The following is a 253,764-nucleotide window of genomic DNA, read 5'->3' on the forward strand; positions in this document are numbered from 1 at the left end:
TAACAGGATATTATTTACTTAAAAATGAAATAAGCTATCAATCAATATAACACTATCAACATTAATGAGATTTTAATGTTTTTTTTTTTTTTTCTGGAATGAAAGCGCAAAGGGAGATTCCACTGTGCACACAATGAAAGACCTCATAAAAATTTGTTTTTAACACTTGATTATAACAACCCACAAGAACATTCTCTCTCCTTAACAATTTTGGCACTCCCTTTTAAAAATTTAATTGTTCAAGACATCAAGTTATTTTAAACATTGACCTGTGCATAGATTGGTCATAGGTTGGAGGCTGTTCTTAGGGCTCTTTTCATCCCACAAGAGCTCAGAGAAAACTAAAGTACAGAGATTTTAAGCAACTTGCCTAACACTACACAGCCCATGAGCGGCAGGATTACTCTGGAGTCTGTATCTTTAACCTCCTTCCAGTGTTGCAGATGGAAGCCTGACAGGAAATGAGGCCAGGAGTAGTTAGAGACCATATTATACCAGGAGGCTGTGGAAGTGGGGTGGGGGTTTTGCAGAGGCTTCTAAATAGAATGGGAAGTCCCCAGAGGGTGTTGAGCTGAGGGTGATAGGATTGGATTCAAGTTTTAAGAAGACTGCTTTGGCTGTCAGGTGGGGAATAAAGGGTGGGGCAAGTGTGAGACAGATATGAAGTTGTGACTGTGGAGGAATTAAGGGATGAGAAGGCATGGACTAGGGGGAGGGTGGGGGGAGGCAGGAAGGGGCCAGACTGCTGGCAGATTGCCTGTGGTATGATAGGGGAGTCAAGCAGCTGGATTTTCTCTGAGGAGTCTCTCTGGTGCTTATTTCTTCCATTACTCTGTCCTTTTCTCCCTGCCCTGCATCTTTCTGGTTTCCAGACACTGCCTTGCACAGGGAGCACTATCAATAATCCAACCTGCTGCCAGGCCAATGAGCAAGACTAGAGACTCTCCTTCGTCCAGGCATGGGTCCTTTTACTTCCTCTTTTCGTTTTCATTATTTTACTCTTTAATGTCATGTCACCTTTATATATATATATATTCCTATGCCCTTTATATATATATTTTTCCCAGTTCATTTCTTATATCATCTTCTCCTTATTTTCCCCTTTAAACAAATCATGTATGATCACAATGAAATTGCACTGGAAATTAATGATAAAAAGATAAACAAAGGATATACTACCATGGGTAAGTTTTAAAATAAGATTCCTAATTCGTTAGGCTCAAGAAAGGAATAAAAAGAGAAAATATAAAATATAGAAAATAAAAGACAATACTATGTATATATCAAAGAAATCTATGAGATGCAACTAAAACTATATTTGGGGTGAAATTTCATAGCTCTAAATGTTTTGACTAAACTAGAATGATTTAAAATAAAAGCCCCCCAAAAAGGTAGTAGGAGAAAAACAAATCAAGAAAAATTAGAATATGTACAAAACAAAGTCAAAAGTAGAAAAAAATTAAGAAAATGGGGAAAAGAGTAGTATTGAAAAACAAAACAAAAATTTCTTTGAAAATCTAATAATAAAAATAACAAATGTGATTAAGCAAAAATAAAATTAGAATAAGAACTAAGATGTCACTATAACGTTCTACTTTATGCCTATAAAAATAATTTCACATATACTACCAACTTTGTAATAGGATAAATGGGCTTCAACAGAAAAAAAATAATTGAATGTCATATATAGGTATCATGGGAAGCAAGTTTGCCCCTAAGGTAATGAGGACTTCCTCATAATATGTCTCTAAGGGCTCTGGCTCTGGAGGCATCCTTCCTAGGGGCATCCCTCATCTCCCTTCCTAGGGGCATCCCTCATCTCCCTGTCCAGACATCTTCCTTTGACCCATCCACCTTGGACTTTTTCCAGTCCTCTCTGTCAGTGTCATTGGTCTCCTTTCAGTCTTAATATTTTTTTTTCCATCATCAAATCCAGGGTTCTTCTATTGAAAGCTCTTGACCACTTGGCAGTCAGTTTAAGAAGGTTAATTTCTAGATGGTTTACATATGTGCATATGTTCATGAAATATAAGACACAGTTCCTGCCTTCAAGAAACTGACAAGTGTGTTTGATGATTCAATTAAAAAAATGCAAAGCAAGATTAAATGCACAGACACAAAGCTGAAGTGCTACTGTGAGGCTCCAAGGGAGCCAGAGGATGTGGAAATGGAAACTGGAAAGTGACATGCAAATATTGACTATTATTATGTACTATTTTTATTGCTGTAGTTCCAACAGAACGTGCTGAGAGCCTGGATGGTATAAAAATTACCTCCCTGATTTCCTATTCCTGCTTAGCATAACATCCTTTATTCTCTTCACTTGTCACACAAGTTGTTCCTACACTGAAATGTCAGGGATGAGAGGGAGAGACACCCCAAAAGGGAAAGGTGAAAGGGAACAAGTGGGAATCCAAAAAGGATTTACTGAAGTGAGTGGACTTGTGCTGCCATGTGCAAAAGCAGCTTGTTGACATTCATGGCCCCTAAAAAGTTTATATATTTAACAATTGGACAAAAAGAAGTCTCTAGCGTGCATCATTCAGTATTTAAACATTTATATTAGAATACTCCAGACCAGATAAGTAGGTTTTGAACACTGAAAATATTGAGTGTTTATGTCTTTAGAACCTAATCGGTAGGCATATTGAGTACAGTTACTTGGCCATTTTTACCTGGGCAGATTTATTTGGGTCATTAAAGACAATCCTCATTTTGAATATTGTCATAGAGGAAAAAAAAATCAATGAAGAGGAAGAGGCTAAACATTGCTTTGTTAGAATTACAGTGGCAAATCTTTCCATACTGAAGAAAACTAAGTTTTAGGAATAACATCTTAAATAAGTCACTTCACAAACTGCAAGCAAGAACCACAAAATCATTTCTGTTTTCCCAGTTTTCCTCAGAATAGGAATATTGTGGTGTAGGTATTCATTTTGTCTATAAAGTCAGCACAAATTGAAAGGTGCTGTATTGATTGATTTAAACACCATATTTTTGTTGATGCTTCAGAAGCATCACTGCTTATGTGTACAATTTGAGATTATAAAACATTTTGTAAATATGCAAATTTAAGATTTGCCTCTAACTTGCTATATATTTTAGATAAGATGTTCATAGTGTGACTTCCTGAGCCTTTAAATCCATCAGAAAATTAATTTCTGTTCTTGAACCCCAAACATTAGGGAATGGGGATGGACCAGGGTTTGCTGCAATTAGAATCAGTCTGTGAAACCTAAAAGAAAACTTCAGAAAAAGATTAAGAAAGAAGGTTTAAAAATATTTTAAACTACTTGAATAATTAGCAACAAAATAGTTTATTTTTAATAAGACATTTAATCTATTCTTCAATGATTATTTCACTTGTATAAATGACTTCTCTTTCTAAACAGGAATTTATTAATTTTTGGATAAATAAAAAAGAATTTCTAATTCTTTAACAAACTAAATTTCCACAACAGTCTGGAAAAAAATTAAATATGTAATAAAAAAAGAAAAGCTAAATACACCAAGTAAAATAGAATTTATATTTAGACTGTCAAAATTTTCTTTTAACAATCTTTCATTTAATAAATTGAAAAGAAACAAGAAGATTTTTTTAAAAAAAATTAAATCATATTCAAATCATGAAAAATATTCTGATTTGAAAATATTTCTTGATGTTTAATCTTCCATTTTAGATCTTCTGTTTTCTGTGTGGTCTTATTAGCATGCATAAACTGCAACCAGCTCAGAAGTAAAAGTTCTTGAGCATAACTGGGAAGTGAACTTTAATCAAAATTGAAACAAAGAATGGTTGGAGGGGAAGTTAGGGGACATGGGGTAATTAATGATGGTGAAATGTGATGATCATTACAATCCGAAGTACATGTATAAAGACACACAAAAAAATTGAAACAAAGAAATAATTAGGGGCATAAAATAATCTTCAGGTGCATCATATTTATGCATAATGATTATTCAAAAATTTGTAGAATCTGTTTAAAAATGGTATATAAAACCACAAGGAAATAACTCATAAAAATCAATGTGAGGGTTTTTTTTTTTTTTAAGCTCAAAATTGAGTTTTTGCTGCTAAGGAAAGCTAAAACAAAGTTAAATTATCATAAAGTCATAGTAAGTTTAAAATGAGTCTTTTTTGTTTGTTTGTTTTAAAGAAACAAAAGGTATGTTATCATTGAAATAGGCACCCATTGGCATATGGAAACTGGAAAAAAAATTAAATATGTAATAAAAAAAGAAAAGCTAAATACTCCAAGTAAAATAGAATTTATATTTAGACTATCAAAATTTTCTTTTAACAATCTTTCATTTAATAAGAGAAAATTTAAAGATGGATAATTTTATTTCACTAATATTCAGGAGGGTAAAAATTTATCTAAGAAGTAAATTCATATTTATTGCATAAAATAGATTTTCCCATTTTTTTCTCAGTATGTAGTCAGTTCTGACAAACCAAAAAGCATGACACATTCATAGCATAATTAGTTTAAAAGACATTTTCTTTCTTTAAATGTTTTTCTTACACATGTAAAGAAACATGAGAAGAATCATTCAGAGGGTGTTTTGCATTACTAGTCATCTCAGTTTAGTTGATTTAGTTGCGGGGGGGGGGGGGGGGGGTCATTTAATTTAAAGCAAGCATAATAAGTTTGCAAAATTCCAGTAATGAAATACTGTCTTCTGTATTTTATGGCTGAGAATCACAGGTAGTTTTCTTTTTTGGTGATACATACAAGCAGTTACACACAAAGATCACAATTTTGCTACCCAAAACCATCACTGCTTATAACACAGCTTGCTTTTGATACTTTTCGGAGTGAGGATTTGATTTCTAATTTTCTAAATTCATTTTCGGCTGCTAGGGAAAGAGGGTGAATATAATCTGAACACCGATTATTCTGTGTGGCAAACATACAGATGAGTCACTGGGCTCATTCAGTTTCTTGCACTAGAAAAAGAATTCTAACAATGTGTCAAATTAACTCGATCCACATTGGCACCACTCACCACCCTGAGCAGCTCGGCTCCTTATGCCATATACTCTTTAAGTTCTTTATTGATTTCCTAGATCCAGCCCTGCTGCTTTGTTCTATCCAGAGCAGAACTTTAAAACACAGGATACCCTTGTGCAGTAATGAAATACTGCACCCAATATTCTCAGAGAGGTTAGGCTGCTGGTGATACAGTCCTCAAATGAACCCTGGCACATTTTTGTCTCTGCGTTAGTTTCAAGGGCAAAAATATCATATTGTTCCCACACTTGAGAAACCAGGTGTCTGCTTCAATGAAACTCTTTCACCTGCATTCAGCAGGCATTAAAGGAGGATGTGTCCATTTCTTAAAATCACAATATACATCCCTTTGTACTTGCATCATGTCAAGACAGTTGACTTATATAATGAGATTTACTGAGGTTTTGGAAAAAGTTTGACAGGTGGGTGAAACCCATCAAGTTCTTTGAAGCCATTTTTATAAAGGGCACTTTCCAGAATGGATTCCTTAACTTTCCATCTTTCTTTACCAGTTTTCTACTGGAGCTACTGGAGAAAACAGCCAGAATGACCTGAACATATTTTGTTTAAATTCTTCTGTTTGTCCCGAGAACCTAAAAATAAACGCCATCACTTTCGCCTTGCAAGGATCCCCTGCAGGGAGAAATTCACGCTGCTGGGCTTTGTCGGTCACTGCCACCAGCGTCCCTGGATTGCAGGGTAGCTGCGCTGGGACATGGATATTGCAGGCCCGTGGTGCCCTCAACCACCGCCGTGTCCCCGCGAGTCCCTTTGGGCCACCCTGTGCTGAGGGGCCGCGTTGACTTCCGCGAGAGCCGCGACCTGAGCGCAGGACCCTTCCCACTTGCGGTTTCCCCCAAACTCAGTTTGGGGCTGATAGTGGCGGCAGGGGTGGTTACAGTCTGTCTTTGTGAAAGCGAAACTTCTGAATCTCCCGAGTCTCGAGTCTCGCACTGTGAGCAGCGCGCTGTGGCTTGCGGGAGTCGCTATTAAAGTTCAGGGCAAACCCGACTCTGCGACTCTCAGTTGGTGGCGAAATGCAGGGTGCGCGACGCTCTGAAGGGCTTGCAGTTCTTGGCTGGGGTTTGGCGGGCAGCTTCTGAGTGGCTGAGTGAAAAAGGCCATTTGCATCAGGCCAGAGCTGTTATTTGGTTTGGGCACAGTGGTCTCTCAGGCAGGCAAACAATTTTAATCTGTGCACATTTTTTCTTGAAGGTCATCAAGATGTATCCACCGCCCACTCATCCATGTCTTGTGACCTCCGTTTCCTTATGTTTAGAAAACCTTCTATCCCTGCTGTACCGTCCAGGATGTGGAAGCCAGCAAGGGAGGGGGCGGGGGAAGGGGCTTCTGGGCACCAGGCGGCCCCTGAGCACTGCTGGATCTGGGGGTAGAGTAACTAGAGGCCTCTTATTTGCTGTGTCTTCGCACCCATCAGGGTGATAATGGTGTGATTTTCAGGCCAGTTCATTTTTAAGTAGGTGTGCAGGGGATTGAGGTGGGGGTGGGGTTCAGGACCTTTAAAATCGCTGACCAAAGGGAACCTCCTTGCAATACAGGTGGCTTGCTCTGTCTGAAGGTACCCAGAGTGCACGGAGTCCGGGGACCCCTAACTCACTTTCAAGGTTTTTCTGTGCCTGATGCCTCCCACTCGGCTCAGATCTTTCTTCCCATTTCATGTTCCCCACCCTCCTGGCCTTGCCTCACTCCTTCCTCTCTTTCTGCCCTTCATTTTTTCTTTCTTCTCTCTCTCCCTTTCTATCATCCCCTGCTACATTTTCCTCTTTCTTTCCTCTGTGTAATTTCACCCTCTGGTGAGTTTTATCCAGTTTCATGTCTCTAATTACCAATTTGCATTCATGACTCATAATCTGCAGTGCAGACCTCTTGCCAATCTGGAATTAACTCCTTGCTGGATAAATTCCTTGGCTGACTACCAGGCTAAAGTGAATTTGCCACCTTCCCTCAGAAACAGCTCCACCTTTTTGGTAGCCTTTTTCTGTTGCCACCATCCTCCTGCTCTGCCTGAGCACAACCTTGGGTTTATCTTGACTCTTTGTCCTCACCCCATCTTCTCCAGCCCATCCAATCAGGTAGCACATGCTGTGGCTTAAATCTGTCTTTCCTCTTCATTGCTACTAGCATGGTCTTGCTCAATCCTTTGCCACCTCTTGACTATTACAGAGGCTTCCCAACTCTTCTGACTCAAGCTAATTCACCTTATGCAATCTGCCAGATTAAGCTTCCTGATTATGCCATTTCTATGATCAAATTACCTCCAAAGACCTGCCCGGTGTGCAGAATAAAACCTGAAGGCTTTAATATACGTTTGTGTCTAATAAGTTCTAGTCCAGGCTAGTTTCCTAGTTTAATCCCCAGATTTTCCTCTTTGGTTTGCTTTGTAGACGAACCAAATTATCTGTGTTCCAAGATGCACCCCGTGATTCTTTGATACCCACCTTTGCATTAGCTTTTTCCTATCTCTGGCATTCCTTCTCCCTCATGTCCACTTGTCTACGTCTCAACCATCAACTAGAGGTCATCTTCTCTCCTCCTCACCTTCTGTAGGCCTGCATTTGTGCTATATCCACTACAATACTTTATACTTGTGTTGCTCTAATTAATAGTCATTGCTAACATTTATTCAGCTGTTCCCATGTGCCAGCACTGTTAAATAGTTTTAGAGCTAAGCTTATTTAGCATTCACAAAGACACAACTGGATAGGTGTTATCACTATTTTAAAGGCATACAATAATGGGTCAAAACTTGCCCAAGGTCACACTTAGAGCTAGTTAAGTGGCAGTGCTGGGACTGATTCAAACCTAACCATCTGATTTCAAAGCTAGCACATCACTCTGACCTTTTCTAATTGGTTAGCATTTTGTGAGTGTTCAAAGATGAAGCAGAAATATAACATGCTAACTGTTCTAAAGAAGTCAGCCACCCAGCTGGGGAAACACTTTGGATGTGTAAACAGCTCTCCGTTCTTGGTGCTGTCTCAGTGTGCTGGTCCCTGCACTGGGTGGTTTGTATAGTAACCACCTATTTCCATTGTCTGTCTCTGCACCAGACTTTGAACTCCTTGGGGCAGGAACTGGTGTTGTTTACTGTGTTTCTGCCTCAGCCCAATATAATGCCTTGCACATACCAGGTACATAAAACCTACTTAAACTGAGCTAAACAAATAAACAGATGGGGGTGGCCAGAAGACAAATATAACAATAGCAGGGCAGATGTGGGCTACTCAGTTGGACTGGGGACATTAAAAGGGTTCAGGGAGGAAGAGCGACTTGAAGGATGAATCAAGTTCAGGAGTACTTCCTCTTCCCCCTCCTCCCCTTCCTCATCTCTCCTCATCCTCTCCTCTTCATTTCTCCCCTGGTATGGACTTTTAATTCTCAAGCTTGTGAAAGCTTATTTTTTAAGCAATGAGAGGATTGATCACCTGCCCTGGTTCCCCACAGCCCCTAAATCACTTCCAACTGCCAATACCTCTAAGTCTAGTCATTTTGTTCTCAGGTCAAGATACAAAAGGGATTGTCCATAGTTGCAGTAGTCTAATAGAAATGCAATGCAAGGCACAGATAAAAGTCACACATAAGTTTTAAAATTTTCTGGTAGCCACTTGAAAGAAGTAAAATATGTTGCCATGGTTTTGTAGTGGTTTGCCCCCTAAAGTTTCAAACTGTGTTTGAAGCTTGATGCCCAGTGTAGAAGTGGAAGATGGTGTAGAACTTTCAAAAGGAGGGGCTTAGTTGGGGGTCCTTAGGTCATTAGAGGCACTGATTCTGAAGGAAATACTGGCCTCCTGGAGTGAGTTCTTACCAGAGCTAGATGTTAGAAAAGCCTGAGTCTGAACCCTGGGTTTCTTTTTGGCTTCCTGTTTCCCGCTGTAATCTTTCCTCCTGTAAGCTCTATTACCATCTGTCATAGGGTCCCTGCCAGAGCTGGCACAATGCTGTTTGAATTTTCAGTCTCTGAAACTGTAAACCGAATAAATGTCTATTCTCTATAAAGTTAGCCTGTGTCAGGAATTTCATTGTAGTGATAAAAACCATCAATACACATATAAAATTAATTTATAATGAGTTAACTTTAACTCAATATATCAAAATATTATTTCACCATATTATCAATATGAAATCATTAAGGAGGAATATTATATTCTTTCTCTTTGGTAATGCAGCTTCAAAGTGAAGTGTGAATTTAGCACTTAGCACTATGACACATCTCAGTGTGAATTAGACTTTTTTCCAGTGCTCAGTGGTCACATGTGGCTTGTGGCTATGGTACTGGACAGCACAGTTATGGAGCCACAGGTGGGGCTGCCCAACCTTCTCCAGGTCATGCCACATGTAGGAAATGACAGTATTGTGCAGCACACCTGGGGCAATGGAGGAGGTTGGGTTGTGGCTGAAGGTTGGTAGCAGCAGAAAAGATCAATAGTTGGTTTACTACAACCCTTTCAGGCCCCAGATGGGAAGGAACATTACACAACCCTTAAAATCCATATACCCTTTGATAAACATAAAAAATCCTATAGCTTTCTATTTGCAAATTCAAAATAGGTAACTTTCATTTTCTAAGTGAAAATGTTATTCTTGGACTATGAATTTACTTTCAAGTTGACATATGCTCTCTGCCCCACATGTACCAAGAAGCACTGATGGGTTCCAGAGATTTGCAGACAAGGTGGAGGGTCCCATTCTGTGTCTGTAAACTGATCCACAACTCGGGTGTGGTTGGGCTGTTCATCCCAAAATTGGGGCTAAGCCTGTATCCCTGTGAGCTACAGCCACAGCATCAATTCTGGTGAAGAACACTGAAGACCCCAGGAACATTCAGGATTCCCCTGAACCCTGGTGGGAGGGGGAGGAGACAAAATTAAAAGAGAGATTTTTAGTAAACCTAGCCTAGGACATCTGGCCCATGTGGTGTTGGGCAGGGGTGGGCACAGTGGCCAATGGACTAAGCTAATGTAGAAGAGCATCTAGAGGGTCTGGGTCATGCAGGGGATGATGAATGTTGAACAAACCCACTGATGGTTGAGCATGTGTGGGCTCTGCCTGACAGTCCCTTGTCTCTTCCAAATCAGTACCTACCTGGGCTCATTCTCTTTTCAAGATGATGGTTTTCCCAACTGTCCCTCAGGACCAGTTCCAGGACAGCTCTGAGCTCTGCTACAGGACTTGGTTTCCATTTGTATAGGCAACTGGCTGGTCCCTGAAGGAGCTCTGGTTTGGAGGCAGGTAGGCCATGTGGTTACTCCCAAAGTTGGTGAAGCTTGCCAAATGGTGAGAGACTGGCAGAGGCCTGGTGTGCTTATGCTTTAGGGAGCCACGTGGGTGCAGACAGGGAGGCTGGCCATAGTTTCAGGTAATACCCACAGTTCCACCTGAGTTTCTAAAGGATGAGGAGGACAAAGAAATGTCTTGCTTTTTGGCTGACATTCCTAACCGGGCCTTTGCCAAGGGTCTATCTTTCCTAGTATGAATTTTTTAAAAATTACAGGTCTTATAAAGCTTTCCCAAGTTATAAACTGAGAGTACCATATTAGGTCAAAGCTTTTTTAAAGACACTCATGCCCCTTCCAGGAGATTCATGTCCTCTTGGTGTGCAATGCCTGCCATTGAGTGTCTCTGGGTTAAATGCCCCCTAGAGTAAAATCTAAGTTTCCCACCACCCAAGTCCTGCACCACTGTGTTAAGGGCACATTCATACATCCTGTCCTGCATGAAAAGTGTTATGTCACACACTGGCACTCTTCTGACGGGTTGTACAGGCTGACTCCTGCACACGAGCTGTCAGACCATGAGGTGACATTTAGACCACTTGCTACTTACCAGGTTCTGATCTGTGAGGTGCTCATCCACGTGGAGGGAGGAAGTCTTTCTCTTCTTTGCCTCAAGATGCTCTCTAGGCCAGAGAAGCCCTGAAGTGGTGACCAGAGCCTATGTAGTCCTGCTCTGATGAAGTGAGGTCGAGTAGGAGGGGAATGCCAAGAGGAAATGAGCTGAGTCACAGAGGAAAAATCAAAGTGCTATGAGACAGGACAGCCAGGGACATCTACATGACCTGAGGGGCAGAGGAGGTGACATTTACACTGATATCTCAGGGGTGAGAACTGACAGTCAGGTGAGGGTTAATCTCAGGCAGAAGGGCAGGTGGTTGTGTGTCAGCTTGATGAGGCTAAGGAACCCCGATGTTTGATCAAACAGCAGTGTAGGTGTTGCTGTAAAGCTGTTCTGTAGATGTGATTAACATTGACCATCAGTTGACTTTAAGGAAAGTTACCCTTGAGCCTGTGGGTGAAGCTCATCCAATCAGCTGGAGGCCTTAAGAGCAAAACCTGAGGTTTCCCTGAGAAGAAGGAATTATTCTGCCTCAAGGCTTTAACCCAGAAATGTACCTGAATTTTCAGCCCGCTTGTCTGGCCCCACAGCTTTTGAACTTGTCACCCCCATAATTGAAAGAAAATAAATCTGTGTTGTATATACTCACACACATATGCATATATATATAGGTATGTATTCACATATGTATGTATCATGCATACATGTACACACAAACATACATGTGTAACTCATTCACATATGTACAGGCATATACACAGGTAGTCCCATTGGTTCTGTTTCTCTCGAGAACTCTGACAGATGCAGGTGACATGGGCAAAGGTTTCATGAAAGAGAAAGGCTGGGCCCATGCAGGGACTGAAGAAGGCCATGTGGCTTGAGTGCAGAAATCATGGCACCAGGAGTCCTGGGAAAGGTCAGTGGGTAGACTATGCAGGATTTAGAAGCCTTGTTGAGGACTCTGTGTGTATCATAAGCTCACGGGGAACCGGCAAAGGGCTCTTACTGTGAATGACTTAACTTTCTTCCTCCTTATGTACTTCTTAGCTAATCCATTGCCTTAACTGATCAATCATGTCTTAACTCACATAATTTGCTTATGAAACCCCTCAGACAGTGACTAACCCTGGAAATGAGCAGGAGCTGGTGGAGTTATTTTGGCCCAGAGAAGCTTCAAAGACCTTTGTTGACATTATCAGTGGCTCACTACCGCACCTATACTGGTTCAATCAGGTCCTGCAGCCCTGCCCTCCCCAGCAGCTGGACTCCTCTGAGGTTGGAGGCCTGGATTCACACCCCATGTCTCTGTCATCAACAGGTCAGAGTGCCAGAGACAGGAGAGAGGGAAGCCATGGCTATAGTTTTTGTATACAGTCATATGTTGCTTAATAACAGAGAACGTTGGAAAAAAGCGTTGTGAGGCAATTCCCATATTCTGCAACTACACAAACTAAGACAATAATAGGGGATCTAGGTGATATCATCTGATGGGTCCACCTTTGTATATATGGTCTGTCATTAACTGAAACAGCATGTGACTGTACCTGCCTTCTGCCTTCTGCTGCCAGCAATTTTCCACATACATTAGACTCTGAATCCTGTCAATGACCCTGGCAAGTGAGGTCCCTGCATTATGAGTGTCCCTACCCAGGATTAGGTGACTAGAGGTGGTAGAGTTGGGCTCTGACCCCTGCACCTCAGTTGCTTGCTCCTGAGAGTCCCCTGGGCAGCCTGGGCAGACCTGGGAGGTTTCACAAGGGAAGAGGAGCTGACGATCATTATAGTCTGAGTTTATTTCTTAACCCAGCAGAAACCTACCAGTATCAAGGCTCTGCAGTTGATTGGCCCTAGAAGACTACTCAAGCTCTCAAGAGAGTGATATATAAATTTGTTCCATTACATTAACTTACAAGCAGAAACCAGACTGTACAGATGGAGCTGGGCTGGTATCTTCCTGTGGGCAAATCTGAAGCGAAAGCAAGCTGCGATCAAAGGCTCCTGAATAGGCTTAGAATCCATCAGAAATATGAGTGATAGTCACTCTGTCCATGAGGAATGGCTTGATGAATGATGCCACCAGCTTGGCCTAAAACGGGGCCATGTCAGTCCTATCCGAGGCTGAACTGTCACATACAGGTGCTCAATGTAAATATTTATTGAATGAATAAGTGAATAAGTCAACACCCATTCAGAAGAGCTTGCTGAGCAGTTATAACAATAGCATAAGTAACATCAGCAGAAACCACAATCCTCAGTTGACTCTGCTGGGCTTTGTCAAGCCCTTCACATGGGTTGTGTCCTTCAGTTCTCACAATAATTCTGAGGGTTAGGCCTGGCTGTTGTCCCTTTTTTTGGTGTGGAAACTGGGACTCAGAGCAGTTAGGTAACTGCCCAAGGCTGCATAGCTAGGATTGGACCTAACCTGCTCGCATTCCTGAACCTTAAATCCACAGCTATTGTGATTCAGCATCACTCTTCTCTGCAGGGTGGTCACATTTGCCAACTGCTACAGCTTGAATGCATCTCCCAAAGTTCATGTGTTGGAAATTTAATCCCCAGTGCAACAGAGTTGGGAGATAGGACCTTGAAGAATTGAGTAGGTCATGGGAGCTCTGCTCCTGCCTCTCAACACTGATGCTTTGGGCATTGTGCCAAATGAGCTAAGGCCATTACTGTGGAAGTGAGTTCTTTATTGTGAGGGTGGATTTGTTATAAAAGTGACTTTGGCCCTCTCTTGCTGTCTCTTGCCATGCAATGCCTTCTGCTATGTTTTAATGCAACAAGAGGGCCCTTCAGTCTTGAACTTTCCAATCTCCAGAACTATGGGTCAAATAAACTTCTGTTCATTATAAATGTCCCAGTCTCAGGCATTCCAGTATAGCAGAATAAAAAAGAAGACACTGATACCTGTGACTTTCCTGCTGTCCCATCTCTTTTTCTGCCAATTGGCACTGAGCAGTATTATAGGTGTCAACCTGTCCTTATGTAGAGTTTCCTTATTTTACCTTAGAAGAAGTTTCCCCTTGGCATAGAGCAACTATATAACTATATAATTATATAGAACAACTATGAAATTGTACCTCTGAGTACAGTCATGTGCTGCATAACAATGTTTCGTTCAGTGACAGACAGAATATGTGATTATGATCCCTTGTGACTAAAATGGAGCTGAAAAATTCCTGTTTCCTAGTGATGTTATACAGTCTAACATCATAACGCAGTGCATTGCTCAGGTGTCTGTGGCGATTCTGGTGTAAACAAATGTACTATATGTCAGTTGTATAAAAGTATAGCAACACAACTAAGGACAGCACATAAAACTTGGTAATAATAATAAACAACTCTATGGTTAGTTTATGTATTTACTATTTTTAAAAATTATTTTAGAGTGTACTCCTACTCATTTAGAAGAAAGTTGACTGTAAAACAATATTCTGTCTTATGCTGGCAGTATCTCACATACCTCACTTTTCCTGGCCATGTTGAGTGACAGACATACACCTTTGAGGTTTCTGTAACTGCACACTGTGATGTTCACTCAACAATGAAATTGCCTAATGATGCATTTCTCAGAAAAGCAACACTTGGTTGGACTGGACTAGGGAAGAGGCACCCAAGACAAGTGATGAGTCCTGATCCAACTGTACATAGGAAGTCCCAAAATGCTGAGATATCTGAGAAGATCGAATGCTTCCAGGGTAGAGGACTATGTGACAACTTGATGATCCTAACTCCAGAGAGGTTGTTCCCACTCCCTTAGACATGTGGCCCAGATGGGTATAGTGTGGGGTGAGGAAAAGGGGGAAGCTGGGAGACCATGGCATAGTTTGTGCTAGGACAAGTCATTTCTTATCATCTGTGTTTTCATTGAAAATAAGCATCTTAAAAAGGCAACCCATTGAGGCAGACTGTGAGGCGTCATTATAGCCTTTCCCTGTGTGGTTCTGAAACTGCACAAGGTGACACTTTCCCAAGTAACCGTCAGCTAGATAAGTTGTCCCAGGGTTTCAAAACGCCACAATCATTGAGATGGAGATTATACCACCACACATATCCTTAATTCTAGGGTCTGGAATAGGTGCCTGACTGTCCCTTTCATCGTCCTCTGGAGGAGGTGGAGTGCAAGGAGCATGGGCTGTGTTCAGAGCCTGAGTAGTGCCTGTTGTTCATAGAATTCCATAGGATGGTATCTGTCTAGAGCTTCTGTGGCCCATTCCACAGAGAGCTATGCATTTCCTGAAATAGATTATTTGATGCTATGAAAATATATTCTGGAAAAATATATGGTGACCTGTCAGAGCATGAATCTCCAGGATATATAAAGAACTCAAAAACTTAACACCAAAAAAACAAACAAACAAAAAAAAAAAACAACAACAAACAATCCATCAATAAATTGGCTAAGGAGCTGAACAGACACTTCTCAGAATATATACATTTGATCAACAAATATATGAAAAAATGTTCAACATCTCTAATAATTAGAGAAGTGCAAATCAAAACTACTCTAAGATTTCATTTCACTCCAGTCAGAATGGTTATTATCAAGAATACAAGCAACAATAAATGTTGTTGAGGATGTGGGGAGAAAGGCACACTCATCCATTGCTGGTGGAACTGCAAATTGGTACAACCAATGTGAAAGCAGTATGGAAATTCCTTAGAAAACTTGGAATGGAACTACCATTTGACCCAGCGATCCCACTCCTCCTTCTATACCCTAAAGTCTTAAAATCGGCATACTACAATGACACAGCCACTTCAATATTTACAGCAGCAAAATTCACAATGGTTAAACTGTGGAAGCAACCTAGATGCCCTTCAATAGAAGAATGGATAAAGAAACTGGTACATATACACAAAGGAATATTACTCAGCATTAAAAGAGAATAAAATTTTCAGGTAAATGGATGGAATTGGAGAATATTATGTTAAGTGCAATAAGCCCATCTCAAAAAACCGAGGCTGAATGTTTTCTCTGATTAGTAGATTCTAATCCATATGGGGGGGGCATGGGATAAGTGAAGGAACTTATGTGGCAAAGGGGAGGGGCAGTGGGGACAAAGGGGTAGGAAAGATGGTGGAATGAGATGGACATCATTACCCTAGGTACATGTATGATTGAACAAATGGTATGACTTTACTTCATATGTAACCAGAAAAGTAAAAAATTCTGCTCCATTTATGTACAATGAATCGAAGAGCTTTCTACTGTTATCTATAACTGATTAGAGCTAATAACTAATTAAATTTTAAAAAAGAAAAAAAATATGGTGACCTACTTATTTTTTATTTTGACAACATCCTGTTAAAATAAGGAAATTTTGAGCTACAATATGAGTCCCACATTTTTGAGTAGCCCATCATTTTATGAAGTTTTATTAAAATGAAAAAAAATTATTCTGAACTTACTCTTAAATGGATTTAAATTCATGATGCTCATTAGGGCTAAGGAGGGCATTATTAACCTATATTGTTTATGAGACAAACTATTCCAGGATTATATTTGACCTGGATAGGACATGGACACTTCTAAGCAGTGTCTCTCAAACTTTTTGTTTTATTTTTTATCATAATCCACTGTAAGATCTACAAGTCACATTTTTCCCAATATACACATGTGGGCAACATGCACACACATGCAGACATCTAAGAAAAAATCTTTTTCCTTATTACATATAAAACACATTGAAATTTTACTGTTATTGTATTCTATGAAGCTTAATTAAAATGGTGGTTATGACCTCATAAATTAATTTTATGACCCTTTAATAAGCCATAAACTGCAAATTAGAAAATGCTATTTCAGGGCTTAACTGAGAAAGTATATACAGCAGGAGAAGGGCAAAAATGACCTCTCTTTCAGAAGTACAGTGTAGTGATCATCACTTTCTTTTAGGGGAAATATATGTGTTGATGGAGTGGGTCTGGGGATTAGCCACAGAGGGGACTAGATTAGAGATGGAAAAAAATCAATTCAACCTGTCAAATATTTTTAAGTATCCCCCAGGTTTATCTACTGTCTTATGTCTGAGGGAGGTTACGTAGGACTTGTCCTCAAAATGCTTACGGCTGTTTATTAGTGGATAAGATCATGTAGGGAACGTTTGTAGAATGAAAACCATTGGGGTCCAGGATGGAGTTCCGAGAACATCAACATTTAAGGACTGGGCAGAGAAATGGGAATCTGCAGTAACAAAAACCCAGAAATAAACAGAGAGGGAGGAGGAACATCAGGAGAGTGAAGCATTGCAGGAACCAAGGAGAGAGATTTGAGGAGGAAGCAATCAATGGTGGTGAATCTGCTAAGAGGTCAGGAAGGTTAAGGGCTAAAGAGGGCCCATTGTATCCGATAGTAGCACTGAGATCATGGAGACTTTGGGGACACTTGTTTTAGTGCCATGGTGAGAGCAGAGGGCAGATTACAGGGCTGAGAAGTGAAACAATAATATGAAATTGACTGTGGTTTGGAGAACTTTGGCTTATTACCATTTCTTATTTCTATATCCCCTCTCTAAACGTGCATCAAAGCTTTGCCATAGCATAAGCAGTGACCAATTCTGTAGATTAAAAGGGTGTTATTGTTGAACAATGTTGTTATTGAAAGGATAATGTTCAGTTCAGCCTCTTTTACCCACATATTCAGAGCCATATTTGGGGTCAAGATAATGATGTCCATATGGCCATCTTTAAAACTGGCTAATCATTAACACTTTAAAACTCTAAGTTCCACATATATTAAAAGGAAAGCTCAGGTCTCAATTCCCTCTTGCGACATTTAAGTGACTACATAAAACTTTCTGCTGCCCTTAATTGGAAAATGAATATCACAAAAATTTCTGAGAAATGGAAGTACAGTTGGCTTTAAGTGGGAGGAAATGGAGTGGGGTCCTGGAAAGTCAGATGAAGTAACAAATCAAATTATCCGCCCACAGGAAGTGTTTATTATTTTGTAGAGTGTGTGAAGATTCATGTATATGACATTGAAGAATTAGACTTGAGATAGTGTCCAGATACACATTGGAGGGGCCAAGGAAGTTCAGGGAATCTTCTTATGACTCTTTTTTTTTTTTTTGTAGTTGTTTTTGATATTTACTTTTTAGTTGTAGTTGGACACAATACCTTTATTTTATTTATTTATTCAAACCCAGGGTCTTGCATATGCTAGGCAAGCACTCTACCGCTGAGCCACAACCCCAGCCCTTCTTGTGTGTTTTATGGGTGTTGGGAGAGAATGGGAGGAAGAATTGACAAGGATGTTGGACCAGCTTTCTGCTTTAGCACCTGAGCGTGCCTGGCAAGGATGCCCCGCACTGCTTCTTTCTCATGTTTTGGAATGTTGGGGTAGCCCTCTCACTGATGAATGTGGGTTTGGGAGGGAAGGCTCATGGGAGCTGTGTAATGACTAGAACTTACCTGCTTGTGGGTTAGGGGTGGTGTAGTGATGGGGGTGTAGAAAGTTCCTCCATTTCTAACAATGTGAGCAAGTTTTACAGGAAACAAGGGCTGAAGGCACTCCTGAGGACTTCTCCTTGCTGCTGGTCTCAAGGTTAAAGGAATTCTTAGAACATCATCTGCTGGTTCACTGGTGTCCCTGTAGGAGACACACAGTCCTAGCTGTCCTGCTGTTAGATATTCTGGAATCTCCAGAATGAATCAATGCTGGGAGCCATTAGCCAAGTAGGTATGACAATTTCCTTGCCAGCGTACCCCATGTTGCTTAGTGGAAGGACTCGTGGAAATAGGACATTTTGCAGTGACATTGCATGTAGGTGACCTTGCTCAAGGACCAAGGCGGATCCGAGTTTAGGGCATTCCGGGTTTAGGACTATCCGGGTTTAGGGTGGTTCCAGGTTTAAGATTATTCCTGCTGGGAATAGGGAGTATGCTGCTGCCTGAGTTCCCCTTGAGTTCTCATGGGATTCAGACAGTATTTTTGGGGAGACAGAAGCCCAGTGGGGGTGGATTTGGGCAGAGAACGTGGATTTCCCCAGAACGTGATTGTAGACGGCTGGTGTGAGTTTGGGAATAAAGAGTTGCTGTTTGAATCTACAAGCTGTGTGGTGGCTCGTGATTGTGTGCCCAGCCAGACTGCGGCAAATCAAGACACAGTGACTGTGAAACAAATTCTTGAAGCCTTATTTTGAGATTTTTATCAGTTTTAGGTGACCTACTGAATCATATACATATATGGTTCAAGAGTGGAGTGGGATCTTTTAGCCTTTGAGGTATCCTTACAAGTAGGCTGTTAAAATAATAGAGTTTGGGAAATTTTATCTTAAAGGGATTCGACAACACTTAAAAGAAAGGGAGACTTAGCTAGGATGTGGAATGGGGAATGTTGGAGTCTTTGATGAGCATCTTTGCCTAACTTCTGGGGACAACTCTGCCCAATCAATGCTTTTCCGTCTCCAGAATTGGGTCCTGTCAGCCTTTGCTCTCCCAGTATTTCCTCACCTACTAGGCTGAACCATATAAAACTACCATATTTGTAAGTAAAAAATGGTCAAATATATCACCAGTTTTGTATGATTCAACCTAATATCAGCTAAGGACATCTACTGACAAAATCTACTCCAATGTCTAGTAATGTTGTGTCCTTTTTTTCTAGTAGATCATGGATTTATTTAATTTTGGCATTTGGTAACACCAGTTAGGTGATTTTTGATATTTGTCTCTAACACTTGAGGAAGGACCCATTTGATATCCTTGGGACCAAGGGGTTAAGTAAAGCTGGAATCATCTTGAATCCTGCTGGTTCTTATGGTTGGGCTGCTGTTAGCCACAAGAAGGGAGCAAAGGAGATGCAGATGGCATCAGCAGGCCCTCTCCCTTGCCTCTTCTGATCTCAGCTCTTCTCAGTCAAGGGATGGAACTGTGAGGGGCAATGAAGTGAGTCTGTTTTATCTTTTTAGTTTTTTTAAACTCTTGGCTCCAATGTAGCCCAGTGAGTCAGGCTTGAGAGGAGCATGGGCATGGCATGACATGCCAGACATACAGACACCATCCCCTTCCCCAGATTTTGCAAAGGATATTATATTTTATCAAAAGACCCTAAGGGGTTCCAGATATTGAGATAGGTGCTAGAAAACTCTCTGGGTGTCACAAGCCGTCTGTGGGCTGTGTGTATGAACTATTGCGCATAGTAGCCAAGTGAAGGGATAGGCTTGGCACTGTGAAGGGATTGATCCCATGATGCAGGTGCACCTCCCACTATAGTTCTGCCTAAGATCCCACACAGCATCTGAGATGGGTGTGACTCTCCAAGATGTCAATCAATCTGCTGACCACAACATCACAAAGCATGACTCCACCCTTGAAACCTTATTCCTCTCTGAGCTCCCTGCTATTAAATAAAGAAACGAGGGCTCATACTCTCTTTCCAGAGCTCTCCTTCTAGCGTGGAAGCTGACCCTTAAGGTCACAAAGCCAACCCTCCCTCGGTTTAAAAACTACTCTCTGTGTTATGTGATTTTTCGCGGCTTTCTTAGCTTAATGTTGCAGCCAGCTGTTTTCAACCCAGTTCATCTCGTCTGCAGGGGTAGTGGTGGAGATCTGGGGACTAATTATAGCAGAGAGCAGCTCTGAGCCACCCTTCCACCCTGGCATTATCTTAGTGCCATCTCTCCTTTGTTCTCACTCATGCTTTTCTGCATACCTCTCTGGGCTATATTCTCAGCAAATCCCTCAGTGTGATTTTTAAAAATCCTAATAGATCACAGATTGGGCCACTCATCCATCCACTCATTTGTTAAAAGGAAAAAGGAGCATGTACAGGGGTCAAATTAAATAAAGACTGTAGATGCTTACCTTGGAGGAGTAGCTTGCTTTTAGATTTTGTTTTGATGTCAACAGGGACATGTGGAACTCCTCAGGGATGTAAGTAGCTGAAGGAATGTTGTACTTTGGACCACGTGTGTATGGGACTCCTTCAGGAGAATATTTCAGTTCCTCTAAGGCATAAAATCCAAGACCTTGAGTAAATGTCCCCTCGATCTGTGACAAAGAAAGAAATGAATCTCACTTTTTCATGCTGTTTATGAATTTCCAGCTTGATCATCTAAAGCTCTCACTCACTTAAAGTGACTGATTCCTTCTGGAGTCCAGGTCTCTATAGTTCTCCATATTCTACTTACAGATACAAGCAATGACTTCTGAAATTCTTGGTTAGGTTTTAGAAAAATGCCCAGACTTTCTTGAAAACACAATAATACTTATTTTCAATGCTTAGCAGTGAATTTTAGAAACAGATGCCTCATTCTCCTGGAACAAGATCTCTTCACCCCAAAGACATTTTACCAATGAAAGGATGACTTATAATTTTTTCAAAAAAGTTCTTCAGCCCCTTTTCCAGTTATCAAAGGGTCTTTCCAAAATCTGAGGATGGTGTTCAAGGTCTTGTGTTTGTTCTTTCTCAGGAATGTCCCAGAAAATTTCTAAAGCAGTAGACCCATATCCCAGCATCTTCCCCATTCTTTCTTTCATTCCAAGGGCTAAATTTTGACATAAGCTGATTATATTTTAAATTTAGCAGCTGTTTAAATAGAATTTAGGCCTACAGAAATGTGATCCAAAAGAAATCAATGGTAGGCTAAAAGAAATGTTAGGCTAAAAGAAACTTTTGTTTTCTTTGTTCATATTTGTAATGTGCTAAAATATTTGGGTTACATAAAAATGTTAACAAATACAATTGTGTGACTTTTCACTGTGGAGTTAAAGCCTCCAAGCTCATATTCTCTCTTTCTCTCTACCCCTCCCTCCCTCTCTGTCATGACCCTAATTCTCATGTGATTTCAACTAATACTTCTACTTGGATCACTCCCAAATACACACCTTCTGCTCTGAGGTTTGGACTTGGACTTTCAATCTTTTCCTTGACACTTCTACCTGGATCTCTCACAGGCTACTTGAGGTTAACAAAGCCAAGCTGAGTTCATATTTGTAAGTGTACCCCTCTATGCCTCTTTGTATTTTCCATCCTTGGAACTACCATCAACATTGGATCTCCATGCTGGAAATTTGGGATTCCGCCCCCCACACACACACCGTTGTCTTTTTTTTCTTCTAGTCCTGGACAATTGATAATTTTATCTCCTACGTCTTTGTGAACATCTGTTTCCTCTTCCTTATTCTTCCCATTGCTGAGGACATTTTTTGTCTCATCCCTGTAATGAATTCCTAAATGATTCTTAGGCATTGGTCTGTGGTTCCATTATCCATCATGGGTGTCACAGTCTCTTGGAAATTGTAGAAACATAAGATTCCTAGGACCCTCTTGATTCCCTGGGTCTAGCAGGGCCTGTATCTATGCAATCCATAGATGTTCATTGAATAAAAAAAACAGAATTCAAGAACTCTATTCCTATGTTGTTACATGTAAATGAATAGGAGGATGAGAAAGAGGAAATAATTTTAGCCAACAGAACAAACTATTTAATGATACCCCAAAAATAGAAGAAAGAGATTTGCTTCTTTCAACCTGTAGTTAGAACAGGTAAAATATTGATTAGTATGTAAAAAATTCATATATTAACTCACTGACAATTTAGATATAAGGTATAAACATATACTTGTCTATATCCACAGCAGGATTTATACTAAAGGAAGCATTCATGACAACGTCAGTTCTAATGTTCTTTAGGGAGTAAAAACCAAACAAATGGTTATAGTACATATTCCACTTTTAAACAGTAAGATTATTTTCTCTTACCAAGGGTTTAAAAGGTGATCATAGAATGCCATGGCAAAGTTCTACTTTTGATAAAGATCATAAAAAATACCAAATATTGCCAGTTAAAATGTTTCTTGGAATAAAAAAAATTAGAGGTTATTAATCCCAAGAAGTATTTTGACTGGCAATAGTTGGTATTTTTGTATGGTTTTATTTTTTTTATTTGGTATATAATATGTATATGCTATCTACTAGAACTTTAAAAGTTTATTAACATCAAGTACTGCCGCAGTCTGGGGGCACAATTCAGGAGCCACTTATCAAGCAGAAACGAACGTTATGTTTAGAACACACAGGCTGCACCACATGAGCTCTTCAGGAATTCCCTCAGAGCCCAACTGCCACCACCGGCTTCCCACAAGCCTCTCAACACCCCACTCCTCCTGCTCTTGAGGCCGATTGGCTGGGTCGGGTGGGCGGAGCCAAAAGAGTCCCCCAATGAGCAGCTCCCTGATCTGAAAGGGCAGAGAAACAGCCCAATGAGCATCACTGCAGAGGAGCCAATCAGCTGGCAGCAGAAGTTTGCTGGGGCCATGGTGAGCCAATCAGCTGGAAGTTTGCTGGGGCCCCTTCAGCTGTGGCTCTCAACAAAGTACTAGTCTCTCTTCCTATAAAATCAGCATCACAATTTTTACCTTAATAAGTCCCAATATTATATAGCCATTTAAAATAATGGTTGTGGAGAGAAATAATAATGTACCAAATGAGTATAATGGTATATAAAGTAAGAAAAATCAGGCTATAAAATTAAATACATAGATGAGAATATGTATGTAAATTTTGTAGAAAAATACTAGAAGTCAATATGTCTATTTTAAGTTATATGCTACTTTAAGATAATAATATTGTGAAAGAGTTTTAGAAGCTATAACTTTATAATGAAAATATGTAGCAGGGTTGTCTTGACTCAGTTTAATGAATAGGCATCACTTATTATTTACTTTGCATAAAGCATGTTGCTAATAAACAGAAGGATATTGAATTTACAAATATGTCAACGTTACAAAGCTTTTAATGCATTTTTTGCTTTCAGAAGTTTGCTTAATTATCTCATTCCTTCTATCTGTTTATTTTCCCCCCATGAAGATTGGTGATTGACAAACCCTTTCAGTTTCTGTCAGATAGATATTTATATATCTATCCCAAGTTCACTGAAACACTAGGTTGATAGTTATCTCCTCTTAGTCTTTTGAAGATAATAATCCATTGTTTTTTGGAGTCTGAAAAGCTGAAAAGAAGTCTTGTGTCAACCTCTTAAAAATAGTATGTCTTTACACTTTTAGCTTTTTAATATTTTCCTCATCTTTTATCCATTACATAATGTGTCTATATTTGGATTTATTTTTAACTATCTTGCTGGGTATTCTTTGAATTTTGTATATCTTTTGATTCTAAATAATACTTAGCTACCATTTCTTTGCTATTCTCTGTATTTTATACTTTTTATTCTCACTCTTATTAGAAATATACTAAGGCATTTTAGTTTGTCCTTCATGTCTCCTATTGGAACCGCTGTTGACCCGTGACGAGTCCTTGCTTCCCCAATGTTGAAGTATAACACCAGAGAAGCACGCCAAGGCAAGGTCAGAGTGGAAAATAGAAGTTTATTAAAGGACAGCAGAACAGACTTCTCCCGGAGGAAGAAGGGGACCCAAGAGATGGAATCCATGGAAGTGTGGTTGTTTCCCCTTTTTATAGTTCTTTCAGTGATGGAATGTAGGTGGGAAGGCCTGAGGGGTGGGACACAGGTGGGCCAAAGAAGTAATCTGGTCAGGAAGGACTTCTGAGTTAGCACCTTCAAGTTTGCTGGGGGTGTTCATTAACATTTCTTTGGGATGGGCTATCTTTAAGTTTGCTGGGGGCTGTTCATTAACACTTCTTTGGGATGGGCTATCTTCATGTTTGCTGGGGCTGTTCATTAACACTTCTTTGGGATGGGCTCTGGCCTTGGGCTTTTTTCTGGACTTCATTAACATTCCATGAGTTGTCCTGCGTTTCCTGGAATTCATTCTCAACATGGCCTCCATTTTAGATCTTACTCGATATTAGACCTGATTTACCTAACTACACTGACTACCTAACTTTAAATCTGGCTTCACTATTTCTCATTCATATTTTTTATCTCTGTATCTTGCTAGGCTATCTTCTCAATAAATCCCTCAATGTGATTTTTCAATTCACTAATTCTCTTTTTGACTAGTTCTTATCTCAAAACTTCTAGGTTTAATAACTGTATTTTTAATTGTCAGGATATTTTATTGGTTCTTTTCATATATACTTATTCTTGATAGTCATCAACTTTTTTCATATCCTTCTGTTTTTGAAAACAACAAAAACAAAACCCAGACATTTCTTTGAGGATCTTAAACATGTTTATCTTAAAGTAATTTCAATTTGTTATATTCATTCCATAGCAATAAATTATCTTATCACATTTCATGGTGTTAGTTTTTCCTTGTGTGCTTTCAAATTTTTAGTTTTGAAGCTCATTCTCTGTGAAGTTTCTTTTATTTTCTCTCCCCAACCATTCATCCCTGGGTTGTGTGATTGCTCCCACCTGGTTCCTTGGTTTAGAATCAGATCTCTGTCAGTAATTCTGGGTTCTTTGCTCATTGGGATAGTGCTTCTGGTTGGACAATTTCCTAGTTTCCAGGCAGCAATTGCAGTTTTCCTCAAACTCAGGATTGATTGGTCAGGAATCTCTGCCTTAGCTGTTATTTTTTTCATAGTGAACCAAGCTGCTCTCCCATTGTGGTGAGGATGGATTTCAGTCCCCATTTCACAGAAAGAGTTGAACTCCTGGCTGCTTTTGTTTGTTTTCATCTGGAACCTGGTGGACCTAAGCTTGGCCTTCACTATCTAGGAATTACCATTCCACAGATGAGGGAATTAAGGCTTAGAACCTTCATATATCTATCCCAAGTTCACTTGGCTAGTACACAGCACCTGAGAGAAGACCTCTTACTGGATTTCATAGCTTGGGAGAGGGTGTTACCAGTATACAGAGGTGGCAGGGATCTGAGCTAGTAAGACTTGGGTCAAGTTCCAAATTTCCATCAAGACACTGACTTACCAGCGGGCTTCTTTCCCTCAGATACAGTCTCACTTGTTCCTACTGTGAGCCACAGTTATAAACTTTTCTAGGGGGTTTCCAAGTATCTGAGTCTAATGCCAGAAGAAATAAGAATAAGAGGTCTGTGGCTTTCTCTCTAGCTGGGATAGAGTGACAAGGAGATTTGTTATATCCAGCTCTTTGGTAACTTGTTCTAATGTACATTAGTATATCAGGGATGAACTGAACAATGATTTGTCATTTGGGATGGTTTATTTTTTTCATTTATTTTGTAAAACCTTTATTTCGAAAAGAGTATGAAATTTAAGAGTCAGAAATTTTGCCTGATGTGGTGGCACACACTTGTAATCCCAGTGGCTTGGGAGGCTGAGGCAAGAGGATATCAAGTTTAAAGACATCCTCAGCAACTTAGCAAGACCCTGTCTCAAAATAAAAAATAAAAAATGGGCTGGGATGTGGCTCAGTGGTTGAATGCCTCTGAGTTCAATTACTGGTATCCAACCCCCCCCCCCCCCCAAAAAAAAAAAAGAGTCAGAAATTCTGATTTTTGAATTTTCACAATGCTATTTAGTCACTGAAACTTTGATCAGATTTCTTAATCTTAGGGCTGGGGATATGGCTCAGTTGGTAGAGTACCTGCCTAGCATACACAAGTTCCTGGGTTCAATTCCCAGCACCACCAAAAAAAAAAAAAAAAAAAAAAAATCTTAATCTGAGTCTCAGATTTCTCATCTGTAAAATGAAAATATCAATAATAATACCTAGCTCATGGAGTTGTTATGGAATTAACTAACTAATTTCCCAGAAAGATCTTTACTAATTGCAAAGGGGTATACAAACACTAGTGGTGTACAAAACAAATTTTTTGATATAAAATTAAAATAATAATATAATATTATTATTCTACAAATAAAACTTAAAAATTCACAACTCAATGACCACTGATTGAGCACCTATTATGTGCCAGGCTCTGGGCTAGACTCTGAGAAAAAGAAAACTGAATGAAACAGGGATCCAATCACCTAAGGTTGGCCATTGCTTTTTCCTTTTCCCTTCCTCAACATTCCATCACCAAGTGCCATCCACCTTCCATGCCATATGTCTTAGATCTACCCCCTTCTTCTCATTCCTATTGCTTCTGATTCAGGCCCTCATCCTCTTTTGTTTAGGTCATTGCAGAAGCCTCCCTGCCTTCTGGTTCTGTGCTAGTCATTTGTTTTCATCTACCCAGTCACCAGACTGACCTATCTAAATTCCAGATTTAACCATGACATTTTTTTTCCCCCTGCTAAAAACCCTTGGTTGGATCCGATTCCTGAAAGACACTGGAAGTGTCAGTGGGTTGGCACATGGCCATGGCCTGACTAGCTCCCCAGCTTCATCTCTTAGAATCACTTGCTGTGGCCCTTCTGAGTGGTACCACCTGTGTTGCCCAGACACAGTTTGCCAGTCCTGCTGCTTTCTTTGTATAAAACCCACAATTGTTACCTCGTCTGCCTTTTTCTGTAGGTAAGACTTATCTTCCTGGTTTCTTGCTTTCCCTGACCACCTTGGTACCACTTTCCCCATCTGAGGATGAGTCAGGAAGAATGCCTAATAGTAGTATTACTGACTCAGATTATACACACAGTGTGAGGATGTTTGATGTATCTTTCAAGAAAGGCTAACCCATTTGAATAAATTGGGACCAACACTGGATGAGAGTACTCATTTTTTTTTCTATATACTTGCTGGCACCCAAATTGTTATTTATTAAATATTTGCTAGGCAATGGGCACAAAAGGTCAGTCTCAGCACTTTCATTAAAAATTTACCACGGAGTGATAAGGTATCTGCCACTTGCCTTGTGAGCACCTGTAAGACAGTCAATTTTAATCTCAGAACAGGCAGCTCCACAAACAAAATAAGGATAAATGTCAATTTCTCCCTTCTCCCAGTCTATGTGAACTTCATAGCCCCGACAAGACAAAATACACTCTGTAGTCAGAACAAGGGATTAGCAGTGGAGCTTTCTCTAAGAAATGAAAATGAGAGAAATCAGACCGTCTTCAGAGTTAACCTACATCACAAACAAGAGTACGGTGCTTCTTGAGGATTCACCAAGTGCCTAGAGCAGACAACAAGAGACAGGATCCTACTGTGAGGCATATGGTCCACCTCACATGCAGGATTTCAACAAGAGGCTCGACTTTTAACTTTAAGCAAGAGTAAAATTTTGAAGCATCTACTCCATGATATATCCATATTTTTAAAATACTCCCAAAACATTTAAAACGTTTGCAACTTGGAAAAGAAGGAAAATCCAGAATAGTTTTCTTTTTTACACAATCTTTTTGGTTAGTGGTAAGGTACAGTGGCACTGAGTATGCATTTGTCGGAAGTAAGGCTAAATAAACTCAGATGACACATTTCATGAGATCCAGCACTTAGATGACAGTGATCGCTCCTCTTCCACTTCTTGCTGTGGTACTTTGAGACCCCAGACCCACACACACTTGTGATACAAGTGGCATTTTGCTTGACAAGCCATGTTGTGCAGATGTGGAGCTGAAAGGTTCATAATTAAATGATGCTGTCATTTGATTAGAGGGACTCTCTTTTTAGCAACATCTTTATACTGTACATCACCAAAATTTCCCTTCGATGTGAGTTTCACCTTCCTACGTGATTTTAAAATTGCTCTCAATTTTGAAGTGTTTTCTTTCATTTTCTTCTCCTAGTCAAAATTTCCACTAGTCATAAACACTTTGGTGATTTTTTTTCTTTTAAATTGCAAGCCGGGATCACTTGGACAATAGTTTTGAGGAATTGACTTCTTATTTCCAATTTGATCAGCTAATGAGTGAGACATCTTTTTTTCCCATAAACTCTCCATGAACTTCCTTCTTTTTTTCCTCCCTTCTTTCCTGTTTCCCTTCTTAATGCCTTCTTTCTTCCCAGACACTCCAACTCCTCTTCTTCCAACCCACATTATTCATTCATTCTACAATGTTATTATATTTGTATGAATTGTATATATTCTATGATATTAGTGTTATATGTGGATAGTACAGATTATATTTTCTGAGTACGACAAGTCCTCTTTTATCATTTTTCTTGTAGAGAAATTAGTTTTGACCTATATGATTAAAAAGTTGCACACTATTTGTATACCTGTCAGACAGGTATTTCTGTTAACATATTAATCAGAAGAGGAGTTCTGATTAATACATTAAAACATTAATTATGAGATTCATATCTATGTTAACCTATTAATCAGAAGAAAAATTTGGAAAGCCTTATGAGGTTGAGAGTCAGAAAGAAACAGAGGCCAGTGTTACATGCACAGGGAACTCCTGTGAAACTCAGGTATTTTCCAGTGTGGTTGGTAGGAGATGGATGTGAGCCTAGCTGGAATATTGCATTGAAGAGCCAGCTCATCAAATCGCCCTTCTGAATTCTGTGCCCTTAGGAAAACTTCTGGTTCTGAGTTGACTTCTTGTGTAGACCTGTCATGGAGAGAATGTGTTGGCCATGGAGACTCTGGGTCATCTGTTCCCTCTGCAGTTGTTATGATTTTTCTTCTGCAACTAGGGACAGTGTAAAAGTAGGAAGGGCTTTTTGCTGATATCCTGGCTTCACATCTCAGTTGAATTTCAGAGAAAAAGCAAAACAGGCCATAGATCAACAGCAGAGTAGAGTGAATTTGAGAAATAGGATGCTGTGAGTTCACGAGAGGACTGGAAGAAGCAAAGATCAGGAAGCAGTCTCCTGCTGGTGGTATCTTGGGACTCCTGCTGGAGGGCTTTACAAGTGTGTAAGTTTGGAGAAGTGCAGCAAAAGAGTGTCCAGAGAAGAGTAATAAAAATGACTGCTCTACAAGAGAATTGGTCTTTTAAACAAAAAGCAAAAATTCCTGATCAGTTTGGCCAGTTGGAGCCCCCTGTACCCATTCTGTATCCTTTTGACATGTCCTTGTCCTTCTCAGGATTCTTCCTTGTAGGGCACAATTCACTATTCTAGGCTCACCTTTTACTTTTCCTGTCCTAGTCCTGGAGTCATCCATTGTGATGACTCAAGCATAAAAATAAATGATAGTAAATAATAGTAAATGAATAATGTGAGCTGGGGATGTGGACCAGTAATACAGCATTTGCCTAGAATACACAAGGCCCTGAGTTCAATCATCTGCACCAAAAAAAGTAAGTAAATAAATTATCACTCACTGAATAATATAGGAAACCATGAGTCCATACTATTCTAAATAAATAGGAAGTTTTATGAGAGACACATATTTACATAGTTCCAAAGTGTCTCTCCATGCAATAGGTATTAATTACAAAAGGAGAGAAACATCCTTTCAGCAGGGAAGCCTAGTAGACACCATCTTAATCAGGTGGGACACACTGTAATCATGTGTCACCCAATTGGATGCAATGAAAGGAGCATGAAGTCACTTTTGTAATGTGCTGACAGAAATGCATAACCTTGATTTAATCATGAAGAGACATCAGACAAACTGAAATTAGGAGACATTCACAAGATACCTGGCCATGATCTTCACAAGTTGTAGTCCAAGTTGTAGATGTCTAGGAGAGATGGAAGACCTGATCCCAACTGAAATATACCTCAGAGACAGGACAATTAAATGCAAAGTAAGATTCTGTGTTGGATCTTTTTGCTATATAAGACTTGACTGGGACAACTGGCAAGTCACACATAGGGTCTGATGGTTAGACATTCGTAACATACCATGGATTTTTATGGTTATATTGTGTATTGAGTGATACTAAGCACTAATGTGCTCAGGGGCAATAGGGCAATTCATTCTCAAATGATTCCGCAGAAATAAAATTCTCTGTATTGTGCTTCCAACTTTTTAAAAATAAATTTGTGGTTGCTTCAAAATCTAAAAAGGAGTTAAAATTTTGGTGATCAATTATTCTTGAGAAAAGGAAATGAACTGGCCAAGTAATTGTATTCAAATGCATGGTCACTTGCTGTGTAAAGGGTCTTTTTCATCTGCTGAGAAATTTAACTCATGAGAGATTCATTTAAATACAAACATTTAATTTAGTTTCACTTATAAGGAGCCTCAAATGAGCCTGTTTACAAAATGATTCCCAACAGATACAGATGCAAAAATCAAGACATTAAAATAAGAGTAACCGATGAGAACCAAGAAATGAAATAGAGTGAATCATAAAAGACTAAGGATTTATGCATAATAAAACTAAATTAAGCATAAAATTAACTTCAAGCTTCCTGGTGGCCAAGGCAAAGAAATAAAAAGAAAGTACTTAATATTTATTAAACAACAAAATATAAAGAATAGCAGATCACTAGGAAAAGAAATTTTTCATAGCTTGGCTCTCTAAAAAGTAATTTATAATGCAGAAATTTATTTTTTTAAATTTTTTTTGACATGAAGAGTTTTTATTATGTAAAAATGGCTATAAAATCACATTATATACCATTATATACACATATGAAATGTCACAATGAAACACACTAATTTTCACAATTAATATGTGTTAATAGTTATAATTTTTAAAGTCACAGAACTTGCTGTATATTTCAGGAGAAATCCTAGCACAGAGGGGAGAAAAGTTACTTTTCTGAGGACATCTTGTGAGTCCTGCTCACTCAAAATACCATTCCCACTAATATTGTATTTAGGAATTTTTCATGTTTATTCAAGTGTAAATTCCCATGGTTTTCTTTTCTCTTTTTTTTTTCAATTTATTTTTTTTATTGGTTGTTCAAAACATTATAAAGCTCTTGACATATCATATTTCATACATTAGATTCAAGTTGGTTATGAACTCCCAATTTTACCCCAAATACAGATTGCAGAATCACATCGGTTACACATCCACATTTTTACATAATGCCCTATTAGTAACTGTTGTATTCTGCTACCTTTCCTATCCTCTACTATCCCCCCTCCCTCCCCTCCCATCTTCTCTCTCTACCCCATCCACTGTAATTCATTTCTCTCCTTGTTTATTTTCCCATTCCCCTCACAACCTCTTATATGTAATTTTGTATAACAATGAGGGTCTCCCTCCATTACCATGCAATTTCCCTTTTCTCTCCCTTTCCCTCCCACCTCATGTATCTGTTTAATGTTAATCTTTTCTTCCTGCTCTTCCTCCTTGCTCTGTTCTTAGTTGCTCTCATTATATCAAAGAAGACATTTGGTATTTGTTTTTTAGGGATTGGCTAGCTTCACTAAGCATAATCTGCTCTAGTGCCATCCATTTCCCTGCAAATTCTATGATTTTGTCATTTTTTAGTGCTGCGTAATACTCCATGGTGTATAAATGCCACATTTTTTTTATCCATTCATCTATTGAAGGGCATATGGGTTGGTTCCACAGTCTAGCAATTGTGAATTGTGCTGCTATGAACATCGATGTAGCAGTGTCCCTGTAGCACGCTCTTTTAAGGTCTTCAGGGAATAGTCCAAGAAGGGCAATAGCTGGGTCAAATGGTGGTTCCATTCCCAGCTTTCCCAGGAATCTCCATACTGCTTTCCAGATTGGCCGCACCAGTTTGCAGTCCCACCAGCAATGTGCAAGTGTACCCTTTTCCCCACATCCTCTCCAGCACTTGTTGTTGTTTGACTTCATAATGGCTGCCAATCTTACTGGAGTGAGATGGTATCTTAGGGTGGTTTTGATTTGCATTTCTCTGACTGCTAGAGATGGTGAGCATTTTTTCATGTACTTGTTGATTGATTGTATGTCCTCCTCTGAGAAGTGTCTGTTTAGGTCTTTGGCCCATTTGTTGATTGGGTTATTTGTTTTCTTATTGTTTAATTTTTTGAGTTCTTTGTATACTCTGGATATTAGGGCTCTATCTGAAGTGTGAGGAGTAAAAATTTGTTCCCATGATGTAGGCTCCCTATTATAATGCAGAAATTTAAATGGACATTGTCAAATAAGTAAATTGAAATATGCATTTTATAAAAAAAAAAATTCTGGGACTCTTTAAATAAACCAAGTTTTTATATCTCAGTAAAAGTTAAGAGAAGAGCATGGAATTATAGTTCTGTGTATGTATTTCTAATGAGAATGACAGTAATATAATCCAGGCATAAAGTTTGGATATTTGATTTGATAGCTGCGTAAAGCTTAGAAAATTAAACTAGTTTGAAATTATGCTAAGTATAAGAGCTTAGGCTAGTTTAAAATATTGTCTACTGTTTAGTCACTGGAAAGAGGGAGCTCGGTGCAATGATGAAGGTGTTGGGTCCCTTAGAGGGGCTTGGCTCTCCCACTCAGAATCCTGGCTTTCTTCTTTTTATCTGTGGACCTCAGGCAAGTATTTGGCTGCACTAAGACTCAGGTTCCTTGCTTCTTATTCCATGCTTTTGTGATTATGTCAAAATGTATCTTAATGTTTCATATATATAAAACTAAAAAGAATCAATGAAAACAACAAGAATAAAAAACAATTAAATAAAGTGGGAAAGTCATAATGTCTCCTTGTAGAATTTTGAGACATAATTAGGGGTAGTTAGATGATGTCTGGCATATTAAAAGAGCTTGATAAATGTCCTATTTATCGCAGTTAGCTCTTAGTATTATCACTTTATTATTAGTTATTATTATTTCTGTATTTTGGTAAAAGATCATTAACTTCCATTGGCCACAAAAAGAAGGGTTACACAGTGTAATGAGGACATGGGGAAAAAAAAAGTTAACTAGGAGCAATAATCCTGATTGTCAAGTTCTGCTGCTTCTCTTGAGTGCACCACCTCTATTTTGAAAGCAGTTAGAAGGGTGGTGGAATGAAAAAGGCAAGCACATTTGGGTCAGACACATGGGTCCAGGCTTTGCTTCCTGCCAGCTGCATGACTTCAGGGAACCACATGACCTATTTGAGTCTCAGTTTCCTCAGTTATGAAAAAGGTCGAGAATCTTCCCCTTGCAGGGTTTGAGGAAAATTAAATGAGATAATATAAGTAAAACCCTGTCCCCAGCTGCCTCCCAACTCTCTCCCTTGACACTCATTCACCCAACACAAACATCACTATCTACCTCATGATTCTTTCTGTATGTCTCAGATCTGGCTCCAAAATGCTTGGCAAGAGTCCTGCAGGCAGTCTTTATCCCAGCTAATCAGAAATGAAATCCATTTGGCGCCCTGTGAATTAACTATACTACATATACAATAGGTTTAACTGCTTACATAATAAGAAAGAGCTTAGTGGAGATCATTTTACTTCTTTAACAAGAGCAATGCGGTAGAGTACTGTGGAGAGGCAGCCATTTGGGATGGATTAAGAAATCAGGGTGCTGAGTGCCCAAGTCAGATTCACCTTGCAAAGTGAGGTGGGGAGAGGAAGCCGAAAGACAAAAATGAAACTATAGCTCAGCGCAAGGGTGGGTATAGCATGGGTGAGAGCAGGCTTCTGTTCTTTGTTGTTCTTTAATTTTGAAAAATAGGTTAGGGCAAATTGAGCATATTGATAAAAGGATGTTAATGAACTAAGGGAAAGATGCAGAGGGAGGGGATGATTGATGGGGCGGTTTCAGGGGAGACAGGAGAGGACAGGACTGAAAGACAGTTAAAAGGTGTATCTTGGAAGGAAGAGGAGGAAAGGATGGGAAATGAGGTGGCAATGCAAAATAACTGCAAGTGGAGGGAAGCAAAACATGTGGGCTGGATTCTTGGCTTACTGCTGTTTCTCCAGCAAGAACAACGTCTAGCACATAAAAAGCACTCAATAAATAATCATCCAATTGCCACATCAATGATCATAGCGGCACAATTCACAATAGCTAGACTGTGGAACCAACCTAGATGCCCTTCAATAGATGAATGGATAAAAAAATGTGGCATCTATACACAATGGAGTACTACGCAGCAATAAAAAATGACAAAATCATAGAATTTGCAGGGAAATGGATGGCATTAGAGCAGATTATGCTAAGCGAAGCTAGCCAATCCTTAAAAAACAAATGCCAGATGTCTTCTTTGATATAAAGAGAGCAACTAAGAACAGAACAGGGAGGAAGAGCATGAGGAAAAGATTAACATTAAACAAAGACGAGTGGGGGGAGAGAAAGGGAGAGAGAAGGGAAAGCATATGGAAATGGTAGGAGACCCTCAATGTTACACAAAATTACATAGAAGAGGATGTGAGGGGAAAGGGGGGGGAAACAAGGTAGAGAATTGAACAACAGCAGATGAGGTAGAGAGGGATGATGGGAGGGAAGGGGAGGGGGGATAGTAGGGGAAAGGTAGCAGAATACAACAGTCACTAATATGCCATTATGTAAAAATGTGAGTGTGTAACCGATGTGATTCTGCAATTTGTATTTGGGGTAAAAATGGGAGTTCATAACCCAATTGAGTCAAATGTATGAAAAATTTTAAAAAAATAAAAAGGGAAAAAAATATTCATCCAAAGAATAAAGCATGGAAATGAGCATTTTTGAGTTAGTGAGAGGAGTTGTCAAAAATATGGATTTTAATGCTTTCTCATGATTTTACTTTTGGATTCAATATTTTGGGAAATTGCTATTGGAGTCTTGGTTCTATTGACTTTGATATTTTCTGCAGTAGAATGAAGAGAGTCAACATGAAGAAAAGGAGAAAGCGGAATGAATTCCAACAGCACTGGAGTGAGCTGTCCTAACTCCCTCTCCTGAATTTTCCCATCTTCTCTAGGTGGGAACCTTCAACTTCAACTCCCTGCTTTCTGCTTTGGAACCACCCTGTTCCCTGGCAGGGGAAATACTAGCAGCCCTACTCAACATGTTCCTTATTTGCTCCATGCGATCAGCTTGAATTGTGGTACAAATGTGTATGAAGAATTGTAATGCAAGAAAAATATGTCTTATTAAAAATTAGCATTTAATAATGTCTTATTAAATACTAGGACTGAAAAGCATAAATGCTAAATCCATGCTGGCTGGCACTTCAAATTTTACAAAAATCTTTCTATTCTGAGCTGTCTACCCTATGCACAGGACTATTAACATGGCAGGTGGGAACTTGTGACTGATTTATATATAATAAGGCATTGTATGTAGGAAATTTGGGGACTCATCTCAATATTACCTACATTCCTGTCACGATAAACATTTTTTTTTCCTAGTGAAAACCTTTCAATGAAAATGAAGTAAAATAAACAAGAATAGACAAAATAAAAAATGTAAACAACCGAGTACCACTTTCCAAAGATCCTTTTATGTTCTAAAAGAAACTAATTTCAGGGCAGCATTAGATATCTCTTACGTAAAATATCCAGTGGCAGAGAGACTAATGCTTTGACAAAAAGCTTCACTGACAGCAGAAGAGCAATATTTTTAAAGGAAAAGTAAATAACTGGACAAAAGAAGCAAAGCATGAGAAAACAGCCATTTTTTGACTGTCATACTCTTCCTTATTATTGGGATATTATTTTGCTGAATGAACAACAAGCATATTTCCCAAGCAGGTTCTGACATATGCTCAAGAAGTATGACTGCCTGGTCTGACTTCCCCTGAGGAGGGCAAGTCACTGCTTTGGTGGATCCTTTTAAAGGAAAAAAAAGGAAAAATGATTAAGGTAGATGTCTGTGGTGGAAGTTCAAATTCAGGACTGCCAAGCAAAGTCTGTCAAAGGATCTCCATGTCTTCCTGTTGCCATCCCTGGGGAATGGCTGAGGGTGGAGCTATGGCCATGGCATATATATGCACATATATATATTTAAGTTTCAGAGAACCCAAGTGAAAACTTTGATAGATCACGTGATCCAGTCACTCAAGCCTGTTCCATCCATTGCTGCATCATGAGGTTTTCTCATGGAACTTCAAAGTCACTTTCCAACAGCACTAATTAAGAGGCTTTGCAGAACCTCTGCTCCTTCACTTTCTGGAGCATGTTTCATTCTTAGAGAACAAAAACTACCATCCAGATAATACTTAGCCAGTTTTCCCCAAGAGTGCTTGAAATGACTATGTGGAAAGTGACAAGTATCTGTAGCCTTCACCAAAGATGCTTTTCAAGACTTGATCCAATATAACAGCTTCTCCTGCAAGAGCCCCCCTTAACTGCATTGCTATTTTCTTTTCCTGCAACTTTCTAAAAGTGAACTGGATGGCATAGGCTCTACTTTCCTTGGTTAATAACCAGCTACATATGAAGTTACATTCAAATAAGAATGACTTTTAGTGCCTCTGATCTACTTCTCCAGGTAAACCAGATATTTCTGTCCAATAGGATCTGGTTGCAAGGTACATTATTGATCTATATTTGTCCTTTACTCTCTTGCTGCTTAAAGCATGGTCAAGCAGCACAGGAGTTACCTGGGAACTTGATAGAAATGCAGACTCTGAGGCCTATCCAAGACCCACTGAGCAGAATCTGCATTTTAACAAGGTGCCCAGGTAATCTGTCTGCTCCTTGACAATTGGGAAGACCTGCTCTGTACTGAACGGTGCTTTAGCCAAGTGACCCCCAGGAGCTGTGTGGCTTTGGCCACACCTGGTATTCACCCACCCTTTCCAGGTGCCATTATAACTCTGGCTGATGATGGGTTCCAGGCATCCCATGAAGGTCTGTCAGGCATTCTATAGGTTGCAAAAGAAGAGCAACAGAGGATTGGAATGTGAGGACTTCCAAACACAGTACTTCCTACACCAGTCTCCGTAATCTCTGCCTCCCTCAGGTATCTCCCTTGTGGTACATCTCCAATCTGGAAAAGGGTCAGGGCCTGTTGTACGTTATGGAAATGCTGCTGAGATAGAACCTTGGGGCCACCTTTCATGGGGTGAAAGAGTAGGTCAGAGGGTGGCCAGACAAAATGCAAATCCCACCCACCTGGTTCAGCCAAAAAAGTTCTTCCTTTGTTCCATGTGTCAACATTTTATTTACAATTTCCCAAATATTTAGTAAATCTATGGAAACCACTGTCCAAGAAAGTGAACCCAAGAATTCAATGCAGTGTGTAAAGAAATGTGCACGTTGATGCTGTATGTCCCTGGGATTGAATAGCTCTGCTGCTTCTCAGCATTCAAGTGACTTTTATTCTTCAGGCATTATTGACTTCATCTGTGACATGAAGACCCCAGCACTAGATGGCCACACAGTCTGCTTTGCCCGGATCAATCCCCATTTATACTCATTGTCTTTGCATTTATGTCATGTTCTCCAAAGTGCTGTGGTTTGGATGATATCACCCTATCTAGTACCTACCTTGAATGGTTTTTGAAAATATTAACAAGACCAGGTAACCACAAAACTCACTATTATCTCAGTTAATTTACTCTAGAATCACTCATTAAAGCTGTGTGGAAGAAGAGCCTGGAGCCTGAGTGGCTACACAGTTGTTGGGATTGAGTAAGTTACTCTTGGCATTGGTATCAAGTTCAACTGACCAAACCAGGAAAGTCTGACCCCTCCCTCCCCCCTCCCCCCTCACTCACTTACCTCCTTTCTTCCTTCCTCCCTCCCTCCCTCTCTCCCTCTCTCCCTTCCTTCTTTCCTTCTTTTTTTCTGATACTAGGGATTAAATCCAGGGATTCTCTTCCACTGAGCTATATCTCCAGCCCTATTTATTTTTTATTTTGAGACAGGGTCTCTCTAAGTTGCACAGGCTGGCCTTGAACTTGCAATCCTCCTGCCTCAGACTCCTGAGTAGCTGGGATTAAAGTGTCTCCTTTCAAAGTAGCATACTTGCCTTTTTCCAGACACCAGAACCCTTAGCTCAGCAAAACTGCTCTCTATCTGCTGAGAAGGCATCTGAAACTATCTTTGATCTCATACAAGGAGGTCTTCAATGTAGGGGCTTGTTATAACTTTGTCCTGCTTGGGCATAGAGAGTGGAATGGCAAGGGCATAGGAGCGGTAACAACTACATTCAAAGCCTTCAAAGGGGTAACCTCCTTGCACTTTAATACAGAACTGAAGATACAGCGATCTCACCTAAGGATTCTCCCTGAGGCTCTGCCTTCTGTGGGTCCTATTATATTCTGTATTTCAGGTAATGCTTCAGGAAAAGAGGTGATGTTGCCTGCCTTTGTGAAGGTAGAGTCTTAGGGTGTTCTTAAAATATATTAAGGAAAATTAGAATTTATGTTGCTAAGCAATACTCTGGTGCCTGCTACTTCGGGTGGTACTAAGGCACATTAGGAGATGGCGTTTTACCCTCTTATCTCCAGGGCTCATGTGGAAAAGCACCAGGAGAAATTTGCCAGACTAGAGAAGGCTCCTCTGGTAAAGGGCTTTGAGATGGAGAAGGATGGGAGTCAGTGAAATTGTCACTGGCACAGTTTTTCCATTGACGTTGCACCAGGGGAAGCCACAGTGCTGACTGTGTTGGACACCATCATTTTGTTCTTCTTGCTAGGGTTCGGTATCTCTAACTCATGGCTGGCCACCTGCCCAGAAAAGCAAACAGAATGTACCAGTCCATGGTGAAACTACAACTAGTAAGTTATTTTTTCTGTTTTAAAAAGTTAATAAGGAGATTTCAAAACCTACAATTTGGATAAACATACAAATCAAAACTTCCAAGAATTTTTAAAATGGTAAGTGCTTCTTTCTACCCTAAACCCATCAAGTGACTGCAGACAGGAAAAACCCCTGATGTTATATGGCAGGATTTAAAGCAGGCTTTATTGGGGAAGGGGGACTTTGCAAGACATAGCACAGATCCTCCTCCTTTTCATCACCCACAGAGAGGCCTGCTGGACATGTGGCAAGGAGGCTACATTCTAGAAAAGAGACCCCTAGACTTAACCTCAACTCCCTATCTATAGGATGAGCATAAGAAAGTGGACTTGTTGGTAGGGAAATGAACAGGTTTTCTAGCATCAGGAGGTTTGAATTTGCTGTGCTAATTACATTCAGTTGTTGTCTGGGAAGCCTGGTTCCCTAGCACCTGAGTTCTGGGGCCCATGAGAAGTTCTAGCTGCTGCAGCCAAGGGTCAAAACCACTGATCCCTTGGGACACTGAGTTCTGGTGAAGTCCCTCCAACTAGAGAAGGAAGGTGAAGCCCTCTTTCCAAATTCCAGTGGATTCCTTTCCAGGCAGTCCAGAATGAGCTCCTAAGGGTACTGTGTACAGGTGGTCGCTGCATCATTAAGTCCAAAGTTCATATAATACAGAGTGTGGGAAAATTTTATAAGGTCTACTTTTGAATGATGGCAAAATTGAAACAATCTCTCTCACCTGTATCGTTTTGGTGTTAATAGTTTGTCCTGGTTCAACTTCACCATGAGCAAACCAAACAGATCTATCTGTGTAGATGTGAACCAGAGCAGCAGCCTGACAATAAAGGGAGAAATTTGCTCTTCCTGCCATCTCTCCTTGAATCTTGGACAGTGAGACAGTCACAAATCAAGTACCCAAAGCCAATTAAAATAAAGCCATGGTTTCATTGCTACCTGACCAATGGCTTCCTTAAAAGTGTTCCACCTGGGGTGGGGGCTGTACTTCAGTAGCAGAGCGCTTGCTTAGCATGTATGAGGTCCATGAAAACTGTGAAGTAAGGTGAAACCTAAAAGCGTATCTTGTTGTTAGAACATGTCAGGCGCTGTCACTGGGTCCTCTCACCATTTCCTGCAGCATTGACTAGTTACACTTTGCGTGCCTGATGGGCATTGTCCTCCCTTTTGCGTCTGTTCTATTGTGGAGTTGAATTCAACAAGAAGCTGCTCATCTGCAAAGTAATAACGAACTGACCCAAGTTGTTAACAATCAAAAGAATCTAGAATTCATTGTTCTTTGTTGGGTTACAGACTTTCTCAACCGTTAGTTGTCACTTGGGGATTGACATTCTATCCTAGTGGATACTTTCTCTTTGTTCCTCCTGGCATATTATTCTCAATTGCTCTTGGGGAGTCAAAAGTACATAGAGAATTGTAGAATAAGATACAGCAAAGTGTAAAATGTGTCTACAGTCTCACTCTCACATACTGTGTTGTTATAAGAAAAACTGATAAGTGCTAATTTAAGTTCACAATCCTTTACCTGCAATGCTAAATTCCAAAACCCCTGGTGGAGACATTTCACCAATCTCATCCAGTGGGGTGAGATTCAGAGTCTTTTTTAAAATATCACTTAGCGTGAATAATCAGATACTTTGCTGCAGAGATACATATCATCACGCCTAAATGGGATGTGTTGCCCAGACTCCACGAAGGATTTCACATTATACATGGAATTCATATCATAATCTTACATCTGGCCTCAAGGATTTCATAGGAGGGGTGACAAACATGTACATGTACCTAGTTAAAAATGCAAATATTTCAGAAAGGTACAAAATAAAGAATGAACACCTCCCTGCCCACTTGTTAGCCCTGTCCCTGTTCTTAAAGGAAACCAATTATCAGTTCCTTACAATTCTTGTTCAGAATTTTTTGTGTGTATGTGTGTGTGTGACTATACCATCATTTGGTGATGAGTTTTTACAAAAGGTTTAATAGCATAAACACCATTCGGCTCTTGATTTTGTTTACTAAATAATCTATCTTGGGTATTTTTCTCTATCAGCATATGTAGATCCATTTCATTTGCTTTAATATCTGCACAATATTCCATTATAACTTATTTAGGAGGTTGGAAAGAAGTTAAGAGTTCATCTGTTTCAAACTCTTCCATGGCAGGGCTTTCTGCAGGAGTTATACCTGTGTCCCAAACAGTTCCTAGAAATTCAGATGCAGGGTTTCTGGGTGAGGCACAGGGGTCTGCATTTTTACAAACATCTCCAAGGCTCTAACATATGTGCTATTTGGCCACCCTGACAGAAATCCACCTTGTTCAGTGCCTTTAAACCTATTTCATTAATAAGTAATGAAATCAATTGATTCAGTTGGAACTGGCATATTTAAAAGAATAAATGAAAGAGAAGGAGAGGGGAAGAAATAGGGGAATAGAGGAGAGGAGAAGAGAGAAAGATAGAAAGTATCAGTGCATCACATTTATTAATTGTGTGTGTGTGTGTGTGTACTGGGTTTCATCATAACATGTATTTTATGAGTCATGGTAAAACAGTTGAGAGGTGGCCTATAACATCCCTCCTGTTGGCCAACAGGAAGAGCATCAGGGAGATAGCTGGTCCAGTGCTAGCCAGCTCTCATAGGGGATGGAACTCTGTCTTCCTCTTGTGTCCACTTTTCTGGCTGTTCTTCCATCATAACAGAAAATGGTTCTACACCCTTCTTCCACAGGTCTTCAGAGGAGGGGTTGCATCCGGGTTGTCTGGGCTGTCTAATCAGGCATCAGGAGGTGGAAGAGGGGGCTGCAGTCCCAGTCAGTGTTGTGGAGCTCTGGTGTGTTTACAGCAGCTGTGGAAGGGAGAACCCAACACCCAGTGAACCCTAGCTCAGAGGCTGCAGGGAGTGGGCAGGAAGGGAGGGGGGTCTGTCCTAAGTTGACCAGTGATGTGTTTTCTTTTGGTCACCCACATGTCCAGCCCTCTTTCCCTGGGGTACTTTCTGTCTCTGGAGAGGGGCTCACCCTTGCTCCTTAGCTCTTTTCTTCTTCAGACTAAATATACAAATTTCTTCCATTACTTTTAGTGACAGTTGGCAATCCCTTCATTGTTTTGGCTGACTCAACTGATGCTCTCTGACAATCTTATTAAAGGACCCTGCACAGGGTATTTATCTATTGAAAGAATTATCCTTCCAAGGAAAGCAGCTTACTTGACCCTCATCCTGCCTGACTTCCAATTCCTTTAAAAGTGTCAGCTGTCACCTGCTTAATTTTGACATGTATTTCTAGAGCATCTTTTATATACTAATACTAGGAGAATGGAAATGCAAAGACAGAAACCTCTTTCCATAGAAGAAGACAGTAGTCTAATATGGAGACAGGCTTATCCCTGGTCATATGATTCAGAATGAGATGTCTAAGGCTAGAGGTCTGCGTCAGGTACCCAGGCAGGAATGAGCCAGATACAGTGGCACATGGGAAATGTGCTATAGTTTGTGGTGTGGATGGAATTGAATCTGTAAGGATTTGGGGCTTAGCTGCCGAGGGTGATATCTGAACAGGGGTTTGCTTCTAATCCACAGCAGAGTGAGAAATGACCCAAGCTTCAAGTTAGAGTTGATAAGACTGTGAGAACCAAAGGTCCTCTCTTATGGGCCGAAATCTCTAGGGCTTAGAGTTGGAGCCTTGTGATGTTTATTTTACTGCTTATTTCTTAGCAGTATTTTTTGTTCCCTTCTAAATAACAGGCTGATTGAAGCTGCTAGTATACTATCCTTCAAAGAGATGGAATCATGTCTATAATTAGATCAATGAATGCACAAGATGAACTAAGCTTGGACAAGTTCACCACAAATCCTAACATATTGGTATTCCAGAGGTCCCCAGAAATGAAGAGACCTGTAGCTGCCAGCTTCTGCTCACACTCTCGTCTTGCTTTTGGCCTTTCTCCCAGTCCCTATATTAGTATTCCTCTTTTATGCACAGTGACTCAGCTGTCACACTGCATGGTACCAAGGCCTGGTAAAAAGATCCATCAATCACATCAAATAGGTGGGCACAGGACTGCACGTATGTGAAGCTGCAAGTAAGTGGATTGCTGAATTTGCAAGTGTGTCCCATCCAGTGACCTTATATTTCCCCTTAGTGGGTAGTGTCCCCAGTTATCAACATGTCATCCTCACACTTTAGAATAGATTGGGCAGCCAGTCCTAGGAAGAGAGAAAGAGGGTCACAATTTTAAGTGATTTGAGACTTTGAGTTCAGGTTTGTGGAATGTTCCAGGAACCAATGTCACCCATTGGCCATACAAAAAAGACTCAGAGCACAGTCACTCCCAGAAAGAAAAGGAAGCGCCAAGTTTATTGCTGCTTTTTGATAAATGAGGCAGTTAGGAAGCTGTGTGTATGTTTCAGGGTTTCTTTTCTATTGATCTTTCTTAGGTGCCATGATTGAGCAATCTTTTGTGGTTGTTTGGGGACATGATTCATAGTTTTTAAGAGTAGTCAAGACCTATTCATGGGATTTTCCTCTTGGAGTAATTTGGGACTTTAAAAACCCTCTGAAGTTGGAGTTTCTGTGATTCCTTAATTAATTTTACTGACCAGATTCCTCATTTTATTAGTGGTATCAATAATTAGCATATCTGCAAGTTCAGTTTTAAGTCTTAATTTCTCACATTCTTCATCTAATACCAATTCATATTCAAATCCTGCCAATTATTTCTCCCGCTCCAGCATTTCTAGGATCTAATTCTCCTCTTGCAACAGCCACCCCCTGGGCTGAGCCTTTATTTCATTGCATCCAGATAACTGTAGTTACTGCAATTCCGGAGTCTTTTCTGGACCATTTCCACCTTCAAGAAGCCACCATCTAAGGAAACATTATTTTGTTTTTTTTTTGGAAACATTATTTTGATTATGACCTATACAGAAAAACCTGAGGTTGTCCATTCAACAGACTGACTCAACCTTCCCTTCTTTCAATATGTCAGTGACGATTACCTCATTTATGAAGCTCTCATGCTCACTATCAACCTGAATTTGGTTGGGACTACCAAAATTGAACACACACCTCATGTCTTTGCATTTGTATCCTTTTCCAGAACTGTGTGTGTGAGTGTGTGTGTGTGTGTGTGTGTGTGTGTGTGTTGGTCCATGATCTGGTCTGCTTCCGAGAGGCAGAATTTATCATCTGGTCCCTCCAGCATTATAACAGCACTCTTTACTAGCTGTGTGCATCAGTAATGTCTGTAAATAATTTATTTTTTGAATAGCTGATACATGCGCATGTCACACAGTTCAGAAAGTTCAAAGGGTGCTTAATGAGAACTGCAGCTCCTGCTCTGGTGGGCCAGTTACCTAGCTCTTCCAGGAAGCACAGCTGTCAGCAGTTTCTCAAGTGTTCTTCCAAATATACTAAATTTTTAATGTATGGTCAGGTGTCTTTGTCCTTAAGAAATAGTAAGCCACCCAAAGGCAAAATATTAATATCCTTTTTTTGTCTTACTTTCTATATTGATGAAGTTTTGCTCATATCTCAATAAATACTGTCAATGAATCAAATTATCTCTTTCATTTATTCTTATTTCCTTTGCTGAGAGATAGGAATGAATACAGGAAAATAATTAGTTCAGAATCCACCCAGCACTGTGGACTCAGCTGGAAGCACAGAGGGTGTCCAATTCTTCATGCTACAGTGGCCCTCCTTCATTAGTTCTGGAAGGGTAGCAGCCCATTGGCCTTTATCCTCATGTGTTGTTGAGAAAACTCTGGGATTTAATAGGAATGGAGGACTAAGAACTGGAATACAGAGGATCCAGGTTCATGTGAGCGTGGCTCGCAGATAACACTCACTTGTGTGCTCAACTTCCCTCCAAAGGATCCATCAGCCCTTTTCCCATGGCAGCTGATCCTGTTCTTTGGAATGCCCAAGGTACCAGCCACCGTTTCCTGTGGGTCTGGAGTTGTTATAGAATGTTACGCAGTACACACATGATGAGCAAGAAGTTCATTCACAGGAAAAGAAATTTTTCCTAACATTTTCCCGTTTCTCAGAATAAAAATATATTTATTTATTTGGGGAGATGACTTTAGAAAATGCTATAGATGCCTGCAAAGTCACAATTGAGAGAATAAATTAATATTTCTTTTCAAAATGTATTAGTGATAGATCACAAAAGTGATCATACTGGGCTCCTCATTGTCCTCGGCTCAGCAGCCCCCAGAGTCCCACAAAGGGTCGCTGAGATGCTTAGAGATGAGCATTAATATCTCATATAAATGAGCTGCCAGAAAAGACAGTCAGAGGGAACTCTGCATCATACAGAGAGAAATAATAAAGATGATCCTGAGTCAGTCAGGCAGAGCTGGCCAGCCATCCGTGTGACATGGAGATAAATCAAGGCCTGCCACTGACCCAGGGAGAGGCAGAAGTGGAAGCCAGTGGGTTGGAGGAAAGCTGGTAATGACCCCTACCAGCAGGTGAGAAGTGATGATATGAATCCTGCAGCAGCTGGGCAGAAAGAAGTTTACAGAAAGACACTTCGATTCTTTATGTTTATCTATGTTTCTGCTCCATAGAGGATTCATGTTTAACTCAGACATCAATCAGGAAATAATTCCTTCTGTCACACTGGGCAGAATGTGACCACCAGCACAGAATGCTATGGAGAGCTTGTACTTGGAACAGAATGGTGGAAAGTAGGGCTGGAGGGCGTCTGGGAGAGAGGTCATGGGCAAAGCTGGAGACACCCTTTGCAATGAGCAGCAGGGAAGTATCTCTGAGGAAACATGATGATACATAGACTCAGTGTCTGTGGACACTGAGAATAATCTGTGTGCTTGGAGAAGGGCCTGAAATCAAAGATGTGATGTCCACAGAGCTGTGTAGGAGTAAGAAAGATACTGGAAACACAGAAATACCATGGAATGGAGGCAGAGAAAGAAGAAAAAGACCTTAACTACAAAGGGCCAAAGATTCACCAATTCTTGGATGAGGAATGAATTGAAAATGAACATCAGTGCACCACCAAATATAATTTCTATTTTGTTCTCCATGAGTACCTTTAAGTTATATAAGATTTTAAATTATTTCTAATAGCTCATGAATGCATAACAAATTCTTGATACATTTCTGGGAGGAAATGTTCTTCCATAGATTTATATCAATAGCCATTTGAATTGGGAGGCAAGCTGAGAATCTTGTGCCCAGGATTTGCAAACCTGATAAATAAGCTTCTCCTAAAGCCGTACATACATACATACATATATATGTATGTATGTATGTGTGTGTGTGTGTGTGTGTGTGTGTTGGCCCACAGCCAGAATTTTGATCTCATTAGTCTATGAAGGGGAAATAAATATCAACATTTGAAGAGCTCCCAGGAGATGGATTGCATGTGCACCAGGATCAGGACCCCTGGTTCCTTTCCAAAATGGAATTAGCTGAGTCATTTCTGCCTGGAGCTGATGTGAATCACAGGAGCACCCCAAATACCATGGCCAGGGCTAAGGGGAATAGAAATGCAGATTTAAAATCCCTGGGTCCCAGCTTGTAGCTCATATTTGGTGTGTGTGGTGGGGGTGGTCACACCTAGATAATTCATGGCAGGTAGTGGGCAGGAGATGGTACATCAAATCTCCAGTGTGCAAGGATACTAGGGAAGAGCAAATTAGTAGTAATATTAGTGAAAACGATGGGATCCATGAAGAATTCCTTATAAAGTCTGAAGGTAAGCACAAATACTTTAGAAGTAAAATACCAATAACTGAAGCATTATATCCCACCATTAATATTTATGAAGGTGCTTTAGGTAATAAAAATATTGAACTACAATGGGAAAATCATCTCAAATTGAATATAAAGAGAAAAAATGAACTCAGCTGTGTGTAAAGTCGCCACGAAACATTAAGCCAAGTAAACTTTGAATTCAGTGCTTTGTGCACACTGTCTGTCCCTGGGAAAGGTTATAAGAATACAAAGAAAGCTTAAACGTGACTTACTAGTTTGTTGTTGGTAGTATTGAAAGTAGTGATTTTGAAACTATTTTGTGTGTATTATAAGATTGAGCAAATGAATAAATATAAAGTATATTGTTGGAAACCAGGGTTCTTGCTGTGGGTGAAGGGAGACACAAATATGGAAAGGATGAATAACAGAGAGAAACTTGGAGTGTTGGAATGGAATTATTGGATCAGTATGGTCTTCTCTTTAAAATTTTTTTGTTCTGTTTCTGAACACTGAGAGAGCCTAAGAGTACTGATACCCCATGAGTAGTGAACACACTTAGCACCAGATTTGGTTTCTAAATACCATTCTCCCTTAAAAGTAACAAGGAGAAAGTTCTGAAAAGCTGATAAATTCTAGGTCAAAATATTGAAGAAAGAAAGCGTGAAAGTGTTTCTACTGGCCAAATTCAGGGTAATTTGAGGATCAAAAATCATGATAACTGGAATGCACTGTAACATCAATTTAAAAAAAAGAATCGTCAAGTCCACATTGATACAAAAAACGTTTGAAGCTCTTTTTGGAAGAGTGCTGAGTAATAAATGTACATGTATAATGGAATTGGAATCTTCCGAGAAGAATCATCAGTGACACTAGAACCACTGGGGAAGATATATACACTCAGTCTTGAACTAGCAGTCCACAGGTTGCTTCATTACAAAGGGGAAAAGGTACCTGTACTCAAGAAAAACCTGACAGTACCACTTTCAACAAATGACCAAACTTAACATCCCCAGTAATGGACCACAGCAACATAGTGTGCCTGCCTCCTGATATGACAAGCTCAAAATACATTCCTATAATATTCATGCCAAAAATGTTCATCCTGAATCTAATCAGGAAGAAAACACTATCAAGTCCAAATTAAGGAATGTCCTTCTTGACTCTTCAAAAATATCTACACTGTGAAAGAAAACATAGTCTTAGAAATTATTTTAGAGTAAATGAGATTAAAGAAACAGCAATTCATGACCCTGGATTAGATCTTAGATCAGAAGAAGACAAAAACAAAAACCGAAATATAAAACCCAGGACATTAGTGAGTCAATTGTAGAAATTTGAACATCATCCATATAGGAAATAAATAGGGCTTGTCAATGTTAAATTTCCCAAGGATGATTATGAAGGAGACTATTAGAGGAATATATGTATTGTATATTTACACTATATGTTTAGCATGTTTTATTTCCTTTTTATGTTTTCCTATTTAAATTTTTATTTTGAAAAAATTCAATTATTCATCATGAAAAGAAACTCAGGAGAGAAGCATCTGAAAAGTCAGGAGCATGAAGAGTGTCAATGCCCAAGTGATCTTCAGTGTGGAAGGCAGCAGGGACATCCAGGAGGAAGAGAAGAACATCTTTTAGATTTGAGAAGTAATAGGCAACTGGTGACCTTGGCAGAAGCAGTGAATTGAAGCACAAATGAGAAGCAGAAAGTGTAGGCAACTGTTCTAAAAACTTGTTTCAGAAGGGGAAGAGAAAGAAGCAGTAGCCACCAGGTTCCTTGATCAGACTTGAGTTTATGGATTGATAGGGAGAAAGTGGGACCAAAGGTGCAGGTGTAAAGACTGGCCTGGAGGGGAAGGAGGACCTCTCACCTGCAGACTGTGCATGTAATGAAGATGGGGACAGATGGAGACTGGGACATTTCAGGACTGATGATTTTCCCTAATGAAGTAGGAGGCTGTCATCATCTTAGACAAAGTGGGGATGGGTAGAACTTTGCAGAACACTAAAGGAAACTAGTAAAAATTAGGGCTAGGCTTGGCCCCTGTCCTTATGTTCAGCCTTTAATTAAACATTACCTCATTATCTTGGTTATACAGCTATAAATCAGAAAAAAATGACAATGCCTCATTTAGAAGTTCTACAGCTGTGATGCCAGAAGTCGTGACTGGAAAGAAACCCACCTGTGTGAACATTGCATTCTGGTTTGACCCGTATATGTCCATTTCTTTGTCCTTTGTCTTTGGTGCCACACATACACTTTGAGTCTCCATATAAAAATGTTCCTGTTCACCAAAGTGCACTTTCCCTTTTAGACACAGCAAAGCACAGAGATGCTTATCTTTAGAGGAACTTAATTTATATATATTCAAAACAGAATGTAGTACGTTTCACTAAGTGTTAATATTATTTTCTTTCAGGTCATGGGGACAACATTTTGTTTCCTATCTTGATTTACAGTAACCCTTATAATTTGGCCAAGTGTTCATTGGTAATTTATTATATGCAAGATAATTGAGCAATTACATTCAATTTCAAAATCTCCTGTGCATCTGGCTCCATTTGCCTGCCTTCCCACATCAGTATTTTCTCAAGAACTAGAAACTCATTCTTATTGACTTGAACAACAAATCTTGATCATCAGGGAAGAGCAAAGAATGAGATGCTTTCACCTAAGGGTAAAGCCACCTCTGTAATGTAACTGCCTGGGGGCAGAATTGACTACACAACAAACAGAAACTTGTACAACAAGTGACATTCTACCAGACATAATTTTTTCATCTGTTTGCTGGAAAGACTAAAACCCCAAACCACAACTCTGCAGCCACTGAGTTGAAATCTCTTTCAACTTCATTAAAACCCACAGCGCAGCTGGGAGTATAGCTTAGCAATAGAGCTTGCCTAGCAAGTGTGAGGTCCTGGGTTCATCCCCAGCCCCACAAAACAAATAAACAACTCCATAGGACTTGATGTATGAAAAATAGGGTGCATGTGAGGGAGGAGAAGGAGAGAAGAAGTAGAGGAAAAGTCTCTCTCCCTCTTTTTAGATTTCTCCCAAGTGGAAAGTAACACTCAGAGTCTATGATTAATCATAGGGTTTTCAAAGATAACATTTGTCTCCATTCAAGAAGGAGGAGGTGGTTTAGAAAAGCATTGAGATAACTTAAAACATTGTTGAAGATTTAGTGAGCAATTCATAGATATAAATTTTGAAATCATTAGTATCAAAATATATATGGGCAGCCTTGATTCTAATCCCCTGTGTCCAGGAGGGACATCCTGGTCTTATTGGTTCATCCAATTTTAGTTCTCTAGGTAACAGAAATTTGCGATTTAATAATAACTCTAACTGCAACTGCCAGTAAAGATTCTGTCTTAAGGCATTCTCTATCTTTCTCAAACTGCTATGAGTTTGGTGGCTGTAATTTTCATTAACCAATCATAGCACTAGGTTACACCAAATTTGGTCTGAGGGTGTCTACATACCTTGAGTCTCTAGGTAATGAAATATAACCTAACTTAGTACATTAACTGAAAGACTAATTAGGAATATTTAAATTTGTTCTTGTTTTTGTTTTTTTTTTAACAGGTAAGTCTTAGACAATCACAGAAACTGAACTTCAGCCAATCGTAGGCTGCCAATGATCAGGCTGCATCCAAATAAAGACAGCCTGAGATATAACCAACTGAGCTGTTTCTGGACTGTTTCTGTTTCCTATCTATAAATATCTGCCCACATTGTGGAGCACAGCTTTCTGAACCTCTTCCAGTTCTGAGGGCTGCCCAATTGGAGGATCATTCTTTGCCCAATTAAAGTCTGGTAAATTTCATTCAATTAAATTTATTCTCTCAACAATAGCAATTTTCTCTTCTCTCCTCCCTCTTGATATCAGATTTCAGTATCAGCTTATTAGTCTTTTTATCTGAGAGCTATATATATATATATATATATAATATATAATAATATATATATAATATATATATATATAATATATATATATAATATATATATATATAATATATATATATATAATATATATATATATAATTTTTTTTCTTTTAAGTAGATTTTTGGACATTGTTCTCTTTTTTGATAACTTCATTCTTTTTCATGGGGTCTTCCAAACCCCCATCTCCAGCCCCAGTATTTCTCAAAACTGCCTGCGAATAACACCCATGAACACCTGCTGGCCCCTGGGACCCCTCATCTTCTGCTTGCCTTCAAATATGTTATAATGTCCCCAGATTGTTATTGATATCGTCTCTCCCCTGTTCATCAAATCTATAATTTCAGAGTCCTCTGAATTCTCCTTTTGCTCTTCATACCTAGTCAGTACCTGACTATCTCTTGCACCTACATTTCCTGCCCAACTCTATTGCAACAAGTATAATTTCTCATTTGGCATGCTATAATGACCTTTGACCCTGTTCTCTGATGGGCATTCTCTTCCCATTCAATCCAAAGTGCACTTCCAGGTGCATTCAAGGGCAATTTTGACCCTGTCACCTTCTTTTTCAAAATCTCAAATGGCTTCTACAATCTATAGAACCAGTACAAATTCTTTTGTAAAACTCCTTCCTTCTCTCTGAGTTTGATTCTGGATTGTTTTTCTTCTAATTTCCATGAGAAGAATTAAGATAAATAAGAAATAAATAAATAAATATAGAAGTAATATCATTAAAGTAGCATCAATATGTCCAAAACTCCCATGATAAAAAGGGGCTTTAGAATTCACCTTCAAAGATTTGACTGACACATTGAAATGTTTCCTTGTCATAGTTCCCCGCCCCCCCCCCCCCCCCCCGTTCCCTCTAGGTCCAATGAATGATTTATGTTGTATTGCATCCTGTGAAAGGTAATGAAGAATAGGTATTACCAATGTGGACAAGTTCAAGATTTCTGACTTTGGGCATCTTCACAACCCTCATGCTGAAAACTACATGTAATGTTAACAATTCCCTAGGACAGTGCAGATTTCAAACATGACTTCCTAGAGACTCCATAGGTTCAGCTGCACTTTTCAACTACATTTCCTGAGCTGGCACATTTCAGAACATAGGTTCACCATATAATGAAACCCAGTCATATTCATCCTTCATGGATTTGGACTTCTCTTTCACCTTTATTCTCACAAAAACACACCTATTATGGAGGCTTAATATTAGATTAGTCTAAACCCTATAGGCAAACTTCAGAATTCTCTACCTCTCATTCCTAGTTAGGATTTTGATAAATATGTTACAAAAGAATGATTTCAATACGTAGACCTGCACAGGAACATAACCTTTGTTCCTTAGTCAAGTTGATCTCAAACTCTAGTCTGTTTATGTTCTGCACCTTATGATTAAACGCAGGGTTTCATGTGCACTAGGCAAACGTTCTACCCCTGAACTACACACACCCTTAGCCCAGATTTATCATTTATTTAAGGGATTTTTCAAACTTACATTTAAAACTTCTTTTTTCAAAATTAGACAATGCATTCCAGTGGTTTAAAAATGAAACAGATTCTGAACGTATCTGTTGAAGAGTCTTGGTCCCTCCATCTGTTTTCCAAAGAGGACCACTATCATTAGTTTCCTGTGTATCTTTTCAGAACTTCTCTATACAAATGCAAGCAAATATAAATCTATATTACCACACTCCCTGCTTTGTACACCTTTCTGCATTTTTTCTTTTGCTTATCTGAATAACTTGGAGATCCTTCTATTCCCACAGAAGGTAATAAATAACAGATCTTACCAATGTGACCAAATTCAAGATTTCTGACTTTGGTCTCCTCCTCATCTCTCACACTGAAGTGTGAGAATGTCCTCAATTAAAAAAAATTACATATGCAGCCACATTGAATTCCCTTATATAAATAGATGGACACTCAATTTGTTTCTAGTATTTTCCTATTGCAAACAATGGTACAAAGAAAAACTTTAAAAATACGTTATTTGGCAGGTGAACAAGCTAAGCTGTAGGATAAATGCCCAGAGCAGGGTTGTTGGTTAAATGGCATATACATTTGGAATTTTCATAGATATTGCTAAATCTTTCTTCATAGAAGTTGTTCTAGTTTGCATTTCTATCAGGAAGATAAGAAGGCAACAGAATGTGGTTTCAACTTAATATACTTTGCCAATTTGTAGGCTAAAAATGGCTTAACATTGTAGCTTTTCATTTAGGAAGAGACTAAGCATCTCTTCCTACCTATAAGGGCCCTTTTTTAAAATTTACTCCTGTGATCTGTCTGCTGGCATTCTTTGCATGTTTTTCTAGTCTCTCCTTTTCATTTCTAGGAAATTTTTATGTAATTAAGAAATCAGGAACAATTAAGAAACTTGTGCCTATGGTATGGCAACTATTTTCCACTTGATATTTATTTTTTGACTGCTTATATTTTTCTTTTGCTGAAGTGTGCTACTTTATATAGTAGAACTGATAAATCTTTTATGAAAGTTAGAATTTGAGTCATACTCAGAAATACTATTGAGGAGTTCCCCCGTGCTTTTCTTGCTTGCTTTTTGGATTTATTTCACTTTTGACCTTTTAATTTTTAATCCTTTTATCTTGTTTTATGTTGGTGTCATGGGGTAGTATGTTAAAATTAATTCTGATCATTCCTTTTTTTTCACTTTGAACCTGACCTCCAGTGAGAGCAATTCCATGGCATTTATCTGTGGACAAATTTTCAGCTTCTCTCCTTAGAAGGAGCAGAGGCTGCCATGCCTTGGCCAATGTAATGCAAATGATTCCTCTCAATGTCCCACTTCTAGGCAATGTTGCTATGTCCCTCTGCAGTGGATCTATCGCAGAATGCACAGAAGGCATCACTGTAGATTTACCTTGGAACCTGGCGAAAAGTGAAGAAAAGCCCAGGCAACAAAGGCACATTCAATGAGGACTGAGCCAGTTAATGTGGGACAGGACAAAACTTAAGGGCAGTGAAGGACCTGAGGTGTTGGAACCTGGGACAGGAGCTAAGGGAAATAAATTTCAAATTTACAAGTGTTAAAATCTACCTAAAAAGCAAAGGTTTGAACTTTATAGGACTCAAATGTCAAGTTTGGAATTGAGACTTTCCCTTTAAGGAAAACCAGAAGCATTTCAGGAGTACTTAGACACACAGGGCATGATTAGAATCTGCTGTGGGCTAGGAGGACACATTTCCAAATGGAAGTACCTGGTGGTAAGAGGAAGGAAAATTGAAAATTTCAGGACAAAATAAGTTTTCCAGTTTGTGGTATCTCCATAGCAGATGGAAAACTCAAGATTAAGGGTTTTCAGGAGTAAAACAATATCCTTTGGAACTTTCTGGAAAGACATTTCCAAACTGACCAAAGGCCAAGCAGATGCTGACATTACATGAATACTCACAATCACAGGCTTCATGTCTTGATACACAAACTTCATCATTTTTGTGGCCTGCTTGTCATGGGCATATGAATCTGCAACCACAGCACAGACAATCTGATCCATGCAAATTACCTGCAGAAAAAAAAAAAAAACAGACCAAAGAACATGCCAAGAGGGAATGAAAATGTGCACTGGAAAGGCTCTTGCCAACTGGGGTTGGGGGAAGACATGCCTGGAATGGTATGTGGGTGACTTGTAGCATAGAGATAGGTCTGGGTTCTCACTCTGGCTCTGCCACTCAGAGCTATATGGCCTCAGACAGTTTGCTAAGACCATCTAAATTTCCATGTCTTCATCTTAAAATGGAACAGTGTCAACTTAACAGGGGTCTTAGCTGCTTTAAATCTGTTCCAAAACAAGGCTTAGTACAAATAAGAAACCTAACGTTACGAGTCGGATTGTATATGGTCATGTGTGCAAAGTCACCTGGAAAATAATCGGTTCCAAGGAAGAGCAGCTGCTGTGAGAATGCTAGGCACTGTTATGGTGCTACCTCGTCCTGGGCGTACAGTCTGTCTTCTTCACTGCCATTGTCACTGGGAACATCACTTCAAGGACACCAGGCCATGCCAGGGCCTTGGATGCATCAATGGAACTGGGGAAAAAACAAAGCCACTTGCATGCTGCAGGATCACATGGTCCTCTTCTGTGTAAATATGCAAATCCCAAGAACCACACTGTAATTCACATGGGCCAAGAAAGTCTATCACAAAAAGTGTGTTTACTTCATACTGACACTGTGGGAAGTGGGGCACATTGGTTTCACTGGGTGCAGAGGCAAAAAATAAAAGGGGGGATCCTCAGGAGAGCATTTGGTATTCTTCCCTTCCTGGGAAGATGTACCCTTGAGTTTCCATGACACAATGTTCAATTGGTGACACTTTTAGGAATCCAGGCTCCTCTTAAAACAATCTTTCAAAAAAAAAAGGGGGAGAGAATCATATCTCTTCGGGTTTTCATGAGCCAAGGAAATTGTTCTTGACACTTTTCATTCTTAGATAACAATGGCCAGCCCTACAGATACCAGCTCCCTCTCTTGACAGGAGCTTATTAATGTATTCACACAAAATCAGTTTCTTAACTTCTTTTTATTTTATCGAGGTATATCCTGAGATGTGTGTGTGTGTGTGTGTGTGTATGTGTGTGTGAAGTACTTCAGCGTGCAAAGTTGAGTTGATTGCTGATGGATAACTGTGCCCTTAAGTGCTTCCTAGGCATTACTGGGTTTGCAAGTCTGCCTTGTCACTTACAAACTCTAGCATGTGGCCTGATGCAGGTCACCACTGCCAGGAAGGGTTCCTCTGCCAAGGTAGGCATGTCATCACAAAACACTGCCTTCCCTGTGGTGGGATGAATGCCAGACTGATGAATGATGGGGCGTTCAACTGGATCTTGCAAGGGCTTCTGGAGATCTATGAACTGGGTTAAAAAAAAAAAACAACAAAGCACAAAGTAGATTGGTGTTATGAGTCAGAAGCAACCACAAAGAAATGGGTACATCTTTGTCTACTCTAAATGCTTCAAGCCCGTGTTCAGCTCTAACTGGAGTTTTCTTCAGCCTCATTGTTTATCCACATGACACTAAAGAGGGTACATATGATGAGGATGAGGCAAGGTGGGGACTGGACCAGCGGGAGGTTGATTGTGAGAGAACTGGCATATGGGATATTCTACTTTTATGAGAAAAACTACATAGTTTAAACAGTTCTTAGTAAGATACCACTTGAGGTACAATTTCCCATTGTTGGCATGTCCATTAGGGAGCCTGTGTGAGGTTCCCCTTAAGGCAGGGAGGCAGTTAGCACTGCATCAGGTGGGAAACTGGGAGACACAGTTCTGGACCCAGAACTGCCATAAATAACTTTGGGCAGAAGTTTTTGTTTGCTTGCTTATTTATTTTCAAACTCTTCGGGCTTTCGTTTCTGAACCTCAAAAATCATGCTTTTTAGCTAAACCAACTTTTGAACTTGTAAATTTAGAGGCTTTTTTTTGTACTAGATATTGAACTCAGGGGTTCTTAACCAAAGAGCCATAGCACCATCCCTTTTTAGTTTCTTTAATTTCAAGACAGGGTCTTGCTAAGTTGCTTAGGGCCTCACTAAGTTGCTGAGGCTAGCTTTGAACTTGTGATCCTCCAGCCTCAGCCTCCCAAGTCACTAGGATCACAGGCATATGATACCATGCCTGGCAGACTTTATTTTTTTTTTAACTAATCTGGGTCTATGAATTTAGAGCTGGGGTGAGGATGAAGTTTACTCTCCCTTCATTGAAGGCAAATTTTATAACACAAGAGTGAAGATCTTTAAGAAGTGTCAGTTCTCGAATTCTGTAATTTCATGTAATTGAAGTTACCCAGTGGATATTCCTGTCCCTTGAAGTTGTTGCATGGTGCCCCTGGGGATGAACACCAGGATGTTTTCCAAATAACAGTTTCTTTTCTTCATTTGGTAAACCTCCTCAGCCCAACAACCAACCCAACTTCAGAACATCAGTTGATGTGAGAGGGAGGGCCAGGCTCTTTATTTGGGGAAAAAATCTAGACAATTGTATTATTCAGGGTCCTCTAAAGGAACAGAAACAACAGGAAGTATAATTATAAGCAGGGGATTTATCAGGTTAGCTTATGCGACCAGAAGCTGGAATAGTCCACAATGGCCGTCTGTAGGCTGGAGAACTGAAAGAACCAATAGCTGCACAGTCCAAGAGGCTAAAGCTCCAGAACAAGAGGGATTAAGGGTGCTACCCTAGTCCCACACTGAAGGCTTCTGGAGAAACCACTTTGGAAGAGTGAAGAAGTGAGAGTCCCATATCCTCAGAAGACTGCATCTGCAGTCAAGAACCTATTGGAGAAGAATGGAGCTTGCATTTGCTTCCACTTCCTTGTTCTTCCAACTTTCATCCCATCCAAGCCATTATCCTATTGTTACGTGACGAGTCCTTGCTTCCCCAAATGCTGAGGTATAACACCAGAGAAGCACGCAGAGGCAAGTTTAGAGTGGAAAGTAGAAGCTTTATTAAAGGGCAGCAGAAAAGACTTCTCCCCGGAGGAAGAAGGGGACCCAAAAGGTGGAATCCGTGGAAGGGGGAGGTCTTCCCTTTTTTTTAGCTAAGGTCTTCTTTCAGCTTTCCCACACTCCTGTCCTTTGTTTTCCGCTATCTTGCAGTGATAGGAGGCAGGTGGGAAGGCCCAAAAGGTAGGTGATAGGTGGACTGAAGGAGTAATATGGGCAGAAAAGGCAGCTTTGATCAGCATTTCCCTGTTTGCTGGGAGCTGTGTCATTAACAGTTCCTTAGAATAGGTTCCAGGCCTTGGGGACATTAACATTTCAATTTCCCAAGTGTTGCTCTGGTTTCCTGGACTCCATTCTCAATAATGGCCTCTGTTTTATTTATCTTACTTGACATTAGACCCGATTTACCTAACTATACTAACTACCTATCTGTAAATCTGGCTTCACTATTGGACAGTGCTGCCCACACTTAGGGAGGGTCTCCATTTCAGTTGGCTATCCCACATGCCAATCATTCCTAGACACACTCTCATTGACACACCCATAAACTCCTTAATCTTGGGCATATCTTAATCCAATCAAGTTGAAAATTAAAATTGACCATTAGAACACTGCTCTGTCCTCTCCTGTGGCCCTCTGTGTATAGTGGTGGGTTAGCCTGGGGTGACGAGGGTTGGTGTACACTGGTGGGTTAGCCTGAGGTGATGAGGGTTATGTGCAGATGACCTTAAATCCTCTTTCTAGCTATAGGGCAAGTGAAAAACACTTTCCTCATATTTCCTTCAGGTTTCAGCAGCCCTTTGGGTATAATTTTGTCCTTCAAATCTATCTTTAGTGTTCATTTTTATGAGATTTAATCATATAAAAGCAAAATAGAACTATAAATGGCTAGTGACCATCTGAAAAAAAAAGAAATAATTTCACTAATAAAGTAATGCTAATCAAAATAACAAGATACAATTTTTCTCTAAATTGTGAAAGATCAGAACACATAATACCCAATGTTGGTAAGGTAAGGGTTGCTGAAATGGGAAACAATCTCTCTAGGCTCTTTTTAAGAACCTATGATATAGAAATTCTACAAGTAGGAATCAGTCTTAAGGATATAATTGGAAATGTGTGCAGATTCATGTACTAGAATACTTGCTAAAATGTTGTTTGCTCCCTCAAATGAGGATTGGTTGAGTAAATAAGAGCCTATGCATTTGAATAAAAAACCTGTTTCAGTTAAGAATCCCCTTTTGAAAAATATTTAGTGACATGAAGAAAAGTTCATGATAGTGCTATTTTGTAAAAACAGAGGGATGTCGGATTATAGATACAATATGATACTCATTTTATTTTTATTTACTTCTTTATTACACCCTAATAACTCTTAAGATTAGAAGGAAATCTATTAAAATGATAATAGCATGTTTAAAACATTATTCAAAACTTGGAGAAAGTCAAAAGAAGATTTCATGTGCTTTTAATGTCACACTGGAACACAGTCCAGCAAACCTGTCAATGGTTACCTTGTTCTTTAGGGGATCATTTTTTTTTTTAGGACTTTTTGTTTAATAATGATTAGGCTGAGATTCTGTTAAGTTACATAGTAACATGTAGTTTATTTTTTTAGTAAAGTATCAAATGATTCCTTTCCTCAGAAATGACAGCCTCAAAGATTACAGCTTTATTCCCTCTAAGATATTTACCACTTCTGTTATCTATATCTGCTACGTCTTTCATTATTCTTTCAGTGACTTTATACTCAATTTCAAGTTCATTTTCATTCAGTTGAATCATTTCTCTGGTCCCCTCATTAATAAGCTAAATAGGTCTCTGACAGAGAATAAAATTATGGCATTTGCCGGTAAATGGATGGAGTTAGAGAATACCATACTAAGTGAAGTAAGCCAATCCCAAAAAACCAAAGGCGGAATGTTCTCTTATAAGTGGATGCTGATCCATAAAATGGAGCGGACATGGGAAAAATGGAGGAGCTTTGATGGTGCAAAGGGGAGAAAGGGGTGGGAAGGTGACAGGGGGGCAGGAAAGGTGGTAGAATGAGATGGACATCATTACCCTAGGTACATGTATGACTGCACATATGGTGCAACGCTAAATTGTATACAACCAGAGAAATGAAAAGTTGTGCTGCAATTGTGTACAATGAATCAAAATGCATTCTGCTGTCATGTATACCTAATTAAAATTAATTAATTAATTTAAAAATAAAAAAATAAGTCTCTGACACATGTTTACTTTAGATTTGCCTGAGAATTAGGTTTTTAATATTTGTAATATACTTTAATAGTGATTGTATGTGTATGTATGAAAGGTTTCCAGTAGATTTGGGTTTTCTTTATATTTTTCTATATTTGTCAAGTGTTCATTACAGGGACTTTTACTTTTATCATAAGAAAGTGCAAACATGCATGTATATGTATGAATTCATACATTCTATATTGATTTCTCAATCCACATTTTCTGTAATCTTGTACCTGGTGAAGGGCACACTACACCCAGGATTCCTAAAGGTGTCTTTGCAGCTGACAGGACAGATTCTGACTGTGATATGGAAAAAAGTTTTCTCATGCTTCCTGCTCATGTGTTGAAGTCTTGGTTTTCAGCCTGTAGTGCTATTGGGAGGTGGTGGATTTTTTAGGGGGTAGAACATATTGGAAGGAAGTTAAGTCACTAGGAATGTGCCCTTTCAGTGGCTATTAGGACCTCTCTCTCTCTCTCTCTCTCTCTCTCTCTCTCTCTCTCTCTCTCATTCCTAGACACCATGAGGTAAGAAATTCTGTTCTACTGTATGCTCTTTGCCATGAGGTACTACTTTGTTACAGGCCCCCAAATAATGGAGCCAACAGACCATGGTCAAAACTTCTCAAACCATGAGCCAAAACAACCTTTCTTTCTTTTAAGTGGATTTCCCCGGGTGCTTTGCCACAATGATGGAAAGCTGACTAACATACTCCCTGAAACTTAATCTGCCCTGCTGGATAAGTTCAGAGGTGTCCATCTTCACAGCCATCTGAGTTGGACATAGGGCTCTCTTCTGCAGTGGAAGACTCCAGCCTGAATAGGCAGCTCCTTCACTGATGGAAACTAGAATCTGAGTCCTATTGAAGAGAATGGAAAGCACAGGAGGGTCTGAAATTCAAGGCCCAGTGAGGGCTGGAGAAGACCAGAGGAGGAAATGAACCCACATCATGGGAAAGAACCTGAAGGCAACAGATGGCCAGAGTAGTCTGTGATGACCCAAATGCCCCTCCTCCCAGGCAGGGAAGGGAACAGGGTCAACCTACTTCCTTCCTTCATACTCTGATTTTCTCTTTCATCTCTCTCTCTCAACCCCAAAGCCATGCAGCTAATATGACTATAGTCACTGGTGAAGTTTCCTTAGTCATGCAAATGAGAATAGTGACAGCGACAGTGTTTTCTTATTAGTTTCATTGTTCTCTCTTGTTTATTGATTGGAAAGGACTCTTAGTGAAATATTCAGATTTGAGTGTCAACTCTTCAAATACCAGCTTCCTCGGGAAACATAATTGTTCCACTCAGGACAAGCTAGGGACAGAGGTGCTGCAACCCACTTGCTGATGGTGGGTTTGACTAGATTCCTTGACTGGAGCACACACATCCTGGCATGGGCACATCCTGGCCTGGTGAGAAGGCCTTAAAGATAACATCGAGTCAGCTGCCACCTGATTACTCACTGTCACCAAGAACTGAAATACACCTCCCTTCTTGCTGAATTCTGCCACTTCAGAAACTGCGACAGTGAAAGTCACTGAACACAGAGACAGCAGGAGATCTCTGCTGCCCCCTGTTGCTAGGTCCTTGTAATACTGGCCATTTTAACCAATATGTTATCTAGCTTCAGTAATTTTATTATATAAGGGATAAGATTATAGGCAAAAATCCAAATTCAATCAGTCCTGGCTATTACCAACATTTTAAATTGTTGTCAGTCTTAGAGATGAAAGTTACATCTTGTTGCTTGAAATTTGTCTTTTAAAAATACCAAGTGAGGCTTTAGAAGTTTAATGGTTTTATTTTCCCTGTGATCTTCCAGTAGGAATGCTTTTCTTAGTTTTCCTTTATTCTTATTAACTTATAAAAGTTTTCGTTGCATATTTTTTTACTTATTTTTCCCTCTTCCATAGTCAAATTTGTCAGTCTTTTCCTTTATAGCTTCTGGGTTTCATGTTGTACTCAGAGAAGTCTTCCCCGAGCTATGGATTTAAAAAAATAATAATAATAATGCATATTTTTTCCTAGAAATTTCCTGCCTTTGTTTTTAATTTTTAAAACTTCAATCAATCTGGGATTTATTTTCATTGTAAGGTGAGAAATAAGACAGTTTTATGTTTCTTTCTTTGTCTTTAAAAGGGTTTGGTAATTGCATCAATTATCTCTGTTTAAATACTCCATCTTATTAATTAAAATGCATTTTTATTTCTCATGATACCCATTTTCTGATCTATTTCTGGACTCTGTGCTGTCCCATTGGTCTTTCAGTCTCTTCCTGTGACAGTATCTATAATGTTTAACATCTTGAGATGTATACTACATTTCAGAAGTGTGTAGGGTTAATTTCCCTTTGTTACTACTATTATTTTTCACAATGCCTATTTTTATGTTTTCATTTTATGTCTTCCTAGCTAAGGACTGCATCTTTCCCTGTATTCATGTCTTTTAAAATTATTATTAGACTGTTACAGTTATACATAGTACTTGGGTCCATTCTAACAAATCATGTCTCATTTTAAGTTTAATACTAGTTTAAAACTTCTCTTAATGTATAAGCCCTGCACATTTCTTATTGATTTTATTCTCAGAGATGTTTCTGTTTGCTGTTGTTAAGGGGAACTGTTATCCCACTGCACTTTCTGATTATTGCTTGTATGTAACATCCGATAGCTGAGCTTACAATAGTGATTTGAAATTCAAAAGGAAACCAAGGTTAAAGGACAGCTGTATCCTTATTTGTCAGTTCTGTTCATTCAAAAAATGTACTGACCTCAAATGACTGAGTCCCCAGAGGTATGGTTAAAGAAAGTCTTCTAGGATGCTGGTTTCTTGGAGATGTTGTGATATGCACAAGGGTCCTGAAATAAAGATGCTTTTATTATTTTAATGGAAAGTATTGATTGTGAAGATCTAGTTGACTGATATAAAAACCTTTTTTAAAAAACTGTGTGTTGCTGCATGGACTTCAGATTTTTATTTTCATCACTTTGGGGAAGTTTCTATAAATTAGAGGAGTTCTTTGGGTTTCATCCATCAAGGGACCTCAGAAACACAATTTGAAAAAGAGATCAAATAAATACGTGGTGCTTATTGAAACTTGAGAGAGGCTGGAAGCACCTGGAAAAAGCTCTCTTTCCTAGAGTGTCCTAAAGGCAAACTCATTTTTACCCTCATCTTTAATTGCTGCAAAACATCTGAGTGGAATTAAAGAGAAAGCTGATCATGAAAGTTCTTCAGTATTCCACCATTCCTCTGTGGGGAGATGCTGGGAGGATGATTTTAGCTAGAATCAGCCTGCAAGCTTCATTCAACCCCAACATCTAGATTAAAAGGAATAAGGAAGGAGTAGGAGGAAGAGGAGGAGGAGGAGGAGGAGGAGGAGGAGAAAAAGAAAGACAGAAAGAAAGAGAGAAATCTAACCAGTTTAGTAAGGAATACAAAGGTGTGTAATGTTTACCAGAAAATAAATTCTAAGAACACAAATGAAGGCTGCTAAAACTATTTTTCACATAGGAATATCATAACCTACACATGGGCCCCGGTGCACACTTGTTTATTTAAAGCATTGTTTTAAATAATCACATACATCTACTCTGAGATGCTATGATGCTACAGAGGGGGAACATGGGACCCCCTTTGAGAACCATGTCAATTGTCACTGTTTTAGAAGCAGCAGACTTTATTTGGTATGAGGTATAGGTTTAGAAATCACCTTCCAATAAACTGCTGACAGGACCTATTTGCACTGACTGTAGTAGGGCCCACTCCTCTATGGAAGATGCCAAAGTCCATAATGGTGATGATTATGCTATCTTTGAAAAGGACTCTCATTCCAGCATTCACAATCACAAGGGAATTTTGCTAATGTGGACCAGTCTGAAAGCTGACACAAACTCCCACTGGAAAATAATAAGAATCTTTTTTTACTCTGGAAAAATTTCAAATGTACAGACATATCAAGAGTAGCACAATAAACGCCTTTCACCTAGGTTTGCAGATTCACCAATGGCTAACATTGTACCACATATGCATGCTCTCACTGTACTGCACACACACACACACACACACACACACATATGCGCACATGCACACACATGTTCCATCTAAGAGTTAATCACAGACATCATGACATGCATCCCTAAGTATTTCCATATGTAAATTCTAAGTCATCAGGGTTGTCTCCTGTATAACCATTGACCAACACCACTGTCATAATAATAAGCCTTATTAATGAGAAAAGATTCAATACTGCTATTTAACGTACAGTTCATGCTCAGATTTCCTCAAATATACAAGAAGAAACTTTATGGTTACCCCATGAGAGCCACAAAGGTGTTGTCTCCATCTCTCTTAGCTTCTTTAGTCTAGAAGAATTTATTTATTTATTTATTTATTTATTTATTTACTTACTTACTTATTTACTTATGAGAGTCACAGTCAGTTGTTTTGCTGACAACCCTCAACTGGAGCTTATCTGATTATTTCTTCACGGATTGATTTAGGTCGAACTTTGGAGGTGACAAGAACACTATATAGGTGATGGGATGTAGAATCTGCTGCTTCATTTACTTCAAAATCACCCCACTCACTGCTCATGGAAAGTCATTAACCCCAGTTAGGTTCTATTCTCAGAACACCATCTCTCTTCTCATTTTGCAAAACTTTTCCTGAGTCCCAGCATCCTTAAAACGAACCAGTTGTGAATCTGCATATCGGGTTCTGAGGATCAGTGACAAGTTAGCAATAGCAAATCTTAATTTCATTTTCCCTATACTTTATTTTTCTATATTTATGAATTTTAAAGTTTTTTTCTGTAAGCCCTAGGACAGAGAAGACACCTATTAACATTTTTAGCAAAGGGTGGTGACCATCTGTCTTTGACGCTCATGTAGTGCCCAGCAGACTTTCAAACTCTATCAAGTGGGTGAATGATACCAGGCTAAAATGCCCACAAAATAGATGTTCTGCTCTTCGATGTTTTGGTGTTGGCAATTGATTTTTATTTACTGGTCAAGTGATCTGAAACACAAGAACTGAGATGCAATAAAAAAACATCCACTTTTGACCAAGTTTCCAATTGGCAAACAGATACGCCATCAAAGAAAAAGCAAGTCAAAGGTAGATTTTGCCCTCAATGAATATGGAATCCTCCTATACTGACAGTATCTTAGATGATCAGAGCTCAGTTGGTTGCTAGCTCGTATCCTTGCAGTCCTCATTAATTTGAAGAAAACATTAGTCTTGGACAATAAGACCTAAATGAAAGATTTTATAAATTATTTTTTACTTAACTGTCCTGAGGCTGATGGTGGACTTTAGTTCTGGTTTTGTTACTCATTCACTGTGAACCTTTGTTGAAAAGATTAAACTTCTTTGGACTGTAATTTCCACACCTATACCATAAGGATATTGGGTTATTGGTCCTTTTTAATTACATGAGTTGTGATTCCAAAGATCCTGGGCTTTTAGAGCATTTGAAGAAGGGTAAGAAAATAATGCAATGTCCTAGAGTTTGCTAATGAAACTGGTTAATGTTAAATCTGCCATTATTGCTTATACCTAGGCATGTGCAAAATATTTGCTACAAATTCTATTTTTTTATTATGCTGAGTTTAATTCAAAATAAAAATAAGGCAACTAAATTCCAACATAGAAGTGGATATGATAAACTTCATAACCCATACCTTTCTAGAGACAGAAATGAAAACAGAAGCTAGGATTTGTTCTGGTTTCAGGCTTGCATTTGCTGCTCCAGCAAGAAAATGATCATTTAAAGGAATTTGCTGGATTCCTTCTATGCAGGAGGAAAAAGCATTTATTCACAAGTATATAGTACTGAAACTTACTTTATTAAATCCAGTCATATTTCTATTCTGAAAACACATTGTAAAATTAAAATTAAATTGAAAAATTGCCACATGTAACATCATGACTATCCCAAGATTTGGTTTGTAACCAGATGTACTGGGGACTCTGTCTTGGAAAAACAACCTTCTACCTGTACTAACAGAGCAGGACTCCTGTGGTTTATGGGAAACACTCTGCTAAGCTTACAACGCGTGACTTACAGGGCAGAGCGATCCGGATCAGTGGACAGATGTGACAATGGCAGACAGATGGGTGGATGGGGGAGATCATGGGCATGTGTTGGAAGGGCTAGACTGTACAGGGAGGAATGGGAATAAGCATGGGCACATTACTCACGAGAACAGTGACATCCACAATTAAATACCAACGACAGTAACAATCAATACATGAAACAATCTTAAGCCTATGTGATTCTTTCAAACCCACATCAGAAAACATGGACACCCAAATCAATGTCACTCTCAATGAAACAACCTCCTTGGGAGAGAGGACAGATTTACCTAAATGGTGCTGTCCACCTGTGATGTTCTGGGAACTCTGGAGGAAGGTGCTTGGTGGTGATAAATCTTTAACCGATGAAGGTGAGTCTGTCTTTTGTTTCATTACACAGGGGCCACTTCCCTGGTTTGCTCCTACTGGAAATTTCCTTTCATATAAGTCTGCTTGACAAGGTTGGTATAAAATTTATAGCAGCATGATATATATATATATATATATATATATATATATATATATATATATATATATATATATATATATCATACTGCTACATATATATATGTGTATATATATATATATATATATATATATATATATATATATCCCTCATTCATAACATAGAGCTTCTAAAACCCTTGTAGGCAAGAGGATTAGGAAAATATTTTGCTCTAATATTGGTTTTTGATCTGGTTGCTCCTAAAACCTTTGTAATTTCCTGAGTGATAGGAGCATCTGAAACAGTTCCTAAGTTCCTTGGAATTGACTGGTAAATAGGAGCATCATTTGTTCTGATGAGGTGGCTTTTGGTGGACATCTGGACAAACTCAGGTTAGGGGCTGGTTTCCAGGGAAACCAACCAAGTGATTACAGGATTACTGCTTTTAGCAAAGGCCAAATGATGTCTTCAGTCATTCTTATATAATGAAAATTCCATAAAAATTCAAAAGGACTAGGGTCTGGGCCAGCTGGAGGTACCTGGAGATAAGGCTGGGAGAGGGCAGGGAAACTCTGCTCTTTCCTGCATACTTTGCCCTACTCATGTCTTCTACTCGGTGTTCTTCAGCATCCTTCCCAACATCCTTTATAATGAATGGGTAAAGTTCTGTGAGTTACCCTAGCAAATCAGTGGAACCCAAGGGAAGGGTCATAAGAGTCCCAATGTATAGCCTGTTAGTCAGAAGCTCCAGAAGACTAGAATTATTGTTGGCATCTAAAGTGGGGGCAGTCTTGTGGACTGAGCCCTCAGTGTGTGGGATCTGATGCTATCTCCAGGTAGGCAGTACCACAATTGAGTTAAACTCAGTTAATGTCTGATAGAGAACAGCTTGGTGGGTGAGGAAAATCTTCCCACTCTGATGTCAGAAACACTGTAGGTTAAGACACCCAAGTGCAGGACAAAGAGTAAGTCATAAAGCTCTTAAAACAAAATTGCTACTAAACTAAAACTCTATGCTCTGTTCCTTTATAGTCTTGCTCTAAAACATAAATCAATGGCAGGATTTTACTTTCTTGGTGTTTTCTTCACGGTTTTGTGGTGCTGGGGATTGAGACTAGGGTCATTCCCCACCAGGCAAGCACTTCACCACTGAGCCCCAACCCCATGGGCTCACTTTTAATAATGAATAGATAAGGAGAAAAACAAGTTGAGATGTGTTCAGTGGTGCTTCCTGATTGCTTGAAGTGCCATTTCCACCCACTGTTCTTGGATCTGTGTGCTTTCAGTTCTAGTCACAGCCAAATGAAAAGTCAGCACTGCACCCAACGATGTCAATGAGGAGTTCATATTATCTCACTACTGTGTGTTTGATGTTTGTAAAACGGACATCAGTACCTGTAAGGGAATTCAGTGGCTCACCTTTGGAAGCAACTTGGAGGATGCAATTACCCACACCCAAAATGGGGCTGACATCAGAAGTTGGTAATCTGCTCATTATGTAACTACTTAAGGACTAAAAGAAAGATGAATAAGCAACCTCAGGGCTTTTGTTAAATAAATTGTGAAAGGCCTGTATTAAACAAAGAATGACATTTCTTTTCAACCTAATTCAGCAATTAGAATTTTAAAAATGCCAGCATAGATGAAATTTTCTTGCAAACCCTAAAATGTTTTTCAGGAAACATTAATCTTTTACTTATTTACTAAATAGAAACCGTGAAGACAAATGAAAATGAAAGTGAAAATTCACTTTGATGCCACTGCTAGATTTTGGCATTGAGGTGAGAGATGGAGTAGAGGTGAGATGGCCTCTATGCAATACACAGTAACAACCTTTGGATATGGGGAAACAAGCTTCTGGGAAAGGCCATCCATAAGGATCCCATTGGTGAAGAATTTACTTCCAACAATGAACTACAGATAGCATGACTGAGATTACCATTGCTGGGTAAAGGCCCTCAAGGAAAGAAAGTACAACCATACCAACTCAGGCAGCCTAGAATATGAACACAGAATCCTGAAGAGACCAGCAGAGACAAAACCATCGTAATCAAAGAAGAGAATTAGGACTGGACTGAAGAGATAGTCTGATAATTCTTTCATGCAGAGGGATTAAAGGTTAACAGGCATAACACTGCTGGATATTATTTATAGTTTATACTTATTTACATGTATATTATATTTATTTTAGTATTTTATAGCTCTATATTATATATTATATTTTTAATATAGAATTACATTATGATGTTGAATAAATTGTGTGGTTTGCATTCATATTTGTTATCAAGTCAGTTCTTCTCAATAAATCTATCAGCTGTCTTTATAAAGTAACAAGTTGAAGCTCTCCTTTGGGAGCTGTTAATGATAGACCTTTTTGGACTGGGTAGATCCTCAAGAGACAGTTGTAGACAAGTTCCAAGTATGGGTGGGGGAACCAGGAAGACATCTCCCCCCTACCCCCACAACAAACCTGATCACTTAAATGGCTTTTGCAACAGGGTTTGAAATTGGCAATGCATAATTCAGTCATGTGAAATACACAGATGGACACAGCAGAACATGGTAGAAACAGAGGATGATACAAGCTCTCCTTCCTGCAGGACCCACACTCAGGTGTGGGGTGCAAGGAACCTACTGCCATGTTCCTGATCTGTTGTCCAGCCAGGGTTCTCAGATGCTTCAGGAGAGCACAATATATCTGTGACTTCTCTTTGGTGAACTTGGTAACCACATCAAGGATGTCCTTCACCTGAGTCAGGCTGAGGCCAGCACCCAGGGTCAGCTCTGAAAGTAAGACAGCTTCGTTAATATTCTGCAAGCCTGGAAAAGAAGAAAGCAAGTAAGGAGAGAAGACCATTGTGGGTATATGGTGCCACCTTTCTCAGAAATGCTCCATTTTGCTGATTATTAAAGTAACACATACTCACAGTAGAACAACTTATGAATACAGAAAAGTGTGGAAAAGCGAGCACAAATAATACAGGATCTCTGAGAAGTAATCACGATCCTTAGAACCAGAGAGCGATAGCTCTCTGCTGCATGGATAGAGTGCTCCCTCACCAGGCACTGCTTGGCCCGTCCCCATCTCTCCTCTCCCAGCAATAGGTGCTGTTTTCAGCCTCTGGCCCTTGGTACATGCTGCTCCCACTTTCTCTACCTAATCACTCCACTTGCCTTGTGACTTCAGCTTGGCAAAACCCTCCCTAACTCCCAGGGAGGTTGGGCTGACCTGTTATCTGCTTCTCTAACATCTTGCACCTCTCCTGTATAGCACAGGTTGCAATTGCAATTTTGCATTTTATTTGTATATTATTTGTGTGAAACAGATTATGAGTTTCATGAGGGCAAGGTCCAGACCGTTTTCTTTAGACCCTTTATCCTCAGTGCCTATCTCCGTGCTTCTTTCCCTATCTAACTTCAAGCCCTCCCCCTATGAAAGCTGAGTTTGAATTCCACACCTTTCACCATGCTTTCATGGTTCTCTCATTTCTCTATCTCCCTATTAAACTTGTTCTATGTGATTGATTGGTACTGAATTGTTCTCTAATTGAACCATGACCCTAGGTGCCACTGTGAGTAAATGCTCACTGGTCTCTTTCCCTCCATCCATGAAACCAACACCTACTGTATGCACCGTTCTAGGGACTCAGAGCACAGATAGTTCTCTTCTCTTATCAGGAAGTCAGCATTCAGCAGGGGAAGATGGTTATAACCAGGCAAATGAATAAATGATGTATTTCAAATATAAGAAGTGCTGTGAAGTACCAAAACCAAGTAATAGGGTAGGTATGAGAAGGGAGCTTGAAAACCCCTCCCGTAAACTCATTTCAGTGGTTATTAAGCAATGCCTTATCCACTTAGGAAATCTTGCCTTGAAACTGAGAAAAAGTTCAGCTAATGAATTTTTACCTTCAAAATTGCTTTTCCTTACCTTTCCATTCCACTCTGCACTATAGTCATGAGTTCTTAAAGAAGAAAAATATTATAATTCATAATTTCTTATGTTTCTAAGACCTGAATGGGCTGATAGGGAACCCAGGAATGTTCTGGATTTTGTTTCATCAACACAGACTAACTCAGCAGGGGGAGCTCACGCTTTAATTTTGGAAAGTTAGACAGAAAAGATTCTTGTAAAAAGAAACTGAAGTCAGCATTGGGACTCCTTTAAACAAGGTTTGCTGGCAGTGCTGCATGGAGCTGAGACCTTTGGTGAAGCAGGGCTTGACTTTCATTGGGGTAAATAGATGGAATGCTGAATTTGTCTCAGGGTGAAATTTCTTCCACAAGATTCTGTTATGCTTACCCAACTGGCTAACTGAACAGATATCCCAGCTCAGGAGTCTAAAGGTTTATCTAGAAGGTAACTGTGCACATGTCCACATCTCCATAGCTTTTCATATTACATTGTGAACTTAGGTCATGAACTTTTTTGACCTGTCTTAACATGGCTGTGATTTGTCATTGAACAAATAGCGATATGTGGCCTTTGAGATTATAAAACATATTTATTTAGACCTCAAAGGATGTTTAATTGCAGGTTCACTACAAGGTAATCCAAGTTTAGAGAAGAAAACTAAATAAAGATTGAAAGAATGAGTTAATTTCTTACAGAATCAGAACTGTGAGGGTGACTCAGCAATTTTGAAACCACAGGTGAAATCAACAACACTAGCAGTTCTTGTGCATGTGAGTGTGTACACTTGTGTGTGTGAGCCACATTTGTCCAGTTATTCAAAGGACTCTAAAATACCAGAGAAGGGTGTTTTAGGTGTGAGCTTCCCTAGCATTATACATCTTTTTGTTTACTAGACATTCTACAAGATAGAAAGCATTTTTAAAAATGTTCTCTTCTTTCTACTTATCCAAGACAAACAGATGTGTTCATACCGGGAAAGTATTAAGAAGAGCAAAAAAAAAAAAAAAATACACACAAAATATTTTACTTCATGTTTGCAAATTTATATCTGGCTTTAAAATCAATGTATGCAGCATTTTAAATGGGTATTTTTCACCTTTTCTTTCTTAAAAATCCCCAATTCTCCTTAATTAACATTTAAAAATCACTATAACTGAGATAAGCCAAACACAGCACCATCTTAAAAGCATCCATTACAGCGTGGAAGAAGATTTCACTATTGATAACAGAAAATATTAATGTCAACTATTGTTTATTCTACCATTGTAGACGCATAATCTCCTAATGCATCTAACATGCCCAAGATATGGTTAGTTCTTGCGAAGAAATCAAGGCTTTTTCAGGAGGTTGGTTTACCAGCAGGCAATCCAGTGAAAAGCCTAATAACCATTAAACTAATCAATAAATAATTGTTTAATAGTTTTATTCCACATGTACTTTTCACAGAATGATGTTAATTTAAGGAATCAACTCCACTGAGTCCTAAATGATGGAGGAAAACCAAATCATACCTTTCCTTATTGGGTAGTTTGGGGACAGCCACTGAAATTGGATCTGCTGAGCTGGAGAAGGAGGAACTGAGGGCATACCTAGGCCTGCCTCTGGCCTGTGAAAATGCCATGGGCTATTAACAGGGAGCGTGATAGCTGTTCTTTTCTGTTGCTAAAGGAAAGAAATAAGCTAAGCATTCCCTGAACAATGGAAATATCAGAGATAGCTGAATGAATTTCTGGATGAATCAACAAACATTTGTTGAACTCCAGCTTTGTGCAGAAAATTGAGTTTCAAGAGAGGATATGTAATCTTTACTGGGAGTTTCTGAATTTAGGAGATATTCTTTTCAAAAGATTAGCTGTGGTTCAGCATTATGATGCCAAAAATGATTTCCTCCAGCTGCATGGCCCCGTGATTTGGTTAGTGTCAAATAGTCTTTGCTTTCTTTAGCCAAACCATCTGCAATATAAGGGCGTTGTTATAATACATGAGAACACACCTTCTTTTGTGTTAGTCACTGTGAATGATTCCAAGAGCCTTGCAGGAGAGATGATAATTGGATAGAAAACTTCTTTAAACTTCATATCAGGCCCTAAAGGAAAAAGAATTATCATTAGTAGAGTAAGAAGCCAGATAGATTTCATTTTGCAAATAACACTACAACTTAGAAATGATTCTTATAGACCTAATGAATAATATGAAATAAAACTATGACAAAGGAGGCTTGTCTTCCTCCTTAGTCATTTTTCCCATATTTGAGCTGAATCTGGCCCAAATAGTAAGCCAGGATTTCATACTCTAGAATTTAGTAAGAGTAACATCTATTTTGCTATTGATCGATGCTTGAAAAAAAATGGAAATATTAATCCCAGAAAAATCTAATCATATTCTAGAGTTGGAATGAGAAACCAAATTGCTTTTTTAGGAGCCAAAGAAATTAGTCATATAACAAGATGAGCCAGGCAAAAGGGCAGTCCAATCACTAGGTATGTATTTTGATCTGTGAGTAGATGCCACACTTACACCTCCTTTCACGAATTTAGATTTTCAATATAGGAAGTCAGAATTGGGGTCTCCTTGCTACCCACAGAGGGAAGTGTTTCCCAATACAAAAGGAGTGTTGGGATACTTCATTGTCAGTTCCAGAGGTCTTTTAGGGCTCCTGAGGCAATCCAGGTAGTCCTCTCCCCATAGAAAGTCAGAACCTTCTGTTGGGGATCCTCTGCCATCCTCTGCAGTATTTACATTTATAGTCAGACTTAGTGCTAATGTCCATAACAACACACACAGACGTCTTTACAACACACAAGCTGAACAAGAATGAATGGAACCTCCATGGGTAACAAAACAAAGAAACTTGTAGAATGGTGGCCTAATCAATTCATAATTACATTCACTGCTTTGCATATTTATTTTTCCATCTGTTATAGTTTCAAAAAAACGAAGTGGATTTTAATTAAGTTTTAACTTATAAACATTTAAGAATCCTATGTACTGGGGATAAAACTTCAAACATCGAATTCTCAACTGAAGAATAATTATTGACTAAGTTACAAATGATAATGGAACATCCACAGAGAACTGACTACATGTAGACTGGGGACTGTGAGCTATTTATTATCAGGCAAGCATGGAGAATGGAAATACACTAAGTGAAACAGGAATCAGGGGAACCAGGTTCTTTCCCTATCTGGGCACTAAGTAGCCAGGCAAATTTAGGAAAACCTGGAAACTCTCTTGACCTGGCTTGCTTTCTCTGAAAATCAGGGATTTGACTAGATGATCTAGGAACGTCTTTTGGCTCTCAGAGGTCAACTGAAGTGTAGGGTAAGACTGGCTGTTTTATTGAACAGCAGAAATTCAATAAAAACATAGAATGTCAAACCTATTAAAGCCAGTGGGAACCTTTCTCTCACATATGATTATTGTTTCCTAAGCAAGATTCAAAGGTTTCACAGCTACATTTGAAAATTGGATTTTTCTCAATTAGCAGTAGTTCATGGGCAGAATTTCTTTATGGTTTCCTTCAGTCAATTTCTCTAAAACCAACTGCTGTGATAGGTAACAATAAGAAGAAATGAACAAGTATGAAATAAATATTTATGAGGATAATTTGCAAATATTGACCATGTTTAATCCAGCAGCCTTTTTCTCTTCTCTTCTTTTTAAATAGATTTCTGTGGTCTCAGTTTTGGTTCAGTACAGGAATCATTTAATACGTTCATATTTTCTCTGTCTAAAATTGTTCCTATTTCACTGAGTCTAATTAAATTTGTCACTATTTCCAGCAAAGAATATGACATTGAAAGAAAAGCCCTTGACTTCCAATTGCTCCTTCACTTGAGTAAATATGGGAATCACTGGTCTAGTTTAACAGAAGAAAAAATGGAGGCCCAAAGAGGAGAAGTGACCTGGTCAAGGTGACACAGATGGTTAATGTGAACAGGACCATGAACCCAGGGATACCAGGCTCCTTGCCCAGAGCTCTCTGAAACTGAAATAGTTCTATGCATCTGGAAGAAGCATTGTTTAAATAATTTGCCAGTTAATAATAAACAAGGGAAGCTTTTTTCAAGCAGGAATTGAATTGTTTAATTTGTTTTAAATTATGATGATACCCTTGCAAAAATATTTTATGAAAAACTATTTTGTTCTTTTTTGGGAGCGTCCAAAGGACAGATCTTTTGGTGGAATTTCCATGCTTTCATAGATCATTTCACTCTGAAAAATGTAAACAATGAACAACAATCATGGCAAAGCCTGCTGCATATAAGCAGTAATTGAAAGCAGACTGGCTAAGTGAACTTCTTTTTATCATGAAGAGTCTGTAAATGTTGCAGTAAGTTATTAGTGTTAGAAAGGGTGACAGAGATGGGAGTCCCTGGGAATGAATGAAAACTCTGATTAATGAGATAATTCACATGTCCTGATCAGGTGAGGCTTGCACCTCTGAAACTATAGTGCAAGGATTTCTGGGGGTCCTGAGCCCCTTTTAGGGGTCCCAAGGTCAAAATGATTTCATAGTGAAGGATATTACCTGCTTCCTTCCTTCTCATTCTCTCAGGAGTGTCCAGTGAGTTTTTACAAAGGCTGTGTGATGTTTGGTATTGAAACCAGCTGAAGGCAGGAGCCAGATCTGTGAGCCCAGCCGCCTCTTTTATTGGAGGGGGGATAGTAGGGGTTGAACTCAGGGGCACTCAACCACTGAGCCATATCTCCAGCCCTACTTTTGTATTTTATTTAGAGACAGAGCCTCACCATTGCTGAGGCTGGCTTTCTACTCACGACTGACTCAGCTTCCTGAGCTGCTGGGACCAGTTGCCTCTTTTTAGCTAGCACTAAATAGATTTACACATGTGTAAAACAATGCCATTCTTCTCGTTGATTTTCTTTTTTGGAAAAATATAGGTTTTTCTTCGTGAACAATGGATTTATGCTAATATGTTTTCTCTTATTATTTCTAAAGACATGAATGAGTGAATGAATAGTTAAATACTACAAATGCCAACAGATATAACACATATAAACAAAACCTCACTAGGGTTATTAGTGATTTTTTAAAGATGTGAGCAGCTCTGAGACCAGGATGCTGAGGAGCACTGCGTGAGACAGTGGTAAGGAACCTCAATACATCAGCTCCTTCTGCAAGGGCCGGATATGCACTCAGACCTGGTGAGCACACCCAGAGCTACTGGCATGAAAATACTGGATGGGTAAGGACAGAGCTCTCTGGGGCATAGGAAGCCCTCCTCAAATTTGGAAGGTTCATGAGCTCTTTGGAGCAGGAGGTTTGTCTTTTTTTTTTTTTTTTTTTTTTGTATCCCAAATGCCTAGTTCATTGCCTGACATTTGACTCCTAACAGAAGTTTTTGAAACAAATACAAGTGAGTCCAAGAGAGGTCAAGAGGAACAATTTTTTAAAATGGAAACAATTTTTTAAAATGAAAAATTTTTAAATTTAAAAAGGAGGCTGCTAAATTCTTTAAACTTATGTCAAGATGTTAGATAACATGAGACAGGAAGTTTGTACGAGTCTTTCATTATAGTTCATATCCTGAGTTTTTCTTTATTTTAATAAAGATACTTGAGTGCCATATGCGATGTCCTGCCCTAGACACAGGAGGGAGAGGAGATTTGCTACACGGACGATCAGGGACAAGTTGGGTTTGTCCAGGAGCAAAATCTGAAGAGAAAAATTCTTTTATAGGTCTCTGAAGAGGACAATGATACAAAATCACCCAAAGGGGCAAATGGTGGCAGAGACACAACTGGGGATGAGCTGATGGGAATGTTCTTTCTCTCAAAAGTGTCATAAACAAGAACAAGAATACACCATCAGTTCAGGGGGAAATATAAATTCCTGAGTTAGGTCCAAGGGCTGAAATTTTTCTTTTTCATATAGTTTGTACAAACCTTAAGAAAAAAATGTTTTAGTCTTTTTGGCAAAAACAAAGTCAAAAGTTGATCAGCCTCATGATCCCTAGCAGCCAAGTCCTGAGTGTCTCCTGTTTGATAGGTTTGGACTGTGGACTGGGGATACAAGGCAGTGAGACACACCAACCCTTCATTTCTGCTTTGGCTAGAGCAGGTTGGCAGGGGGACTAGGAGCAGAAAGAAACTGGCAGCTGTTAGTTAAGTGGTGACTGTGTGCAGGGGCTAGGCCCAGCTGGGGACAGCTAACTACACTGAAGGCAGCAGAAGACAAATGTCAATTCGTGGTATAAGGTGTAGGCTCCAGGGTGGGGATGGGGGGTGGGAGCAAGTGGTTGCTAGGGTTTCCTGGAAGAGGGGAGAGGGGACAATGGAGTTGGCAGATTCAGTTGGGAGGCTGTTCACAGGGTATAGAAAAAAATCACACAGTCAAGTGAATCCTCTTGACTTCAGGGGAGAGGTTAGTAAGTAGGGGGCAGAGTGAGAGGAGGGTCAGAAGGAGCTGCCAGGAGTCTTCAAAGCAGATTTCACATCTAAGACAGCATTCTGAGGCCAGAGGGAGCCACTGACGATTTCTGAGCCAATTTTCTGGGAGATTTCTTTGACTGTGGTCTATAGTGGTTCTCAACTCCAGACCTGCAGACAGATTGCATCTGTCCCCTGAGGAGGTTTGTAAAAGTTCAGAGCTATTTCTAAGCCATACCACAAGAGGGTCTAATCTGGAAAAACACTTTCATTTTTAAAAATCCTTCTAAGCAATTCTGGGAAATTTGGGAACCCTGCCATGAGTTGAGTTGAAGGGGACATGTTGGAAGGAAGGTGACCAGGTAGGGAATTTTCTGCAATAATCTCAGCATGGATGAAAATGGTCTGGGCCAAGTGAATACTGAGTGCAGGTGAAAAGGGATAGATGTGCTTGAGGGCCAGTGAGTGTGAGGATCATCAGGCCTTGGCTCTGGGGGAGGGAAAAAAAGTGATGGTATCATTAGCATAAATATGGAAGTCAGGGGAGAGGGGTTTATTGGAGTTAGTGGGGAACATGATAAACTCAGGATCAGGAGTGCAGGGAAGGATCAGGAAAGATAACAGAAGCAGAAATGGATTTGGGAGCCATTTATGGAGATGTCACGTGGAGTCTCAGGGATGAACAAAGAATTAAGTGAAATAAGTGCATGAAAAGTACTTACCTAGAAAGGAGAAAGGAAGGTGAGTAGGGAGAGGCGGGGATGTGAGTGGGCCACTTCTATAAGAAGGGCAGTCTCAAAGATGGGGGACAGGTTTCCCTAGGGCTATCCCATACATGGAAATTACAAGATAGCAGAACTCAGCTCAAAGCAAGATGTGGCTTTCTAACAGACCAGCCAGGGGCCACTGACTAGCTCTAGCTGTCAGCTAGCCCAGCTTCAAGAGGGTTCACTGGTCAGAAGCTTAGCAGTTCCAACAAGAACTCATAGTGATAGGGAAAATCACATGTGAAGAATTAGCAATGTAGTAGTAATAGCTTGAAAAATAAGTAATGTAATAATAATAGCTTGAGGGATTAAATAGGCACTCTATTAGATTTTATGTAATGTTATTTTTATGTATCTGAAAAATGAGGCCTGTCATCCTGGAGTATGTTCTTATTTATATTCTATTGATATTAGAAGCATCAAATTGGCTTCAAGGAGCACTTTCCCATATTGCTCTTTAGACTCCAGATCACTGGGTTTCTGCTCTGGCCGCAACTCATGCCCCTCCACAGGGACAAAGAGACCCTGGGGTCAAGAAATATTCCACTCATATCCTGCACCTTATCTTCTAGCCATAGGCTGTGAATACCCACGTGCTCAATTTTTTTTTTTTGCCCCAAAGGCCCCAAACCTATTCCAGGGCCCATGCGGTCTCTGCTCCAGTCCCTTCTCTCAGAGAGGTCAGGTGCTTGAGCCATGACCAAGAGACAGCTGACTAGAGAGTGGGAAGTGGATGGAGCTTGAATTGTGAGCGGGGTATCCAATCTGTGACACCAGAAGTGGGAAGAGAATAGAACTGGTATATTCCGCTTGTATTTTTGCTTTGGGTCTACAAATGTCAGGGTCTGGTCAGACCTTTCCTGTCACTCCAGGAAGTGGTATTTGCTGGCCACTTGATAAACAGCCTAAACTGGCCTAAACTTTCCTCTTCTTTCTTCCACACTAGACTAGAAATCACACCAAATTTGGCTTTTAAAGGGAATTGTGTTTTTGCTGTAAATACTATACCATCCTTAGGAATTTCTTTTTGTCCAAACATTTGTGTGTGTGTGTGTGTGTGTGTGTGTGTGATTATAAAATTAATGCTCATGTAGAAAAATCATGTAGAATTACTGAAAATTCTATAGAAGAAAAAATGACTTTGAAAGACAATTGTGAAAAGATAATTACCATTATGTTAAGTACATTTCCTTCTACTCATTTTTCTTGGCTTTGTATATTTATGCTTATGTTGTATTTATCAATAATAATTTTTCCTACAGATTGAGTGTCAAGAGTGCTCAGTTTTTAAATTTTTTCACTTCAAATGTAGCATTTTTATTTTCAAATGTTACAAAAACAAAGATTTTTCTAAGTTTCAATTATATAGTTATGCTTTGATGTATTGAAATGATCCCCTACTGTTGAACAGTTAAGTTATATCCAATGTTTTGTTATTGTAAACAACATTGTGACAAATACCTCTGTATATAATAAGTATTTGACCTATCTGTAATTGTTTTCCTGGGGCAGATTTCCAGCAGTGGAATTGTTGGATCAAAGAGTACACAGAAAATTTTAATTCCCTAGACACTCTAATTTCTTCTTTTTTTAAATTTTGTTTTAGTTGTTGATAGAACTGAGTTTTATTTATTTATTTACTTATTTATTTATAATAATTAAGGTATTATTTATTTATAATAATTAAGCTATTTATTTATTTATGTGCAGTGCTGAGAATTTTTCCCAGTGCTTCACACATGCTACACGAGTGTTCTACCACTGATCTACGACCCTAACCCAACACTCTAATTTCTATTGCCTCTATGAGCCATCTCATGCCAAGATTGGCTCTAAGGGTGATTCTGGACATCAGTTATTAGAGAAAGTGGGCATTTAATAAGAAATGTTGTGTGCTTGTTACTCTAATTGAGGTATAATATATGTCCTTTATGTCTACCATTTAGTCTTCCCAACAAATTCTTTGACATATGATACTATTATACTGAGGAAAAAATTAGACTTGATCTAAAAAGTTACAGACCTGGGACTTGAACTAGGCCCTCTCTTTCCTAAGCAGTCATCACCATGCTGGTGCCATCTTTGAATGATTACTATTCCTTTCAGGCCCAGTACAGGGAACCTTTTCTACAAGGTAGATTTGGGTTGGCAATGATTGAGAGTTTGGGAGAATGACAGTGGTGTTTAGAACTTCCCATGCCTGCTCCATCAGCACCCCAAGCCCTGTTAATCAGATTGATGAGACACACTCAGACCAAATATAAAAAGCTTCAGGAAATAGAAAGTCTTACATTGTCTTTCTTCTAAGTTTTGTTTTCTTCTTGACCCAAACAACATTTCCCTTCTTTATTCATTTGATGGCAAGAGGAACTCTATAGAAGAAAATAAAAATAGCAAAATTGGAAAATCATAAAATTGTCAAATATCAAAAGAGATGATGATGGTGGTTATGGTAGTGGTAGGCTGTGGTTTCAACATTTGTCCCCTCCAAAACTCATGCTGAAATTGAATCGTCATTGGGATGGTGCTGGGAGATGAGTTCTTTAAAAACGTAGAGCCCTCATGAATGGACTAACGCCATTATAGCAGGGGTGGGATCCTATTAGAAGGATGAGTTTGGTCCCCTTTTGCCTCTTTCTCACTTTCTTGCCCTTCCACCACTGTGATGCCTGCTGCCATATTATGATGCAGCAAAAAGACCCTTGCTAGACATGGATCCTGAATCTTGAATTTCCCAGTTTCTAGAACTGTGAACCAATAAATTTATGTTCCTTATAAATTTCCCAGTCTTCAGTATTCTGTTATAGTAGCACAAAATGAACTCAGATGTGGTGGTGGTGGTGGTGGTAGTAGTAGTAACCTTATTAGTTGTAGTCTAGGTTTTGTTGAGCACTCAGTGTGCTAGGCATGATGTTTTATGCTTTGCAGATATGATGTAATTTAATCCTTGTAATCATAATCCCATTGTACTGATAAGGAAACAAATACTTAGAAAGGTTTTGCAATTTATCAAATTATATAGCTATAATATAATTTAGAGAATAGTGCAATCAGAATTTGAAGCTGTACTAATCTGATAATAGGATTATTTCTTGCTTATACAACATAAATTTATATTCTCTCTAATTTTTAATAAATACCTATAGTTTCTTGGTTGTCTACCATAGTCTAGGTATTATGTTCAGTGCCAAGGTATTTAGGTCTTTAATCCTCAAACAACCTCTCCAGAGAGAAAGAAGCAGGGACCAGGTTTCCCAAAGAAGAGAGAAAAGCTGTTTTTGGAGCCTTCAAAGTTAGGACAATGTCCTCTGGGTTGCCACCAAAACTCAAGAATTGGGCTCCACTGAAGAATTTTTTCCTACTACTCAAACTATGACCACGCATTCTACCCTGGATATCAGGCATGGGTCTTTTCTCTATGCTTATCTGATCCCAGTGATCTAGCTAATTAAACTGATTCAAGTGATCTTTAAAAACACAAGGAAACTAAAAATGAAACACAGTTGATAATGAAAGGTACTAGAGTCTATAACATATGATTTCAAATAATGAATGAATGAATTGAATTGAATTGAAAAATGAATGAACAAATAAATAAATCTTATTGTAATTTGTCTTACTTCTCCAGCTCAGGTAGATAGTAAAAGTAATAATTATAACTGCCAGATATAACAATAAATATCTCACATGGCTCATTCATGTCAGTTTTGTTTATGTAGTCCTCTAGTCTCCCTTTAAACTTTCCTTTAGATATATTTCCTTGCATGCCCCTTTTGGTCATCATCCTAAATTTTTCTTACTTTTTCACATTTTTAAAATAATATAGACATCCAAATATCTCTGGATATATAATTTTGTGGTTTATAAGGTATATCTTTGCAAGAACAAGAATGCATTTTTTAAAATAAATGATTTCATATAGTCTTTCTTAGCCATTTACAATAGTGGGGGTGGCGGGGGGAAGATAGAGTATAATAAAAGCATATTTGATCTTTGTCCTTGGTTCCTGGCACAGAGCTCCTAAAAACCTTGGCTTTCCCAAGTGATAGGAATGTCTTTAGATACTCTGGTGAGGCCCTTTTGATCATACCTGAGTTTATGTTGAAGTGACTTAAGATGAAGACCCTAGATAGCCTCAGGATAGAGCTGGTCAATGGAAAGATCAAGTGATTAGAGGCTTGGAAGTTTTACCCCACCCACCCACCTCTGAAGAGAGAGGGGGCTAGAGAGGTCTGTAAAAACTCTTGAATAGGGGTGGGGCTGTGGCTCAGTGGTAGATTGCTCATCTAGCATGCATGAGGCACTGGGTTCGATATTCAGCACCACATAAAAATAAAATAATGATATTATGTCCACCTAAAACTAAAAAACAAATATTAAAAAAAAAAACTCTTGACTAGGAGACTTATAAGCTTCTGAGTTGATTACCGCATCCATGGGCCAGGAAGGCAGTGTATCTAAACCCCATGGAGACTCAGGACCCTTCTTGCCCTATGCACCTCTTCATCCAGCTATTCATCTACACACTTTAAAACAGCCTTTCTAATAAACCTGTGAGCAAAAGTAAGATGTTTCCCTGAGTTCTCTGGATCTTTCTAGCAAATTGTCAAACCCTAAGAATGGGATGTAGGAACTGCCAATTTATTGCCAGTGGATCAGAAATAGGCCCAGACTTGCCACTGGCAGGTGAGGTGGGAAGTGGTCTTGTGGGACCAACCCTTAACTTGTGGGCTGTGACACTAACTGTAGGAAAAGTGTCAGAACTGAATTAAACTGGTATCTAAAGAGTTGGAGAATTGCTTGGTGTGGAAAAACCTGCATATCTGGTGTCAGAAGCACTGTGTGTGAGAGTGGAAGAATAGTGTGTGTTTCTTTAGAAAGGGGGTTATGGAGGGGGTGGGCAGAGGAGAGTCTGAAGCTTAGTAGTTGGATGTTGTAGGATGTTGGTGGCAATTGATTCTATACAATGTGAAAAATGGAAATGGCCTCTCCTCTCTTCCCCTCTACCTTCAGTATTAATCAAAGATGGAATCACATACAGAGAGAACTCAGGCATTTATTTGGTGAAAATGTCTCACTTTGGCTATGACTCAACAAAAAGTGCTGCTGAAATGGCAGTATGAGAAATAGACTCTTTGCTTTTCCCTATCACAAAGCAAGATGTTAGGAGGATGGCCTAATCCATTTTCATTTAGAATATGCTATTTCATAAACTTTACCTTCAAAAAGTCTATTAAGGTGTCACTGTGTGCATTACAAGGAAAAAAAAATCTAGTTCCCCTTACTGAGATGGGTAAAATGGTAAAGCATCTTTTTCTGTATATAATATTGAGCTTTCCCTGAAAACCAATCCTATAGATGTGGGATATGAGGAGGGAGTAGGCAGGGAAGGGTATGATGCTTTGCTATAGCCCAGGACTGCTGGCTCAGCAGCCATCAGTTGTTGCATACTTACAGGACTAAACATTTTCCCACTCTCCACAATGGGTCTACATCCAGTACAGCAGCATAAATTACCTGGGTAGAAAGGAATACACAATGTTTCAACCCAAAGGCCATTTCTCTGCCCTTGATATGTCTCTTTCATTCATAACTTGGTCTCCTTTTATCTTCCCACCAAAAAGCATAAAAAATTCCAGTAGTTTTTCTAGACTGAGCTAGAGCTTTCAGAAGTCACTTAGGATACATTTCTGGGATGCAGTATTTGGGAGGATGCAGAACAGGAAATCAGTGAAGAGAAAGGACAGAAAGAACTCTAGAGGGGATACAAGTCACATGCCAGAGATGTGCATATCTTATAAGTAGAAGAACTAACTGCTTTTGGTCCAGATTATCTTTTCAAGGATGTTTCTATAGTGAAGAGCCTTGAAAGAAAAAGAGTGTCTCTGTAAAGGATTGAGCAGAAATACTTATTTCCAGAATACTAAAGATAATGAATGCCACTTTCTGGGAAACTTATCACCCATTTTCAAGACTTGAGTTCCTTATATTCAGGGTTTCTCTCCTGAATACCCAGGCACACTTGGGCATCACTGATCTTTTTCACATTAACTTGTGGAAACTGGTGCTAATGATACTATTGTAACTATTGCGAGTGCTGTGAGTAATGAAGTCCTTTGTCTCTGACCCAGGAGTCTCATGTCTTCTATCAGCATCCGTCAAACTGTGACAGTCTAACTTATCAACTTGTTAGTAGTGTAAAAAATCTCAGGCCTTCTGCAGTTCTTGGCAGTCACTAAATTATGTTAACATATAATATTGAAAGAAATGACCCTGACACAGAGAGAGTGTCTCTTACAACAACTAGGAAAGTATGTCTGGGAATGGGGCAGGGCAACTATTCTGTATCTTTTTATATTACTGACCTTCACTTTTATTGGAGGGGTCATAGAGTCTTTGAGAATCTGATGACATTTCTGTTCTGTGAATATACACACAATGTTTTGCACAAAATCTGTAGGCTTATGAACCCCTTATAGAATTGGCCCTGAATTAGAATCCCTGTTCAGGACTGCTTCTTCCTAAAGTTGAGAATTATAAGCATACAGTACATTACACAATAGGTGGTCATTAATGTTTATAGAGGGATGCATGACTAAATAAATCAGTAATTTAGAAGATTAAAACATAACATAGGTGATACTCTACAGCATGAAACCAAAGAGAAAAATAGTTCTACTGGAGGAAAGTAAAAATAAAGAAGATCTTGATAATTCCCTGGAGAAATAATTCCCTCTTTCTCTTCCTCTTACCCTCTCAAGAAAAAAATGGTTTGGGAAAAAATAAATAGATTCAGACAAGATAAATAAGAACATGGATCCTACAACCAAATTACCAGGGTTTAAGACCTGACTTTTCCACTTGCTAGCTATATGATCCTGGGCAGTAACTTCACCCTTCCATATCATTCTGCACATCAGTTTCCTCATCTGTACAATTGGCACATAATGCTTAGCTTAGAATAATGTTTTGTATATAGAAAGTACTCAAAAAAGTTGGCTGCCATGATGCTGGCAAAATATCAAAGTACAGCCATTCCAGGAGTAAGGAGATAAAGAAACAATGAAAGTCATGGGGCAAAACTGAAGATTAAGTTCCTTCTCTTCTCTGAAAAGATCCATTCTCTCCCATGAGAGTGTCTCCTTTCTCTTTTCTAATCCCTTCAATAAATTCATACCTGTTCCTCTGCACACAGGCCTGAAATCTTCCTGGCATGGTTGCAAGAATCAGAATTTGAAGAGGATCTTTTGCCTGACTCAGCCTTGTAGCTGATCTCTGACTTGTAACATCTGGAGTTTGCACCAAGTTATCATTGGTTATCCTAATTCTTTTCTGGTTACTTTCATTCTGCTTTTTCTGTATCTCTATTCTTCACTTCAAATTTTTGGTGACTAGAGGAAAAATCTTGAGATAATCCATGGTTCTTTAGTTAGAGCACATTCTAGTAAGAACCAAAAGGCCTCTTGATTGGAGCTCAGATACTGTAACCCTTGGGAGTAAAAGTTGGGGCTTTCACCCTCAGTCCATTTGAAGGGCAATGCTTACCTATGGCAAATGAAGGATTTGAGGTGAGGGTAACACCCTTGTAGAATCTGAAGTGATCATGAGATTTTGAACCCTGATGCCTGGGAGAGTAAAGTCACCTCTTTCTCTTCCTCTTACCCTCTCATTTTTATCTCCAGAACTTAATGGAATCTCACTCAAGCGTAAGATCAGTGAGAACTCTAATTCATGTTTAAGCATGATCCCTGCCTTAAGTATGCCTCATCCAGTCATCCATCAAATGTCACCATGGATCTCTGGACTATCCTGATGTTACTTACATTTAACTGTCCGTGTCTCACCTGATAGAAAACAAAGACTTTGGGCTATACCCCCCAACTTTGCCCTCTTTCAGAAGGAAGCATCCAGACTGAATAGATTTCCAAATACACTAAAAGAATTCAGGAACCCAAGTCCTTAAGTAGAGGGATGTTAGGTAGCTAATCAGCCATGAATCGATGAACAGGGAAAAGACAATGAAGGGTAACATAAAACTATAAGAAGCCTTATCTGACAGATAAGCACCTGGAAGATGGGAGGCTAGAATGTTAAAACCTCCCCCCAGCCATAATTACCTCCTCTTTAGAAAAATTATTGCTTCAAGATCATGTCACATCCCACCAGGTGACCTGGACCCTCCTTTATCATGAAACTATCACAACTCCCAATCACCCGATTACCTGGGCAACCAAAACATCAAGACCCTCACAAAGAAAGCTTGCTGGGGGCTATTCAAAGGATAACAAACAGATTAGTGGGGGGAGAAAATTGAGGCAAAAGCAGGGGGGACCCAGTTTCCTTAAAATCTCCAACTCTGTGAGCAACACACCATCCCCTCTTGGAGGCAGTGCATGAAGTTCCTATGCTGTCAGTCAAAAGTTAAAAGGTGGACCTGGGCAGGATTCTCTGGAAACTTCCCTAGGAATCCCAATAAAACTGGAGGGCAGAAGAGGCCTTCTCTCTGAGAGGACCCTCTTACCCTTGAAAAAGTTCCCTTTCTCTTTTCCTATATCTTCAATAAACTCATGCCTGTTACTCTGAAGGAAAAAAAAAAACTAAAGATGAAGGGAAAAGTGTGTACAGAGCAATATTAAGTTGGCTGAACACCAGACTGAGATAGATTTTGTGGAAAATACCATCAACAACAAAATGTATCAAAGTGAGAACAAACACATTGCTCAATGAAGATAGAATAATATCAACAGACTATTAGAGAGAAGGCAGAACTATTTCGTTCCTATTTTTACTTCCATATTTTTCACCAAAGGAATGTTTGGTGAACTAAATGCATCAGACAAGCACAAGAGGAAATTGGTCCCTAAAGGAAATTGGGTACTCAATACAGTTACCCTCCCCCCTTAGGGGATAAGATTCTAGACTGACCAACACCGTAGACCAAAGCACAAGAATTTCACAAGGCATTTGACACATCTGTGCTCCTCTGTGGAGAGGAGAGACAAATGTAAATCATTATACATGAAAACAATAGTACAGTGTTCACCGTGATCCCATAAACCTCTGCTTATCTTACCCTGTTCAATATTTTAGCCCACAACTTACATAAAGACAGAAGGTAATGTTTATCAGATTTTCAAATAACAGAATAAAACTTAAAAAGTATCTGGACAGAGTAGAATAAGTATATAAAATTTTAAAAGAATAAAAAAAAGTCTCCCAAAGGACAGAGGGGGAGAAATGCCATTTTTCAAGTCTTAAGGCATTCCAGTTGTATGCAAGTTCATGAGTCACAAGTGATTTCCCCCTTAATTCCTAAGAGTCGATGATTTCATAGGCATTAATTACACTTCAACCATGACTGCAGCAGCAACAGCCACAACAACAAATAAAAACAAACCACAAGGTTGCTGCTTCTTTCAGCTAGCTCTAAGAACATAATTAAAAGATTCAAAAGTCCTAATATTTCCAAACACCATTTCAATAACATTTCAATTGCATCAACGACACCCACACAAAGCATATGCCATCCAAATATATATTACACTAGCTTTACCAGAAACAATTGCTATGATGCCAAGAACGTAACAGTCATATGGAAAATTCACTTTACTTCCTGTCTGGCTACCTCAGTTTCTCCTCCCACTAAATCAGGATGAATGATAATTGCTACAACTTTAAAAGTATAGATTAAAAGATGAATAATTGTATAGATTATAGAGATTATAAAGATGAATAAGCCCTTTGGCCTACCTAATCCCTTAGATGAAGTCCCTTTAGTATCTGTGCTCCTCTTGAAAATAACAACTATCCCACAATTTAAGACATTAGTGACTTTACACTCAAGGTTTCCATTGTCTATTCTGTGGAGGGTATAGATGCTCATCACCATTCCTGGGGTGCAAAATCCACTCTGGGTACCATGCCTTTAGCAATCCTTTCCTAAAAGAAAAGAACACAGGAGCTTCAGTGTGAAAGTTTAGGGGTAGGAAACTCTTGGAAATGAGACAGAAACCTTTGATTGGTAGGTACAAGCCTGTCAGTTAATGACTGGAAGAGCTGTGAATTCTCACATTTACAGTGCCAAGGAAGCTTTCTGAGGTAGTTGGGAAAGGAGTCCTGAGTGTCAACCCAGCACATAACTTCAAGGGCCAGTTTGGAGTCAATCAAGACAATGGAAATAGAAATGGCTAATTTTCATTTTGTCTTCTCATTCCGCCACCACCTAGGTGATCCCCTCACCCTCACCCACATGAAAGAATTTAAATTGGAGCATTAGTATCAAGGCCTGTTCCCATAAGGAGAGATCCATCTTTACTATGTCTTACTTTTTGTTCTGACCTTGATGGGTACCTGGAATTTCGTTTGTGTTTGGACATTTTTAGTAAACTGAATCTTTAGTAGATGAGTTTAAAATCCTATAGAAACTTGGACTGGAGACTAACACCCAGATATGTGCCTCTGATGTTGTGAAGGACTTCCTCAGGACAAAAGGACAAACAAACCTGCTGGTGATGTTCCTCCCCTCTGACCTGTGGCTCACTGTCCGCCAATAATCGTAATGGAACACCAATTTCTCATGGTGTGGAAAGGTATTTTTGGAGTAAGACATAATCCTTGCCCCTAAAGCAGCTATAACTTAATTTGGGGGTATACTCATCATATGTAGTTTTGATCAAACTACTACATAGCAGCCAATGCCAAATTCATATATCTGGGTCACAAAATTATTTTTTTCTGGTTAGAATTAGCAGCATAACTCTTTACACAGACCATACATAGAATATGCATCTTTGTTTTTCTCACTTTATTACAGAAATGAAGATAAGTGTGATTTTTTCCCCCTGTTGTGTCTTTGTGGTAGAACCCAAAACATTCCTGGAAGGAAGATTCCTCCTTGTGGTCATGAGATGGTCTGAAAGGACTCAGGCTGGAGCCATGACCTCTTTACTAGCTTCTCTACACCTCTGTGGAGATATAATATAAATAAATAAGTAAATAAAGCTGCAGAAGGAAAAGAAAATTAAGAAAAGGGCAATATTTCTTTTTATAAAGGGGACAGAGGTTTTAGCCTACCATCTTGAAGTGGCACCCTTTCTCCACAGAAAAGTCTTACCTGGGCTTCTCCAGTTAATCGTCACCATGGCTGATTTTAGGACTGTCAGCAAGAGTCTCTGCAAAAGAGTTCAATGTAGATAAACTTCCTATTTCCGTGTTGCCCTATCTTGCTTGGCCACTGGCCAGGAAGAAATCAGCACTCCAGGGGCTGGAGACCCCCTTACTAGTCTTCACAAATGTATCCAGTATAGTAGTTTGTAGAAATGTGCAAACAAGGCCTCTGGCCTTGAGATGGGCTTCACAGAGATGTCTATATTTTTAAGATAAGTTATCAATTGGGCTCCATGGTAACAGTTGGAAGGGGGAGGAAAGAGAGGGGAGGAGAAGCTCTCCCCTTCTCAAGTATTGTCCTTGAAGGGTTAACTTGCCCAAAAACAGTTGGGGGGGGGAAGCTGCTTTTGTGTGAACTTCTGCAGACTGTGAACTTCTGAGCCCCTCCCCTTACATGCTGGGTATAAAACTCTGAAACTACCTGAATTCAGGGTTCAGAGAATTGATTGATTACAGCAAAAGCTGTGCCCTCTGAACCTGGCTGCAGCCAAATAAAACTGTTTCCTAGAATCTTTGATGCCTTGCCTCGTCTGTCCCTACAACAATCTGTGTCCTCTAAAACTATAAGCGAAAGTCTGGACAGTTAAAGAAGCTACCTAAACCAATGTTTATCCTAAATTTGTTAAAATATGCTCTTACCTGAACAGGATGAATCCTGCTTTTGGTGCTTCCTGTGCTTTCTACCATAGTGACAGCAGCCCCATAGAGAGAACAGATGGGCACCAGGCAGGCAGCGACAGAGAAGTGACTTCAGAGTTCCCACAGGGAAGCTGAAAAGAATTGGCAAAGACAACAGTGGCATTCGGAGGGAAAAGAAAGAAAAATATGTATTTAGATGATATATATTTAATTGCTTTGACACAAACATAACTGAGTACAAGTTAAAGCTGAGTCATAACAATGATTTTCAATTTAAGTATGGTCACTTAAAAATAAACTTCTATTACCTGGAATTAAGAAAGCCATTTATCTCCCAAAACTATATTGTTAACAAAATATCTCAGGAATAGAATTTTTATTTGTTCCTATGTCCATTTCAGTTTGTCAGTTGTGACGACTGGTCAAAGAATTAGCTTGTTCCCTTCAAACAATCTAGGTAATGTATGATTTTAGAAAGACTCTGGGAGGCATAGGGAAGAAGTTCAATGGGACCATCAGCAAAGCAAGTCATCCAACAATTGAGTGCAGGTAACATTGGTTCTCAGTACTTAGGGAAGGGGTACCTCAACAAATATTGGTTGGATGAATAATGAAGACAACAGGGCATTTCACCAAATTCTCAGAGGGTTCCATGCATATGAGATTCATTGTACCTATCAGGAGGAGAATGAGAGAAATTGAGTTTGGCCCTGAACTTGGTTATCTGTTTCCAGAAGGAATAGTAGGAAGGGTGGGGCAGTAGGCTTTCAAATCTGTCCTTGGCAGACCTTGCAAAGAGAAGAATCTGGGGTTTTCAGTCTAATGGTCTTGGGTTTTATGCTCTCTCACTAGTTCTATAACTTTGGTGAAAAATACAAATTCCCTTAGATCCTCAGTTTCCCTTATTTGTAAAAGGAGGATGCCAAGAACTAGTGTCAAGTTTGATAGCAGAAGTAAGTACAATCCTGTCCCTCTTTTCTCCAATTATCAACAAGTAAGATAGTTAATTTTGCTCTAGCTCATAAAAGATGAGATAGTTCAGCTTTCTTTGTTGAGTGTGACATGGGCCAAAGTGTGCCAGGAATAAAACTCCATGGAAAATCAACATAGGATTCAGTTGCATGGACTAGTCTTGGAGGAAGGATACCGGATCTTCTGGGAGATGTGGTTGCAATTTAAGATCATGGCTGTACAGGTGCCACTGCCCTCCACAGCCATACTTCATCCCTGTGAGTTGGACTGGAAGGGTTATGGTCAAGGAAAAAAGAGGAACTAACTCTGTCCATCATTAACCTTAAATTTTCACATAGGGGAAAAATGACTTCAGGACAGGCGCAATTTCAATGACTTCTTGAAATACCTTGCTTGCCCTACAAGCTTTGGTGCTCAAGTATAAATCAGTTAGAATGTGGGATCTCTTAAGAAACCACACCTTGACCTACCAACCAACGGATGCCAGCCACTTGCCATGGAGGAAAATCATCAGCCTCAGCCAATTCCAGGTCAGGGACACAGACCTCTTGGCAGTTTGAAGCAAGTCCTGTTTCTTTTCTTGGTTTAGAGAGCCTCCTGTTTTAGTCAGCTTTTTGCTGCTATTACTAAAAGACCCAACCAAAACAACTTTAGAGGAGGAAAAGTTTTATTTGAGGGCTCACGATTTCAGAGATCTCAGTCCTTAGAAGGCTGGCTCCATTCCTTGGGGGCTCTAAGTGACCATCATGGCAGAAGAGTGTGCCGAGGGAAGAGGCTCACATGACAATCAAAAGGCAGAGAGAGACTCCACTTGCCAGATACAAATGTATACCCCGAAGCCACGCCCCCAAAGCCCATCTCCCCCAGCCACACCTCATCTGCCTTCAGTTACCACTCAATTAATTCCATCACTGATCAATTCAGTGATTGGGTTGAGGTTCTCATAATCCAGTCATTTCTTCTCTGAACCTTCTTGCATTGTCTCACACATGAGCTCTTGGGGGACACCTCACATCCAAACCATAACAACTCCAATTTTGACTTTTATTCAGGGCTATCCTTTTTTTTTTTTCTTTCCACACAGAAGAGAAAAAAGTAATCTAAAAGCCATGGAAGTCATTGAGAACAGATGAGTCCCACTATAATTGGATCCTCTACAATACCACCTCTTTTAAACAAGATGCCTTGACTTTAAATTTATACTTGACTCGGTGATGGAAAGGACAGAAGGGATGCAGTGAATTAGAGATGGTTTTCTGGGTGGAGCTGGAAAGGCCCCAATGTTGTTTTGGTACATTTACCTCATTATATGAATGTGGAAAATGACAAAGTGGAAAGAATGAGTGACAGCACACTCAGGATGCTGCCCATTTAGCTTCTAAGGGCATATTTTTAAAACATTTTGGGTATTAAAATACACAAATACACAACAAACAAAAAACAAAGTCTGCCAGGGTCTTTCTCTGCCTTCTGGCTCTCATTTCTTGTGTGGGTGTAGATGTGGTTTAATTTGCCCCAGGGACCACCCTATAGCATATGCTCATCTTTATCCTGTGATTCAAGTTTGGGAATCAATCAGGATAACCACCAGGAGGCAGATTGGCAAGACATACACTGAGGCTCACCTTTGGGAAACTCAAACTGGTTTCGGCTCTCACAGCTCCTGTTTGTGAACCTTCAGTTGCATGGAAGGGCAGTCCAGGCAAGGAGCATGTGTTCACAGGTAGCCTGGCGTTGGCCCTGGAGACCAATGCTGGAGCCTCGGTTAAATATGATGCTGACCAAGAAGTTGAGGGTCCCCATCAAGGGACATTTCTCAGGGTGATTTAACATCCCTGGAAGCAGAGCTGGAAAAATCCATGTTTTAAACACTATCCACTGGTGACCATTATCCTCACTTAGACTGGGAACCACTGCCCACATGCCATTCCATTTGTAAGACAAGCCACTGACTTTACTCAATTACAACACACATAGAGATGTTTGTAAGGAAGCATACTAGAAGGAAAAAAGTTCAGTTACCAGAGTTTTTAATTTGCTTTGCTTTCCCAAACAAACAAAAAGATATGGTTTTCTCAGATAGAGTAATAAATGTATTCTGGGGTCTGCATTCCTCTCAATGACGTGCATACAGGAAATGATTTTACAGATTGAGGCAATTTTCCTTTGTCCTATTATTATTTATGAATAGTAAAAATCATTTAGAATATATTTGTTGATCTTATTTGCCTGACCTGATCAAACATCACTCTACAATTATAAAATTACATAATACTGTATTGCTTTCTGCTTTATTTTGGCAGGACAAGTGTTTGGCTTTGTTTCAGAGGATAACCAACAAGAATTTGCATTCTAAAACCACCTTGGTTTCAGGAAAACAATAAAAAGGTCTGAAATATTGAAGAGCTATACGCTTTTAAAACTCTTGCCTTCATACAGTTAGATGAAAGGAGTGGGGAACTGAGCTGATTTTTAGCTTTCATGGCCACCTGCAAAATACCCTCTTTGTTCTGTGTTCTTCACTCAAAGTTGACAAGCGAACAAGGAAGCAGTGGACAAACAGAATTATTTCAATACCCAGGAAATCCACAGGCACCTCCCTTTAGTGGGGGATTGTAGACCAGCCATCTCCTTAGGAGATAAGACATGGAGCAGGGGAGAGGACACAAACATTGCAAGCAGACAGATGAAAGCCAAGGTCCCCGCAGTGTTTGTTAGCTGAGTGACCTAGGGCACACTACATGGCCACGCCGAGCCTTCATTTCATTTCCTAGTCCGTGTTTGGTGTGCACAGCACACAGTACCATTAAGCTCAAGTTAAACTTTGACTGCCTTTTCCTCTTTGCCAATAGGGCTGAAAACAAAAATATTGGGTTGCACATCACATACAACGTCAAGGACGGTGGAAATCAAAGAACATTCCAGTCATAGATTACACCTTGGCTAAATCTCAAGAACTTAAAAAAAAAATTTGAGACCAGAAAATGATTTATCTTCTTCTCTTAAGGGAGTTAAGAATCTCTGCTTAAAGAAGCAAAGTGTTAAAATGTAACCTGTGAAGTTTATCTCTGCCCTTCGGGCACATCCCTTCCATTCTTGCTGGTCAAAACTTGCATCATTATTTGCAAGTGATCTGAAGGTTTAAACTCCTAATTTATGCATGGTCATGTGTCAGCAGTGGTAGAGGGGATGTAGAAGCTACAGTCAGAACTGGGGGAGGAGGTGGAAAGGAGGGGAAATAGGGTCCTAAAAAAGAAAAGCCATAACCTAACATGATTGCAAACACTCTTACAAAATGTGGTCTAAAGACATTAATATAACCAAGTGCTTTTCCTCTAGTAATCCTAACACATTTTATATGTATTATGAGATCCTCTCTTTCTGGCCCCAGCTTCTCCTTCTTCTTCCTTTTCTCAATTCCTCCCTTCCCCTTTCCCTCTCTCTCCGAGGAACTACAGATAAGGATTGGTTTGGATTTGTCACAGGTTGCCCACCTGAACCTAATACCGTCTTTGGCAACATTAAAAAAAAAAAAGATTATTTCTGTCACACTTCCTTTCTCTATGTAAATTTAGCAATAACAATGCAGAACACTTACTTTTCTTCCATTCACAAAGAAAATAAGCTCATCTGAGTCCTTGGAGCAAGACATGATGCCAACAGAGTTGGCTGAGTCTTGTGAGGTTTTCCACCTGCTTGTGTCCCTGTAACAGTCTTGCTGAGGGGCTCCCAGTGGAGGCTGAGGAGCCAGATGCAGAGTCTGCTATCTGAGTGGGCTCCTGCGATCCAGTCCTGTCTCTGCTCCCAACTTTATTTCACCACCTTCCTTGATACTCCCACTTTCCCCCTTCCTTGAGCCACTTTGGAACTTCAATCTCAATTTAGCTCTTACAGAACATGTACTTCTCCTTGTCCCAGGGGTAACCCACTGGAAAAACTTTCCAGCCACAAAAACCTACCATAGTCAGTGAAGTGAAAAGGAATCATGTAAACAAATCACATTCCGGCAAGTTACTTGGTATTGGAAATATTTGTCAGTTTCTTTTTAAATGATTTTTTAAAAATGCATTAAAAAATAGCCAGGAAAAGAGCATGTGCCTATAATCCCAGAAGTTTGGGAGGTTGAGACAGGAGGCTCTCAAGTTCAAGCCAGCCTCAGCAATTTAGCAATGCCCTAAGCAACTTAGTGAAACCTAGTTTCTAAATAATTTTTTTTAAGGGCTGGGGATGTGGCTCAGGTGTTAAGTGCCTTTGAGCCTTGGTATTTAAAAAAAAATATGTAAAGCAAAAAGTAAATTTTCTCCTTACTAATGTCTACTTTTCAGTCATCAATCACCGAACTCCTATGTATTCAGTTTTCCCACGAACATACGAATGTATATATGCATATATACATTATTAGTTTTTAAAAAGTGAAATTGAACTGTTCATACTAACTTAAAACTTGTGTTCTCTTCATTACTTAGGATATCTTACCTTACCTGTGAAAAGGACAAAATAATGGTATCTCTGTGAGGGTTGTTTTGAGGATTAAATTAACTTCTACATGTAAAGTGCTTAGAATAGTGCCTGGCACCGAGTAAGCTCTCCATAAATGTTAACAGCTTTCATTATTGCCTTACTTGTCATGGTATGTAAATCCTCTATTGATTTACAATATAAAGGGTTTTCAGTTTTTCACTATTACAAATACATTGCAATGAAAATCCTAGGACTTTTCCTTTGCATATTTGAGCAAGTGATTCTTTGGGATGAATTCTTAGAGATGGAATTCTAAGGCTTGAAGGGTATACACACTACTGGATCCACCTAATTTTCCTAAGAGACAAATCATGTGCGAGGGAGTGTGCCTCCCAGCCCTCCCCAGCTCTGAGTAGTATTCATACTGTCATTTTCCAGTATGTGGTGACAGTTTGTGGTTAGCGTTTCTCTTCTTTTGTGAGGTTATCCGTCTTGCTACATATTTAGTGAATATTTGTGCTTTTTTCCCTGGCTTTGATTATTTTCTCCTTTTTGACTTTCTTGTCTACTTGAAAATTGTATAAGATGGATACTGACCATAATCTGTTATAAATGCACATCTTCCTTCTGCTAGTCTGTTAACTGTCTACTGGGGCACAGCATCTTAGAGAGACCTTCAGTTTCAAGTATCTGCATCCCGTGGGGTGGAGCCCATGCTCACAGGCCTGGCTGCCATGCCAGCTGTGCCTCACTATGCCATTGCACTGCTCTCAGACCAGCTGCTTCTGAGAGGTACAGCGTGTGATGGGACAAGTGGGTTCCACGGTCGTGTGCTCATTCCCACTCTGCTGTAAAGTGGGTCCCTTCTGTTTGCTGTGATTTGGTCTGATTTTCATCAAATGGAGCTTTATGCCAGTGGGCTTCATGCCATGTGAGCCCTTGGAGAGGGGAAGGCAATGGTTATCACCATTGGAGGCAGGAAATGTAAACCTTTATCCAGAAAATGTATCATTTCTGTTCAAGCGAATCCTTGCTCCTCCCAGGATGGAAAAGGTTAATGTAGTCAGCCACTGGTCTCCTGGAGGGGTGGTGGCAGATGGAGGGAGCTTTGCCCTGTGTTGGGACAGACAGGATCTCCTGTAGCAGCAGAGCTTGGTAAGTAGGAGCTCCAGCTATTGGATCCCATGTAGCTTCCACCCTGACCTCGTGACTCCTCACACCCTTGGTCAGCACTGGGGTAACTTATGACAGAGGCTGCAAGTGGCCATGCCATTTTGTCTAGTTGGTTGTTTGGCACCTTTTTTTTTTTTTAATCAAAGTGAGATAAGGATTTAGGATAAGGAAAGAGAAACGAACAATCTTAAGGGGGAAAACCCTCAAACCATTAAAACGCAGAATCAAGACACTGAAATGCAGAAAGCACAGTTGCAAACCTTGGCAAGTATCCTTGGCCCACACCCTTGTAAAAATGAGGGAAATAAACAAGCACAGGAGAACTGGCACAAAATTGTGCAGCTCCAGCCTGGACCCACCTCCAGTCTGGCCCCTGATAAGTTTGTCTATAAATATTGGACCCCCAGCCCAAGTCAGACTGCTTCTCACTCTTGAGACAGCCGCATTCTTCTTGAATGTGTATCTACCTTCCTAGATAAACTTCTCTCTATGCCTTTGTCTGGCTTGTGCTGAAATTCTTTCCAGTCATGTATGCCAAGAATCTAGCTAGTCCTGACTTGAGTTTCCCCCCTCTTCTCTGACTCCTTCAAAAATGTCTCCAGAGACATCCCTTCTCCCTTGACAATGGGAGCTTCTGCTCAGTGTTAACCTGTAATATAAAAATCTTCACATATTGGGCTCACTCCCATGTGTCCATTTACATACTTTTTGTCCCGTCTCCCAGTCTTTCCCCTCCCAGGCCCCTGAGCAGCTGGCCAAACCATTTGCTACTCCATTAATATTTTTGACCTTGGGTGCTTCTATTTTCCACATAAAGTGGAGAACCAGCTGTGTTACCCAAAGCTCTGCCTGTTGGGAGACCTGCCTCTCACCTCTTCTTAAAGGGGCCAGAGTGCACATAACACATAGCTAGGTTATACCTACATTTGGAGCCAAACCACTTGAACCAAGGCCAGCTTCTCCTTCCCTGTAAGCCTGTCATGAGAGGCCCTCCAGCCCATCCTGTAGCTCTAGTTGCGAACTGAGGGAGAGAGGCTGATGCAACAGCAGTGAGGGATTGGGGACTGGGGACCTGCTCTTGGTATTTGCTTAATCCTTACATTCACATAGGAGCTGGATTCTGCATGCTCTGCTTCCACCTTACCTTACCTCATTGCTTCTGAGCTTTCCAAGACTTTAGGACTTGCATTCTAACAAGATCCTTCATTTGCATTTGCACATTTAACTATAGAGAAGTTAAAAGAGGGGTGAAAGTGAGAGCACCTTCCATGCAGAGGACACAGGCAGAGGTTCCAAAGTGAAAAATAGAACGGGAAATCCAAATGGCGAAAGAGAGGGGATCCTGAGACAAAGCTAAAGAGAAGGTCAAAGGCTGGAATACACAGAGCACACATGCCACCTTAGCGAATTGGGATGTTGTTCTGGTGGGATGAATAAGAAGTCATTGAAGGGTTTTAGGTCAGGGCTGAAAACATGATTGTGTGGGCGTGTTCACAAAACTTTAGCTTCAATGTAGAGAATATTTAGAAAGGGAAACAAAATATATGCAAGGAATTCAGAAAGAGACTATTACAATCATCAGTGGAAAGATTAAGGTAGCTTGGAATAACATGGTAGCCATGGAAATAAAGAAAGTGAGAGGCAGATTCAAGAACAGGTGTCTGAGTTGGGATTGGCAGGATGCCTGAATAGATTCATGCATCAAAAGAACAGAGCACCTTGAATCACTTTTCTATTTCTGGCTGAACACCCATGCATGGTTGTACTGACATGGAAATCTGTTTGGGACACATTAAGTCTGGTGAACTTTGAGACAACTAAGTGGCAGTAAAAAAACAAGAATTAGGTTTAGAGGGCCAGAGCTAGAATAAGAGAGTCATTCCTGGCCATAGGAGTAAAAGTCACTTATTAGGAAGAAGGTGGGAAATTCCAACATTTATACAGATGTGACAGAGGGGGAAGAGTTAGCAAAGGGACCAGAAAGAAGGCACTCACCAAAGATGGAAGAAAGCAGAGGAGAACTATATCTCCCGTCTACCCCAGCTCTCCTCTGGTCTATGTCAAATCAGCACTCGAGGTGATCCCATAAGACAGAAATAAGTTTATGCTGGTTCTCTGCTCTGTATCCACCTAAGTTAAAAGCCCAAGTCCTCATAATGACCTGCCCCCTCTTCACTCGTACAAGTCATGCACCATTGCTGTTCCACAAACAGGCCAGGCTGCTCCCTCTAAGGGACTCTGTTCCACTGCTCTCAGTTTCTGGAATGTTCTTCTTCTGGACACTTGCTTGGCTCACACCTCCACCATCTCCATTTCCTCAGCAAGGCCTTCTCTGACCTCATCCAGCTGCACGCTGCTTCCTGCCCCCATCCCACCCCACTGGCCTTCACCTGCTTTATTTTTACTTTTCCCCTTAGCGCTAATCAGCATCAATCCCACTCCAAACTTACTTGTTATGTTCTTTATTTTGTCTTTATTTTGTCTTTCTGAGCAGAATATGATTTTCCCAGGGACAGAGATCACTGTCTATTTATTTTTTTACTTATACACCCTGAGAGCCTGGAACAGGGCTTGGCATTGAGTCAATGCTCCATAAATCATTGTGAACAAGAGAATCCGCTCTTTAAAGGGAGATACTTATGGACCCTAACAAGATGACCTCAATCATTAGTCTGAGCAACCGATAAACTGCTATAATCTCAACCCGACCCTGAGACAATTCTGTAGTTGAAGATGTCAGAGAAGGAAGTTATGACAAGATGTCTCTAGCACTTTATATCTATATGGGGATTCCTCTCATGGCTATTAGTGGAAATGGGGTTTTTCGTAAATTATATCTTGCTGTTAGCCTCCCTTTGAGGTTTCCATATCTTTGACAACAGTGGAATAAATTTCTTATGATACTCATAACTTCTCAAACTTTTCCAAGTTTTCTTTTTTTTCTTCTACAGATGCATTTCTAAAAATTTGAGATATGATATAAGTACCATAAAACTCACCTTTTTGAAGTACACAATTTAGTGGGTTTGTTATATCAAACACTACCACTAATTGCAGAATGTGTTCAATACCACAAAAGGAATCTCATACCCAATACAGTAACAGTCACCTCCCCTATGCTTTCTCTCCTCAGTCCCAGGCCGCCACTAATCTATTCTCTGTCTTTCTGAGTTTGCCTATTCTGGACACTTTGTATAGATAGAATCATACAACATATGCCCCTTTGTGTCTGTTTTCTTTCACGTAGATAACATTTTCAAAGTTCCTGTGTGTTGTAGCATATATCTGTACTTTATTCCTTTGTATGATTGAATAAAATTCCCTTGTATGAACATAACATATTTCTTTTATCCATTTTTAGCACTGATGGAAATTTAGGTTGTTTCTACTTTTGCTATTATGAATAATGCTATGAACATTTGTGTGTAAGCTTTTGTGTGAACATATGTTTTCAATCTCAAGTAGTCATATGGCAATTATATGTTTAACTTTTTGAGGAATGGCCCAACTATTTTCCACAGCGTCTAAACCCCTTTTTATTCTCTCCAGCAATGGATAAGGGTTCCAATTTCTCTACATCCTTGCCAGCACTCACTATTGTCAATCATTGGTTATTTCCATCCTCGTGTGTGTGGGTGTAAAATGGTGCCACATTGTGGTTTTGATCTGCATTTCCTTAATGACTAATAAATTTGAGCATCTTTTCATGGGCTTATTGGCCATTTATGCATATTCTCTGAAAAAGTGTCTATTTGATTCCTTTGCTCATTCTTCTATGTTGAGTTATTCTCTTTTTACTGTTGAGTTGTAAGAGTTCTTTATATATTCTGGATATGAGGCCTTTATTAAATATGTAATTCACAAATATTTTATTCTGTGGGTTTCTTCTCAATTTTTGGTAGTATCCTTTGAAATACAAACTTTTAATTTTCATGAAGTTCAATTTATCTGGTATTTTCTCCCCTTTGGTCCCACAGACTCCTTAGATACAGTGTCTATATCCATTCTGACAAGAAAAGGGGGGACATACCAGATAGGAATAAATGAAAAAAAATGACAACTTCACAGTTCATATTAATAAAAAATTATTTAGAAAATTGCCTTTCACTAGACAGTATAATTGCTGTTGATGAATATAAGACAAATATGAATCACATACAAGTCATTATCTTTCCATTTAGCTGGATGGATCCAAGGACAGAGCAATGAAGACTATCACCATAGAGAAAGCCAATTAGTATTTATACTATTTCAAAATATGATTTATAAATGGCTTAAGCTTAGCTTTCAAAATCTGAATGGACCATTTCAAATCAGCTTTCTATAAAAGCAGTGGAATGATTAGAGCATAGAGAGTGGATTGATCATTAGGTGGGAAGAGTTGTCCCATCATCTCCAGAAGTCTGCATTTGATTCAGATGTGTACATTCCAAGGGACATAGGACCCAGGCTCATCTCTTGGAATCTAGAATAAAAGAATAAATTTGGGAAGTTCACAATTTAGAAAAAGTTTGTGATTTAGGAGAAAAAAAAACAGACCATAAAGTAAACTAAACCCACTGGGGGGCAACCAAGACAACAAGGGGCTAGGGAACAACTGGTATGTGATAATTTTAAGACTCACTTATTACACACCATAATGGACCATGGGCGGGAACAGCATGTGAAGTGAGGAGGGATCCAGGAGAGGACTCAGTGAGGAGGAGCTACAAGCCATCATCTCACACTCGAGGGACTGATGAAAAAGTCTGCCTCTCCAGTGTAAAAGAGGTGATTCATGGGGGCTTGGAAAGATCATAAGGGATGCCACCTAGAGCCAGCACAAGAGTGTAGGAAGGGTTTCCCCTCAATGTGAAAAAGAACTTTCTATAGTCAGAGGAATAACTGAATGGCATGACTTTCCTCCATAATTAAAAATCCTATCACTGACTATAACCAAGAAGACCCAAGCTGTATGCTCCACAGGGAGGTCATGGGAAGGACTCCTGTAGTCACCCTCTCCTGTGTGGGGCAAGAGTGGAAACAGATTATTGGAGCAGCTTACTCTTGGCCCAGGAGTCCTAGGTTCAGAGGACAGTACCTGAATTCTTGTTTCTGACACAGATGTCTTGGGAAGGACAGAGACAAAGAAGATACATAAAAATAAGGGTAATGAACCTCCATTTTTCAAGTGGCATAGAACTGGGCCCCAGAACAAGCCAAGCAGGGCCAGGCTGAGGGAAAAATGAAACCAAAGGGGTCCATGTTCAAGGGCCATTCTGCTCTTCTCCTGCTCTGATGCCCTCAGGATTCCAGTTCCCTTTTCTTCCAGGGAAAAACCACAGTGGTGGGTTAAAGAAATTTATGGTTACCAATATGAGCCCCAAATTTAGAATTTTATCATTTTTTTTCTACTAGGTAGAACATACCATTTTTGTGAACTTGTCCTCACAAGCCATTCTGATCCTCTCTGGAGTCAGTGGACTATTGAGCTTCAGTGGTCCAGACAGGCCCCTCTCCTGTCTTGCTGCACTCACTGCATCTCGGATGGCGAAAAACACCGAACACCCCAGAAACACCCCAGACTCTCCCAGACCCTTGGGACAAACAAACCAATTAGATGATGACTCTTTCTCTAACTCTGCACATAAATATATAGAACAAATGTGACTGTATATTTGTGAAGTATTATATATGTAATTTTTAACTTAAAAAGTAGATTAATCTTTTGACCCAACATTCCCATTCTTAGAATCCTAGCTTAAGAAAATTATCCCAAGTAGAGAAAGCAGATACAAGCATGAAGATGATCATTGCAAGATGGAGAATGAGACACAACCTAATGGCACTAACACTCATGTTAGGCTCCAAGATTTGCAATATTTAAAATGTTTCTTATTATGTTGCTAGATTACTTTATACTTAAAATGTTTAAGAGGGATGTTTTCTTCTGCAATCCTGGTGAAAACACCAAACAAGAAAGAAGTGACGGTAGGCCTCTCTCTGCTCAACAGATATCATATGAACGTGCATTTATTCACAGCTTACCTTAGATGAATACAGGGTGTTTGACTTTTCAGATGGAGGCAAAAAAGAGATGTGCAGCTCTGTAGGGATGTCACAGATGGCAGGAATTTTATATTGGTTTGGACCACGTGTGTGCAGAACACCCTGAGGAGAATATTTCAGTTCCTCTATTGTATAAAGTCCCATGCCTTGAATAAAGGCACCTTCAACCTGAGGCAAAAAAAAGAAGAAGAAAAAAAAAAGAAAAAAGAATTTCCACATATGAGAATACTTTCAACAGTAAACAGCATTTCAACCTCATGCTGTTTGTTTGAATTTTTAAATTATGGTTTAAGAGGGCTTTCAGGGTGTCTTAGAGCATGTTGCTGAAAGTCTACCTAAAGGAATTTCTATACATCTCATCTGGAGCTGTTTCAAAGTCAAATGACTTGGATTGTAATCTTGTCTAACAGTTAAAATTATAGCTCAAGGAGAGTCCTCACAGAGCCTGTCATCCAAATACCCTCATTTTTCCTGCTACTGAGGCGGGTAAAGACCTCCGACTGCCTGGTCTACAGTGAAAGACTCTCAGGGCTCCAGAATCCCATCAGGTTGCTCCACATCCCCACTCCCAAGGGAGCCTCACTTTTATGGACTCACTTTTCTCCCCTATAATGAAGAATTTGAACTATGTGCCCTCTAAGCTTCCTTTACAACTTTAAAATGCTCCAGTTCCTAGACATGGACTCATGGCCAAAAGCATCTTCTGACATTCTTCCTCATTTCTGGGTCTCTTCCTCATTTACTTCCTTCCTCTGACCATAGGGAGCCATCATGATGTTAGTTGAGACTTCCTAAAACTCCAGGATATTTCCTAAGCATATCACCTGCATTCACTAAGCTAACTGCCTGTCTTTGGAGACCCATCACCAATCAGTTCCTCTTTGACCATGGCTCGAGTCTCTTTGCCTGCTGCTCCCACAAAGGCACCACCATTCTCAGCCCTGGACCCATGCCAGCCAGGAACAGCATGTGCTTCATTCCATGTCCTTCTTTAGGTTGATTTCCTCTAGTCTTTTTCCACCTGGAAGGTCTTCTCTTGGTCTTTCCTTGACAACCTGGTCCAAGCTCACTTCTCCCCCTGAAGCCTCTTGTGACTCCTCCACCCCACAGATTCTTCTCATTCTCCAGGGCTGGAGAGATGCTACACTAGGCTCTATGTCACAGGTAGTGAGCTGAATTGGCCACAAGTTCAAGGCAGGTAAAGCAAGTGTGTGAAGATTCCAGGTGGGTTCTGTGTCATTGGTGAGTGTGTGACTTCCCAAAGATGCAATGAATCAAACCCCCTGCCTTATAGAAATGCAGGTCCAGTGTTGGCAAAAATTTTTGTTTTCAAGAGAAGCTAGATATTTGTGAGTTTTCAATCTTGTCAGTTATTTCAAATTTAAATGAAAAATGTCTGTGGCTAGAAATCAGCCCACAGGCTACCTGTCAATAGCTACTGTTATAATTATTTGAAGTGTGTTATTCTAACCCAACTTTAAACTCTTTCAAGCTAGAGCCATCATATGCCCAAAGCTGAGCACTCAGCACTGGATCTTCTTACATCTCAGAGGTTTGGGGCCCATTGGGCACCTGTAGGCTTGGTCTTGCTTCAATCAAGCTCCCCAGTCAGACCATATATGTCTTCAAAAACTATCTAAAACACCGTGTTTCCTTCCCCCTTTAAAAGTAAGAAATTTGCATTCTGCAGTTGAATGAATAGACTTTGACTAGATGGGTAAGAGAATAGGAAAAGCACACAAAGCCACATGGAACACTTTCCCTGCAGACCTTGAAGCAGCTTTGGCTTGTATGAGGAGGAAGCGGAGCAACTGAGTTACATACCTGGCCAATGTCAAGGGCTGGATTTATACTGTAGCCAACATCCATGACGATGTCTGTTCTGATGTTCTAGAAAAAACAAGTTCAACTGCTTATTTTTACTGCAGGTAATTTAGAAGAAGCTGAGGCAACTTCCTGCCTGGCTGGCTTTGGGATAAAACCTTTCTTTGGGTCATATTATTCCAGGAAAGAGAAGCCATGGCAATTTTATTATGTGACTAAGTTTTACTACGTAAAACTTTTAAAGTTATACAAATACTCTTGATCAGTTGAAGCACTATTTTTTTCTTCTTCCTCTTGGAGATGGTAAGAAAATAAAATATTTACTTGATTTTGATTCAAGCTGAGTGATGCAGCAGATTGAGCTTAATCCACTACAACAAACATAACGGATGACATGATAAAAGAAAACATCTATGGCCTTCAGATCCCTATTGCACAACTTTATGGCTACTACACAACCCAGTATCCAGAGTTCAACTGACTGAGTCATGTTTACAGAAACACAGAGTTCAGGATGCAACAACAGAAAGTCTTTGGACTGTAATCTGCTGTTCTAGATTTTTCATTTTGGGAATGGAGAAGAGAATAAATCTGACATTACAGTTTACTCTCTGATAACCTATAAATGAGGAAAAGAGCAGGCCCAGCCAGGATGCTGCTAACACCATTTTGCTCTTTAACAAGTCTATACCTTCTTTGATGTGACATGATGGTCTCTGCCATGACAAATAGATTCTATTTATAATTATTAATGGAGCAAAGGGAAGTCATCAATTTTCTTGTTTCATCTGGGAGTTTCGTCTAACATTTTTCTTAAGAAAATTAGATAATGATTGAGAATGTCCGACTTCAGGTGCTTACCTCTCTTATTAAAAGATACAATGAAATGTAAAATTCTCTTTGGCACCAGTTAACAAGACTGCTCTTCCAGGAGGCAAGCAGTCTCAACCGGAGTTAATAGGAAGCCATCTGAAGTCCAATGTCAGTGAAGGTTCTGCTTTCAGAGGTTTGGACTTGATACAGTCTGTCATTGTATTCTGACCGGGCTGGGCAGTGGGTCTAGACTGTGGTATCCTGCCCCCAAGAAGGCCCTCACTTATCCCCACCATCTGGTATTCACATTCTACGTAGTCCTCTCTATTCCTACTCTCTAGGGTCAGTCTTGTGACCATTAGGATGTAGCAGAAGCAGTAGTACAGTTCTCTGGGATTAGGTTATTAGGTTATTGCTCTCTCACTTGCTCACAATCTCTTTCTTTTGGACTAGCACCTCTGAGGGGAGCCAGTGGTTATGCCCTGAAGACACTCATGCAACCTACAGACAGGTTCATGCAAGGAATAAACCTCTTATCAATAGCAATGTGATGATATTGGGTGCAGTGGTGCACACCTATAATCCTAGTTTTGCAGGAGACTAAAGCTACAGGACCACAAGTTCCAGATCAGCCTCAGTAATTTAGCAAGACCCTGTGTTGAAATACAAAATAAAAAGGGCTGGGGCTGGGGCTCGGGGAAGAACGCTCCTGGACTCAATCCCTAGTACTGGGTATGATGCGGGACAATGTGATAGAGTTTAGAAGCAGACTCTCTAGTCCCTACTGAGGCCACCAAAATCTTGACCATAGCCTCATGAGAAACCCTGAGACAGAATCACCTAGCTAAGCACTTCCAGATGTCCAACCCACAGGAGTGGTGTGAGCTAATAAACATACGTTGTTCTCAGTTGCTAAGTTTAGGAGTAATCTGTTATACAGTGATAGACAACTAATATATAGAATTTTGCAAGAATCAGGGCAATTCTATCAACACAAGGAGAATGGCTGAGAAACAGGTCTCCAGGGAAGGCTTCTGGTAGAAAGGCACATAATGGCCTTTTGCCTAGGGGTGACACCATCCCTGAGCATAGATCAAGCTTTTATGATTAGACTATTTAATACATCTCTTAAGATTGTTCAAATAAGTTATAAGAACATATCTTAAAAGCTAAGACCAAGGTTAATTATTACTTTATTCTTGGATCTTGACAAGGCCAAGGCATATATACAAGGTATAATAAAATCCAAATGGTTAAATTTTCACTAACTTTCTCTTTGAGGGAAAAGGGATTTAGAAATCAGTTAGCGTGAGAACTCTTCCAGGTGGAGTGGGACAACCACTCTAGCATGAACGCCATGCTTACAGGGATCACTGTGTTGTCTCAGTCCAAAGTCTCCAAAAGGGAGCTAGTCTGAGTTACAGCCCAGGCAAGCCAGATACTGGAATAGGCAAGTACAATACAGGTAGACATAATTTTAAAGATCAGATTGACTATAATTTTTAAAACACACATGTTGGCGACAAAATAAATAAAAACTTACATGTGAGCACAATTCAAGAATGTAGACCCAAGGGATATTTATTAACATCAAGAATTAAAGCTTGCTTCTGGGTAAGGTTGGGACAGATTAATACTAATAGGTTGGTCCATGATGTTAGTGAGAGTTATTCCAGAATCCTTTATTATTATTGATTATGTATTATTATTTATGATTATTGACAGTGACCAGTAAATGACTTCTTTAACTCCAGAATGTCCAAGTACAAAAAGACAAACTGAATTCTTGAAGCTGGTGTGTGTGTGTGTGTGTGTGTGTAAGAATTTAAGTGTGCATCTCTTCATAGAATCCCTTAAAAACCCAGGGATGCACTTAAATAATCTAAAAAGAAGGACCTTTTTGTTGTTGTTATTACCAGGGGTGCTTAATCACTGAGCCTCATCCCCAGTCCATTTTCACTTTTTATTTTGAGACAGGGTTTTGCTAAGTTGCTTAGGGCCTTGCCAAGTTGCTGAGGCTGGCTTTGAACACACAACCCTCCTGCCTCAGCCCCCAGAACTGCTGGCATTATAGGTGCGCACCACCATGCTTGGCAAAAGAAGGACCTTTAAAAAGATTTCAAAAACTGGCTACTGTCTGCCCTTGATTTTTCTGATACAGAGAAATCACCCTTAGCCAAAGGCATGGTGCAGTCACCCCACACTCAATTACACTCCAACAGATGGCATAGGTGGAGTCTAGATGCATCCTAAGTGCAACCTGCAAAGCTTCCCAGTGGGTACTGACCTTATGATCCCCTGTCAGGCAGTCCACTTCAACCTCTGAACAGGCAGCTCCATAAACAAAGTATTCAAAGGGATGGCCTTCGCCTTTCTCCCAGTTCATGTGTGACTCATAACCCCTGAAGGAAACAGAATCTTGAGGTGCATTGTTAAGCAATCAAGTCCTATAATCACAAACCATAATGATCAAACAGACCCATATGGAGCTGTGCAAATCAGAGGGACATATTTGTACAGTGAGGGGCCAGCATGTAATGCATGTTCAACAAATGTGCTAAGTAAATAAATATTTAATTCTTTCCTCTTCAACTCACATTGTCTGATAAAACACTCAATTACTTCTGACCAGTGAGTGAATCCTTACTCCCATAGGTTCAATACTGACTTTATGATTATTTATCCTATCGCCTTTAGCTAATCTTTTTTGTCATCAGATTGGGGGAATCCCATCTGCATTTTACACCAAACACTATTTCAAGGGTGCACAATTGCCTGCTTCGTCTCACTTGCTGGCTTCAAAATTCAACTTCCTTGCAAGAGTTGGGGTGCATGGATCAGATTTCTCAGCTCTCATTCTTTGCTTCTGCCATCTATGATGGCCTGTTCTGTTCTCAGCTCTTCTTTATTTAAGGATACCAGGCAAATGTTAATGATACAGGACAGAAGCTTGCCAGTCCTCTCTAGCCTCTCTACCCTGATCCTGCAGCTGGAGAAAGCCATTGAAAATGCTCCCAGTGCCTATTCCCAATCATTAGTCAGTGCCCCAGAACTACTACAACAACAGCAAAGTGACAAAATCAGGTAAGACTCACTATATCACCCTGCTCTCCGATGGCATTAATTTTTCACTAAAATAATTTGATAAATTATTTCCCAAAGTATGCTAGTTCTAATTGCTCCATATCTCGACAGCACAGTTATTGTCAAGTTTCTTTTTTTTTTGCTGCTCTAGAAGATGCAAATGGTGTCTATGTTATTGTGCATTTCATTTGCATCCCCACCTTTGTTTCTTAACTTAGGGGTAGATTGTGTTTTCAACAGTCAGCCAGCCACTGCCAGGGGTTCCAAGCACTAACTCCCAGAGAGCCTAAATATTGCACCCAGGATGAGCTGAGTCATTACTCAGTTGAATTTCATTTGTGTGCTTATTTTTCCCAGCAAAAGCCTTTCTAGACATGGATTAACTAGCTGCTAAAATTTTCTTTATAATAGTGGATTAATTAAAGATACAAAATCAACACTTTTGTCAAAATTGCAGACAGAACTAAAACTCTTCCTCACAATACCACTTGCTATTTTCCATAATCACAATACCACTTGCTATTTTCAATCCACAAGTGATTGAAAGGACTACTTACCTGAAGAATCCAACAGCTGAAAGACTGATACTTTCATCAAAAGCAGCCTGTGCCTGTGAAGGAGGAGTTCAAGGTGATGTAATAAAGATATCCAAAGAAAGAATCCAATCCCTCAAGACTTCAGTTTTAATTTTACTAAGCATTACATTCAGCTACCCAGAGCAATAACTAGGGAGGACAAGATTAATTTATTCCTTTCAGCAATAATTTATTCCTTTTATCACTCCACAGGCATTTGTGGTTCACTGCAGGTGGTAACTACATTTGTTCAATGTGTGTGATTGTAATAAATGACTACTATGGTATGTTACACCTATAGACTAGACTATAATGGGCAACCCATGTTCTGCTTATAAGGAAATTCATTCAGTCATTTGGGAAGACAGCCTATCAACAGAGGGCATTTTAGGAAACAATGGTTGGTTAGATGTTTAATTGTAACATCATGTATCCATAACAGTTTCAGTTGAGGAGAATAATTTTGCTAAATCGCACCATTTTTACTAAAAGGTCTTCTGACTACCAGTGCACACAGTTGGATACTACATAGAAAAATGAGGATTAGGTCCACATCTCCAGGATGAAGAGAGAAGATGAGAAGTGCAACCATTACAGGAGACAGTGGGCGGATGGCAGCATTCTGCAGTGGACTGCAGAGGACTACTCTGCACTGCATCTCTGCAGCTTCCTCCAGCCACTTTCAGCCTTGCTGGACTCGGGCAGCACCAGGCAGAGAGCAGAAACATTGAAAGCCTTTTAAAGATTTCATATCCTTAAATATGTCCAGAAAAGACTGAAAGCTTCCATAAATATGAACCACAGAGTCAGTTCTTACTCTATCAAATAGCAGGAACATTTGTCGGGGGTGCTGGGAACTGAACACAGGACCTTGAGCATGCTAAGCATGCACTCCATCCTGGGCTATACCCCCAGCCCTGGAATCATTTCTAAGTAGATTCTCTAAATATCATCTCACTAAACCTGTGTTTTGATGTTGCAAAGTTGATATTCTAGAATAGTATGACACATGCTCCCAGTGTTTATGGATGTCTATTCCATACCATCTGATACTTTATACCCTATTATTTTGAAAAGTTTGCTAGTTGACTTGAGAATGTATATTCTCTTCCAACTAGACTGTAAGTTGATCAAAGGAAGCAGCTGAAGGCCTACTATTTCTAAATGAGTGCCTATACAATTTTTACTTTTATGGAATGATTCCAGTGCTGTTTTTCTATTTTAGGAATGGTGAAACCTGAAGAAAACACATTTACAGATGTTATCCAAAAAATGCCTAGGTTCTATAGGATGAAACATTAATTAATTCTAGTTTAAAATAGGAGTTTTCTCAGAAAAACCATCTCTTTCTCCAATAGAAAATTTTCCAGATGTGAGAGCTCCTCTATCATATTATGATAAGACCTTTACATGCCGAAAGCCAAAAGATCTCTCATTTACAATGAAGCAGTGGTGGTGCCATTTGGAGTGCTTTCCTGAAGACATTTAATTCACACATATCCCTCTCTCACACACACCCTCCTGTTTTTCTAACATAAAATACAGAGAACCAGGGATTCTCACCCAGTCCTTCCAAGTTCCTTGAGGATTCTTGCTGATGATGGGTTCAAGGCGTTTTAGAAGAGTTTGACAAGCATCCTAGGGGTTATTTTTTAAGTTAAAATGATGATCACAATTTCATGCAAACACCAATTTTAAAACAACATGATATGTCATCCCATAGGCTTATCTGAAAGGTCATAGGAAGATAAGTAAGAGACCAACCCTGTAAGAGGATGCCTTGAAAGATCTCACATGGGTACCACACGTGTGTGTCAATGGTGAGCAGGGCTTCAAGATGGTGACCTTGGAAGCCATGCTAAGTCAGCGCCTAACAGAAAAACTGTGGGTAAACCACTGATCACTGTCTTCAAACAAGGTCAGATTTCATTTGTGGGAAAGTTCACTCAGGTAGCATAAGACAGAGTGAGAGGAATGAAACTGGAGTAAGAAACAGACGTCTTACCATGACCCAGGCAAGAGGTCAGAATCTGACTCAAAGAGATATCAACACAATATGGAAATGGAAAGACATAAAGACAATTTCAGGTAGAATTAAAAGGACTTGCTGGCCAGCGAAATGTCAAAAGGGAGGGACTGTGGAAGCAACCTAGATGCTCTTCAATAGGTGAATGGATAAAGAAACTGTGGTATATATACACAATGGAATATTACTCAGCATTAAAAGAGAACAAAATTATGGCATTTGCAAGTTAATGGATAGAGTTGGAGAGTATCATGTGAAGCGAAGTAAGCCAATTCCAAAAAACTAAAGGCTGAAAGTTCTCTCTAATAAGTGGATACTGATCCATAATGAGGAGGGAGGAGGCATGGAAAAAATGGAGGAACTCTGGGCAAAGAGGAGGGAGAGCAGGGGAGGGGGAATGGGGAAAGGAAAGATTATGGAATGAGATGAACATCAATACCCTAGGTACATGTATGACTGCACATATGGTGTGACACTATATCGTGTACAACCATAGAAATGTAAAGTTGTGCTGCAATTGTATATAATGAATCAAAATGCATTCTGCTGTCATATATACCTAATTAAAATAAAGAAAAAACAAAAAAGAAAAAAAAGTGAGGGAGAAAAAGGTGGCATTTCCAGTATAGGAGAACTGTGTGCTGTGCCACCGAGTTGGCCCAAGAGTTGGGTAGGAGATAAGAAATGGATGACTCAACATCTTCTGAGCTCCACACATGTATTTGGTCTTAGAGGGCTTAATGATTTTGATGCCACTACAGTGACGTTTACCTTTACTGCCAACCCATTGAGATCTGCCACTACGGATCCTCCAGAGATATTTGTATTAGGAACGGTTTCCGTGCTTGTTCCACGCAGGTGGACATTCGACATTGGCATCCTTAACTCCCGACTGGCCACCTGGATTTTAGAAGAGTTTCTTTTCAAACATTTTGGTGAGCTGTAGATCTATGCACATGCCCAAGTGGTACAGCATGTATGTGAAGCCCTTTTACACACCACAGGCACAAGGAAGCAGGACCATAAATGCCTCCCTCCAGTCACAAAAGTTTGTTTCTTCTAAAAATCCTAAAGTTAGTTCAGACCCCAAGTTATGAACACACTTTATTTTTCTTTGACTTTCTCATGTACAATAACATCAGGAAGAGAAGGTAAGGACCCAGGCCAAAGCAGGAGGAACTGCTTTACTCATGTCTTTATAGTCATGAAATTAATGCCTTTGAGGCTGCTCATCTCACCATACTGCAAAATTCTAACGAAGTCAATGTTATCAATAATAAATGCTTATCTGCTGTGCACATAACTGTAGATGCTCCATGAAAAGCATCTCTCCTGAGACAGGACAATGGCTTTGAAAAAGCAGCAACATAGACATCACAAAAGAAGAGGATAATGCTGGGGTTGAATGCCAACATGAGAGCTTAGTAGGCTGCTTTGTTCTTCATTTTTATTGCTGGAGACAATTATATTGTGAACTCTAGTTAATCCAAAATTCTCCTCTTTCCTGCTAGCAGTACAGCTTAATAGAACTTGCCCAACACTCCAAGGACATGGGTACATGGAGCTCTTCCACAATCCTTGGCTCTCAGAAGAGCATCAGCACAGAGTGCACAGGCTCACAAGGTAAAGGTGTCTTGTGGTCTCATAAGGAAAACATTAAAATCTCACCCACAAAGTGGGGAAAGGAATGACCAGACAATTCTCAAGTGATTGCAACATAAAAGAAAATATGTATTCAACATGTCTATAATCAGAAAAATGTAAAGTAAAATAATAATGAGGCATTTTCATTTACCTAGCAAATTATCTAAAATTTTTCAACAATCCATCATATTTAGTGTTTGTTAGGATATGATAAAATGGATGCTTTCTGGAAAACAATTTGTAATACATGTCAAGCAATTTAAAATACTTATATCCTATGACCTACTAATTCTATTTCTGTAAGCTTTTTTAAGAAAACAATTACTTGTAGGATCATAGGGTAATGTACAAAAACATTAATTGAAGTGTTCAGCAATTGGGGATAGTTAAATAAATTACACATACACCCACATGCAGCCATTAAAATCATGATTGTTAAGAATTCTTAATGACAGGAGGAAGTGGTCACTAAAAAGTACATAAATAACATGTCAGTAATCTTTTGAAAAAGAAAAAAAGGCAAAATTCAAAGATGCCAAAATGGCAAAATTATGTAGGATCTTTTCCCCCCCCCAATTTTCTGCATCTTTGACATGTTTCATAGACCCTAATATTATGATCATAATTAGCAAAATAGAAACAGTAGCTTCAAATTAATCTAAAACAAGTGAGCCAAAAGAAAACTATTAGAGTTTGGTTAGAAATACTGAATGTCATTTGTATTATCAATTGTTCAGAGCCCTTACCATAAAAAGGGCAAGAAATAAAGCAATAAATCAGAATTTGCAAATCTTTTTATTGCCTAGCAAAGATTTGAAAAAAGACAACTCAGTTGTTTATATATATATATATATATATATATATATATATATATATATATATATATATATATATATATATAAATCAACAAATAAACACATGACATTATTTTAATTAAAAAACTTGAGTCCCTTCTACTATATTCTTTTTAGGGCCTCAGTTATAAAATTGGTTTATCTACCCAGTTTCTGCTCATAGCTTAGCAGCTTATCTGTCTCCTATCCTTTATTTTGGAACAGAAAATATACATTCACAGTTTTCTTTCATGAACTTATCAGTGAGGACACACCCAACAGAATACAGTTATTGGTATTCTTACCTGAATCATTTTAGTGTGAACACCCTGCCCCATTTCAATCCCGCCATGAGTGACCAGTGCAGAACCATCCAGATAAATGTGAACCAGGGCAGCAGCCTAAGCAGAAGAGATGCAAGCAGATGAAACAGAAGAGAATTTTTTGACTTGTATTATCACATACCATGTCAATGAAAATGCTTTCCTCAGAAATGATCCTTTTCCTTCCATTCCCCCTAGACCCTGCCAAATATATGCACAACCAGAGCAAAGTCAAGGCAATGGTGGGTCAAGCAGTGCCTTGTGATCACCACACAAGAAGCCATACGGTCCTAGGTGGGTCTGGGTCTGAGGCAGGACTATGCACCTTAAGTTACTGTTTCTTAGTTAGGGCCCTTGAGCACATGGGTATCTCTAGGGACCCCTCTCCCTGCCTCGGAGTGGAGCTTGGGGTCGTGTGTGTGCGCACGCACAAGCCCTCCATTTAAAAATGCTCAGTTAAATATATGTAGGTTGAGGGAGAGAGAGAATATTCTCATAGTTGTAAGCATACTGCAGAGAAGAAAAAATGAAAACCCAAATAAGAAGGACAGACAGACATGAATTTTTTTTCTTCAAAATGAGCTAAGCCCATCTTAATTCATCTTGGCACAGAATTACAAGCTTTGGATTTGAAAAGAAACTTGCAAGGAATCTTATCTAATTATATAGCTTCCCACAAGGACCCAGAAGCAACCAAACTGCTAAAAAAAATTAAAGGTTCCTCTAGAAACACCAGTCTGCAAGCTAAATACGCTTTACCATGAACAAGAATGTGCTTTCTTGCAAGTCTGCAGTGCTAAAGTATGGAGCCTCTAGTCCAGGGGACTGCAGAAAATAAGGATGACTTCTTCAGGGAGTCTCCAATATGAAAGTAACATCAACACCATAAGTCTACAGTCTAAGTGCTTCCACCTGGTTTCACTGTGGTCTAGGAAGGCCTGAGAGGCAACCTGTGCAGTTGTTCATGGGAGTATGGGTGACCACACTCGTGGGTGTCTGCATCATCCAGGGGTCACTAAGGCTCTGTGAGCTGGGTTTCTTAACATCTAAGTTTCTGTACAGAGTGGCATATGATTTGAAAACAAGGTCTTCAGAAAATTCTGGTAATTTCTGCTTGATGAACCTCATATTTTATTACTATTATATTATGATTTACCTACTTAGATTACTTAGAAGCAACCCTGGTTATAAGTGAAAGTTAAAGGAATTGCATGTCAATCACCAGATAAACCCAAGAAAAGGATTGTATTTCTCAACCAATTCTCTGCCCAACAGAAGGACCTTCACAGACATTTTTTTGGGCTGTGAACCACACTTGGGGAACTACCTCTTTTTTGATATCCAAAGGTTCACATTACTCCAGTGACAATCAGAAGCCCCCATCATTCCAAATATGACACTTTGGACAATAAAAGTAAACTTTTCAGCTAGTCAGTAGGTGTAAACTGGGGATGTATTGTCAAAATGGGGACACCAAAGTACACTTTCTCTAAGAACAAAGGCACATATATTCATGGTCCAATGGAGAATTTTAGACTCTTGTGCCATAATAATCATGTCTGGGGCCCTGAGAAGATGTAATGGGTGTTTTACTGTCAACTAACATATGACTTCACCACCCTGTGCTCCTGGCTGCATGATAAAGAGAAAGAGCGGTGTCCTCTACAGATGGCCCAGAACTGGCTGCCCTGGGGGTGTGCATCAGATGCCAGGTGGTGCCTAATGTCAACAGTCACTTCTGGGCTTTCTTCTATTGCACTTAATTGTACCTTGCTGGCATGTGAGCCCAGGAGAGGTAAGAGCATGTCCTAAGGCATCCCTTGAAATGTGGGGTGGTGTCTTGCCTGTGGTAGGTCCTCAAGAAGTGTCCAATAAATGAATTTGCAAGAGCATAGTGATTTGATTTGTTTCTTAAGTTTGCAGACTCTGTATTTGGCCTCCTTGACTCTGCCAAGCACGGATGGACTTAGCACATGTGACTAAGCTGCAATTACAGAGGATTGTGCCTGTCCTCCATTGTGTGAACCTGCTGGTGACTGCGCTCTGCCTGTGGGGTTGGGGCAGTATTTCTATTGTAGACCCTGATTAATTTGTTCCATGTGGTGCTGCAATCTCCTCAGGCTATTAAAAATGTCAAATTTGGTTCAGTTAAGTGGCACCACTGGATGGTTCATTGTTAGACCACAAAAGATAATTCCACAAAGCTTCATCTACAAAATTGGCACAACTGGAGCACTGGAACAGATGGCTCTCCATTATTAATAGAGAACTTAGTTGATACAATTTAAATCTTCAAGCTATGACTGCTAGTATTGGTGAAAAGTTAGTTCTAATCCTAAGAGTCCCCAAATGCACAACCAGTCAACATTTGAGCTCCTCCTCTATGCCAGGTGCTGTAGCAAGGCCCCGGAAACACAGAAGTTAATTAGATACTGTCTGTGTCCTTCAGTGTTCCCACTCTAGGAATTAAGGCTACTGTAGATGAGTTACATCGAACTCCCTCAGCTGGTGCTTCTGCTTAGGGAGGCAGTATGGGACAATGAAGACCCATGGGACCTGAGACCAGGCATGTGGAGGTCAAATCTTCATTCTGCCACTCCTTACTGCATGTCCTTGGGCAAGAGAGCAAATCTCTACCAACTTCAGTTTCCCCATCTATAAAACAGAATCACACGTACTCAGTAGAGACAAGATCAGGGTAATCAAGTGGGAGATTACAAATCCCACCTCAGGGCCTTCCTCAGAGAAGACACTCAAATATTTCTAGCTCCCTTCTCTATTTTATTTGCTTTAGAACAGAATCTTTCAGGATGTGTCTTTCGGGAAGCAGTTTGTGACTGATCTCAAACTCTTTTGATTTAGTCCTAAGCAAAGCTTTTAAGCACAGCAGTTCTCTGGCAAAGGCTTCCCAGTAGCCTCTGAGAATGAATTTGTATTGCTGGCTCTCGTCTAGTTTCTTCTCGGCCGAGCTAAATCCCAGCTCAGTTCTCATCAAAAAGTGCTCCAGGCAGAAGGTTTCAGAAGCTGCCCAGACCTGAGTTCTAGCCCTGGCCTAGCTTCTACTAGCTGTGGGACTTTGGGTCTGTTTTCTTATTTATAAAATGAAAATACAAACCTTATAGGCTGCCCTGAGGGTTGAATGAAGTAAAATCTTAAAGGACTTATAACAGTGGGTACTCAACTATTATTACTTTCATGTACTTTTCTTTTTTTTTTTCAATATTTATTTATTTATTTTAACTCCCATTTTTACCCCAAATACAGATTGCAGAATCACATCATCAACTTTTTGAGAAATTTCTGATGAGGGAAATGATACAGACCTGGTCTATGGCAAAGGCTAGACATTAAGTAATGGAAGCCACTAATTAGAGGCAGCCTGCCATGTTTCCCCACAGTCTAACACTCAAGATTGCCAGAGGATGCTGGGTGCGGTGGCACACACTCAGTGGCTCTGGAGGCTGAGACAGGAAGATCTCAAGTTCAAAGCCAGCCTCAGCAACTTAGTGAGGCCTTAAGCAACTTAGCCAGACCCTGTCTCAAAATAAAAATTAAAAATGGTCTGGGGATGTGGCTCAGTGGCTAGTTCAATACCCGGTAACAAAAACAAAAACAAGAAAAGATTGCCAGAGGACCCATAAACAATAGAGTTGAGTTTCTTGACAATCCTGTCCAGTTTGCTTAAGGACTGACTAACTTCTTTGCTATCTGCCAGCTAATAAGTTTAACCCCAAATTGTATACCAAGATTCTTTATTCACAAACCCTTTTCTCAGTTGTAGTTCTCTCCCCCACTTCCTTTTTAATAACTTTGTTTTTGCCTTTGTTCCTCAACAATGGCCTCTTGAATATCTCCACCAACCCCCTTCCCTGCTGTCTGAGTAAATTGTGTACAGATGGCCAAATGGCTCTCTGTTAATTTCTGTCACTGCAAATAGGCAAGGAATGAAAAGGCTACAGTAGGACAACCATTTGTAATGAGCAGCCACTTGCCTACAATCAAAGCTGCATGAAAATGGTATAAAGATTACACCAAAGTTCAGCTAGGCTAGTTAGGTGTATGGATGGACAAGGGAATGGGGCAGGGACCTTTTTACCACTTTTCCTGTCTATTTCCTCAACCTATACACTAATGCTCCTCCCACAATCTATCCACCCTTATTTTTTCCTATTGCATCTTCACTTAACACACCTGCCACTGTACCTTCTTCATGGCTCATTTGAAGTGTGAATCCTGCAGAGGAAGAACCACCAAGCTCTGTGAGGGCCCTGCTGGATATCTACATACATGGAAATTTACATTATAGAAGAAGAGAGAAAATGGGAGTCTGCATCACTGCTGTCCTCAGTGAGTCAGAATACAGCAGCCCTTTGCCAGCTGTTAGGGGTATTTTCATTCCAGAATGAAGAAGTGGAAACAGCTAGTGGGATTTAGCAACCAAGCAAGGGGATTTATTTAATCAGTTAAAGAAACTATAAGAGCAGATTCCCAGTCTTTCTCTTTATACTTTTAATAGCTAGGAGGGGGAACAAACTCCTAAATTTGTGTTTAAAAGTTATTGAAATGATTTAATTTTCTGGGTTTAGTTTACTGCAATCCACCCATGGGAGTTGAGGCACCCCAACACCTTGCAAGCCTCCATTTCCATTTCCTCTCCAGAGACACAGAACCACAATAGATGGAGGAGTCCTGGAAGTCATTGTTCCTACCCTCTTATTTTCCTCATGAGCCATCTGGGGCCCACAGAAATCATCTCAGCTGCTTTTTGACAGGGCCAGGAGTAAACCTCAGGTTTCCCAATTTCCCAGCAAGAACATTTTCACCAACCACGGGAGCATTGGCAGAGGAGCTCAGTCTCCTCTGGAGCAAAGCTGATGTGACTAAGCACAACTCTGGTTAAGTTTAGCAACTGGAGACAGCAATCACGTGGCTGGTGCAACAGAATGGAAAGTTCCTTCCATGCTCTTTGTTTTGCCTGGGCCACCTCCAGATGGCACGCCCCTGTGTTTGAACTGACCTGAGAGAAGGCTACTGAGCCAACTCCAACAGGATACTTCAGGGGAACCATGGCCAGCCCTTTCTTCTTCCAGTAATTCTCTGCATTGAATTTTTCCACGGCTGCTCTCCTCATGGAGAAGGAAGACTTGGCCATACATTCTTTCCAACACTGGCTGAGATTCTTGGCATTAATCTCTTGTTTGTAGGGTGTCTGATCTATTTCTTTGTACATATTTATCATTCGAACCTAAGAAAGGAGATTAAAAGTGAGAGGAAATCAGAATATATGGTCTCATCCATGCACCATCTTCCTAGTCCAATTCTGCCCATCCTGTGCGGTCCAAGCTGAGTTCTCCCTGGTTCTTGCTGAATAAAACCTTTCACAAGACACTGAGTTCTCCTCTTCCCCACCTGGAGCATCTATCAACGATGTGAGCGCTGACTTGTATGTTTCTATGCTGTTCTTGTGCAAGTTTAAAGGAAGGAATCCTTCCCTTAGATTTCTTTATCTCAACACTATCCAGGTCCACTCAATTCTAGTTGCACTTGTGGGTATCCATTGAAAGTATCTGGCTAAATGATTTGGTTTATTCAAATGCTGTGTCAAAATAAGACTTACTTCCAAAACAAACAGGAAAGTTTGTTTACATATAACTGACATCTAGGAAGAAGAACAAATTAGAAGACTCTATTCCAAGATATCTGATGAGCTGAGTACAATTCTTTCATCACAGAATTGGCAATGAAGACTTCCCAGCTGAGAACAAAAGATGCCAAGTACCTTACATTCTCAGCTGAGAAAACTCACAGTTGTGGCCAGGCCCCTCTCCAAGCTGACAGGGGCTACTACAGAGACACTTGCCTCATTCTATCCCCCCTAAAACTTTCTCAGATCATTATTAGAGGAAGACTAGGAATTAGTGAGCTGAGCCATTGCAGGGAAAGCAGAGTTTTTAAGAGGTTATTCTCTGGAAGAGGAAGGAAGGTCTTCACATGATTCTCCTCCTTCATGCTACCAAGTATGACAGAACATCAAAGAGAGAAGCTGGGTGGGGGGACAGGAAGGGAGGAACAAGTTCCAGAGATAAGGATGACTCCTATCTGTGGCTATAGAGTCCAACACTGTGAAATCTATAGGGGAAAGTAAGTACATGAATTGGGGACTGGAGCATGGGGCAAAGAGGTGTGGTCACTAGAGGAATGCTAAATGAAGTGCCAAAGAGAGGACAGCACTCACTGGCAGAAGTCACATGGGGAGGGGCCATTTGTATTCCCAGATCCTCCTCTTCTTCCTCCCTGCCCTAGTGTCACAGCAGAAGGAACAAGGGAGGGCGGGAAGAGAGCTTACCACATCTCCCCACCCAACTCCACTCTAGGATCTGAGGGTGGAAGAAGCACCAAGGAGGGAAACATCCTTGATGATGACTGGGCTGAGACTCAAAAATCACCAAAAGAAAATCATGTTAGCCACTGAAATGACAAACTTCATGACAGCTGCTATCACATTAAGGAAAGAAGACTTTGACAGAATTTGGTGGTAGGGATTATATACCTGCTACAGTTTGGATGTGGTTTATCCCCCAAGAGTTCATGTGAAATCTTGGTCCCCAATAATAGTGGTGTTGAGGGGGTGGAAACCATCAGAGATGGAGCCTAGTGGGTTAAGTCATTGAAGGGTGCTGCCCTCTGAAGACATGAAGGTAGTTCTTATGGGATCCTGGTTAGTTGACATGACAGTGAGTTTTTATAAAAGAATGAGCCTGACCCCCTGAAGTCAACACCATGCTCTTGAATCTCTAGAACTGTGAGCTAAATAAACCACTGGCATTTTGTGTATCAAAGGAAAATAAACTAATAGAACCCACCAACCAATGGAAAAGTCTCACTAAACAGGTAAGAATCTATTGCTTACTCCTCAATGTACCCTGTTTCCTGGATTTTTGAGAAGATATCTGGGTATAGCAAGCATCATTGAACTTTGTTGTCCTGGCTCTATATTAGCCAGTTGGCTAGGTGACCTCAGGCAAATCATATATCCCTTTGGATCTCAAATACCTCAAACTGAATGATTCTCAAAGGCCCTCCCACCTGAGATATTCAACACCTTTTATATGCAAGACTAAAACAGTGTTACCTTCTCAGGGGACAAACCGCATTTGGCCGCAACTTCTACAATACAGGACTCGGTGATCAGCGCTGCCTGAGGAAAGCCAAACCCACGCAGAGCTGTGTTGGAGGGAAGGTTGGTTTGGCATGCCCAACCTCGGCAGCGCAGGTTGGCAAACTTGTAAGCATTGTCCATTTTCAGAAGCCCCATTTCTATCACCTAGAGAAATCCAGAGTTGGTGTGATAAGGTCCTTATCCTTCTGGACCTGTTTGACCATCCTGATATCTCAGACCAAATCAGGCTGGAAACAGCATCCTCTCTTCATATCACATCATACATGCTAAAAAATATGCCATGCCCCCAATTAAAATGCATTTTACTGTTAAATTATTCTAAAGAATTTGAATAATTTTCTTTTAAAATTATTATTTTTTTATTTCTAAGTTTTAGAACAAATGTATTATTATTATTTTAAAGAGAGAGAGAGAATTTTTTAATATTTATTTTTTAGTTTTCGGCAGACACAACATCTTTATTTGTATGTGGTGCTGAGGATCGAACCCAGTGCCGCGCGCATGCCAGGCAAGCACGCTACCACTTGAGCCACATCCCCAGCCCCAAATGTATTATTTTTAGGCTTCAAATATTTCCAGAAGCCTTGGAAATGTTCATAGGTCCTAAACCCTGGGGCCTATGCATTCTACAGAAGGCAGTATTCTGGAAAACAGGGAAAATGAGGGGAGGGGGGTTGGCATTTATTCCTCCATCAGGATTAATCCCTCCCTCCACCTCCTGAGAACAATTGGTGAGGTCTGGGGCTAGTTTTGGTAATTAAGACTGGGGGGTGGGCCCACCAGTGACATTTACTGAGTAGAGGTCAAGGATGCCCACACATCCTCCTTTGTATAGGGCAGCCCCCACAAGCAAAAGTTATCGGTCCAAAATGTCAGTCCGGCCAGAGAGGAGAAAGTTGGTCAATGCTTGCATCTGAAAACAGATCTAAGTATGGAAGGACAGAAATAGCACACATATGGAGATTTAGCCAAGATCTCTGGGCTTACTCTGTGGGTGCCAGTGGGTGACACTAGGCTATCCCTACAACAATGGACTCTATGCTTTTATAATTATATATTATTTAATGATTGAACATTTTTTCTGATATAAATCATATTACATAATACTCTTTGAAAAATGCAAGAAAGATTGCTTTTTAAAACACTTACCCATAATGATTCATCAAGGGAACTGCCCCCGTTGTTATAGTGCTCCATGTCCAGGGCCAAGATTCTGCCATCGTTCATGAATCCAACCTGTGCAGAGAGAGCTGATCTCTGATACTGACACTAGGAATCAAATAACTAAAGTTTACTTTGTCACTGTGAACTCTCCACATATGGAAAAAAATTTATGATGTAGACTTGGCAATAATTTCTTGGATATAAAAATAGCTCTGTGACCTTGGAAAAGCCATTTACCCTCTTAGACTACTTGTGAAATGGAAATAAATAAAGTAATACATGGAAAATTACAGGCATATAAACAACACACAGCAGACATTCTACATATAAATTATTAATATTACTATTATAAATATTAATATTATCTCTTGTTCTCACAGTACTCTCCACTGGAAAACATTATCTTCTCATAGTTTTAGTCACCACAGTGGTGATAACTTCTATAATTATAATCTAGTCCTTTCAACAAAGTCCCATATTGGTGAAGGACATTTCTGTTTCAATGTCCTATCATCACTTCTTCTCCAACATTTACACAAACCAGCTCATTGTCATTCCAGGTTGGTTCTCCTTCCAACTCGACTCTTTCTTCTAGAAATTTCCAAGTCATGTTTGTGGTTTTATTCTCCACTGTATTTTGCCAAATTTTTCACCAAATCCTATCTTATTTTACAGAATAATGACTCTTAGACTCATCTCTTCTGCCTCTCACTATCATATCAAATGCTTCATGTCTGAATGCATTAGCTGCTTTCTACTGGTCCATCTGCCCATCTTCCTCTCTCAGGCCATCCTGCACTTTCTCATCGTATTACCCTCCCTGATGCACCCATGTTTAGTTATGGCACTTGACTGAGCAAGAATCTATTCAGTCTTCCTGTTTCTTGTGAGAGAGTTTAAACTCCCCATTTTGGAACTTTAGGCCCCTCTTGGTCTTGCATTACCTAATCCAACCCATCTTATTTACACTACCTTCTGGTAATTGCTCTGTGTTTTAATGCACCCCTCCCCTTACCCCTACCCCTATCAAACATGCCATGCTCATTCCACCTCTGCATTATTGGTTCCACCACCTAGTATGCTTTTTTTGGGGTAACTATTCATTCTTGAAGGTCCATTTATGTTTCACCTGTTCTAAGAAGTCTTCTGTACATACTCCAACTTATATTCACCTCTCTTCATAGATTTGCTACATGTACCTCACCTTTTAACCTTCAACTTTTAATGTTTGCATAATGATATCATGTGTGTAAGTTTTATTCCTCTCCTCCTTTCGCCAAGAATAATCTCTTCAAAACAAAGTTCACTCTAGCAAATTCTTTTGAACTAAACTGAATTCAAAATGTAGCTTAGAGTAAAATAGATTTGTTTGCTAGTTTCTAAAAATATGTGTTCAGGGAGACATTTGTAGAGACCATGATACACATTCAACAAATCTTGTGGTCCCCATCCTGTGCACACAGGAAGATGTATTTCCAGCTACCTTTTTAGTTAGGGGGCAAAGTTCTGGCCAAAGACACCAAGGTCCTTGCAAGGTCCACCTCTTACTGACCTGGTGTGAGAAATACCTTCCACATCACTCCATGTGCTTTCTCTTTCCTTATCTACTGCAGAAGACCCTGCAGAGGACTCAGTGTCCTTGGGCAGAGTTATCCAGTAGAACTTTCTGTGATGATGGCCAGGTTCTGTGTCTGTACTATCCCATCCTAACCACGTGTAGCTATTGAGCATTTGAAATAAAGCAAATGTAACTATGGAACGGAATTTTAGTTTAATTTAGTTTACTCAAATGTGAATTTCAGTGGTCATTTAAATGGCCTACTGGCTACCATATTAGACTATGCAATCCAAAGGGATGGTGGTAGCACTACTTGAAAAAAGCTTGAGTCTCTGAATAGTTTTGTGGAACAGAGTCCTCCTTCCTCTACCCCCTGCTGATTACACTGGGCTGTTACTTGACCAAGAAATAGCATAATAAAGGCTTAAACTCCTGAGAGTTTTTAGTTGTTAGAGTAGTTAGCTCACTTTGATAAGTAAAACTACCTCTTTTAAAGCAAAATAATAATTATTTTCTACTATGGAAAGTTTTCTAGGAATTTCTAGAGCACAGTTTTACAAAAATACCCTTGATATGTTAAAAAAAGAGGGCTCCATTTGCAAGTAAATGCAATTTCACATAACACCATTGTTATGGGAATTATTCTATTTTTTACCTCTTTTATTGTGTGAGTGAGTAGTTATTAGACCTAATTTCATAGACACATATGCTCACAGGTTTTCTAATTATTCACTGTGTAATGTCCAATGCCAGCTAGTCCTTTCTCAAATTGACATCTTTGAGTGAAACAGAAAAGCTTCATTGAACCAGCCAGTAATTAAACAATCAGCACAAGGTACAGAAAGTTAAATAGACGCGCCATTTGTTAATTTGTTCATTGTTACTCCCCATTAGGGAACAGATAAATGCTGCCTCTGCGTTTCTGTCATGTTCTGTTTGTAGCAAATCCTTCCCTCCACCCATCTTCTGCTCACTTTGTACTTTGCAAAGTATGGGTTTCGGCCTCCAGTTATCAGCATGTCTTCTCCTCGTTCCAGAACACAGCGGACTGCACGACCATGCCTGAAACAGAAAAAAGGCATGAGAGGTAAATTCTTACAAAGAAGGTTATATAGCTCCTAGTGAGACCTTGAGTGGCATTCACACACATCACAAAACACAGAACTCCTACCTTCACTTGGCCTCTGCTGACCTCCAGGAAATGTGGTAGCCTCCCCTCCCTTTGGTGAGAGCATGACACCTGGCATTTGCTACTTGTCGAGGAAGTCTCCAGGGTATTCAAGGGGACATTTCCCTTTGTCATAAAGACCTCTGGCTATAGGTAAAGTCTCAAGGCCACACTTCAATCTGGTTACAAATGGAGGAACACAGGTGGGGTCTGACTGCCAAGTACTCCCAAATAGGACAGGTCTAGAATCAAGGTTTCTGCTTCTGAGTTAAAGGAACTGACCTACATTACTCTGCAAAGGAATTAAGCCTTTTAGATGTGCCTGCTCCAAAGACAATTTCTTGACCAAGAAATAACATAATAAAGGCTTAAACTCCTGCAAGTTTTTAGTTGTTGGAGTAGTTATCCCACTTTGATAAGTAAACTACCTCCTTTAAAGAAAAAAAATAATTATTTTCTACTATGGAAAGTTTTCTAGGAATTTTTTATTGGTCAAGAAATAATTGGTATTATTATTATTTTTTTTAGATTCTCAAAGGAAAATGACAATATAAATAAATAAACCTAACAAAAGCAAAGTCTGTTTAAATCAATCAAGAAAATATACACCTAAGCATACTTATACACATAACTATACACACTTTAAAAATGTGTGTGTGTGTGTGTGTGTGTGAGAGTGTGTGTTTACCTCAAAAGGTCATACACATTCTTCTAAAGGTCTAACAGGTGCTAAGAACAAGTAGCCCGTTCATTCAGGATCTGTTTCTGTCAACTTTCCAGGTATTCTAATGATTTTCTGTGGCTTTCATTCTTTTTAGTAATTGATTTTTATTTTGGTTCTTATATGGATATAGCTTGACGATACAGACAAAGAAGTTGCCATAAGCTGGCAGCTAATTTGGGTGCTTGTATATCATGTGTGATTTTTAAATAATCTTGGCCTAGATTCTTCCTCATTAATCCTGATACTGAAATTTTCAGTCTGACTTTATTTTTAATATATTCAGAAGATTTTTCTCCACTTACTTGCTGGCAGCAAACGCGGTGATGGCTGCCATTGTGCTGGTTTTGAGAACCTTTCCCCCAAATGCCCCACCGACTCGTCTTACATGACACATGACCTTATTAGCTGGGACCTTCAAGACTGAGGCAACTATATCCTGTAAATGATAACAGATTTCATTAATCTGATCTATCTTCAGCAAGGACTTCATTGTGACCACCACTCACACCCACAACCTTAGCAAAAAGAAACTGTTCCCTGAAACAGGAGTGTGACAGCCACTTTACATTTTGATTCCATCATGTTGTATATGCTACATAAACTGTGTGGCTATGCTAAATGATAAAAGAAAAAGCCCAATAACCTTAGCATTCATCCCCAGCTGATCTCAGCAATATTTGGCTACAATGGCATTGCCAAAACTATTATTAAATAATTCTTGCAATAACAATGGATAATTTGGGACTATCAATTTTTTTTGCCTGTTTTCCCCATGAAACACCCAAAGTACCCTTTTCACACTATCCCTAGGGATGTGTTTCCTGAAGCTGTAAGATTTTGTGGCTTTCTGAGCCTCTCCCAGCTTGGATGTTTCCCTGCATTCTGCTGTCTCCACTGAAGCATGCACATTTCTCACCCCATCTGTATTACTGTGAAAGTGGACCCTTTGGTCTTCCCTGGATGCAGGTGCTATTCTTTTTGCTTTGAGGTCTTAGTCTTAACAACTGATTTTGACAGATGGGGTGCCTAAGACAGACGGGCCCAACATCACACAGGGAGTGAAGAGCAGATGGAACTGGAACGGAGTTCATCTGACCCTTTCTTAGTGTTCCAACTTCTGTGAGGCCTCATTCTCCACTGTCCATACTCTGTTTCCTGCTCTTCTGGTAATAGCACTGGCTCTTTTGAACCTGCTGGATCAAGACCCTTTGCTTTCCTTACTTTCACCCTGATGCTTACACCTAACCTCTCCATCTTGCACTCTCCATCCCAGCTCAGAAAGTCATTGTGCCGTTCCTCCTTGCTGGCATGCATGTTGCCAGAGAGAGGGAACACAAGCAACAACTGTTTGCAGAGGATATGAGTAGTGAATAGATGAGTGGCATTTGATCTTGCTGTGAAATGGCACAGAAATGCCCTCTCTTCTCTTACCATCTAGACAAACTTTACTCTGACTATAAATCCAGATTTAAGGCTCTCTCTCTCTCTCTCTCTCTCTCTCTCTCTCTGTGTGTGTGTGTGTGTGTGTGTGTGAGAGAGAGAGAGTGTATGAATATCCTGGGTCATTCTAGCCCTCAACAAACCCCCCTTTCTCTTCATTCCTCCACTCATGTAAATTTTGACTTAACTGATTTAGCACCTTGCTATACTTTTTCCAATATGGCTCCCTAACTGTTTCTTGAGAGTTGGGTACTATAAGCTTGGGAAGATAGGCCTTTCTCTTTTTTCTCAACAGTACTAAGGGCAGAGCAAAAGAGACCTGCTGATTGCATAAATGGTTTAAAAGTAATAGATCTATAAACAAAAGGCATACTTAATAAAACTCAAAAAGTTTGGAAATTACATGGCTCTTAATTCCCTAATATATAGCTACTAATACTGAATATTTCCTTGGTTCCTAAAGAAATGACATTTTTGTGCTTTGTACATTTGATCTTGTGACTTTTTTGACAGACACAATTTAGCTATGCCCCCTTCACATTGGCCCCATATTACCTGTATATATTTGGGACTCTGTGTAGACACATAGACATCTATTTCTTGATCCTCTCCTTTGGGAACAACAAGCATGCTTTGGGTTTCCATATAAAAATGTTCTTGACCTCCAATGTGTATTTCACCTATTAAAGGAAAATTCTTGGAAGTCAAGGAAGCATTCACAAAGAACAGGTAGTGCCCCCCAGCTATATCCTGTTTTTCAGGAACTCCAATGACAGGCAGTTCTGCTGGGGCAGCAGGCTACATAGTGAAGGGTAACAATTAACAATGTTTAGCTTTCTGTACGTCTGCAGAGTTGAAGGAGAGTTCTGAGGAGAAATATGTGGTGTCTGCTGAGCCAGGCCACAGAGCCCTAGGGAAAGATATGTGACTTTCTAGAGTCAAAAACTGATAGCCAGGCAATGTCTAGTTCCAAGGAAAGATGGAGTCGCTATTGTTCTCCCTGTTCCTCCTGTTAAATACACTATGTATAAATCAACACAAGAAGTATGAAAGCTAATTACACAAAATGGAGTCATTTACGTCATTCCCCAAGTGATACAGTATCAAGAGGCCAATGAGGAGAAAAGCTCAGGTCATAAATGCCTGTCTTGCAAGCTCAACCCAAAACTACAAGGGATTAATTGTAACCCTAACATTGAAAGATTAAAAGTCTAACCTACCAACCACTGACATTTGCCAAAATCAGAACACACCAGCTGCCAGAGACACTGCTGTGCCAGGGGGCTTACCTTTAAACACCCTGTGTAACCTCCTCTGTCCTCAGTAAAACCTTAACATTTTCCTTCATCCTCTGACAAACCAGAGGCCACCTCTAGTTGGTGTGCATTTCCCAGACTGCAATTCTACTTCTTGTATTTGATTTCCCAGTAAATCTCTTGCTTGGTGATTTGTTGTTGTTGTTGTTGTTTGTTTCGTTTTGTTTGATTTCAAATTGACAGAAGACTTAAGAGGAGAGAAGATAGACTGACTAGGAACTTTGAGACAAAGTGTAAATAGAGCATTGGACTCAGTGGGTTTTGCAATCATTGTTAATGCTTGCCACATGCATATCAGCCTTGGATCTAGAGAAGCCAGCCATCCAAAAATATCAACGGACAAAGACAGAAAAAAAAAAAAAAAAACCTGCGAAAGTCTGTTATTTTTTTAAGACAAAGGATCAAGAAAAGGGAAGCCTCAGAAGACAAAATGAGACAATAAGCACTCTACCCCAACCAAACACCACAGAAAAATCTGCAGCCTCACCTCTACCTGCAAAGGTAAAGTGGAAAGCCAATCTGTAATGAGGCACCCCAGCCCCTCTGCTGGACTATGTCTGCAGATACATAGGGAACCTGTATTTCTACTCTCTATGGGCAATAACAAGATATCACCCACTTGTTTTCCACCAACAGAGTCAGTTCTAGGAAAATAGAAGATTTAAATAAGATCCAGACGTTATAACATGATATCCAAATGTCCCAGATACAATAAAAAATGGCATATCACTCCAAGAACCTGGAAAACCTCAACTTCAATGAGAAAAGAAAGTCAAAATATGCCAACATAGAAATGATACAGATATCAGGATTATCTGACAATGATTCAATTAGCAATAATGAAAATATAGAAAGTCTTAGCAAAGAAATAGAAGGCATAAAAATGCCAAATGGAAATTTTACAACTAAGAAATAAAACAAGCAAAATTTAAAAAGCTCCTTAGATGGGCTCACCAAGAGACTAGGGAGAACAGAGGAAATGATTATTGAACAAGAATACAGAACAAGAGAAACTGGCCAATCTGAATAACAGGAAAAAACAAACTGGAGAAAAAAGAATAGGGCTTTGAAACCTGTGGGACCAAAACAAAAGATCTGACATTTGGGTCACTGAAGTCAAGTATTTGAAAAAATAATAGCTGAATATCTTCCAAACAGCAAAGGACATAAACCTACAGATCTGAGAAGCCAACTGAACCCTAATTGGATAAATTTAAACAAATTCCATGCCAAGATACATCACAGCTGAACTTCAGAAAACTGAAGAAAAAAAGCGATATAAACAAAAAACCGTCTTGAAAGCGGTGAGAGAAAAATACTACCTCATCTGTAGGGAAAACACACTACCAAAGAAAACAGGTTGGGCTGGGGATGTGGCTCAAGTGGTAGCGCACTTGCCTGGCATGTGCAGGGTGCTGGGTTCGATCCTCAGCACCACATAAAAATAAAATAAAGATGTTGTGTCCACCGAAAACTAAAAAATAAACAGTAAAAGATTTTCTCTCTCTCTCTTAAAAAAAAAAGACCACAGGTTTCTCTTGGGCTAGGTTGCACACACCAGTAGTCCCAGCTATTCAGAGGCTAAGGCAGGAGGATCCCAGGTTCAAGGCCAGCTTATGTAACTTAGTAAGACTGTGTCTAAGAATAAAATAATAAAAATGGTTGGAGTGTACTGCAAGGCCCTGCATTCAATCCTCTGTCCAAAAAATAAAAAATAAAAAACCATAGAGACCAGAGGAAGCGGCACCAAATTTTCTAGCTCTAAAAGGTCTATCAACTTAGAATTCTATTCAGTAAAAATATTCTTCCAGAATTAAATGGAGACCATGTCATTCTCAGCTGAAGGAAAACTAAGAGTTTGTTTACAACTGACCTATCCCAAAATAATGGCTAAAGAAAGTTTTTGGAATAGGTAGGAAATGACTTAAAAAAAAATAAAAGGAAACGGGAATATCTGTAAGGAAGAAACAACTTCAGAAAAAATAAAAATACAGGTGAATATAACTCTCCTCCTGAGTTTTCTAAATTGTGTTTAAAATATAATTGTAGCAATACTTTGTGTGGTTCCCAATGTATGTACAGGAAATATTTAAGACAATTATATTATGAATAGGGAAGAGTAAAGGGACAGAAAGGGAGGTAAGGTTCACACTTAAACTAGCAAAATGTTGATATTATATATAAAATATCACTGACTGTAAATATATGTGATATATAAATATATCATGGTTATTGACATATAGGATATATATCATAGTTATACATATATATTTATACAGACAGAGTTTTCACTAAAAAAGTCTATACAAGGAGATATACTCCAAAATACAGATAAATCAAAATGGAATTCTAAAAGTTGTTCAAATGAGCCCACAGGAAGGCGGGAGGGGGGTGATAAAAATCAGAGGGAAGTGTTGGATGGAAGGTAGAACTTTAAAAAATTTTTAAATGTACCCAATAACAGTGATTTGTAAATTGTTTGAGGAAGATTCCCAAGGAAATATTTTGTATTTCACTCTAGAGTTCCTATCTTATCCAAAATCCGAGTAAAGAAAACCTGAGCACAAAATCTAATGTGTATAGTAAATATCACATATACACACACACACACACACATATACACACAAAGAGAGAACAGGAGAATGAACAGACTGTCTCATTTACATAATATAAACATTAAAATTTCGAGAACTCAGATCTTAACTTCCATTAAAGTTTTTAAACAACTTATGAGAACCCACACATAGCCACTAGGCTTGAGTTCAGGGCTTGCAGTAGTACTAGTTTATTTTGTTCAATATTCACTTCATTTAAAATAAACAGAACTGGAACAATATTAGATAGACCTGTTCTTCCTTAAGCCTGTAAAGTTGGCAAAGTTTGTTTTTGATACTAGGGATTGAACCCAGGGGCACTTTACTACTGAGCCACATCCCCAGACTTTTATTTTTTATTTTGAAACAAGGTCTCACTAAGTTGCTTAGGGCCTCACTGAGTTGCTGAACCTGACTTTGAACTTGCCATTCTCCTGCCTCAACCTCCCAAGCAACTGAAATTACAAGGATGTGCCGCTGTGCCCAGGAATTAACAAAGCATTAACACCTTGTTTCACTGTCTGCACATCCCTGCAGCCCCACCCACAGCCCCCTCCCTTCACCCTAGGGTGTTGATCTCAACTCTCTAGGATGGAAACCAACTTGATCAAGTAATCCCTGAGATTCAATTTTATCCCACTATTGGCGTAAGAATGATTTCTCCAGGCACATTTACATTTTCATGAGGTCCTTAAAAACCAAACAGCCACTAATATGAAAGTGTCTACTGGTACTTTGCCCGACAGCACAGGGTTAGGAAAAGTAATCTCAGTTTCAGGGTCCCTTGTAAATCCCACACCAAAGACACAGGGAAATCCATATGTGAATGAAGTGCCTGTTTTCAAGGGCAACACACACTGAGCCTGTCAGGTGATTTTTAGAAGGCAAAGGAAGGCTTAAATTAGACCTGCTCAAAAGGCTTCCCTGGTTATTTTCTCTCCCCCTATTTTTTTTCAGATAGTTTTACCTTCAAGAATTTGATCAACCACTTTAAATGCTTTATCAATATTTCCATATTCCAGTTTCCTTTCTGTCTTGAAGAAGGAGTTATGTCGGATAGCATCCTAGAAAGAGAACAGAGAAGGTTGCAAGGCTGCAAGAGATCCAGTCCTAGGGCACTAGCCACACCCTTGGGTGCCAATCAAGGCACTTTCCCACAATCCTATGAGCCTTGAACCAGGGCTGGAGACTCCTCAGTCAATGGAAATCTGAGTGTTAGGTCCAAAGAAACTGAGTATATTTAGAAAAAAAACTGGCACTGAGGCAATCCCAGAATGGAACTAGTATTTTGCAGGCCAATTATTGTCTTCAATCCACAACTTATTTTATGTATCCAGGGCCACATAGCACACTGGTTCAGAAATGCGGCTGCACCCAGAGTTATATCGATTTTCTCCACTTACTAGTTGTTTTACTGTGGACTTTTACTTCCCCTCTATGAGTATCGTCTGTAAAATGGAAGTAACAGTTGTGCATATAGGTCCAAGACGGTTGTGAAATGAAACATGTAAAGGGCTTGTATGGCATATAGTTAAATGTTCAATAAATGCTAGACAAAGACACTAATGATTGAGATCATGGTGGCTTTGCCTGCTGGTCTCGCCCTCCTCCTTTGGGGACATAAGCACTTCATTTGTAGAGAGAAGTGGAGCACCTGGAACCACTAATCCTAGAAGTAAATCTCTATTATCAGCCTTGTCCAGGTGCCACCAATCCACTTACACACTGGCTTCCCTGGTCCCCAGAGAAGGAGTGCAGTGGCACACATAAATAAAAATGTAGCTACAACAGCCTAGGTTGGTTTTTTGTTACCTATCCCTGGGAATTTATCTTACTGTGATCCATGTGTTTGTCGGTGAATGGACCATGTGAGTTCCTGCCAGCATGATTCACCATGGATTATCGTTCATCCATGAAATTCCTACCTGCTGGCAGTTGAGGGTTCTCCTAACTCTGCATCTCTCAAGCCATCAGTATCTGTCTGGACCTATCCTGTCCACACACCTTATAGGGATGTTCTTTTGTCATCCTGTCATTTCCTCCACTGAGAAAGTAGGTCCAGGCTGTTGGACAAAGTGTTTGTTGATTGCTATTACAGTTAGCAATGTGACCCTGGGTAACTGTCTTTGAGTTTCCTCATCAGTATGGTCATTGCAGTTGTTTGGCATCATAGGATTGCTGTGAGCATTTAATGAAATCATGCACAAAACCACCTTAGATCCATGCCCCACACGCAGAGCTCTTCGAAGCTGCCAGCTGATGGAGCTGTGGATGATGATGCTTAAGGAGAAACTCTGGTGGGGAGCACATGTTTTTTCACATGATCCTCAGCTTCCCCCCCCACCCCGCATCCAAGAGTTTTGATAGAGTTTCCCAATTCAAACTACCAAAACCAGATATAAGCCAGGTTCAACTTTGGTGTTAGTGATAGATATATTTCTTGTTATCCTATTTTGTTTGATAACATACTTCCTACTGGAATTAATTCACACTCCAGTGCTTTTCTTATTAATTAAAGATTCAGATATTCCAAGTTGAAGAAAGAAGCTACCTTTTATAAACTCCATTTTTTAAAGTTTAAGCTTTTTCAACTTCACTTCTCCTTGCTCTTTTAATAATTTTGAGTCAATTTCCTGAATATTCATTGGTTAGGAAAGTGTTAGCAGGACTTTAATGTGTAGGGAGCCAGGCATAGCTTCCTACTATCAACTTGGATTTAAATACACTCTGATCCAGTTGACTGACCTTGGAGAATTTTATCTCTGACCAAGTGGGAGGTAACTCTTTTCCATAATTCTGATATTCTCTGGCAGACAATCAGGTATCTGCTGGCTGAAGTGGGGATGCAGGGGAGGAGGGTATCTATTTATTTACTGGACTTTCATTTGGCTGGAATGTGGAGAAGGGAAGGGTGGATACTCAGCCACTTGTATTGGGAAAAAAATTACAAAAAAAATTTATGGGGTATTATGTAAATAATTTCTTAAGAAGTAATCCTAACTCAAAAGCAAAATTTGGGGAAAGGAATACATAAAGTAAGTAGGAACAGCAGGCAACATAAGAATGATAGGGCCTGAGAAGGGAATAGAATGTGTGAATTTGAAACTGGCCAGGGACATCTGCAAGGCCTCACTCAAACAAACTTCGGTTTTTATCTTCTTGACATTATTTTATTGTAATTTTAAAATGCTAAGTAAAATTTCCAGAAACAAATGCCATGTTCCTAGGCATAAAGTCTCATGACAGAAAACATCCTCAAGGTCAGGTTCTCATGGTGACACTCACCTTGGCCAAGTCATTTCCTCTTTCCACCTCAGACCATGCTAGTCACCTAGAGAACCATGTGCTCATTATATTATGAGGGTAACACTGTGTTCCCAAGAGTACATGCAGCCTGCATGGACTGAACCTAGTCTACTCAGGAGGTTTCATGCTTTCCTTATTATAAGAAGCAGTGGATATTCAGAACACTTACCATTTAATGGAGATGGTTCTTACCACCTCTATAGATTTCCAACATCTGTCTAAAATTAGAATAGAAAATGCAACTCTCCAATTTGTTCAAGTTGCCAAAATTCCTGTAGGCATTATATGATCTATTTCCACATTCATTTAAGATATGCATTTAAGAATCTAAAAGTAGTATCTCCCAGATTTGCTTCATAGAAGATCTAATCAGTCCAGATCCTGAGAGGAGGTGAATCAGAGCTACAGGATAGACCCACAGTCTTGGACATTGCTAGCTGTCCATCTAGCATTTTTCTCACCTTCTCCTTTCCAAGCAATGCTCAGATTTCTGTATAGGTTTCCTGCACTCGCTCTATAGCCCATGCATTACCAAGAAATATGACCCACCCTCAGTTTCAGTGTTAACAAACAGCTCCTACATTTATCTGACCAGTCATTAATTCACCATGTGACTCAAGTGGCCTAATTAGGGTTGTTTCAGGATATGTGCCTGGAATGCTGAGACAATAGAGTTCCTTTTGTCACTGAACATGAACACAGAAACCAATGTTTCCCAGCTGCCATCTGTGTGCACAAGGGATGAGCCTATACTCATCCCTTGAGAGGCAAAAATAAATTGGACAAATTGCTCATACTGATCTAGTTTGAGTTGATAGAGTCCCTGTGTTTTGGAAAGTCACTTTGAATCAGGTTCTACTGTTACTATACCAAAAACATTTTAACTTTTAACTGATATACTTCTGATGTCTGCTCTTCCATTCCCTAAACTGGCACCACCTCAAACTCATTACCTCAATTGTTAGGATCAGCGGCTCCACGTCTTGGTAGACAATCTTTACTTGCTTAGCAGCTTGTCTTGCCTGAATCTCAGTATCTGCAATCACGGCACAGACAAGCTGACCCACACAAAATACCTATGACACAGAAAGACCTTTGATGTCAAGGAGAGCAGGTATTCATTCATTATCTCCCCCGCCCCCCACAGCACAAGGTTTGATATGCACAATAAAGGACCCCTCTCCATCTGCCCATGCCTATAGAACCTGCTGACTCTAAAGCGCTGTACATCTCTGTGCTGTATCATGGGCAGAGGCAGCTGCAGAGGGGGAGGGGCGGTGCGGCCTTGAGCGGACTCAGGCTCTAGCCGAGTCAAGGGGGCTTCTTGAGGGCCAGCTGGCTTATGAGAACCAAGCTATGAATCGCCTGGCTGTTCGACCACATTTAGGGCCAATCTGCAGAAGGAACCTTCTGTTTTCAAAGACAGGGAGAACCAAGAATTTGTAGCTCATCTACAAAAGGGGGTGATTTGGGAAAGAGACTTCTCATGTGATTACACCACACTGCTGGTGAACAAGTCACTGCCTACAAACTGTCCTGGAGCTCAGGCTTCTCAGGAAGACATGTGAAAGACTCAACTGCCAAGATATGACCAAGCACAGGGCATCCCTTCCCTGGGGGGCCGCAGTCAATATCATGTCACCTGCAGATGGGGTAGGTGGACTGGGGAGCTCACACAGGGACCAGGACAGAAAGCTGGATTGGGTGAGAGGAGCAGATAACTAAGGCTCACAACAGGTAAAAATAGTCTGAACTGGGTGATTTGAGTTCTCTCTCCCACCTTATTCTATGGTTCACACTCAAATTTAAACATTCATTTAAAATAATCTACTTTAGACCATTGTGTCTTCCACAGTGAACACAGAAATGTTATCAGAAAAATATGATACCAGGGTTAGAGAGCTTAGTCAGTGATAGAGAAGTTGCCTAGCATGTGTGAAGGCTTGGGTTCAATCTCCAGCAGCGAGCGCACACATACACACACACACACACACACACACACACACACACACTATAGTATTTAAAACATTAGTGTATAGTTGGGTGTGGTGCATTGGGGGCAGAGAAGAGAGAGAAGTGAAACATGTTGATTGTTGAAGCTGGAGGATGCTTCTATGGAGTCTCTATTTTGTGCATGATTACAAAAATGTCTGCAGTGAAAAGATGTTTAAAAGTCATAAAGTGCCATAAATGAGTGTTAGAAAAGGAGTGAGGCCAGCTAGGCAATCCTCCAACATGGCACTACTCTCCACAGATGCTCGGCTTTGCCCCTGTGACCTGGCACATCAATCCCTAAGATGCTCACAGTCTGCATAAGCACACTTCAAAGAGCAGGTTCTAAGGTGCAGCCAGGAAATCCCACTTGTTTAGTTAACATTTATGCACGGACTGTAATTCTCACTGCCCCCTGCCAGTGATATACAACCCTACCTCAGGGGAGTTTCAACCTTGAGTTCAGATTTCTGGTCGTCAAGCTTTCATTTTTATTCACTAAATCTTCCAGCAAGAGCCAGAGTAAGGGACTATTTCAAAGGATGAAGCTCTTTTGTGTAACTATTGAACTGAGAAGTCTGAATTAGTTATGCAGAAAACCAGCTAACCACTGTCCTTGCTGTATTTTCCAGTAACTTGACATACAGTAGACCAAGTTAAAGCTTTCAAATGGTAATGGTGTTTTCACTGGGTTTTTTTTTTTTTTTACTCTTTTACCTTGTTACACAGAATATGCAGATGGCCCCTCACTCAAGAAATTATATTAGGCAGGGGGAATAGATAAGATATACAAATAAATAAGCTTAATGCAAGAAAAAAAAAAGTGCATTGAAAGTCCACTTCTTAAAGACAGACGTGAAGCTCTCTGAGAGCAGGGACCACATGTCTTGTTCAGCTATGATGATCATATATAATAGATCCTTAAGAAATGACCACTGAATATATGGTAGTGTGACAGAATGAGTCAGAATTAGTTCAGAGAAGGAAAGAGAACTTCTGAATTCAAGGATAAGAAAAGGCTTCAGAGTTACGATACCACTTGAACTCAAACTTAAAATTTGGACATGGTGGGACTGGGGTAATGACAAGAGATTTGCCAGGGGCAGGGATTTGCAAGTAAACCTTGCCATAATCCGCTGTTCATTTATTTTTTCATACTGTGAGCAGCATACTATATAATTATTATAAAATATAAAACACCAAAGTATCTTTCATATAACTAGTAAACTTCTTATGTGGAAATGAATATATTTGAATGCATTCAATATCTATATTATAAGATATATTTATAAGATAAAAATATCTTATTATATTTGATAATAAGCATTCAAGAATATTGAGTACTTTTATGACATATCAAATTAGATGGTAGCTTTAAGAAAATATGAAATGCCATGAAATGAGGCACTTCATTTTTCAAACAGAAAGCAAAAGTGAAATACCTCATCTGTCGCCAGCAATGTCTCTGTGGAGAAGGAATTTACATCTTGAAGATGATCTGCAGTCACAATGTCCACTACACCTGGCAGACTGAGAGCTTCTGATAGATCAATAGACCTAGATGACAACACACACCACAGGCTCCTCAGAGCAGCCACACACCCCACAGATCCTTGAGAATGTGGTTAATTTGAAAATAAGGTATGAGAGAGGTAAAAATATGTTAAAGAACTACTCCCATAATTCTCTGCTAGACAATTAGAAAGAATTTGGGAGACACAGAAGTTATTAATGGAGGGAAAATTTGTAGTAAATACTAAATTTCAATCCCATTGTGTCTCCAGTTTACATTGGACATCACCAACAAATAGCTTACCCTCTTTATACCATTACTCTCCATTAATGTGACTGATTTAGACAAAAAGGCAATCATTAATGCCTTTTGAGTAAGACCACTTACACAATCTTAGCATGAGCTCTTGAACTAGTTACAAAAGTCAAAAACAGTTCCCGGTCCACTGCAGGCATGTCATCACAGTAGATGGCTTCCCCTGTGGCATGCTTAATACCAGACAGATGCATGATGGGACGGCCAATTGGGTCTCTTGGAAGCTGCTTTGGGTCTACATTCTGTTTAATAAATAATCAACATATGATTTTTACATTTTTATAGAGAAAACAAGAATAATCATATTATGTACATTTCCTATAAGAGGGTAACAATATGGTTTACACCCAAACCAGAACACTTCAGGGAATGAAAACAGTCACTATTCACAATAACACAAGGAATAATAAGCCTATTACAATAATTCGATAGGAAAACTGGAATATGTAGCCATCATGTGGTTTTTAGAGTTTTCACTTTTTTGAATATAGATGTCAGACATCTCTAATGGAAATTCTATTTGCATATGCAAATTAATTTAAATCTTTCTTCCTGATAATATAAAGTTATGTTATTTTGCTAATGTTCATGTATTTCTTTAAATTTTATTATCAAATGTATCTTCCTACTTACATATGAACATGATGCATGTAATATTTTGCAAGAATGTGATGATATGGTAACAATCTTTATAGAAAATATTGAGAGTATGTTTTTAACCAGAAGAGCCCCACCACCACCACCATTTTGAGTGAAGAATTCTAAGAAATAATCAGTAAAACTCTTAATTTAGACAATTTGGATAGACAATGGATTTGAATTTAAGTGATTCATTGGTGTTTGAGTGATTGACTGGTGTTACTCTTTTTTAGAGAGCCATTGAGTAAAATGACTTGCTCCTGGTTCTGTGAGTACCTTAAAGATGTTGCACCAATCAAAACAGAAACTAAGCAACATGACATTTCCCCTGACATTTCAGATACAAGAGCTGTTAGCAGTCCTAGTTGGGTGGGTACTGGGAAGAGAAGTGGAGGTATGAAGAAAAGAGGAGAAGGGGTTACAAGACATGACCTAGGCTGAGCTTAGAGACCAGGGTAAAAGCTGTGGCTGAGGAGCTGTCTGACAAGCAGTATTGGGCAGCCTCTTCCATAACTCAATGTATTTGGTGCTGAGCTGAGGCCAAGTTCCCCAGAGGCTTCCTTGGGGCACACAGTCAGTAGAGTGAGGTGTAGGCAAAGTTAGGGACATCTCCCCTTCCTGTCTCACCCATTACCCCATTCTGCAGTTCACAGGGTCACCCTGAACTGTGGATCAAGAAGGGATTCTTCTTTTGAGATAAACCCATAGCATTGGGCTATATTATACAGCAGGTGGGAAGAGAGAAGTCACAAACAGAACACATACTGGTTGAAAACCTTGACTGGGAGGAAAAAGAAACTCTACAACCTGACCTATTTCCAACTTAGTATAATTTAAGGCATCTGAGGGAAAGAAAACCTAGATGTTTTTGTACTCAATTACCAGAATGTGCAGTTTGAGAAAGTCTGTTCAGTACACACTGGCAATGAATGAGATGTCTAAGTCCTGTTTCATTTATAGGTACATATTTTCCAGGTTTGAAGTGATTCCTGGTTCAATGAAAATGCCCCAGGGCTCTTGTTCTATGAAAGCCAAGGGAAAGTTGTCTGAGATCCTATGGATCCAACATGTTTCCTTTTCGTGCAGACACCTGGCTTTCTTGTCTTTTTTGAATTTGAATTAACTGAAGAAATCCCATGAGTGGAGGAGAGACATGTTTACAATGGAGAACTTTATGTAAAGATAGCTATGAAATATACAATTCCCCCAAAGCCCTCTCCCGCCCACAGGATTAGAGAAGAGTGATCCTCACCTACTGTCCACCCACTGGAGGCACTCAAGGAAAGAAAACTTCAGCTTAAGATAGATCAGAAATTCTCCAGGCAGATAACAGGCCCAGAATATCACAAGGGAAAGAGAGAGTGGTATGCATAATTTGGGAACATGTTGTGGATCATCTAGAAAATGAACATAACCCAATTGTTTTCAAAATGTAAATAAGAAGTGAAATGTCAACCAAATTTGTGCAGAAATTGGAGTGCTTTTTATAACTGACTTGGCATAGGATGTGTAGAGGATTCACTGAATTTATTTCTATTTTATAAAAATGTACTGTTTTATAATAGAATAAAAGCTGGTCAATAGCATTTATTGTTTTAATATCCATGTTCACTTTACTTAAATGCAAACTTCAATTTGTAGTGACCATAATATACAGCACCAAAAAGGAATACTGGCTCAGTGTTTTTGGTTCTTGTTGAGTTCATCCTGATTCATAAGCTAGAAAGCAGAGAATTATAAAAAAAAAAAAAAGTAATTTAGGACTGGAACCATGCACTATTTAACCAGTCTATGAATGCAGAGAAATACAGGAAAATGAAAGAAAATTTTACATATGGTGGTTCAGATATGAGCAGGGATTTGAAGAAGCCCTAACACACACCAACTCCACTGATAGAGCTCATTGCTTCCTTCCTATGGCCAGAACCTTTCAGTAATTCTCTTCTTCTCCTTTAGGGAACTGAGGTGATGATCAAAAGAAAAAAAAATGGGAATGTTTTTCCAAATGATACAGATAATAGGAATTGATTCCTCTGTAAAATATCCCCCAAAGTGCTGAGTTATCATACTACATTGGGCTCTCAGCTTGCACAACATTTGAGTGAAAAATTATGTTTTTTAAATCCTAAGAGTTTTTTTTTCATTCCCAAAAGTAAAATATTAGGCAATTCATAAGTTTGTACACTAAGAAACACATTCATATGAATCTATAAAGACTCTGGAAACTTTCTATTACTAACACTTTTTTTGGTTTAAAAAAAAAGTATCATAGCATTAAAAAAAGTCTTTTGAAAATGTTCTGTGTAAAAGCTAACAAAAGATCGAGGGAGAATTCCAAAATATATCTTTATCTTATTGAGTAACCAAGTATGAAATTATTTTAGCTGAGTTTATAATTTTTTCCTATCAGTTGTGATGAATATACTGAAGAAAGGTGGTGCTGCATGCTGTATGCTGTAGTTTAGGTCTGGAATGTCCTCTAAAGTCCTATGTGATAGAGGTGATTGAGAGGCAGGGGAAACTTGAAGAGAAGGAGCTGAGTAGGAGGTTTTTGGTCATTGGGGGTGCGCCCTTAAAGGGGATGTAGGACACTAGTCTCTTCCTCTTTGTCTTTTTTTGCTGCTTGGATAGGAGTTGAACAGTTTTCCTTGTGTTATGCACTCTACTTTTGCCCCCCGGCACCTGCCAGAGATCTAAATGCAGTGGGTCTGCCTGATCATGAACTGGAACCTCCAAAACTATAAGCCAAAACTTTTCTCTTTTTAAGTTGGTTATTGCAGGTGTTTGTTATAGTAATGGAAAGTTGATAAACACTCTCAAAATGCTTTCAATGCAAATAAATGGATTTGGAGACAAAATGCTCATTATGAGGGCTGAAGTTGCTCTAACAGCATGAATGTTCACACATGTGTGGGAAAGAAATAAGACATAGAAAACCCAAAACCAACTCTCATCTGTGTAGGAGATATACTGCATCCAAACCTTTGTTTTACAATCTATAATAACAACTTCTTTCAATATCATCCACTATGTGAAGATTTTCAATTTTCTTTGGATGGCTTGAATGCCCACTAATTTGTTTCTTGCTGAAATGTATTCCATTGCCATAGCAATGTTAGGGTATTTATAAGTTGAAGATTGTGAATACCATATTTTACAGAACACCAGGGAACATGGCAGTTTTCAGCTTTCTAAATATTCACTTCCAATGCTGTTTGGCATATTTGAGTTTTTGAACATATTGAACCTAAAACCTCAAGGGGTATACAGCAACTTCAGTGTTTGTTATGACATACTATAAGTTTTATAACTGAATCCAACAACAGATTCACTGAACTGATGTTTTAAAGACACTCTTCCTGTTTTTAACTTAATACAACTCTCAAAGTCAAATTTCTTGATAATAATTTCAAGGAAAAACACATCAGATTGTATCCAGTTTACCAACAGAATGACTTCTGGTGATATTTTTAGGATGTCATGGCAGAAAATTCCATTTGAAAGCTGTGAGTAGCTCTGTTTCCCCATACAGTCAGCCAATACTAAGAAAACTTGAAAATAGTTCTTAGAACTCCTGTGTGATTCAACTCTAAAATGGAACTCACAGAAAAATCACTTGGACAGGTGGAAGGAACTGGGGGAGCAAAGGATCTCCACGTTTGAACAAAACAAATCAGTAGCTCTCATAAAAAGTTGTCATTGAATTTTCACCAACCTCCAAGGACTGTCTTCTGTTCCTCTGGAATAAAACCAGAGCAGCCCACAGTCCTGACATGGAACGCAGCTTTGATTGAGCTTTGACAACCACAAAGCCAAGGGCAGAAAGCACACAGCAAGCTAACAGCTCGTTCAAGTCAGCAGCACAGGCCACAGTACAAAACGTGTGGCCTTGAAAATCGAAACACATTATTCTTTAAAATAACCATTGCTAAATCTGTTTTCAGTAATGATTCTTCCTCATTGGTTTACAATTCTTTTTCTTTTCATGATACTGGGAATTGAACCCAGAGCCCCACACACACTAGGCAAGCTCCCTACCACTGAGCTACAGCTCTGGCCCAGTTCTGGGCTTTTAATTAGTACTCCAGGAGGCTGGGAGTTCACCAGAAGGGGCACTTGGGCTTATGAAGCTTGAGAGTCACTGAGAGACTCTGGGAACCTCCCAGTGTGCTATAGCCCAGACTCTAAATTTAAAAAGAAAACATAAAAGGCCACTAACCTGGTACTGTAATGTACTCCAGTGATATCTGGAATGAAGATCTTCTAAAGCACTCTCATAGTTGTTTGCTAAGCTAGGATAGTGACCTGGGTCCTGAAAAGGAGAACCATGAGAGATATTTAAATGATCTTGAATGTGCCAAATTGATTTTAGAAGGGAGGCTAGTGTTATTCTTAACAAGTATCTTTTTTTTTTTTTTTTTTGTACTTAGGATTGAACCCAGGGGCACTCAACCACTGAGCCACATCCCCTACCCTTTTTTATATTTTATTTAGAGACAGGGTCTTGCTGAGTTGCTTAAGGCCTCACTAAGTTGCTGAAGCTGGCTTTAAACTCATGATCCTCCTGCCTCAGCCTCCAGAACCTCTTCAATTACAGGCATGTACCACTACCCCCAGCCTTAGCAAGTATTTCTACTCTGAAGTCTAACATTTATTAAGTACTGAACCCTGGAAGTACAAGCAACTCCCTGACTTTAAGGACATATACCCTAGAAGGTACATATGCTCCCACCTAGTAGAAAGAGCCCAATAAATGTAGTAGGTCACTGGCTTCCACCATCTCTACATTTCTTGTTCTCTACATGCTTTCCTAAATTATTTGAGGACTTACACACCAATATGATAGGAAGCTAAAGAAAAGAAAAGAGAATACTTAAGCCAGGAAAAAGTCAGAACCAAAGCACACAATTGCAAAGATCATGAAACTTTGCCATGTGGGCAGAAAAGGGGTACAGAGACAGAACCTGGCCACCACTCCACAGGAGGAAGAACACCCCTAGGAACAGAAGGAAATGAGGCATTTGGGTTTTTACACAAGACTTTAAGCAACACACCTGGTCATTTTTTAAAACTTAAATAATTTCAATAGAAAATAAAGTTAATAAAGGCTATTATTTTTAAAGAAAGGAAGTTTGATGGAAGGTATAAAACTACAACAAGGCAGAAGTTTTAAATTATATCACTGATTCACCAAGAAATTGTATTAGTTTGCTCTTAATTAAGGGAGTCTAAAATTGGCTATATTTTTTTCCCCACTTTTGATGATCTAGTGCCAAATCTCATTTATATATGACTTCAGACTTCCATTCTTAAAATTCTGATAAAATTCAGACTTCCATTCTTAAAATTCTGGTTCTTAGTTGTTCCCATTCATAATAAGAAGGTACTTTCAAAAGCAATGATAAGAGAGGACTTTGTGTCTGTTATTTAAGGTGAACACACTGATTTCCATACCACAAGAAGAGTCATGGCTTCCAGTCTCATCTCTAAGGCTGGCTGTAACAGAGGGTTAAGGGAGGCCAATAAAGTTCAACTTTCCTTGGGGTCTAATTAATTTATTCAGAGAATTTATTTTCAGTTGTGTCCTCCCTAGCCAACAATCTTGCAACTAACTGTCACAAGGAAGACCAGGCAAGAGAACGCTAGGATTATCACCACTATCATCAGGACCACCACTAAGTGGTTCCTCTGAAGCACCAAGGATCATATAAACCATTTTTCTATGATGACCCATTTCACAATAATCTTGGACAGTGGCTGCCACCATCACCATATGGGTGAGAAAAATGGAGCTGAGCCCAGAAAAGAAAACCAAACATGGGTGAGCTTCAATAAGTGGAAGAAAATGTATTCAAATCATTAGCCAGTTTTCTAAACATTATCTAGAAAAACAACAGGTCAGAGACAAAATAACTGAGTGGTGTTAAATAGAATCCTGCACAACACTGTGCTCCACCTGCAGTTCTTCCCCAAACTCACACCCATCCACAGACAGCCCAATGGAAACTCAGTAAGTCGTGGCATTTCTGATTTGGGTCTTCTTTCTATTCTACTCAACAGGGCCTTTGGGTGCCCCTCAAAGCCCCCAGTCTTGGGAAAGCTAATACATGGCCGGTTCCACTTACCATCCTCTTCAAAATCTGTAAAACTTCCAGGTAGAACTTGAAGAGGAAGCTGATGATGAGGGTCCTTTTGAACTCCACCTTCCCACCTGGAGCTGAGCCCGGAAGGGACACTTCCTCCAAAATGAGCCTGCAAGCTGTATCCAGCATCTCTTCACTCCATGGCCTGGGAGAAGCAAGTTCTGCTTTAAGCACTGTATATACATTCTTTTGTTTAATCATCTCAACTTCCCTATGAAGTGGGTATGATTATCTGTCTTTGACAGATAAGGAAACTGAGGTACCATAAAGTTAAGTAAGATGACTGAGCCGGGTGTGGTGGCGCACGCCTGTAATCCCAGCAGCTTGGGAAATGGAGGCAGGAGGATCGCGAGTTCAAAGCCAGCCTCAGTAAAAGCTTAGCAACTCAGTGAGATCCTATCTCTAAATAAAATACAAACAATAGGCTAGGGATGTGTCTCAATGGTCAAGTGCCCCTGAGTTCAATCCCCAATACCCACCCCTCAAAAAATGATGACTGAGATCATGTAGTAGTGGGGGGGCTGAGCTGAGAGTTGGATCAGGCAGTCTGGCCCACCAATAGTTTAAAGCTCATGTTTTAACCACTATTCTCTATTAAATGCTAGTAAATGCTAGTAAGTGCTCAAGAAATATTAGCTATTAATGTTTTTTTAAGAGAGACAGAGAGAGAAAGAGAGAGAGAATTTTTTTAATATTTATTTTTTAGTTTTCGGCGGACACAACGTCTTTGTTTGTACATGGTGCTGAGGATCGAACCTGGGCCGCACGCATGCCAGGCAAGCGCGCTACCGCTTGAGCCACATCCCCAGCCCCTAGCTATTAAAGTTACCTGTAAATATAAGAAGTCAGGTAAGCAAATACATTTAGGAATTAATTTTAGAACAAACTCACATAATCTATTTCTCATCATGGTAAATGATCCCCTACAATAAAGAATGTACATGTACTATAAGAATATTGGCATTCTCTCCCCCTTCATCCCTCCCTCTCTCCCTCCCTCTCCATCATGACTCTCTCTCCATCATGCCTACTTGAGAATTCACTAAAAACAAGACATGGAAATAATCATGAAGTATTATTGGAATTCCCTGCCATAAAATAGAAAGGTACTAAGCATTTTTCTTCTCACAATTACTTCTCCCCATAGATTGGGCTGCTCTGTTACTTGGGGTCTAAGGATATGATGCCTTACCTGCCGATGAGTTTCTGGCAGGAATTCTTGGCACTGATGATGGTTGGACCAACACCCCCATACAGGATGGATAGCTCTCTGATAATGCCATCCCCTTCTCCAAAAAGGACCCTCATTCCTGAATTGACTATTGCCAGTGCATTCTGCTGCCGCTGGGCCTGTCGGAAGGCTGACACAAATTCCCACTGAAAGAAAAGTTAAATGGCACATGTAGAAACATACTGAAAACGATCTGTACCAGGAGGAAGTATGTGTATGTTGCCTTATCTGATCCTTGTCACATCCTCTTTTATGGGCAGAATTATGTCCACCCTAAATTCACATGTTGAAGTGTCCTTTGAGAAGAGGAATTTTGCACATATGAATGAAAGAGGGAAGACGTTGCAAAAACGGAAAGAGAAGAAAGCAATTTAAAGCCCAGGTCTGAGGTCTTAGAAGAAATGAACCTTGCTGATGCCTTGATAGAAGACTTCTAGCCTCTGACATTTGTAGAAAATAAATCTATGTTGTAGCATATGCTCAGTGTGTGGTTCTTTGTTATCACAGCCCAGCAAACTAATATATCCTCTGAGGCAGGTGTAATCTTTCCCATTTTACAGATAAAGAATCTAAGGCTCAAGGCGATTCAGTAATTAGTTCAGGTCTTGAAACCAGGTCTGAAATCTGAGTCCATCTGTCTCCAAAGCCCTTGCTTTTTCTAAATTCTATTGCAAATATATCTTTTAGCCTCTTTCAAACCCCAACACACAGGCAGAAGTATATTCTTTGTGTTTCATTTAGGGAAAAAGTCTTATGGGACAAAAAAAAAATTTTTTTTTAAATGTTAGGAGCAAAAGGAACTGTTCACAGGTCCTGTAAGATAAAGACCTCATGCCACTTTCTAAGGTTGATTTTTATCTTCCCTATCAACACTCAATGTTTTTTCTTGGCCCACCCTATGCTGGAATAAACCACTGTGGGCTCACAGGCAACACTAAGGCAATGAAAGAAGGACCTTCTCACCTTGCTGGAGTAAGGGATGTTCACTGAGATCAAGATTTCTTGAGGCTTAAGATCTGCACTGGGGTCCTTGCTGAGAAACTTCTCATTTAAAGGGATCTGTCGTTTTCCTTCTGTGGAAAGAAATGACACTTGCCCTGAAATCTCCAGCCTATTGAATAAAATCACAGAACTTGGGAAATAATTCTACCATACACCTGGGGAAACTGACCATTCCTATGCTCCCAAATCTCTTACCCTCTGTGGGCATCTTGCAGCCCTCCTTCCAGCCTATTCCCCACCATTTTTGCCTTCTCTGCTTGCTTACAGGTAGAAATATATGGTAAAGAGCAGCTCAGAATTTAGAGTAGGACAGGACCTTAGCAGTCCTCTTCCTGAATGACATGATTCAGCTTGAGCTTCACCAATAGGAAGTAGATATTAATATTCCTTTTGATATTTTGATCAAGTCATTCAACAAACAGTTACAGTTTATAACCAGCAACCCTACTAGGTTCAGTGGTGGATTTTAAAATTCCCTTTAATTAGTTTATATACCAGTGAGGTGTTGCCTTAGTTGTTTGTACCTTTTCCCAGCACTTATAAAAATTCTGTTCTTTAATCAAAATATTGGAAGATGGAACAGTTTAAAGCCACATTAAAACATGACCTGGGGATAAAAACTAAGGAACTTTTGATGGATGTAGTTTCATGACAAAACTTGCTTCTCATGGTATGACTTTTTAAAGTGATATTACCTAAATTGAAAATTCTGAATTCAAACCTTCTTAAGATAATTTAATAGGTTAGAGGATATGAGGAGTAAGTATTTCACAATGCAGGTAATAGAAACTTCATAATTTTAAGAGAAAATACCTCTAGATTTATAAAGGATCAATTAGAACTTTTTAATAATTGTTTCTCAAATTGGAATAAGAGAAATAAACTTCACAAGTGAAGCACAATATCATGTATATCCACAAGACTGTGATCCTAATTAGAATAAGGTATACACCATGTTTGTATAAATATGTCAAAATAGACTCTACTGTCATGCATAACTAAAAAGAACAAATAAAAAAGAGAAATAACACTCCTGGACTTAGTTTTAAAAATCAAATAAATAAATACAGAATGAGGCCCAGCTATTGGTTAGCTAGAAAAGACCTGTAGGCATCTATCAAGAACAAATTAAGTAGTAGCCCAAAACATGATGTGGATGCAACACACTTCCATACCCCTTGGGGAATCTCTCCAATAATAGGGTCCAGGAGTTCTCAATGGCTTATAGTTCTTTCCAATAATCAAATCATACTAGGACATTAACCAACACAAGCATGTTCACTATAGGGTGGTCAGTATGTGAAAATATCCAGCACAGGATCTCAAAAAGAAGCAGATGAGGTTGGGAGTGTGAGATTAAGACAAGACTGACCATCTTTCCAGCCTCCAGAAAGACAGACAGAAGCATTAACATTATAAGAAAGAGTCATTTCCAGAATTGGACTTTCTGCCTCCCCAGAGAGAAAGAGGGGTGAGAGGAGCAGATTTAACAATCTCCAACTAGGAGCTGTCACTCACCTTCGGACAGCAGGTTAAGGGTACAGTTACCCACAGCCAGAAGGGGATTCAGATCTGAATCTAGATGCCTGCTCACAATGTGGCCCCCTAAAGACTTTTAAAAATAATAAGTTATTTTTACTTTAGTTTTATAATTATAAAAACATGAGCACTAAAATAAGGATTAAACAAACTTTGAAGAATTATTCTTTTTGTTTGTTCTTTTTTTTTAAATTTTTGTTTGTTCTTAAAGAACAAAAATGTTTCCTGAGGGAACAGTCATCCACCAGAGTTTATTGCCATCAAATACATACAGCCATGTTCCTGATCTGGGACCCAGCCAGGGTTCTCAGATGCTTCAAGAGAGCATGGTACGTCTTAGTGTTCTCTTCTGGGAGCTTCTGGACCATATCAGCCAGGATGTCCTTCACCTGAGCCAGGCTGAGGCCAGCACCCAGGGTCAGTCCTAAAATAAGGTCATGCATAAATAATGCCATGTGATCACTTCTTACCTGAAAATGTCCACTGGACCAAAGCTACAGACAAGGAATCTTTATAGTAGATACATGCTGTCCTACTTATAGGTGGTGGTGGTTGTGAGGGTGGTGGTAGAGGTGGTGATGGTGGGAGTGGTGGGGTGATGATGGTGATGATGGCAGTAGAGGTAGTGGTGATGATGGGTGGGGGTGATGATGATAGAGGCAGTGATGGCAATGGAGGTGGTGGTGGTGATGATGGTGATGACAGTGGTAGAGGTAGAGATGGTGATGGGTGGGAAGGTCATGGTAGTTGTAGAGGTGGTGGGATGATGGAGGTGGTAGTGAGTGATGGAATTGACTGTGGAGATGATGAAGGCTAAATTCTTTGAACACCCACTATATCAAGCACTACTCACTCTATCATGCTTAATCTCCACAGATCTGAACAAATTTATGACATATTAATTGCCATAGTAAACAATTAGATTCCAGAGACTATATTTCAAACCCACACTCATGTTGCTTCTCATCATTGCCATTAAATCAACTTCCTTTCAGGAATGGAGAGGCCAGTGAATAAGCTGCTTAATACATAAACTTGCTTTGCATGCTTCTGGAGAGCAGAGGTTGTATCCTTTTCACCTTTCTCTTCTGTTCAGTACTTAGCCCAGAACCCTCATTGAGTAATTCTTACCCTCTCTGGTGTTGCAGACAAGGACAGTTCTTCAGTAAAAACATCTGACTATTCAGACAATTAATATCTGGTATAACTTTAGAGAATTCTTCCTAAAGCCCCTCTCCGAATGTTATCATTCTTAGAAGAGAATTTCTGTGCATATTATAATTAGGAAAAATTCTGTCTGCTTGTTTGCAATAACAACTAAGTTGATTAATGTGTCTTAACTAAGAGAGCAAAGGCCTTAAGAACTTACCATTGCATGAATGATTCACAATATTTAGTTCTTTAATTCTATCAGGAGAAATTATAACTGGGTGGAAGACACCTTTAAATTTCATTTCAGGCCCTAAAGAATTAGGGGGAAAAACCAAGAAGATTAGAATAAATGGGGGCTAACTGTCCTTTTAATTTTGAAATTAAAATCAAAATGATGACTTTAAACATATTAAAGTTATATATCTACTGGTCTAGTTATTGTCAACCCAGACCCAGAGAAAATGGCTGGATACATTTTCATTAAAATTGGAGGACTCTTTGGAATTATCAACCCTAAAACTTGGGCCTTATGGCATGCTCAGAATTCTCGTTGGAAAGACTCTGGGGTGGGGGTGAGGGCATGTTCTTAATGAATGGGGCAAACTGAACTACATTTGCTACCACAGAAGCCCCTAAAACTGCAGCATCAGTAAAACATATTATCTTCATTGAGACACCACCCAGAGAAGGAACAGAGAGAGAAGCTTCAAGATGAGGCTCAGATTAATTCCCAATGAATGGCAAGACAGCCATCCTCAGCCCCTCTGCTGCTGGCTTGCTACAGAGCTAGCTTGTGAGGCGCAACTCTGGGCACTGAAGGACACAAGGGATTTACTTCTTCCGTGATAAAAAGTCTCTTGAGGGGCTGGGGGTGTGGCTCAGTGGTAGAGCGCTTGGCTAGCATGTGTGAGGCACTGGGTTCAATTCTCAGCACCGCATCTAAATAAATAAAGATCCATTGACACCTAAAAAATATTAAAAAAAAAATCTCTTGAGCAATGATGAGGAAGTTGAGTCCAAAGGATTAAAAATGCTATTCCAGATTATTTTATCTGAGAACACACATATATGAGGCTGTTTTCCCTCTAAGTCCTTTTCCTTGATTTCCCCATAAGAAGTCCCTGGGTGTCTACATACCCACAGAGGTGTTCCCCATGACAATAGGGGCCTGGGGATACTTGAATTTAGCTTCCAGAAGTTCCTTCAGGGTCACCGGGGAAATCCATATAATTCTATCACCATGAAAAACCCTGGTTTTGGGGGGTTGTTTCTCAGCCATTATCTATTGAAAAAGCAATGGGGATTCAAGATACATATGACAACATTTCCATCCATTTTTGCTTTATCGTTGTAGGAACAAAGAAAAGAAATACAGATTTTCTGAAAAACAAAATAAATGACCTAAAAAGTAGAGCTTCACAAGGAATCAGAGTTCGAGATAAAAATTTGACAGTATTTTTCTCCTTCTAGAGGCTCTCCATGTAAATCCCTTTGGTGCTCTTATATCTCAAAGAAATTCATTTTAATGTTTAAACATGCTGAATTTTGTCAAATCATCCTATGGAAGAATGAACTACAGCAAAACTGGAAGCAGAAAACGTGTCTACATTTACAAGCATTGTGACTGCACGGCTTTTTACAGACACCACCAGTTCCTTCTTTCAGTCAAATGACCCCTCCTGGTGACTCCACCCTCATTCCCCCACCTCTTCCTTGGTCCACACTTTTTAGACCTTGAGATAAGGATGACAAAAAGGTGTTACCTATTTGCTAGTCAGCTTCTGAAAGAATCCAGAATTCCTCCATAAATCAACCCTCTAGACACAACATTGCCTATCTTACCATTAGCTCTGGAGGAAATATCAGCTCCTGGGTTGGATCCAATGGCAGAAACTCCTCTTCTGAGAAGAGTTTTGAATTTGTCTTAAAGAGAAAAAGTACGGAGGTTATAGTAGTTCCTACTTTTCTAGGGGGATATGTCCCAAGACCCCCAATGGCTTCTGGAAAATGTGGATCATATTGAACCTTATATATGCTGTCTTACTCTATTCATTCTTACTATAAATCTTAGCAATCGCAGCATACAAATTTCTTTCCTTATTTTGTTGAGAGCTTTCACCTTTTCACTTAAAGGAAGTACTTTACAGTTACCATTTGGTGTATCTAAATTACCAGCATCACTAATCTTGTGCTTTGGAGCCCTTATTAAATAAAAGAAAGGTTACTTGAACACAAGCAGTGCAATACTTTGAAGATGACTTGATAACTAAGATGACTACTAAATAAATGACAAATAGGTGGGTAGTATATATAAAGTGGAATACATTGGACAAAGGGAAGATTCATATTCTGGGTAAAATAAAGGAGGACAGTATGAGATTTCATCACACTACTCAGAATGGCATATAGTTTGAAACTGCAGGATAACTGACATACCTATCACCTCAGATATTTATCACTTATTTGTGTTGAGAACAATCCCTACTGGCTATTTTGAAATATTCAATTAATTGCTGTCAACCATAATTATCTCACTGACTATTGAACAATTAGAACATATTCCTCCTATCTAACTTACCTTGTACCTGTTTCTGGTCTTCTATCTGCCTGCCCCTTCCTGGGCTGATTTTTTAAAAATAGAAATGAAGTGAGAATGAGAAGGAACATGTTAACACAGCTTGGAGAGGAAGTTATTCTTCCTAAGAGCAAGTCAGTCATTGCACATGTCCTGAGAAAACTTTAAAACAACTTTACATTTCACTCACTTTATTTCCTTCCTCAAGTTCTGGTAATCCATTTATTCCTTGATCCAAACAGCAAGTCCCATTTTCTTTACTTTGACAACAGCTAAAAGTCTAATGAATGAAAAAAAAAAATCAGTAGGAATTTAATGCTGATTCTATTAAATATTAAATAAAGTGGGTAACTACCAGATAAACCTCATAATATAGAGTCATTATGATTAGGTGTCATAAAGGAGAATTGTTTGTACTTAAACACATCCAAACTAACTCTAATGAAAAACCTGAGCTTATAAGGAATTTGGAATAGCAGTGTACATTAAACAAGTTAAACTATGTAAAGCTCTTATAACAAAGCCTGGACACAGCGATAACTATTATTAATGATTAATGATTAAAATTAATAATATTAAATATTTCAAACATTTAACAATAAATATGCACAACTATTAGCATATAAACACTCTGTTCTTATCTATGATATCATTCTTTCACAGGTTAACTTCCAAAAGGCTTGTCTTCCATTCCAAAGTTGTTTGTTCACTTACTCATTTAATAAATATTGATTAACCACTCAATTAGTACATGGTGACCAGCCATGGAGATATACAGACTCTGCTGCAAGTAGCACACAGTCTAGTGAAGAGATGGTACAGCATATGGGCAATGGCGCCACACTATCACCAAAGCTATGCAGGGCAAGCATATATACATCCCAGGTGCAAAGGAGCTATAGGAGCCTGGGAAGGTACCTGACCCAAACAGATCAGGAATGGCCTCTTGCAAGCAATAACTGCAACCAATGTCAAAATGCTTAGGTGCTCACAATGTAACTACTAAGGCAAGCTCAATGAATGAGGGTAACCCTCCTGCCCAAGGCTAAATAGCAAATAGCAATTATAGACCTCGAGATAGGAAGTAGCCCTGTATTATAATGGCTATTCCTCTAATCACACCTGATGGACCCTACAACTTTGCTTCATTGGGGAAAAATATACTCATTCACAAGTTCTTTTCTACTTACTTTACAGAAAGTCTTGCATGTGTCAATTATGGGCCTGTATCCAGTGCAGCGGCACAGGTTACCTGAAAGAGGAAATCCCAGCTCTGTTAATTGAGTAACCTAGACAAAAGCACAAGCTGCCAAACACACAATAAAAAGAAGGACCTCATCCCAGAAGAAAGTTCTGTTGGACATTTCAGTCCACCTAATCTGCACAAATTATTACATCAGCAACTTGGAATATTTAATTAAGAATCTTGAGGTAGATTTTAACAGCTCAGCTACCTAAGTTTCCTCCTGCTGCTTATTTGTTCATTTTTCATTCATGCACTCAGTCATTCAATAACAAGGATACTTAACAAAAGACCTGCCCTCTTAGCAAATGTTTAGGTATATAATACAGTAGTGATAACTATGGGCACCATGCTGTACATTATCTCTCTAAGACTTATTCATCTTGCATAACACACTTTGACAATCACTCATTTTCCCTTTCCCCAGGTCCTGCTAGTCACCATTCTATTTTCTGCTTTGCTGAATTTGACTATTTTAGGTTCTTCATATAAGAGGGATCATGCAATATTTGCTCTTCTGTGTCTGGCTTATTCCATTCAGTTAGCATAATGTTTTCTAGGTTCGTCCATGTTTTTGCAAATAGCAAGTTTTATTCTTTTGTTGGTGGTGATAACTGGGGATTGAACTCAGGGGTATGCAACTACTGAGCCATATCCCCAGCCCTATTTTGTATTTTATTTAGATACAGGGTCTCACTGAATTGCTTAGAGCCTCGCTTTTGCTGAGGCTGGCTTTGAACTTGTAAACCCCTATCTCAGCCTCCAGAGCCACTGGGATTATAGGCATGCACCACCACACCCGGCTTTTATTCTCCATTTTTAAAAGAATAAAATTCCTTATTATTAATACTTACTATGGCAATTATCAATTTATTGCAAGAGAGGAGGAGAGATAAAGAGTATGTGTTAAGTTTCAGTTGATAGAAAGATGGATAATATTATATAGAAGCAAAGGTAGTTATTAAACTTTGGAAGCAATTGGGCCCATAATTCATTTATAATAAATCACTACCAGGTCAGTGTTTCTCTCACAGTAGTCTCGTAGTCTTCCGCCACCCCCATCTGACATCTAATTTAAAAAAATCAAGACCTTAGAGCCAAATTCTATGGTAGTGGGTTCCAAAATTTTTCATTATTTATAAATTTCCCATATATGTCTTTACCCTAAAATTTGAGAACCCTTATCAAGTTTACATTTAAAAACAGCCATGAAATCAAAGACAGGATGAGACCTAAAGGAAATTAGGCAGAATAAAGTTCATATACTATGTCTCTTCTGCTTCTGTTTGCCCTAGTTTTCCCTGGAACATTTTGCAGAGGAAGTGTAGCCATGAGCTTCAGTCTCATGCTCTGTGAGCAGAGAAACAAGGTCTTCAGGAGGTCAAAAACAAAGACAAATTGAGCCATGGAGAGTATCAACAGACATAGGATTTGAGAGGCTGTGTTTTTGTTTTTGCTTTCATTTTTTTGTTTTTTGGTACTGGGGATCAAACCTAAGGGCACTTAACCCCTGAGCCATATCCTCAGCCTTTTTTATTTTTTATTTTGAGACAGGTCTTACTAAGTTGCTTAGAGCCTTGCTAAGTTGCTGAGGCTACCCTCAAACTTGTAACCCCCAACCTCAGCCTCCTGAGTCACTGGAATTACAGGTGTGTGCCAGAGCCTAGCTGTTATTTTTTTTTTTAATTTTTGTAGAATCTTGTTAATGAAGATCACCCCCTGCACGCACACATATACACTGAGATCTTGAACTTGATAAAATCTTTCCAGAGTGGCCTCAGACAGTTCTTTGAAATAAGAATCATCAGAAGATCTTTTCATGCAATGTTCATCAATGGCCTTCTGATTTGTGAGATGTTGCTGAGATCACCTACCCTGAGCAGTAAGAGAGCAACTTGTAGAGGTAATTGGTTTCTTTCCAATGGTAAATGAATAACCTGGCTTTTTAATTATTATAAAAATAGGCAAACAACTGATAAAAAGAAGAAAATCTTAAAGACAGAAGACTGAGAAATACATTGGCCAAATGCGATGTGCGACCTAATTGAAGCTTGATTTCAACAAACCTACTCTTCCACACCTAGGTGGCATACATTAAATGACTGTCTCCAAACTTCAGCTTCTCCATCTATGAAATGGGGATACTAACAGTACCTGTCTTATAAAGTTATTGTAAGATAATCTTAAAACAGCATTTGTGTGGCACATGGTAGGGTGTCCAAAATCAGCTGTTGTCATCATCATTACAATAACACACACACACACAACCTACCACCAAGGGCTTCCGTTAACTGATCTAGAGTGGGCTCTGGATGGTTCCTGAGCAGCGTGTAGATGGACATCACCATCCCAGGGGTGCAGAATCCACACTGGGTGCCGTGGCACTTGGCAATCCTCTCCTGGAAGGACATAACATTTACAAATGCAGATCTTGAGCTCCATTCCAGACCTACTAAACCAGACCCTCCATTTTAGAAGATCTCCAGATACTTCTGGGCATATTAAATTTGGAGAAGAGGCCCCTGAAAGCCCTTCTTATCCCAGAGGGCCTAGCATCTTTGGCCTGGGTTGTCAAGATCCTTGCTTCTCATCAGCTTTTTTTTAAATATATTTTTTAGTTGTAGATGAACACAATATCTTTACTTATTTATTCATTTTTATGTGGTGCTGAGGATTGAACCCAGGGCCTTGCGCATGAAAGGCAAGCGCTTTACCACTGAGCCACAACTCCAGCCCTCTCATTAGCTTTTAAGCTTCACTTACAGCGAGGTTCTCAGCCTTTGGAATCACCAGGAGGGCTCAACACTTCCAAGGACCCAGCTGTACCCCAGACCAATTAACTTAGAGACTGTGCAAGTGAGGTACAGGAATAATATCTTTTAAAGATTCCTAGGTGGTTTCAAGGTACAGTTGCAGTTGAGGGTCAATTATATCAAGGAAATCCTTCAGAGAAATGAGTCAAATTACACTCAAATTGAGAAATTAACGAAGAAATTTTTTCTGAGTATTTCTTTCTTTTATTCTTTTTTTTTTTTTTTTTTGGAGGGGGGGCTGGGGGTGGATATCAGGAATTGAACTCAGGAGCACTCAACCACTGAGCCACATCCCTAATCCTATTTTGCATTTTATGTAGAGACAGGTCTCACTGAGTTGCTTAGCACCTTGCTTTTGCTGAGGCTGGCTTTGAACTTGTGATTCTCCTGACTCAGCCTCTCGAGCCACTGGGATTGCAGGCATGTGCCACCACACCCAGCCTCTGAGTATTTCTTGAGAACAATTTTATCTGCCAACTACTGTACTGATGCTGTTACACACAGTTTACAAAGGCCACCATTAATCCAGATGAGGAAACTGCCTTAACTGTTCTGGTACTTTTTGCCCCTCTTTGGAGTCCAACTTCCAAAGGACAGGTCCAGTTTGCAAACTGCCTTCTGGCAACATTGTGAAGATGGGAGCTCAGCAGCAGTTGAGGATGAAAGAGTTCCCATGCTTGTATACAGCCAAGTCTCACAGGGACACCCAGGAGAATCCTCTCCAGCTAGCTAGTGAGGTTTCAGAGAAATAAACGAAATTCCTTCATGTCTTGAGAATCTGAAGCTAGGCTATTTTCTAGGCTGCTCCCATGTTTTCCAACCTTTATCCACTTCTCATAAATGACCTTCCTTAACTTAGATCAAAACAAGTGGCCCTTTGGGGGGTTCTGAAGGTATCTTTCACTGGGGGGACAAGCTCTAAGGAGATTGTTTTAAGAGAAAAGTCACAAAATTCATTGACGGGGCCTCTCAGCTGTCTTCTGAACAAGCCCTATGTTTAACAAATCTTTTTGGTAGCTGATACTTCCATGTAATTTTCCACTGTACAAACAAACAAAACAAGAAAAAAAAATAAAATTATATCCCTCAATGCACTGACTCTTCTACCTTTATCAGTTTGGAACATAAGATGGTCAGGTCCCATTTAATTAAAACATGGAGAAAACATGAGAGGTCATGTCAGTATTTTCTTAGGGAAAAGTCAGGCACATGCCTGTAATCCCAGTGGCTTGGGAAGCTGAGGCAGTAGAATCATGAGTTGAAAGCTAGCCTCAGCAAAAGCAAGGCACTTAGCAACTCAGTGAGACCCTGTCTCTAAATAAAATACAAAATAGGGCTGGAACTTGACTCAGCAATTGAGTGCTCCTGAGTTCACTCCCCGTCAAAAAAAGGGAAAAGTCCTCCAATCTTCCAAAAGCGCCTTTCCAAGACAGTCACAAAGTCATATCACAGCATGCCAGGTTTTACTCTCAGCTCCAGCTGGGTTTAACCTGTTAGCAGTGACCAAGCAGCAGGGCCCAGATGGCTCTACTCTCAATCTCGGGACTCACAATGTCATTCGTGGTTTTCCAAGCATAGATACCCTGTGAGAAAGAGGCACATCCATACCTGAACAGGATGAATTCTGGTCTTGGTGCTTCCTATGCCTTCAACTGTGGTGATGGCGGCACCGTACAAAGAACAGATGGGGGTCAGGCAGGCGTTGGCAGGGTAGTGTCTTCAGGATGCAAAAAAGAAGAACAGAGTATAAATAGCGTCATGTCTAGTCGGAAAGAGGACTGGGTCCTCACGGTACCAAGTCCTCATCTTCTACAGGGCAGGTTTTGTATGACCTCCCCAGGCTTAGAATCTGCAATTGGTCCTTAGCTCACACTCATTTTACAGAAGTATAATCTGACTTTCTGAGTGATTTACTCAAGATTACATGGGAATGTGAACAGCACGGTTAAAATTCTGCCTCCTTTCTCTAATTCCAGAATAGCTTCAGCTAACCTTAGTTGTTTTTCTTCTTGAATGAGGGGCTGACATTCTCTAGTTACATGTAACTACCTATCCACCCAAGGCCTTGTTCCACCTTCCAGGCAGATGCTGGGCTAAGGTTGTTGGTCAATAAAGTGCACTTTGAGGTCATTCTTCAGACAGATCGAGTGTGGGATACAGAACACTTAATCCCACAAAAGCAAAAAAAAAAACACTGCTAGAAAATGTCTAATTCAAAATGACTCCTACAATGTTCTTATTCACCAAACAGAACTACAGGTGGCCATGAACACTTACAGTGTTCCTCAAACACTTGAAGTGAACCTCAAAAATGATCACAAGGGACTCAAATTAAGCAATGAGAAATACTGTATTATCAAAGAAAATGATGTTTTTAAAAATTATAGTATCTATTATTAGCAAAGATTTGGAAAAATGGGATTTATATACTATTTACAAGAATGTAAATGAAGATCTCCCAAAGTTCTTCTGGAAGACATTTCATTGGAAGACATTTTAAAAAGCTTTAAAATATGCATACTCTTTTACTCTGCAATCCCATCTCTATAGATGTTTCATAAAGAAATAATCATTGACACAAATATAAGAAGTTTCATTGATGCATAGCTGATATTAATGAAAATTAATACAGTCTAAGTTATTCCTATTTGGGGATGAGTTTTAGTCCACCAAAATGATACATAGCCATTAACATTTTATTTACTAAAACATATTCATGAAAAATTAGGCAAAATATATAGGTATTTAAACATTATGTACAGTATGCTTCCACATGATAAACACAAAAGAAAGACTGGAAGGAAATTATTTATTGATAAGTAAATATAAATATTCATTGAATGCTTATTATGTGCCAGGCAGAGTTCTGGGTGCTAAGATTCATTCACAAAATAGAGAAAATCCCTATAGCTGCAGAATGTATATTCTGGTTGAAGGAAGAGGAAGAACATGTACATAGACAATACACAATACACTTTGTGCAACTGAGGTGATGAGAAGTGCTGTGAATAAAGTAGTGCAGGCTAAGGGAATAGAGAAAGTTATGAAGGTGAAGGGGGCACATAGTGAAAGAGAGATGTTTGAGTATTGGCTTTAAGGCAGCTGAGTTTGCTGTTCAGATGTAGAAAGTTGTAAGAAACCATCATTCTTGTTCTAAAGCCAAAACAAGCTACAAAAAGATATTAAAAAAAAAAAACACCTCACCCCATACTGAGTACAAAAGAAACCTAAATAAAATCTCTTATGGGACAAAATCTTGTAAGACAGACACAGCTGCTCTCATCCCTAAGGTACAGTTGTTCTCTTCCTGAAATGGAAGAAGAAGGAGGAGGTGGAATCTGCCTTAGACAGGAAGGAGGAGAAACCAGACTGACTTTTTTTTTTCACATACAAAAGATCTTCAACAGGATCTTTTCCTAAAATTCTAATTAGTTATATATGACAGCAGATTGAAATTCAATTCATATTATCCAAATAGAGCACAATTTTTCATGTCTCTGGTTGTACACAAAGTAGAGTCACACCACTCATGTTTTCATGTATGTGCTTAGGTTAATGATGTCCGTCTCATGCCACCATCTTTCCTACCCATATGCCCCCTTCTCTTCCCCTCCTTCTCCTTTTCCCTATCTAAAGTTCAAACCAGACTGATTTTTAATAAGCTATCAATGGTCACTTGTAGGTGGATATTAACAGATTAAAATACAAAGCTAGACTGCATTATCCCCTGCTGGAGGTAGAGACCAAAAAATGGAGGTGGGGAAGGAGAGCTGAAAGAAACTCTCCAGGCAAAGAAAGAAGACTGGAGAGGAAGAAAAAACTTTAGGCACTCCACCTTCATGGAGTGTAGGATTGTTGCTATACTTTAGAGGCTAAAAACAAGACAACATGGATGCAAGAGACCCCCCAGAGCATGGAAAGGAAGACAGGAGAGCAAAGAGAACTCCCAGTGGCCTAAAAAGCTGGCAACCAGGCTGAAAAGCAGGGTGAAATCTCCCAGAGTTCAGAAAGCAGATGGCTTGGCTATGGTGCACAGGCATATCTGAAATCAAACCAGTGCTAGACCCTTAGCCCACATCCAAGCTCTGTGGAATAACATAAAATGTCTTAACATGTATAATGGGGGTTGCAGAAGACGGGGAAGAAAAATAGCAAAGGTAAAAATTTGAAGAGATAATGCCTTGAGAAGTTTCTAAAGCTGATGGAAGACATCAACCTATAGAGCCAAGAAGCTTGGTGACCTTGAAGGACACACACCAAACACAGAGATGTTAAACATAATGGGAAGCAGAACAGGATAGGATCTGATTCATACTTTGAGATAGATCTCTCAGCTGATGAAGAGAGAATGCACTGTAGGGGAGCAAGGAGATGAATTAACAGGCTGTAAGAGTTATTCTCCACTACCATTTCGACCTGGCCTTTCCTCCCCAAACAGCAGAGTGAGTCTAGCCTGAAAATAATTGTGGTACGTACATAGTAGGTGCTTGATACATATTTACCAAATGAAGACATTAAACAAAATTGTAAAAATTGAACCATATCTGCACTTTGCTTCAAGGCACCTTATCCTCTTGGTGATGGGGTCATACTGTGAGATCATCACTGTGCAGGCACCACAGCCCCCCCCGCCACAGCCATATTTAGTCCCTGTGAGTCGGACTGCAAGAAGCATGGTTAAGAACAATGTGTTTTCCATAATTCTTTTTCTAGAATAGCCCTGACCTTGTCAAACAGCACCTTCACAGACTCTTAACATATTTCTAAGTTCAACACATTTGTCAAGTGATGTACTTAGCTATTGTTTTAGTCTCGTAAATTCTTGATTTCCTTGTGTGTCTTTATAGCACGCCTTTGAAATAAACTGGACCTCATGTTGCCAAAAATAGGCCCAAACTAAAAATGGAAAGAGTCTATACATGTACAGCTTTGAGCATATTAAGGTATAAGGACACTTCATATTTGTTCTCATCTTTATTTGAGTCTGCAATGACATACAAAGTAAATGTTAAATTATGAATAACTTATGGACGATTTGTGTCATATTAGCCATGTTTATCTGCCTTTCAGGGGCAGAAACTGCTATTTGTTACCCCGTATCTGTTCCCTCATTATTATTTAATAGTTGAAACCTCAAACTTTAGACACATGTATGGCTGTCCAGAATTAAAGCATACATTTTTCCAGCCTCCTCTGTCACTACATGGGGTCATTAACAATGCTAGTCAATGGGAAGTAAATATAAGTATTATGTATGACATCCACAAGAGAAGTGTACTCATAAAAGGGGTGCCCCCCCTCTGTCCATTACTCCTTTCTCTCTGCTGGAATTCAGTTGTAACAACTGGATCTCAATTAGTCACCTCTATGAGGTAAAAGCTTCATGCTGAGGAGGGTAGAGCAGACATAAGCATTCCCTGATAACTAGGTTCTCTGATAACTTTTTGGCACTGCTTCTTAATTCTGATCAACCTATCTTTCATTTCCTCAAGGTGAGCATGACAGTCATGGGAACAGACTTTCTTCAACAGGGATGGTAACTGACTAAGCCATCCGGCTGCTGTACTTAGGAATTGATCACCACCACTTTCATTAGATTCAAACCTCCCAGGGGCTGATCTCCACAAGTGACTCTGTGTTGTGGAAAGACATGGAGTCCATGTCAACCATCCCCAATGCTTTGATGTACATGCCTTGTACTGACCAGAAGCCCAGAGCCCTTCCACTCAAACTTCCCTCAAGGGGTGGGGGGAAGGACTTCCTTCCTTGGGAAGGAAAAACTGCACTTTACAAAGGCTCCCCAAGCCTTCTCTGAGTCACTCCTTACCTCCTGTCACACAGGCATTTAACCCTCACATATTTAGCTTTATTTTTGGTGTCAGCTTCCTGGAGATCATGAATAAACACAATGAGAAACAAATACACTTCTATCTTCCATCCTGTCTACTACTATTTGGGTTTTCTGTCACTCACAGTGAGCCAGACTTCAAATATTACACATAGGAACTGTGGTTGACTAGGAAGTCAGCATTCATTGTTTTTATGTTTGAAGATCTTGGATGACTTTAGGAACATGCTCATGTGTCTGAGATTTCAGGTTGAATTTCTCCATTTTTATTTTACTTACATTTCATGAGATTCCTGTGCTTTCTTTTGTAATGGAAATGATGATTAATCATTACAGAGTGTAATCTTATGTCCCTAAAGGATATAAAGGATGCTTAATTGATCCCTTTTAATATCAACTGCTTTAATTCCCATTGCTAGTTTCACTGTTTAAGCCATCTACTTAGTGCTAAAATAGAGATCAGAAAAAAACTTGGTTCTCTTGACGGCCACAATTGTGCACTGATTATAAAACTAAGATGTAGGACTTCCTCAAAGATGAACATAATAGTAGGGCATATGTCTCGGTGTAGTTCTAAAAACATTTGAAATATCATCTGATGAGAACACTGCAGCTAAACATATACAAGCATGCACGTGCTTGCACACACACACACACACACACACACACACATTTGAAGCAAAGAAAAGGATACGATTCTTCCTCAGATATGGTAACAGCATTGTTTCTGGATTGACGTTTTTTTCTATGACCTATACAATAGAGAAAATCAAGAGTTATACACACAAAATTGAGAGAGCTACTGTGATATTCACTTTGGTAGGCTCATGCAAACTTGAGGAAAATGCACATTAACACTCACGTTTTCAAGTTGATTTCAGGTTTACGGAACCTGTGACACACGAATTTGCCTCTCAAGTGTAGAGTTTAAATCTTGCCCCAGCCCCCAGTCCCCACCCTGCCACTGTCCTTGGTCCTGAATTATCACTGTTCTCTAAGGTAGTGGTTGTTTCTACTAACAGGAACAACAGGGACTTCTGTCCAGATTCTCCTAGAAACTCTGAAGCAGCTGAGAGGAGCTGATGGAACAGATGAGTCTCTGAGAAATCAATGATGTTAATTAAAAGACTTGTTTGTTTACCAAATAATTAGCTTCCACAAAGAGACCACAACCAACCATGGCCCCAAATCAAAGAAGCCAAGGAGAAGACATGATGGCTAGGCCAGCGATGCCAAGCTGTGTGGCAGGGCACACCTGAGCAGGTGTGTGTGTGAGCTGCAGCACAGCGTGGGGCAGCCATACCCAGGAGTGGCATGACTAAGATGTCACCATCAGTCATGTTTTTCAAAGTGACCATGTTATCTCATTTTTTATTAAAGGTTTGAGATTTCTTTTAGATTAACAGAACAGATTAAAGCATATTTTGCTTCCCAGATTCAGAAGCCAAAATCATCTTTCATAATGTTGTAATGTTGAGGAGTTTGCCCTTCGGGGAGGAAGGTAAGGAGGGGCAAGAAGGATCTCGGGCTGCCTCCTCACCCTCTCAATTCTGATAGCCACAGGGCAGACAAAAGTGAGGGTTATGCCAATTGCCACAGTCTGTACCCTAGGGGACTCTGCAATACAGAAAGAGAGATGTGTGTATCACGCACGCACATGTACACATTCTACAAGAAAAATGTGAGGCATGTTCCAGGCATCCTCCAGATAACTGGCCCTCAGTGGAACTCTTTGCTTTATTTCCCCAACTTCTTTTTTCCTCTGCCTCAATCTATTTTGTGGCCTCATTATCTGCTGGATCATCTAAGCTTAGAAACCTAAGCCATTTTCAATTTTTCTTCCTTTCAGCCCACTGCGATCAGTGTCACCTAGTTCACACCTCCAAGATGATTCTCTAAACACCCTTCACTTCTATTGCCACCGCCTGGCACGAGCTCTTACCACCTTGAGCCTGAACAATTAGTCACTGCCTAGTGTGTCTTCCCACATCCACTCTTGGCACCTGCAATGCCTCCCTGTACCCCACTACCAGAGTGATCACTCTAAAACCCAAGTCCTATCATTTCATGTATCTGCTTAAATTCAGCATAACTCCTGGCTGCCAGACTGCCATTCTGGGACTTACTGAATCATCCAGGTGCTTGTTAAAATAAAACCCCTCTGGAGAGAGGATTTCTGGGAGAGAAAACCCAAAATATGCATCTTTAATGAGCAAGCTGAATGGGTCTTAGTGAATTTATACTCAAGGGTTCCCACAGTCCTAGGAGAAATTTAAACTCCTTGGCAATGTATCTCTGACAAACTGCCCATCATTTCATGACAACTGACCCATGTATCTTGAATCAGATACAAGAACTGGCTGGTCCCAGAAGTTATATACTTTTAATTTTCATTACAATTACATACAGATTTCCTTCTGTCCTGAAAGTCCTCTCTCTCTCCCCTCTACTTGGCAGAATTTTGCATGCCATTCAATGTCCTGCTCAAAATTCTCCATGGAGAGTGCTGCTACCTAATATACCTTCCCCACTCCATATGGCAAGGAAGCATCCTCCTCTGTGAGCTCCTGGTCAACGACCTCACCTCTTATTGCACTGTTTACCCTGCATCATAATTATCTGTGTTTGTACAGCCTCTTTTGATCTTGGGAAAACTACCTTATGTTATTCTTATTTTGCTTCAAACACTGAGCTCCGTGCTGGAAATATATCATAGGGACATAATTAATGTTAATTAATTAAATAAATAAATGGCATATGATGTGTCCAATTTGCTATGAGAACTCCAAGGAGGGAGGGATGATGTTTTACACAGAACAGAAGAAAAGAAAGGATAAAAAGAAACAAAAGAAGTTATTAATGGCAAAGACTGTTTACAATCCCAGGGTGCATTCTCCTTTTCTTCCTTCTATCTTCCTGGAATAGGGATGAAATGGCTGGAACTCAAGTGGCTTTCATAGATCAGTGGGAAACAGAAACGTGGGTCCCAGATAACACGATGAACTTTCTGGAACACCCTCACAACTTCTACCCCCATATATACATTCTTCAAAAAAGGAAAATGACTCCTATCTTATTTGAACTACTGTTACTTATTTTTTTTTAGTTATAGGTGGACACAATATCTTTATTTTATATTTATGTGGTGCTGAGGATCAAACCCAGTGCCTCATGCATGCTAGGCGAGTGCTCTACCACTGAGCCACATCCCCAGCCCAACTACTGTTACTTTTAAGTTTATACCACTGAATCTGAAGCTAATCCTAATTTATATATATGATGGTGAATGTGCAGAAGCCCAGTTTTAATGGAGAGAAAGGATCTGGTTAGCCTGGAGAGTAAAGCATATTAGGCTTGAGGACATTGACATCTTTTAGGAAAAAAATTAACAGAAGCAGCCTTGCTGGCTTGGAATATTTATTCTAGTAAGTGTTTGAGGAGATTACAAAGCCAGCAAGTATCCTTCTTGTAAGCTCTTAGAGTGAAACAGGGAGGTCAGAACTACCACGGTGGCCAGGGGTGGGGCAGCGTGCAGAGCAGAGTTATTCTCAGGGACTCTGGACTAGAAAGTTAATTCTAGAAGGGCCTGGCTTCACTCAAACAGAAGTGAAGTCACAGTCACAGAATGTGTCTATCTCAGCATAACTTTGGATGTTGCAAGGGTGAAATCTGTCCCTCTGTACTTCTGCTAGTTCTTTCAAGAGAGTCCAAGTTCACACTGTACAAGGCTCGGCCAGATCTAAGATAGAGGCAGAAGGAAGAAAGAGAAAAGGGGGGAAAGAACAGAAAATAAGGAAGGGAAGGAAGTACATGCAGAAGGAGAAGGCCTGAGAGATAGAGGATGAGGGGAGACCGAGGTGAACATTGTAGGACACAGTAGAGAAGGACAAGAATCCACAGCAGAGAAGAAGACGTGAGGCACAGGCAGTGAGGACACTCGGGTTGTTTTAAAATCAGCCTCACTTGCTGCATCTTGCTGCCTCATCTGCATCCACCCCTTCCACTTTTCTCTGAAGCACTGCAGCCATCCCAGCACCCCAGAAATTTCTTTTCTCTTCCCGGTAAATCAAGGACACTAACCAACAGAGAGCACTTTACAGATTTCTGCACTAATGCTAAACAAGTAATGAGCAAACCGTGCTTATGATCACTTGTCTGTCTTCCTGGCTACTCTGAGCAGATGCTGGTTCTACTAAGGAAGCCAATTGTTTTCTAGCTCAGGTATTAACAATAGTTCACGCCTTGCTAACCATGGAATTAATTTTCATCCCAGTTCCACAGGAAAAGGTATGGTTATTAGTTTCATTTTGCAGAAGGAAAGGCTGAGACTCAAAGATATGAAGCACCTTGCCTGAGGCCCCAGAGCTGCCTAGTGGTGGAGTAGCTACACAGTTGCTGAATTCAAACTTATTTATGCCTTGTTAGTTCCAAAGCCTACACCTCTGGTCTCTAGGCTTCACTCCCTGGTGGAACAAAGTGCTTCAGTTTTCTGGTTGAGATTAGAAAATGGTATCTACAGTATAGTTGATCCATGGGCTTTTCCTCCCTTAAACTCATGTTCAATGGGTCACTGTTCTTCTGGGGTCCCCTGGAAAAGTGAAGACGGTTTCATAAATTTCTCCATAATTAGGTCTCTAGGCAACGTGAGCTGGCTTTGTTTTCAGATGGCTTTAACTCCTGCCTGATGACAACTTTTGGTGACATGGGGAGATTTTGCAAAAATCATAGACCAGAAACCAACCACATCACCTAAAGACTCTTAATTAGCTTCCAAGATTCCTTTTCAAAGGCAATGTTTTAATCCCAGAGGTCTTGTTTCACTTTAAAGACACCTCTTTCTTTTGGGTGGTTTCTCTCTCACACCATTCTCCACAATCCCTCACTCTTAGAATCAGAAAGTTTTTTCTAATTCTATCCATCTAGTAATTAGGCTTGCTTGTCAACGTTGGAACACCTAACAGAATGTGGAAAGGAGAGAAAGGGTAGAAAAAGGCTAATGTGATTTTTCTTTTAAATGAGGTAACTGCAAAAACTGAACTAATTATCTCCAGAGTGTTCTTTACAAATTATCTCAGGACATTTGGCCTATAAATAGGGTGGGCCCATTGATAAGAACAAGTTTATTCTCCTTAAAAATCAATGGAGCAAGAACTTGTATTAGTCATGATGTTAAAAATCCCAATACTATTTGTTGGAAGAAAGGGAGGAAAAAAAGGGGAAGAAGATGGTAGATTAAAAATGCCTATTGCTTCACTTAATAAAAACTTTTTTTTAATTATTAGAGCTTTATAGTTACACAGAGCATTTAGGTTCATCCCAACAAACTCATACATGCCTGGAATTCAATTTCAGTTTGTGATCCCCCTTTTCCCTCCATCCTCCCTCCTCTCTCCCATTCTCCTTCCTCTACTAGAGTTCCTGTGGCTCGGCTATTAATTTATATTTGATTGGTTCTTTTTTTTTTTAAGAGAGAGAGAGGGAGAATTTTAATATTTTTATTTTTTAGTTTTCGGCAGACACAACATCTTTGTTTGTATGTGGTACTGAGGATCGAACCCGGGCCGCACGCATGCCAGACGAGCGGGCTACCGCTTGAGCCACATCCCCAGCCCTCTTTATGTAATCTTATCCTTCCCTTTCCCTTTCCTTTATTTCACTCTAGCTTCTGCATAAGAGAGAAAATATTCAAACTTTGAGTTTCTGAGTTTGGCTGATTTCACTTAGCATGATATTCTCCATTTCCATCCATTTGCCAGCAAATTTCATTCTCTTCTTTGGATGAATAGAACTCCCTCATATATATATACACCATAAATTCTTAATTTTTTCATCTATTGACACGCATCTGGGTCGATTCCAACACTTAGCTATTGTGAATTGTGCTGCGTCACTACAGTATGTCGTTTTTTTAGATTTGGTGAAATCACTAACTAAAACCTTTATCATCTAACACTCCTCTTCTAATCTGACCTTTGGCCCTGCCTCCAGCTCTACTGACCTACCCCATAAACACACAGAAGTCCTCCTGTTCCCAGATCTTTTACCTGCAATGCGCTCTGCCTGAAATACTCATTCCCTGGTGTTTGCTTGCCTTACTCCTATTTCCTCCCAGTTGCTGCTCAAATGTCACCCTGAGAGGCCAAAATGTCCATCCCATCTCAAGTATCAGCTTCTGCCCATCTCCATACCCTCCCTTTGCTTTGTTTTCATACTAGCACCCATCACTGCCTAACATCCTACATTTCTATTTATTTATTTGCTGTGGTCTGTTTCCCCCATGCAGCGTAAACTCCATGCTTACAGGAACTTTGTTGTTTCCAGTGGACTTGCTGTTTCCCACAAATGTGAACATGGGCTGGCATAATGTAGGCCCTTAGAAATAAAGCAGATTAAATAGTCACTCTTTATAAAGTGTATTGTCCCCTTTTAGGAGAGGGGCTGAGCCTCTGAAAGTCCTGGTTGGATCAATGAGAGAGCTGGAATTGAATCCTTGTTTGAGTAAATACCATCACTACCACCAACATGATTGTGTCTACTCTACCATTCTGTCATAAAAAAAGGGGAAAAAATGACATGTTGTCAATCTACCCCATTATCCTAACTCTCTCATATTAGTCATGTGAGGGATCCTAAAGGTCCCTCATTACAGTTTAGGAAAAAACAGCTTATTTTATCTGCTATGGAACCTAGGCAACAGGGGCAGAAGTTTTTATGGGGCTTAAAACATGTGTAATTTGGGGGATCCTCTTTAAGAAAATATAATACAAAGCCAGCCACAAATACAAAACCCCTCAACCTTCCTGCCTTGGTTTCCCCCTTCAAAGTGTGTCAGACTGTGCTGAGAAAACATTCAGAGCAAGTAGTCAATGCCAAGTCCAAGGAATGTTTCAAAGGATGCTCACAGGGCTCTGTCATACCTGAATGACTCAAACCCTGCCTGGATCAGTCCCAGAATCAGAACAACCCCACAGGGCCTCAGGGCAAAGGGCCCTACGAGGACATTGGTAGTCTCCAGAGTCTGGCTTTGCCAAACTCTGCCAGGAACTTGCTGTGACTCCGGAAGGTCGTAATTTCTTCATCTGAGATACGATGGGGATGGCTTTAAATTAGTTCATCCCTGTGGTCTGACTTGAAATGCTTTCTGCTCAGACACGCTGAGAATTAAGTCTCCTCCATCTACTTAGATTGTTTTCAATCTATTGGAAGACATTCCTTCTATCAGCTGAGGTTTCCAGGAACAGAAGATTTGGAAGTGTTGGCCTTGATGGGTAAGAGAAACTCTTTTCTCCTTGTTTGAGGAGGGAATGGGGTTAGTAATCAGATTGTGAGCCTTGAAAATAGAGGGAATTGGCACATCCGGAGAGTAAAGGCTAAAAGACAGGGCAGTCCTTGAAAGGCTTCCTTTTTCTGCCCCCATGTGGAGGTGGGGACCAGAATGCCCGGCCCGCGCATCGTGCCCTAGGGGACCAGGGACATGTGGCAGGAGCCACTGCAGCCCGGTAGACGCGCTCACCTTGCGGCCGTTCACGTAGAAGAGCAGCTCGGGGGCCGAGGCCATGGTGGCAGCCGTGCTGTCCCAGTCCGGGTTTGCAGAGGACGGCGGATCCCGGAAGCGCGGCAGCTGGACCGGGTGGTACAGATCGCCAAGCCAGACGGGTTTTAACGGAGCCGAAGGTCCACCAGCCCTCCGGACCCGGGCAGTGCTGCTGAGGTCCTGGGCGCAGAGCTTTAGCTGGGAAGCCACTCGGGTTAGCACGTTTGTGGGCGTCACCGGCGCTGTGTGGGCGGAGGCCTTTGGCCCAGAGGGGACTGACCCTTTCAGGCCCTCGGTGCTAGGCGTCTGTGTCGCTCCCTCGGCAGCCACTGTGGGTCCAGCGACATCGCCTTGGTCGTTTTAGGGTGATATTTTAGGTGCTTTCCCACTAATTTGAAGTTCTCCCCTCCCAGATCGCCTGCTGCCGTCTGGTACTCTTAATGGTCAACAATCTCACATTGATTATTCAGATCTGCAAGAAAGCAACGTGATGTTTTTTTGTTTTGTTTTGTTTTTGTTTTGTTTATTTGTTTATTTCAGGTACCGGGATTGAACAAAGGGACACTTACCAGCCCTTGGTATCGCAAAATTTTAAGTTGCTTAGGGCCTCACTAAATTGGTGAGGCTGGCCTTGAACTTGCGATCCTTCTATCTCAGGCTCTGGAGTCACTGGGATTGCAGGAGTGCGTCACCACGCCTGGCAACAACGGATGGTTTTTACAACTTTACCTTCTGGCTTTACAAGTAATTATACAAATTTATGATTTTTAAGCCAAGAGCTACTTTGATATGAACTTTTAAGAAAAAGTTTTATCATAATTGACAAGTTATCCAGTAACTAATCATAAAATTTCCCAGACAAATGACAACAGATGTAAGACATATTGGAAACATTCAACGACTTGGAATTGAAAAGTACGAAAATTAAAAATCATCCAAAAACGAATGCTGAGAATTTACCAATGTTAACTTTTTGGCTCTGTTTTGCATTTTTAAAATCCACATTAAAACTTACTAAAACTCAAATAGGATCAAACTCATTATTTCCCAGACTTCTTTTTACTTAACATACTTAGAACATTTTCCTATATGGTTTTATTTATCTAAACACACAAAAAAATTATTGTGAAAAATTTTTAAATCTGTATGTCGAAGAGAAGTGTATAAGTAGCATCTCCCTCCCTCTGGCTGAGCTGTAGCAATGGTCAACACTTCATTTCTTTCTACAATTTTTAAAACCAATCCCAAACACATCTTTTTACTGCGAAATACTTCAGGATACATTACACACACACACACACACACACACAAAAGTTTTCTTATTTAGGCATGATACCATTCCCCATGTCTAAAGAAAGTATTTTTACATTTGATTTCTTTGAATCAAGCAAAAGATACTCAATGTATTTGCTTGTGGTCTCTTAATCTAAAACAATCTCTTCACTCCTCCCCTTTTTCATAGTATTTTTTTGATTGACCTATAATAATTGTACATACATCCAATGTGATGTTTTGATTTACTTATTCATTGTGTATCAGTAAAATTAGGGCAATTAGCATATGTATCACTTTAAATGTATCATTATGGTAAACACATTTAAAATCCTTTCTTCACACTATTTTGAGATATACAATACAATATATTATTCTCAAGTGTATTTACCCTAGAAAACCAGAACTTACTCGTCTTTTCTACCTGTAACAATTTGCTAGAGGACCAGCCTTTCCCCATAGCGGCCTTCAAGTCTCCTGTCTGATTATCCCATAGAAATGATCCATATTTTAAATATAACTGATTACTTCTTCCTGGAGTTATTTGTTCTTCCATACATACTACTTATTTTCTATACACTGGATAATAGACCTAAAGCCTTGATTTTATTTGGGTTCAATTTTTTTTTTTTTTTTTTTTTTTTTGTGTGTGTGTGTGTGTGTATGTCAAGAATACTTCATAGGGGGCTGGGATTGTGGCTCAGCGGTAGAGCACTCGCCTAGCACAGGCAGGACCTGGATTCGATTCTCAGCACCACATAAAAATAAAGGCATTGTGTTGTGTCCATCTACACCTAAAAAATAAATATTCAAAAAAGAATACTTCATAGGTATATTGCAGCACACCAGGAGGTGTATGAAGTCTGATTATCTCATTCTTAATGACACTAATATTTATCAATGAGTTTAATAAGATATCTCTGTCTTGATAATGATTTTCTCTTCAACATTTCACTGGTTTCACATCCTTCGTTGAGTATTGCCAGTTGTTATTATGAGGCAGTTGCAATTTTTCTAGTTCTAGCATTCCTTCTGTATTCATCAGCTGGAATTCTTTTTTTTTTTTTTTTTGACAGGGAATACTTTATTTAAAACTCATCAGAGAAATGGACAGCCTGGGTCTGTGACAAAGCATTCATGTTTTAAAGCATGGGTCAGTAATTATATATGAGAGCATACAATGCTACATACAGATTAATTGATCAGACCAAAACTTTTCAATGTTCAAATCAGAATAAGCTTCCCTGTAAAAGCAGCACCTTTGTGACATTTTAACTTTAGTATTCCTTTCCTTATTCCTCACCCTCTCCTTCAACAGAATCTACACCAACCTCCTCATAATCTTTCTCTAGGGAAGCCATGTCCTCATGAGCCTCAGAAAACTCTCCTTTCTCCACCCTCTCACCTACGTACCAGTGAACAAAGGCATGCTTGAGATCAAACTTGAGATCTAGGCGAGCCCAGGCCTCAGCAATGGCTGCGGTGTTACTCAACATGCACACAGCGTGCTGTACCTTGGCCAGGTCTCCATCAGGCACCACAGTGGGAGGCTGGTAATTAATGCCAACTTTGAAGCCAGTGGGGCATCAATCCATAAACTGGATAGTACGCTTGGTCTTGATGGTGGCAATGGCAGCATTGACATCTTTGGGGACCACGTCACCATGGTACAACAGGCAGCAGGCCATGTATTTACCATGGTGGGGGTCACATTTTACCATCTGGTTGGCTGGTTCGAAGCAAGCATTGGTGATCTCTGCTACAGAAAGCTGTTTATGGTAGGCTTTCTCAGCAGAGATGACGGGAGCATATGTGGCCAGAAGGAAGTGGATGCGGGGATAGGGCACCAGGTTGGTCTGAAGTTCTGTCGGGTCAACGTTCAGGTCTCCATCAAATCTGAGGGAAGCAGTGATGGATGACACAATTTGACCTATCAGCCTATTCAGGTAAGTGTAGGTTGGGCGTTCAATGTCAAGGTTTCTGTGACAGATATCATAGATGGCCTCATTATCTACCATGAAGGCACAGAGTGCTCCAGGGTAGTGTAGGTGGTGAGGATGGAGTTGTAGGGCTCAACTATAGCTGTGGAAACCTGGGAGGCTGAGTAAATGGCGAACTCCAGCTTGGACTTCTTGTAATCAACAGAGAGATGTTCCATCAGCAGAGAGGTGAACCCAGAACCAGTTCCCCTACAAAAGCTGTGGAAAACCAAGAAGCCCTGAAGACTTGCGCACTGCTCAGCCACCTTACGAACTCGGTCCAAGACAAGGCCAATGATCTCCTTGCCAATGGTGTAGTGACCTCGGGCGTAGTTATTGGCAGCATCTTCCTTGTCGATGATGAGCTACTCAGGGTGAAAGAGGTGAGGGTAGGTCCACCGTGGATTCTAGGTCTACAAACACTGCCCTGAGGACATTCTCGCCAGTGCCTATCTTGCTAAAGAAGGAGTTGAAGGAGTCATCTCCTCCCCCCTCCACCCCGTAGTTTTGTCACTTGGCCATTAGGCTGGATGCCATGTTCCAGGCAGTAGAGCTCCCAGCAGGCATTGTCAATCTGGACACCAGCTTGGCCAAAGTGGATGGAGATGGACTTACACATGGTTGCTGCTTTCTGGCTGCAGAGCAAATGACGGAGAGGAGAGGAGAGAAGAAGTTGTTGCTTCGTAGACTACAACTCTTAGGCGGTTGATGTAAGAGAACCTGCCATCAGCAGGGATTCTTTTGAATAGAATTCCCTATCCTTTCCTAGAACTATTGACAATGCACAAATTAAATTCATACCAGAAAGACAAATTTATATAACTTTTCCTTAAATTATAAATTTTCAGAGAATCAGTTAGCATCCTATTAACCTACAGTAGTATCCAAAGTGTTTTATCTCTCTTCCCCTTTTATCATATCAATTTATGATTTTTCCCATAGCCAGTGTTTTAATCAATCATGGTTATTATTCCTAATAATGCTGTGTGTCCCATCTTTAGCCAATGGACGTATCTTCAAACTACAATTTGTTCTTTTGATGTGATTGCATGAATTTTTGAAAATCTTCTTGCTTTCTGGCATAACAAAATGTCCCTTCTCTATATCCTGTCCCAGACTTAAAATCAGACAATACTTGAAAGAGCCCTGGTTTCTTTGAATGGATAATAATATTGAGAAACCACAATCTGGGAGAGGTGCTCATTGCCAATGAGTTGCCATTGTTTCTAGGCATTTTCAATGGATAGTGCTAGAAAACATAAAAAGTAGTAAAAGGGGCAAAAAAAAAAAGTATAAGTTCACATTGATATATCTAATTAAAATTCAAAATTGCAAAGGTTTAAAAAAATCTTGGATATGCTTTGAATATAGTTTGTCTCTACAAAAATTATGTTGAGGCAGCAGCGTTGGGAGGCAGGGCCTGGTAAGAGGTGTTTTGTTTAAGGGATAGAGCTTTCATGAATGAGTTAATGTCTTTCTCACATGAATTCTTGCTCAGGACTAAATTAGTTACCACAGGCAGCCCCTCCTGATTTGCCTCTTCAGCAAATACTCACTTCCCTTCCATTTTCTGTGGTGAGTTGAAACAGCTCAAGGTCCTCTCATAAATCAAGTAGGTGCTAGCATCATGCTCTTGGACTTCCAGAATCACGAGCCCAAACAAAACTTTTTCCTTTAGAAATTACCTAGTCTCAGGTATTCTGTTATAGTAACAGAAAACAGACTGATTTACAATCATACCCCTATTCTCTTGTGTCAATAATCTTGGTTCTAAAATCTTAATAGTTTATCCTGTTCACAGATATATTTCAAAATAAGAACATTAATATTATGATAGCAATAAGACTAGTGAGTGAAAGTTTTAAGTTTTCTTTAAAGTTCTTTTTTTCCTTAGAGAATACCCTACAGAGGATGTAGATTCGAAATATTTTTTCCAAAGTTAGTTATCTATCTCAGTTTTCTGTTATGAACTTGATAGGAAATTTTCATTTCAATCAGCTTTCAAATAAACTGTCCCCAGTTGATGGTTACTAGATTGTTCTTTTTTGTTTGTAATTACAAATCTTGCCATAATGATATTTTAACATTTTTGCAAGGGATTTTTGGTATACTTTAGAAAAAGAGTGATTTCAGAGTCAATTATATAAAATTTTGTTGGATATTGTCAAAATCTTTTCTATAGGCTTATACAATTTTTCATTTTTCTAGCAATGCATAAGAACCAACAAGTGTAACAAAGGGAAGTTGGGTTATTAGAACCTAGAAACTTTGAAGGAGACCTCTAAGGGAGGGCACTGCTCAGCAGGGTGGGATTGAGATCTCTAAGGAGCAGGTAAAGCAAGGATGTTGCTGATACCTCAGGAACTAAAGGAGTCTTCCTTAAAAGGCAGGACTGAAGCCTCTGATGAAGGGACAAAATCCAACTAATGCTAGTATCTCCAACTGGTGACTGGAACTGTTGCCGTTGGATTAGATGCCATTACTGAGATGATGCAGACAGAAAAGCAAAGCCACAGGAAGGAGGAGATTAAATTCCTTTTCCTTCTTTCCATTTTTTTCCATCTCTTTCTAGTGATCCCATTGGCAGAGGTTAAAAAGAAGTCAGCTAGTAAAGCAGAAACAATACTTTCAGAGTTCCAATGTCATATAGTAAATCATGGAGTCAGGCATAGAGTTGACACCATAACTGGCATATATTAAAAGGTGAGATTCATTTCATGAAAACAAGGTTTCAGTATCATCAGATCTGTGAATATAGTTCATCTCATTAACACATTTAAGGAGAACATTCATAGATCACTTTTGTGCTATTAAGCTATTGCGTCTCAGATTCAAATCCACACTTATCCACTGTTTTGCTAAGGCCAGGTCTTTGCAAATAATTATTTTCTTTTTCTGGGCTTCTTTTTGGTCTCTACCAAAAGAGGGTATTAGAAACAAACAGGAAGTATGGAGGAGGAAGAACAATGTGCTTTGTTCCTGGCTGCATCATGCAGAAATGGTTCACTCTGGCAGGAGTGATTGACTTCAGTACAACAGCTGGCTTCACATGGAGACCAGTCTTATCATATCCCTTTCAGGAAACCAGCATCAACCAACTGCATGGACCTGGAGTAATTGGATCATGAAGGCTCTAATGTCATCAATAGATTAACCTATTAATAGATTCATGGCTGAATGGACTGTTGGGAAGGGATGGAAATTATAGAAAGTGAGATCTAGTTCAAAGGAGTGGGTAGATCCTTAGGGTTATGCCCTTGGGGACTGTATCCTGTCCCCTGCACCTTTCTCTGTGCTTGGTTGCCATGAGGTAAGCAGATTTGCTCCACCACCATGGCCTGCTGCCTTGATGTGTTGCCTCTTCAGATCCAGAGCAATGGAGACAGCTGGCTGTGTGGGCTCTCTCTCATCCAGCAAGGAGGTCCATGGAACAGAGTAGAAGAGAGTGTGGCTGCAGTCGCTAATCAAGACCTTTGGAGACCAGGCAGGAAGCAGGTCTGATTTTATTGCACAGTTACCATGTACATATACTCAGGCAGTAGCTAAGCAGCTTACAGACAGCCACCAATGCTATTTCTGCTGCCTTTGCAGTGACCAATCGAGGAGCAGGCCATGGAGCAAGTACAGGGACTGCAACACATGCCTCACGCCCAGGGCTGTGCCCATGGGTTAAGTGACCTGCCGCTCACACACTTAGCACAAGGGGAGTGGCCTGCCACATTATGCACCTGTCCCCACAGCTAACCATGGACTGAAACCTGTGAAACCATAAGCCAAAATACATCTTTCCTACTTTGTTTTTCCCAGGTATTTTGTCATAGCAATGGAAACCTAACTAACAATCATCAATTAGAAGAGAGAATCAAAGAGAATGCCACATTTATACTATCCAGGTAAAAAAGATAGAATATCTTAGTACAATTTCATCAAGAAATGTGCAAAACCCATGAGAAAAGCTTTGAAACTCTCATTCTTTATAATTTTGAGGGTATAGTACTGGTCATAAAAAATACAAGGGCTAAAAGACAGAAGAAAGTCAATCAAAGAAATTTAAGCGCACATGGGAATATAATATAAAGTGGCACTTTAAATCAGTAGTAACATGGTCTTCTTAATTAATGGGGAGTTATATGGACAAAGGTAAAAATTACATTCATACTTCACACTATGTAATAGAAAAAAATACACACGAACCAGAAATTTAAATGTAGGGGGGAATAAAACCAGAGGTAAACACATTTACAACCAGGGAATAGAAATTCTGTGACCAAATTCCACCAAGAGTAAAAGCTCAATAAATTTGACTATATAAAATGAAAAATACTTTGCATGGGAAAGAAAAAAAAAGGACAAATCTCATGAAAAGGAGAAAAAAACCAGAAATAATAGGGAACCAAAATATAATACCTTAGTGAATTTAAGAGGTTTACAAAGTCTTAAAATAGTTCAGGAAAGTGAACAAAGACTGTGAGGTGCCAAGCTCTTAACCACAGTGTAAACTATTGCTCTAAGAGTCTTGTTATGGTTTAGATATGAGGTATCACTCAAAAGCTCCTGTCTTAATGCAGGAATATTCAGACGTAAAATTATTAATTATGAGAGCTGAAACCTAATCAGCCCATCCTAGTTTGAATGGACTAACCAGGTGGTAACCATAGGCAGGTAGAATGTGTGTCACTGAGGGGTGTGGCCTATAAGGATTTATCTTCCTTATGGCCCCTCCCCTTGTTCCTTGCTTCCTGGTTGCAAGATATGATCAGCGTTCCTCTTCCATGTCCTTCCACCATGATGTTCTGCCTTACTTTGGGCCAAACCAATGGAATCCACCTACCATGAACTGAACCTCTGAAACTGTGAGATAAAATAAACTTTTCCTCCTCTAACTTGTCCTCACCAGGTATTTTGATCACAGTGACAAAAAATTAACACAAGGGGCTGGGGGTGTAGCTCAGTGGTAAGGCACTTGCCTAGCACATGTGAAGCTCAAAGGTATTGTGTCCATCTACAACTATATATATATATGAGAAAATCTAACAAAAGTATCCCTCCTCTATCCAACTGACATACTGACATTATTGGGTGGCTATTCTACCTTAGCAGTAGAAATGTCACCTTTAACATTGTGCCATCCTATATTCCTCTAGTAGTCTCCCTACTACAATTAGCCACAGAACTACCTGAAGCATTGGTTAAAAATGCAGATTTCTGGGCGTACCCCTGTACTGGTGAGAAATTGTCTAGGACTTATTACTAGAATAGTAAGCAATCTTTAAAATAAAATTTTAAAAACCAAACTCAAAAGAGTCTCAAAGGTCAGTTCTCTTCCCAAAGTCATCAGATTTTATATGTTAAAAAAAAGTAATACAGAAACTGATTCCTAACAAGTATTTCTGAAAGTAGAAGAATGAAGGATGAGAGAAAACTGGCCAGGGTAGGAGGTGATTTTTAAACCCCTTTAAATGTTCACATGTATTGAATGGCTCAAAACAAAACAAAACATGACTTGATATACAAGATAACCAATGCAAAAGTATTTATTAATATACTTTATTGGTTAAAAGGATAATAATTGGTTTGGTTAAAGGATATTAGGTAGAAAGAAACTTAAATGAAAAAAGTTATATGGTGATCAAAATGATTATGAAATTTTAAATATTATAAAAACTGATATTTTATGTATATTTTTCTAAATATAAGAATAGATAGATATAGTAACACTCCCAAAAAGACAAAAGGCCAAAAGAGAATAAAACAAAAAATATATCCTCAAGTGTTTCATCTTCTTGATCCTTGTTTTATTTCTTTTCTGACTTCTTATACTTTGAGAACTCTGGAAAACTAGGATCCATATATTTACCTTATCTTCTCATCTTTCTGCAAAAAAAAAAAAAAGGAAGATTAACAATAATAATAACTCCAAACTAATTCCTTTTCTGTGAAGTGTAGAGAAGAAAATTGCCTCATACTAGAAGAAAAGCAGGCTTTGCCATACAGTTGAAATACCCTGATACTGGAATTTATAAATATGGTCTAAGAAAAAATAATCAACAGATTTTATACATAATTTGTTATATATTTCCTTTTTATTATGAACTTTAGCATACATACAATAGGTGAATGTAATATAAATTTAAAGTTTATAAATGTACAATTTAAAAACAATAAATGTTTCTTAACCTACCCCTCAGGTTAAGAAACATATTACCACACCCAAGAAGTCATCAGTATGTCCTTATCTAATCACATTTCCTTCTTCCCCCAAAAGTAACCAGCATCATGCATTGTATTAATCATTTCTATGCTTTTCTTCATAGTTATTTTTTAAACCTCTGTGTCCTAAAAAGTCTATTGTTTGGTTTGATCTATTTTTGACCTTTATATATCAATGGAATCATGCTGTATGTGCTTTTCTGTGACTTCCTTTCTTCCTAAACTACTCATTTTCCCAAGCCTCTCCTTATTGAAACATTAAACATACTCATTGTATATTTTGTATTTGATTCTGCTATCAGTCATTCCTGTTGGATCTTTGTTTCCTTGTGTGTGCAGTGTTTTCCTTTACTGTGAGCTAGCTGTTTATTTCCCTTGGAACTTAGCTGGGGAAAATGTGTTGAGGCCAAAGTGAAGGAGGGTTCCTCCAGAAAATATTTGCATTTGCTTCTTCAAGACAACAAGAGTGCTATAAGTCATGGGGTACTTGTACTAAATCTTCCGCTTCAAGTTTTTTGTGTCTTCCAGATATTATGAATTCCAGCTGTGATTTGCACGAGGGCTTGATTTTGGTTATTAATTCTCAAAAATATATTTTTCCTCCTAAATTCAGCACCAGAGTTACTTTCTGGGGTTGAAAAAAAATTAGTGGGAAGTTATTTTTGTTTGGTGCTCTACTGAGAGAAGAGCTCAACGTTATTTAAAGGGAATCTACTATTAGACTCTTCATTTTAGCTAAACCCTAGGATTTGTGTTCTGTTACATAGAAAGCTGTAAATTCAATGTTAGGTTCACCTAGTTAAACAAATGCCTTCTGGCAAAAGCCAGGTTCAGGCTCCAATTACTGTTTTGTGTTCTGGTTCTCATTCAGTCTCTGCTCTGAGCTTTTCTTGCTTTCCTACTAGCTAACAGATTCATTTGAGTTATTTTTTTCTTCCTTTACCCAGTAATTTTATTTTCTCACTAAGTTGGTTGATCCATCTACTTAGTATGTAAATTAGGTTGCAAAAAGTGGTATTGTATTTTTTCTTTACATTTCACATGCGTGCATATGTATGTTTTTAGAAAAAAAAAAACATGCATGCACACAATCCCAAATTCAGAAGAAAAGAAAGGTTAGATGGAGAGTGGGTCTATTTCTCTGCTGTACCCTGTTCCACACACCATATAATACTAGTTGGCAAATTTTCTAAGAGCAAAACAATCACAATGTACATTCAGTACAAATAGTTAGAGATGGCAACCCAGCTGCCACACTTTTACTTCTTTCTTTTTTGAATTAGAAATGGAATGTAGCAGGTATATCATAGTTTCTGGTTAACCCCCATGAGAAAAGATTCTAATTGAACTGCTTGCTCTCACAGAATGGTCATCATAGGTATCTGGGATAGGAGTGGCAAGAATAATCAGGAAAGTGATACAAATGACATTTTAAAGTGTCTACCTTTTAAGTTCCAAAGCATTAAACATGATAAAACAAAACATTTTTAATAATAAAAGCCAGAATCCATAGTGAATATATAATAAGTATGATATTTATGTATCAAATAGCAAAGTGACTATCTTTCTGAAAAAAAAAAAAAACTACTACAGGAGATACATGGAGACATAGGGACCCAATAATAACAGACTTAAACACACTACTCTCAGATCCTCTATAAATTATTTTAGAATGTTGTAAAGGAAGGAGAACTTCTTGATTCTCTTACTGAAGCAAATGTAATACTGATAACCTAAACCAGATAGACAGTTCAAATAAGAAAAACTGTAAATCCATGTTAATTATGAATATTGACAAAAAATTCTAAAAAAAAATTTAGCAAATATAATCTGATATCACAATAGGAAGAAACACATCATGACCCATAATGATCATGGGATTTATTCCAGGAATTCAAGGCTATTTCAATATTAGAAAATGCATTATCATATACCATGTTAATAAATCTAAGGAAATAATGCACATGCTTATCTCCACATATGCTAAAAAAGACTGACAAAATTCATGATAAAACACTCAAAAGGCATTGAGGGACACTTTCTTAATATGATAAATTAAACATAAATACCTTAATCCTAAAGCCAGAATCATTAAACGAGATAGATAATAAAAATATTTGCTCTAAAATAAAAAGTAAGAATGTCTTCTATTCTTACTACTATCTGACACTATAGTGAGGTATTAGCCAATGAAATTAGACAAGAGAAATTAATTAGAGGCGTATGATGGGCTAAAGAAGTATAACTATCTCTATTTTCAGAAGATATCATAGTATACCTGGAAAACTTCAGAGATGATAGAAAAATAAAAAATATAAACAACATATATACTGACTGACACAAATTCAATAGTCTTCATATATACAAAACAATAAACTGAGCATGATTTACATTTCCATTTAGGATAGTAACAAAGAAGACTAAATATTTACAAATAAATGCAACAAGAACGTGCAAATTCAATAAGAAGAAAATTTTAAAACACTTCTAAAAATCACATACACAAAATAATTTACACAAATAGAAAGATATTCTCTGTTTTTTGATAGAAAAAGCCAATGTTCCACAGTTTAGCCATTGTGAATTGTGCTGCTCTAATGAATGGATAAAAAAAAAAAAAATGTGGCTTATATACACAATGGAATATTACTCAGCAATAAAAGAGAATAAAATCATGGCATTTCCAGGTAAATGGATGGAGTTAGAAAAGATAATGCTAAATGAAGTTAGCCAATCCCCAAAAAACTAAATGCTGAATGTTTTCTTTGATATAAGGAGGCTGATTCATAGTGGGATAGGGAGAAGGAGCATGGGAGGAATAGATGAACTCTAAATAGGGCAGAGGGGTTAGAGGGGAAGAGAGGGGGCAAGGGGTAATTAATGATGGTGGAATGTGATGATCATTATTATCCAAAGTACAGGTATGAAGACATGAATTGATGTGAATATACTATGTATACAACCAGAGATATGAAAAATTGTGCTCTATATGTGAGAATTATAATGCATTCTGATATATAAAAAAGAATTTAATGAATAAAGAATGAAAAAAAAAAGGAAAAGCCAATGTTACGAAGATCAATCCCTAAATTAACATATCAATTCAGTGAAATCCCCCCCCCCCCAAAAAAAAATAACAAGCTAGACCAGTGGTTTTCAACTCAGGTGACATTTTACAACACCTGAAGATATTTTTTGATTATTACAAATGGGGGGATGCTACTGACATCTAGTGGATGGAGGTTAGTGATATTTTAGTAGTATCTTGACAATGTATCCAAACTGCCTCTCACAACAAAGAAATATCTAACCCCAAATGTTAGATAATCTAATCTAACAAAATGTTAGTGTTGAGGTTATAAAAATCTGAGCTAGACAAGTCAATACTGAAGTTCATATGGAAAAAAAAAACATCTAAAAATACCTGGGAGCTGGTCATGGTGGCACATCCCAAGTCACTTGGGAGGCTGAGGCAGAAGGATCACAAGTTACAGGCCAGTCTGGACAATTTAGTAAGAACCTGTCTCAATATTAAAATTAAGGGCTGGGGATATAGCTCCATGGTAGAATGCTAATGCTTGCCTGGCATGTGTGAGGCCCTGGGTTCAATTCCCAGTGCTGCAAAAACAAAATAACAGCAACAAAAACCCATGAATGGGTATTATCTCTACCAGACTTTAAAACATACTAAAAAGTCCCCATAATAAATAAGTTGACCACTGCAATATAATAAAAAGTCCAGGTTAGATCCTCCCAAAATTCACATATAGGAATTTAGTATGTAACATGGCTAATAACTCAAGTCTCTAATAAAGATGCATTTTTATTTATTTAATTTTGGTACCAGGGATTGAACTCAGGGGAAACTCAACGACTGAGCCACATCCTCAGCTCTGTTTTGTAATTTTATTTAGAGACAGGGTCTCATTGAGTTGCTTAGCACCTTGCCATTGCAGAGGCTGGCTTTGAACTCACACCCTCCTGCCTCAGTCTCCTGAGCTGCTGGGATTATAGATGTGCACCACCATACCCGGCCAAAATGCATTTTTAAATAGTGGTGTAGGGACAGGTATGTAGCCATTTGGAAAGAAGAAAGGCTTTCCAACTATATCTCAAAATTCAAAAAGGATAAAAGAATTGATTGGTAAATTTGACTACTTTGAAAATAAAAAATTTTAACGTAATTAAAACACAAAGAAGAAAACTGATAAATGAAAAAAATATTGACAACATATTCCATACTACAAAGGACTAATTACTCCTAAAGAATACCTAATATCTGATGGATAGAGATCATAAACCCAATAGGAAAGTAAGAAAAATACATAAACAGACCAAAAAATGATATAATGATAAACAAGAATATAAGAAAAACACATTCACTTACAGAGAAGTACAAATTAAATGACAAGGAAATAGATAAAAGTTTAAAAATATGACAATACATTCTGTTGATGAGGTTGTAAAAAGGGCATGCTCTACCACCCTGCTGATGAGACGCATATTGGTACAATGGAATGGAAACAATAACACACGAACTTAATCACATGACAAGTGAATAACATAACTACAATGAAGGAAATGGGAAAGGAAAAAACTAATCTAAGACAAAAAAAAAAAAAAAAACCCACACATTATAATCTAGCTAGTTAACATGTTTCTCACAGGAAAATGGATTAATGATTCTAAAATTACTTGTGTATACACTGAATTGAACAAATATTGAGAACTAAGCTTTTCAGTGATGGGGAAATCATGAATAAGCAAATGGGGAAGACTAAAATGAACCCTATGGTATTGGACTGGAAACACAACTACTAGTATAAATTCACGATTTTTACTATACATATAGATAAAAAATATAAATGTATGTGTCTATGTTACTATATTATACATGTATTTCCTAGCTCTGTCTATGAGAAGGTCTAACTGCAATGATGTCTGTGGTAGACAGACCCTTAAGGAGGATTTCCCTATAATCCATGTGTACTGGCACTAATGATTTTGCATAATCCTATTACCTTGATTATTGGCAGGAGTTATGATCTGTGTCTAACCAATAGAATGTGACATGGGTGGCAGGCTACCTGGCTTCTGAGAATACATTTCATTGTATAAAGCTCCATCTTACTAGTGGATTTCTCTAGAAACTCTCTCATAGCTGACTTTGAAAGAAGTGGCCTGGTTGGGAGGGAAGCTGAGAACAGTCTATATCCAACAGCAAGATGCTGAGGCCCTCTGTTCTACACACATAAGGTAATGAGTTTTGCCAACCACCCATGCTGTCTTCAAAGCACATTCTCTCAGTAGAGCCTCCCGATGAGAACCAGTCTGGGAGACACCCTGATTGTAGCTATGAGACCCCAAGTAAAGGACCAGTTAACCATGCCTAGATTCCTGGACCATATCTGAGAAGTAATAAATGTATGCTGTTTTAAGCTTCTAGATACTGGTAATACTGTTATGCAGCAATAGATAGCTAGTCCAATATAATATAAGCAATAAGCATACTTTGTGCCTAGACCTTGATTTTGGAACAAAATTCTACAGTCAAGGGAATCAGGTTTCTTGAAGAAGTGCCAGATTCTAGGGCCAGGCCAGAGAAATGATAAGCCTAGAACATCTTGTGAAATCAGAAAGTAAGTAACTGCTCAAAATATTATGAGGTCTTGTCAAAAGGAAAAAGAAACCAACCTGAAGGAATTTTTAATACCAAAGTTGGAATAACTTAAATAACTCAAGATTTACAGTAATGGGTTTTCATCTATAGAATAAAATAGATATCCATGAGTCTACACTTATATAAATAAATAAATAAATGAGGAAGAAAAAACAATACTTTCTTATAGAAGAATTTCAAGTAGCATAGAAGGAAAGAGGGACATAGAAAGTATTAGCCAAACATGGAAGTAGTAATTGTTTCAAGCATGACTCACTACCAGTGGATGCTAAAATTAGTAATGAAAGTTTGAGAAACAATATACATAAATGTACCCCACATCCTTCATAAAGGAAAAGATAAAAACTACAGTGGAAAAACCTGGCAGACACCACTGCAACCAAGTGATCAAGCTTACCTTACCAGTACTGAGACATACTGACATGATGAATCCTTGATATGATGCAATGAGAAAGACACATCATCTGTGGAGTTATTGCCCAAAATGCATGGTCACATTGTAATCATGAGAAAACATTACAAAGGCCTAAACTGAGGGTCATTCTATGAAATAACTGACCCATAGTCCTCAAAAGCATAAAAGAAAAGGAAAGACCAAGGAAATGTCACAGGTTTGAGGAGGCTAAGGAAAAATCAAAACTAAATATAATGTGGGACCCTGGGTAGGATTCTAAAAAACAAAAGGATGTTAGAGGCAATCTAAAGTTTTGTTAATAATATTGTACCAATGCTAATTTTCTAGTTTTGATAACTGTAATGTGGCAATATAAATTGTTTAAATTAGGTAAAGTTGTGTAAGGGGTCAATGGGAAACTGTGCTATTTTTTTCAACATTTCTGTAAATCTAAAATTAATTCAAAATAGAATTTAACTTAAAGTTCAACTAAATAAGGGACAAAACATCTATAGATATTTCTCCAAGGAAAATATACAGTAGTCAATAAGCACATGAAAAGATACTCAAATATCATTGGTCATCAAGGAAATGCAAATCAAAATCATTGTGAGATACCGCTTCATACCCACTAAGATGACCAGAATCAAAGTCAAATAATAACAGATACTGGTGAGAAGAAATCAGAACTCTCTTCAGTTGGTGGTAATATAAAATGTTTTATCAGGTTTGGAAAACATTCTAACAGCTCCTTGAATTTTTAAACAGCTACCATGACACAGCAATTCCATTCCTCAATGTATAATCAAAAGAAATTAAAACATGATCATGCAAAAACTTACACATGAATTTTCATAGCAGCATGATTTATAATAGCAAACAAACAAACAAAAAACCCAGGAAAACTCAAGTGTTCATCAATAGATGAAACGATAAGCAAAATGTGGTATATTCATATAATAGAATACTAGTCATAAAAAGGAATGATTTACTGGTATAGCATACATAACTCCTGAAACACACTGCTAAATGACATGTCTAGAACAGGGAGACCTATAGAAACAGAAAGCAGATCAGTGGTTTCTTAGGGCTGGAGGTAGGGGAGTATAGCTAAAGGGAATAAGTCTTTTGGGGGGCGTGGTGGGGGGGTGAAGAAATATTCTCAAATTGATAGTTGCACATATCTGAGGGATATGGAATATGCTAAAAAGCCACTGAATTACACAACTTAAATGAGTGAAATTTATGGTATGTCACTATAAAGAGCTATATATGTTGATAAATCTGTTTTTAAAAAGCATTGGTCCTTTATTTCACTCTTTCTTCTTTCATCCTCCCTTATGTTGCTGCCCTCTGCTAGTTATTTTTTAAATACCTGTCAAAACCATTAATGTCTCAAATTTTATAAAAAGAGCAAATACTGAAACAATGCAAAGGAAGATTTAGTATATTTTTCTCTAACCTACAGAAAACACGGCTCCAAGAATGATTAGATTTTCTAAAGTAGCATATTTGATTTATTCTTAAAAACATGAGTTTTTGAATAATACAAATGTAAAGGGAAATCTGGTCATTTTGATGCTCATTAAGGAAATTTTAATAGGGATTGGCTCTTAGTTGACAGGAATTATTGACAATTTTGTTACATGTGATAATTTTCATCTAGTTTTAAGAATTTTATTAAGAAATTCCCAGTTTTTGGAGATGCATACAGAAGTATTTTAGAAATTATATCAGTATTAAGGACTTACTTTAAAAAAACAAAAAGAAACCGATGAAGCAAATATGGCAAAATATTGATAAATATTGAACCTGAGGAATAGATAAATTGATGGGAGGCAATAGCAGTCTCTTTGTTGAGGTATGTAGAAAGTTTACACAAAAAAGAAAAAGTAGGGCTGGGGTTATGGCTCAGTGGTAGAGCACTCGCCTGGCACGTACGAGACCCTGGGTTCGATCCTCAGTACCTCATAAAAATAAATGAATAAAATAAATGCATTGTGTCCAACTACAACTAAAAAATAAATATTTTAAAAAAGTATTACTATTCTTTGAGACCAAAGGACACAAACCACATTAACTTCCTCCAACTACAACTAAAAAATAAATATTTTAAAAAAGTATTATTATTCTTTGAGACCAAAGGACACAAACCACATTAACTTCCTCCAGAGAATAAGGTGGAAAATAAATAAATATGGGTAACAGATATAGACAACATTGACTTGTAAATCATAGGCAACACATATAAAAATATAATTATCAATTTACAATTTAAAAAATGGCAGTAGTAGAACGGAAACTAAACAAAACAAAACCACTTTAAATTCAAGCCCCCATTCTCTTCATTAAAAAAAAAAAAAAAAAACCCTGGTTAAAGAATACATTTCTTTACATCTACCCAGATTATACTGTGACTGTTATATGTCAACATTATATGTTTTACTGATTTTTAGGAGTGTTCTAATACTAATTTGGCAGAATTTTTTCTTTAGCACCTATTTTATAATAGCATATTGAAATCACTGAAATACTTGCTTTTTGAGACTTGGCTCTTTGAAACTCACAGGAGCACACCTCCTTCTTCTGCTTGGCATCTCTGAAGATAGATCTTCTAAGTCATTTTTAGATTTAGCAGTGTTATTTGAAACAAAACTGGTATTTGTCAAGTCCTGTAATGTTCTGCTACCTGCAAAGAACATTATTTTCACAAATATTTGTAAAATTGTACACAGAGTTATAGAAATAGAAATGGGATATATGGCAATTTGCAAATCCATGGCAGGAATTTTAAACCTGATGATTCAATTTTGAGAGTAAAAGAGGCCTAAAATTGGAAACAAATTATCAAAAAAAAGCCTGCAGTGTTTTTATTATAAAATCACATACAAAGCAGCCAGGTGTGGTAGCACATGCCTGTAATTTCAGCTACTCAGGAAGCTAAGGCAGGAGGATTGCAAGGTCAAACCCAGCTTCAGCAACTTAGCAAGACCTTGTCTCTAATAAAATTTTAAAAAGGGCTGGGCTGGAGCTCTGGCACCCCTGGGTTTAATCCCTGGTACCAAAAAAAAAAAAGAAGAAGAAGTCATATACCAAAAATTCTTCATGGTTCAACTCTTCACAGAAACACAAATTTCTGCACATTCATTCAACATAGATGTTACTATTGCTCACTGTGAAAAGGCACTATGAGGAACAGAGGGATGAGAGGTTGCTCCCCAATCCTGAAATATATCCTATAACTCTAGACTTTGTACTTCTTTTTCTTCAGGTGGCTTTTACCTGAACATCCTTATCCATATCAAAATCCTAGTGTTCTACATACAAGTTTTGAAATGTTACTTCCCAGTAGAAAAAATTCAATTGATATGGGAATGTATCACCCTTACCTGTGCCTTTTTAAGGTTGACTCAGTGCTTTAAGAAGCTAACACAGAAGGGTAAAGAAAACCTCCATAGAACCCAGAGAAGAGATTGCAAAACTCTTCTTTGGATCCTGCCTGGAGTTACCAATGAAAAAAAAAAGAAAAAAATATGGGAATGTCTAATATTACAAAATTCTAATAACAAAGGAATATCCTTAGGATTCAATGTTAATGAAAAAAGTGGGATAAGTAAAATCAAATATAGTATTATTTCAAATATGTATTTTAAAATCTGCAGATTCAAGTTTTCAAGCATATGGCAAAATGTTGACTGCCATTTTTTATTTGATTTGATTTTTTGTACCAAGGATTGAACCCAGGGGAACTTAACCACTGAGCCACATCACCTTTTTATGATTTTTTGTTTGTTTTGTGATGGGGTCTCACTAAGTTGCCTATGACTTCACTAATCTGCTGAGGCTGACTTATGAACTTGCAATCATCTTGCCTCACCTCCGGAATTGCTAGCTCAGCTTGACTGCCATTTTTCTGGGTGACTTTTTTCCTGGTTTTCTACTTCATTATTTGAATAACTGGGGAAAGAAAAAACACTAACAGAGTAAAAATCTTACCTATGCTGATTACTTAATAATGTCTTTGCAAATTCCTCTAATTGAAATTTCCCCTCATTATATCCTTTAGCATAATTTACCTGCTTTTATTAGAAGATTTTTATTTCACCATTGTATTTTTTTTTTTTTTTTTTTTTACTTTCACATGCATTATGTTCTAAGGAAAGGATGCTGGTCTTACTTTTCAGTCCTTGACAGCACCTAGAATAACTCTTAGATCACATGCTGTTGAATGAAGAATTGCACTCTTAAGAAACTTGTAATAGTCTTTGGCTATTATAAGTAGCCAAATAATAAAACCAATGCCATTCCTTATAATATACGTTTAAAACACTCAATTTCCTTCAAACACATGAAAAAGGAAATTTTCTACCTAAAGCTATTATTAGATAACTTTGTGGTAAAGACCAAATCAGCATTTAAGGTTGTAAATGTCCCTGACAATACTGTTATCTTCTCAAAGCACTAGAATTTAATTCGTTTAAGCTACACAGTTATATACTGTTTTAAAATTCCATGAAAAATACCAGTTATGGGCTGGGGATATAGCTCAGTTGGTAGAATGCCTATCTCGCGTGCACAAGGCCTTGGGTTCAATCCCCAGCACCACAAAAACAAACAAACAAAAAACAGTTATAACATAAAATACTTTTACTGACTAATTGAAAACCAAAAACAAAAACATACCACTTCTACATCTTGATCACTCCAGGTATTGACCTACCTCTTCCTGATTTTCCTGTTTGCTGGCTGATTTCTTTTATCTTCTCATGTACATCATCGCTTACTTGAAAGATGGATAAGTTCTCCAAGGGAAAAGTTTCTTTTATCATCAGGTTTTTACTGGAAGAAATACTCAAAGGTATTGAACTTCCACGAACATTGTCAAAGGAAGAATCTTGTATGTTAGGGGAATATATCTGAGCTAAAGATTTAAACACATTTGTGTGAAAGTATGGCTTAATTTTGACAGTACTATCTTTCTCCAAATAGTTTTCTTTATTAGCTTGTTCAGAGTCAAATGACTTTCTGTGATCAATGTCAGGTATTATCTCCACTACATCACTGGTCCCTGAAGAATGATCTGCGAGGGTCTTCCTTTTCTTTGATTTGGATGTCCTTTTATTTACTTTTTTGACCTCGCACTTTTCTTTTATCACTTCCACAAAAGTGACATCTCTTTTTGTATTCAGAGTTATGGTGCTTTGCTTGTGATTCTTAGGTGGCTCAGTCTGTTTTCCAGGATCAGAATCTGCTTCATTAGTACTATGTTTTAAACTAGACAGTGAAGAATCTGTTAACTGACAAATTGATTTGTTCTTATCTCTTATCAAAAAGTTCTTTGCCTTGCCTGATGATTTTGTTTTATGCTTGTTAACAAGTTTATAAAGATCTGGAATTTCATTACAACTTTCCTTTTCATTACTGTTGATTTCCATATAATATCCACTGATAATACCTTCACATTCAAGTCTTTGTTTAGATTTATTTGCTTTCAAATCAAGATCTTCTGTATAGCTCTTTTGGTCATGCACATCCTTATCATTAGGCTCATATAACTGGTTCACTTCAGAAATTATTTCAGTCTTCCTATTTACTTTCTGCTTACGTTTCTTATTTATTTTTGATTCATTTTGCTGAACAAGTTGCATATTAGCAACGAGCTTTTTCAAATCTAAATCGTTCTGTATCTCATAGTCATATAAATTCCCATTATCTTTGGTGGGAAAATCAGCTGCTGGAAATTCATTTGCAACTGCTAGGTTTTCAGAAATGGTTTCTTTATTCTTTGGGGTTAAAGAAACAAAGTTATCTTTTTCTAGGTCATGCATACCTTTGTCATTATTCTCACATATTTGGTTGACTTTAGACATTATTTCTGTCTTTCGATGTGCCTTTTGTCTAAGCTTCTTGTCTACTTTTGAATCATTCTGACAAGCAAGTTGCACATCATGGATATGCCTTCTCATCCCAGGAACATTCTGAGTTTCATACTCACATAGCTCTCTATTCTTCTTGGTACAAAGAACAGGTGTTTGAAATTCATTTGAGTCTTTTAGGTTTCCAGGAATGGCTTCTTTATCCTTTTGTAGGAAGAAAGGATCACCTTTTTCTGGGCAATGCACACTTTTGTCATTTTCAAAATGATTCACTTCAGAAATTATTTCCGTCCTCCGAATTATCTTCTGCCGAAGCTTCTTATTAACTTTTGACTCATTTTGTTGAACAGGGTACACACTGGTGATCTGCTTTTGCAAACCCAATACATTCTGGGTCTCATAATCATGTATGTTTCCATTACCTTTCATGAAAAGAGCAGGTATCTGAAAGTCTTTTGAAACTGCTAGGTTTTCAGAAAAGGTCTCTTTAACCACTTGGGTTTGGGGAAAAAAGTTACCTTTTTCTGGGACATGTAGACCTTTATCATTAGCCTCATATATTTGATTCACTTCTGAAATTATTTCAGTTTTCCTATTTACTTTTTGCCTATGCTTATTATTTATTTTTGATTCATTTTGCTGAGCAAGCTGCATATCAGTGTCCAACATATTCTGGGTCTCATAATCACAAAAATTTCCATTATTTTGGGAGGAAATATCAGCTCTTTGAAATTTATTTGCAACTTCTAGGTTTTCAGAAATGGTTTCTTTATTCTTTTGGTCTGGGAATAAGTTATCTTTTTCCAATTTGTGCATCACAAATGTCTGTATAGAAGCTTTACTTTTATTATAAGTTAGAGAATCTTGACCCATATCCAATTTGCTGTCCTGTAGAAATTTATGCTCATTTGTTACATGCATTCCTCTCTCCTTTTCATTATAGTGTGTATTTTGTCCATCATCTTGATCAAAGCTATTCTGAAGGGTTGTTTTCTTCACTATGTTTGCCTGTATCAGGTGTTCAGTATTGCAAATAAAATTTGGATCTTCTGAATCCCTTTTGCCATCTAGGACAACAGATTTTTCTGGTCTATTTTCAATCCTTTCCTCAACATCTACATCTGAACTCTTTTTGCATTTTTTCTTTGATCTTTCTCTCTTTTTATCAGAGCTTGAATCTTTTACTTTTCTGAAAGTTTTTTTTCCACAATCATTTGGTTTTATATTACTTTTATTTTTAGTGCCTCTTGAAACTGTAATAATTTTGCTTATTTCACTAGCAGTTAAATCCATGTCATCATCATACACAGTTTTCTGCTCCTGAAGGTCATCATTATTCTTAACTGGACTCATGCATTCTGCACTAGGTTTGCTGGCAAACTCTGAAGATATGTCAGGAAGGCATTGTCTATTTCTTTGTATTGTAATATTTTTTTCATTAGTATAATCATTTATCTCATTATTCCACTTTAGTTCTGGACTTAAAATCTGTTGCTGATCTAAATCTGTCACACAGGGAGTGTCTACAGGAGACTCCCAAGATGACCCACACTTCTTCCTTTTATCCACATTAGTAGGAGATGGTTTCTCCTTTCTGTGGCTGACAAATGGGGCATTTCTCATCTCACTCACTAGTAAACTCTTAGAATACTGATTTGAGTGAGAATGGCTTTCTAAAAATAAAGAAGAAAAAAAATCAGAAATAGGTAATAAGTTACTTTAAACAAATTAGAAAATGAAGCCATTTCACAGAGAAGATTTCTGACAATATATTCTTGCCAGATCCTTATATTATTAAGAATCTATGCTGATAAAAACTTAAATTTTACAAGGGTATCTATGGAAAAATATATACTACTGGAGAATTCATACTGCCTCAGCCCCAATAGTAGAGTGGAGTAGAGTCAACAGTAGAACCATTAACATATGATTTCTAAGGGTAAGGAGGCCAATGAATGAACCCAAATATCAGAGCTAACTCTGATAAGAATTATTATACAAAAGCTATTAGGCTATGTATAAATTGTCAGAAAGGACAAATAGTTCTAAGCTCTGAATTTAATACAGTTATGACTTTATATGTCAATCTGAAAATCTATGACAAATATGTGTCAGATATACCACAGGATAATTATTTAGGAATACCATGTAAATAAAATATTCGTGTCATCATTGTTTGTTACTCAGTCATTATGCAGGCTCAAGTGTTTGGTTTACCACTATTGGGTGGTAAAAGTCACTGTAATATCCACTTAAGCTCCCAATTTTCAAGTTTATGAAAAGGAGAGGAAAGAACTTACTTAAAAAAAATTATATATGTATATATATATAAAATATTTATTTTCAAATCATAGGCTAAGGTACAAAGGCCTCTTCATTTTTAAATATTGCTTCTAGAGTAATAGGCAATTATGGATATTACATTTGTCACTATATTTCCTTTAAATATCAGCAGTTTTAAATGAGAGAAGTTAGCACATTTGTAACATTAAGAGATCTAGTTTACTAACTACTTACATATCATCGTCCTCAAGAAGAAAATCTGATGAATGCAACTATGCTCAAAATGAATTTTTAAAACAATCTCACCTTTGGGAAGTACATCAACAATGGAAGAAATATCTTCTGAATGATCTAAATCATTCACATTCTGATTATTTTCTTTATGGAATGACACATCCAAATTACACTGAGTTGATAAAGTTTGTCCTATTGATACTGAAGAGAGAATATCAGGTGATGCTTTTGATACAATTTTGTCATCATTCTGCATTTTCTCTTTATCATCATCATCATCCAAACTTAATGGAACCCTTAAAGGCAAATGAGAATTGAGAAACTTTTATTTTAAAAAATTATTTAGAAAAAAAAAAGAGAATACTACTATATATCCTACACGTATTAAGCACATAGGCTTATGCCTTTATGAACAATTTTATGCCAATAATTCAATACTATAGATGAAAGAAATGGAAAAATTCTTTAAAAAATTTTAAAAGTCTGATAAGGTATAACTTTATCCTAATGGTTGGGTATTAGGTAGTGACTAGAAAAGAGCACAAGGGTGCAGTATCTAAAGTAATATTACTAATCTATTTCTTGGTCTGGTATGGGTCATACAATGCTATTCGCTTGTGAAATTTGCCAAATTCTAATGTGTATTTATATTTTATTTCAAACAAAAATTCACTGAAAAAAAAACAATGAAATTTGTATGTGTATATGAAACAATATATGTATAATAGTTAACATATTTTTGAAAAAGAACTAAAGCCCTACAAAATAATACATTTTGCCATTTTAAAACTACAGTAATTAAAATGTACTGGCATAAAGTGGTAATAACATACATAATAGACAAATCAATGGGATAAACTAGAATGAATATAAAAATTGAGACAGTATGAGTATTTTAAAACTATAATTACAACTAATGTTTCAATATATAAGTGCATTTATTTGTTTAAAAAGCATAAAACCTATAAATTACATAACAGAAAGAACATTTTTGGAAAGAAACAACAGGATTTCAGTCAATGCTATTAGTTCATTAAGTCATTTAACTTGTCTTGGTCTTGATGACTTTCTTTTAACTTGACAGGTTTGATTGAAATAAGATGCTTTCTATGACTTATAATAAAATTAAGGAATGAGAATTCTAGACAGGAGGAAAATAGAAAAGATGAAAATTAATTATAAAGCTTGGGGTAGTATGATAAACATAGAAACAGTTATCAGATTTCCCCAGCAAAAAAAACAGAGGTCAAAAGAAAGAAAATAAATTAAAAGTAGGAGGATACTACAGATGAACTTGATTATTGACTTAAGGGTTAAGTTTCTTTGGAGTCCTGAAGATACTGCCTATACAAGAAGACACCACAAACCATTCTCATTCCCACATTAATAGGCAACTACAGATTGACAAAAAAAGACTGTACAATGAAAACACTGTGTTATATAAATCCTCTGTGCTCTGAACCAGTGAAATTCAAGCCCATGTAACCAAGAGTCCACCAGTGCCTCTTTCTATTATTTCAAAGTTTAAAACTGAATGCTTTGAGAATATCTAATTTCTTTTACTGGTAAAATGTTAAAAATAAATTTCATTATTTATTTTTAAATGCTTTTCTATATTTTAAGAAATAAAACCAAATAAAAACTATTCAAGGTCCAATCTGCCTTATCCTAATGTAGAAGTTTGCAAGTCACTATTTAGCCAAGTTTTGAAGCAATTACCTTGCAAATGGAAGACGCACGGACTTGCACTGTTTACTAATCCATTTCTTCTTGCTAGCTGGCAGTAGAAAAGAATTTTGATGGAACTATCAGAAAAAAGAAAACAGACAGAACAAAGAAAATTGAAAGTAAAGTTTCTAATCTCATTATGTTTGTCCTTAAAGTAGCAAACTATATAAGGACATGCATGACTAGTAACAGGGCAATTTTTGCATTAGTCATCAATAGTTGACTGAAAATAATATGATAATAAGATTAAAACGGTTCATCCTTAATCATACCACCCAATAATTTTGTTAAGTAACCTTCCAAATATTTTTCTATGAAAGGAATAAATATTCGTACATATATAAGATTTTACACTTATATACATACATTCATGTTTACATATTATGTAATATATATATATATATATATATATATATATATATATATATATATATATATATATATATCATGTATATATCATCATATAATATAATGTATAATACATTGGACCTATCATATATATTTAAAATTCTAGTCTAGGTGATTTTAACCTTTTATATTTTTGAATAGCTAGACTTTCTGAATTTTCTGAAATAAACATGTGTATTAAATAATTTTAATAAGGACCATAAAATTAGGCAACATACAACCATGCTATGAGGCAGCTTTTACCAACAGGTATAATTAATAGAAGCTGCCTGAGGAGCCTAAACACTGGTCCCCACCTGGCAGTACGCAGTACCTCCTCCGAACCATCCACATGAAGTCAGAAGAGATTTGTTAAAACAGAAGACTTTGAGAAAATAATGAGTTTTATAACATAAGACACCTAATATGTCTAAAATACAACAGAAAATCACTCATGTACCAAGATTCAGGAAAACCTAATTTTTTTTTTTAAAGAGAGAGAGAGAGAGAATTTTTTAAATATTTATTTTTTAGTTTTCGGCGGACACAACATCTTTATTTTGTATGTGGTGCTGAGGATCGAACCGGGGCCGCACACATGCCAGGCAAGCGCGCTACCACTTGAGCCACATCCCCAGCTCTGGAAAACCTAAATTTACATAAGAAAAACACGAACTACAGACACCAACTCTGAGATAACAAATATTGGAATTATTTGACAAGAATTTCAAAGCAACCATCAAAAAATGCTTAAACAAAGAATTATTAGCTTGCTTAAAACAAGTGAAGAAAGAAACTCAGCAAAGAAACAGAAAGTATCAGCAAACCAAATTTGTACAAAACCAAGCAGAAACCTAGAATTGAAAAATAAAAAAAACCAAAATAAGAAACTGAAATAAAAATCCAGACAGCTCAAAAGTAATAAAAGACAGAAGGGGAAAAAATTCAGAGAAAGTGAACACAGAACAATAAAAAAATCACCCAAAAAGAACAAGACAGAAAAGGGAATGAAAAAAAATTAACAGAGTCAAGGATTTGTAAGACTTTCACAAAAGACATAACCCTCACATTCTCAGAGTCCCAGGAGAGAAGAGAGAGGGCAGGGGTAGAAATATACCTGGAGAAGTAGTTCTGAAAATGAAAGACATCAACCTACAAATCTAAGACACTGAATGAACCCCCAAAAGGATAAACCCAAAGAAATTCATGCCCAAACACATCAAAGTCAGAATTCTCAAAACTAAAGACAATGAAAAAAATTCTGAAAGCAGTAAGAAAATGACACCTTACCTACAGAGTTAAAGAAACAAGCATTTCTAAATAAGTTAGAAAATTAACATAAAATAAACCACAGAAAAGCAGAAAAACTTATTAAAGAAAAAAATGAAAACTAGTAGGCTTAAATCACCAAGATAGAACTCAAAATTAAATTTAAAGAATGATGCTTTAACAAAAGAAAAACTACAACTACCTAATATAGTGAAAAAATTACAGGTCAAATACACAGAAGTAGTCAACTGAGAAAATACAATAGACAAAATTTTTTAAAATGACATACTACTTTGGTCAACTCTATGCAAATCAGTTTAAAACACTGGATAAAACAGATAATTTTTCCAAGAAAGGTAATTAAATAAAACCGACCATAGAAGGAAGAAATTTTTCTAAGTAGATCAATATCTATAGTTGACAAAGAGATAATCACTCCTATTAAAAAGGTCCCAGGTCCAAATGGTTTCACAAAAAAGAATTCTACCAAACCTATAAAGAGAAATAATTCTAAAACTATATCACTTCTCCAGACAATAGGAAAAGAAAAACTTCTAAAAATCTTAGTATATATGACATTTTTATCAATGCCTAAAGCCTGTATGGAGAAAAAACTACAAAGAGATCTCACTTACTGGCAAAAATAACTCAGTAGCATGAGTTAAAATAATAAATCATTTCTGAAGTTTATCCCAGAACTATGAGATTAGGAAAACTACTAAAATAAGTAATCAGTTGAAACCTAAGAAGAAACACCATATGGTAATCATGCTAAAAAGTTTTTTTTTAACATTATTTAGCATTATTTTTATTAAAAATCTCAAAAACAGAGAGATTGCAGGATAATATGTACCTTGCTTTTTGGAATTAAAAAAAAAAAAAGGGAGCTGGGTACAGGGGCATACACCTCATAGTCCCAGTTCCTCAGAAGGCTGAGATAGGAGGATAACTGAAGCCCAGTTCAACAGAGCGAAGCCCTGGGCAACAAACTGAGACCGTCTCAAAATAAATCAAAACCCACGCAAAGCCTCATTCTCAATGAGAAAAAAAAAAAAAAAAAAAAACACTAAGCAAATTAACTGCATTCTATTACGTTCTAGACATTGTTCCTGCATGCACACAAAAATCCTTGTAATCAAGTTACATTCTGGTGGGATGAATAAAACAAAATTAATGGGTAAAATTATATATTATATAGTATAAAAAGGGGTCAAGGAGAAAAACTAAAGCAGGGAAGCAAGATATAAAATGAAGGGTGGGATGGGCAAGTGTTTAAATTTATACAGAGGAGCCAAGGAAAGCTTCACACGGGAGCTCACAAATATTGGAGCCAAGATGTGAAGGAAGAACAAGTATGGAGGTGCTCAAAGTGGCAGCTCATCTGTGCTCAAGGGAGTGGGCGGGGGTCTGCGGATTGAAGAAGTTAGAGTGAATGGAGGGAAGAGGAGTTTATGAGATGAGAGAAACGACAAGAGTTTCAGTTTTCAGATCAAACTGGGCAAGAGATAAGATGAAGTCACTGGAGGGTTTTAGGCAGAGACTACATTTTAACAGCATCACTGTGGCTTTTATTTTGTCTTGAGAAGAGTGCAGAGCTAAGAGAACAGAAGCAAGAAGCTCAAGTTGGGATGCCATTACAATACTCAGGTAAAAGATGGTGGTATCATGGCCATGGGTGGTGAAAGAAGGTTGTGAAAAAAGGTAGAATTCTGGACAGATCATAAGGACAAAGCTAAAAGGATTGACTAAAGGATCAAAGATTGGGCAAGAAAAAAGATAGGAAAATACTTCAGATAAAGACCTCAAAGAAACCAGTTTGGTAGCAAAAGTGAAATTTGAGATACCTTTCAATGGCCAAATAGGTGTCAAGCAGGTATCTGGATAAGTATCATGTGGAGTTCAGAGGAGACAGCCAGGCTGGAGCCACAAATTCAGGAGTTAACAGTACATGGTGGTAAATAAAACCATGAGATTGATGAACTAAGTCAGGAAAATAAAGAAGAACCAGCAAACAGGATGAAAAATAATAGCTAGAGAGTTAGGATAAGACATAGGTATGTGTGGTCTTCTAAAAGTCATAAAACGGTCAATATTAAGACCAAGGCTTATCTGTAGAGTTTTGCAACATTGACATTAATGGTGATTTTCAGAATAGCAGTATTAGTGGTGAAAACCTAACAGGGGTGGTACAGGAGAAACTGTAGACAGTATATACAAAACTTTGCTATATCCAGACATAGGATGCATCTGTAATCCTAGCTACTTGGAAGGCTGAGTGAAGCAGGAGGATCAAAAATTCCAGGCTATCCCTGGGCAAACTAGCAAGACCCTGTCCAAAAAAAAAAAAGGCTGGGGATATAGTTCAATGGTATAGCACTTGCTTAGGTATAAAACAATTTCTTCCACCTAACTTGAATTCACTAGCATTTTCTTCACAATTTTAATGATTCCCTTGTTTACATTTAAATCCATCTAGAATTTATTTTGGAGAATGCTATAAAATAGAATCTGCCTCTTATTTCCACCCCATAAATAGTTTTTCCAATTGTTTCTATCTTTTATTTTAAAATAATATAAATTCTTCCTAATTTGAAATGCCTACCTTTCTATTAAGTTTTTATTTCTGAGTCTGTTTAGAGGCCATTGTATTTCAATGAGCTATGTAACCCTATTACTTTTAATAGATATCTAAATTTTATGTAATAATTTCAATAACCAATTACATGAAATAATGTGCTGTTAGCCAGTTAAAAATGGATATTATCACTTCTTTGCACAAGGTTTAAAATATGAATCTCTAACCTTGATGGTATTTAGCTATTCTCAATTATCCTCAATAATGCTAAAAAATATTATCCTCACACAAATTCACTTACCTCAGAAAGACTGCTCATTTCAATTGCAGTTATTAAGTTATTGTTCATGAGTGATTCTATTTCAATAAGCTTCTTATTCTGTATATGTAAAATAAAGAGAGACCTCTTTTAATCAGTTAAGATTTGGAGTTTATTATAATACAATACATTTGTGAACACTGTCAATGTGAGAAGATTCAATTGTTTTCTATGGAGATTACATTGAGATAAAAAGGCATTACATTGAATAGTCCAAATAGTCATACACACAGACATTTTGAATGCTTTTGAGATATCAACTATAAATTTTCCTATAAACATTTTTCTATTTTCTTATAATAATATATCACCTAGCAAGTAAACATAATTGGTAAGAGATATTTAATCTTTGAGTATTACAGGTCACTTCTCCATTTTAAATTAATTTCTACTCATTTTAGATTTAGATCTATAGTTGCAGCCTAGCTGATCACTGGCTCTCACTGCCCAGCCTATGGACAGAGAGTTGAAAGTTCAAAGAAAAAGTAACAATTACAACCTTCATTATATTTGGTTTGTAGCCAGGGAAATGCTACCATTAAAGGAGAATACAAACACCAACACCCTGGGAGGGTCTTCATTTCATTTCCCAGGAGAAATTTAGCTCATCCTTCTATAATGTACTAAAGCACCAAGCTTTGCTTATGATAAGCAATCAAATGTGCATCACAAAATTATACTGGTTTGCAGAGCACACAGCACACATTTAGAATTAGACTGAAGTTAACTATTTTATTACCCATTAGATGTTGGTCCTTTAACACAAATTTACATAGCATATTGATTATCAATGCTTCTTTACAAAATCAAAGACTTAAAAAACATTTTTAATTTCTATAATAATGCAATTAAAAGATTCTAATTACACGTTAGAATTCAAAAACAATATAGTTTCCATACCAAGTTATTTAGTTTTAGACGGAGAAATGCATTCTCAAAATTCAGTTTCTCCACTTCTTTTTGCAACACTGTCTTTTCAGTTGTAATTCTTCTAGAATTCTCTTTTTCTCTACTAAGAGCTTGAGCTAATGCTCTATTGTTGTGCTTTAGAGAAATCTTAAAAATACTAGAATTGTCTGTAAAAAAAATGAGTTAATATTAAATTTATGCTTTAAGAAATTTTTATATTCCTTAGTAAAACTATTTTTAAAAAATGTATTTCATTTATAAGTTTGAACTAAATGCTAGAAAAAAATAACAATACAGATGTCATTTTGAAAAAAACTGTACCCAGAGTTTAAGATGAAGAAATAAAAGCTACATAGAAGATGAAGAAAAGAGTTGCAAAGAGAGCAAAATGTATATAAATGAAGTTGAGAATAAGAGAAGCACAGGAATACAGACCCAGTGTCCTAGACAGTTAGATCAACCATGAAAATGAACTCTAGATACTTATTGCCCTACCTTCTTTCCTACTTTTAAATAGAAGGTAAAACAGAAAAGCTGATCCTACAGCTCTAACTGGCAATGTCTCATAGGAATTGAGATAGTCAATCTGTGAAACATTGAAAGCCAGTTTCTATAGTTCCAGAACTGGATAAATAATTTTATGTTCCCAAAGTCCATTTTTTAAACCTCAAGTGGAAGCCGGGCAAGGTAATGAATGCCTGTAATCCCAGCAACTAGGAAAGTGAGGCAGGAGAATCACAAGTTTGAGGCCAGCCTCAGCAATTTAGCAAGGCCCTAAGCAACCTAGCAAGACCCTGTCTCAATCGTGGTACCAAAATAAAAGGGGGAAGAGGGATGATGGAGATGTGGCTCAGTGGTTAAGCACCTGTGGGTTCAATCCCTGGTACCAAAAGAACATCAAGTGGAAGGGGGCATCCTTACTGTAATTTTGGACAATAGTCAAAACTATGGGATCTCCTACTTACATCCAAAAGAGCCTATCTCTTATTTTTAGGCAGGGACTGCAATCTAAACCTGACCTGTATGCTTTAAATGTACTATGCAAATATGATTCAAATCACTACTGAAATGCTATTCTGTTGGTAGCAAAGAAATTTCAGTGTGCATTCTTTGGTTTAACTCATCTTGAATGTAATATGTTCCCTTTGTACACTTAAAGCATAATTATATTTTTATAATTTGGATTTATATCTTACCATGTGCCAATAACATATTCCACTGGATAAAAGTATAGTTTATGTAAAATATGTTTTATAAAATGTAATAATATTTTTAGATATTCAGAGAAAATTTGGGCAACTAAAAATCAGGGTCCAAAAAGTAGCTTTATCTTTAGCATTGAGAGAGTAGTTTCAGATAGCACTCCTTGGTATAGCTGGTGGAAAAAGACTAGAACCAGTTCAAAATTTCCAGAAGCTAAAGATAATAGCAATTTTCCGGTTGTATTCCTCAAGCACAACATATCCCTTATAATAGGGGGTGCACAATGGGTCCTGCCAAAGAGAGAAGGACTCAGCCACTATAGGAGATGGGCTAACATACAAGATGGCCCTAGAGACCTAGACAGGAGCAACATCATGATTTAAAGATGCTCAAGGCTTATTTATTTCATCACACATACACAACTATCCTTCAGAGGAGATATAGCAGCAGGAAATGTAACTACAAAGGACACTTCCTCCATTCCAACTAAAATGGATATAAACCAATTCAAATAATTTATAGAATTAGTAAGAATTTATTCTGGGGAGTTTCCCCTGTATCCCCTCCCCCCGCCCCTTCATGAATTCATGAAATCCCATTCCCAAGGCATTTAGTATCTTCATAGTGAGCTTTGGCTATATAAAATAACCTACTACAGCACCCCACTCTATGCCAACGCCACTCTATGCCAACGCCACTCTAGGTTACCATCCAATTGCCACAGCATGCCAGAACAATCTATTACTCTTTTTAGCTCTTTTCCAGAGAAGTCACTTTGGTATTTTCTTTGCAGCATAAGAGGTAGCTGCCTTGGGTCACCCAAACCTCATTGTTGAAAATTCAGCTGTCACCACTAAGAAAAAAATCAACAAAACTACTCAATTAACAGGAGCTGAAGGACAGAGGAAGGATCAAATGGGGGAAAAAACTACAACTAACAAAACAGTAGGTTTAGCAATTTTCTATTCTTTCAGACAGGATCTCACTAAGTTGCTAAGGCTGGCCTCAAACTTGTGATCCTCCTGCCTCAGCCTCCTGAGTAGCTAGGATTACAAGTGTGTGCCACCATGCCTAGCATAGTTTTCTATTCTTGATGAAATAAGATAGCAAATATATCAATTCTCCAAGAAAAGTAAAAGTGTGAGTATACTTTAAAACTTATGGTACTTACTGATTATTTTTGTTTTGATTTTTGAAGCAAGAGAAACATTCAACTTAGTCTTTGAAATTCTTCTGTCTTTCACATTTCTCTTAATTCCTGAGGTAATTGAGTTAGCTTCCATCATTGGGTACTCCATCACTGAAATGAAAGAAAAAAAAAAGGGCAAAGGATGGGAGGTAGGAGTTATTAATAATAGTATTAATACAAGTAAAAGGAACAGATCACCCCAAACCAAGATACTTCAATAACAGAATCCACCAACACCACAGGAAAGGGTAATATAATCATATTCTAAAATTTATGCCCTTCAGAGATAAGTATCTGCAAAATTCTTCACATAACATCTGAATGTATGGAAGCAATAAAAAGTAATTTAAAGTAGAATCCAAAAAGGTAAATGACTATTTTTTTTTCATTCAAACCTATATGCCAGGCACTAGACTAAGTACTGAGAACAGAGGAAAGGTTATGATCTCTGCTCTCAAAAAATAAATAATCCAGTGTGGGTACAGACTGTTTTAATACAATGAAGGAAGTTTAATGGAAGCACAGAAGACATATGCCTAATTTGAAAAAAGGGAGAGGGATTAGAGAAATAGGAAGGAAACTTTAAACTTGACTATTTGTCTATTAGATTTATGGCCTATTAGACCTTAAAGTCTAATTAAAAACTGAAAGATAAAGAAATAATTCAATTATAGTATGAAAAGAACTGTGGTTCTAATGCACAATACACAGAAGTGATTAACTCTACCTGGGCAGAGGAAAAGGATCAGAAAAAGTTTCAATGAGAAAGTGCAGTTGATGTGGAGCCAAGTACTTGGAAAAGACCAACCTCCCAAGCCTGTATTCCTTTCCCAAGTCTCTCAAACTTCACCTGCAGATTTTTAGAAAAACCCCTGTCATCTATTGGAGGTAGGCACCTGAAAGTACTCAGTCCCTCCACTACTACTTACTCTGAGCCCAAAGGACTATCTCTCACTGTGCTCCTTATGTTGATTACAAGAATCCCTAAACTCCCATGTCACCCTATCTCTCTCCTTCTAATCCCTCTCCAGCTCTCTACAACCCTCTTTTAATCTTACGTAGGCTGAAAAACGCACCCCAGCAAAGATATGTGGTTCTAAACTTGATGTGGAAAAAGACTCTTTGCAGATTTGAGTAAATTGAGGATCCTATGTAAAGGAGAGATTCTCCAGGTAGGACTTAAATACTGTTCTCAGAGGGGAGAGCAAAGATTGAAGCAATGCGGCCACAAGCCACAGATGGCCAAAACTGAAAGAGGCAAGGAATGGATTCTTTCCTAGAATCTCTAGGAGAGCAGCTCTGCAGACATTCTGATTTCAGCTCAGTAAATAGTAGAGTTTGGACTTAGCCTCCAGAACTCTAAAAAAATAAATTTCTGTTGTTTTAAGCTACCTTGTTTGCAGTAATTTGCCACAGTAGCCACAGAAAATGATTGTGGTCTCCATTTCTCCCCATGCCCAACTCCTTAAGTCCTCTGAAACTCACAATCCATTGTTAGCAAAACCTCTCTAGCCTCAATATTTTTTCTAAATGTTCACTCCATCCTCTTGAACCAGCCTCTCTCCCGAGGATACAGACTTTCCAGCAGCCCTGGAGAATAGGCAAGGGCTACTTTTTGTCCCATCTCCCTTCTAGAGGCCACATCATATTCATATTTGCAGACCAAACTCCTTTCTCCCTAAAAATTCCCAGTCTTGAACAGACTATCACTAGATTCCATTACTCTGTACCCCTCATTGCTATTGTCCCCTACCATCCTCTGGGTCACTTCTTTTTCTTAGCTGATAATTTCAAATCCTGGCTCACTTTTATTTTCTCTGAGAACATTGAAGTAAAGTGGAAAACTTTCTCAAAATTCCCATTACAGTGACCTACCCCTGTCATCCCATCTGTGTCTTCTATCCTGTAGCTATAAATGAACTGTCTGTATTCCTATCTAGAGCCAAGCTTGCCTTACTTAGATATAAATATATGCACTGGATCCCCATGCCTTTCCACCTTCTCAAAAACACAACTCCAACAATTCTCTCCTCTAAATCCATCTCCGCTGGATCATTCTCATCAACACGTAAGTGTACTGCTATTTCCCTCATCTTAAAGAACCCTCTCATTCCCACTTCCTCAGAATACTACTCCAATTGTCTTCAGATCTTTACAGCAAAAATCTTTGAAAGAATTATCTATGCGAGTTTGCAATTCTCTCAAAAACCTATTTCAACCATGCATTCACTCTATTACACCTAAACTGTTTTTGCCAAGATCTCTAATGACCTCTGCACTGCTAAATCTCATGGTCAATTCTCAGTCCACATCTAACTGATTTATCAGGATCTATATGAATTTGATATGGTTAATTCCATCTTACTCAAAAACACTTTTTCCTTGACTTCTAGATACCATACTCCTGATCCTAAGCCCCACCCCACCCCCGAGCCATACATGCATACCTAACTAGCTTCTCCCTCACAGTCACTTTTATAGGTCATATAATAGGTTCTCTGCTGGACTTTATATGTACGATTTCATAGTTTCATAGTCCTCATGGCTTAAAATACCATTTGGATAATAAAACTCTCAGAATTTATGTCTCTAATTTGGATCTCTTTCCTGAACTTCCCTGGATTCAAATAGCCAACTGACTATACCACAATTCAACTGAACAACCAAAACAAGTTATCCAATATAGGTGTATCAAATTTAACCTAGCCAAAAGTGCTCTCCTAAGAGCCTTCCCCATTTCAGTTAATGGCAACTCCATTCTTCCTGTTGCTCATGCCAAAACTTTCCCTCACATCCCAATTTACCTTCACAATATATTTAAACTCTGACCTCTTTGGTATGTCCACTGTTACTATCCTACTCCAAGGCACTATCTTGTCTCACCTGAATTTTTGCAATAGGCTCTTGGCTCCCTACTTCTACTACTGCCCTCCCTACAGCAGATAAGTTTATATATTTTGAAACTTTCAAATCGTTCTTATTATTCTCTAAAGTCTTTACAAGTCAAGAAGTCTCTCTGCCATCTCCCCTTCTTCCAATCACTATATCTCAACTCTTGTTTCTCTCCCTATAGCTCATTCCTGTCAGGTCACATTGGTCAGCAAGATCCAAATATTTCTGACATCTCCTAGGCACTCTTCAGTCTCAGGTCCTTTGTATTGTTTATTTTTTATTTAGAATAAATATCCTCTATTTAAAAAGTTCTTCTTCCAGATATACACTGTTTCTGCAAGTCTTCGTTTAAATGTCACCTTCTTAGTGAGGCCGTTTAAAACTAGCTCCTTCCCCTAGCATGACTGACTGATCACTCTTACACTGTCTATTTTTTCATAGCATTTAAATAACTATTTAACATACTATAGAATGTATTGTCTGTCTTCCCCAAGTAGAATCTAAGTTCCATGAGATTATGCATTTTTGTATATTTTATTCAGATTTGGTTTCCAGCTGAAAGAGAACAGTGCCTAGTGAATGCTATGAACACAATAAATATTTGTTGAATGAACAAAACTTTAAAAACTTGTCAGGCATCCAGATTAGGACAGGAATTGCAGGGAGAAGGAAAGGTATGTGCAAATGCATGGAAATGAAACATTTTAAAAAATACAAGTGGTCCCTTATACTGCTCTATACCTGCTATCTCTAATTCTTCCTCTCCTAGTCTTATATGCTGCTACAATGATTTTTCTCCATTACTTTATAGAAACTCTTCATTAAGGTCACTAAATTACCATGTTGTTAAATCAAATAACAGTGTTCAAAAGTCCAATTCTCATTTAAATCAGATCATTCCCTTCTTTTGACATAGTTTCTTTCACTTAGCTTCTAAAACAGCACATTCTTCTGAGTTTTCTCCTGTCTTAGTCTTTTCTATTGGTTATTCTTTATATCTTTAATAACATTGGAGTTACCCAGATCTCAACTCTTGGATCTCATCTCTTCTCTATTTACATATTCACCCTGGGGCTATCATTCAGTGTCCTGACTTTTAAATCTTTTTTTTTTGTATATATTTTTTTAGTTGTAGATGGACACAATCTTTATTTATTTTATGTGGTGCTGAGGATCAAACCCAGTAACTCACATGTGCTAAGCAAGTGCTCTACCATTGAGTCATAACCCAGCCCCTGACTTTTAAATCTTAATGCTGATGATTCTCACATTTATATTCTCAATCTACATTCTTCCCTGAACTTGATTAATTCATCTGCTCACTCCTCATCTCCTATTTAAATGTTTATTATTATTTCAAATTTAACATGTCCTAAATTCCCCTTACCCGGAACCTGTTCCACCATGTTCTCTTCATCTCATTTAATGGTAAATCCATCTTTCCAGTTGCTCAAGACAGAAACTTCTCTTTCTTTCATATCCACATCCACTCTTATCATCAATCATGCTTTCAAAATATATCTCCATGGGTCACTTACCACTATATGTACTGCTACCACTCTGATCCAAGATGACATTCTCTTTCATATACATTACTGCTACAATTTCCTAAATGGTGTCATTACTACTATCTTCTCCCTCACTGTCTATTCTCAAAGCAGCAACCAGAAACATCCTACTAAATTTAATAAATTCATATAATAACTCCTACATTATAAAAACCTCCAGTGGCCTTCCATGTCACTCAATCTTTGTGATAGCCTACAGAGTACTATACAATTTGTTACTTCTTCCCTTTCTCAACTCCCCTATCTACATACCTTTTTTACCTTTTCACTAAGTTCCTGCCACTTGGGCCACTTTGACACGCTTCCAGTGCTGAGCCAATGCATTCCTTTTTTTCCTTCCTATCAACTCTTCCTTCAAAAACTATAGGGGTTGCTCACTTCCTTCAAGTCTCTGCTCAAATATCCCTTTCTTAATAAGGCTTCCCATTCAAACTATTTACAATTGCACATCTGTCACCATTTCCCTTTCCTGGTTTATTTTTCTCCATTGACTTATCAGTCTAACAAAAACCTAAGTAATTTTCTTATTTAATGTGTTATGTTTTCTCTTACTGAAATGTAAGCATAGTGGGGTCATGAATTTTTTTTATCAAGTTTGTTTGTTGCTCTATTCTCAGAGCCTAGAACAGTTCCTTGCATATAGCAGCTACTAGATAAACATTTGTAGAAAAAAAATGAGTAGGGATGAATGAAAGAACTTTCCAATAGTAAAATCTGCCCAATATTGGAATGGGTCTATTGAAAGCATTGAGCAGATGTCAAGAAAATAATGGGCAAATAATTTTAGAAGGAATTTCTAGAAGAGAGAAGAAGTTGAACGAAGAACGCTTTCAATATTAGGGCTTGGGACTGGGGTTGTGGCTCAGTGGTAGAGCACTTGCCTGGCATGTATAAGGTACTGGGTTCGATTTTCAGCACCACATATAATAAATAAGTGAATAAAATAAAGGTCCATCAACAACTAAAGACATTAAAAAAATTAAGACTCAATGCAGCTTCCAAAAATTTCATCAAAAATAAACTTTAAAATCAAAGATCATGGGACTGGGGTTGTAGCTAAGTGGTAGAGTGCTTGCCTGGCATGGGTAAGGCACTGGGTTTGATTCTCAGCACCACATATAAATAAAATATAATAAAGGTCTATCAACAACTAAAAAAAAAAAATAAAAATCAAAGATCACTCTCTATTCCATTGGCAGTAAAACACAAGAACACAGAACCTCCATACAAACTACTGCATCTCACATATCTGAAAGATAACCTAACATAAAAACCAAATCCATTACTAAAAAAAAAACAAAAAACAAAAACCAAAAAACTCCAGTCAGGAAAATCAAATTTCATTTTACTAATTAGGAAACCACAGCTGAACTGCCCTCCCCAATAAGCTGATTCTTACACAAGTCCTAAATTAATAAACAGAGCTATCACCCATACAAATGCTCGTGCTAGAAATCAGGGACTCTTCCTTAATGTCTTCCTTAACACTGTTAAGGAAGTCTGTCCTCTGCCCTTCCCGACTGTCACATCCCATATCAATGACCTCACCAAAGAGCACCACAGAAGTCAGAACCACACCACTGGAATATCCTTCCAGGGTGAGTTACCATCTAAACAGACATTAGAGACAGTGGTTAGAACTCAGTGGAGCCCCAGTTTCAACATTTCACAGCTAAGTAATTTCAACATCTCTTAAGTCTCAATTTCCAGATTAAAATAATTTTATACTATATAAAATTATAGTATATAAGGCACTGAGCCCACGTATGTACAGTGCCTTGTATGCGACCTGCTACATAGACAGCACTCAATATCTGTAGCTCCTAGCCAGCCCGCATCTCGGCTCTCTCTAAATACAAAATATTCTGGTCCACATCCAATTCTCCTGAATAAGATCCTTCATCTAAAAACAGCATCACTCCTATTTTACTTAAATCCTACCTGTACCTCAAGGAGACCCAGTTCAAGTTCAAGTTCTCCCCAGTCTTCCATCACTCTTCGCCTCAGGCCAGCTTCTCTTCTAAAGGAGCGCTCCAAAGGAGTGAGCTCCCTCCCTCGAACCTTTACAGCCAGCATCCCTAACAATCATTCCGTAGTTTGTATCGAGCACTGGAAATCTTTATAGAAGCAGGGAATCGAGCAGTCACAAAGACAGAAACCCTTTCCCTCGAGGAGCTGGTGGCTCGACGGCCCCCGCCCTACCCCGGCCCAGCAGGTCGTTTAAACCCAGCAGAGCCTAAGAAAAGAACCAGCCCCCCATAACCGGGCAGCGGCAGCAGTCGGGATCCGGAAGCGCAGAGGACGGGCCAGAGGCCAGGCTGACAGACCCAGGAGGCGCAGCTCGAGAAAGGCACAGACTCTGCCATTCTGGGGACGGCCACACTAGAGTCACAGGTCACTGACTTACCGCTCATTTAGCGTGGGGAACCGCCACCCAGGTCCCGGAGCTCGGCGCGCAGCCGCAACCAGAGCTCAGGTTTAAATTACACAGCCGTTAGCGGTTGTCGCAGCAGCCAATCACGTTCCGAGAAGGAGGTGAAAAGACGCTCGGTTTCCAGGAAGTGGGCGGTGGAAGGGGCGGGGCCCCGCTGAAAGCGCTGAGGGGGCGTGGCTAGGGGAATTGGACTACTGGCGTGACAGGGATGCCCTTGGATTTTGAGCAGGTGACGTGCCTTTGTTTTGAAGTGTGATTGAAAAAAGGAAACACGCCTCTGACAAAATACCTTTATTAATTAGACTTCGGAAAGACTTGACAGCCGCCTCAAGTCTGCTGAAAGGTTTATATTGTTTACATAACTGGGAGACTACCTGCCTACATCTCACCATTTTTTTCTGCATATTTTCATTCCCAATTGTGATGCCAGACTCTTTAGCATTCACTTAAAGGCATTCCTCACTCGACTTTTTTGGGGGATGGGGGTGGGAGAGTACTGGGGATTGAACTCAGGGGCACTCAACCACTGAGCCACATCCCCAGCCCTATTTTGTATTTAATTTAGAGACAGGGTGTCACTGGGTTGCTTAGCGCCTTCCTTTTGCTGAGGCTGGCTTTGAACCTGTAGTCCTCATGCCTCAGCCTCCCAAGCCACTGGGATTACATGCGTGCCCCACCGCGCACGTCTATCATCAGTTTTTGGTTTATTTGGGAATATTTGAGAATCACAACTTTCCATCTTTGAAGAATCTATATAGTCAAGTGATGCAAGAAGTGCTTTTGAGTTAAGATATTTTGTCTATTTATAGATTTAGAGGTCAGTCTTCCTACAGATCTGAATCCTACTTACATGAATCTTCTATAAGTAGAAAAGTATTTAATGGTTGACCAGTTGAAAAAAAATACAATAAAAACTTCAGTAATAACAGTTTCAAATGTAATATGTTGAATATGGAAATTTCTGGTTACCTAGGAGTTAACTAGCACTATATTTTGTTTAATTAATCTAGAACATTAAATTGCTCAATGCATATTTTGTTTCTTTAAATGAACCTTGTCATGGCTCTGCCATTTAATGGTTATTTAATTTTGACCAAGTTATTTAATCTTTCTAGGCTTCTGTTTCCTCGTTGGCAAAATGGAGATTGATAACAACATCCAATATATTTTTATGATGGTTTCTTTTGTTCAGAGACATTATAAAAACGCTTTCCTCCTAACACACTAATTTTGTAGCTACAACTTCAAAACTAAAATAAATAGAAAAAGGAGACAGGGAATTCAGAGGAAGAAAAGATGTTTTAAAGATAATAGGACAAGCTGGGGTGGGGGGCATGGTGGCTCATGCCTGTACTTCCATAAACTTGGGAGGCTGAGGTGACTTGGGAGGCTGAGGTAGGAGGATCTGGAGTTCAAAGCCAGCCTCAGCAACTTAGTGAGGCACTACAACTCAGTGAGACCCTGTCTCTAAATAAAAATTTAAAAAGGACTGGGGATGTGGGTTAGTGGTTAAGCACCCCTGAGTTTAATTCCCGGTACATAATAATAATAATAATAATAGGACAAGAATTCCAACACATTTTTAGAAAAATACTATCTTATTTTTAGCAGTTAAGATGCAAGTGCTTTGTAATTATAAAATGCTTTTCAAAATGTAAATTCTTATCACACACAAATATAATTAACTGGGCTGAATTTAACCTGATCTTAGCTTGCTTTCCAGTCATTTTTGCTTTTTGATATAATAGACAAAGGCAGTAGCCCTGGATTAAGAGTCAAGAGATAACAGTTGTAGTTCAGCCTTTAGTTCTATGTTCCTAATTACAAATTTCTTATCTATAAAATAAACCAATTAAGTAAGGTCACAGTTTTATTGTGATACTTTCCTGCACTGGACACTGATTTTGTTCCTTTCCCTGTTTTCCTTTAAATTCTTTACCTGATTTTTTTCCTACCTAAGGTGAATTACAGGCAATTAAAATTTGGTTGTCCTGAGCCACACAGCTCACATTTCAAAAAAAAAAACAAAGAAAAAGGAGAACAAAAAAAGCTGATTGCTAAAATCCTCTTTAACAGATCAGCATTACTGAAACAAAAATCATCCAAGAAAAATGATCCCTGAGAAGGAGCCAAGCAAAAGTCACTGCAAATCAATAAACTAATAAAACAAAGTAGAAATAGTGTACCTTCATTTTATTAAACCACCTGATCTGATCATGTGTGCCATTCTAACTGGATGAATTGCATCAAGAAAAACTAACCAAGGCTGATAGAAGCAGAAAAAGTTATTGGGTGGAGAGAATAGAGATACAGCATTTGCAGCACCTGTTCCAGACCTCTGGAGTGGCATAGCATCCTAGAAGTCTATAGTCATTGCCCTACACCTTCCAGGAACAGCAGAGCCTTGAAGACAGATCACCCTATATGAGACTGCTCCCCCAAGCAGAAGCAATCATCTCAGAGGAATTGAATTGCCCCCTTCCAGGATCATAATTCTGATAGATAAACATTTTGAGCAGCAAATAAAAATTCCTTCCTCTGATAATAAAGATTCTCTGGGGCCATCTCAAAGAACCAGAGCTGAGATACTACTCAAACAGACCACAGTTTGACCAGACCGTTTAATTATGCATACTCTTTCCTCCTGCTCCAATTCTTCCTCCAGTTAAACCTAAAGCTCATAGCACCCAGAGGTAAGGCTGAGGTGCTTTATCTCACTTTACCTTTCCAATGAGGTCATATTGTTTGAACTTTATTTTTTCTGTTTTTCATCATTACAGAGTCTATTTGTTTTGAGGGAGAATGATTGGATCTAATTTGTTGGAAACCCTCCCTCATCAAAGTCAGGCATCTGGCCTGAGATTCCAGTAAAAATCTTAACTCCCCTACATTCTTCTATTTTTTTGCTGCCAATGCAAAGGAACAGCAGTTGTAGAAAACAATGAATTCTGCTATTTGAGGTCTTTTTAGAATATATAGATGGAAATCCCCAGTAGATACACAGATAAATATGGAGTTGAAAAGAGATGGCTAGATTTGAGAGTCATCATGTAACAGTGGTCCCTTCACCTTCTGAATATAGCCCCCATTGCTCTAAGGGTTTTTTTCCCCCACCTTCTCTTCTCCCATTTTCCCCCTCCCTGACTAACAAGATTAGAAAGACAGTGTTATCTTTTCTTCCCCTAGTTAATTGCCCTTGAACACATCCAACACAGGCAGGAGATGCCTGCAGAGAATCTGGGAAACTAATATCTCCCAAATTAACCTGTGAATCCTAACATGCCCTTGGTACACCGTGGGACTCCCTACCAGAGCACACCTTGAAGAGGGTTATATTAAAAGCCCCCTGTCCCTCCTGAAAAAGAGTCACAGCCTTTGGAACAGGAGTCGCCATGTTTCTCTTTTGCTAGCAAAGCAATAAACCTTCTTTTTCCTTTTCCTTTTTTTTAATTTTTTTATTGTTGGTTGTTCAAAACATTACATAGTTCTTGATATATCATATTTCACACTTTGATTCAAGTGGGTTATGAACTCCCATTTTTACCCCGTATACAAATTGCAGAATCACATCAGTTACACATCCATTGATTTACATATTGCCATACTAGTGTCTGTTGTATTCTGCTGCCTTTCCTATCCTCTACTATCCCCCATCCCCTCCCCTCCACTCCCCTCTTCTTTCTCTACCCCCTCTACTGTCATTCATTTCTCCCCCTTGTATTATTTTCCCCTTTCCCCTCACTTACTCTTGTATGAAATTTTGTATAACCCTGAGGGTCTCCTTCCATTTCCATACAATTTCCCTTCTCTCTCCCTTTCCCTCCCACCTCTCATCCCAGTTTAATGTTAATCTTCTTCTCATGCTCTTCGTCCCTACTCTGTTCTTAGTTACTCTCCTTATATCAAAGAAGACATTTGGCATTTGTTTTTTAGGGATTGGCTAGCTTCACTTAGCATAATCTGCTCTAATGCCATCCATTTCCCTGCAAATTCTATGATTTTGTCATTTTTTAATGCAGAGTAATACTCCATTGTGTATAAATGCCACATTTTTTTTTTTTATCCATTCGTCTATTGAAGGGCATCTAGGTTGGTTCCACAGTCTTGCTATTGTGAATTGTGCTGCTATGAACATCGATGTAGCAGTGTCCCTGTAGCATGCTCTTTTTAGGTCTTTAGGGAATAGACCTAGAAGGGGAATAGCTGGGTCAAATGGTGGTTCCATTCCCAGCTTTCCAAGAAATCTCCATACTGCTTTCCAAATTGGCTGCACCAATTTGCAGTCCCACCAGCAATGTACAAGTGTACCCTTTTCCCCACATCCTCGCCAGCACTTGTTGTTGTTTGACTTCATAATGGCTGCCAATCTTACTGCAGTGAGATGGTATCTTAGGGTGGCTTTGATTTGCATTTCTCTGATTGCTAGAGATGGTGAGCATTTTTTCATGTACTTGTTGATTGATTGTATGTCCTCCTCTGAGAAGTGTCTGTTCAGGTCCTTGGCCCATTTGTTGATTGGGTTATTTGTTATCCTATTGTCTAATTTTTTGAGTTCTTTGTATACTCTGGATATTAGGGCTCTATCTGAAGTGTGAGGAGTAAAGATTTGTTCCCAGGGTTTAGGCTCCCTATTTACCTCTCTTATTGTTTCTTTTGCTGAGAAAAAACTTTTTAGTTTGAGTAAGTCCCATTTGTTGATTCCAGTTATTAACTTTTGTGGTATGGGTGTCCTATTGAGGAATTTGGAGCCCGACCCTACCGAATGTAGATCGTAGCCAACTTTTTCTTCTATCAGACGGCGCGTCTCTGATTTGATATCAAGCTCCTTGATCCATTTTGAATTGACTTTTGTGCATGGCGAGAGAAAGGGATTCAGTTTCATTTTGTTGCATATGGATTTCCAGTTTTCCCAGCACCATTTGTTGAAGATACTATCCTTCCTCCATTGCATGCTTTTAACCCCTTTATCAAATATAAGATAGTTGTAGTTTTGTGGATTGGTTTCTGTGTCCTCTATTCTGTACCATTGGTCCACCCGCCTGTTTTGGTACCAGTACCATGCTGTTTTTGTTACTATTGCTCTGTAGTATAGTTTGAAGTCTGGTATCGCTATACCGCCTGATTCACACTTCCTGCTTAGCATTGTTTTTGCTATTCTGGGTCTTTTATTTTTCCATATGAATTTCATGATTGCTTTCTCTATTTCTACAAGAAATGCTGTTGGGATTTTGATTGGGATTGCATTAAACCTATAGAGAACTTTTGGTAATATCGCCATTTTGATGATGTTAGTTCTGCCTATCCATGAACAGGGTATATTTTTCCATCTTCTAAGATCTTCTTCTATTTCTCTCTTTAGGGTTCTGTAGTTTTCATTGTATAAGTCTTTCACCTCTTTTGTTAGGTTGATTCCCAAGTATTTTATTTTTTTGAGGATATTGTGAATGGAGTGGTTGTCCTCATTTCCATTTCAGAGGATTTGTCGCTGATATACAGGAATGCCTTTGATTTATGCGTGTTGATTTTATATCCTGCCACTTTGCTGAATTCATTTATTAGCTCTAATAGTTTCTTTGTAGACCATTTTGGGTCTGCTAGGTATAGAATCATGTCATGAGCAAATAGTGATAATTTAATTTCTTCTTTTCCTATTTTTGTGCCTTTAATTTCTTTCGTCTGTCTAATTGCTCTGGCCAGTGTTTCGAGAACTATGTTGAACAGAAGTGGAGAGAGTGGGCATCCCTGTCTTGTTCCAGATTTTAGAGGGAATGCCTTCAGTTTTTCTCCATTCAGAATAATGCTAGCCTGAGGCTTAGCATAGATTGCTTTTACAATATTGAGGTATGTTCCTGTTATCCCTAGTTTTTCTAGAGTTTTTTTTTTTTAATTTTTTATTGTGGGTTGTTCAAAACATTACAAATTTCTTGACATATCATATTCCACACTTTGATTCAAGTGGGTTATGAACTCCCACCTTCACCCCATACACAGATTGCAGAATCACATCAGTTACACATCCATTGATTTACAAATTGCCATACTAGTGTCTGTTGTGCTCCGCTGCCTTTCCCATCCTCCACCCTCCCCCCTCCCCACCTCTCCCCTCCCCTCCCCTCCTCTCTCTCTACCCCCTCCACTGTATAACCCTGAGGGTCTCCTTCCATTACCATGCAATTTCCCTTCTCTCTCCCTTTCCCTCCCACCTCTCATCCCTGTTAAAAGTTAATCTTCTTCTCCTGCTCTTCGTCCCTACTCTGTTCTTAGTTACTCTCCTTATAACAAAGAAGACATTTGGCATTTGTTTTTTAGGGATTGGCTAGCTTCACTTAGCATAATCTGCTCTAATGCCATCCATTTCCCTGTAAATTCTATGATTTTGTCATTTTTTAATGCAGAGTAATACTCCATTGTGTATAAATGCCACATTTTTTTTTATCCATTCGTCTATTGAAGGGCATCTAGGTTGGTTCCACAGTCTTGCTATTGTGAACTGTGCTGCTATGAACATCGATGTAGCTGTGTCCCTGTAGCATGCTCTTTTTAGGTATTTAGGGAATAGACCTAGAAGGGGAATAGCTGGGTCAAATGGTGGCTCCATTCCCAGCTTTCCAAGAAATCTCCATACTGCTTTCCAAATTGGCTGCACCAATCTGCAGTCCCACCAGCAATGTACAAGTATACCCTTTTCCCCACATCCTCGCCAGCACTTGTTGTTGTTTGACTTCCTAATGGCTGCCAATCTTACTGGAGTGAGATGGTATCTTAGGGTGGTTTTGATTTGCATTTCTCTGACAGCTAGAGATGTTGAGCATTTTTTCATGTACTTGTTGATTGACTGTATGTCCTCCTCTGAGAAGTGTCTGTTCAGGTCCTTGGCCCATTTGTTGATTGGGTTGTTTGTTCTCTTATTGTCTAATTTTTTGAGTTCTTTGTATACTCTGGATATTAGGGCTCTATCTGAAGTGTGAGGAGTAAAGATTTGTTCCCAGGGTTTAGGCTCCCTATTTACCTCTCTTATTGTTTCTTTTGCTGAGAAAAAACTTTTTAGTTTGAGTAAGTCCCATTTGTTGATTCTAGTTATTAACTTTTGTGCTATGGGTGTCCTATTGAGGAATTTGGAGCCCGACCCCACAGTATGTAGATCGTAGCCAACTTTTTCTTCTATCAGACGGCGCGTCTCTGATTTGATATCAAGCTCCTTGATCCATTTTGAATTGACTTTTGTGCATGGCGAGAGAAAGGGATTCAGTTTCATTTTGTTGCATATGGATTTCCAGTTTTCCCAGCACCATTTGTTGAAGATGCTATCCTTCCTCCATTGCATGCTTTTAACCCCTTTATCAAATATAAGATAGTTGTAGTTTTGTGGATTGGTTTCTGTGTCCTCTATTCTGTACCATTGGTCCACCCGCCTGTTTTGGTACCAGTACCATGCTGTTTTTGTTACTATTGCTCTGTAGTATAGTTTGAAGTCTGGTTTCGCTATACCGCCTTATTCACACTTCCTGCTTAGCATTGTTTTTGCTATTCTGGGTCTTTTATTTTTCCATATGAATTTCATGATTGCTTTCTCTATTTCTACAAGAAATGCTGTTGGGATTTTGATTGGGATTGCATTAAACCTATAGAGAACTTTTGGTAATATCGCCATTTTGATGATGTTAGTTCTGCCTATCCATGAACAGGGTATATTTTTCCATCTTCTAAGATCTTCTTCTATTTCTCTCTTTAGGGTTCTGTAGTTTTCATTGTATAAGTCTTTCACCTCTTTTGTTAGGTTGATTCCCAAGTATTTTATTTTTTTTGAAGATATTGTGAATGGAGTGGTTGTCCTCATTTCCATTTCAGAGGATTTGTCGCTGATATACAGGAATGCCTTTGATTTATGCGTGTTGATTTTATATCCTGCCACTTTGCTGAATTCATTTATTAGCTCTAATAGTTTCTTTGTAGACCATTTTGGGTCTGCTAGGTATAGAATCATATCATCTGCAAATCGTGATAGTTTAAGTTCTTCTTTTCCTATTTTTATGCCTTTAATTTCTTTCGTCTGTCTAATTGCTCTGGCCAATGTTTCGAGAACTATGTTGAACAGAAGTGGAGAGAGAGGGCATCCCTGTCTTGTTCCAGATTTTAGAGGGAATGCCTTCAGTTTTTCTCCATTCAGAATAATGCTAGCCTGAGGCTTAGCATAGATTGCTTTTACAATATTGAGGTATGTTCCTATATCCCTAGTTTTTCTAGAGTTTTGAACATAAAGGGATGCTGTACTTTGTCGAATGCTTTTTCCGCATCTATCGAGATGATCATATGGTTCTTATTTTTAAGTCTATTGATGTGGTGAATAACATTTATTGATTTCCGTATATTGAACCAGCCTTGCATCCCAGGGATGAATCCTACTTGATCATGGTGCACAATTTTTTTGATATGTTTTTGTATCCGATTTGCCAGAATTTTATTGAGGATTTTTGCATCTAGGTTCATTAGAGATATTGGTCTGTAGTTTTCTTTCTTTGAAGTGTCTTTGTCTGGTTTAGGTATCAGGGTGATGTTGGCCTCGTAGAATGAATTTGGAAGTTCTCCTTCTTTTTCTATTTCCTGAAGTAGCTTGAAAAGTATTGGTATTAGTTCCTGCTTAAAGGTTTTGTAAAACTCTGCTGTATACCCATCCTGTCCTGGGCTTTTCTTAGTTGGTAGTCTTTTGATGGTTTCTTCTATTTCCTCAATTGATATTGGTCTGTTTAGGTTGTCTATATCCTCCTGACTCAATCTGGGCAGATCATATGACTTAAGAAATTTATCTATGCCTTCACTATCTTCTAATTTATTGGAGTATAAGGATTCAAAATAGTTTTTGATTATCTTCTGTATTTCTGAAGTGTCTGTTGCGATATTGCCTTTTTCATCCCGTATGCTAGTAATTTAAGTTCTCTCTCTTCTTCTCTTCGTTAGCATGGCTAAGGGTCTGTCGATTTTACTTATTTTTTCAAAGAACCAACTTTTAGTTTTGTCAATTTTTTCAATTGTTTCTTTTGTTTCGATTTCATTAATTTCAGCTCTGATTTTCATTATTTCTTGCCTTCTACTTCTTTTGCTGTTGTTTTGCTCTTCTTTTTCTAGGATTTTGAGATGAAGTATGAGATCATTTATTTGTTGGTTTTTTCTTTTTATAAGGAATGAACTCCAAGCAATGAATTTTCCTCTTAGAACTGCTTTCAATGTGTCCCATAGATTCCAATATGTTGTGTCTGTGTTTTCATTTATCTCTAAGAATTTTTTAATTTCCTCCTTGATGTCTTCTATAACCCATTGATCATTTAGTAACCTATTGTTCATTCTCCAAGTGATGCATGATTTTTCCTTCCTTCTTTTATCGTTGATTTTCAGTTTCATTCCATTATGATCAGAGAAGATGCATGGTATTATCTCTACTCCTTTATATTGTCTAAGAGTTGCCCTGTGACATAATATATGATCTATTTTTGAGAAGGATCCATGTGCTGCTGAGAAAAAAGTGTAACTGCTTGATGTTGGGTAGTATATTCTATATATGTCAATTAAGTCTAGGTTATTAATTGTGTTATTGAGTTCTATAGTTTCCTTATTCAAATTTGTTTGGAAGATCTGTCCAGTGGTGAGAGAGGTGTGTTGAAGTCTCCCATGATTATTGTATGGTGGTCTATTAGACTCTTGAACTTGAGAAGAGTTTGTTTGATGAACATAGCTGAACCATTGTTTGCGGCATGTATATTTATGATTGTTATGTCTTGTTGGTGTATGGTTCCCTTGAGCAGTATGTAGTGTCCCTCTTTATCCCTTTTGATTAACTTTGGCTTGAAATCTATTTTATTTGATATGAGTATGGACACTCCTGCTTGTTTCCGAAGTCCATATGAGTGATATGATTTTTCCCAACCTTTCACCTTCAGCCTATGTATGTCTTTTCCTATCAAATGCGTCTCCTGTAGGCAGCACATTGTTGGGTCTTGTTTTGTGATCCATTCTACTAGCCTGTGTCTCTTGATTGGTGAGTTTAAGCCATTAACATTTAGGGTTATTATTGAGATATGGGTTGTTCTTCCAGCCATATTTGTTTATTTATGTTGCTAAACATGGTTTGTTTTCCTCTTTGATTATTTTTCCCCCCTTTAGTGTCCTACCTCCCACTGTTGGTTTTCATTGTTATTTTCCATTTCCTCTTCCTGTAATGTTTTGCCAAGGATGTTTTGAAGAGATGGTTTTCTAGCTGCAAATTCTTTTAACTTTTGTTTATCGTGGAAGGTTTTAATTTCATCTTCCATCCTGAAGCTTAATTTCGCTGGATACACAATTCTTGGTTGGAACCCATTTTCTTTCAGTGTTTGAAATATGTTATTCCAGGATCTTCTAGCTTTCAGAGTCTGTGTTGAAAGATCAGCTGTTATCCTGATTGGCTTACCCCTAAATGTAATCTGCTTCCTTTCTCTTGTAGCTTTTAAAATTCTCTCCTTATTCTGTATGTTGGGCATCTTCATTATAATGTGTCTAGGTGTGGATCTCTTATGATTTTGCACATTCGGCATCCTGTAGGCTTCTAGGATTTGGGATTCTGTCTCATTCTTCAAGTCTGGGAAGTTTTCTTGAATTATTTCATTGAATAGATTGCTCATTCTTTTGGTTTGAAACTCTGTTCCTTCCTGTATCCCAATGACTCTTAAATTTGGTCTCTTGATGTTATCCCATATTTCTTGGATGTTCTGCTCATGGTTTCTTAACAGTCTTGCTGAGCTGTCTATGTTCTTTTCAAGTTGAAATACTTTGTCTTCATTGTCTGATGCTCTATCTTCTAAGTGTTCTACTCTGCTGTTAGTATTCTCAATTGAGTTTTTAAGTTTGTTTATTGCTTCCTGCATTTCTAGGATTTCTGTTTGTTTGTTTTTTATAACCTCTATCTCCCTGTATAGTTGATGTTTTGCTTCTTGGATTTGTTTATGTAATTCATTGTTGAAGTGATCTTTCATTGTCTGATTTTGCTGTCTCATGTCTTCCTTGAGACTCCAGATCATCTGAAGCATGTATATCCTGAATTCTTTATCTGACATTCCATCTGCTGCAGATATTACCTCTTCTAACGTTGAATTGACCTGCATTGCTTGTGGTCCTTTCTTTCCTTGTCTCTTCATACTGTTCGCGTTTCTTTCTGCTTGGTGAAACTGTTGTGCTATTGAATTTTCCCCCTATATATTTATATTGGTCTTGTATAGTTGCAAAGTCTCCCTCGCAGGCGCGGGCGGCGGCTCTGCCCCTCCTCCAATTGGGGCAATGTGCCTACCACACCGGCAGGCCGCTGGGCCTGTTCTGCCAGGGGTCGGAGGTCTGTCTACCTTGCAGGCGTGGTTGGCAGTTCTGCCCCTCTGCGGGCCACTGGGCCTGTTCTGTTGGTGGTCACAGTTCCGCCTACCTTGCAGGCGCAGGGGCTCTTTTTCCTTTTTCTCAAAAAAACTGTGTCCTTATCATTAAATTGGCATTGATTGGCTTTGGGGACAGGGACTGAGTTTTCAGTTACAATCAATGAACACCAATAGAATTCACAGGTTTAGTGGTCAAGTGCCCCTGAATTCAATCCCGGTTACCAAAAAAGAAAAAAAAGAAAAAAAATCACAGGCATTGATTACCCTGCGGAGAAAGAGCAAGTGGAAGCACAAAGAGGGTGGAAGGTGAGTAAGTACAAAAGCATATGAATGAGGGAAGCCAGGAGCAGATCTTCTATCAGCAAGCTTCCCTTTATTCAGAGTTGGGATCAATGGACCAAACACTTGATGTGGCTCATTTTCAGGGATAAAATGGCAGCTGGGCTTTACAACCAACTTTAGCAGAGCCAGCAGGGGTGGAGTTAGTTACTTTTTATGGGCCCTTTTGGCAAGCGGGGGGGGGGGGGGGGAGTTGGTCAGGGCCAGGTCTTGGAAGGAGTTTTGGTGGTAGGATCATTTAGGGCAGCGGGAAGACAAGTTGGTAACCCTGTCCTTGAATGTGGAGCCCCAGTGAATGTCAATGTCTGGAAGAATGATGGGAGGGTAGCAATAGGTAATGAGAGGTAGGAGGTGACCCCCTCTTCATGGAGACCTGGAGAGATTATTTCAAGGAGGGGACAGCCAGGAGCTGGGGATATGGCTCAGTGGTAAAGAAATTGTCTAGCATGCCTAAAGCCCAGGGTTTTATCCCCAGTACAGTGCAAAATAAATAAGTAACGGTCAAGGAGAAGACTAACATCCAATCTTGCCTTACACTAAAACAACAACTGTTTTAGTGAGAGCAGCCCTAGATGCAGAGATGAGAGCTGACACTTCTTTGAGCATAAAAAGAAAAGTAGTAATAGTTATAATAGGCTCCAAGTTGGAAGGAGGTTTTTTTTTTTTAGGCTGGGGAGAAGGTGGCAGAGATGGACAGCAAATCACATAGGAAAGAGGGGATAGTGTGGATCCAGAATCAGAATAGGAACACCATAGATTAAAAAGTCACCTCTTCCTCTGAGGCAAGAAGAGAGGAAAGACCAGATGTGGATAGACATGAGTTTGCGAATCAAATTGCATTGTAAGCCTTTAAAGTTATATGAATGTAGAGCTTTTACCTGTCACTTCATTTAAAATATTTGCTTCCTTTAAAAAAAAGCTCTATATTAAAAAATTGTTTTGATACTTTCATTAAAAAAAAAGACATTTTAGAGACATTATTCAGAGAACCAAAACTTCCTTATCTCTTGAAAATCGTTTCTCTTACAGAATAAAGAAATAATTAGGTTGTGCCAGAAACACTCAGTGTTATTATATCAACTACCACACAAAGATAGTGTCTCTTAACATACAATTAATCAAAGAAAGAAATACAAAGCACTGGTTTCAAAATGGGTTGGCTGCTGATGAAAGCACCAAAAAATTTGAGAGGGAAAGATAAAGACATTGTAAATTTCTTTTTTTTTTTTTTAATTTTTTATTGTTGGTTGTTCAAAACATTACATAGTTCTTGATATATCATATTTCACACTTTGATTCAAGCGGGTTATGAACTCCCATTTTTACCCCATATACAGATTGCAGAATCACATCAGTTACACATCCATTGATTTACATATTGCCATACTAGTGTCTGTTGTGTTCTGCTGCCTTTCCTATCCTCTACTATCCCCCCTCCCCTCCCCTCCCCTCCCCTCCCCTCCCCTCTTCTCTCTCTGCCCCCTCTACTGTCATTCATTTGTCCCCCTTGTATTATTTTTCCCTTTCCCCTCACTTCCTCTTGTATGTACTTTTGTATAACCCATTACTCTGCATTAAAAAATGACAAAATCATAGAATTTGCAGGGAAATGGATGGCATTAGAGCAGATTATGCTAAGTGAAGCTAGCCAATCCCTAAAAAACAAATGCCAAATGTCTTCTTTGATATAAGGAGAGTAACTAAGAACAGAGTAGGGTCAAAGAGCATGAGAAGAAGATTAACATTAAACAGGGATGAGAGGTGGGAGGGAAAGGGAGAGAGAAGGGAAATTGCATTGTAAATTTCTTAAAAAAAAAAATTAGATGATGTCTATAAATACACTCACCTGAATAGGCTCATCCTTTCCTGCAAGGCAGGAAAGGAAAGTATAAATACTAAACATTCACCCTAAACATTTGTCATAAAGGTTTTGTACGTTCACCCTTAAAAGCAAATGTGAAGTATTTTTCTTCATAAAAATATGACTAGCAATTTTTGTTAATTCACAAAATATCATTTATCTTCTCCATCATCTGAATTTCATCAAGATAGATGAATAGCTAAATGGTTTTGTTAAGATCATAGTTACCCTTTTAGAATTGATGGCATTATAGGAGAGGAAAAGAAAGAGCCATTCCCCACTCCTCCCACCCTAACACATGATGCAATAGCAAGGAAACAGCCAGCCATCTGCAAGCTAGGCTGAGAGTCCTTACCAAAAATGGATCAGCTGGCACCTTAATGTTGAACTTCTCCGTCTCCAGAACTGTGAGAAATAAATTTCTGTTGTTTAAGCCATCCAGTCTATGATATTTCATTATCGCAGTCCAAACTAATACAATTGTGCGTGTGTCAGTCTCTTTGAGTATATGTGTGATTATATACGGGGTGTGTGTGTGAATTGTCCACATTTTTAGTGCATTTTTATCCAGTGGTTTTTACATTACCCACTCTTCCTTCTCAGGTTTTTGTCTGGAATATTTGTTTTAAATGTTTTCTCCCAGATTGCAATTTGTCTTTTGTCATTATTTATGATTGTTAGTCAAAAAATTTAGACATTGTCAAATTCATTGATTCTATTTTTTTACTTCATTTGAATTTTGAATCATAGTAGGTAGAATTTTTTTTTTCTATACCAAATACATGTTTCATTATACTAACTTATATGGTTTAATAGTTGGCATTCACATTCCTGGTCCATTTGGATTTTATTCTTGATTATGGTATGAGGTGGTGAATCTAATTTGGTCTTTCTCCAAATTAGTAGGACCTGGTTGTCCTACAAATACTTATTAAAATATTCATTTTTTCTCTAGTGATATGAGAAACTACTTTTATCACATACTAAATTCCCATACAAATTAGGACCAATTGTTGGAACTTTCTCTCTTATTGCACTGGTCTATTCATCTATTCATGTGCCAATACCATGAGTGGATAAAAGATCAGATTTATGATATATATATTTGTGTGTGTGTGTGTGTGTGTAGTGTGTGCTGGAGATTGAACCCAGGAACTTGTGCATGTGAGGTAAGCACTCTACCAACTGCGCTATATCCCCAGCCCAGATTTATAATATACTTTTGTATTGTAAATATAATATATTTATATTTTATTTACTTTTATTTTCCTCTTTTACTTTTATTTTCCTCTTTCTCTATTCTCTTTCATCTTATTGTGCTATTTCTACTTTGTCAGGACCTACATGAATCTAGCATGTTTTTATAGAGTTCAGTTTTCAATTTCCCAAGTTATGTAATTTAAGCTCTATCTTCCTCTTCCTCCCCTCAGCCCTGACCTGCCTTTAGACTGAATCAAGAAAGCAGAAGCCACTTGATCAGACTTTCTCATCTTCCCTTTCCTCCTATGAATTCTACCGAGCTGAACTTAAATCTGTTTTACTTCTTATCCCTACTCTTGTTAAACTGAAATTTCTCCACTTGAACTGTAACTCTAGTATCCTTTCGCTTTGTTAAGCTTTTCATTCTTTCAAATGTCCCTTCTCTCTCCTGCATCACCCATCTCTATCTATCTACTAAATAATTTCCATCCACACAAACTTTTCTGTTGACTATCATTCAAAAACTCCTTAACTTGACCCTTATTTCTCTTCAATCACACCCCACTTCTCTTTATCACTCATCTTTTCTAAAGAGTTATATCTAGTCTCCCATCTCCTGCTCACTTTCCAACCTCTTTTATCTGGATTTGCAGCTTCACCATTGCATTTATTTTGGTTTGGTCTTAAATGTCCATAAAAACCATGTGCCAAAGGCCCTGTGGTGGAACCTTTAGGAGGTAAAGCCTATGGGAGAAAATTAGGTCAAGTGTATGCCTTTGAAGGGGATGTTGGGACCCTGGTCCCTTCTTCTCTCTGCTTCCTGGGTGCCATGAGGTGAGCAGCTTTGCTCCACCATACACTCTCCACCATGATATTCTGCCTTGCTATAGGTCCAAAGTGATGAGGCCAAGCAACCATGAACTGAAACCTATAATCATCAGACAAAATAATCCTTTCATTCTTGTAAGTGGTTTGTGTCACTTTGACAGAAAGCTGACACAGCATTAAAATTGCTCTTGTCAAGGTCACCAAGAACTCTGACATTATTAAATCTAATGGACTTTTGATCTCTCATTGGCATTTGATAGCAAGTGAAACTTTGCTCTCTTGGATCCTATAATTTCATATTCTCCTCTTCCTCAGATTCTTCCTTCTAAGCTTGACCTCTAATTGTTGAAGTCAGTCTTATTTATCTGTCCTTTCTGCAGATGACTTCATCCAGTTCCATGGCTTTAAGTGCTTATGCCTTCTACATTTACACCTTTATCACAGAACTTTACTTTTGATCTCCAGATTTACTCGATTGCTATTTATCTCTTTAGTTAGATGTCTTGTTAAACTTCTAAATTTTACTAGTCCAAAATACAACCTTTCCCTCAAGCCCATTCCTCTCCCATAATGCACCATCTCAATAAATTTACCATCATTCAGTTGTTCAAGCTAACAATTCAGCAGGAATCCTGCATTTCCCTCTTTCCCTTATTTTCCATATGTGGCAGCCATGAATGTGCACCTCTCAGATCTCCAGTTGCAGGATTGTTGACTGACTGCCAAGCTGCTGTACTCTGACATCCATCACTATGTTTCAAGCTGCACTTCCCAGCAGTCACTACTGAGAACAGCTGGTATAAAGGCAGAGAGACCTGGGACTCTTCTGATGGGAGACCTTGGTTTGAAGACTCCCCATTAACTTTGCTGAAACTTTCTTAGAATGGCATCATGTGTACAATTTTTCCTATCCTTCCTTTCCTTTTTTCCACAAGGATTACCTTGTATCTATTCTAATATCTCTTCCGATTACTCTCAAATGCATTCCAATTTTTCCTTCACAGTTGTTTCCCTCAAATCTCTTGCATGTCTTACCTGACTTTGTTGGTTGCTGCCCGAAAGATCTAAACCAACACATTGTAGTTGACCCATTCACATTTTTTATGTCATTTCTGTCCCCTAAATATATTTCTTGCATCCCTTCTTTATCCACTTCTCTCTATTGTCATCATCACTCAGGTGGAGCTATGATTCAACCCCCCCCCTATTGTAACAGTTGGCTATTCTTATTTATTTATTTTTGTTCTAATTAGTTATACATGACAGCAGAATACATTTTGATTCATTATACACAAATGGAGCACAACTTTTCATTTATCTGGTTATATACTACGCAGAGTCATACCATTCAAGCAATCATACATGTACATAGGATAATAATGTCTGTCTCATTCCACCATCTTTCTCACCCCCAAACCCCTTCCCTCCTCAGTCCCCTCTGCCCAATCCAAAGTTCCTCCATTCTTCCCTAGCCCACTCTCCATTTATGGATCAGCATCAGCTTAATAGAGAACAGTTGGCTATTTTTATGCCTTTCCTCTATTCTCATCACAGTAGGTAGAGTGATTTCTTTTTTTAAAGTAAATCATTGTGTCACTGACATGCTTAATACCTTTCAGTGGCTTCTCATTATGCTTAAAAGTAAAATTTGCCCTCCTGCTATGTCCACAAGATGCCTTAAAACCTGGCTTCTTCTTCTCTCTTCAACTTCATCTCCTATTACCTTTTGCTAGTCCTGGTGCCCACCAAGTTTCAGACATCTTAGCATCCTTTCTTTTTCTACAAACAAACAGCTGAGTCCTCTGTTCTTCCTCCATCCTGAAATATTTTCTTCCAACCCTTCAGAAGGTAGGCTTATTTTTAGCTCTCAACTTAAACATCTTTATCAGTGCAGACTTCTCCAACCAAGCTCAGATGCCTACCCAACTTTGTTCTGACTTTTCTGCTAGGTAGTTATCACTCTCTGTAACTATTTTGCTTAGGTTTGTTTCTCCCACTTGAACAGAGGATATCAAGTTATGGCCCATAACTGCCATTTGTTTTTCAATGGCTCTAGATCTAAGAATGGATGCTATATATTTAAGAGTTTGAAAAAAAATAATAGCACATTTTAAAAGACTATTTCATGACACTTAAAAATATGTGAAATTTGAATTTCAGTGTCCTTAATAAAGCTGGAACATGACTGTTATGGTCTGGCTCTGTGGTGTCCTTTCAAAGTTCACGTTTAGAAAATGCAAGAGTTTAGAGGTGAAATGATTAAGTTATGAGAATCTTCACTTAGTAAATGCATTAATTCACTTGAATGGATTAAGTAGGTGGTAACTAGTAACTGGGCAGGTAGGGTGTGACTGAATAGGGTGGGTCTCTGGGAGTGTGCCTTTGGGGCACATATTTCCTCCCTGATAGTGAAGCTCTCACTGCTTCCTGGTGTCCTTTGGGAGCTGTTTTCCTCCTACTCACCCTCCATGCCTCACCTCAGGTCCAGAACAATGGAGGTGGCCCTCTGTGGATGGAGACCTCTGAAACTGTGAGCCCTGAATAAATTTTTCCTTCTCTACACTGTTGTCAGGTCTTTTGGTCATAGTGACAAAAAAGCTGACTAAAACAACAGCACTCACTCATTTCCATATTGTCTCTGTCTACTTTCACACTATATCAACAGAGTTCATCAATCCTGTATGATCCATGAAGCCTAAAATATTTACAGAAAAACTGTTCTGATCATTGTACTAGATTTAAGCTGCATGAGTTTGCCACATGATCTTGTTCAGTTCTTCACTCCAGGTGTCTGGTTCATAGCTAGTGCTCAGTAATTGCAAATTGAGCAAACCCTTTCCAGTGTCCCCAAGACTGTTAATAGCTGATGATGTAGGGGTAGGCAGGTTTACCTCTCTTTGGCTTCTTCCCTTCAAAAACCCAGACAAATGAATTAGGAACTTATTATTCTGGACTCCGGAGAAGTGCTTTGAAAACAGGACTGTATTTTATTAGTCTTGAAATGTCCAGCACAGTCCCTTGTACAAGATAGGGTGAAACCAGAAACCGAAAAAATTCTTTTGGGTTGACTATTAAGGAGAAATTAAGCATTTCAGCAAAGGACTTCTTAGCACAGTGTCAGTTGTATAAAAGTGTTCAGTTAATGTTTGCTCCTGTCTCAATTTTCTTGCTGTAAACAGGAATAAAGTCATCTTTTACAGGGTTGTCAGAGATAAACAGGAATCCTTTGCGTGAAAAAGACATGTAAATCGCAAACGCTACCCAAACAGACTTATCCACAATAAATTAATAAATCTTGGCATGGGGCAACTTGCCCCAGTCGAGGAAGAAGTCCCAACTGGAGTGTGCCGACGGGGCGGGGCCGGGGGCGGGGTGGGCAGATCGGGGGCGGGGCCTTTTGTCTTCCTTTCCTCCTGCCATAGCAGCCCGACCGGCCGCACGGGGGCGCCGCTGGGGCATCTCTGTTCCACGAGTTGCCCAGAAGCGGAGGAGGCGCTCACTTCCGCGTCGGGCCTGGCGGCGTAAGGCTGCCGCGCCGAGGGCCCGGCCGGTCGCAGGTCAGTCGGGAGGCCGCCGCCGCGCCCCGCCCGTGCGGAGGAGCCGGGCGCCGGGTGGGCAGCGGGCCGCGGGCCCGGGAGGAGGCGGGGCGCCCCCAGGAGGCCCGGGCCGTGCTGATGATACCGGCGCCCCGGGCTGCAGGCTTGGGCTTCTGACCAATTCGGGGTCCTTGGGCCTTTGGAGACCCCCGCGGGGCTTTCTGGTTTTCCACCCCTTACTTTTCGTCCCTCTCCGAGGAAGAGTGAGCCCTTTGAGCAGTGTTTGTGAAAGTGTGGTCCTAGGGCGGATCCCGAGCCCCTCTCAAACTGAACCAGATTCTGCTGTGGCCTGGGAGTCTGCATTTTCAGCCAGCGTCCTTATGGTTTTGATGCAGGTGGTCTCAGAACCTCACATCGGGACACAGCCCCTTTGAGCCATGCCCTTCTCACACAGAAGGAAGCCTAAATGGGTGCATCTGAGGATGGGTTTTGGGGAATGCCGCCACAGATCTAGTCTTGAATTGATGATGGTCCTCAGCCTTAGGAGAGATCACCTGGAGGTGGGGGAGGAGCTCTTAGCCCCCGGATTCAGGGTGCTGCTGCCTTCCTGTAGCTATCAGGTCTTCAGATGCACTGCTGCTTCGTGAGTGAAGGGTCCTGGATCAGGAGCCATAAGGGTGGAGCAGTCCTGAAGGAGGCCGCTTCGGGGTGCAGCTGGAAGAACTTGGGATGGATCCTGCTACCCTGGATTGCAACTGGTTCCATCACTTATGAGTAGGTCCCAATGTGGACCCTGCACACATCACTCTTATTTTTTTATCCAAGTATTCTCATCTGTCAATAGGGTCAGTAATTCCTATCCTATAAGGCTTTTCTGTGAATTGTAGTGGCTGGCACATGCATTCAGTAAATGGGAATTATTAAGGGTGACACCAGCCTTGCTTTCCTCAAGCTTACAAATAAGAAAAAAGTAGCGGTTAAATAAGTGGATAGAAATGTGGGCAGAAGTACAAAGTACATTTGAATAACTGCAAGGATTCTAACTTGGGGTGGGTACTTGGGAAGTTCATGCAAGAAATCTGTCAATGCCATGAAGAATAGATAGGATTCCAGGGAGCTGGTAACAAGGGTAGCGGGAACCAGTGCCACCCCATGACTCAGAAGCCATTTTCTCATGAATCTTTGGAGTGCTGCTCCCAGGACTTCTGGACAGCAAGAAGTCACATCCATAATGGTTTTGTAAGACTGATCCTTTATCCCATAATAGTTTCTGTCTATTGACCATGATCCACATATGTGGTCTTCTCCATTTTATTGGCAACTGCCTAAATAGGATTATCTACAAAAGGATTTGAGTTGATCACATAGTAATAATGGATTGACCTGATGTAGTTGCGCCTTTGGCAGCCATTTTAAACTTGCTATGAAGTATATAGGTACTGAAGATTCTCATTATTAAGAGCATCTTTCCTAGCACAGTGTCATTTCAGGTTCTGTAAAAACACTACAGACACCTATGGTTAACAATCTAAAATGGCTTTAGCCATTTTAGAGTGAAGAAACTGGATAACTTAGAGGTGTCAATTATAGTTCTAGACTACTCTGGCTACAGAATTCTGATCTCAATTGATAAGTGATATAACTTAAGAATTAGAATTATTTGTTAATAACTTCTGCTTTTTTGTTTCCTTTAATCTTCAAAGTCAGTATCAAGTCAGTAAATACCTTATGGTAAAATTTATTTCATTATGCATATTTGTCATTTATTGCATACTTACTCTGAACTAGAGACTATTCCAAATACTTTTTATATATTCTGTTATTTATTCCTCTGTTAATCTTTAATGTAGGCACCATTGCTGCCTCCATTTTATGGACGAGGAAACAAGAAAAGGAAGATAAATAATTTGTCCAAGATCCCAGAACTAAATGGTAAAAGCCTAGCAGCTCAATTCCATGCTATACACAAATGTCCTCTGCAGTCCAGGTAGCTTCTTCAGTTAAAAAGACATGTCAATGCCAAATAACATAAGTGTGCCTCACCTTTGCTTTGTATGTGGACATATGTTTAGTTCTCTAAAGTCATCTCAGCAGCTGTGATTTAGTTGGTGATAGTTTATAATCTGTTACAAATTCTCAGGCCAGTTTTCCGACTTCTCAGCATATCTTAAACTTCTTTTTTTTAAAAAAATATTTATTTATTTATTTAATATGGAGCTGAGAATCAAACCCAGTGCCTCCATGTGCTAGGCAAGCACTCTACACTGGACCTCAACCTCAGCCCCAAACTTCTTTTGTATTCTATAAAATATTTTAATTCAACATTGCCAGTTCTAAGGAAGTGATTTAAAATCATATTCAAGTATATTTAATTTATCATTAATTTATTGTTGAAAATGTCAGTGATGATTGTCCTTTGTTTTTACAGAGGAGGTCCTGGACTGCCATTATTTTGAAGTTTGAAAGTGTGAGGCAAACCTTTAGGTGTCCAAGGGAGCAATGGCAGGCCACAAGACAGAAGAGGTGCTCGATATTCTTCGGCTGAATGTGGGTGGCTGTATTTACACAGCCCGGCGAGAGTCTTTGTGCCGTTTTAAGGATTCTATGCTGGCATCTATGTTCAGTGGTCGTTTTCCTCTAAAAACAGATGAATCAGGTAAATTTCTAAAGTCTGGAAGCATGATCATGAATATTCATTAGAATGGGAATCTATTTTAAATTCCCTCTGATTTTCCTAATTACATTGGAATGTATTAGTCTACTAATTATTGAGATCATTAGGGCTGTATGGAGATTCATTAAGTACATAGAAATTAAATACGAGTTTCTAAAATCTGTGATGCTATTGCTAAAAGTTAACAAAGAAGTGAACGCATGAAGGCCAACCAGGACGTTATTATGGGGATTAATAGTATTTTGAAAGTTATTACTGTCATGGGACCTTATGGGTGAAGGTGTTGAGACTGGTTAAATATATTAGCTTCTCTATGTGTTCTTCAAGTTAGAAAATGTGTTTCGCTCTGAAAAGTAGCTGCCCTCATAGCCTACAAAGCAGATGTTGAAAAATTAGAGTTGCCCTTGCCACTTGGCCTTGCTGTATTGTGTGGTGTGGTCTGACATGCGTAGTTGAGGAAATGGCAGTGTAGTGATACCTTTGGTCTCCAAAGTTGATGTTTTAGAAGAAACTATAAAATATAATAATATGGTCTGGGTCTGTTCTCTTTTCTTCAAGTACTGTGAGGGTCATTGAACCTACTACTGGTTTATCTTTATCACCCCAAGAGTGGCTTTTGCACTATTTGTGAGTCCCAGAACCCACTCTAGTTCTGTATTAGATAACTGGGATTGAGAAGTCCTGAGCACACAATACCATTCTTTTATTAATAACTCAAGGTCTTGGGAAGTTGCTTTGTCAACTACATGCAGTTGAAAGAATGGAAAATCACTGGTGTCTGGTACCCACAGCCTGATATCCCTGGTGCAGAATGTTTATGGTAACCAGGGATTGAGCTCTATTCTCTGCCCCAATTTTTACCTCCTTAATCCTTTGCTCAACGAATCAAGGGAGAAAAGAAAATACGAAGTATGTGATGCAGAAGCTTTTTATTTTTTTTTTTTCTGATTTTACTAAATTGTCTAAGAAAATTCTTACCATAAAGTGCTACCAACATGGCATTCCTTCTTTTTTAAAGTGTTGGTTTTCACACTCTTAAGGGACTAACCTAAAAATCTCAAACATAGGGCATACTTGGTGCTAGGAACTTCAGGCTTATAGTGTCACTGATATTTCAACGCTGAACATAGTGGCAAGCACCCAAGTGTCCTCTTTAGCATGGGGCAGCTCCAACTCTATACACCTGTCCTGGGACCTTATGGGTGAAGGTATTGAGACTGGTTAAATATATTAGCTTCTTTATGTGTTCTTCAAGTTAGAAAATGTGTTTCTCTGTGGAAAGTAGCTGCCCTCATAGCCTACAAATCTTTTTAAAGATGTTGAAGTTAGGGGTAAGCTTCCTTTCTACTATCAGTCTGAAGTCCCCTTGGTTTTTGCAGTGACCATAGTAGGAATGTGGTTATTGCATCAAAATTCCAAGTCTAGGAATATATTTTTCTCTATGGTGGGTAAGAATACAAAGTATACCACTAACCCACATAATCTTTTTTTAAATTTAATTTAATTTTTTAAAAATTTATTATTTATTTATTTAATTAATTTTTGAGGTACCAGGGATTGAACTCAGGGGCATTCAACTACTGAGCCACATCCCTAACCCTATTTTGTATTTTATTTAGAGACAGGGTCTTATTGAGTTGCTCAATGCCTCGCTTCTGCTGAGGATGGCTTTGAATTCTTGATTCTCCTGTCTCAGCCTCCTGAGCTGCTGGGATTACAGACATGTGCCCGGCCCACATAATCTTTTTGTGCGTATTAGAAAAGTGTGGCCTTTTATCCAAGAGGGTACAACTCCATGGCAGAGTGCACTTGGCTGGAAGAGCAAAGTGTGAGCTTGATTTTAGCCTTGCTCGTCCCCTTGGTCTGGCCTACAGGTACACAGTTCACCCACACAACCAAACATGACAACCCTGGAGATAGATACTTGCTTTCAGATTTATGTGCAGTGTTTTAGAGATGCAGATGATTTCCCCAAACAACCACTCAAATTCAATTATGTACTATCATCTATTTGTAAGCTGAGGGTAGCTAGTATATCATATTTACTGTTCCAGGTGAAACATCAAAAGTCTAACTTAGTTTGATTAGCTAAACCTATCTCAATAATAAATGTTAACTTTTTTTGTGAGAAAGAAATATTTACAATTGTAGAGGTCATCGGACTTGTTGAAGTTTTATTGGTCATCATATGAATCTATGCAACCATTTTTGAACTGAATGTTTTCTAGGGGCTTGTGTTATTGATCGTGATGGACATCTATTTAAATACCTTTTGGATTATCTTCATGGAGAAGTTCAGATTCCCACAGATGAGCACACTCGTGTTGCCCTACAGGAAGAGGCTGATTACTTTGGCATACCTTACCCATACAGCCTGTCTGACCACTTGGCCAATGAAATGGAGACATATTCTTTAAGGTCAAATATAGAACTTAAAAAGGTCTTGGCATTTTCTTAAGTTTTAAAATATGTAATTTATTTATTATGCACAAAGCAATATGGATTATCTTATATCACCTGTGTTGTCACATAATGAAACATGAGATAGTTCTTATGCTTTTTGAAGACACGATTCTTAATTACTCCTACTCAGTTTTTAAGGCCACAGTTCAGTTCTAGGAAAGTGTATTACTTTGCCACTCAAGGATTAATTGAATTTATATTTCTCTTTTTGATGACTTTTTTAATAGAACCATTCTGCTACTAAAGCTCTTTTAAATTAAGAGAAATATTATGATACTTCTTAGAGCATACTAGTATTATTTAGTTTACTAAAATGGTTATTTTAAAAGAGTAGTCATACTAAATAATAATTTTTTTACCTGATTTAGTGTTTTCAGTGAGTTAAAACATTAATTTAATTCAAATTGAGATCAGTAAATCTTTTTAAGATGTTTCTGTTTTAAATCACATCTTTTTTTTGTTTGTTTGTTTTTTGTTTTTGGATACCAGGGGTTGAACTCAGAGGCACTCAACCACTGAGCCACATCCCCAGCCCAGTTTTGTATTTTATTAGAGGTAGAGTCTCACTGAGTTGCTTAGTGCCTTGCAGTTGCTGAGACTGGCATTGAACTGATGATCCTCCTGTCTCAGCCTCCAGAGCTGTTGAGATTACAGACATGCATCACTGCACCCAGCCACATCTTTTTTTTTTTTTTTAACATTTTTTTAAAATTTTTAAAATTACTTATACATGATAGCAGAATGCATTTCATTTCATTATACACAAATGGAGCACAACTTTTCATTTCTCAGGTTGTACACCACGTGGAGTTGCATCTTAAGATCTTTACATGAGTTGATAAGTTTCATTATCTCTGTCTTATGACAAGTATTATATTTGATTTTAATTAGTACCTAAGAAAACTGTTTTCCCTGGGTAATGGTTAATAGTGAAAAGTGATCTCAACTGGTTTGTTTCTTTGATTTGGATGTCAGTGTCTAGGAAGTAAGCTGATGGATGGTTGATCATTACGAGTGCAGCTCAGAGAGAAAGTTGATTTGGTTCCAGATTCCCTTCAGGAATTTGCATAGATGTATGTGTTTTGCTACTGAAGTTATTTATAAATTTAACTGCCAAATAATAGTCTTTTAGTGCTGTTTGACGTATTTACAGAATGGGGCTAAAAAAAGCCTGGCTGGAGGGTTGGTGAAAGTTAATGTTCATCTTTTGAATTTCAACTCTATTGTTTTTTTATTCCTAGTTTGTATTTAATGAAGGCAAAGCATATCCACATTTATTTAATCAGTTAACACACATATGTTTTAACAGTTTGTGACATATATGGCACTGTACAGGGACTGTGTTGGATACTCAGAAATACAATGTACAGTTTTTGCCTTTGAACAATTTATAGTGTAGTTAGAAATTCTTATTGATATGCAAGGACAGTTTAAGACCAATACAGGAGCAATATTAAATGAAAGGGCAAGACACAAGAGGTCCTTAGTTTCACTACTTAGTATTAATATTGGGCATGTCCTTTGTGTCAGCCACTATTCCAGACACTTGAGGATATATTAGTGAACAAAACAACAAAGGTGCCTCTCCTTAAGGTGTGTAGATTAGTAATATCATTTCTCCCAGGGAAGGCCCTTTGCTACTCCACTGGGTGAAACCCCATGCTCCCTTCCTTGCAGCGCCTTTATTCTCATCAGGTGGTACTTGTTACATGGTATGCTGATGACTTAGTTAATGTCTGTCTTTTGCATTAGCTGTAAACTCTTGGAGGGTAGGTCTCTTCACCATAATAACTCCAGGACCTTAATGCTCAACACATAGTAGGTATTTAATATTCAAGCAAATGAATGGTTAGATAAATGCCAAATGAGTTCAAACAGTATTTTTTGAGTTCACATATATCTATCTTTCAGTGTAAAAGAACAAGTTAATCTGGTTAGTCCATGATTGGAATTTGGAATTAAAAATAAGGACCAACCATGGGCTAGTCAGTGGAAGGTGAACGGAAGATTGAATCAAATGGGGAATATTTGTGAAAATATTCTAAAGGAAAAAGAAGAGATCTAACTTTTACTTATTTTAGGAAGACTATAAAATTAAAAGATTATAAAATTGGTCAGCTGGAAGAGGAGATAAAATAGAATTTCCATATGGAAAAGGATTGTCTAAATGAAAAAAGTGCATTGGGTTTTTGGGTGGTATTTTTTGTGACCCTTCCACCCATAATTTCATTACATACATGTTTAAAGACTAGGCTGAAATTTATAATCTTTTTTATTTCTCTTCTGATCAGTTTAGATTGTAGCTTTGCATGAAAATAATAGAGCAAATTCATTTTTCACTTTACTCTATTAAATTCAAGTTTTATATATATATATATTTTGCTTTAGGCTTTAACAGACTTCTGTGATTCATATGGCTTAGTTTGCAATAAGCCAACAGTTTGGGTTCTCCACTATCTTAACACATCTGGTGCAAGCTGTGAGAGCAGAATTATTGGTGTATATGCCACAAAAACTGATGGAACTGATGCTATTGATAAGCAGCTTGGAGGAAGAATTCATAGCAAAAGCATTTTTAAAAGGTATGTCCAAATTTAAAAGTAAAAGGAACAAAATAGAGTGTTGATGCTTTCTAAGAGGTGAAATATTGTGCTTGACTAGAAAAGACCATAAGCACATCTCGGTGAATGTGGTGAGCCCCATAGCTGTGGAGATAGGTTTACATCAGGAAGAGAGTATGACTAACACCATTTTACATGTATACAAATTACAGGCCATCTGTATGGTCAGGACAGTGGTTCTCAACAAGGAGTAAGCATTAGAATCCTTTGAGAGGCTTAAAAAAAAAAAAGCAAAGCCACATGCCCAGCGTCTTTCCTGAACACTAGGAAGAAGCACTGACTAGAAGTCAGCAGGCCCAGTGAGTGGCCCAGGGCTGCCTGTGCCTCATGTCTTCTGAAAAATGAAGGCCTTCCTTGGTCTCTTCCAGCTTTTGAATTCTATGACTTAAATACATTAAAGTTGTCCCTTTAATGTAGTTCGTGTAATTTTATGATACTGGTCAATTCAGCTAGCAAACTTTTATTTATTTATTTAAATTCTCTGGGAGATTGGATTGGGTCACATATTAGTGACTAATGCTTGACCATATATATAGGCTTGGTTTTCTTTCAGATGATTATAGAGGTCATCAGTTTCTGAATTCTTTATGGGCAAGGATGCTTCTATATGAGGTATATACAAGTGCATGGCATGATGATAGGAAAGTTACTAGAGTTGGCTGATTTTTTAAAAAAAAATTGATTTTAAAATGTACTGACTTATCAATATGGTTTATATTATGAAATTAACAGATACTTTACTGTGGTTAAAAAAAAGATCAAATGTATGTGCTGTTGTGTGTGTGTATATACTTGCATACACATATGTGTTTATATTAATTTATAGTTTATGTGTAGGTGTAAGGGTTACAGAACAACCACTAAATGTCTGTTATTTTTTCCTTAGTCACCAAGCACTTACTGAGTCTCCATTAGCCGCATATATGTATACAGATTCATATGTTGGTATTTCCATTATTTTTTGTAATATTTCTAGAGAGGCGGGAAATAATGTTCAGTACATTTGGAGTTATTATTCAGTAGCTGAGTTGAAGAAAATGATGGATGCCTTCGATGCTTGGGAAGGAAAAGGTACAGTGCAATTCTTTTCACATACTTTTCCTTAATAAGACAAAGTAAACATAAATGTTGCATTTCTTTTTTGAGAAAATATATTTTTGAGTGTGTCAAGCTATTTGTCATCTTGTGGTGACATAGAGATAGTTTCCTTATAAATCTTTAAACTCCATGAATTGCGAGATACTATTAATAATTTATAATTTACTAGCCTCAAATATGTTTTTATTAGTTGTGCTTAATTAGTTCAATTAAGTAAGAGCTTATTTAGACCTACTGTGTACCTAGCATTGTCCTAAGAAGTAAACCTCTAAATTAAATATAAAATGAGTAAGAAAATAGAGAAAAAATGAAAATCATGAAGGAGGTGTCTAAAGTGCTCTTAGAAAACAAGATAATTTTTAAATACACACTTTGAAAACTGGAAATTTTAAGTCAAGCTACCTGGAGAGAGCTGACAATACACTGTTTTAATTAGTTTGCATGTATAGCTCTTAGTACTAAAGCAACCTATATACTGCTTACTATTTCCGGTTGTATATAGATGAGGAAACAGTCTCAGAAAGACCATGCCACTAGCTTAGGAATTACAGAGAGTTAACTGTTCTATGCTTAAGTATTTTTTCTTAAATAATAAGTATATATCGAATGTTCATTAGGTACAAAGCACTCTAAGTGCTAAAATTGGTTCCATTGATGAATAAGACACATCACAATCCTCAAATGACTTTGAAAACTGGTAGAGCCAGATTGCCAATCACATAAGAATGAATGAAAGGCAGAGGCTATTTATTTATGTATTTGCAGTACTGGGAATTAAATCTAGGGCCTTGTCATGCTAGGTAAGTGCTCTACCATTGAGCTATATCCCTAGCCCACAAGGAAGAGGCTTTTAATTGATTAATTTATTAATTAGTTAATTTAACGGTAGAATACATTTTGACATATTGTACACAAGTGGAGCACAACTTCTCATTCCTCTTTCTGTACATGGTGCAGAGTCACTCCAATAGTGTAATCAAACATGTATATAGGGTAGAAGAGACTTTTATTAAAAACTCTATATCTGCCAGTCCACCATTTGGCCAGTGCTGGCACCAGCCTTTCTTCCTTTCTTCAACTTTAGCCCCCTTACCTTCCTCCTTTTCCTTTCCCATCTTACCCCTCAAGCATGCAGGGTGATATATAATAATGAAAAAAGAGCTATTCTCTTTAAGCTTATTATTTGAGATTTAATTTACTTTGAGACACTTATGCTCAAGTTGAGGAACAAACCCCCTGTTGTTCTCTCTGTCTTCTTTTGTGCCTCTGGCCTGGCAGGATGCCCAGGAGACTTCTGGAGGGCCCTGGCCTGGCTTCTTTCTCCACTGACTTTAGGAAGCTGAAGTGGAAAACTGGAATCACTAACTTTTACAAAACATGTGAATGATTTTATTTTTTAAAAACAGCATGTCATAGAACATCATTGTTATTTAACAAAGTTCTGGAAGGCCTGGAGAAATATTTTTATCATTGGTGTTTACTCTTAACCTTTGCTTCATTCCTGTGCCAGGTGACAGAAGTAAGAGAGAAAAAACTGTAGAACAGAAAAGACAAAATCATTGCTATTTGTGGACAATATATATTTTTAGAAAACTTGGAAGAATCAGTTAAAAGTATTTAAGTAGACTAAGATAGCTGGATACAACATAGATTTACAGTGATTGACAGCTTACCTGTAATCAATTAGAAATGATTGTGGGGAAATTTCATTCACAATAGTAATAAGCAAAACATAAAATAACTTGACTCTCCCTTGAGACTATCTAAGATATGCTTGAGTCTTTTTATGAAGAAAACTGATGAAATGTATTTATCTACCTGTTCCATCAATCCATTCATTCATCCATCTATTAAAAAAAAAGAGAGAGAATGGTAAGACTTACCATGATTCTGAATGGAAAATCTGAATATTATAAAGATATCAGTTTTTCTCATATTAGAGTTTTAACATGATTTATGCCAAAATATCAATGGAACTCTTTGGAAATCTTGAGAGAATGATTCTAAAATTCCTCTGAAAGAATAAATAGGTAAAGTAGCCAAGAAAATTTTGGGAAGTAGAATTAGGGGCCTGATAGTAAAACATGCTGATAGTAAAACATGCTACAATAACTCTCTGATAATAAAAAAAAAAATGTGTTTCTTGTGTGTGAATAGAGTACAGATCAAGAGTAAACACTGGTAAAATTTTAATAAAAATACTGTCTGTAATACCAATGGGAAAAAATATAGGTTATTTAATAAATAATTGAGAAATATGCTTGAGAGGAAAAATAAAACTTTAACCTCACATCATTTATCAAAATAATTCCAAGTGGATTTATGAATGAAAAAAAAACTTACTTTAAATTAAAAGAAATTTAAATAGTTGGCTTTTTAAGTAGAGAAATTATAAGCACAAAATAAATCATAAAGACCAAATTGATAAATTTGTCTACACACATTTTGGGTGTATCTGCAGAATGGAATAAGGTATTAAAATTATTTGGGAATAAATTATTTATATATTATATATATACTCATGTTTAGGAGTTTGTATATATAACCCAAAGTTGTTTGGAATATAATCAAGCTATTAAATTTAGTTTGAACAACTTTTGACATAAATTAGCACTCATCATTGAAAGCTCATGAAAGAGAATACAAAAAGAAAAAGGAAATGGAGGGAGATCTCATGGAGAGCGATGCTATATTCAGCACCACGGGGCACATCTTGGTGGGAGAGTAGGAGGAATGGCAGCAGGCCACCATGAGGGTCTGGGGTTTATAGGGCCTTAGGAGAGCCAGCTCATGGGAGGAGTTAGCTACTTTTGGAGGGCCCTTTTGGCTGGCAGGTCCAGGTCAAGGGAGGAGTTTTGGTGGTGGGATCATTTAGGGCAGGGCGGTAGGGGAACAGTAAGGGAAGTTCCTTAGGGCCTGTTTTCTATGTCCTTAAATCATAAAATGCAGGAAATGATCAAAAGCAGGAAACAAAATGAAACATAAAGTACTTTCAGCTATGAATATATCATATGACTAGAAAAGATTGGAATGAAATATATCAATATGTCCTCAGCTATGATTTCTACTTTTTGGATTAGGACTGATTTTGAGTTTCTTTTCTATATTTTGCAGGTTTTATATAATGAGTGTAAATTATTTTATAGACAGGTGAAAAATGAAAGTTAAACAAATTGCACTCCATAGATCTATACAATGAAATACTACTTAGCAAAAAACAATAATACATCAACATGGATGAATTTTAAAGCAGCATACCAAAGAAGCTAAACACAAAAGGCTACATATTATATGATCCCATTTTTATGTCATTCTGAAAAAAGGTGAAACTAGAGAAGGAGGGGAGGATGTTGTTAATTCAGAACATTTTGGGCTGATAGAAATGTTCTATATCCTGATTGTGACCTTGAGTACATAGCTGTACACATTTGTCAAAACTCATTAAAGTATGTACCTAAAAAGGGTAAATCTTATTTTATGTAAATTATCTTAGACCTGACTTAAAAAATAAGGCAAACTTAATGGACCTTTAGTAATGAGTTTGTAACATGTAGGTTTTTGGAATGTGATAAAACAGTTCCAGAAAGTTGTACTTAAAATGAGGTTAATAGGGTTCTTTGAGTCTTGAACATGTCTATGTAATATTTTATAGGCTATATTTGTTAAGTTGGTTATTGTTACTAGAACTTTAATGATGAAAAGAAGACACAAAGAATATTATTGGGACTTATAGAGTTATTTTTTTAATGCCAAGCAATTTTTGTTCAACATAATTCTTTTCATTTGTCTGTATATAATTTTTTGTTTTTTTAAATTGATGTAACATTCATATAATGTAGAATTAACTAGTTTAAACTATACATATCATGCCATTTACTACATTCACAATGTTGGGAAACCATTACCTGTCTAGAGCCCCAGTACCCATTAAGCAATTACTCCCCCCCATTCAGTTTTCCCCTGTAGCCCTTGTAGCCACTAGTCGATTGTCTGTCTCAATGAGTTTAGCCTATCTGCATACTCCATGTAAATGGAATTGTACAAGATGTGATCTTTTATATCTGGCATCTTTTATTACCATAATGTTTTTGAGGTTCATAAGAATGTAGTTTTAAGTTTCAATCAAAAGTGTGTCATATTTAAAAATTAAAGTTAATTTGGCTGTTTTCTTGGCTTAACATGTTAACTCAGATTATTCTGGCTTTAATAGGGTGGTGATGTTTCCTATTTACATAGTATCTGCTATTTAAGGAGTGGTTCTCTAAGTTTACCTGATTTGATGGTCAGAGCAGCATAGTGATGCAAACAGAGCAAGTGGTATAATCACTGTCCAGTATTATAATCTTACCAACATGACACTGATAGTAAAGGCACCAACAATTTTGAGTGTTTAAACTGTTCACATTTATTCACTCACTTAATTATCACAACAATCCTGTGAGGTGCAGACTATTATTATTGTTCTCTTTTTATAGAGAAAAATCAAAGTTTAGGCCCAGAAAAGTAACTTTCCTAAGGCAACACTGGTGAGTGACTGAGTGGGATACAGACTCAGGCTGTCTTGGCCAGAGTGTGTGCCTGTAACCAGCATGCGCTCAGCCCTTTGAGCATGCATGGTAGCCTGAGTTGCCTCGGTAATCTAAGTGGCAAAGTCCAGGTTAGTAGCAGCTCTTCTAGATCCAGGCCATGCACTGTACCACTCTGCTGTCCTCGTGCTTTGAGTGAGCATTTCCTGTTGATGTTGTACATGCCTCCCTTCATCAAGTGGGGAGGCATGAATCTCACACTCTTCCTGGTGAATCTTACTGTGACACAGTGTTTCTCAACGGTGTGGACAGTGGGTCTCCTAATTAGGTCTTTTTATCTTCAAGGTGTTAGCTACTGGCGGGTGCCTCATGAACTCATAGAATGCTGGACACTGGAGGAGCGGCCTTTACTTGGAAGTCTGCGGCATATGACTCCAATTCGAAAGAGGTTATTTGTTATTTTTGAAAAATATGTGTCTGTTACTTTTATTTCCCATATGAAGGGGGAAATGAATAATAGTTCTTGACCATGAACTTATTAGTCACCTCGGTGAATATTCTTTTGTCTTATCATAATATAGATCTTGAGAAGTGTAGAATTACAAAAACTATGTAAAAACTGGGAATATTTAATTTTCTAAAACTGAATGTATAGTATATTCTCTTTGGAGAATGTGGTTTTAAGTGGATACAGTAGCAGTGCTGTGGTAGGTGTTTTTTCTCCCACAGAAGACAAATCCTATGCTTTATTGGCAATTGTCAAAAAAATCTATTTAGACTTAATACTTGAAATTTCCTATGCCTTATTCTGAATTTCTTTTTCTTTCCTATTGCCACAAATAGCATTTTTATTTAATGGTATTTTCTTGTGTTCCATGACATTATTAGCATTAAATTCACTTCACATCTGCATCTTTCTGTTTTAAATACATTTAAAATCATACTTCAATTTTAGTGTCTGGATTTTATGCAGGGCCTTCAGATACTGTGGCATCACTATCACCTGATCTGGAGTTTGCTTTCTAACCACATGGAATTTCAGACTACTTTCTTACTTTTGTTCTCTGGATCTTTTTCAGTAATGAAGAGAAGTTGCAGTTTTTAGTAGTTGATCTTTATCTCTTATCAAAACAGATCTCATCTTTATTTTTAAAGATTTTAATTGTATTATCATTCCTTATTTTGCCTTTTGAATCAATAGTTAGAAAATATTATTTGGGTCTAGCACAGTGGTTCTCAACAAGGGGCAATTTTGTCCCCCAGGGGATATTTGGCACTGTTAAGCTGTCACATTTCCAGTGTGCAGTGCTATTGGCATCTTGTAGGTAAGGTCAGGAATACTGATGAACATCCTACAATCCTCAGGGAAGATCCACCTGATCAAAGAATTATATGACCAAAGTGATAATAGCACAAAAGGTTAAGATACCTTGGTGTAGAGTCTAGTGGAAGATGTAGGCAGAAAACAAGCAGACAGGACTGGTTTATGGAGACTTTCCTCTGTGTTAGTGGCCCTTTCTCTGAGATGTCATGAAGCATCATTTTTGATGCATTAACAAGATAATGATGACTGAGAAGCGCTATGAGGTCCCAAGGAGCAATGTGACTCACCAGAGAAAATCTAATTATGTTCCGTAAAGTTTTAGGGTTTAATATGTTATATTGGCATTCTTACTACATACAAAAATTTTCATATAATCATACTATTGTTTGATCCCATTTCCAAGAATGAGAGTTCTCTCCTATAATTGCCTTTAACAACACATTAAGGCTGTGTGAAAAGAAGTGGACTGGGAAGATTGCTGTTGTCCTTCATGTTTTTTAGGTCATTTTTAGAAATATTCTCCCTTTAGGCTATTTATGATGAATGGTAACCTTAGTTCAGGAATCTTTGAAAGTTTGTCCAGAACATTCCAAATTCAAAAACATTTAACCATACCATGTTTTTGACCATTCTAGCGGTCCCACCCTCAAATGTGTCCCACAACATGCACATTTTACTGCTGTCTTAGGTTTTGTTACAGAATAATTGTGAAATACAGATCTAACACAGTTACATGGATGTTGTTACTATAGACCTTTTCAGAACCTTTAATTTGTCAACTTGGATTTTAAAGGTCCAGTTGGAGAATAAAATATACAATAGCATTTCTCAAATTTATTTAATTGTGAAACCCTCCTTTTTTTTTTTTTTTTTACTTCAGTAAACTTCACACTTCTGGGGAAAACTACTTTGGATATTCTTGATTATCTTCTTACCACATCAGGATTCTTGGGAACAGAGTGATTTGTAGTGTAATTCTTATAAAACACTCCATATTTACCTCTTGGAGTTTATATTATATGTGATTTTTTTTTTTTTTTGAAACCAGGGGTGCTCAACCACTGAGCCACATCCCAGCCCTTTATACACACACACACACACACACACACACACACACACACACATTTTTTGAGACAGGGTTTTGCTAAATTGCTTAGAGACTTGCTAAATTGCTTACTTGCTAAGTTGCTGAGGCTGGCTTTGAACTTGTGATCCTCCTTCTTCAGCCTCCTGAGCTCCTAGGATTATAGATGTGTCCCACCTTGTCCATCTTATGTGTGACTTGATAAGATATAATTTGTATTCAAGTTGTAAACCTGTTAACTTACATACTGATGTCAGTAGAAGTTGAAAGTTAAAATAGGTTGATACTTATGAACCTCCTGACGGTTTAATCTTTGATGAAAACCTTTTTAGTAACCCTAAAAGTACACTTTGGAGAAGGTTTGATTAGTTACTAACCTGTAAATACTGAAAAAGACATGCTTCTATATTTCTAGGCGACTGATAACACTCAATGAAGAGGAAGAAGAAGGTGTGAATTGTAAGGCTGGTCCTAAGCCAGTCAGATTTTTGGGCCCTTCCACAAGCACCCAAATTAAAGTGAAAAACTCCACTTCAGTCAGGGTGTCTCCAGCTAGCGCTATCCAGATCTCCTCTCAGATGCCAGCAAACCAGTCTCAGAGTGGCAGCTTTGGAAAGGCAGCTCAGCGCTCTGTGAACTCTGTGAGCACTGGGGCATCTGGTCACTCTCAAGCTTCACATGGGGCCAGAAGTGCTGAAAATGGAGCCCCACACCCGCCTCCAGCAAAGGTACTGCTCTCTGACAAGAAGTCTACACCCCACCGAGTGATAAAGCTGAAGAGGACTCCATTGTGTGCTGCAGTGCCTTCTCTGCCCATCCCCACAGCAGCAGCGAGGCAGGCCAGCCCCTCCAAACCACTTCCTCCAGAAGCTTCTAGCACTTTGGATGTGGGAACTGAAAATGAGAAAGACCAATCTGATGGATAAAAATGGTAGATTTGGTACTCCTGTTTGTCTCAGAGCTTTCAACACCTTTGATACCAATAAGTGACACTGTTTCTTGATGCAGTAGAAGGGAAGGCTTCTGTTTATGCTTAGGATTATTATGGGAAAAATGAATTGTGTGAAGTAGGAATGGAGGAGGGGAGACTTTGAATGGTTGGGGTTTTATTTAAATTTACTTCTCATCCATCTTCCCAACTTTTAAAGGATTGTCTATGAGCAGTTTGATTTTCTGGTTTTTTAAAAAATTTTATTTAAATGGTTAATTGGTATTAAGGTGACAGTACAGCACAGTGATCATTAGAGAAGTCTCTTTTGTTGCTGAAACATTGTAGACTCTAGGCACTTTTGTAATGCTCCTTCTTGCAGCCCAGGTCCTGTCTGGTGAGTGGAGAGGGTGGGATCAGCACTTGCCTGCAGTATATTGAAGCCAGTAGAGGTCAGAGAGGAAGAGTAGAACAAGGTGAGCTGCCTGCAGTTGCTCTCAGGCTCAAAACACAATACGAAATGAAATGATGGGGAGAGGAAAAGACAATAATTCGAGATCATACTCTGACTCTCACTTGAGCCATTTTCTTTCCTAAATTGGCTTTTGTTATTCTTTTCCGTTAGCAGATTTATTTATAGACACCATAGAAAGATTTCAGTGATAAGAACTATACAACATGTCTTTGGAATGAAATGTTAAATTTTTGAATTTGAATAGTGCAGTTTTGAAATTACTTTGAAAAATAGAAATTAAAAATGTAACTTTTTAACTAAAGTTAATATTCGTTCATCAGAACTGACCATTATAGTCATTCTGAATATACAGTGATTTTTTTATGCATAACGTGAATTTAATATTTTTAAACAGAATATTTTGATTAATCCTCTATTTTTCATGACTATTCACTTGTGCATTTACTTTACATGTTCTGTTTTGTAACTGAAACACATATTCTACTTTCAGTGAGCAGTATGACTTCAGCATTTTCAATAAGCTCATAAAGCAGGATACTTTTTACTTAGATGCTTAGCATTGTTCTTGCATTGCCTTGAAAAACGTAAAGTAAACAGAGTCAAAACATTATTTTTTACAAAATAAAGAAAAACTTTTCCATAAAAAGCAACATTTTTCTGTGACTGTTCTTAAGTCTTGAATCTTTTTAGCAATTTGAAGTTTGTTAGTTAGAATAGGTTTTCTTTTTTTTTTTTTTTTTATTGTTGGCTGTTCAAAACATAGAATAGGTTTTCTATTTCTGCCTACAAAATTGCTTTCTTGTCCAGATAATGAGTGAAATAATTAAAACAATTTTGGATAACTATCCATCTACTAGTACTTTTTTAAATACGTGGTTTATTTGGATAGAAAAGTAATTGAAGATACATCATATTCTTCCGTGGAATATATAAAATATTTAGGTGCCTTAAAAATGCTATTATACAGAATCCAGGTGTTCTGAAAATTAAAGACCCATAGTGAATTTTTGAAACTACCAATCTATAAATTATTAGTATTTCTTGATTTCAAGTTGATGATTCATATAAGAAAATTATTTTATACATATATGTGCATGTGTGTGTGTGTGTGTGTGTGTGTATGTGTGTAGTGTATTTTATACATAATAAACATTTACTGGAAAGGAAGAGGAAGCATTTTAAAGATTAATCTTGGGTGAGTCAGTCAATAGTCTCCATTTCAGGGGAAATCTACCTGGTGCACTTAGCCTTTGTAAGAATGTATTTGGAATAATTATTGGAAGCTGGTGCAGTTCAGGTAAGGAAGAGACATAAGTATCAGGAGTCAAAGTCAAATTCTAAATGGTCAAGTAACTTGAAATTATTTGGGTATGGTCCCCTGGGATTAGCTTAATTTTATGTAAAAAAATGTTTTTGTTTGTTTTACTTTTACTCTAAAATCCTCATTACCTTAGCAGACCCTAAAAATAAATGGATAAATCATCATAAGATATTGTTTTTTTCTGGACAGAAAGAAGAAAAAAGAAAAGCTTTATAAATAGTGATTTGAGAAGTAGGTTCAGGCAGTTGGATCAGGAGACACATAGAAATTCTCAATGGTAAGTAGGATATATAAGTGAACTCATATAAAAAAAATTTGATTATACCCTTCCAGGTAGTCTTGTTGAAAACTGGTTTTACCTGGTAAAAACAGGTTAGTAGTGTCATTGAGAGCCTAAGGCTGGCAATGGGGACCTACTGAAGGATTTCTTTTGTTTAAATTGCCCTATATTACAATTTACAAAATACTTTCATATATTTTATTTATTGATTTTTTGGTTTCAAAACAACAACATAAAGAAAAAAAGTCTTCCCCAATTCTTAAAGATTAAATCTGTGGAGTTCAGAAAAGTTAAGGCTATCTGATAATGATTACCTATTTTAGCCCCATAATCTGATTTCTGCAGAATGACACAGCATCAGTCTGACTAAAGGAAAAGCTCAAGGGAGGAAGTAATTGTAAAAAAAAACCTATGAATTTACTTAATATTTAAAGTTTTTGAGCAGGAAAACATTAAAGCAGTGGATCACATTTTCATTCCCTGCTAGACAGACTGTTGCTTCTGTACCTACAGTGCCTGGTGCACAGTAGATTTTCCATAAATTTCTGGGCAGTTTAAGGGCAACACTCGGCATCAAAATTATTCTAAAACATTTATCTAGTAGCAATCTTCAGGGGGTGCAGAAACTGATTTTTGACTTTGCATTTTCTACTGTCAGGAGAATAAAGATCATGCTAATGACCATAATAACTGTTAGGAATGACCAGCAGAGTTACATGACTTGTCAGGTTATTTAAAATAATTCAGAGACATACGTTACCAGATCCCAGAGTTGCTACTTCCTGACTTGAGAGGAAAGCACCAGCCTGGCCTTCCCTTCTGCTTCAGTGCATCACTTCTGCTGATGCAATTTTTTTCCATTCACAGGTCAAATCTCCCTGCCTCCTTGGCAAGTGCTAACATTGAAAACATTGTCAACCCACTTCTGTCTGTGGTTGAGTGTGGTACAATTATTATCCAATTATACCTTTATTTTTAAAGAAGGAATGAAGTTACAAGCATATTTAGCTTCTCCTGAGAAGTTGTTCATAGGAAACTTTGGATTTATAAAGCATTTTGAATGTGTACAAAGGCCTGCAGTAGTGATTTTTTTTTCTGTAAAGGGAATACTACTAGCATTTAAATGAATATGAGGTTGCCTTATAAAGGATTGACATATACCTTCACTCACTTTGAGTAGCTTTAATATACATTTGATCTGATGTTGGCTAGATCCTAAGTGGAAAGTATCAATTTGATGGAATGAAGGGAAAGAGTTTCTACTATTTCAAATGGAAAGTATTTTCCAATGATTTACATATATGTATTCAAAAGTTAACAAGGAACTTTTAAATTATGGAACATACTGTCATTTTCCCATATTTAAAACTCTCCCTAAAACTATCAACAAGTTACTGATTCCCCAGTCAGTGAATAGTGGATGAGTGGTTCTTTGTTGAGAGCTGCAGTTATTATGCAGGATTTCAAGCTAGTAGTACAGCCAAGAAAAGAAACATCATGAATAGCTAACAACAACAACAAAAAAGTTGGTTTCCAGCTGTTTCTAGAATTGTACATTCACTGAAGTTTGTTGGTGGTGCAGTCACAAAGAGGCCATTTTCACTCACAGTCTTGTCAACCTCATGAGATACACATGGTTTACATTATTACAGAAAAGCTAACTTTTCTTTGTTAGCATGTGTATTGCCTCAGACAGCCCATGCACATTTTATAGTTGCTAGCTAGATGGTTTTTGAAGTAGGCTGTGGCTATGACAAATAGAATTTTACAGTATCTGTCAGTATTCTGCCCTACTTGTTTATTTAACAGCTTTGCATTTTAGAATGTTGCTTCTCAAACTTTTTCTTTTCTTCTTTCACTCCAAAGCCCATGTTACTTTAGTAAAATTCTGCTGAGCTCCAGGTATGAATCTAGGGGCCTGAGGTTTAGAAGAGAAATAGGCTTTTAAAAATAAAAAGCATGTCATAGAAATAAAAAGGTAGAACATCTGCTAAAGTTGGGAAAAAGACAACTGTTTCCTTCTGTCCAGATTTCTTAAAAATTTGGACATTTCTGCTTTAATAGCAACTTTTTCAAGAGTTCATTCTCTAATTATCTTCATTCAGAAGACCTGGGAACTTAGTTTGAGTGTAAATAGATGGCAAAAGTAGTTTAAGGACATCAGAAATTGTACAGGATGCCAGGTGGGTTAGACAGTCTGGAGCTGGTAACATGGGCCACACTGGTCAAGATCTCCGTGAAGACAGAGGAATCAAGGCACCACTTACATGTCTACTCTGTCTCTGTTCCCTTTCTCCAAATCCCTTATACCCTCTTATCTTGGGATATTTTGCTAAAACAGGGCAACTGAGAGTAGGTAATTTATAAAGAACAGATTTATTTTTTACAGTTCTGGAGGCTTGGGAAGTCTAAGATTGGTGGGCCCACATCTAGCAAAAACCTTGTTGCATCATCCCATGGGGGAAGGCTGAAAGGCAAGAGAGTAATAAGAGCAAGATTGAACTCGGAGCCTCAAGCCCTTTTATAGACGACATAATTCATTTGTGAGTGGAGAGCCTCACAACCTAAATCTTTCCCATTAGGCCTTGCTTCCCAATGCTGTTATACTGGAGATTAAGTTACTAACATAAACTTTTGGGGGGACACATTCAGACTATAGCACTTCTAGATTATGGTTTCTCCATAGTGGCACTGTTGACATTTTGAATCAGATAATTTTTAATCAATGGGATCATACTTGGTACTGTAGAGTGTTTAGTATCATCCCTGGTCAATGCCTCTTTACCCCTCTTTACTCCACAATCAAAAATATCTCCAGATTTTCTAAATGGCTCCTAGAGGGGAGAACAATTGCCCCAAGTTGAGAACCACTGCTCTAGTTGGGTGACCAAACCGGAACAAATAATTCCCTCCTCTAAATAGGAATTGTGATGAGTGAGAGAACATTGGAACTGGTAATCACAGGCAGGAGGGGTACCTTGGGAATCAAGAGGGAGGATGATAATAAATGAAGTACAACTCAGGCATGCCTGTGAAAAAAAAATCTATTCTTTGAGCTCATTATATTTCTGGTTTTGATAAATATTAGAAATATTTTCCTTGCTTTTCTGACCAAGGAGCTATCTAATAAAAGGTAGGATGTACTCTTTTAAGCATTTTTGTATGTTAACATTTAATACACTAACCCTATAATGTAGGTGTATCATTAAGATTCCACTTTGCAGAAGGGGAAACTGAAGCACAGAGGTGGTAGGTAAGGTGCCTAGCTACTAGCACAAGGCAAAGCTAGGAATTTTCAGGCCCCTAAGCACCATGCTAGGCCTGCCCTTGTAGGAACTTGCTACACTCCACCCAAACCTGGGGATGAACACAGTGAGACTTAAAAGTCTTCTGTATACTGTGTAGCTACTTATCATATTTACCAAAAGCTCTTATAGTGCTTTCTAAGAGTATGCTAGTTTTTTCCTCTTTCCTTTTCACTCCTGAATCCAGTCTTCATTGCCCTGCTTATGATACTGGAGCAGAACCCTGTGGACACTTCTGTATTACCATCAGGCTGATGTTTGAGGTATGTCATTGAAGGACGCTGCAGGAAGAAAGGGCTTTCCTTCCTAGTTCAGTATGCAACCCTGTTATCTTGCTCCTGCAGTGCTTGGCCTGTGAGGTCCCAATGGCCTTTACCTCCAGCAAGCACTGCCAAACATGGTTTCCAATTCAGGGAATTTCCCCCGCTAGCTTCCCAGATAATTCCATAGTACTCCTGCTGGTGGCTTCCTAGAGATTTTAATGGTATCCCAGCTGGATTTCCTGTGTGTTCATGGCATTCCAGCTGGTGGATTCCCAGTGAGTAGGCAGCACCTCTGAGGGAAGCTACCTGATGTTCCATAGCGGCTTCCTGCCTGCCAGCCCCATTCTGCAGCACCTCTGTGAGCTGAGGGGCCACAGTCACACTCTCCCTGATAAGTTGCAAATCTCAGCTTTGGGAGGTGGGAGCTGGGAAGAAAAGGCTCTTCCAAAGCTATTCCTTCCTTGGCAGCTTTAGTTATGATTATTCCCCATATCTGTGATTCCTGTGTTCTTTTCCCTTAGTAGCTAATCCTGTTACTAGTCATTTATAGTTCTATCTTCTTCATATAAATTTATAAAGTATCCCCATCGGATTACTCTGGGGTTACTGTCTCCTGCCTGAAACCCATATAAAGTGCCAGATATTTTTCTTTCTTTCTTTCTTTTTTTTTTTTCTTTGTGGTGCTGGGGATTGAACTCAGGGCCTTGTGCATGCAAGGCAAGCACTCTACCAAGTGAGCTATATCCCCAGCCTAGTGCCAGATATTTTTCTAAGTGCTTTGCAAATATTAACTCATTCTATCCTCATAAAAACTCTGAGGCAGATATGGTCACTAGCCCCATTTACCTATGGAGAAACCAAGGTAGTGAAATGCTTACAAATTTGCCCTAGTTTACACAGTTAGTGGTGATGAAGCCTGGATTTGAACCCAGGCAGGGTCAGGATACACCCAGGGTCGGGACTTCAGCTACTCTGATCTGTTCCCATCTTGTCTTGAATTGCTTTACAGAATTATTTTGCACATGCAGAATTTTCTGAATGAAATTGATCACTCATTCATATCTTCTCTCTCTTCCTTCCAATCAAAGTATATTGAGTGCGAACTATGTGATGGGTGTTCAGGCAGAGGGTAATGACAGAGGGGTAAGTTATTATCCTGACCCTGCCTGAGCTATATCCTGAGCTATTTGCTGGCTTGTTTCTGGAATTTACAGAAAGTGTGTTCTCTCAAAATACTAGGAATAGTTAAATCTAATTGAAATCTAAGTATCTGAAGCTAAAAGTGCTTTTGACATTCATTTTCTATAGAAGTTCTTTGGTCATTGTCACATTCATGACTCTGATTTTTTTTTTTTTTTTTTTTTTTGCCAGAATTCTACATGCTTTCTCAGACAAATAAAATTTTCTTTAGGATTTATTTATTTTTCTATTGAAATTGTGTGTGGTAGTTTCTCCTGTGAAACTTGAACTTAGCAGTAGCACCAGGAGTTCTTCTGAGCTATGGGACAAAGCCGAGTTCAGACAAAGGGGCTTCTGAAAATTAATCCTAAAAACTTGTAAGAATCTTGTGTGATGAACGCAACATTGTGCATTTGTCAGATGGAATGACCTGATCCAGGCCAGTGAACCTTTGCCTGTGGGTTGCTACAATGAGATTAAAAGCTGGTTTTCGCTGATCTGCCTCCAAGGATAGGGAACTGATTCTTTGAAACTGAATAGACAGAGAACTTTCTTAGGATCTATAAAGGCATGTCAGATAAAGCGAAAGCTAAGTAATGAGAGTATTACTGGGACTTAGCAACTCTTCATAATTTTTTTCTCACAAAATAAGGCCAATTAAGATGGTTCAGTACTTTCAGGAAAATGCTGAAGAAGGCTGGATAAATGTATTAGCCAGTTAGTTGAATTATTATTATTTTTTGTCCTCTGCTATTTTATAGTTTGCTGAAGAAATTTGAGAGCAAGTAACTGGCTTTTTTTTCTTTTGCTTCATTTTGTGCTACCTGGAACAACTTGTAGTCCCTAGCCCTCCTATGCCTGAATTTTAGGCATGGCCTCTGAAGCAAGTTTGGTTAAAAAAAAAAATTTAAAAAAAGTGCCATCACATATTTCATGTATGCTGTCACTGGAATGCTTGTTGAAAACCAAAAATTTTACCATGACTAGACACATGAGGGCACTCCTCACAGGCAGCAGTGCAGGCAGTGCACAAAGGGAGAGAGAGAGGACTTGGAGGCAGGAAGCTCTTTGTCACAGGTAGTGTGGAATTCAGGCATTTCCCTATCTAGTTGCAAACCAGTCACCCGCACCCCAATCCTATACCACCAAATTGTCCTAGGAAAAGAACTATACAGACCCTTGATCTCTACTTCTCATGACTAAATCAATGTTGAGGCTCACATCTAGGCTTTCAGAGTCAGAATTCCCATCTGTCACTTTGGCCGAAATTGCTTTTAGTGTGGTAACTTTTCCCATAAACCTCGTTTCATGTCACTTCTCTAAGAAAGTTTAATTAGAATCTCTTTTTTTCTGAAACCAGCAGAATTGCACTGCTCGTGAACTGAACTTTAAAATGGGTTTGTTGGGTTGCTAGTTTCTTCCCCCAAATTGTAATAGAGGCTCCACTGAGGGTACATTTTGTAGTGACTTGTGTTTGACTTTCTGTGCTTGGTTGCTTTACATGCCCTGATAGAGGATAGGCTCAACACCACAGAGCTGGAGTATGTAGATTTTCAAATGAGATGTAAATTTGGAAATGTAATTGGGAACCCAACAGGGAAGTTCGGATTTCACAGATGGAGTCTTGAAGGAAAATCTATGTGGTACACTGTGGGTGAGTTTTGAAGTTATCCAATGTTCATGGGTATTTAACTGTTCTAATCTCCACTAGAGAAAGATTTAAAAGAGAAGTATCCATTCTTCTGGCTTTTGTCCATTAAGAAGGGAGTTTAAAACACATATGGCTCTTAGATTTTTTTAAAAAGGAGCTTAAAACATTATAAAAGAGTGTCAGAATATGACCCAGATCTCTAGGATCAAAAACTGGTTCTACCATAGGTGAAAATATTTAAATGGACCAATATTGGCACTAAAAATACTGAAATTACCATTTGAAAAATGCGAATTAGGGAATTATATGCCCAGAGTCTAAGGCAAAAATCTAGGAAAAAATATAATCAGGTCTGAACAATT

At 38.7% G+C, this 253,764-nt stretch overlaps 3 protein-coding genes, 1 non-coding gene and 2 pseudogenes across 10 annotated transcripts; 2 read left to right on the forward strand and 4 right to left on the reverse strand.

Annotated features, from left to right (window-relative positions):
- Positions 1 to 5,662: 5,662 nt before the first annotated feature.
- LOC114083739 (aldehyde oxidase 3-like) lies at positions 5,663 to 93,511 on the reverse strand (annotated as a pseudogene).
- A 5,894-nt stretch (positions 93,512 to 99,405) lies between these two features.
- Aox1 (aldehyde oxidase 1) lies at positions 99,406 to 168,821 on the reverse strand. The gene is made up of 35 exons (XM_027925027.2): positions 168,632 to 168,821; positions 161,813 to 161,870; positions 159,836 to 159,932; positions 156,879 to 156,987; positions 154,730 to 154,856; positions 152,405 to 152,466; positions 151,405 to 151,494; positions 150,482 to 150,562; positions 149,777 to 149,921; positions 148,857 to 148,949; positions 147,760 to 147,911; positions 147,467 to 147,560; positions 145,910 to 146,019; positions 144,908 to 145,092; positions 143,698 to 143,860; positions 141,792 to 141,884; positions 137,006 to 137,175; positions 136,548 to 136,662; positions 134,067 to 134,189; positions 130,775 to 130,871; positions 126,453 to 126,577; positions 124,760 to 124,893; positions 123,540 to 123,627; positions 120,993 to 121,079; positions 119,796 to 119,987; positions 117,681 to 117,908; positions 112,646 to 112,741; positions 110,635 to 110,763; positions 109,401 to 109,475; positions 107,820 to 107,872; positions 106,466 to 106,580; positions 103,366 to 103,431; positions 101,521 to 101,709; positions 100,902 to 101,069; positions 99,406 to 99,958 (listed from the first exon to the last, which is right to left on the reverse strand). Exons 1-35 carry the CDS (start codon positions 168,674 to 168,676, stop codon positions 99,908 to 99,910), a joined length of 4,005 nt encoding a protein of 1,334 aa, XP_027780828.1. The 5' UTR covers positions 168,677 to 168,821; the 3' UTR covers positions 99,406 to 99,907.
- Positions 168,822 to 171,138: 2,317 nt separating this feature from the next.
- Positions 171,139 to 172,522, reverse strand: LOC114083782 (tubulin alpha-1A chain-like; annotated as a pseudogene).
- Positions 172,523 to 177,486: 4,964 nt separating this feature from the next.
- Positions 177,487 to 209,113, reverse strand: Sgo2 (shugoshin 2). 2 transcript variants are annotated; one of them, XM_071618941.1, is made up of 9 exons: positions 209,027 to 209,113; positions 202,142 to 202,270; positions 199,759 to 199,934; positions 198,841 to 198,918; positions 194,300 to 194,385; positions 192,653 to 192,876; positions 188,904 to 191,736; positions 186,755 to 186,872; positions 177,487 to 177,777 (listed from the first exon to the last, which is right to left on the reverse strand). In XM_071618941.1, exons 1-9 carry the CDS (start codon positions 209,031 to 209,033, stop codon positions 177,757 to 177,759), a joined length of 3,672 nt encoding a protein of 1,223 aa, XP_071475042.1. In that variant the 5' UTR covers positions 209,034 to 209,113; the 3' UTR covers positions 177,487 to 177,756. The 2 variants fall into 2 exon arrangements, with proteins under 2 accessions (XP_071475042.1, XP_071475041.1); XM_071618940.1 differs by having other exon boundaries at positions 186,726 to 186,872.
- LOC114083790 (small nucleolar RNA SNORA26) lies at positions 187,579 to 187,700 on the forward strand. Its single transcript, XR_003581208.1, has one exon. It is a non-coding gene; the product is annotated as a small nucleolar RNA SNORA26 (small nucleolar RNA).
- A 19,014-nt stretch (positions 209,114 to 228,127) lies between the features above and the next one.
- Positions 228,128 to 247,001, forward strand: Kctd18 (potassium channel tetramerization domain containing 18). Of its 6 annotated transcripts, none has more exons than XM_071618943.1 (10): positions 228,129 to 228,231; positions 228,824 to 229,055; positions 230,061 to 230,142; positions 230,639 to 230,866; positions 233,113 to 233,324; positions 235,736 to 235,929; positions 236,945 to 237,039; positions 241,938 to 242,040; positions 244,416 to 246,120; positions 246,172 to 247,001. In XM_071618943.1, the coding sequence occupies exons 4-9, from the start codon at positions 230,710 to 230,712 to the stop codon at positions 244,924 to 244,926; spliced, it is 1,272 nt and encodes a 423-aa protein (XP_071475044.1). In that variant the 5' UTR covers positions 228,129 to 228,231; positions 228,824 to 229,055; positions 230,061 to 230,142; positions 230,639 to 230,709; the 3' UTR covers positions 244,927 to 246,120; positions 246,172 to 247,001. The 6 variants fall into 6 exon arrangements, with proteins under 6 accessions (XP_071475049.1, XP_071475044.1, XP_071475046.1 ...); XM_071618945.1 differs by having other exon boundaries at positions 228,824 to 228,984; XM_071618947.1 differs by lacking the exon at positions 230,061 to 230,142.
- The last annotated feature ends 6,763 nt before the right edge of the window (positions 247,002 to 253,764 follow it).

This window comes from Marmota flaviventris, chromosome 11 (assembly GCF_047511675.1).
Source record: "Marmota flaviventris isolate mMarFla1 chromosome 11, mMarFla1.hap1, whole genome shotgun sequence".
Lineage (NCBI taxonomy): Eukaryota > Metazoa > Chordata > Mammalia > Rodentia > Sciuridae > Marmota > Marmota flaviventris.

Excerpts from the sequence above, each read along its gene's own strand:
- Kctd18 (XM_071618948.1), top strand. The coding sequence starts at position 230,710 with ATGGCAGGCCACAAGACAGAAGAGGTGCTCGATATTCTTCGGCTGAAT. Across the intron at positions 230,867-233,112 it reads TCTAAAAACAGATGAATCAG|GGGCTTGTGTTATTGATCGT; the intron begins GTAAATTTCTAA and ends AATGTTTTCTAG. Across the intron at positions 235,930-236,944 it reads AGCAAAAGCATTTTTAAAAG|AGAGGCGGGAAATAATGTTC; the intron begins GTATGTCCAAAT and ends TAATATTTCTAG.
- Sgo2 (XM_071618940.1), bottom strand. Across the intron at positions 192,877-194,299 it reads GTGCGTCTTCCATTTGCAAG|GGTTCCATTAAGTTTGGATG; the intron begins GTAATTGCTTCA and ends TTTGCCTTTAAG. Across the intron at positions 186,873-188,903 it reads GGAAAATCAGGAAGAGGTAG|CAGAACATTACAGGACTTGA; the intron begins GTCAATACCTGG and ends CTTTGCAGGTAG.
- Aox1 (XM_027925027.2), bottom strand. The coding sequence starts at position 168,676 with ATGGCCTCGGCCCCCGAGCTGCTCTTCTACGTGAACGGCCGCAAG. Across the intron at positions 156,988-159,835 it reads CCCATCACCAAGAGGATAAG|ACACTACCCTGCCAACGCCT; the intron begins GTGCCTTGAAGC and ends TGCATCCTGAAG. Across the intron at positions 107,873-109,400 it reads AAGGAACTTGGAAGGACTGG|GCACAGGCTGCTTTTGATGA; the intron begins GTGAGAATCCCT and ends CCTCCTTCACAG.